This window comes from Ursus americanus, chromosome 8 (assembly GCF_024610735.1).
Source record: "Ursus americanus isolate L20-20 chromosome 8, mUrsAme1.1.p, whole genome shotgun sequence".
In the NCBI taxonomy this organism is placed as follows: domain Eukaryota; kingdom Metazoa; phylum Chordata; class Mammalia; order Carnivora; family Ursidae; genus Ursus; species Ursus americanus.
Genome location: NC_142134.1, coordinates 5465089 through 5697846, shown reverse-complemented (window position 1 = coordinate 5697846; position 232758 = coordinate 5465089). Strand labels below are relative to the sequence as shown.

The 232758-nt window shown below is 44.3% G+C and overlaps 1 protein-coding gene, 1 long non-coding RNA gene and 1 pseudogene across 3 annotated transcripts; 1 reads left to right on the top strand and 2 right to left on the bottom strand.

Moving 5' to 3' along the window:
* Positions 1-17900: 17900 nt before the first annotated feature.
* Positions 17901-175784, bottom strand: TSPAN5 (tetraspanin 5). Of its 2 annotated transcripts, none has more exons than XM_045792202.2 (8): positions 175312-175784; positions 48338-48388; positions 31012-31158; positions 26836-27006; positions 24478-24603; positions 22555-22602; positions 22342-22458; positions 17901-20130 (listed from the first exon to the last, which is right to left on the bottom strand). In XM_045792202.2, the coding sequence occupies exons 1-8, from the start codon at positions 175390-175392 to the stop codon at positions 20065-20067; spliced, it is 807 nt and encodes a 268-aa protein (XP_045648158.1). In that variant the 5' UTR covers positions 175393-175784; the 3' UTR covers positions 17901-20064. The 2 variants fall into 2 exon arrangements, with proteins under 2 accessions (XP_045648158.1, XP_045648168.1); XM_045792212.2 differs by lacking the exon at positions 175312-175784 and adding an exon at positions 135438-135960.
* On the top strand, positions 40561-52116 carry LOC148109517 (uncharacterized). The gene is made up of 4 exons (XR_015725416.1): positions 40561-41271; positions 42225-42392; positions 49224-49409; positions 50355-52116. It is a non-coding gene; the product is annotated as an uncharacterized LOC148109517 (long non-coding RNA).
* LOC123788742 (small ribosomal subunit protein uS9 pseudogene) lies at positions 102309-103780 on the bottom strand (annotated as a pseudogene).
* Positions 175785-232758: the final 56974 nt, after the last annotated feature.

Here is a 232758-nt window from a genome sequence, read left to right as displayed (position 1 = left end):
GTGGGGTTGTTGGGTTTTTGTGTTTTTTTTCTTTTGGCTGTTTTTCATCATTCAGCTTGAAAGCAAGAAGTTTCCTCTGTCATAGTCCTTTTAAATCTTATATTAGAACTAGCAGGACATAGGAAAAAAGATTAAGAAACTAGAACTAACAGGACATAGGAAAAAAGATTAAGAAGTTTGTGTATACTAAAGAAAGGATGCAGGTTATAAAAGCCATAGTAGCCAGTCCAGTTCATTCTGCAGATGGTCTCATACCAGTAGCTGTTAGAGTTTCCCACCTCCACTTGCCATAGAGAACTGCAATAGATCTTAAAGCTACCAGAAAAGGTGACAATGCCAAGACTCCAGAGATGACAAGACCCTCTTGGCAAAACACAGTGTACTCTTCACTGCCACTACCACCACCAAATGGGTTTTTAGAAACACAATCTTTGTAAATTAAAAGATCCCTGTGACCTACATATCTTGTCCCCATGCACAAGTTTACTGGCTGAAAGGTATAATGGGCTCCAATATGGAAGGACTGCAGGACAGTAAAATGGGCTGCCTGGGGTGACAGGAGCTCTTTCCTTTCCAGTGGGAGATGCTGCACATATCTGTGGGGTGATTGAAGTTGGAGTTTTGACTCTGAAACAGCTATAATTCAAGAAAATTAAAACCTCAGTGGAGGTGAAGAAACTTTGCTCCCTTTGATGTCCAGGAAAGGGACTATTACTGTGAGTGCTTATGCTACACTTACTGGAAGGGTGGTCTTGTTTATTGTCTTCTGGGCTGGATAGTGGACTATATTTTATTATAGGTTTTGAAAAACATCTGTAATGTTGAATAGGCTGTCCATATTAATAACTAAATAAATAAATAGTATATCAAACTGTAATGGCATCATTTGGTTTGTTTGTATATTTTCTATTTCCAGCTCCTAGAACAGTGATTGCTCATTGTTGGTGCTATTTGTTGATGAATTCCCACTTTTATAAACTTCCAGAGTCCCTAAACTAATCCTAGATTGATAGAGAAATGAAATTTAGATATTTGTCTGATTTCAGAGAATTTTTTTTTTATAGGATTGGTCCCTATTGAAAATCATCATATAGAAAACCTCAGAACAGAGGTATCCAAAAATTAAAGATTTCAGAGAAGCCATCGTCTGGGCCAGCTACTAGCAATCAATGGATATAGCTAGGAATTCCCATCTCCAACAAAACAAAGTACACTTCTAATCACCACTTTTTTTTTCCGCAGAGAGACCAGAAGGCTATGCCCTTAGGATGACAGAGGTCCACCAAGCTAGGTGATCTCCTGTTCTGCCATGGCGGGAGGTGGGAGTCTACAGACAATACTAAATATCCTACTACTTGATCTGAGTTCTAGAGGCCACCTTTAAATTAGTTTGCTACCCACTAAGAATGCCTTCTGAGGGAGAGAATGGGAGGAACTGTTCAGCATAGCTGTAATTATCAGTATGTGTCAGGGTTAGAACATACCTGACAACCAAAAAAGGCCAAGAATTAGAAGGAAGATGTCTCAGTGAAATGCACTAAAATGTATTCCCTCCCTTCTGGGAAGGAAGCCCATTCAGTCCTTGGGATCTTGCTAACCACGGTGCTCAGAGCAAAACTGACTAAATGCTGGCCCATAATCCAGTGTTTTCAACTTGATAAAACACAGTTTGTGTATATCATCTGATAACCATAGAAATGTAGACAAAATTTTTTAGTTCTAAAATGATTTTGTCTTAGATGGAACAAAATGCATTTCTTAGATATAAAACCATTTGTGTACGAAGTGTTCTGAGAAACGCTGCATGTGAAAATTTTAAAAAGAAATGCTCTTTGGTATCATTAGAAAACTTATCACCTAATTCTGCTGAATACAAGTGATGAAGATATCTATTACTTAGGTAAGTATTCCGCCTTTGTATTCAGCTGTTACTAGAATCAGTAAGCTTTAAAGTCTTCACTCTAGGAAACCAAATATCTGAATTACACAAGTGTCTGTTAAAGAGCACTGAGTGATATTTGGGATGAAGCTTCATAGCTATAACCAGGAAAATTGAGGGTTATTTTCTTCACAGATGCGCTCTCTTAATTTACATACATACAATAATTATATGCCATGTAGCTTCATAGATAGATGTTTTATAGGTATGTCTGACAAATGTGAAAACTTAAGTGCGATTAGTGAAAAGAGTAAGGTCTTTAAATACTGTGTGATCTGTAGTCACATTCTGGTTCTGTTACGTACTGGCTGTGTGACCATCACTGAGTTATTTAACCTCTCTGGCCTGTTTTCTTACCAGTGTGATGAGTTTAATAATACCTGCTTCCCAGATTTTTTGTGGTAACTGAAACTTCTAGAGGTTGAAGGTAAGATTGGATGGAATTGTGATACCTGTGACATCTTATGGCCTATCCCTCTTCCCCTTGGAGGGTCCCAGCTAAAGCAACTCAAAGAACAGCCAAATGGGAGATACTGTCTACAGTTTGAGGAGCACCCAGATATTCTAGTGCAGAATGCATAACCCCTTGCTTCCTCCCCCTGAAACTGTGGTGGCCAGGTCTGCAAAGTAGGCCTTGGATGTAGGTCCCCACTACAGGACTTTCCTCTTCCTGTTCTGACCTCTCTCTAAAGTAGGAATAACAGTAGTAGTGCAATAATCTTAGCTTTTATTAATACTAAGTCAGTATATATAAAGCTGTAATACTATGAGTTTTCCTCACTATAAAAACAAAACAATCCCTCTTCCCGTTTTCAATACTGCCCAACTTATCAGTGTGTATGTATATATATCTTTTTTTTAAAATACATACCTGTTCACGTATGTCTTTTTCTTAAATATAAATGCTGTGTGTTTTGCATGAAAGGTTTTGGTAGCTGTGCTCTGAATCCTGATAGAATCCACTTGTGATGGCCTATTTATCATTATGCTTCTTGACTAGACAGGCAGAGTCCCTTTATGTTGGAGGTTTCCAAGGGTAAGCTGTTCCTTCTATGTCATGAATGGTCAGCTACAGTTTTTGAAGGAAAAAAGTGAGCCTTGCATGGAATTTATGCTTTTTAAATTTAACTAATTTCTTATTCTTTCCTTCTTAGTGGACTTTTTAAAATTCATTATTTATTTCCTTATTCTCACTTTGTTTCTTCCTAGAAAACAAACAAACCAAAACTTTTTGCCAAAATTTTTTAGCTATCAACTCATTCTAATCTAACAACATTTCAAAAATGGACAGTACATACACCCATTGGTAATACTAGATAAATAGAAACTTAGTATGCTGACAATTTATATACTGATGTCAGTGGTTCTCCTGACATTTGTTCTCTCAGTCCCCGATGTCACATTTATCCAAAGAGAGATGTAGAGCCTCCCACTTACTGAGCAAAATGGAGGATCTGGGTGATGTCATGAGCAGTGTGTCCTGTTCTCACAAGCGAACTTCACTGTCGCTTACTCTAGTCCCCAGCATTATCAAGGCAGCTTTCAAGGAGTAAAAACTGGAGCAAGCAAGGTGGCTAGAGCATGGAAATGGGGGCTTAAGGGAGCCTTGATCTCACCTTCACCCCTGACCTCAGAACACGTTCTTACAACTTGTCCGTGGCTCAGAGATCTGCGGTTTCGCTCGCAGGCAGTGTGCAATTTTATTTTATTCTGTTCAGCCCAGTGGAGTTAAAACCACATTCAGGCGGTATGTGGAACTTAGTAGTTTTTTGTTGGTGTTGGTCACATGTAGAGAGAATTTTCTGTTTCAGGATTAGGTTTTCAGAAATTTAGCTAAATTTGTTTATCTTCATAAAGGAAGTATAAAGCCTAATCCTGTCATACTTTGAAACCTGTTAGTTACAGATTTGGTATTTTGTTTTTAAAGGAAATAATTTTAAAGATCTTTGTTAGATCTCTGTTCAAATCAAATTTTAAAAAAGCCTTAATACATACTTCTAGTATACGAGCTTTAAATGTAACAATAGATCTTTTAAAAATATATGTAATCTATTTTCACATTTAATTGAGAGACATTACTTACTATTGCAGTAGTTACTTTGTTATTTATTGATTCCCAGGAATCCTGAAGAATCTTGAAGGAAAGAAACTCTGGCTGTACCTTCAGATTACTGTCAAAAATAAATTCCTCTGTGAATGCTCACTTTGAATTTTATAACCATATCTACTTTAAAATAGGCCTTCCTTCTACCAAAATAGTGTTTTTGTTGGTTGGCTTTTAAGGGACTGCCATATAAATAGAGCCAAGCCTGTAGGGAAGCGGGCTTCATCCCCGCCCTCACAGAGTCCATGCACTCAGATGAAAAACCCCTTCTCCTTTTAGGACATTTCACAGAACTCTTCCAAGGTCAGCATCACCTCATCACCAGGACCAGAGAAAGCGAGCTTTTGACCTTGTCTTCTCTTCAGGGATATTCTGTTCAGCTTCTTGGTCCTTCGTCCCATCCCCATGTCTAGCATAGGCACATCAGATGAATACCTATAATTACACAGAACTTACGAAGGAGCTAAAGGTTGACGTATACTCTAAGATACTATAAATGCATGTAGGTTGCAACCCAACACCCGAAGATAAACAGCTGCCCTGATCAGGGTGAATAATGGGGAGGAAATATTAACCAGAGTAACTTTGATTTCAGACCCATCTCTGAAGGAATCCAAAATCGTCCCTAATTTCAACTGGGGCCAACTATCAGTATAGAATTCCTTTACCCAGCTTCCCTTTTTTTAAGGTTCAGGAATGCAACTCATTCCCCCAGCATGCCTTTCCTACAATAACTTCCTTTTTCTTGCAGGTAAGGAAAGTAAGGGAGGAGGTATTAATGACTCATATTCCACTCTTAACCCACATCACTCAACCCCCAGTGTCCAGAGGTTAGAGGAAATGACACAGCAGAGTGGCCATCGAGCTTCATCATATCACATACAAATCTACGTGTTAAATCCTCGCTTCCCCTGCTCCTGCCTCTTGCCCTCTTGTTCCCCTGTCAGGGCAACTGTGAGATGCAGTGCCTTCCCCTGAACCATGAGAAGTGGGAACAAGGGTGCACTGGCCTAAGAAAAGCATCTGAGGAAAAGTGTTACCCGTACAGGAATGACTATAACCAGGTTTGACAGTCCCTTACTCTCTAAAATGCAGGCTTTGTTAAACCTGGGACCGATGTCTGATACAGGGTTTCGGAATGAGGTTCCGGCACACTGTCCCACAGCAAGCGCCGTGCGTGTGCAGACAGCACAGTTCGAGTGTTCTGCCACATGTAGCTACAGCCTCCCCTTCCCACGGGCATAGTAAGCCTTTGTTCACATTACTAAGAACTCTCTTTCACAAACCTCATTTCAATGACTGCATATTCTTCAATTATATTAGATGTACCATAATTTATTTAACCATTTTCCCACATTTGGGCACTTAAGACATATTTTGATTTTTGAAAAACCAAATGCTAAGTCATGAGCATTTGCAGATGCTAGACTAGTTCCTAAAACTTACCTGACCTGGCAGTCCTTCTACTTTCTGCCTCTGATTCCCCTCACTTTCTTTTTCAGAGGTCCTTGTCAATTGTTCAGTGAGCCTCTTTGTCCCCTGATTCCACTTGTCCTTTCATCACCTCCTGGACACTCTTTGCTCCTGCCTAGCCCTCCCTAATCTCCGAAGGGGACCCGCCGCACAGGGGAAGAGGGGCCACACGAGTGGAGTGGGAGCACCTCCCTCATCCAGGCATTAAGTCAGTTGTACCCACTTGCCACTGACCACCACCCCCTTACCAAATGTATCCGAGTGGGCCTTCTACAAAGAGGCGGCACAGAACTCACCTTCAAGCACCCGCTGGAGCTGGCGTTTAGCTAATTGGAGTCTAATTGCCTCTTAGCACTGTCATCAACCGCTACCAGCACTTTGGCACCTCTTACCAAGTCTGTGAACCACCACTCTGATTTGTTCCAAGCTGATCAACACTCCCCAGACACCACTCACATGGAGAGGGAAGAAAGGGGTGGAGAGCCTCTTCCTCCACAAGAATCCTCATTTAACACTCCTTGGGATTCTATAACCTGGCTACCCATTTCTTCCTGTAGACCAGAGAGGGCAAACTTTGTTTCACATGGAATTTTGAAGAAAAAGAAAGGGGTGGGGGGAATGAGCAGTTTAAACATTTAAAATTTGGATGATTTTGCATTAAAATCTATTTCTGATTTTTTTTGTTAATGGGGAGATCTGAAAACCAGGGACTCTCTATTCCAGGTGAACAGCCCTTTGGATAGGGTGTGCTTCTGGAGCCTGTGAAAGTCCCCACCTGGCTCCCCTGCCCTGTTTCCCCATAACTCCATAGCCCCTGGACGTCCATGTGTCTGTGAGCCTGTGGCGCCCTCATGTGCAGGCTGTCTGCTTCTGGAGCAGGAGAACAGGCAATGAATTTTTAGGGGGAAAGAAGCAGAATGACAGGAAAAGCCATGTCTAATGGAGCTCCCAATATATGACTCAAGGGCATTTTTATGACCTGTGCAAACTTGCATTGTTTTTATTCCCTCAAAGACTTGACGTTTTCAGGGCTAGCAACAGCTGCAGTCTAGACAAGCATTAGACACCTGGAAATACAGCTACAAGCCACACCCAAGCGTGCACCCATTCTGTCCTGCGAACAGGAGGGAGCCAGTGCTGACCTTCCTGTGCCCTCACCGGGCTGGCAGCGCACTGTGGTGACTGCAGAAATTGACAAGTCCCTTCTTAGCTGGGTCAGAAATGCATCCCGTCTCCTGAAGACAAAATTGTCCTAACCATCCCCTTTATCCCATGAGTCAGGGGCTTTTATGCAATAGGGGGACACTGCTAACCCCAAAAGAGAAGTACCTGCTCCTACATGTTTCCTTGACATCATATACCAAAGGGGAGTATGTTCCCCAGATGCCCCCCCCAAGGGCCAGATAATTCTCTGATTCAAACCACCGAGCATCGCACAGACTGAGCTAAGGTATGGCACAGACAGGAACGGTTGTAAACCTTGTTTTCTCTAGAGGTTTCGTCAACCCAGCACCAAAAATACGCCAGAGCTTCCCACATCTCTGCCAGACTGGAAGGTGAAGAGACTATCAGTAAGAGACCCAAACAAACAAAATGTCTTCGGTTTCTGAGAAACTGAGGCAGAGCATGGAAAAGAGGAAGAAGAAATCAGTTGCCACTTGGGACACAGACATGGTTCAAATGTGTACAAAGCCAGGACACATAGGAACAGTGGGCCTGGGCGAGGATCAGACTGGTAGAACCAATTAAGGAAAAAAAAAAGAGAAAAAAAAAATTTTTTTTAAAGACACTTTTATCTTTTAAATAGATATTGTGAGTTATCTACCCAGGATCCAGCTTCTCATTCCTTTTTAACAACTCCCTTTTTGTTCAGAGGGACACTGTGCCAAGTTTAAGACACTCCAGTTTCCCAGCTCTCTAAGCTTCACCTTCTCCTTCCTTTTCCCTGCCTCAAATGATATGGGCTCCCCAAGTACAGCAGCCCTCTTGCAACCATGAGGTACAAACGTGAGGACGAAGGCCCGAACACCGAGGACAACGGAGCAGAAAGGGGCAAAGAGCCTCAATCCTCGGTAGCACCGGTGAACTGGAGAGGCAGCCCTGTACGGAGGACTCTCAGTCATACATGAGACACACACCTGCTGTTTCAACCCCCAGAGCAAGGTTTTCTGTTATTTGGAGCAGAATGAAATTTTGATTAGCAAGGCGAATCATTAAAGCATCAAAACCTCTGAGGACAACTTGTTCTGCTCCTAAGCCACAGCTAGAGAACTCATTAACACAAAGGACAAAGGACTGAAACAACGGGGGCTACCAGCTTTCACTCTCAAAGTTCAGAAAACCTCCAAACAGCCTGACTTGCTGATGTAGCAGCTTTCCTCACTACACAAGACTTTACTGAGCTCTTACTGCATACATCAGGCACCATGCTGGGGTAGAATGAGAAGACAGATATGGTCCACCAGGGGAGAAGGTGAAAACAGTAATCTATTACTGTAAGCAAACAAGTCAGTGTGGTAACCGCATAAACAGTTACAGGGGTCTGCAGGGAGAGGACACTGAGCATCCCACAACAGGATCCATACGAAAGGCTGGAGGCAAGAGATATGGTGGGAAAGAGAAAACCAGAATGGTGGGCGAGGGGGTCTTGGACATTTTAATTTTTTATTATGTCATGGAAAACCAAAGGTGGTTTTGTCTTTTTATTTTTTTAAGACTTTTTGGGAGAGGGAGGTGACGAGATTTTTTTTTTTTTTTTAAGATTTTTTACTTATCTGTCAGAGAGCGAGCACAAGCAGGGGGAGCAGCGGGCTCCCCGCTGAGTAAGGAGCCCCATGTGGGACTCGATCCCAGCATCCTGGGATCATGACCTGAGCCGAAGGCAGATGCTTATCCAACTGAGCCACCCAGACACCCTAAGGGAGAAGGGAATCTTGAGCAGACTCTGTGCTGAGTGCGGAGCCCATCACAGGGCTCGATCTCAGGACCCTGAGATCACTACCTGAGCCGAAACCAAGAGTTGGACGCTTAACCTACTGTACCACCCAGGTCCCCTGAAAGCCTAAAGTTTTTAAATAGAAGATTGGACTATCTGCTTTATGTTTTGTTGTAGAACGAGAACTATTGTTAATTGGACACACACACACACCAGCAGGAAGATTAGTAGGTAATCGTGGTTAAGTTCCTAACGTGGGGAGACAATTCTCCACGGGCAGCTCATGTTGCCATACTCCTGTGAAGAAGAGTCTTACACAGCCGTGTAAGACGGAGATAATTCCTCCCCGGGGTGAGGGGGGTGGTCAAAGTTTGGCCACGATTGCTTGCAGGCCGCTTTATAAGATCAGGGCTTTCCCAAGTGTTCCTTGGTTGAAGCACAAACCTGCTATGCAAGTAGTCACTATCCCTGCGGGCCCAGGGGCTGGAGAAACTTACAGCCCGCAGAGCAGTGAGTAATCAAAACCCTGTGTCTCAGGACCCTCACGCCTCCTCTCCGTGGCGGTGAAACAGCAGGCTAACTTGCTACCCCACCAGGAGGGGAAAGCTCCAGAGTCTTCATAGTTTACGCTTAAACTGGGACTAGATGGACAGAAAAGGGTGGAGTTTGGAAGCAAAGATGATTCTGAAGCGTCTGACTTGGGGACAGTGCAGAAGACGGTGATGATGTTAGTTAACAGAGAGGAAGAACAAAGGAGAAGCAGGTGCCTGTAAGAGAGCAGTGAGTGAGCTGGCTTTGATGCACTGGGTTGGAGGTGCTTAAGGCACCTTGAGGACACATCCAGTGGCAGATCCTTATTCCAGCTAAGCCTTGGCTACAGGAGATGTTCCATAGACAGCTGAGTCCCTCGGCCTGCAGTGTGCCGTTTAGCGCTTCCTAAATACACACATTGCGGTGTTGCATCAGGGTCCCCAAGAGACACCAAAAATACCCCATTAAAAAAAAAAAAGGGGTGTACCTTACCTAAAACTTAGGGAATTAAATCTCTGGATCTGGAGCCTGGGCATCTCAATTTTTAAAGCTCCAAAAGTGATAAAAGTGATTCTTATCTGCAGCTAGAGTGGAAAAGCATTGGTCTTTTAAAACCAAGGGCAATCAAGCTTTCCTTCAAGTCCTCGGAGAGCGCTGGACCTGGCCAACTAAGGGGTCATCATCCTATCCAAACCGGTGGCCATTTACTGCATCAATAACCCAGGATCAGTTTACAACCTTCATCGTTTTTTGAGGCCACTTAAGTTCTGACCCTGGGACCAATTATCACTCGCCACGTAAACCACTGTACTCAGAGCAAGCAGACTTCGGAGCTGTTCCACTCCACATATGGTCTGAGGTAGGTATCCACCAGAATGGCCCGAGACCTTTCTGCCACCACCCTAAACTACCTGGAATAATCTTGACACGTCTTCTGGTGATATCACCTGGATATCTTCAGGTTTGCTCAGTCTTACAACCCCAGATACAGCCACTGTCCACAGCATTCTGTCCCCCATCACCCTCACGGAAAGCTCAGAGATCAGGAGCCTTTAGCTCCTGGAGAAGGCAAAGGGAGAGACTGCAGCCATGATAAACGCACAGCCTTTCTCTTCAACTTTCCATGTGAGGACCCCTGACTTTCTCTTGTCTAGGAAAGGGTGGTTTCACTCCCCCCACCCAGGACACCTGAAGGATAGCCATCTAGTCCAGCACAAATACTCTGTTTGAACCTAAACAAACCCATGAGGATCTCAGTTTCATCTGGCAATCCCACAAGAGTTTTCCTCAGTTTAACATTAATCCCCCTTCCTAGCAACACAGCTATTTCAAAAAATGGTTGGTTCCGAAATCCTTCAAGCCTGGATGAAAATTCATTAGCAAAATAATTTCTCCCAAGGCTTGATCCTCACCCATATCTGCCTTACCTATTCGGTGCTTAAGTAGGATTGGAGGGTTGGGGGAGAGGAGGGGCCCTGGGAGGGTTGAACACAGGCCTGAGCTCATCCAGAGTTGTCTGGAACTTGTCAGGGTCAGTTCATCTGTGAAAAAACCATCGTACAGGAAAGTAGAGATCTATTTTACAGAATAAAAGTCCATCCTTGAGGTGAGCATATACTCTCTACCCAGAAACAAAGTTATTTTCATCGTCTATTGACATGCTCAAAAAAGCAGCCTCATGAGTATCTAGGTGCTTGAGACCTAGAAGTTAACAATACAGGCCAATTGCATGGAAAAAAGACAATGTTCAAAGGCGTTCAAGTGTTAAGAGTTCTTCAAAGGAGAGTGTTATGGAGCAGGTCTTCGTGGAGCAGAGAGAGGGTCCCCGAATTCTGACAGAACCTCCCGAGAAAGCCATTTTTTTAGGTGAGGTCTAGGACACACATAGAGTTTGGGGAAGAAGAGCAGTGGAACCCCTCTCATCCCAATGGTGTAGGGACCACTACCTCCATCTTATACAGGAAGGCACTGAAGGTGGGAGAGAGGTAGTGTGGCTAAGGTCCCCCATGGGCGGTGGCCGAGCTCTAAGCGGCACATACACAGTCTGTGACCTTCTTATGTTACCACAAATGGGTTTCCTTTTTTCTAAAAGCAACCTGAGGAGTTTTCACTGTGTATAGATTGCACAGTATTAAAAAGACAATGGGCCCCAAAATAGAGACACCAAACCAAGACTTAATTAACAGTTTTGGTTTCTCCAAGAAATGAAATCTTAAACCAGTCAACCGGGAATTACCTGATCACACGAGTGAGTTAATGTGCCTGACAGACCCGTGCCATCCCCTAAAGCAAAGTGACCTGCGCACAACCAATCCACTTTTCACTAGTATAACCTCCTTGTTCCCACTCTCTTCTGCCAATAGAAGTCTTTCCTTTTGTACAGCAACTCAGAGCTCCTTTCTATGTGCTAGAAAGATGCTGCCGATTCTTCAACCTGAATCATTGAATAAAGTCAATAAGATCTTAAAATTTATTCAGTTGACTTTTGTTTTTGATTTTTGTTGTTTTTTGACTTTTGTTGTTTCGGTCTTAGCCAGTGACCAGCCTCCCATCCACAGCGAATGAGTCATGAAGGCATATGTTCCAATGCCCAGTTGGACTCCAGCTCTTTCCATGACAGAGTCCAGAAAGGAATCGGCATCTCATAAAGGCTTTGCCTCCGAGTGGAATGAGTAAGCCCTGACTCTTCCTATCCATTTTAATACTCTCTCTTCCCTCTCTCGCCCTAAAATTGAGTACCAACAATTAATATACATGAGGCTCAAAATACACGTGTCGAGAGCCAGCATTAGCAATTGTTCAAGGAAGCAGAGTAACGAAAGCATTAGAAATTAAATTAGGACTTGAAGCCAGAGTCCTGGGATGGTCTTTCCTCAAGGCATGACGTACCCGTGCGGGCCACTGTCTCACCCTGAGCAGGTGGGGGGGGAGGGCAGCGCCGCCCTGCGCTCGGGACATCTCAGTGGCAAGTACCTCCATCACAACAGATCTGGGTGGCGAGGTAACTGGCATTCTAGTATTTTATTAAGGTAACATGACTGCTAATCTGGAAGAGATAAAAAGACCTAGTTTTCTTCTTTTGATTTTGGTGCAAATCCTGACAAATTAATATTTTTCATCTGAAAATTTAAATGTGAATGATAAGGTATTGACTGTGCATAGCTTTAAATAAGGCTTAACTGTGGGTGCCACAAATTAGATGTGCTTAATCCTTCGATAGAGCCCTTCCCCTATTAGGAGTCTATCGATGTGCAAAGCATAAGAAAGGCATAAGAGAGTTGATTCCAACTTCATTTAGTTGGGAAGATCCTAACTTTCCAGGACCGATGGCTGGTTGGTTATAGTTTATCTATACCAGCATTTCTCAAACTTTCTGGTCTCAGGATCCTTTAATACTTAAAAATGGTTGAGGCCCCAAGTAACTCTTTCTTCTGTGGGTTATTTCTATGTAAAAGGGAGAAATATTTAAAACACAAGAATACTAACTAGACACTCCATGAATCGTCAGAGGGCATCATCACGCACGCAGTCTCTGACAATCTCCACTGTGCACTCAGGAAGGATAATAAAAAAGGAAATGTCTAAGTATTATTATGAAATAATGTTGACGTGACGGATTCTTTGAGAGGGTCTTGGGAACCCCCAAAAGTGCCTGGACTTTTGCTTTCGTATTGCCTATTTTGAGGACCCCTGATCTATACAAGAGAATACTATGTGACCATAAAAATGTTTATTGTCTAAAATATTCACTGATCATGAAAATACTCTATTTTGAAAAAAGCAGATTATAAGACAGCATAAACAGTATTAAACAATTTAAAACAAAAGAGTCATGGAAAGACATACACTGATTTGTAGGTCTATATGAGTATAGACCTCTAGTTGTTAAAAATATAAAATGTATGCAAATATATAAAAATATAAAAAATATAAATGTTTTTCTGTTTTCCTGCATTTCCTACATTGAGCAGATTTTTCTTTTGTAACCAGCGTAAGATATATTTAACAAATATACACATATTGCGTATTTACTGTCACCCTGCATTTTCCTTCCCAGACCTGAAAATTCCAACTTGGTACCAAGCTTTAGGAAAAGTGTCCTCGAGAAATGTCAATGATAAGGCATGAATTTTGCACTGCTGTAAATAGGGCCTACCTGTTGATTGTCTTTGCCTCTCAAAGTGTGCTTTACAGATGACAGCAGTGTCATCTGGGACCCGCAGGAGAAACCCTGATAGTGTGGTAGGAATGACCTGGGAGCTTAAAAACGGGGAGTGGGGAAGGGCTGCAGGGTGATGTTTGGGGTTGGTTTCTTGTTTGGGTTTGATGTCGTCTGATGTTCCCAGGTGATTCTAGTGTGCGTCTACTGCTGAGAGCTACTGCTCTCTGGCTTCCACCTTAAAAAGAACAAGACTGTCACCTCCAACCTCCACCTGTTTCAAGGCAATGCCCCCCCCCCCCAGCTGCAACACGTTGGTGCTTACCCTGCCAGCTCGCGGGCCATAGAAATCTCACAGGCACAGTGGAACTGGACAGAGGAAACGGCTGGCTTCCAAAACAAGGAGGAAGTAAGGTACTTGCTGCCGTCCTGCTGAGCTCTAAGGCCATTTGATCTATAAAGTTTCAGTGACTTCATAGGAGGGCATGGGTGTCGTGGCTGTTACTTTATTGGCTTTCCACAAAATACTCAGATAATTCTGGCCGATTTGTGAAATGATTTTTTAAGTATTCTCATCAAAAGCCAGAGTTTTGTACCTGTAGACACTATCCAGCTTTACCAAAAATCCTCCTCCTCATGCAGACACCTCTTCATTCCAGAAGGAGGTGGCAATCACCTCAGTTACCAACGCCCCCCATTCGGCACAGGCCAGGGACCCGGCCACAGTTCCAGGACTCTGTGTGCTTGACTTTCTCACTGCTCATCAGCACTTTTCCGCACTCCTGGGGCCTCCCCACCTCCCCAGCAGCACTCACCTTCTTTCCTCCTGCCCTGGACTGGCTTCCTCTGCCCTGGCTAGGGCCCCGGTCAAGCCTGTCTTCCTCCTTGACACCTCCTTCCACTGCCCTGGGTTCGCCATCTGGGCCAGCACCACCTTGGAAGATAGCAGTTTAAAACTCAGGACAAAGTCTAAATTTTCCACACGGGTGGGGTTTTTCTCTCCTCCAGTTTATGTTTCCTCAAAAACATATGCACAGTGCTTACGGCACTGTGCCTGGAACATAGTAAACTTGGAGTAAATGTCACCTGTCACTTCAAGGGCTGGAGGACGCATTCCCCCGGCACCATGTTAGAGCAGGGTGTCGAGGAACCAGTGGGCTGATTCAGCCACAAAGCAACAAGAGTTAAAGAAAGCACACATCATGGAAATATAGCTATTTTATTTGTAAGGCTTTAATCGCCCTAACAAGTTACATTTAAGGTCATTTACTTAAATACAGACTGCAGGCCCACCATTTTCAATCATAATAAAGCATTCCGTGTGTTAAGATGTCCCACGAAACACGCTGAGACTATTTTTAAGAGCTTAGAGCAGACAGAGCGCAGCCCGTGCCGTGTTCAGGAGCGTCCATTGAAAGCGCGGGGAGCTCTGCCCAGGGCACATACACGCGAGGGTCCTACCGCCGAGAAGCCGCCTACGGACCTCGGAGCGGTGCTCCACGTCCACCCTGAAAGCCAGGGTTTGACTGACCAGGCAAACTCTGTGCTTGTTTCCTGGAGCTGCAGTAACAAAGTAGCACAAAGCAGTGGCTTGAGCCACAGAAATGGTCTCACAACTCCGGAGTGTAAAAAGTCCAAAGGCGGGGGCAGGATGAAGGTGCTGGAAGGTCTGGTTCCTTCTGGAGGCTCTGAGGGAGAATCCGGTCCATGCCTCCCCGCTAGCTTCTGGCGGCTTCCTGGCAGTCTTCGGCGTTCCCTGTTCACACGGCGTTCTTCCTCTGTGTGCATCCAAGTCCAAATTTCCCCCTTTTATAAGACCCATCCTACCTGTAGCAGGACCTCGTCTTAACTAATGACCTCTGCCACAGCTCTGCTTCCAGATAAGGTCACATTCTGCTGTACTGGGATAAGGACTTCAACATATGAATTTTTGGAAGACGGTTCAACCCAGAACAAACTCCTCCAACACCAGTTACAGTGGGTGATCCAGGCCACCCCAACACCCTCGCAATCTTCTGTAAAATCGAAGCTGTGGATTCTCAGATCAAAGCAAACCCCAGGTGATCCACACGGGCGCTTGTAGAGAAAATACCAGGAAGGCCGTACGCTTCGGGAGAACCGCCCGCCTGGCAGAAGAGCAGTTTTAGACAGCCACCGCCGCTTCTACAAACTGCGTCTGAGTCTTGGCAGGAAGGCAGGGCCCAGCTCTGACCGGCTGCCCCAGAGCCCCGGGAAGGCCCAGCAGCAAGGTCAGGACATAGATGGTAAAGGGAGCGAAACACCCTGCTCTCTCACTTTCCGAAACAAGCGAGGTTATTTCCAGGAGCGTGGAAAGGGAATAAAGGACTTGCCCCCCCAACGCACACAAACTACAGCCGTATAACCCTCAAGTTTCTCCAGAGCACAAGTACCTCTGAACAGTGATTTCATTCCCGCAGTAACTATCTCCACTCCAGTCAGTCATTTTACATGGTCACCACTAGGGGGCAGGCCACTAAAACGTTCCCGTCAAACCATTTGCTCTGCAAAAGCTAAAGACTTGAAGCTAAGCTCCAGATTGAAAAGGCAGCCTTCTCCCACCTACAGCGCAATTACACAACCCATGAAAAGCAACAACATGGGACACACTATCTTGCTTGCATGCTGATTTCTTTTTGGGCTATATTTACGGTGTGAAAGCCATACAGTAACCTGCTCTTCCTCTAGCTTGAGAAGTAAAGGAGTAAATTGCACCGGCCAGCACAGGTGGCAAGCAGTTTGGTTTGGGTTCATGGACAGCAGGAGTGGACTAACTCGGGCATCCTGTCCCGGGTGCGAAACTTAAAAGAGAACTACTCAGCATGAACAATCCAAAGGAAGCTGTATATAATTCCCCAAATTCAAGAAGTCCTAAAAATGAGGACTTTTATAATTTTATAAACTCTACCTTTGTCACAAACATCTCCAAAAAAGAGAGAAGGCAAAGGTAAGACTAAAGATGGCTTTGGTCCTTGTTCAGAGTTTGGCTTCTCTCCTCTGCCCCCCACCCCTGCCCAGATACATATGCCTTATCTGTTGTCTTATATTTTATCATGTCACCAGAAGGCCAGAAATAGTACGTTTCCAGGCCAACCCTGCATGTTCCTTCTCAAAGACGAGGCTCCTCACTGCTGAGAGGGCAGCACCTGGAAGCAGCCCCGTGACCTCCCTGGAGAGAGCTGGCCTTGAACCCCCACTGACCAGTGTTTATGGAGAGGTTTCCAGTTCTCCCTTGGAGGTCTAAACAGGATTTCCCCAGAGAAAGAGGGCTTCACCGAATAAATGACAAAGCGAGCTGCGGAGGGCCAGCCAGGTCACGGGGCTCCGGCTCCTCATTGTTCAGTCCCCCGGCTTCCCAGGGCTCCTGTCCAAGCAAGCCGGAAACCGACAGAGACGGACCCCACGGAAGGGCAGAGCTGCCCCACTCCTGCCCCCCCCCCAACGGGCCATGAATGAGAAAACATTCTGCACAATGAGAAAAGGCCAAGAGACACTTTTCAGAATCCCCTGAGAGAAGGATGACTGGGACCTGTAGCAGGAAGAAGGCCGACGGGAAACAAAAAGGTTTATTCCTCGGGAGAAGAAAGGACGGAGAAAAAAGTAAAGGGACTTCTCTTTTAAGTGCTTCATGATGCAAAATTCTGCTTCAATTCCTGTGATCATTTTTAAAAACCGTATTAGGTATTTTTAAATCGTGGAAGCAATGGTGTTTGTTGTAACTAAACAATAGAGATAAAGAGAAACTTAATAACCATCCTCTAAAGTCTACCTCCTAAACAGGGAAGAAACTTCCTGTAAGTTTTGAGTTTTGTCAACAAAAACTCAATTACTTCTGAGCTGTATTTGTTGGCTTTGTTTGCTGTGAGCAAGGAGGGCCAATTACCTCATACAGGTAGATAATCTCTACAGCACAGCTAAGAAAACTCAATAGGTATTATTTATCTCCAATTGCCACTGACAAATTTCCTTAAGGTTAAAATAACATTTTGGTCTCAAATATCCAGGGAAATGAGGTAAAGTGTTTCTCAAGTCCTGGGACATACTGGGTCTGAGAATACTATATGAACCTTCAAATTTTGTTTTCATTTGATCTTTGAAAAAAGCCTTTAATTCACAGTAATAATTCACAATGAAAGGACATTTACGTTGGCACTTCTCAAATGGGTTTTTGAGATTCTTGTTCTCAGGGACTACTAGAAACTGTTGTCTTAGGGGAAAAGTTGTGAATATTACCAAAATAATAGGTCCTGAATCTCACTGTGTATTCAGTTTTTAATGGGAGCTTCTTAAAAGCATAGACTCTGGCTCCCCAACTCCAAAACCGCTATGGGCAAGGTCTGACCATCTGTATCCTACGTTGTATCCTACGTGGTCCCCAGGTGACTGCGACCAGCAGACAGTGACCTCAGGGACAGACATTTCCTACATGCCCAGCTCTCCATCTGCACCCAGCAGCACAAAGGTTCCTTTCCCCCTTAGAGAACTGATCAGAGCGAGGCTTCTCAAACTGTGCCTCCAAGACACACAGCAACAGCATCACCCGCGGACTTGTCCAGAAATGCACATTCTCGCGGCCCACCGCAGACCTACGAAATCAGACATTCTGGGGATGGCGCAAACACAGTAATTGGTTTCAACCAATTACTCCGGTTGATCCCGACGCATGCTCAAGTCTGAGAAGCACCGGATTAGAGAATTTTGTGACTCCCAGACAGGTAATGAAGAAAGACATAACTCCATGTAAGGTAGAACCAGTTTATTAATGACAGCCTTAATTACAACCACTCTCAAGTGTAAAAAATAAAGGGTGATTAATTAAAATTTAGAACTCACTTGGACTTGCCGTTTGGCCTTTCACTGGATGTGCCAAAGGGAGGGAATCTTGCCTGATTCAGATGGAGTTCACGGGAGAATGAGGTAATAAGACAAGAGTGCCAACTGTGAGGCTCAAGTCTTCTCCATGTTGGAATGACATTACAGAATGACAACTGCGTGGGGCAGAGATGACATAGAATCATCTTACAGCCAGAATGTGGAATGAACAACTCTTAACTATACAGAGACACGAGCACACACATGCAGTCATACGCACACCCACACGGAGACAGTTTTCAAAGACTTTCTGTCCCTTCTCTGAGCACATTACCATGTTCATCAGCCGCAGGGATGCAACATGGGGCTGAAGTAGAACACCTTGCTAAGTTTCCATAAAGCATGCTTGCTGGCCGCCCAGTTTTGTGTTGGCAAGTGGGTCATCACTGCAAAATACACCTGTGGTTTCCCAGCATGCCACAGGCTAATATCTGCTCCCAGGAGAGGGACATCCTGGTAGAAACCAGCTGGATTCAAATCTGGGGACAAAATTCATCCCTCCCCACCTTAGTGGGGACAGGGGTGAGTGGCAGCACCTGGAAGGGTTTCCCACGTGGGGTCACAGAACACCTGCCCCATCCATGCACTTCCTTCCCAAGTATTTGTGCTTTGTTACCGTGCTGATGGTTAGTCTGCACTAGGAGAACAGAAGGAGCTCTGGCCATGCACTTGTTTTTTTGCTTTTTGTTTTTGTTTTGTTTTTTAATGAAAGCAAACTAAAACCAGAATAAGGAAAAAAAAAAAAACCAACGACATTTTAAGTCTTTTGATTATGTCAACACTGTTTCGGAATTAGGTTCAATTCCATTCAAAGAGAAGGGGGGGGAGGGACTGCAGACCAGGCCCCGAAGACTGACAGCGTCAAGGGATTGCTGAGTCCATGGAAGCACTGGCAATGGCACGGCTGGCCAGTCCATTCCCAGCCAGGGAGGACACGTCACAGCACTCAAGGCAGTGAACCTATGAAATAAATGCTGACCCAATAACGTTTATAAATGCTTGTAGGAAAGATGGCAGGAAAAGGAGCTGGTACAGTCAGATTCACAGATCATGCAGGAAGAGCATACCAAAAAAATTAATATTCGAGCTGAGCTAAGAAAACACTTTCAGAGAAACTGTATCTTAGTTCTCACTTTTGGGAGACAAACACACACACACACACACACACACACACACACACACACACACAAAAGCAGAACAAAGCCCAGAATATTCCAGTTTCCAAAGAATCCAACAACTAATTTGGTGGGCTGGGGTGAGGGGTGTTAATTAATACCTCTTCATTAACCTCATTTTCTCCTTGAATTCACTGATAAATAAAGCTCAGGCCTACTTAGAACAACGATCTATCCTGCTAAAATTCAGCATCGTGAGGTGTTCCGATGCCCTTACTCCACGCACATGGCATACAGGACTTCCCTGAAAAGAGACACTCCAGGAGAGACCAGGCGCGCCCACCCACATGACTTGTTGAATGCGATCACAATATCTGAACCCAAAGACAAGCTGTTTTCTTCTTGGGATAACAGGTCCCTGAAACGTACAGTGAAGGGATGCAAAAAAACCCAAAAAACAAAAAAACAACAAAAAACAAAAAAACCCACAGCCCTCCCAGGTAAGGGTTGAGTTTTAGAAAAGATGCACTTCTTTAGGCCACGGAACAGAAAGTCCCTTCAAGGTGTGACGAAGAGCAGAAACCGCCTCTCCCAGCCCCCCGATCACTGAAGGAGAGAACAAGACTGTGTGTTCCACAAACTCAAGTACATCCGGGTCCCTCACCCTCCCTTTTTTTCCTTTTTGGTAAGTATCCAACCATCCATAAATTCACGGCTACAGTAGAGATTCACGGCGCAATGACTTTCATACTGGTTATCTTTTTAATTCTGTCAGTGAGCAGCATCTCCCAGCTGTACCCGCCCAAAACCAAGTTCTCGGCAGTTCCATCACGTGGGATCGCAGTGTGGATCGGCTGGGCACGCTGGAGGGTCAGGAAGGCTGGGCTGTCCAGTGTCTTAGAGCAGTGATGCAGGGCTCTACCAGCTAGCCCTGACAGCTTCAATATCACTAACCAGATTCTGAGCCAGGCAGATCCCAAAAATCTGAGAAAGGAAGGGAAAGAGTCAAACAGTGAAACTCAACTTCAGTAGGCTTCTCCCTGGCCAATGAATCACCTTTTCCTTATCTTTCATTTTTTAAATTGATAATTCATACACCATAAAATATGTCCTTTTAAATATTCAGTGATTTTTAGTATACTCTCAAGGATGTACAACTACGACCCACTATCTAAATCCAAAACATTTCATTACGCTGAAAAGAAACTGTACCCGTTAGCAGGCATTCCCATTCCCCCACCCCTGGCAGCCACTAATCTACTTTCTATCTCTAGGACTTGCCTACTCTGGACATTCCATATAAACGGAATCATATAACATGTGGTCTTTTGGGGTCACAGAGCAAAATGTTTTCAAGGTTCATCCATACAGCAGCATGTACCAGTAGCTCAATCCTTTTGATGGCTGGAATAATATTACACTAGATGGATAAAACACATCTTGTTTATCCTTCGTCAGTTGATGGACATTTACACTGTTTCCACTTTTTGGCTATTATGAACGGTGCTGCTATGAGTGTCCCTGTACAACTTTCTGGTGAACAGGTTTTCAATCTTTTGGGGGAGTGGAATTGCTGGGTCTTATGTGAACTCCATTGAAGTTTGAGGAAGCACAAAATCCATTTCCACAGTGACTACTGTTTTCACTCCCTTTAGTAATGTACGAGGGTTCCCATTTCTCCACATTCTTGCCAACATTTGCTACTGTCCTCCTTTTGAATTATATCCATCCTAGTACGTGTGAAGTGCTAGGTCACTGTGGTTTCGATTTGAATTTCTCTAACATCTAATGGTGAGCATCTTTTCATGTGCTTATTGCCTACTTGTACTTTCTTTGGAGATATATCTGATTCAAATTCCGTGGCCATCTTTAAATTGGGTTTGTGTTTTTATTGTTGAGTTTTTCTTTATATATTCTAGACACTACATCCCTTTGATTTGCAAATATTTTCTCTCATTTTGTGGGTTGTCTTTTCTCTTTCTTAATAGTATCCTTTTCAGCACAGAAGTTTAAATGTTGATGAAGGCCAACTTACCTACTCCCTTTGGTTGCTTGTGCTTTTGGTACCATATTAACATATGATGAAAAGGCTGCCTAATCCAAGGTCACAAAGATTTACACGTACACTGTCTTCGAAGAGTTTTTCATAGTTTTAGCTCTGAGGTTTAGGTCCTTGATCTATTTTGAGTTAATTTTTATATATGGTGTGAGGTAGGGGTCCAAATTCATTCTTTTGTCTATAGACAACCAGTTGGTCCAGCACCATTTGTTGAAAAAACTATTCCCAGTGACTTGCCAAAAATCAACTGACCATAGATAGAGGTAGGGCTTCTTTCTGACTTTCAATTCTATTTCACTGATCTCTACGTTCAACCTTATGTACTACCTTGATCACTGCAGCTTTGTAGTAAGTCTGTAATTGGAAAGTGTGAGTTCTCCAATTTTGTTCTTTCTCAAGTTTGTTTTGCTATGCTGGGTCTGTTGCATTTCCACATGGATTTTAGGATGGGCCTTGTCCATTTTTGCAAAAAAGGCAGTTGTACTTTTGATAGGGATTGCATTGAACCTGTAGATCAATTTGAGGAGTACTACCACCTTAACGATAGTAAGTCTACCGATCTATGAATATGGGATGACTTTCCATTTATTTAGGTCTTAATTTCTTTCAACTACTGTGCCCAATTTGTGACCTTCTAAGAAAAGTACTATATCTCTACAAGATAAAAACCCCAGCTCTTGGGGCTCCTTAAGAGGGAAAGTGGGTGCTTCCTTCCCTCACTAACACTTTGACAAGGTGGTCCAGAGAGAGAAAGGGACACAGGATGTCTGCGAAACTCTAAAAAGTCTTAATCTTGCCACTGAGATCTCCTTCCGACCATCCCTGCCTGCCCCGCCTGTCACAAGGCAGTGATTACTTTGCCCATGGAAACACCGGAATGCCAGTAGGCAATTGCTGACCCAATCAATTTCTCCATCTTGAAAAGGAAAAAAGATTTCCTGAAGTATGTCAGGATACAGAATCTAAAATCAGGGCTTTAAATAAAATACAAACCAAACAGCTTACGTCTGTTCCCTAGCCCTCCGATGTGTCTTAAAACCCGTGACATTAAGGTGATTCAGCAGAGCTCCTGTCATGGGGAGGGCTCTCCCAGGGCATCATTTCCCTGTGACATCCATCAAGAAGCCTTGTCTTACCTGTAGCAATGCAATGCCTATGAAAATACCAGCCACGATGGTTAAATTGTCCTGCAACCACTTCTCAAACTGGGGCACACAGCCTTTCGTGTAGATTACAATCTGCTGGTCAACTTCCTTCACAAGGGAAGAGGAGAGCACAGTGTCACCATGCAAGTCCAAAAGCTCCTCCAACACCCTTTGTGCCAAGCGACAAGATGAGATTCCACTTACTGGTTTTTGCCTGGCATCATAGCCACACTGAGTGTTGATGACATCTTCCTGGTGGAGAAAGGAAACAGAAAGGTGAAATTCACTCAACAGCCAGCCCACCTGAGACTTAGCAGAAGATTCCTGTGAAGTGTCATTAATCGAAAGCGTACTTGGGCATGCAAATGTCCTAGGCACCAGGTTAAATAACACTTTGAGACATTATCCCAAGTAATTATCACAACAATCCTCAGAAGCAGGTATTAAAATATGCCCTCTTTCCCAGAAGAAGAAAACGGAGGCTCAGGAAATATATGAATAGCAAGCGCATTACTGACAACCTCCGGAAGCTTAGGGGGTTAGAAAACGGAGACATAGTAAAAGCCATGGGGAAACGGCACAATGACTATCTTCGTTTATGCTCTTTTACGGGAACTTTTACTTCTTAACCTATATACTTCCATATCATTTAAATGGTTTTTCAATGAGAATGCGTTACTTTAATAATTAATAACCAAAACAATGCCCCGACAACATAACACACGGACAGAGCCCCTGACCCCTCACAGGCCCGATCAGAAACATGGGTTCTCCTGTTTCAGGTTTGTTTATTTTCCCCCTCCGCAGGGTATGGGGTGGATTTTATTAGCTCGGCATTTGTGGAATGAGAAATCTCGACCCAGAGTATCTGTAGTTGGAAAGGGAGGCATAATGCCTTCTGACACTTCATAATTCTTCTGGTGGAATGTTAACACGGGGCAGCAGCCGGAGACAGAACAGTTTGTCCCTGCTGGTCAGCGCAAGGCCACCTGAGTGACACCCAGGGCTCTGTGCTGGGCGCTCTCCTGCCTCTCAGCCCTCCTCAGAGGGAAGCAAGACATGAGCCAGTGGGAAAGGTGGGCTTCCTGGCAAGGTCTCAGAGCAGGGGAGCACTGTCCTTTCTGATTCTCAGTCTCTTTCAGACCAAGAGTAACAGCCCAGAGACCCCTCTGAAGCCCTCAGAGAACCACTGTTCCACACCAAGACCATGACCCCTTTTCAAGAGCCCCAAAACATGCTCCACCTTGCATGGGGACACGGCCACTGAACTCACTAGCACCCTGGGCTCCGCTTGATTTCAAGAAGGGCGGTCTGGGGGCGGCTGCCTGGACCGACGGCCTGGGAGACCGAAGTAAGTGGAACGGACACGTGCAGAAGCAAATTCTCGCACTTGTTCTAACGCTCACTCCTGGCTTTTAACTTACAACCAGGCACTTGGCATTTTAAGTCATCCTACACACCAGTCACAGGATGTGACCCAAAACATAACCAAACCCACGGGGAAAGGGTTATGAACAGGTTTATCGCTTTTTCTTTTCTTAAATAAAACACAAACTGCAGTTATTATCATCGTTGCAACCGAGAGCCCAGGCAGCTAGTCTTCCTACCTGGTAGACGAGCCCTATCGCACCTCAGACTCTTCTCCTGTCCCTAATGTTCTCCCAGAAGCAAGCCAGGAAGCAAAGGGTCACTGGCCCCCAGCCAATGCAGACTGCTCCCACCTAGCCCGTCCGCTCATAAGGAAGGAACAGACACTTCAGGCAGGCTTCCTGGGTCCGAAGCTCAGCTCCGTCACCTGCTAGCAAGGTGGACCTGGGAAAGTACTTAACCTCCACGGGCCTTCGTTTCACCCAAAGAGGGAAGATGATGGTGATCCTGGCAGTAGGAACGTTCTGAATTTTATTGAGTCAACTCACAAGAAGGCTGAGAATAAGAACCAGCGTGTGCTATTAAAATAATGTCAGCAAGGATCACTCCTCCTGGGAAGATCTGAACACTATGCCCCCTTTAGGGGCTGCAATTGGGACAAGCAGGTAAGAAGAGGCTTCAAGGAAAAAACCACTCTGCTCAGCCCCCCGCCCGGTGTGAGGCGCAGGGCTGGCCCACAGTCTGCGGGCGCCCACTCACCGCGGGGTCCTTAGTGCAGCAGGAGAAGGGCACGCCGCATCGCTCTCGACTTGCGTTGGAATCTGTGCAATTGAAGTAAATATTTAGGTTCCAATCATCAGCTCCAAAAGCCCCACAGCACTGCCACTAGAGCAAACAGGAGAGAATTAGGACATCTCGACTTGGAGGCGCCTCCACTCCCCACCGCCAAACGACCGCCACCCCGCTTCCGCCAGCTCTAACCTCCTCTTCTGTCTCAGAATTTACTTTTAAACCAAACTAAACCTAAAGGGCCCCTATAAAAGCTTCCCAAATGACTGAGGCTCAAGACGCGTAAGGGTGTGCTGGCAGCTGATTTAAATGACTGAGGAGGCCCACGGGGTCAGGTGTTGGAAGGGAGGACAGGAGTCCTGCAGGAGCCTCAGTCAGAACAAGGTCTGCCTGGTGTGGGTGCCTGGAGGAACATTCTAGAAGGATAAACAGGACACTAAACTGTGGTAGTGTCTGAAGGAGGCTGAGGGTGGGAGAACTACAGGCTTACTTTTTAAAAACTGTGTTCTCTGCAGCCTTAATGGTTTTTTAAAAATCCTTTTTATTGCAGTATAATTGACATACAATAATCTGCACATATTGAAAGGGTACAATCTTTTAAGCTTTGACATATGTATACATTGTGAAACCACCACCACAATCAAGACAGGGAACATACTCATCACCCCCAAAAGTTTTAAGGGCTTACTTTTCATTGTATATCTGTTACTACTCTGCACTTTTTTTTTAAGAACATGCATTTACATTTTCAACTTTAAAAATTCCATCATCTAATTAATATCTATATAAAATGAGCTGTTAAAGTCAGTGAGTCTCAAAAGGGCCTGATTCAAGGACGGGCTGCTCCAGAGGCCCCTTCATTACTCCCCCTACTGACGAGCTCTACTCTCTGTCACGTGAACACCAAGCCTTGACCACTTTCGGGCTTTCAGGACCACAAGCTACTTCCAAACATTACACTCCAGGACAGAAAAATAAAATCACATGAAACAACGGTATTTCCATATGAAGCAGACAGCACTTCAAGAGGACGTGTATACGCATGTTCTCCCAGCTCGTCTGGTCCTCCGAGGGCTGGGCTCGCGCATCTCCAGGTCTGCCTACAAAGCTTCCTCAGATCTGTCATGCAAACCAGTGAGCAATAATACCTGGCAAGGTGTGAGCTTGCATCCATTATGACCTAACAAGACAGTGGGGTCTGCCGAGGTGAACCAGAGCTGAATTTCACACCTGACACGCAGCTCGCTCCTGGGCACTCGGGGCACTTCTGAGTACCCGACAGAGGAGGGCGCTCCCCTCGGGCAAGTGCCCACGCAGCCGTCTCCTCCCTTTATCAGAGGGGACCCCCACCTCCCTCTGGAAAGCTGTCCATCCCAGAAACAGCCACTGGTCCCCTGGGCTTCTGTTTGCCCGCTGGTCCTGCCGCAAACAGTTAGGTCACAGACACCACTGTCTAATTTCTCAGGGCATGCAAATAAAGACCTTCGCACCCGAGGTCAGTAACACTTTGAGCCTCATAGAAAACCACGTACATGTTATTAGAGTGTACTAATATTCGCAGGAGTGAAACAGCCACTGTCATGATTTCTATTTTCCTAGTGGGGAAACAGGGCAAGGTTCCGTGAGCCCACGGCCCCGTCGCTAATTAGACTTTGGCACTAGATCTGTATTTCTGACCATTTTCCATTTTGAGTCACACAGGGCATCTGCGACTTCATTTGCATGACGGGGACGTCACCTGCTAACGTTGGGAAACCTGGGGGCGGGGGAGGTGCTGTGCTTAGCAGGTTTTTCACATGTCAGAAGCCACCAGGGCTTAGAAGTCGCTCAATGTTCGGTCGTGTGGGACTGCGTGTGCTATGACATTTGGATAGGCATGTTTCAGGAACTTTGTGGACAAATACTCTATCGCTGAACGTATTGTTGGGAGCCGCGAAGTGTGGAGGATGCCCAAAAGGGGGCAAGGAACAAGGAAGAATCCACATTAGACACCACGTAACCCGTGACACCTAGAGCGAAGCAATACTCTGCAGGTGTTGACGGGAAACAGTGTGTGTGCTTACAATCTCGTGGCTCGAGAGGTTTTCTCTGTCCCTCGGACTTAGGAGAAATTGAGATCAGTGAAAATAGAACATTTCCACTTAGGGTATAAATCATGGAAGTCATCAAGCAGGTTAGAAAAGAATGAATACACAAGAAAATCAACAACAAAAAAACCCCATGTGGCAAAGTCAGAGGTATGTTCCAGCTGGCGCGGGCAGAAGCCGGGAGTAACGTTCATTCCTCGAGGAGGCTTTCAACTTAAAAATAAACCAAATTTAAACTTACATATTCCTGCGTGAAGTCTATGAGGTTCTGCAAATCAATGTCATCTCTGTACGCTCTGATGTTGTTGTTTATAAAGAAATACAGCTGGTCTTTGATCCAGTCTTTGAAAACAAATGCCAGAACCCCAGCAGTGAGCTCCAGGAAGAAAATAATTCCCAGGAACACAGAAAACTAAGACAAAGGACACACAGAGAACAGTTAAAAGGGCTATTTTGATCATATATAGTTAAATGGTCCCTTCTAAAAAGGTCTGTAATTACATTGGGTTGTTACACGTGTCCAAAGCTTATAATCTTCAGTTTCTTAAGATTCATTAAGAGAATATTACACTCCAAGAAAGGTTTTTAAAAAATCGTTCATAATCACATTTTCGGGGTTCTGATGGTCCGTTTGGTAATTAGACAACAAAGCCTATAAGCAAACATGGATAACAGCAATCTCTCATTAGACCCACATTAAGGCCTAATGAGTTTCTCCGGATTCACGCACTGCCAGACGCTTGAACAATGACCCGCCCCTACCTCTAGTAAGCTCTCGTAATGTTGAGAAACGATCCCAGAATTTTCAGATCAACTGTCATTTGTTACTATGGCCTTGATTCTGTATGCAATACAGTCCTTTTTTGGATTCAGACACTACTTTAAATCCCCTTTGCACCTACTTTACAGGGTCAAAGAGGAACTTTGGGGGGGTGACTAGGACATGAAAATCATTTCCCATCATGAAAACAGAATGAAAACTGAGTTGAAAGCTTTCTTAGGAATGCTAGCTGTGCTCCCCCTTCTTTGTAAATACCAGCGTCGGAAGATTTTAAGTAACATCCCCCTGCAGCTGAAAGCAGACTTCTGGCTGATGTGGACAAGAATTTACACAGGAAGGCTGGGGGCGCCAGGTAGCATGGTGACTGCCCATAAAGCTGGAGAAATTCTCCTTTCATCTCGAAGGCTCAGAAGAGCCTCGACTCAGTCATACCAACGCACTGTTCACACCCACGGTTCCTTCCACTTCCTATCACCCCCACACTCTTACTCTTTCCCAACTTTTTTGCTGAAACAGATTATGAGAAATGAGGCCGTGAAGGACCAGGCAAGCTTCTGGTGACAAGGACAGAAAGGGGGACACTGAGGCCACGGTTGCTCAGCAGAGCCCGTGGCGGCTACAGGACTTGAGTGGCCGAGGAGGCACAGGGGACTAAAGCTGTCCGCTGTTTCTACGCTCAGCAGGCAGACATCAGCAGCCAACCGAGAGGAAAATGTGCTGGAGGAGTGGTGCAAAGAGAGTGCAGTTACTTATTAAAATAAGAAAAAGACAAAAGATGTGAATTCCTCCAGCAAATATCCAAAGGACCCATAATAGATCAGGTCCTGGATTTGGTAGGCTTTGCAGATGCAAGGATGGGTAAGACAGAATCCTGCCTCCAGAGACCCCACAGTCTTAGCTGCCATGGGGGGGGGGGCATAGGGACCGGAGAGGGCAGTGGGGTGGGGCCATTTCGCATCAGATCTCCGTGTATCTGACAGTGTATATCCAGGGCGCCAAGTGCCGTTCTGGGAGGGTGGGCATGAGGGGAGCGGTGGAAGAAAGAAATAAGTGCCTGGCAAAGTCTAGGACTCCAAGGTTTGGCTCTAATTTAGACCCTCCAGAGCTCAGCCCTTGAGGTTCCACAGACCTCCCCCTGGTTATCTGTCCTGGATGGATTCAGTAGAAAGAGCACCTAAACTATCATCAGTGGTACCAATAACTTCAAAGTAAGATTTCCTCCATCTAGAGAAAAGGACGGGAAAAAAACGATCACTTTTATTCAATACCTACCCCATAGCGTAGAACAACTCCCCTCCCTTTATTAGGTACAGAAATACAAACGTTACCATGCTATACCAACGTGAAAACCAGAGCCAGCTCACGTCCACGTGCCCACAAAACAGCGCCGCAGAAGTCACGCGAGATTTCGATTCAGTGTTTGTCCTCACCACCATAAAGGTCAGGCAAGTTCATTTTCCAGCTACCCTGGTAAAGTTTTTCTTAGTGCTATATGATACAGAGATCAAAAATTGACTTCAAATTAAATTCTTATCGACTATTTGGCAGAAACCCGTGTGCTCTGGCCCTGTGACCTCACTTCCCCCATGTCCAAAGGTGCGGAGACTGACTCGCAGACTCCGTCTTAGGGCCTCCGTCGACCGGGAAGCTCCGTTTCCATTTCACATTCTCCTGGCTCTCAGACTTCCCCTCAGCAGACCTCCTCGCCTCGCAGCCTCAGATCTCCGGGGCTGTGAAAGGCATGCTGACATTCACTTCTTACTTATTTCATAGCTCCTGCTCAAAGAATATTCTGGGCCAGTTTTTATTGTTTGTACTAAATAGAGAAGCCATTTTAAATATTACCCGTGATTTTCAAAAGCCAAGAAACAATACAATTTTCTTCATTCCCAACATGGGACTTTACAAATTAAGGTGCTGATTTAGAGAAACGGATCTATTTCTGCCTGTTCACTCTGGTACCTTCAACGACAAACACAACAAATTGTATTGAAGGGACTACGCTTATAAACTAAAATATATTCAAGGAAATCCCATTAAAGGGGATCCCATATTTGGAGGCATGGAGCCTCTAACTGGTAAAATAGTGGCAAATGGTTAAGTATTATCCAGGGCAAATGGTTACGTACCATAGAAAAGCTGAGTGAGGTGAGCCCACACATTTTGAAGGATCTCGTGCCAAGAAGACTGGCAGGTGAGGATCGGGGGCAAAGCTCTCCTGGGGACGCCACAGGTCTCTGATTAGGTGGGCAATGAAGTAAGTGTGTGTGTGTGTGTGTGTGTGTGTGTGTGTGTGTGTGTGTGTGTGTAAAAAGGGAAAATGGGAGATAAGGCCAATGGAGTGTTGGGAAGCCAGCTGCTCCCACCACAGACCAAGGTAAACAGAACAGAGAATCAACTGCTCGCTCAGTTGTATGGAGGCCCAAGTATCCCTCAGTTTCCCTGACAGCAGAGTCATGTAAACTTACAGGTTAAACACATGAACTTCCAGGTGAGATTCGCTAAAACCTCCTCTGTACCACAGCTGCCCAAATTTGAAATGGGCTACCCTGGGTGGGGTATGGTGCGTGCACGCTCCTTAGGGATATTCAAGAAAGAATGCCAGACGACGACGTGGCAGAAGTGCTGGGGAAGAGAAGCGCGCACGGCGTGTGGTGCGGACTAGTGCTAACACAGGCTCTGCTTGTCAGTGAAAATGGCCCTGGACCATGCTGAGCAGGATTCTAGGAACAGGTGACAGGATCCTACTCCTGTCGTCTAGAAATCCCACCATCTTGCCTCACCACACAAAGGAGGATTTTTTTCTTCTTCATCCTTTCCTGTTTTTGGAAAGGGGAGCGGACGCTGTGCAGAGGACATCGACACAGAGCCCGCCACAACGCCAAGCTCCAGAATGACCGGTATCCGGCTAACCTTTGGCCACACTTACCAAACCTGCCTCGGATACGTACGTGGAAGCAGGGCCCGTTCCATCCTCCTCTGGAAGGAATCTCCAAAGGAAAGGCTTTCTCATTCTCTCCTTTTATTACTTATCTGCCCCCTGGTAAAACTCCTCCTCCAAAAATATTCATGCGAACAGTGATCACACCAAACTCCCTGCAAAGGATCTAAAAATGCTGCTGATCATACAAAAGGAGAACTCTGGACCGGCAGAGAAGAAGGAAGACGCGCCTCTACTGTTTCTCCCGCTCACCGAAACCTATGACTTAACAGATTGCATCTGAATAGGCCGCAGCCACTGGGCTTATGCCTGGTTTTTCTAAACCAACCGTATGAACAGCTCCCTACTGACTATGTGCTTAAAAGAGGAGGAAGAAAGCACCTAAAGGAAGAAAACTATACATATACCTACCTCAGTCTAAAGGCATTTGAGGGATTGGAATGCAAAGTCCTGACACAGCCACGCAAAATCTCCACGGATGGCACGGGTTGGGGCTGGTACTTCCATTTTTAAGGAAGCATGGGGGGCGGGGGGGGGGGGGGGCAGTGATCTAGAGAGTTCTCCGGAAGGGAAAGCATTAACTGGGCCATATTGTCACTGTGCCTCTGGCAGAGCCACCTCGCCTATAGAGAGGGTGTCTTCCTGTGATAAGATGGGAGCTTGGCCCTCGGCCGCCGGCAGAACGTGATACTCACGAACTTGAGAAGGAACGTGTTTTCCCGCAGCGCTCCAATGCACCCTGCGAATCCCAAAATGAACATCACTCCTCCCACCACGAGGAAGAGCCAAACCGGGTCAAAGCCGCCGAGATCGGTGATGGAAGAGATGTTGGACAGAACTCCCTGGGGACAGAGAAGCAAACAACAGGGCACTAGGACGCAGGGACAGTTTTTCAACATGGAAAGATTATTACAATTGTCTTTTCTCCTTGCAAAGAAAAACTTCAGAGGTAATCTGATTGTTAGGTGGGATTAATACTCAAGAAACACTGCAAAAAATAAATAAAACCAAACAAACCTACTTTCTTTCCAAGGTGTAGATGGGTTTGTATTTTTGGCAAAACTGTATAAAGCAAAGAAATGACCCCGAGAAACGGTCATCAGACCCTGTATGGAGAAGATGTGATATTACGTTTGTCTTCTACGTCCCAAATGAAAGTGGTCATGGGTAAAAAACAGCGTGCAAGAAAAACACACTGCCCAACACCCAGGAAGAGAAGTCACCTTTCAGTGCCCGGGACAAGCAGGGGTCAGACAAGTGTCTGCTTCAAGCCTGAGGCATTTCTTAGGGAACAAGGGCCGAGCTAGACGCTGCAGGCTGACACAGCGGCCAGTCCCAGCCACAAGGCCCTGAAAGTTTTCCAGGGAAAAACCGTGCCTCAGGATCCCCCTCCTTCCCAGGAGACTCTATCAGGCTCAGATGCCCAAAGCCCACTTGGGCGGTCTGTGCTCACGGCTGTCCCCTCTTGAGTTATTAAGCGTATTCCCTTACCACTGTTTTTTAAGGACTGACACTTAAATGATTCACAAACCAGGAGTTACTCCCTGGCTTTCCACCCTTCTATTCTCCTGCCAAAGGAACCAGAGTGCTTTCATTTCTCTATGAACATGCTATGTTTTTTTTTTTACAAAAATAATTTCTCCCTCAACCATGATACCAGGTCAAATACCACCCAGAACCTATGTTAGAAATTACGAGATTTTTTTTCCCTCTAAAATACAAGGTGCATATTTGCTATTCATTCCTACAGAGACAGACTACTGTTACTTTGAAACTGTGAATGTACAGGAGTCTTAAATACCCAGTATCACCAATATTTTATTTTCTTATCTTATTAAATTTGTTTTGAACTCTCAAAATACCCCAGAGTATCACGGTATAGTTTGCTGTGAAGTCTTAAATCGTTTGTTTCAAAACACTCCCAACAACCTGAAAGAACAGAAATTATTTATCTGATTTTATGTATACTTTAAGGAAAATGGAACCCAGAGAGGCTTGGTGACTTGCTGGAGGTCACACAGCTATTTATTGATTTTCTGAAACCAGAGCAGAACGTCTACTTCAGTGTTCTTTCCCCACCAAGTGGAAGCCATGTATCTGCTTCCCCGCACTTCCCAGTCAGACTGGACCAACACCTGAGTTTAGGAGTTTTAAGTTTTATCCATTTTAATTAAAGCTGTAGGATCATTCGGAAAAAACATCTTTTGTTTGTTGGGTTTTTGTTTCTTTTAGGGGGGGCATTAACTTAAGAGCAATAATAGGATATTAATAATAGAACACATATGAGAAATAAAGAACTGTTAACATGTACAATTTAAACCTTACAGGAAAGGCCAAAGGTTTAAATAAAGTCACAGATGAAGGGTTGAAGGATTAGGGAAGCAGTTAGGAATGTAGGGTGTGTCCACTAACTTCTGAGGAGACGTCACAAACACAACCACACCCTTCGTGAGACTGCTCGGACCAATGGTTTGATCCAGTGCTGTGCTTCTTAGATTTCCAAGCTCTGAATTATGAATACTCCGGGGAGGGGTGGGGGGCACACAGAAATACTGTTACCGAAATTCTCCACCTACACAGATGATACTAAGAAAAACACTGCTGGAGAAGTCACACGAAATCCGGGCAACAGTGGTGAGGAGCCAGTGTTGGAAGGAAATGAACCTCTCCCCCTAGAATGCCTTTGAACACAGGTGTTAATACTTAAAGTCTTAAGGTTTTGGACCCGCTCAGCCAGGGGGAAAGACGATGTTGGAGGGTACATGATAACATTCTTAAAACTTAAAAAGTTAACTTAATTATGAGAGAAGGAGACTCCATTTCCTTGGCACTAAGAAGAGGCAGGAGAGGTGGAAGTGACAGGAGGCGATGTCGGCGGGATCACAAGGAGCCCTTTCTGACAGCAGCAGGTCTCCGGCGATGGATCAGAGAAGGCTTCCACTCATGGGAGAGCCAAAGCCACGAGCCTTTGTCAGTCGTGCGGTAGGACGGATTCCCAAATTGGATGGGACATTGGGACTCAATGACCTTTAGGTTCCTTACAACTTTAAGACCATTCTATGATTTCACCCACTTTTAATGGGCTTTTTGTGACTCACACTCAAGTCTGAGCAAAGATGAGATTGTTCCCAAACACTCTTCCATGAGCTATGGCTGGACACAAAGAGGTCACGGATAAAAAAGGCAATTATCTGGGCAACTCTGGCCAAGCAAGTCAGGCACCACCAGGAACACCAGTGTCTCACACACCGAGCTATACCCCAAAAGGCTACAGAAAAAAATATGATCTACGGGACACCTGGGTGGCTCAGTCAGTTAAGTGTCTGCCTTCAGCTCAGGTCACGATCATCCCAGGGTCCTGGGATCGAGTCCCACATCGGGCTCCTTGCTCGGTGGGGAGCCTGCTTCTCCCTCTGCCTGCTGCTCCCCCCTGCTCGTGTGCACACGCTCTGTCTCTCTCTCTCTGACAAATAAAATCTTAAAAAAAAAAAAAAAAAAAACGATCTCAACTGTCAGTAGATTCCTGGATCATCTGTCCTCTCTGTCCTCCTTTGGAGGAGGAGTATTCGGCTTTGCAGACAAACTTATTTTCATACTTTCACTCTGTCCGGCCTACAGGGCCAGCTTCAATCGAGGGGCCTGCAACCATTTCCATGGAAACAACAATCATTTGGGGGCCTAGCTGGCCTGCAGATTCTACTTTTAATCCTAAATTCTGGCAAAAGGCAGGGCTGGAGACAGATCCTGAGTGCTTGGGGGAAATAATATTCTGCAAAGCATGAAAAAGACTACCGAGAACTTTATTTTTAATGGATTCAGAATATGCCCAGGTCGTTATCAGTTGAAAACTAACTCAAATCTTCAAACCCCAAGTTTTTCCTTCTCCTCGGGATTAGGATTACTTACCTAGACGGAGCTGAACAAAAGACCGCCCTCCTTTCCCCGCGCCAGGTCTCCCGAGAGCCCCTGAAAAGCAGTCTTCCTGCTTCCAACTACACAGAGAGATTACAGAGGCCTGAACACATTCCTGGCAGCAGATTCTGGATTACGAGAGTGACAGGGAGCTGACGGCTCGGCCTTCTGCTGAGAGATGGGGTCTTCTCATTGGACTTTTTAATTTTGTTAAGCTCAATTTGACAAATGAGTAAGAAGTGAGAGAACATGCCTGCTGAAGAATTATTATCATTAAAGCTTGTACTTGACAAGCAGCCGGAAGAAAAACATACAAGCTCTAAGATTACAGTTAAGTCCGCCAAGTGATTTAAAATAGATGTTCCACCCCGTGGTAAATCCCCAGGAATGCACGAGAACACCACCGGCAGACACCAATCTTCTGGGCACCTGTGGGCACCACCCTCTTCTTTGCGGAAGAACACTTTCCCCTTCTTGTGAGGATTCCTGTTCCCCCAAATGCACTCCATGTGCCCCTCGGAGCTGCCGATTCTCATGTGACCCCACGTCCCTTGTGACAATTGAGAGGTCTGATGGCCTTCCTCGGACACCAGGACTTAGAACAGGCGTCTCCCTCTGGTGGCTGAAGCCGTAAAAGGCCCAAATCTGCGGCCACATGCAGTGGGTTTTCACCATGTGGAGAAAGTCAATCCGCAGTGAGAACTAGAAAGCCGGGTTTAGGAATACACAAAGAATAAGGGCCGGGAGGGAAAATCCTGCCAGCACCACAATCCCTGACCCGACAAGGAGTTCCGCGAATCACTCCCAAATCCTTAGAATACACTGCCCTTGACTGCACAAGGGGCTTCTGTGAGGTCTGCGTCTGCGTCTGACGAGTCCTGCACAACCTGACAACAGCTCGGAATAAACCAGGCTTTTAGTGCCGTATGTGTGCGTATACACAGGTGTGTAACACACACACACACACACCCCACCAACACCGGAAGTTCACACTTTATGCTGGAAAAAAGTTCTGGGGGCAGGATGGGGAGCAGAAAAGAGGCAGAGGTAAGTGTTGGACTTAATATGGTCCCTCTACTCAGCGGGCTGATACTTGCAGTCAATGGAGAAATTAAGCCAGTGTAAACAGTCTTCCTTCTTGTTGACTCCCTATCAATTCAGCATCAATGAAATGAGTTCTAGATGGAACTCTTAGGTGCTTTGTCTCCATCACTGACACATAATACATGATTAAAGCTCCAATTCTCCATGTAAACGTCAATGTTCAGTCCTTGGGCTTAAATATCAACTTTTTAGAACTCAAACTTGTCAGGGAAAAAAAAAAAAAAGAAATACAAAATGTCATCTGGCTACTGTCCTCTGTAGCCAGAGCTGCTGCTTATGTGAGAAGTACACACACAGCCTGGTATTTGCATCCCACGAGTACGTGCTCGTACGTCTCCTACAAGGATCCTTCAGGCAGAGCCCTGGGAGCTCCAACTGTTAAGGATCCTGGACTCTGTGCATCAAGTCAGAAAATAGCATCCTAGGAAGTTGAATCTAACTGGAATGGAGACAAATGGATGAGAAGCAGATCCATTAGCCACGTGTACTTCTTCCTTTATCCATTTGCTCGGGTTGACATGAACATGGTATTCTGAACAGCCGCAGTGGAGAAAGAGAGAGTCAGAGTAAGAAAGCCAGAGACAAGATCGCAGGTCACAAGAAAAATATATCAAGTACTGCAGACTCAAGAATATAGGGAGATTTCCTACACATATGTTCTTTGTTATCATTAAGATTATATTAATAAAAACTGGCTTGTGAGAGTTCTTGCCATTCATACTACATAGTCCTGTACCCACAGTCCAATGCCCCGATCTAGAGCTGGTGCCGCAGCAGAGGCAGAAACACGCTGACCACAACGTCAAGTGCCGCTCCGAACACAAAATGATTATCAGCCAATTAAAAAGTTGAAAAGCAGACAAATATATTCAGCAAATTAGCTATTCCACAAATTGGCTTTTGGACAGCTAGCTCTTGGCATACAATCCAGAGCCTTTAAGAGATGGTCCTCCAGTGAAAATAGGACATCTCCATTATCTAGTAGGGACTAAACAGTATCTCTCAGAACTTAGCACGGAGACCTGTATGTGTCTAAAAAGAAATAAGACGTGCTCATGAAACACGACTAAGGCAACATCAGACAGAAGCTTAGAGAGCCAACAAACACAAAATGTACCAGTGTGCATTCACCGTGGTAGAAGGGAGATCTGATATTCCAGTCACTCAGACAAGGCTGCTCTCGAGTGTGGCAGGGAGCATTCATCCTGCACCGGACTCAAGCCCCCCCGGTTCGCCCACAATTTCCCCTGGAATCCTGGAACACAGAAAGAGGGTAGCCTGGACAGTGCTAGGCGCGGGGCAAAGAGACAGGATATGATAATACAGACATCTCGTCCTGAATCCCAGTTCCATGACCTACTTACCTGTGTGACCTTGGGCAAGTCACCAACCCTGCCTAAGTCTCAATTTCCACATCAGTGAAATGGTACCCCACATCATAAGGATGAAGGAAATAATTCAAGTAAATCCAAACACTATGCGAAGTGCTTGGCACAAAATAAGAATTCAATGAAAATTTATCACCATCCTCATTCTCATCACTATCCTAATTAGACCAAGAGGAGACATCAGATGCTACTGAGGCACATAGGAAGGGCATCTAACCCAACTGCCCTAGAGAGGAATCCACCTGGCTCTGGTACTTGTTCTGCGGGGCCCTTTTAATAAGCAAAGCCATGGCCGTATCATGATCATGCCTAATGGAGGTGTCAGTAACTGACCTGCCAATCAGCTCTTCTTTGTTGGGGGATGGAAAGTCACCTAAAGACACTCTAAGTAAAGGCGGAAAAGAGAAGCCATGAGTAAGCAAAAGCCACGAGTAGGCAGAAGTCATGAGTGGGTAGAAGCTAAGAGTACACAGAAGTGGTGCAGTGGCTAAAAGAGCAGCGAGAAGTGAGTCAACGGTGGTGAGCACACTGAGAAGTCAGCAGCCAAGTTACCAAGATGGCGGCACTCTGAACCAGGGAAAGCAGGCCTCTGCTGCCAAGGAGCCAACCGGGTGCACCAGTCGTGGAAGTCACTGCTCCTGAGCGACCTTCCAGATACTTCACAATGTCCTCCTCCCTGTGGGATCGCGTTGTCCAGTGGTTTGATGAACACTATAGGTCTCAGCAGGAATGTGAAAAACTGGCCCACCTCCCCTCCGACCTCCTCCTCCTCAGCACCTCATTCATTCAGCTTTCTTGGAAACTGAAGCAGCTTCTCACCCATGCTTCTGCAATAAAGGAATATGTTCTGAGTATAACTAATTCTTCTTGGAAAAGGCTTCTACACACGTGCAGAAATGAAAAGGCCAACAAAGCTCCAAGGGGTTTCAAACCAATAAACCTCAGGAGTGTCTGTGGTTTTTTTCCACCACCAGCTCAGAGAGTCCTCTGTGTGCCACCTGGCAAGCTTCAGTTTCTTCTCTCTCAACCCACACAGAAAAGAAATGCAAAAATAGCATTAATAAGCCCTAAGGTCTGGGACTCTTCTGCTTCGGCATAATACAAGCACATTCCTTCCAGCTGCTGGATGAGAAACAGAGAGACAGGCATATGGAACGTGCACCCAGCCAGGCCAGATGGACCCCTCTGAGATTTACGGGACTGGGTCCTGATTCACCCCCCCCAAACCAGACCCTACTTGCAGCAGCTTTCTTAGAATAAAAAGGAGAGAAGCATTTCCCTACTTGAGAAAGGGTAACAGGACAAGACATTTCTAAAGCAAATGAGCATGGGGAGGGGGAGGGGGTCCTGGAGAGTTGGAGATGCAGCTTTCAACAGCATCCACAGGAAGCCCAAGCTGCAACCACAAGGCCACAGGGGAACCTGCTCCTTCAACACTCATCAGAGCTCCCCAAAAACATTGCAAGGCAAAGCCACCCTGACAACCCCCGAACAGCCATTTGCCCAGGGAACTGTGGCAGAGTCCAGAAAGAGGACTTGGATGGTGAAGAACCAAGAGATCACTGGGACCTGAACAGTCCGGGGGGGGGGGCGGTGTACAGTTGCAGGGGCAGCAAAACTCGGGGCCTGATGGAGAAGTGCAAGGTTAAAGGGGGGCCAGCTGCCTTAAAGGCATGTGGTTTCCTCCTAGTTTTTCTTGTCAAAAAAAAAAGGTCATCAGTGAGATTTAAGTAATCCCTTCTTACAGATAAAAAATAGCTATGACATCGGGTGCCTGGGTGGCTCAGGAGGTTGAGCGCCAACTCTTGATTTCGGCTCAGGTGGTGATCTCAAGGTCATGAGATCAGCCTGACAGGGCTCTGCGCTCAGCGGGGAGTCGGCTGGAGATTCTCTCTCCCTGTGCTCCTCCCCCTGCTCTTTCTCAAGTGCTCGCTCTCAAAATAAAATCTTCAAAAAAAAAAAAAAAAAGGCCATGACCTGCTTTGGGGAGAGGAAGAGGAGGAGAGACAGTCATCTTTCAGGCCTCCATAAAATCCTGCAATCAAGCAGTGGGTGGGGCGGCTAGCTGTGCCAAGTCGCACCCACTGGTGACACCCACAGGCCAGCAACGCCACCCCATTGCGAGGGACTGCCTCTCTGAACACAGAAACAAAGCCACAGGCAGAAGTGTCACTTTTCCGAATCCAGCCTGTGCCCAGACCATCCCCCAGATGCTTTCAATGCATGTTCTGACGATGGAGTACAAACCCAGAAACGGTCCTAAGTATAGTTTAAACCCAAATATGTGACAGAGGCTCTGATCATGGGGCCCCCCTCCAAACTAAAGTGGGGAGAAAAAAAAAAAGCAAACAGCCTAGTGGTGGGTGATCGCTGTTTTCTAGGGCCCCAGAGACAGAAGTCACTCAAGTTTTTGAGCAAACTCGGGATCCCCTGAGAGCTGCCAGGTGCTCTGCGCGTCCTGGGCATTCAGAGTGAGGGCACAGTGATTCCCTCAGGAGCTAGTCTAGCGGGGAGACAGGGCAGTAGGCTGCTGGGCAGAAGCGGTAGCAGTGGGGGCTGCGGGAGCAGAGAGGAGGGGCAGAAGGCCAGGTCGGCAAGTGCAGAGACAAAGCGGCAGGATCTGGCTCACTGAGGGGTCTGTGCGTGAGGGTCACGAGGGGTGCGCGCAGGCTAACGGGTGGGCGGCTGGAGCGGGGCTGGAACGAGAGGCCATTCTGAGCACGGGAGGCCCCGCGTACTTGCGTGCTAACGGAGCCCACAGCCTGGGCAGCAGGTGGGTGTTGCGGAAGCAGCTGGCCGGCTCTGGGGGGGTCCCGGTGGGCTAGAAAAGGGACCCAAGAGCTGCACCACTGAGCACACTCCCTGCCTGGCACTGGGCTCCCTGGATTAATTCGCCCTCACAATCAGCCTACCACGTAGGACCACTGCGCATGGCAGGAAACGGCTCCCAGACGGAGCAACTGCCAGCTCACCAGGTGAGGAAGTGACAGGGCAGGGACTGCCCACCTACCCCATGACGCTCTGCTGTCTGAGTAAAGCAAGCGGCAGTGGGCAAGAAGACTCTTATGTTCAACAGAACATGGTATATCTGTGTCTAAAATTTTAAGGAAGATACGTAACATGATGTTAGAATGGCATTTTTTGCCCTGGACTTCCCTGATCACTATCTGAAAACCAACGGGAGGAGGGAGACTAAGGCCTCCCCGCCCCACCCCTGCCACCACATCACACACCCCACAGACAAAGAGGAGCTTCTTCCTCTGGCACACCTCAGCAAAATCAAGCACACAGAAAGTGGCTTCGGGGAGAAGTGAGTGAGAGAATTTCCCTTCTCTGGAGAAAGCGGTCGCTGCGCTGTGCTCCCCAGCAGCTTGCTTTTCCCCTTAAACCCAGTGAGGAGTTTCAGGGGGCCTCCAGAGGGAGCTCGGAGACACAGTGATTAGGGCCAGACTGCCCAGGCAGGTGCCTGGGGGCTTGGCTCTGACTCCTGTCCTGGAAATCTAGGGAGACAGGAGGGCTCTAGGGCAGGAGAGGGCTGTTCTTGGTGAAACTGGCCTCACCCCCAGATGAGTGTGTCCAGGGAGAGGCAGCTGGGGGTGACAACAGGAAACCTCAGAAGGCAGAGTGTGCAGGGGAGCGCGGGCTGAGCAAGATGGCCGGGTCTGAGCAGCGGAACCACGCAGCCACCTAGACTAGAGAGAGCCACCAAACTCAAGGGAACCACAGACAGAGGGACTCAGCAGGGCAGCTTCAAAAAGACCACGATATCACCCCCTTCACCATCTGCCAGGTCCCAAGAGCACAGCCCCACCCCCTTCAGCTCCTGGAGGAAGTGGGGAGAGGAGCATCTGGTGAGTGGGGAAGGGGGGACAGGAGGAAGCAGGGGGCAAAGGCCTCACCTTGCCCCCCTCTTCGGGGGCCCAAGCAGATGGGGCTGGGCGAGGGAGAACATTGGAACACAAAGTCCGGGTTGGAGTTCTGAGGACTACCCAACTCGTCCGGGCCTGGACTTGTGCCTCAGAACGAGAGTAAGATGACGGGATCTGAGGGTGAACAACAAAGTCATGGAATTTTTGACCCACCTGAATTTTCATTCCTGAGAAATCCCTTTGAAAAAAGTTTACACAGACACAAAGAAGAAAAAGGTTTTCTATATGTCTCATGTGCTTGTTGGGCATGCTGGTTACAACACATGGGTTCACATGCTAACTTTGTGAGCTAGAGCTGTTCGGTTTTCAGATTTTTGTCTACAACAGAAAACTCAAGAGAATTACTTGGATAAGAGAGAGAGATGCGGACAAACTTACTACATTTCGGTCAATGAAATGCTATCTTCAAAGAAGGATTTTCGGCATCTCAGAAACGTCTCCTTAAAGTAGTTTCAAAGCCAAAGCATGCAGTGTTCTGTTCCAGTTATCTGGGGAACCCCCTCCACCTACGGCCTCCCTCTGGCTATGGAAACTTGACTGACACCGCTATGAATGGCCCGAATCACTGCATCTTCTGGTCTCAGATTTTCCTTCCCGGGAAAATTGGGGCAGTTTTTCCAAGGTGAGTCTTGGGAAACAATCTTGTCTAGGGACAGTGACAAGAAGCAACTGGAAGGTTCTGAAGTGAGAGTCATAGCGAGACAGTGGTCAGGGGAAAGCCTCCAGGACACAGAACCGTCCTTGTCCGTCCCCAGCAAAGCCGCAGAGACAAGCGGTACAGGCCAGAGCCCTTCTAACTCCTGTTCCCCTGCAGACTCGGGACGACCACCGACTTTCCTTCTAGCCCACTCCCTACCGAGCTGGGTGAGGACAAGGGAGGGTGAGGGAAGACGGGGGAAGGGCCCGCGGGGAGAGGCTAGACTTCCAGCATAACCTGTCTGGGCCTGAAAGAACCTCTGAAAGAACAGGTCATCCTTTTCTTAAAGTTTAACCCGAGGGATCCAGAGATCACGGAAGTGAAAACGAAAGCCCTTCAGGAAGAGCTATTTTTTCCTGTGCCGTCTTTCCGGTACATAAAGCTCCCCTGCATGTTCTCATTCATTAGCTCACACGCATCTGGGCATCTGCGGTGTACGCAGCTTGCAGCCTACCGAGTGGGGGCGGGGGAGGGTGCAGAAGACGGGCCTCTGCCTGCAAGGAGTTTTCAGGCCGGACAAGCCGGCCAGGCTGCACCCTCGGCCCAGCTGGCTAGCTGCAGGGCTGGGGGGCAGCAGGAGCCACGGGGCCTGCTCTGAAAAGCACAGTCTCCTGCCGGCCCCCGCCACTTCTGTCGGCAGCACCCCCACCTGCGATCGCTAGTGCCGTAGCACTCTGCCTCTTGCCCCGAGCTGAGCACTAAGTAGTCAGCATACATGTTGGGCAAAATGGAGAAGGAAAGGCACCCCTCATTTCCCCACGAAACAGGACCATCATATATTGATACCCATTTTTATGCTAGAAATAAACAGTTATTTTCTTTCCTGAGATCCCAAATTAATGGCTGCGTTGTTGTTTCCAACACTGTCCCACTATCAGATCGGACGTCAGAACCACGTCGTTCTGCTTGCTCTCGGGCTCTAAGACCTGTCCACACCGCACACCAACGAGAGATCCGACTGAGGCAACTTCACACCTCTCTAGCTGAGCGGAGATCAGAAAGTAAAGAAAAATGCCAAAGTGGATCTCTGGGGGACAGCGTACCAGGTAGGGGAGGAGCGAGGGTGAAGGGCCCAGGCAGGGGGTAGAGGTGGGGGGAGTTACGTTTGAGATTCTGGAGAAACGGTAATGTGGTCAGTGGGGGCTACGGCAGCGGGGAAGGGCACAGGTGGAACGTGAGGTAAGTAACGGGGCAGCATCTACGGCGTGGAGGGAGACGACAAGCTCACGGAGCTCACTGGAAGGTCTGGAGCAGAGATGGGATAAGATCTCCCTTACTTTTTTTTTAAAGTATAGTTGACATAAAATATTATATTAGTTTCAGGTATACAACATAGTGATTCATCGTCTATATACATTACAAAATGATCACCAAAGAAGTCTAGTTACCATCTGTCATCATGCAAAGTTATTACAATATCATTAACAATATTCCTCATGCTGCATTTTCTACCCTGTGACTTACAACTAGAAGTTTGTGCCTCTCAAAGCCCTTCAGCTATCTCACTCACTCCCCCACTGCCACCCCTCTAACCACCGGTTTGTTCTCTGTATTTAGGAGTCTGTTCTATTTTCTTAGATTCCACATGTAAGTGAAATCGTATGGCATCTGTCTCTCTCTTTTTTTTTAAGATTTTATTTATTTATTTGACAGAGAGAGAGAGTTCACAAGCGAGGGGAGCTGTAGAGGGAGAGCGAGAAGCGGGTTCCCCGCGGAACAGGGAGCCCGATGCGGGGCTTGATCCCAGGACCCTGGGATCATGTCCTGAGCCATGCGTAGACGCTCAACAGACTGAGCCACCCAGGCTCCCCTCTCTCTCTGACTTACTTCACTTAGCAGAGTACTCTCTAGGTTCATCCATGTCGCAAATGATAAGACTGCATTCTTTTTTACAGTTGAGTAACGTTCCATTATATAATACACACCACACCTCCTTTACCCTTTCATCTGTCAATGGACACAGGATGCTTCCATACTCTTGATACTGTAAATAATGCTGCAATGAACACGCTGCGTGTGTCTTTTCGAATTAGTGTTTCTGTTTTCTTGGATAAATACCCAGAAGTGGAATTGCTAGGTCACCTGGTATTCCTATTTTTAATTTTTTGAGGAAGCTCCCTACTGTTTCCCACAGTGGCTGCACCAATCTACATTCCCACCGACAAGGCACAAGGGTTCCCTTTCCTCCACATCCTCACCAATATTTGTTATTTCTTGTCTTTTTGATACTGGCCACTCTACCTTACACTTTATTATTTTTTTTTCTCAAGATTTTATTTATTTATTTGACAGAGAGAGAGACAGCCAGCAGAGAGGGAACACAAGTAGGGGGAGTGGGAGAGGAAGAAGCAGGCTCCCAGCAGAGGAGCCTGATGTGGGGCTCGATCCCATAACGCCGGGATCACGCCCTGAGCTGAAGGCAGACACCTAACCGCTGTGCCACCCAGGCGCCCCTCTACCTTACACTTTAGAAGGATCACTCTGGCTGCTTCACAGAGATGTGCCTGGGGTCGGGGTAGGGGAACAAAAGGCGAGGCCAGGGAAACACCTGAAGGCTTCCGCACTAACCAGGAAGATGTGGGGGCAGCTGTGATCAGGCCGTACCAGTGGAGGCGATGAGAAGAAATGAGATTCCCCACACTTTCTCAAGGCAGAGTTGACAGTGTTTGCAAATGGACTGAACGTGGTGGGAGAAGAAAAGAAGGAAGGGTGTCAAGAAAACTTGAGCAAGTGGAAGGAGAGAGCTGCCATTTACTACATTTGGGAAGAACGGGTTTAAGGGGGGGAATCAGAAGTGTTGTTTTAGATTAAGTTTCAGAAGCCACTGGACATTTAAGTGGAGATGTTGGGTAAGCTGATGGCCACACATGTCCGGAGTTCAGATAAGGTCCGCGTCAAAAGACCTGAATTTGGAAGTCATAAGTGACAGATGGCATCTGAAGCCTCAAGCTTGGACAAGATCACCTAGAGCCTGAGTGAAGACAGAGAAGAGGTCTCAGGACTGAGCCTGGGGCAAAGCAGTATGAGGAGGCATTGTCTGTGCGGCAGGAAAACTAGGGATGTGGGATATCTCAGAAGCCAAGCAAGGAAAACATTTCTAGAAGGGGGAAATGATAAACCGTGCCTCAGTCCTTGCTTTACTGACAGAGTTTCTGGGTTCCTGGATGAGAAAAAATGATGTGTTCTGGGACCTAGTGTGGGTTCACTAAGCAAGTACCAGGTTCAACAAAGTTCCTAGGCTGGTTAATTAGAGATAAGATGAAGGATATAGTCTGTCTACAAAAACAAGAAGCAGAAAAACAGTCTGATGCAATGACAAGCAGATGGATTAGTAACTGCTTGACTGATGACACCCAAGGGCACATATAAGTGAATGAGTGTCAACCTCAAAGGAAATTTCCAGTGACATGTCATTGGGCTCTGTCCTTAGCCTCCTCAACATATCGATGGCTTTCATCAGTGATAACTAAACATGACTGCAATCAGAACCATCTAGGAGGCTGGTGAAAATAGAGCATCCCAGTGTCCACCCCAGACCTACTGAATCAAAAATTCCCAGACAGCACTGGAGGACAAGGAGCTAAAGGCCTGAGTTAGAAGAAAGAATTGAGGGAGCAGCTTGACCAAATGTACAGCTAAACCAAGTTCAGTGGAAAGGGGAATGTGCTGGATGACAACCGGGTACATGGAATCTTGCATTTGAGTCTGAAAAAATCCACCAGACATGAGGTGGAAAGGGTACACTCAGCTGGATCTGAGACCAGCTTGGGAATACCCGTGATCGACAGCAGGATCTCAAGCTGCACGGAACACAGATGGGAGGAGAAGGGACATAATCCAGCCATACCCACTCTAGTCTCGAAAGCACCCTCTCAACAGTACAGGGGACACACTAGAGAAAGGTCAGAGGAGCAAGACCAAGATGGTAAAGGGACTGCCCCGCAAAGAGAAGCACATGTTTAGCTGGGAAACTCAGAAGAAACCAGGCCTCCACCCTGAATATCTTAAGGGCCGACATGCAGAAGGACTTGCCCTGCAGGATCCAATAGGGTTGATCTACAATCAATAAGTAAAAACTAGTAGGACAGGATTCTACTTTGGTAGAAGGATTACCCAACACTAAGGGTAATCCAAAGAGACAGAAGTGCTGAATAGTTTTCCACAGAAATTGCTAGACTTATATATACCCCCAAATTAGCATTTATTACCATGTACTAGTTTATGTACGTGTGTATGTATATATACACATATGCACACCCTTCCTACACTGTATATTCCCTGAAGAATTACATCCCCAGAGTCCAGCACAAGCCCTGTCCTGTGCTATGTGCTCAATAAATGCTGTTCGAAAAGTAAGTTGATTATGGATGGATGCTGCCAAGCCTGTTATACAGGTGATTCGTGCTACGAATTGTTAATATTCCTTCTAAAATAGCAGGTCCTATGATTTCTGAAAAACTGCACAAAAACCAGTTTCCCCTGGAGACACAGTCATCCTTTGCATCTGCACAGGCGATTCAGAATTTAGATAAAATGGATTACTTCATTATTATGTCTAAAAGTCAATGGTAGGGACGCCTGGGTGGCTCAGTAGGTTAAGCATCTGCCTTCTGCTCAGGTCATAACCCCGGGGTCCTGGGATCGAGCTCCGCGTCAGACTCCCTGCTCAGCGGAGAACCTGTTTCTCCCAGTCCTCTGCTGCGCCCCTTTCTCTCTCTTGCTCTCTATGTCAAATAAATAAATTCTTTAAAAAACATTAAAAAAATAAAAGTCAATGGTAATATTAGCCCTAGGTTTAAGGCTCAGCCAGGTATTCTGTATGTATTGGGGGGGGGGGTAATAATTTTTGTCTCGAATGTTTCTGTACGCTACATAAAAATGTGTAAAGCCTTGTCTCTACTGAGGAAATCTGATCCTTCCAGCTGTGACCCCATTTGGAGATTTTCCAAATCTAGGCGTTCCCTTGAGTAAGTGTCACCACATCCCTACTGGGGGGAGGAGCGCGGTTTACTGATTCTTGGGCCAGTGTTAGCGGCTCAGGAGGGGCACGCTGCCCATCACCCTTGGCCAAAGTCTGGGTCACCCAGAATTTCACCCTGTCAGAGGCCTGGTCTAGCTGAGAAGTTAACCAAACTGGGTTCCTACATGTCCTCTACCCTCTGCTACCTCCCCTTGGTCCCGGCTCACAGAGCCCTGCTACACAGTAGCTGCGTGACTGGCCGGGAAACTGCCCATTTGCTGGCGGTGGCCTGGACAAAGAGGGGACTGCTGTTCCCCCCCCACCCAAAGACCACAGCACCCCCCTGCTCTGATAATTGTGTGACACTGCCGGCTTTAGAACCTTGTGATTTTATCACAGAAGAGACATTTGGAGCAACTGATGAAACAAGAAGGTAATTATATTTCACAAAGAGAAAAAAAAAAACCTTCAAAATTACCAATGGTCTGTTTATTGCTACCACAGACAATTAGTTCATTTAATGCCTTCCAACATCTTTTCAAATCCGATAGAAATGGACTCTTATTAAAGGAGGATTATAAAAAGCTGTGTTATCCGACATTAACCAATCAGAAGACTTCTAACAGTGACATTTCTGAGACTGCACCAGTACAAACCTACAAGCCCACAAGGGGCCACGCGGAAGCGAGTCATAATCCAAAAGACGACCAGTATTCAACAGAAAAGTTTCTGGAGACGAAATTATGTCTGTTTGGGGAACCTGTCTCTCTTCATCACTGCCCTCCCTGCCTCAGAATATTGCTGGCAAGCAGTTAGTTTTCTGTAAAACATTTTCTATTCTGTAGAAGTATGTTGTAAATGAACAGAGGGTGGTTCACTTTCAAAACTCAGGATTTACTTTGAGTTTTGACACAGTCTGAACATTTTTGTTACTTGCAGAAATTTCTACTGGCATCTGAGGGGCTTTTGTTTGCTGGACTTTCTTAGTTTTGCTCTCCTAATACACAGAACATCTCACAGAAACTCTTGGCTTCAGGCCATGGTCAAGGTCAAAGGAAGAAATACCGAAGGGATAGCAGACAGGTCTTCTGGGAAAACTGAAACTAACCTCTGTGTTTGCGAGTTCTCACCCATTCACACACTCCCTCACTCTTGCGAGGTGAGAGATAAAATGCTCTCAATGATTCCACTCCCAAAGAAGGAAGAAAAAAGGAGTTCATGTTAATTTTTGAATTGTAGTACTTGGCCTCAGTAGAACTTGTCAAGAAACAATTAAAAGGTGCAGATGGGAAGTAAGGCAGAGAAGAGGACACAGGGTGGTGGGGCCATGAGCATGCTGTTTAGAGCATAAACTGTCCAGAACACTGATCTTCACCATAGCCTAGAATATGCTACACCGTATTTCCAGATTATTTCCTAGGAATTTTGCTCATAAATATGTAAATATTGTAATCATACTGTATATTGTATTTGCTCATAAATTTTGAACATTCCTAAATACTTTCAATCAGCAGGCAAGTATTCACATTCTTTAGTACTAACATGAAGTTTATCTGATACTCAAACATGAATTATATCCAGCTTCCTTCATACAACATGCCAATAATAGCTTATTATATAATGCTCACACTGAAAAGAAAATTCATCTTTATGGCCTGAGTAATCTTCCAAAGGGGTAAAAGAGAGAGAGAGAGAAGGCTGCAGGTGGTTTAGTGGTGTTTATAAGCATTACTGAAATTCTCGTGCCAGAGTGAGGAAATGCTCCACAAAAATAGTTATCTCTAACTAACTGATCCAATTTCAACACGTGTTCTGTTACTTTTGTAATTATTCTGATACAATGACTGATTTAGTCTTCATTCCTAAAGAGCTTTTGAAATATGACATTATCTTCCAAGAACATTTTCTTTCCTTAAAGAACCATGTTTCTTTATACTCTGCAGTTGTCAAAGAGGAAAAGGAGACAACAATGTAGTATAATGGGTAGCCTCTAACAACCAAAATGGGTGCATTTCATGATATTCAACTTACTTTTTCATTCCACGCCCACAGTCCAATTCCAAGAAATGCTATTCCCAAAAACTGAAAGAAAAAAAGAAAGAGTGTTAAGTATAAGGGTAAATGCCATGTTTTTACGAATACAAATAAAGTTTTCAACCAATTCCTTTGTCACTTTACCAGACTGAGCAATACTCTTATCTAAAATCTGAGTAACAGGCCCTTAACAGAAAAAGAAATACCATAATTACCTTGATTAAAATTAAGCACTAAGAAGGGTTGAGTAAAGAAACCATGGTATGTATATTCAATGGAATATTATTCAACCTCAGAAAAGAAGGACATCCTGTCATTTGCAACAACATGAATAAACCTGGAGGGCATTATGCAAAGTAAAATAAGCCAGTGGAGATAAATACCACTTAGTATTGCTTACATGTGGAATCTAAATAAATAAATTGAACTCATAGAAACAGGGTAAAAAAGTGGTTGCCAGGGGCCAGGGAAAATAGAAAAAGGTTAGCAAAAGGGTACAAGCTGTAGGATGAATAAGGTCTGAGGGTTTAATTTAAATACGATGACCACAGTTGGTAACACTGCTTTGTAAAACTGAACTTCCACTAAGGAAACGGAAATGACGTCACACACAGGAAGGTAACTATGTGCTGGATGTGTTAACTCAAGGGTGGGGAATTCCCGCACAACCTGCACGCATGCCGAATCATCACGCTGTACTCTTTAACCATCTTATAATTGTATTTGTCAATTCTATCTCAAAGCTGGAAAAAAAATTTTTTTTCAAAAAGAAGGGTTGGGGACACGTAGATGCTTCAAAGTCATTGACATTTTGAAGGACAATAATTAGGGAGAACTTTGAGTAAAACCAAAGTTATTAATACTATTTAATGCTGCCTTTCAGTGTAGGAGAGGGCACAGTTCCTGCCCCCATAAGTCCAAGCCCCCCGGAGTTCACTAGAAAATGGAATACCAGGGACATGAGCGGAAGCGAGCCGGTGATTCTCTCTATACCGTCGTGCCATTGGAAATGGGCCAGGAAGAGGGCACACAGAAGCCCTGAACACACTCTTCATCACTTCTTCAAAAGGTAACATGAATCTGACAAAGCCCAACATGACCCAAAGAAAAGTCCTGGGTTCTTCCATTTTTCAGAAACTTAAATGACTTCTATCGTCCTTGAGAGGGTTTCCACGGCTTGGCCTGGTCTCAACTCGTGCTGTAACTTCGTGTATACCAGGGAGCACTACAAACACACAGTGAGATAAAGGGGCACCAACGCAGAGCTGCCTCTTGCACAGCCACACGCCCCACCCCGGTACTGCCCGCGAGCTGTGCTGAGTGGGGGTGGGGAGCAAGCAGTAACCAGGGGGATCTCTCATTGCAGTTGTCACTTTATTCCATCTGCTGCTCTGAGATACATATTTTTCTCCACATTTTAACATGTCTGAAATCAGGACAGGTCTTAAAATCGATGGTATCTCAGTTTTTTCCCCTTGATTTTACCTAAAATAATAACAGGTCTTGTAATCAGGGTGTCCCATGCTTGATGACACATTGCACAGGGCTGTCCACCCCCTCAGAGCTCAGTGGTCAGGACCAGGTGTAATGGGCCATGAGCAAAGACACATCTTATTCCTCATCTTCATTGCCAAGCGCAACTCTGAATTTCCTTCCCAAACACTGAAGTGAAGAGAGCGCGGGCAGGTTAACGAGCAGTTTCAATCTGATGGCAGCAGCGCACCCTGTTTATTTTACTAACATCTTGATTAAGTTAAATGTCAGGAAAGCTGTCCACGGAGAGGGGTGCACAGAGAAGACGAACGTGAGGGTGGTTGTTCTTTGCTGTTCTGCGGAAATCTGAGAGCTGTCCCCCTGGCAAGGTCTTCATTAGCAGCAGGGGGCTGCTGACGCCATGTGGGCATCGGCTCATCAATCCGAGGGGGGCTGGGGGAAACAGCAGGCGCGGAGGGGAAAGGTGGGACTGAAAAAAAACAGACGGCTGACAGCCCTGAAAATGTGGTTGTGTTTTTAGAAGCAGAATTTCCCAAATGTCCCACCAATTACCGGACTCCACAGTGAAATCGCATCCAGCACCTTCGGACCCCCAGACGCAAAAGCACCAGCTTGTCCCTGATTCGGCAAAGGCAGAGGACCCCTTCTTGCTCCTGCTCTCAGGGGTCTGAAAGCAGAGGACCCCTTCCTTCCTGCTCCTGCTCTCAGAGGTCTGAAAGCAGAGGACCCCTTCCTTCCTGCTCCTGCTCTCCGAGGTCTGAAAAGGGTTTAGAAAGAGTTGTTGTTGTGAACACCCCGACAGAAAACTATGGTTGGTCCCTCTGCGGCCCTGGTCAGAGTGCTGGGTTACATTTTTGGTGGAAAATGACAAACGCACCAGTCCCCAAAATGACTCCAAGGTACCTGGGCCTCTGTAGTACAAAAACAGAGCAATTCGGCACGTTACTTTCATATGTACAGGTCCTAGGCACAACAGGGTACCGAGCGACTAGTGCAGACACAGCATCCAATCGGACCTCGAAATCCGAGTGCTTGACTTCACACCCCAGTGAGATGTCTCACCTTCTCACAACTAAAGCTCTTCATGGACAGATGGCCAAACACCTTCCCTGATGCAGTACTTAATCACCACCCCCACAAGCAACGGATGGGATGGCGTGGCAGAGAACATCACGGTCAGCTGTGCCTCGTGGGGGACATGTCCCTGCAGAGGGCTCCTGGCTAATCGCTAACATCTAATTCTTATTCCCGGACGGGCACTGTGTTTATTAGTGCTTTGTATGCAGTGTTTCTTTTAAGCTTCACAACAACTTAATTGTGGAATAGGCACTGTTACTAGCCCCATTTTAAGAAAGGGAAGAATGAGGCTTACAGAGCTTCATTTGCTTAAGAAGCACGCCGCTACTGAATGAGGCAGCAGAGATGTGACCATGAGAAGACTGACATCGAGTACACGCTCTCACCAGCCTGAACAATTCCCATCTTCCCCCATGGCATAGAAAGTAGAGGCATTTAGGTTAGAATTACACGTGATAGGACGAGGACATCATATATTCCTCCCCCAGCAAGAGGCAAAACAATTAAAACCTTGCCTTCACACAAGGACTGGTTGTAGAACAGAGATTCCCATATGCGTGTCAGCAATGGAATGATCTAGAAGAACAGAGAAATTCAACGGTGGGTCAACTTTCTCCTCTTTGTATGAAGCTCTCCTCTCTTCTGGGCACTTTGAAAACTCCTTTTCCTTCACAGATCATATAAACAGATTGGAAACCAGTGATTTTCCACCAAGAGGAGAAGGGGAGGGGGCATCAGAATTTAAAGAAGACTCACGGACAATTTCCTCTACAATCCTGCTCTAATACTTCCTGCTTTAACTGTGACTCTCCAAACAAGGTTTAAGAATCTGAAGAAAAAACACCGCACGTGAAGTCAAGGAAAGCACTCGATACCCAAGCCCCAAGCGAGCGAGCGGCAGCGCAGGGCCGGGGCCTCAGTGCACATACCTTCGGTGCTACATCACTAGCAAACGTCCTCCCGATTACTCTCAGCCCATATGTTTTGTTTTAAAATCAAGTTGTTCCAGCTTCAAATAATTAAACAGAAAAGAGCCAAAAAACAGAGCCAGGCACGCCGCACTTGAGGCACACTGAGCTTCCCCTTTCCCACCTCCAGAAGAAAAGTCGACCATAAACCACCAAACTGACCTCATTCTGAAACCTTGGGGCCAACTTCCAGGGAAAGGGGAACAACACTTACAGTCAACTCTCCATTCTTTTGGAAAAGGCAGGGGGGTGGGATGGGGGGGGGGACCCAGCAGATCTGAGGCCTCTCCCCATGTGGCCATACAGACAAACATGCAGCACAAATGGGTGACCGCCCAATTTTTGATGTTTTAAAATGGGTAACAATAATTTTGCCAACATTTGTTCAATGCTAAGTATGAACTAGGCACTGTGTTTTATACCAATTCACTAAGACAGCACTGCTTAATACAGCAGCCGCTAGCTACCGGGCATTCAAAATGTGGCTCGTGCACACGGAAATGTGCTAACACGTGTAAGACATGCACCGGATTTTAAAGACTTAATATAGATTAAAAGAATGGAAAATACTCAGTTATTTTATTACTGATTATATGTTGAAATTATAAACTTTGGATTTTTCAAATTAAATAGAATATATTATTTAAATTAATTAATATTATCCCCCCATTTTATAGATAAGGAAACACACCTCAGAAACTTTAAGTCGTGTTGCTCAGGAGATTGGAGTCCTCAGCCCAAGCTCAAAACCGTTTTAGTACTTTCCTGAAACTCTTGTCCTAAGACTCAGAATCGCCCCTGTAGTTTCTACGCACTCCAGGCACAGGTGTGTATTCCTGGCTGGAATAGAAAATGGCGCTAGGGGGAAACTGAGAGGCATGCTGAAGGAAGCCTGCTGGGCGCGGCAGAGTAAAAGCCAGCAGTGCTGACACTCAGGAAAAGCTAGAGGGGAAAATGGCCCTAGGATATGACTAGGGCAACAGAGCATCTCTGCCAGGAGGGACACATCTGCCCCCTTTTGGGGACTGTAAACAGAAGACCTCTTTCTCCATCCGTTGCTTCAGCCCTAGCTGAGCCTCCAACACCTTGGAAGCAGAATGGCGCCCCATCCTAACTGGTATTATAGACAACTTAAGAAGCCACTCATCCATCCATCTGCAACCTTCAGACATTCTTGAGTTCTTACTTTGTGCTGGGTACTACATTTCTCTTGTGAGGAATATAGATACAGTCCTTGCCGCCAGTGAGCATACGGTCCAGTGAGAGATTTTAATCAAAGCATAAAAGACAAAATTGCCCTTGGGGGTGCTATTAAGGAGAAGAAATTAAGGCCAATACAGACTAAAGAGGAAGACCTGACCTAGAGAGCAGTCCAGGAGGGTTTCCCCTATGTCAGGGATGTAGGAACTGGGGTCTGAAAGATGAAAAGATGTTAATAGGCAAAGAGAGAAAGGACGAGTGTTTCAGGCAGTGGGAAGAGAATGTGCAAAGGCCCTGTGGTGAGAGGAAAACAGCAAGTAAAAAGGTCTAAAAGGTGATTGGTGCGACTGGTGCGTGGAGAATGGGAGCCAAGTGGCAGATCTGTCATTAGAGATGTGAGCGTGGACCAGCTCATGCAGGGCCCCATAAGGCACATTAAGGAGTTCAGTCATTATGGTAAGAGTGACAGGAAGCCTTCTAAGGGCCATCTGTGTGTAGTCGGCTGGTGTGGGGCAAGGACACAGGCCTTTATCAGATTTGGGCTGCAGAAAAGGTAAGAGAGAGTCCAGAGTGGACACACAGGGACTGGAAGGAGGTGGCTTTAATCATGCAGACAATACCTGATTGTGTACTGGATGGAAATGTGAAGAAAAAGATGGAACTGAGACTATTTAGAAGTAAAACTGACATTTTCAGTGATGGCTCGATATGGTGAAGGGGGGGGCAAGGGTGAAGGAGAGGGAGGGAGGTGTTAAGGATAATTCCTGTTTCTGGCATCTTCTACATGGAGACTACGGCTCTTCAAAATCCATCTTACGTCCTCTGACAGAAATAAATCTCAGGTGCCAATTTCATAACCAGCTTAATATCGAGTGGTATTTCTGAAGGACAGCTTTCTTTTATGGTATTCTGCCTGCTATCTGAATTCTCTTTATAAAGGAGCATATTTCAGCTTGTATACTTAAAAAAATAAGTTATTTCAAACCTATACACACGTCAACCTCCCCCCACTTTTATTCATAAAAGGAAGCAGTTATGTACAGGTGTACATTAAAGGTCACCGGCAACTCTTAAATAGACATTTTCAATCCTCTTTGCTGAAAAAACAACAATTACGTCAATGGCATCTGCCCAGCATTCCGTGAACAGACTCAAAATAACAATGCAGCAAGGTAAACATGACAGAGGAAAAATAAAGATCAGGTCAATCCTCTCACCTAAATTAGAGCCTCAAAAATATTATCCAAAATAACAGTGGAAGAAACTGTTCTTCCTTCGACATTCTGATGAGGTTTTAAAAAAAAATTTAAGCTCTGCCTGAATAAACAGGAGAGATTCACTGAAAACATTTGGCACTGAGAGAGGAAAGAGTGCCTTTAGGGGGAAAAAATGTATTTTCCCTAAACTACAACACAGGTACTTTTCATTAGATGTTTGCTGACACTTTCCTGTGACCAACACCCCAGTTCTGGCAGGGATGGGGGGGTGGAGCAGTCCACACAAGTGTGTTAAATACTCATGCTCACAAAACACACGCTGTCTTTATAGAGCAAGGGCTGATATTAGGTATAAAAAGCCCCCGGGCGTAATTCTTGCCATGTCAGAGGAGTAAGCCTGGGCCGGGTAGAAAATTCAATACACAGAAAGTCAATCCCAATTTTGCCACCGGGCCCCCGCGTCCCAGCTGGGGCATTCAAACTGTCCGGAATGCTCATGAGAAGATGGCATGACAGATAAAGCTCAAACCTGTAAACAGGACGTTCCCCATCTGAGCCAGGGGTTACCCTGTCTCACGTCATTGCCCCGACAGCCTCCGTGCTGCCTGAACACCTGAACCACGGCACCCGCTGAATGCCACTGCCAGGGCTCCGAGGTCCTGTGATCTCGGGAAAGGCTCTTCGTTCATTAACACGTATCTGAGCATCTCTTAAGAGCTAGGCAGCGGTCCAGGGGTTTTGGATAAATCAGGAAACAAAACAGACAAAAGTGCCTGCTCTCACGGGGCTGACGTTCTAGCTGGGCTGGATGGGGAGGGAAAGGCCATACAAAGAAACATTAATGAGTAGCGTATATAGAATTTTAAAAGGTACGAAGTTCTGTGGGAAGGAAGAACAGCATAAAGGGCCTGAAATGTGGCTCAAGGTGAAGGAGGTGCTGTGATATTAACATAGAGAGGCCAAGGCAAGTCTCCGTGAAGGAAGCGAGGCATAAGGAAAAATAGAGATGGAGGAGTTGGCTGGTAGATATGGGGGGTGGGGGAGTGTTGCAGGCAAAGGAGCAGCCCCGCGGGGCCCCACGGCAGAGGCAACAGGAGCCAGGTGGGGTGAGGCTCTGAAGCCCCAGGGATGCCCGGGAGCTCCTCCGGGAGATAAAGCAGCACTGGAGGGTTTCCTGACTTCCTAGAGCCCCATGGTTCTCCTCTGTCTGGTGGAGATAATAATGGAGGGAATGAGAGCACCTAAGGAAATGCACAAATGACGGGCAGGGTCAGCGTGATCATGCAAGACCGGGTGGCATCCCAGGAGCCCGTGGCAGCCCCTGGTGTGGTCAGTCCTTTGTGCCTATTCGGGCCCTCCCCTTCCTCACGCGTTTCTCTGGCTGCCTCCTCTGCCCAGACGTACAGCGGGTCCAGAGGAAGCCCTGCTTCGAGCCCTGCCTCCTCCGAGTAGGAGAAAACCTCCTGGTTCACAGTGACCCGAAGCGCATCTCTTCTGAACTTCTGCACTACCCGCCGCCTGGACCCTTGATGACATTCACCCACCCAGAGGATCGTAAAGACGTGACACACCTGGACTCAGACCGAAGTGATGCGGGCTGTGCAACCAGAGCGCCTGCGCCCAGCTGAGGGGCAGCAGCACCGCCCTCCAATGAATCGTCTCCCTCTCCTGATAGCAGCCGGAGGATCCTTCCGCTTCTGGGAACAGTGTAGACAAGCACGCCTGAGCGTTTAAAAGAAACTCATAAACTCTAGTCAGAATACAGAGATCATGTTTAATTTAAGATCTTTTCTATTTATCTTAGCAATCTGACTCAGGAATTTCGGGTATGCACGGACCCAGAATTTAAAAACCGACTAATTTTGAAATACCACATTAAAAAAAGTTTCTTCCCATCAGGGCTTCTTGATGCATCTTCCCTCTCCCTAACTTTAGCACTCCTTGTTTTTTGTGTTATATCCTTTGTAAATGGGTTTTAGTTTCATTATGCTTGCTTTAAAAATAGAACTCTTTTGCAAGAATGTGGGATATAAATTATATTGTTGAGGTTGGGGTAGCTTCTCAGTCTACACCCTCCTCCCTTTTTGAAAACTGGCCCGCACCCACAACGATGGACCCCTGCATCCATGTTTGTGAAGGAGGGTCACTCCCCCCTTCCTAGACTGATGAGTTGACCAAGATGGGTGGGACATGTGGCTCAGGAAGAGTCATTCCAGCAAATACTAGGTTGAGACAAGAGTCTCTCTTCCCAGGAATGAGGTATTGGACACAGTGATTTTTGTCAGCCCCAGTCTCCCTGATGCTAGAACAGACCAGGGTGTGGTGGAGAAAGGACCCTTGGCTGCACTTCCTGATCCTGGGTGCCAAGCAGTGCCCTGAGTCCTGAGGATACGCCCCCGCCTCCCATCTTAGCTCAAGCTTCTCTGGGGGCTTTCTGTTACTTGCAACCAAGAGAGTCCTAAGACAACAAATAAGAGACCGGATTAATTTCCTTCACGCTTAGTCCTGTGACAAGCTCCCTGTTAACAATAAAGCCTGCAGAACAGGCATGAGCCCTGGAGACTAATAAAGATCTGGTGGACGGTGTTGCTCCTTTCCAAATGACCGAGTAGGAGCTTTAGTGGTTCTACATAATTCAGCCACACATGCCCGTGAAAGAGAAGAAAGAGCTGCCCTCTTCCTGGTTGTTGAGTTCTGGAAGCCGAAGGATATAGTCAGAGCACAAGAAATGGTCCCAAAGCAAGAGGCTGGAGGAAGGATAAGAGGGAGCAGGAGAAGAGCCTCTTCTGTAGTTCTGTGTTCTCTCCTCCTGTCTTCCCAGAAAGGGCGGAAGGGCTCTCTGCCTTTGAACTTGTACCACACCAAGAGAAGCCAAAGCACCCCCTTGAAGACACGTCTACAACCCAGGCACAATCTTGTTCGGAAATTCCTTTGTTCAAGTTTGGAACTCAGCATCTTGGCAAGAACTAGTAACGTGAGCTGGGAAGGGAGACAAAAGGGGAGGGCTCTGCCGGCAATAAAACCTATATTCTTCTTGGAAATTACGCAGGCAATACAGGCACATAGAAAGGAACGTGAGGGCTTAAGCTATGCAATTCTGGATGGAAACAGGGAGGCTGCAAATTTACAGCCCACTAATCTTTGTCTCGGTAAAAGCAAGGCTTACATTGCCTGGGCTCTTCCATCTGTAACCCTCTGATTAGATAAAACCAAGGCTAAGAACAGACCAGAGAGATGTTCTAAAGGCTGAGGACGACTGAGGGATAACTCAAGGATTTCAAACCATAGGCATGAGAAGTTATCTACAGACAAACATCAGCCTTCGCGGGAATAAGCTCCCGCTGGTTGTGTTAAACAGCCAAGCCAGGCAGCTCCAGCTAATGGCAGCCTGGAAAGCTGAATACTCTCAGATGTGTACTGGCTGGTGTTGAGACAGCTTCAGGTTTTAAAAAACATCTTGGGCAAGATTTAAAGGTTAATGCAAATGAAACTTAAAATAGGATTACTCTTTTTTAAAGCACAAGTAGGATTATATAATTCATTTACTAAGTCTCTTCAGTATACAACACTGGGCACTCTGCTAGGTGCGAGGGATAGAAAGGTGAAAACCGTAAGCGATGATCTCTTTTCTTAAGGAGCTAACTGTTAAGGGGCAGTGGGTGAGAAACAAACAAGTGAAACCACAGCACGCACAGGGAGTGGAGCCTCCAGACACACGTTGCCATAGAAACGCAGGCGCGGCCAGGGGATCACTGCGGGGTCAGAGGAAGCTTCCTAGGAAAGGACACTTGAACCGTGTTCTAGAGGAAAGGAGACAGGAAGACCACCTCCGGCAGAAGGATCGGAGCCTGAAAGAGCAGGTCCCTCAGAGCGGGCAAGTGCTTCCGGAGGTGAAGCAGGAATCGTCTGCCCCAGCCAGCAGTGCTCCTCCACGTGTGGGGCCCGCTCTGGCAGCACCCAGGAACTTGCCAGAAATGCAATTCTCAGGTGGCCCCAGACCTACTGCATCAGGAACTCTGGGGGTGCAGCCCAGCAAGCCCTGTTTTAACAAGCCCCCCAGGTAACGGTGATACATGGTAAAGTCTGAGAACCTTCGGGCTGGAGGTGGCTAAGCAGGGCTTAGTCTCCACAGGCTGTTTGTGTCTTGGGGAAACTGAGGCACCACCAAGCTAGGTGAAGCCAACAAAGGGTTTTACCGAAAGGAGTGACAGAATCAGATTGCATTTTAGACAAATCATTCCAGTACAGCTCGGAGAATGAACCAAACGGAGGTGACACTGCAGGCAGAGACATGAGTCAGGAGGCTACTGTAGTAATTCTGGTGATAAGGACACCAGCCCCACAGGCAGTGGAAGTGGCAAGAGGATGAAGACAGAAGAGGTTAAGGGCAAGACTCCATGGGACATCGTGACAGGAAGCTTAGGATGTAAGGCTAAGACCATGGCTCCTTGAATCAGAATGCCTGGGTTTGAAACCTAAACACGTGACCTTGGGCAAGTCACTTACCCTCCCTGGTCCTCCATGTCCAGATCTAGGAAAGGGAGATGCTCATTTCTGTGAAAACAAGCTCCATGGGAGCAGGGGGCTGTGTCTGTGCAGCTCATCCCGCATCCCCCAAACTTAGCACAAGGTGTGCTTCACAGCAGCACGAAATATCCGTCAAACGAAGGAGGGAATTACTTGCAGGAGATGGGGAAGAGAAGAGAATCTAAGGAAACTTCCAGGTTTTTAGCTTAAGCAACTTGGTAGGCTGCAGCATCGAGTTTGAAGTTAGCAATCCTGGTAAGGGAGCAAGATCAACTTGAGAGCTCACTTTCAAGCACTCAGGTGAAAATGTCCTGGCACAGACACATGCGGACCGAGAGGCTGGTCAGCAAGGTCGCTCCCAAGGCGAACTTAGGTTAGACTTGGACAAATAGTGAACCTCGGTTCTCGGTTTCTTCCTCTATGAAATACAGAGAATCGCAGTATCCATCTCGTAGGGTCCTGCGAAGACTGAATAAGATAATGCACAAAGTGCTGGACATAGGACGTGCGCGGTGAGTGTCGTGGTTATTGTTGAGCCACATAAAGCCTCTGTACAGAAGAGAGCCAAGGCGCTGTCCTAGAGAACACTAAGATTTATGGGGAGCTACACCGACGGGAACTTGAAGGGGAGACTGCAAAGGAGGAGCCAGAGGGGCGGCGGGAATTAAGAAAGAGAGGTGTCACCAAAGCCTACAGAGGGAGCATCCACACCTGTACTTATACGTGAAGTCACGCAGAGGAAGGGGCCAAAACAGCGGAGACTGCTCGTGTTCAATTAAATGGAAAATAAAACTTAGAACAAGAAAACATTACAGAAAGTAACTTCCCTTATTTCAAACTAGTTTCCTGACTCTGGACACCACGGGCACCATCACCAGACAATCCCAGTGCCTGGTGTGCCTGGGCAAGACCCAAGATTGGTTGGGAGGTGTGGCACCAAAAAAAAAGGAACTTGGGACTGGTGTGGGCCCACTTTTCTCATGGCCATTAGGTAATGTCCTCTACCTTGTGTAGGAGACCAAAGGGAAACAGTTATGCAATGCGCTTCAAAGACCACCAGACTGGGTGTCAGGAGACCCCAGGTCTAGTGCCAACCAGGATGTTAACCAGCTGTGTGAATGTGGTCAAGTAACTGAACAAGTCTCCTCAGGCATAAATGGAGAAGACCACCACCTGCCCCGCTACACAGGACTGTGGTGATCCAACATAAAGAAAGACATTTTGAAAAGGACAGGCTATACAGATACTTGATGTGATTAAAAGATCCGATTTTATCCATCTGTTAAAACACCAGGGTAAGTTACACGCTCTAGCCTCCGGCCCTGTCATCCGGCGCACACGCAGCCCGTAAGAATCAGCGCACACTAATCGCTCCTGGAATCTGGGCTTATTTGTTATGTTACCAGAGTATTTTGTTTTAGGAGATCATTTCCTCAAGTTTTTGCTCTTCTTATGGGGGAGGAATTGATTGGAATTACAAGTGAGTCATTTGTTACAGACTATCTTCAAGGAAATTTGTGAAGCAGACAGCCTTGGAAGACAGAGACAGTGTTTCCGTACAGACATCCTGCAAAGGATCAGGCAGGCTTACTGCCAAGTATAAAAGTTTTGGGTTCCCTAAATTCAGGGACCCCCTCCTGTAGCACAGCTCATTCTGTATACAATGGTCAACTGGCCTTCTCTGCATCACCCTAGAGAAACTGGGGCTCAGGAAGAGTATGAAAAATGCTGATACTCTGGCTACTGGTAGTGCCATGATTGATGAAGTCCCATGCCTCCGACTTAGGAGTCTCGTGTCTCTGTCAGCATCCATGGCACTGTGGCAAGGTAACTTGTTAGCTGGCAGGTAGGGCAAAATCTCAGACCCTTCACAGTTCTTGACATTTGGTGTTTCCCTCTCACCCAATAGACTGGTCTCCAGCACCCATATCTTGCTCTGGTCTGCCCTACTGGAAGTCAGCTCCGAGAAGGCAGATGCAACCATACTTTTTTTTTTTTTTTTTCCTATTTAACTCAATGTAAAATATTCTCTGTGTCCACGTATCTGTAAGTTTTAAAATTTTGTTGTTTCTTCTGTCTTGCCAATATAATCTACTTTCTTTTCTAAGAAACATAATGACATCTATACATTTTCTGGGGAAAAAGTGTTACTAAACAGATGTCTTTAGTCAATGTATAATTCTTTCATTTAAGTATTCCCATTTGACCGTAAATATTAAAAACACTCCTAAGAAATAACTGCGTATTTCAGGTACATTTTGGTAAACACTGAACCTTAGTTAGAAATACTTGTTAAAGACACCAGAACGTGACTGCAGTTCTTTCGACATTATATAGAACGAGCAGAATAATAGTGCCCGACCTATCTCCATCTCCATGGTACATGCATGCAAACACACACACACACTCCCCCCCCCCCCCCCCGCGCCATTTAGGCGAAGTCACTAGAGGAAACTATATTCAGAGTATACTACTCCTCGTTAGAATTCAGGATGTTTCTTTAAAATAAAATCTTATTGATAACATTAGTAACACAGGCATCCAAGGAATCATCTTTGAGAACCTCAAGTTCATATTAAAATGAACACTGAATTTTCTCCCAGTGGGCCTTTTGAAATGCTAAAATTTGAGAAACACGCTTCATCCTAGAAATGCCATGTGGCCCTTCTGAATAGCTATCAGAGAAGTTACAATTCTGATCAAGTAGAGCAAGAACACTTTACGTCTCCACACTCATGCTTAAAATCCCCTTAATATTTTTACTGGGCTGACGTCATCTTTTTGATGCTTTATATTCAATCAACACGTAAAACATCTTGAGAGATGAATGCAAGATACATGGAGCACACCCAGGAGATCCGAATCCATTGATTATCATGTGAAAGAAGGCCTAGAGGCAATTAGTCCTTTGTTGTGGATGACAAATAAACCTCCACATAAAATGTTCTATACACTGAGGCATCTTTGATCAGTCTTACTGGCTCAATGACTCACAAAGGATGGGGAGGGGGAATGTCTGAAAACAAAAGGACAGACTGAAGGCACCATTTAGTTATTTATTCTGTATGTTCAGCTCAGTTTTTCCTCTTTCCAACTTTTCATGACACTATAAAAGGAAATGGAATGGATTCTTTTCAACCAAGAACATCAGCACCGCATACTAAGGAGAGAAGTATTGGCTTAACACAGAACCCATATAAACCCCTAAATATCAACCTGTTCTCTCTAGTTAGGTATTTTTAACAAGGGAAGTGGGTTTTGACAAATCACTCTCTTATATAAGAGTTTATTACACCGACTCTTGGAAATTAATTTACATATAAGACAAGCTGCAGCCAAACCATCCTCAGCTTCGGGATGGAAGGCTGGGTTCTCAACAGGCACTGCCTTGGAAACGATCCATGTATGTGCTCTCTGGAATTTTCCTCTTCTATTGGAATTGTCTGGAAGCGTCTCAAGATGAACAACAGCCTGAGTGACTTATGAATAAGCTGTACCTATTTCCTCTGGTTTAAAGATGCCCACAACTTTTTGTTCTCTGAACAAAGGTGCATATTAAAATGATTTGAAGACATAAAACTAGAGATCAATGTGCTTCTAAAATGATTAATTCAGATGAATGTAAAAATCCAATATGGGCCACTGGTATTTTCCTCAAGTTAAAAGGGCAATAGAAAGGCACTTAGCAAAAGTGAGCACGCCCTGTGGCGACAAACCACAGTTCTCTGGGCCCCAGCGTTTACTAGATGTGACCCTAGACAAGTTGACAGGCTCTCAATTTTCTTACCTGTAAATCGAGGCAATAATAGCATCTACACAGGACTGATGTGAGAACTAATGAATTAAGGTCTGTGTTTTATACACAGCATGCACCCAATAAACACACTATTACTGCAATTAAAAAGGTCATGGAAAAAGTCTTCAAGCATCATACAGGCTTGCTTTTCAGGTAACAAAAGGCAATTATCATCTGCGCATTATTCAATTAATCCAGCAGATTTTTATCAGAACCAAAATAGTATATACCATGGGAAGAAAGATTACAAAGAGGATGCTAAATCTTCCTTTATCCCCCCTCTTGCAAGGAACTTCTTTTCATTCTCCATATAAGATTTCACTGAAAGCTGTTTAACTGGAGAGGGTCACCATGGGAAAGTAAACCACTGACAGCATATATTAGGTTCACATTAATTTAGAGGTACCATAATGCTTATGAAAAATAAGCTGGCTAGAAGCCCACGGTTTGCCCTTGAGCCCCACCCAGCAGGGAAGTTTCATGCCATGTGATTAGTGAATGAGGAGACCCTGGGTGATTAATTAGTGCTCCATGCCAATCCTATCAGACGGGCTTTCAGCCAGCAATGCAAAATAAGCCACCTGATTTTAACTTCTTCCTCTCAAAACTGACTTCCACGTGAACATGACTTTGTCAAGCACTTTAAATACTGAAGGAAGTTTTTCTCCAAATCTCCTTTGAGACAAATTCTGCTTCCTTGGACGCACATTTGAGCTCTGCTAAATGGCAGACTGGATGGGAAAGAGTCTAAATAAGGAAGCGTGTCTGCAAATTCTCTGAGCACTGAATTAAGCTAAACTCACTTCGTAAGTCCCCATAACTGTTTGATGCTCAAAAGAGGAAAAAAAATTGCCTATGCATGAACAGATTTTCTTTAGAAACCTAAAGGTCCATCAGTCTCTTTAAAGAGAAAGTCATTATAAAAACTGCACATCAGTAACTTTAACTGGATTTTATTATGCCGTTATCAGTGTTTTCTTAACATCTAATGAAGCAAGCAGTGACGAGTAATTTGTTTTTAAGTCTATGATTTCCCAGATATTTCTGAGATGTATGTTATCCATGTATTCTCCTAAGACCGATGACGCTGTGGCTAGATTTGTTTGTTTACATTACTGCACAAATAGTTCTCTGGTATCTATTGACTATTTCAGTCAAGCTTCTGAAATTAGATTTAAAAGAGAAAGAAATAACTTTCCTATATTAAATCAGTTCCTTTAAATGAGGTCAACCTTTGCGTAGATAATTTGTGTAAACATAAAATGGGTCCTGCACGACTCTAAATCTCATCATTGGTCAGGATCTCCAAACTGGGCTCCAGGTGTGAAAGAGGGGGGTTAGTTAAGATACCACCATGCTCTCCTGGCCTATGAAGTATTTCTTCCTTGCAGAAGAAAGGTTCCACATGAGTAATACCGTGTATAACTCCCCTCACATACAGGTCTACAGAGCAGCGAACACACACGGAAACCTAGCTAAAACTGTCTGGGGTGATAAAACACAGGTCTCCTGGGCTAAACTTGTTATGGGTTCCACGCTGTAAAGACTCAAGGGTTCAAGCTCCCAGGCTGTGCTTCGGCAGGGAGGAGGCGGTCGCTGCCCTGGCTCACCTACTGTCGGAGCTGAAAGCAGCCCCCGAGATCCAGTCATGTCAGGAAAAGGGAAATGGAGACTCTCTATTTAGGAGCTGGAATCACAACCCCAACCTAACAGCATTCCTTTCCAGATACACAAGGAATCCCGAGGCAGCCCAACCGATGAAATGGCCAATCTAGGCAGCAGTCGTGGCAAGCGGCTCCCCACCCCCGCCCCTCCACACACACTGATTTTATGGCTTTCAAAGGTCAGCATAAAGGGAGCGAAGTGTCCAAGACACTACACAGTTTCTTAACAAACCCCTCAGAGGGCTTCAGTGGGGAGGACCCCCTCCCCCACCTGCACAGGTTGATAAACGACCACAGGGACCAAGCCCGATGGCACTTGCCATCTAGTCACAGAAATAAGTTATAAATCAATAATTAACATAAGAGCCAATTTGCAGTAAATGCCATCTATGAGACTGAGAAAAATGATAAGTTCAGAGAAGGTCATGCGATGCCAAGATGAGGGAAGATTTCACAGGAGGGTATGGGTCTCGAGGGAAAGGAAGAATTTCAAGAAATGGAGATGAACAGCCTTTCTAGATCACTGTCTTTCAACCAGGTCTGAAAACCTGCTCAGAGCAATTTAATGGGTCAAAACCAGAATTTCCTTCTTCAATGAAACAGAATAGGATATATTTCATGAGGCAAGATGAAGGACTGCTTCATGAAACTTGTCTCATATGTAAAGTATATGTCAGGACGCCTGGTTGGCCCAGTCAGTTAAGCGTCTGCCTTCGGCTCAGGTCATGATCCCAGGGTCCTGGGACCAAGCCCCACATCAAGCTCCCTGCTCAGCAGGGAGCCTGCTTCTCCCTCTGCCTAGCGCTCCCCCTGCTTTGTGCTCTCTCTCTCTCTTTCTCTGACAAATATATAAATAAAATCTTTAAAAAATAAAGTATATGTCATACTGAGGGTCTTGGTCAAAAGGTTTGAAAACCACTGCTTTATTTTATGGAAAAGAGTGAAGTTATCTATCTGGCTGGAAATGAACAACTCAGTTATTAGGTTATTCCAGGCCAGACTGTGGAGGGTCTAGAACATGGTATCCAAGAATGTGGATTTGGGGGCACCCGGCTGGCCCAGACGGTAAGAGCATGTGACTCTTAATCTCGAGGTCGTGAGTTCAAGTGCTGGGTGTGGAGCCTACTTAAAATTTTTCAAAGAATTAAAAAGAATTTGGATTTTATACTGCAGGGACAGAGAGGTCCTTACAGGTTTTCAGCTTTTGACTTTTTTTAGTTTTATTGACACCTACTGTGCTTACATCCCACACATGATCTCGCTTAATTGTAACAACCACCCTTTGAAGTGGATATTATTATTTCCACTCTAGAGGAGGAAGTGAGAATCAGAGAGATTATATAACCGGCCCATAAAATGAAGCCAGGTCTTTTGACTTCAAAGCTCATAATGTTTAAAAAGAAACAAAACAAAATTTTGAAATGATCAGAGCTGAGCTTTAGGAATATTAATCTTGCACCTTCAAACAGCCAAGCTGAAGAGACTCTAGACAACTACATTATTCGAGGGGCTTCTTTTGATCACTCAATTTCAGAATTGAAGAGCAATTTAAAGACACTCCAAATCCTAGGCAAAAAAAAAAAATCACACCAAAACCAACAGTTAAAACTGCTCTTTCTTAATGACCCTAAAAAGATTTGAGTGAAGGTTCTTATTTCTCAATAGCTACATTAGTATCCCTTTTACTTCATTCTACAGCAATGAAGTTAATGACTGTTATCACTTGCAAAATGCTTTGAAGAAAAAATGAAAATAGGTGCACTTGCCGAAGTCTGCCTAAAGCAGAAATGCTAACATAAAAGGAGTAACCCACTGCTTTCCTCAGACACTCCCTGCAGCCCTCCTGTTCCCACACCCAGATGCTGTCTGATCTTACCTACCTCAGGGAGCCACTGTGAGGCCTAATGGTGTGATCTTTGAAGGGCCCAGAGCTCCCAGAGAAAGCAAGCCTGGAGAAAGCTCAGATATTATCACTGGGGGCTGAGAACATGCCAACAGTAGACTTCCTAATATAAAAATGTGAAAAAGAAACAACGGGAAGATAGAATAATGGTGTGCCTAATTTAAAGGGAAAAAAATAAGAATTTGCAAGTGGCTATGTCTGATGAATAGAAGATGGAAGATAGAACCTAGTGAGCAATGAAAAAGAGAAATCTTCCCCCTTTCTGCTAAAAGCACACGAGAATCAAAGAAGCTCCTCGGCGTAGCCAGAACGACCCAATCACCCACCTAACACTCACAGAAACCAGGAGGGTAAGTGTTCTCTGCCCAGTGTGCGAGCTGGACAGAGAAAGATGCGCTGAGCATCCAGCAAGCTGGAGAAGTCAGCTGGGCACAGGACTCTTCTCCGCACACGCTGAATGACCTAGTCTGGGCTTCTCGACTGACGTATGAACCCTCCTTAAAATAAAATACTCGCAGATCCTCAACGTTGACATACAGTTATTAAAACAGTCTTTAAATGTGCAGAAACAGAAAACCGGTATGAAATCCCAAAGACATTTACAAATCAACTACCAACACGATCAAACCAACAAAACTCAAACTAACCACAATAATTAAATGTAACAGATGATGTTTTTTGCTGCCACTAAAACACTGATGTGGCATCCAGCCTGGTTCTATATTTAATCTGTTTTGGTATTTTGACTTTCACAAATGTTTACACAGAGAACATTTGTTTACGCAAGCATGTGCTACAAAACAGCAAAAAACCTAGAGGCCAGATTGGGATGATCAGACTTCATACTTAACCCGAAGTCAGCCAACCTGATGACGTGTCACTGACGCTGCAACGCTCTCTTCATCGCTTCAGAGGGAGTACTGCAGCGTCCCTGAAATCGGCACTTTTTTTCCAGCTTCACAGAGGCATAATTAACAAATAAACACTGTATATATTTAATGTGTACAGCGTGATGTTTTTAATATAGATACATTGTATTGACTACCACAATCGAGCTAATTAGCATATCCATCACATCACAGGCTTAGCACTGTGGGTGCGTTGAGACTATTAAAGATCTACTCTTAATAATACTTTACGGTGTACTTGAAATTTGCTAACTATAGTCACCACGCTGTATATCTGATCTCCAGGACTCATTCACCCTGCACAACTGAACCTTTGTACCCTCTGAACAACATCTCCCCATTCCCCTCATCCCCCTAGGCCCTGGCAACCACCATTCTACTCTCTGCTTTTAGGAGTTCAACTTTTTTAGATTCTGTGTATAAATGAGATCATGCGTTAAATGGGTGACTAATCCAATCACTGCTCAATGAGAAACAGACTTTTTTTGCATTGTGTATTTACCAGCTATGCTTACTACCAACGAGCGATATTGCGAGGGACACATACGAGGGCTACCCTGCCCACCATCTTGCTGGGACAAGGAGTACAGTACCGACTGCTCCGAGTTTAGTACGACCACACAGCAAATTGCTTCGCACTGATCTCATTCAGTTTTCACAGTGACCCTAGAGGAAAATGTATTTTACCCACATGTTGTAGTAGATGAGGAAACAGCTGAGTTAAGTGACTCGCCCAAGGTCATACAAATTGATAGTGGTGGAGCCAGACCAGCAAAACCAGGAAACCTTCCTCCAGACCCCAAGCTCTAAACCACAAATGCCTCTTGACCACTGTAACCACCACGTGGCCCACATCCGTGCACAGAGAGCACTCACCCAGACGCAGGTCCTGTCCTTACGTCTGAGCACTCACTTATAATGCGGTTGAGGACATGATCCGGAAGATGCTAATATTTTTAACTGCCTACCTCCACTTGGTAATTTTGCATTCAACTAAGACAGGTGCACTCAAAGATCAAAGACATCAAAGACTTCTCCTGCAAACCTACTTTAAATTTGAAAATGATTACAATTACAGGATGCCTGGGTGGCTCAGTTAAGCTACCACTCAGGTCATGATCTAAGGGTCAGGAGATCGAGCCCCATGTCAGGCTCCACACTCATCGTGGAGTCTGCTTGAGACTCTCTCCCTCTGCCCCTCCCCATCACACTCACTCACGCATACTCTCTCTCTCAAATAATCTTAAAAAACATATATGATTGCAATTACTTCTAAAGAGTAAAAAAACTGCCAGATACAAGCAGTGAGTTTAAAAGTAAAAAATAAGAGCTGACATTTATTCGAGTCCTTAAAATAGAGAGGGTGCAGTCAGGCATTTCACTTGTATTTCATTGAGGTCTCACAACAACCCTCAGAGGTGAACACTACTAACTCCATCGCTCTGCAAGTATAGAAACTGAGCTTAAAAGATGTAGGTGACCTGGCCCAGAGCAGGCACCGAGGCATCCAACTCCAGAATCTCAACCCGCCGCTGCGTTACAGATGGGAGATGTGCTGCAAATATCCTCGCCACTTCACTCCTCCAGAACTCGGGACTTCAGCAACCAGTCCAATCTGTAACCTCCTTGTCCTATTTGGTAGGTTGAGAGATCTTACTCTGTCAGAAAAAACCTAGCTCTGTAATAATTCAGGACCTTTTGGCTTTGAGACCAAGTACTACTGTAACCTCAAGAAGAATCACAGTGAAAGATGATTAGGATTTCCAGTATGTTCAAGCAAAGAGATCCGCCCTGCCCTCGGAACACAAAACGCAGCTTTGGTCAGAAAGCCAAACCAACACAGCTTCAGCCTCCACCCTAGACCATTAGCTCCTCAAGGTGGGCACCGCACCTCACACGCGGCAGCTGACTGGCAGAATTGCTGAAAGGCTACGCAAGCCCCAGGCGCGGCCCCCTCCTCGGCTGTTCACCCAGCCAACTCCTCACTAATGGGGCAATATGATGGATGCGTGCTGCCAGGAGGTGACAAGGCCACTGAGACCAAGGCAGAAGAGAGTTCCCTGGTAGACAGGGCTCATGAGCCCAAGAATGAAAGTCCCCCTGACGCCGAGAGACAGCGAGTATAGATACTCCCTTCCAATCACCACCTGGTACCAGGAGCGACAGGTGCCTTCGGTCTAGTAAGAATCCTCATCACCCTGTACAGTAGACAATGCTACCCCCTTCATACAAATGAGGAAACTGAGGCTCAGGGACAACACAGCTCCAGGAAGTAGGCTGAGGCTGGAGCCTCCTAGACGCACAGTTGTCTCCACCTTGAAAGAGGTGCTCTCCACTCCATCCACACTCAGGCTATAGAAGTGGAAACAGCGAGGCAGGATGGGCACTGGACTTGGGAAGAAAGGAATGCGTGCTCATCTGAGCTTAAAAGGATACTTAGAACCAACAAAGATTTTACAGACTATCCAGGTCTTTTCATTTACAGATTAAACTAGAGAGATTAGATTCACACGGGGTTACACAGCTTTAACCAGAATTACTAAACCCTTACTATGTACCAGAAACGGACCTAGTACCTTTAAACACATTACTGAATTTAATCCTCACCACAATCCCATTAGGCAGGTACCCCATTTTACAGGTGAGGAAGCTGAGGCATAAGGAGATATTGACCAAAGGTCTTCCTGCTGCCAAACTCCGTGCTCCCAAAAACTCCCTGCTGGCCCGCCCAGCGAGCTACTGAACAAGCCAAAGTTCAGGTCTCAGTTCTCTCTCTCCCTCCTAGCAGGTGGCAAGAACCGCACACGGAGGTCTGCAACAAGCCTAGCTGTGGCTTCTGCAGTCCGTTGCCCCGGTTTCACTCCATTTTTTCTCTGAGACACTACCCACCATGGACAGATGTCTAAGGCTTACCTTCTGTGCACTGAGCTGGGTTGGCTGGATTCCAGCAGACAAGACTAAGCGGAGTCTGTAAAGGGTTCAGCTCAATGCCCTGAAATCATGTCTCTGTCTGGCAAAACATTTTTTTTTAATATTTTATTTATTCATGAAAGAGAGAGAGAGAGGGAGGGAGGCAGAGGGAGAAGCAGACTCCCCGAAGAGCAGGGAGCCCAACACGGGGCTCGATCCCAGAACGCTGGGATCACGACCTGAGCCAAAGGCAGACACTTAACCGACTGAGAACCCAGGTGCCCCACAACCTCTTCTAAAGCATGAGCAGCAATGGGGGAAACATGCTTATGGGAAAGCTCAGGTTCTCCGCACTCTCGCAGGGGGACACATCTGGACTCTTCCAAGACCACAGACCTCAAGGCCTGAAAGGAAAGATGTAGAAAGGGCTCTGGAGTCAACTGTTCATTATGAAGTTGCTCCATATTCAAAACAATGACTTGGGACACTTCGCCTCTCAGAGTACAACCAAGGAGGAGGAGTTACTTCGTGGCCCGTTCTCCACACTTGACCACCAATCCATCTGGCTTGGGATGAAGAAATGCATGGGTCTCCTATGGTTGAGGGAGGCAGGGCGGAGAGGCCACACCAGTGCATGAATTGGTGCTTTAGTCTGCCAGAGGGCCCCCAAGATGGAGAGGGGGCCGCGGACCGCTTGGCTGACCAGAAACGAAATGGGGACTATTCCTGACACCTTAGGATCACATCCATGTGATCGCTGCAAATTGCAGCTCCAAGCAGCATGAAAACGTCAGCTTCGAGCCACTGTGGGAAAACACTGAGTTTTTCCCCATTGCTTGGCACGCACAAATTACCATTCAATGAAATACTCACTTTCATTGAATGCATGACATAGGAACTCCTTCAAAAATAGTATTTTATGTTATACTTTGTATCAGTTCATGTTGAAACATTTATCAACATGTCTTATGACTGCCTTTGCAGGAATTTATTCAAATTTATTCCATTTTGTTGTTTGTTTTGTGCCAGTTTTTACTGATAAATTTCTTTTGGCTGTATGTACTATAAAAGAATTCATTCAAATTTGAATATTACAATTTGCTTTTGCATTACCATTATTCACCAAAATACCATACAGGTATGTGCTATTTTTTTTTTAAATCTCTGCACGTGCGATGAAGAAATCTCACTTATTCATAAATGTATTATATGACCATGTACCCATGAGTTTTTTATATTATCTGTATGACTTAATACTTGGGAAGGGGCTGTAGAAAATTATTGCTTATCCACATGTCAGGATTTCCTAATAGATCTCAGTATATTGTTTTTGCATAAACAAAATTCTTTCCCCAAAAAAACACTGTTAAATCCCTTTCAATATATTTATGGTTCAAGTATTTATATTTTTTTCATCAAATAATTATTTGTAAAAATTGGAATCTCTCTTATAAATCTCTGCTTCTTACACTGCATCAGACACAGCAGAGTGAAGGGGTCAAGAACCATGTGCCTTCTCCCAAGTTACAGCCTGGACTGAATCCTAAACTCCTCATCCCATCTCATGTTCCCACCACAGCAAATGACCTCAAGACCAAGGTACATCCAGAGATTTCCATCCACTCTTTTGCCATTACTCCCCTCTTCCCCAAACCATACACATGTTGATATGACAGACTTGGAATAAAATCAGGAGGTTCCTCCAGGATTGGGGAAGGGATTTACTAGGGCATTCATCCCTGAATACTATGTTCCCTTCAATTTTTTTTCCTGCTGATCTTCTGTATTTTGTAAACTTCAGTGGGTGGCAGGGGAGGAATATTGGGTAAAAACTTATGTAATTCATCCTAACAAAATTTTAACTTACAGACTATGGGGTGGGGGGAGCCTTTGAGATGGCCTTCAATAATCCCCACTTCCTGGTATTCACACCCTTGTGTAGTCAGTCCTCTCCTATAATATTATACCTGGACTGGTTATGTGACCAGCAGAATTCAACAGGAGTAATGGAATGTCATTTCTTAGACTAGCTTATAAAAGATTCCGGCTCCTATCCTGACAACTCTCTTGTGCAAGTGCTCTCAGATCAACATGGCACTGAAGGAAGCCATGTTGTAAGCAGCCCTATGGAGAGGCTCATACGGTAAGAACTGAAGCCTCCTGCCAACATCCACATGATTAAGTTTAAAAGCAGACCCTCTGGTCCCAATTTCCAAATGACTACAACCTCAACTCACAGCTTGACCTCAGCTTCCTGAGAGAAATACCCAAGCTAGGCCACTCTCAGATTCCAGACTCTCAAAGCACATGAGATAATAAAAGTTTGTTGCTTTAAGCTGCTAAGTTTTGGGGGGTAATTTGTTACACAGCTGTAGATAACTAATATACATAGGTTTTCATATTCTTACATGAGTTTTCTTCAGTTATAAAACATGAATTACTTTTTAATAAACAGAAGAAAAATTTAAAGTGATGTTTTAAGAGGCTTCCTCCTATAAAAGACTGTATGTAAATGTGACTTCCTGGCCAAAGATGAAATGGGCTAACACGGCGAGCTCTCTCGGTCCTACAGCCCTTAATGCTGGAGCTGAAAAACACCCAGCCCAGGCTGAAGATGCTACACGACTGATGTGAGCATGAACAATGGCAAGCTGAAAAGAGTCCTCCTACCCTGAGATTCTACCGACACTCAAACAGCCCCCATCTGTCTTCTTTTCTCCCCTCAGGTAGGCTTAAAAATATCCATCCAAGATGCAATGTCATTCACAAAATGTAAAGATTATCCAAAATGTTATGATCAATTGTTTCTGTTGCTGAGGACTACAGAAGGATATAAAGAGATATTTAAGATTAGCTTTAAGACAAATTAGCCAAACAAACAAAAAAACTATTGTTAACCAACTATGCAGGGTGAACAAGGACCCGGCTCTGTGGGGTGGTGGCATGAGGTGGCACAAAGACCATGGGCCTCAGCTTCAGCAAGATGAGGTCCACACTCAGGTTCCATTTCTTTCTGGCTGTGTGACTTTGGATAAATTACTTGACCTCTCTGAAGCTCAGCTTCCTCATCTGTAAAAGAGTATAGCTATCATCGCCTACCTTGTATGTGCTCAGTTGGCCTCATTCCTTCCTTTTCTAGATAGGATGGATAAAGCCACATCACCAGACCCCTTTCCAACCATGTCTTGTACTGGCTTGAGATAGATGTGGATTCAAGAACACGGAGGTGTTAACATCTACAGACCCTCCTTCTCTCTTGGCAATCTCTGAGAGATCTCATTTCCTGGATAATGTTCAGGAACATTATATCCTGGTGGTGCCTCATTTTCTTCTGAAAGAAAATGTGAGGTAAGCCAGGAAACTAAATCTTATAAAGAATATGCCATTAACTAGCTGGGTGCTTGTAAAGCAAATCATCTCAGCTCTCTGGGCCTTGGTTATCCTGTCAGGATAGGTTATGGAGATCATTTCTACCTCCAAAAACCTAAATTCTAATTTTAGGGTGCTATGGAGAAGGTTTCAGAAGTCTTTATGTGTTAGGATGGGGTTTCCGTTTAAGGGACAGACATCTCCACACAGTTGCGTTCTCGCTTGCTCTCTCTCCCCGCTCTTGATTTACTTCCATGTAAAAGGCTCTCATTCCCTTTGCAAAATACACTGACTAAAGCCTAAGACAGGCTGAATGCTGGCAGCCGCCAGGCTACTCTTAGGCAAATCTCCCCGTGCATTATTTTCCTTGTCTGTGAAAGAAATAATAGTACCTTACCTGACGGGGTACCATGGAGACTAAGTGAGCCAATGCATGTAAAGAGCTAGAACACGTAGCAAGTCCCATATAGGTGTCAGCCTCTGGTGGTCACCGCGCCAGCACACCTGCCCACATTTGTTTCCACCAACAGAGCTGTGTGCTTACGCCAGGTGAGCCGCGCTGCCTTTCAAACATTTTTGTGCCAATTGTATTTACTTCATATTTATACTATCCATGCACCACCACGTCAAAGCAATTAGCTATGAATGCCCAAAAAAGAGCCATTTCTGTAAAAACTAAGTTCAATGCCTTGTAAAGGCTCAGTGAAGGCAAACAGAGAAAAAAGTCTGCTGTTGAATTAGATGTGGGAGAAACAACTATAAAGGCTGTAAAAACTCTGGAAAGATCCTGAACATAGATTACTCTGCAAGTATTGCTAAATTCTAGATCCACCTTAAAGAAAAGTAAATGTCAGTTGTAGCCAATAAATTGTGGCTGAAGTTTATGTAAGATACTTCAGTCAGAGGATCCTTCCTCAAAGAAAAGGGCTGGGGCCAACATCAAGACATCTTTGGTACTCAAAATTTTACAGCAAGAGACAGACGTCTGGCAGAAGAGTATCAGGGTCTCCATATGCACAGCCAGGAAAAAACAAAATGCTAATCAGCTGCTGTTTAAAAATTATGTTTTCATTTAAAATTAAATATCTAAAGCATGTGTGATTTTCATGTATCCTCATCATCTTAACTGAGTTATCAAGATAACTAATCAGTCCCAATTGAATGTGGCAACAGGGCTTCAGCTCTGTGTACACAAGTGTTCTCACGCCATGGATGTGCTTGGTGGGGGTGCAAAGCTCCCATTACATAATGTGTGTAAATCACATCTCTTCCTTGCCTGGTATTTTATATACCTGTGTAACATATGTATACATACAGATACAAATTTGCACGTAAGAACAGGCTTTAAAAAGAGTTTTTAAATTATCTTCAGGCAATTTCCCAATTTTGCCCCAAAACAGTACATACTTTGGGAAGAACTGAATCCATACCTTTGTCTAGATTTCACATTTGGTTTATCCATCCTATACAGTTATAAAATATTAGAACACAATAATGGGCTTAAAAATAAACGAGTATAAAAAATGGCAAAGGACTTGAACACAGATTTCTCCAAAAAGATCTATGAATGGCCAATAAGCATACGAAAAGATGCTCAGCATTGATAATCATCAGGGCAATGCAAATCAAAACTACAATGAGATAGCACCTCATACCCATTAGGAGGTCTACTATCAAAAAATCAGAAAACAAGCATTGGCCAGGATGTGGAGAAACTGAAACACTTGTGCACGGCTGGTAGGAATGTAAAATGGTGCAGCTGCTGTGAAAACAGTGTGGAGGTTCCTCAAAAACTTAGAAATAGAATCACCATATGACCCAGCAATTTCACTTCTGGGTATATACCCAAAAGAACCGAAAGTTGGGTCTCGAAGGGATATTTGTCTGCTCGTGTTTACCACAGCATTATTTACAATCGCTAAAACATGGACGCCAGCTAAGTGTCCAATCATGGATGAATGGATAAGCAAAACACGGCCGACACATACAGTGGAATATCAGGCAGCTTTAAAAAGGAAGGAAAGTCCCGTCACGTGCTACAACATGGATGAACCTTGACGACATTATGCTAAGGGAAGCTAGTCACAAAAAGAGAAACACTATGATTCCCCTTATAGGAGGTACTTAAAATAGTCAGAATCATAAAGACAGAAAGTATAATGGTGGTTGCCAGCGGCTGGGGGGAGGGGAGAATGGGAAGTTGTTGTCTAGTGAGTAGGGAGTGTAGGTTTTACAAGAGAAAAGAGTCATGGGGATGGATGGTCTGCACAAGAATGTAAATTATCTTTAATACCCTTGAACCATACGCTTAAAAACGGTTATGATAAATTGTATGTGTATTTCAATACAATAAAAAAAATAAGGGAGTGCTTACCTTGTTGCTAATTTAATTAGTGGGTGGAAAATACCTTACACATGGTAGATGAAAGGCTCTGGGGTGTGCCCTCAACTCTGCTCGCTCCAGACCCACAATTCTCTTAAACACCCTGACAGACACAACTTCACCATCTGGAGCCCCTACCGAACCCAGAGTGCCCTGTCTCTCTCCCCATCTGTGTGTGTGCGTGCACAAGCACATGTACAGGGAAAGTCCTGGGCTGTCCTGTAACTCAGACACCCAGCCTCATGGAGTCTGATCTTCATTCACAGCCGGAGGATGAAAGGGGAGCTGCATAAGGCAGTTATGACCTTCAAACTGGCCAGACCACAAAATGAAAGGGAGTGACCACGGAGGAGGTGGGGTGTCACAGCTTTGTATCTTATTGTTTAGAATGAAAGCAACAGGTGCTGAAAGCTTGGGAAAGCAAATGGAGAAGGTGGCATCAAATAAGAAAGGACTTTTTTTTTTAAATATTTATTTATAGAGAACGAAAGAGAGCATATGAGGGGTGGGGAGCAGAGGGAGAGGGACAAGCAGACTCCATGCTGAGTGCAGAGCTCCACGCAGCGCTCAGTCCCATGACCCTGTGATCATGACTGAGCTGAAATCAAGAGTCGGATGCTTAACCGATGAGCCACCCAGGTGCCCCAAGAGAAGGAAAGACTTTTGAATGGCAACAAAAAGATGGAGTGACTGAAAACCTTTTTCTTAGCAGTGATCAGAAAAGAAGGTATGGTAGGTCTTCGAACACAGCTACATTGTAAGAGTGAAAACGAGACGTAGTTTGGAATTAAAAATACCTTCTGTTGGATTATTCAAAGACAGTATCTTATGTAGCAAGTTCTATGTTCTGAAAAGGACGGTGGAGGACCACAGTGGATATCAGCTATGACCTCCCTGTGCGGAAGGGGCGACTTCCCCTCTTCCCCCCCAGGGCGTTTGAGTGGGGCTGAGCCCACAGGGTAGGGGACTCCTGCCTCCTTTGGCTCAGCAACTGAGGTGGCAGAGGGTCAGGAAGGAGAACTTGAACCCATCAGAGTCAACGCCTCTCAGATGCAGGACCACGTTAGAACTACCAGAGAAGAGGCTTTCTCTTTCAGCTACTGAGATATGCGACTACAGCAGCTGGTGGCTGTTTCTGCCACTGCTTGGAGCAAGCTTGCCTGCAAATCAGCCAACAGGGAAAGGCAGAGCAAGACATGAAGAGACAGACACTGCTGATACCGTTAGAGCAGCTGGATGTGGCCACCGCCTACAGCAACACCCCTAGACTTTTCCATTATGTGAATCGATAATCTCCTGTTTCTGCTTAAGCCAGTCTGATTGGGGTTTCTGTCCCTTGTCATTGAAATTAGTCCTAATTCAAGGTGTAAATGGCTGCAATATATTGTGCCCGTTTAACCACACTACTTACAATCCACGTTTGGAATACAGAGTTTCTCCCTACACGTAAGCCACAGACTCTTAATGGGCTCAATATGAATTATTACAAGGGCAGAAGGAAAATGCAATCCAACTGGGGATACATGTAAATATTAAGCTACAATATTAACATTAACAGCAATTATTCCTTAAATGTTACTATGTGCTTAATGCTGAACGCTTTATGGGACTCAACCCTCACAACATCTTAAGTATTCTTACGATCTCTATTTTAAAATCTGGAGAAGCCAACTCAGGGAGGTTAAGACTCGCCGAGCACCAGAGACAAATAATGGTGACACAGAGCCAAGAATGAACCAAACACTCTAACTGGAACATTTGCTCTTAACCGCCATGCCCTACTGCCTCCAGAAGATCACAGCGCTACTCGCAACACACAACTTAGTTCTGCTGCCACGTGAAGAGGCTCAGCTGTTCTGGGCGCCCTGAGCCATCCCTCACCACAGTGGGACAAAAGACACTATGCCACACAGTATTCCTTGGAGAGGTGACTTTCCGACCGCAGGTAGCAAACCTTTAGCGGGTCATGAAAACTGATTTAATGAGTGCAGACCAGCAGCCTTTTCCCCCAAGGAACAGAAAATACCAGATTCTACAGCGCGTGTTATAAAGGTACATACTGCTCTGTGAAACCTTTTTAGTTCTCCCTGCGAACACACTGATGCACGTATATACTGGCTCACGATGTCAGATACATCTCACCGTAGAACACTGTTAGTAAAGTTTGAAGGCCACTAATGCAGAGCAAAAAGGCTCTGCGCACGCGGGCTGTGAAATCCCCGAAACCAGGAGTCCGAAGGTCAGGGGCGGAGAGAGGCAGGCGTTAGCACCAAATGGCATCAAGAGTGGAGGGACATTAAAACTGACCCACCCGATACATTTCCAAGAGGCAATCCTTTAAACCAATCCATTTGACTCCCCCAGGAGAACTTTTTTCCTTAATTAAATACTAGGGGCTACAAATCCTTTCACAAAACCCACAATGTCTGATGTTTACGTGGTAATTCAAAACTGAAAACCGTGAAGCCCGTGGTATCGCCACAGAACGCAGGCCACTGAGGCCCACGCGGCCCACGGCAGCGGAGCCCGAGCTCTACGCCGCACCCCAGGAGCCAGGCTCGAGCTGAGACTCACCGGCACGAGCGGGGTCTGGGAGGCCGGGGGACCAAAATGGACGAGTAGAGCTGCAGCCCTGACCCCAGGCCCACGCCCCCTCTGCTCTTCCCGGGCAGCTCCCCGCGCAGAGCGGCAGAGACGCCAACGGGTTCAACGTCGGGCCCTAAACCTCCACCACGGCTTCCTGGCCGCCCCCTCAGCCCGGGAAAGAATACTTCTTAAACTTTTATTAAACTGTTGTCATAAATTGCTTCTGAGAGCGGAGTAACATATTTTATCACTTGCCCTTTATTTCCAATGGCAAGAGGCGAGCCTGTGCCTGCTGCAAAGCGTGGAGCCAGGACCAGCCTGCAGCCCATTCCCGGTCGTCAACCATCGACTGGCAGCGCGCTGGGAGCCCATTTTATCACACGCTCGTCCAGAACAGATTTTGTCTGAAGCTTGTACAGACTAAATTCTTTAACCTGACTTAACCGATTTGTCGTAAAGCTTAAATGCCTTTGTGCCTCCCCAAAGGTGTATGGCTCCTCCTTTTGCTTCTCCCACACATGATACGTGGCTAAAGGCAGCAACCACTTCTTGTCACAAGATATTTTCATCGGTGGTTCTGAACCTTTTGTGGGTTCAGGATTTCCCTTTGAGCATCTAATGAAAGATGGGCCCCCCTCACAAACAGTATGTACAGCTGTACAGATGTGTGCACACACAGGCTCACAGACACAACTCTGCTAGAATTCTAGTGGGTTCACAGACATCGAAAAGGTCCTCCATGGTCTCTTGGAAAGTGTATGAAACCCAGGCTATTATTCTCAGTCCTAAACTCTATCACCTTTTATGGTACTCAACATATTTGGAGCAAAAAAAAACAAAAACAAAAAAAATCTGCTCGCTTATGGAGTTAAGTGTTTTCTTGTAAATACATACCAAAAAATCAAAATTATGAGGTCAACATCGCCTACTTAATTCTAGGACACTTCACAAATGGCCAATCAGTTAAGTATTTAGGGGTCAGTGATTTAGGACCATGCTTAGTGCTAAAAGGGATATAAAAGAAAATGGAAGGCTCAGTCCCTCATCTTAACAAAACTACTATATTGAAGCCATGATGGGAAAAAGAAGGACGTACACACTTATATGCTAAATCCTATGGCCCCAGCTAAAGGCATAATGAGAATTAGACTTGATTGTTCACTGATCTTTATAGTGGATATCCTGGGGCTTTTCTGCTTGTTCAGGGCCCATTTCCCTTCTTCATCTTGATCTTCGTTGGGGCAAAAGGCTGGTGAGAAGGGATGTGACCCGACCTGGTAAGCATCACATTCCACCTACCACCGTGACTGCTGTAGGAATAACACACGCTCAAAGCTAATCCAATGAAACCAGATAGTGAGACGTCTACTTGAGTATTTGTAAAGAGAAACTCTCATTTGCTAGTAATTAAAAAGGTAGGAAAGGTACCAGGAATTGCTGGGAGCTATCTTAAAACCATATGGGGATCCCCTGAGAAGGAAGTCAATCCAAAAGAAAGAAAAGTCAAGAAATGGACAGATCCCTTATGACATGATCTGATCACGGCATATAGCTGTCGCTGAAGCTCTTTTCAAGTGCATGAGCTAATAAACCTCAACTTCACAGACGGCGCTGACTACCACAGTAAGTTCAGGATCTGTACTTCCCTATCCTTTCCAGTAGCTAGTTCACCTCCCAAAGGGTACCTGGAACTTACTATTACTAGGTTGTCATACAGGTGAAAGATTTAAAACGATGACTGACCCATTACTGTTGCTGTACCTGACATCACCATAACAGTGCCACAGTGAGCAAACAATGGCCATTACTTAAGGGCATAGATTTTCATCATTTTATTTAATGTGTATTTATATTTAAAACTTTCTTGTAAGCTAACATCTTAAAATGGAACAGCAAGCAAAACATACTGCTAGATAACATCACTAGTGCAAAACTACCTGATTTGTTGTCCAAATGTATTCGAGTAAATTAAATAAAAGCTAAACCAGTAGGATAGCATTTTGGAACCAACCTAAATCTCCAAGAGAGAGAAAAAAAAATTAAAGTCCAGGCGAAAACACTAAAATGCATCTTAAAGGAAGTGAAAACAATATATTAAGCACCAGACAGTTTAAAAATTATTATCCCTAGGTGGCGGTATTACAGAAAATTAGAAGGAAGAGAATCATGCATCATTCCCAAATTGTCCATCCAGATATTATCTTGATAACGGGGAAAAGAATGAGTTTTTAAAAAGATAACAGGATACAGGTTGAAAATAATATGCTTCTCTTTCAAAATGTTGTAAGAAGGGATTCATTTCATTAGGAAGTTATTCATATGCTCTCAGTGAAAGAACCTTTAAATGGTGAAATAGGCATTTATATGTTTTCGGGGATGTTTCCAGAAAGTTTCTTGAGATCAGCAGATCAGAGGGTCAAAACGACTAACCACCAGTTTGGGCAAGACTACACCAAACCAAATTTCAGACCTCAGCTAGTTCTTCTCCAAAAGTCTCCCAAAGAAAATGTCAAAAGCATTTTTGGTGATGTGTTAAATGCTAACAAGTAACAATGTCTTACAATTAACAAGTTTTTCTCAAAGTGTTAAGTTCAATTCCATTTTATACTCGATCCCTTCAAAAGTAAAATTTTCCTTGCATTATAAAAAGAAACATCTCATCCCAACTCCCCAAAAGGATATAAGATATCTGGTTACATAAGAGCCCCTCAACTTTTTAGCTGTGTTTTTAGAAAATCTGAAACTCATCTTGATTTGAAACATGAGCCTACTGATTCCAAAAGCCCTGCTATGATTTAGTGAAGTTCAGTGTCATACTTTGTGTTCACAGCATGAACCACTATGGAGAAAGCTTATTAAAAAGTTCTCATTTCACATTACAAATCCATAATCTAATGTACTAATTATATTCGTTCAGTTACTGCACGTCCATAAATGCCATTGTACACAATAATCATTAAAATTCACTGTGGAATAATAATTTTAAAATCTCATCTTGAACACAAAGCTATTTGAAATTACTACATTATGTTTAATTTCTAGCTTAAATTTATTTCTAGTTTAACTTTGGGTAAATGGCCCTGCAGGCTTTTTATAAAAGAAGCTAACTATAATGAGGCAACAAACCCTAAAATATTCCATTACCACAGAAAATACAAACTCTATTAACATGCATAAATTCTGAATGAAAACAAAAGTTTCAGTTTGGACCTAAAGGACAGACATATACTATGAGAAAGAATCCTTGAAAGGACAATTCTTGCTTTCTAAAGAAAAGATTTTTGGAAAACAGATACGTGTCCTATTTAAGTAAATAATCCCATATGTATGTTCGTGGTGAGGACTGGAGGTGGAGAGGGGACACAAATTATGAAATCTCACAGAAAAACACCACGTGTGCTGCTAGATGGTTATAAAAGACACAGCCTCTAAAAACGCCAAGCTTTCCCAAAGCAATCCCTGAAATGCGACCACACCACATACGGTAGGACTAACGGTGTGCGTGAGCTACAGCTTCCAGCAGCCCCAAAGCACTGCTTCCCAACGGGACTGGAGATGTGCAGGTTCTTGGCTTTTCAATCTGGACGCTGGTTACCTAACAGGTATGTTCAATTTGTGAAAATCCCCCCACATGAGCAACTCTTCTGTAGGCACATGATGCTCCCTGACGCACGCGAGTCTCCGTGTTCTCCTTCCTACCACCTCTTCGGTTTCACCTCAGGCCATTCCCTGCAGTCATCAAGACTACTTTCTACTCCTTGACCACACCAAGCCATTTCCCACCTCAACCTTCATGCTGACTGAATTTCTTCCTTCTCCTCCATGACAGGATGCGTTATTCTCATCACTCAGGGGCTCACCTCAGATGATACTCCCTCAGAGAAGTCTTTTCTGCCCAGCCTTGCTGGTCTTTACTACACCACCTGATCATTTCCCCCTCCCCCTCACCACATCCTGAAATTCTCTGTTATATCTATAGTTGTCTTCTCAACTGTTTCCCTTACTAGAACGTATGCTGCGTGAGCATGCAGACCACAGACATCTTATCCACCGGTGCTTCCCCGCACAGCACCTGGCACTTAGTCGGTGTTCAGACGCAAACTGGCTGAATGAATAAATGGCACCTCACCTCAAAAAATTTTTTTCCAAGTACTATGCTACACAGGTTTAAAACAAGAAAGTAGTTAAAACTTGGGAAGTATTTGAACGGAGACAGAATCAAACTCTCTTGTCAGACTGCTTTCATGTATCTTGCTTGACTCGCCGCCACCACCAGCAACATCACAGTGCTGATGACAAAACCATAACCCAACAGCTTCTCAGTAATCTCACCTACTCTTTTGAAGAAAAAAGATCTACCACACCATAAGATGTTATTAAGGATAAAAGCGATCTTATTCATTTTTTTATCTTTCTGTGAAAACACTGTAAAATCACTTCAGGCGTGCATGCGCGCACGCACGCACACACGCACACACGCACACACACACACCCGCCCTCTCTAGCAGCAAGAGCTCTCCAGCACTGGCCTGGTGTCTCCACCTACAACCCAACCCACTGGGGACTTCATAATCCTCACACACAGCCTTGGCCTGAGATACAGAGAAATTTCATGCCAAATTTGTGGGTGGGAAAGTCAATTCTATCCTTCCTGCAGAAGGATCTACAGGCAATTATTACACAACTTTAGGATGACCCATGCCTTCCTGTCTCAGGAAGCTCCTGGAGGCTCTCTAATTGCCTCTTATTCATCAGTGCAGTGGGTTTCGAACTGGCTCAGATGATGAAGCACCGGAAAGCTGTGCTGCCCATTAAGGAAAAACATGAAATTCTGAAATACTTATGAACCAGGAACAATTTTTCTGGCAGGAAGGGCAGCATATGAATGCCACGTAAAACCACGGGCTTAACGTGCGTGCTCAGCAAAATAATATCGAGATGGTTCTTGACCTAATCGGTTGTAGGAGTTCTTCTGCTAACAGTCTTTGGCTACCCATTCATTCATTCACGTCTGCTAATACCAGCAGGCATGTGGAAGCTGGTGCCAAAAGCTTCCAAAAAGTTGACAGGATAAAAACTTGAAACTGAAAAATTATTTCTATTAACCCATTTTTTTCTTCTGTGGCTAGGGATAGGCCATTATTCATGTTTAGCAATAAAACTGCTGGGTTGAAGGAGTGTGAATCACTGCCCTAAGGGAAGTCTTCTCCTAAAGTCTAATTATTATCACTCTTGGCCAAAGGTATGGAAAATATATTTTTTCATCTTTTTATGTATACATAAAATCTTTAAAAGTATTTCTAATCTTTTAAAATCTATTATGTATATAAAGAAATAAATTTTATATATATATATATGTGTGTATATATATATATATATATATATATATATATAGGCAAGAAATTTCCAATTCTCACCAAGCTGAAAAACCATAAGAGACGCTTAATCATAGGAAACGAACTGAGGGTTGCTGGAGGGGAGGGGGTTAGGGGGATGGGGTAACTGGGTGATGGACATTAAGGAGGGCACGTGATGTAATGAGCACTGGGTGTTATACACAACTGATGAATCACTGACTCTACCTCTGAAACCAGTAATACATTAAATGTTACTTAATTGAATTAAAATTTACAAAATGAAAAAAACAAGTAACTGAAATAGCTATTTTGAGATAATAAATTTGTTTTAAATTATACCAATATTCTGAAAGAACCAAAAAGCAGAAGGATCCCTACAACCACACAGTATTATAATGTGTACAAATGTTAACTATGAAGTAACCTGAAAGCTGACTGCACAGAAAATCTTGTATGGGGGTGCTGGGGGTGAAGAAGTCAAAGCCAGTCAACAGACATGGAAAGAATGTCTTTGATAGTAATGACCTTAAAATACATAAAGATGTTAAAAGAGTTTTATCATAATAGCACTTTTCTAAACAGGGCACACCCGACGGTAACCTAAACAGTACAAACACATCTGCGGTCTCCAAAAAGGACTGAAGCAGGAAAAAAACACACAAACAGGATTAAATCTTGACACAGAAAAAAGGGCAGCATCTGGAACTTCTGGCATGCTACTAAGAACAAACACTGGCAGGGGTACAAATTCTACGGTCTGATCAAGGCTGGCGGCTTCAATTTGGGAAGCTGACTTTTCCTTTTTAGACTAGAATATCCACTGGAACTAGTTTGTAGGTAACTATAATGAACACGACAGTAACCATTCTACCATCCAAGTAGTTTTTGAAGTCACACACTTAGCAATGTGTTTGAGCATTCCGAATAATATACTCTCCCCTTGATGGGAGAAGGGGCATATAACTCCCCATTCCTTCACTTTGGGCTGTGCATAGTGACCGCCTTCCAAAGACCACAGTGTAGAAAAGCAGGACGGGGAGTGACTTCACAGTGGAGAAACCTGACAGCCCCTCCTCCACTGGCCAGGTGGACAGCCACGCCCAACAGCAACAGTATGTACACACTGATAAGAGTAGGTACCCTTGATACAACGAAAATGGCACTTTACTTCGGGGGTCTTTCCCCCAAAACCAATAACCCTAGTATTATGAGAAAAATATCAGACAAATCCTAATTGAGAAGTGTTGTACAAAGTACTTGAACAGTACTCCTCCAAACTGTCAAGGTCATCAAAAATAAAGTCTGAGAAACTGTCACAGGTAAGGCGGTACCCTGGATGCGAACACGGAATAGAGAAGGGCGCTAGGGGAAAATAAGGAAATGTGAATAAAGTATGGACTTGAGTTAATAATGTACTGATATCAATTCATTAACTGGAACAAATGTACCATAGTAACACCGAAGATGTTAAGAATGGGAAACTGGGTGTGGGTAAAAAGGAACTCTGCACTATCTTCGCAATTTTCTTGTAAATCTAAAACTCTAAAAAAATAAAGGATTCTAATGACTATGATTGAGTTTGATATCTGTTTCCATATACCCACAGACAAGGTAGAAATGTGTCAACAAAAGTTCTGTCCATCTTTAACATCTGTTTTCATTAAAAAAAATAATAATAAAATAAAAATTTTTTCATTGTTGCTCAGATGGTTGAGATTCTAGGTTGAACTGAAACAAAAGACATTCTAACAATATCATCCAAAAAAAGAAGTCTAAGATGCGCTCATTCTTGTCTACACCCCTCTCGGGTAGCAATAGCACCTCTTACACTAATAAACTGGACGAGCATCACCTTACTTCTTGTACAATGTAAATCCAAAGCCCCTCAGAAAACTCCCCAGAGTGTTTTCTGTTGACTGTCGGTTCCACAGAGTCCTTCCAAAGAACCGTCCAGAGTGTGGAGCTAAGCTCTGCGCCATAATCTCTTGGCCAGCTTTGGAAGGCCAAGGGAAAATAGATTCCTTTATGGCTAAACTTCTTAGGATCCTCGAATGTGCCCAGTGAAGAGGATACTTGACATCACTTCCCAAACTTCTCTGACCAGAAGACTCTTGTGGGTGTGGGTGTTGGCGGTACATCTCCAGGGACAGGTTTCATGGCACGATTTTGGGAAACCCAGCTCTTAGTGCAGTGGTCAAGCACCCAGAGGCAGGGGATGTGCCAGGTCCTATGCCAGCTCCTCTGGCAGCCCCCGCCCCCTTCCCCGCAGCACCCAGGACTCTTCTGTGACATCGTGACTCTATTAATCCCAGAGTGTTCACCATTACATACTATGTTAGTTACTGAAACAGACAGATTTCTATCTTTACATTTTTCTCTCTGAGCTTACAATTAAAAAGTGGGGGTGTTATAACATGTGCTCTCATCTGGGAAGAAGAAAAGTTTCCAGAGTATATTTTCTCATTGTTATGCAGCCCCTGCAGATACGATTACAGACTTTAATTTGAAAGGAAGACTTATAGGACTTTGGAGATATTTCTTCAGAAATTGTGAGCCAGTTGCTGCAGATAAGAACAGAATCTTTCCCAGCAGGCAATCAGGACCCACAGTTCCTGTCTAAGCTGATCCTCTTAAGACTTCATAAAAACAGATGAAGAAGTGTGAACAGTGATACGTGGAGAAAACTGAAATTTTTCTATATAAACATTCTTAATTTCTTTACTAAAAAGAATTTTATTTTTTAATGATTTTATTTATTTATTTGAGAGAGAGGGAGAGCACACAAGCAGGGGGAACCACAGGGGAAAAGGGAGAAGCAGGCTCCCTGCTGAGCAAGAAGCCCGACACAGGACTTGATCCCAGGACCCTGGGATCATGACTCAAGCTGAAGGCAGACACTTAACCAACTGAGCCACCCAGGCACCCCTCAACAGAATGATTTTATTTTTAAAAAATCAAGTAGATTGACGTGAGGTTTGCATGGCATTCCAAAATATTAGATTTAATAAATGTTGAAAGGAGTCACCTCCCTTCCCAGCAGTTCCACCATAGTCATGAATAGCAGGTTACACCGTAATGTATCAGTCATCCCACATGGCTAAAGAAGTAAGGGTTTTATTTACCAAAACTTTTCAGTCAGCTACGTCCCTGAGCAGGACACAAGAACCCACCTCGGAATCCTCTTTGGGGTTGGGGCTCTTTTATTGAGCACTCAAATACCAGTTTTAAAACAGAGCAGTTTCAAAGAAGGCTAACAAAAAATAAAAGGTATGTTTGTCTCAAAGAATTGAGCATAAGAAATCTAAAAAAGAGGGGGGCACCTGGGTGGCTCAGTCAGTTAAGTGCCCTACTCTTGATTTTAGCTCAGGTCATGATCTTAGGATTGTGAGATCGAGACCCAAGTTGGGCTCCGCTCTGGGGTGGAGCCTGCTTAAGATTTTCTCTCTCCCTCTCTAAAACACAAAACAAAAACAAAACAAAATGAAACATGAGACAAAAACCTAAAAAAAATTTTTTTCTCTGAACTTTCATGCTGGTAGAATACTATAATTTTTTAAAGCTATTGAAGAAATTAAAAACATTTCAAATTCTACTGGAATATAAGACTAGAAAACTAAAAAGCGTTTTTAAAAAGGCTTAAAAAGTAATCTTCAATGAAATTAGCAGTTAAAACCCCTTTTATGTTGCCCCTGGATCTCAATCTCCTTGCTGGCAAAGTCAGTCCAGACTGAATACCAAACTGAGATTAAAGGGAAGCTTTAAAAGTTGCAGAGAAGGGAGGGTAAGTGGCCTGAGCATTGCAGGGGTGGGGGGTGCGGTAGCAACTTCAGGGATCCATCCACTCCCTCTGCCCGGGCTCCTGATTAACATACGCAGAGTGTTTCTAAGTGCCTTTAAAGGTTTGTTGGGGGTTTTTGTTGGTTTTTTCCCTGTCATCCAAACACTCCAGAAGGCACTTTCTGAATTCTGATATTTAGTTCTAGCTTTTCCTGGCTTCACTTTAGTGCTGGCCCCTGTTCACACTTACTGAGCCTCAGAGAAGAGTGGAGTCAATGGAAACCCAAAGTGGGCAAGCAGACTAGGCTGTGAACTGGCCCGTCTGAGAAACGGCTAGGTCTTTCTGGCTGTCATTCCGCACAAATCGAAAACTTTCAATCCTGTCCTCAGCAGCAGGGTATAAGCAGGGACAAGAGTCCCCACCTGCCCTGCACCGGGTCTCGGTATGTTTTCTCCTTTAATCTCCCGGCACCCTGTGGGGTGGGTCCCGTACATGCCCTCACTAGGATACGGATGACGCAGAACCGACAATGAGAAACAGCTCCCTCAAAGAATAGCAGAGCAGAATTCTAACCCAAGCGTCTTTGCCTCAAAACCTGGTCTCCTTCTGGCTTACGCGTTCCCTGTCCTGAACACAATGCACCAACACACAGATGGAAGAAATCCCTTCGAGAATTCTAACAGCATCAGCAGACAGTTAAGACAATGTCCCTCCTACATTCCCTACAGCAAAAAGGCATCGCTGTTTTGGTACAATTTCTATCAGACTAGGATCTCCCTTCCCCGTCTGTCAAATCTGGAAATCATAAAGAATAACCTTAAACAGAATTATATACAAATGGCAAAACAGGACCAGATCTTCAAAATGAATGTTGCCGGCATTAACAGCTAATAGGGTGATGTTATAATGAGGGGGAAATTTTTTTTATATCTGTCCTTATTTATCTCTGTCTTTAACCAGAAAGGAAGAATAATTTATAAATACGAGTAAAAACAGGATAATAAAGAATTGATGAGTAGGAGTTCACAAGAGAGTTTAGACATTTATATATGCTAACTTATTACATACACACCATTTTCTTGAACACTTTAAGATGTTTTGCCATCATTAGATCCTGATTTTGCTTAAATTACTTTAATAATTACTACTGAGAAATACTTCAAACATTAGAAGTATGTTCCAAAAGCTTTTCTGTGTCTATAAAAAAAAGTACCTACAGACGAACCATCGCTACATTCTTTAGCCCCCGTATCTTCAGACAGAACCTGAACATTCAGGGGCTCTCCAAAATAAGGTTAAATTTGCGCAATTGGTACAAAGTAGAAATTCAAGCCAGCCAACTGCTATAGTCTTCAAAAAAACCAACAAGCAGTTTTGGTTATTTTTTCCTCGATGTAGAATGAGTTGATGGACTGTATTGAGCTGTTTCTGTCCTCCCCCCCACTCCCCACCCTCACTTGTCCTTTCCCTAAAGAACTTCCACCAGCACACAACCAAACCCTTCAAAGACAAGCAGTCCCTTAAAATTAATTTGAATCTTTTCCTAATCCAAAACATCTTAAGGTGGAAAAAGCAATTTTTCTAAACAGAAACATATTTCCATTTGTCTTCAAGTAGAGTCTAAATTCTAATCAGATTTAGTCCAAATGCCACTTAATGACTACATATTCCAACTCAGATAACAAGACATGCTGCTAACTTACCATTTGGTGACAAATGCCTCTTTATTCCAGTGTCCCCCACTGGCGGTATTATTAGCAATGAAGAGAGTAACTTAGAGGCAGACTTTGTCAAAGGCTCAAGCAAAGCAGGGTAGATTTTCATCCAAGTTTTTCCCATCATCTGCAAAAATCTTTCACATTAATTATCACGATCTCCTAAAACTGAATAACATTTTCTACAGGGAGATTTTTTAAGTATGCTGCTAATGAATTTTTTTCCCTCCACAAACATATATTTAAATGAATGAATGAAGCTGCAAGAGATACTGAATAGAATATATGCTCCAGGGAGGCAGGGGCCTATGCCTCGTTCAGCAACGGTCTCCCGGGCCTGCCCAGCACAAGGCACTGCTCTCCAAATTATTTTCTGAAACATGAAAGACAGACGCTTGCCTTCAAGGAGTGCATAATCCTTGAAGTGCCAGGCACTATCCTAGGCTCTGTAGATAGAGCAGCAGGCAAAACCGACCTTGTGTCCTCATAGCACTTATGATGGGGGGGACAGGGAGAGATGAAAAGGTGAGATGGACGGAACAAATGGAAACCACATGGGAGTTACGGGGGGGGGTGTTAGGAGGAAAAAGGAGCGTAATGAGGCAGAGGGGAGTTTTTCTAGATTGGGTGGCCTTACACTCGGAAGACTTCAGAGGAGACTGAGATTTAAATGAAAAGAGGGCGTAGGTCATGGTACCAGTATTTTAGGTCAAAAGTACTCTAAACAAAGAAAACTAATACAGAGGCAACTAATAAGAAGACAATTTGCAACCACTATCATGAGGTATGCTGGCTGGGCTTGCTAGCCGTGTCCCGGAACTGTGCTTCCTCCTGGGCACCCAGCAAGACCACATGTGTCGCTGTCCTTGCAGTTTGGGGTGGCCCTGTGACTTGTCTTTACCAGCAGAAAGTAAAAGACGTGGTATGTGTCACTCCTGACGCCAGGCTTTCAGAAGCAGGCGTGTCTACTCCAGGCTCTCTTTTTCTCCCTTCCACATAAAGTACAATGGGGTCAGCAGAGCCCCACGGGAGTGGCCTGGGTCCCCAAACCCTGCCTGGGGGGCAGCCATCCACTGACCAAGCATCCAGCAAGGCAGGAACAAAATGTTCTCCATTTTCATATCACTACAGCCTGGCACAACTCCTGGCCAACAGCAGGTACTCAGTATTAATTGAATATTAATTGAATAGATGCTACCAGAATAGTGAAGAAAGCAATTAGTTCTGTTAAAAGGTAATCAAGGAAATTAATTAGCAAGCATTCATAATAAGGACATTTTTAAGAACAGAGTGAGTGGCTCACAAGGAATGGCGGGGGTAGGGGTAGATACTGTTGGCAGAGGAAAGAGCATGAGCAAAGAGAGGAATATTAGCGAGAGCAGGGGGACATGAGTCAAAAGTGTCCATACTTGTATACCCTTCATTCAATAAACGTTTATTAAGCAACTACTTATGTGTTGGGCACCATTGAAGGTATCAGGACACAAAGCCCAGGAAGGCCAGGCCCTGCTCGAACTGAAGTTCAGGATGCAAAGAGGACATAAAAAGGAGAGTGGTAACTCCACTGGGGATCGTGACCTTGCAGCTGAGTCCTGAAATTCCAGCAGATGTGGTCCAGGCAGATTAGCCACGGGTGGGCAACCTAGAGGAAGAGGGTGAACAAAGGCTTAAATAGCTCAGTGTTCCAGAGAGGAAGCTCCAGGAGAGCAAGGACTTGGTTTTATTCCTTACTGAATCTCCAGGGCCTGGAACCGGGCCTGCACTCAGACACGCTGGGAGTGCCTGAGGATTTGGGGTAGGGGAAGAGGGTAAGGTTAGAAATAGGGCCACGGAGGAGGCAGGACCCAGAAAGGAGAAGAATTCCGAGCGCCCTGATGGAGACAACATCCGACTGGCATTTTACAAGAGGCCTCTGATTGAAAGGTGCATGAAGGAGGGTGCGCCCAGAGAAAGGGCGTCTTCAGAGATGCTGCAACGGGCCCAGGCCCCAGATGACAGGAGACCCGCACTGAAATAAGGGGGGAGTGCAGGTAAACCAGGAACTACATGGGGAGGACTCAGAGGCTTGTGATTTTATGTATCTAGAAAGAAGGAGAGTCTAAGACGACTCCTGAATACGAAGAAAAGCAGGTTTGGAGAAAACAACCGTAATCCAATTTTGCATATGATACATTGGGGATGCTTGACGGTTTTTCAGGAGGAAATGTCCCAAAGGCAGTTGGATATGCAGGCACGATGCTCCAGAGAAAGTTCTGGTCTAGGGTCCAAAATGGAAGAACCAGCAGCATTTAGACGACAGCCAGTGCTGTGCACTGCACAACTCCCAGAGCTCCCACGGCTCGGAGTCCCACAGTTGGATACAACTACTACAGCACTCCTCTGGCGGATACCTGTAGTGAATCCAGAGGGAAGGACATCTTTTTCTGATTCATCAAAGTCATGGTACAGATGATGGGCAACAGGTTTGGCAAAAGAGCTCCTCCAGCACAAGCAGAGGCGAGAGGAAGGAAAGCGAAGGAACAGGGAGAAGGCAGCTGAGGGAGAAAATGGACAAAGCAAATCTTTCTGTTCTAGGCATCATTTCACAACTCATCTATAAAGATCCTCTGTATCCTCTCCAGTGAAGGTCACAACAGTTTTATCAACCCCTCCATCCTTCCAGGTCTCAACAATCCATTGCTACAGGGACTATCAGGACTTCCCTGCAAACATGCTCCCTCATCGGGATCTCAGGGGGCTGCCTTCCGTCAGGGCTCCATTCTCTTTGCACAATGCTGCTAGAGAGGATGAAAACACCCCGACGCCTACACACGCCAGGACACAGCCAACAGCTCTCCCCGGGCCTTCAAGCCCTAGGAGACAAGGATCAACACCACTTCAGGGTTTTTTCAAACGGCTTCTCCAAAACTCGGAACATACACAAAAACTCAGGACGCTGCTGAGGTCTCTGCCGCCAGGTGCAGTGTGTCAAACAGTGGTTCTGAAACAGGCCTGACGGTGCTTCTCCCCCAGAGGACGTCTGACAATGTGCAGAGACATTTCTGGTTGTCACAACAGGGGGACAGGGAGTTCCGCCGGCATCCATGGCGTAGAGGCCAGGGACGCAGCTAAACGTCTTCCAGGGCACAGGACAGCTCCCGCTACAAAGAACTAGCTGGCCCCACATCTGCTGGTGTCAAGGTTCGGAGAACTAGTATTAACTATCAGCTTTTTGAGGCTTAGGACCAATATATACTTCTTGCCCCCAGGCAGCGGCTCAAAAATGTTTATGACAAAATTAAAAGGAAGACAGTTATCACACCGTACTGAAGCAACAGGCAACAATCTCACTTTTTTTTTTTTCTTCTGCGATCACTGCCTCCCTTCTAGGTTTTTCAAACAACCAGAAAGTCAATAAGAAGTGTTAGAAGCCTGGGGCGCCTGGGTGGCTCAGTCGGTTGAGCAACCACCTCTTGATTTCAGCCTAGGTCATGATCTCATGGTTTGGGGATGGGGCGGCATTGGCCCTGTGCTCAGTGCAGGGTCTGCTGGAGTCCTCTCCCTCTGCTCCCCACCCCCATGCACTCTCTCAAATAAATAAAAGCTTTAAGAAAAAGAAGTGTTAAAAGCCTAAAGATATATACGGCTTAAGTGCTTTTCAAGAAAGCAAGTTCTAGCATTTCTATCAAATTCTTCTTTTCTGCCCCCCAAAGAGAAAATCTTTGAAAAGAATTATCTCCTCCTATGTAAAATGTCATTATTATTTTCCAAGAGCCACATAAATAATAATGGTCTCCTATGAAACGCAAAAACACTTTTTTTTTTAAAGATTTTATTTATTTATGTGACAGAGAGACAGCCAGCGAGAGAGGAAACACAGCAGAGGAGTGGGAGAGGAAGAAGCAAGCTCCCAGCGGAGGAGCCCGATGTGGGACTCGATCCCGGAACGCCGGGATCACGCCCTGAGCATGAAGGCAGACGCTTAACGACTATGCTACCCAGGCGCCCCCACAAAAACACTTCTTGACCATCGTTCTACATATTGAGATATGCAATTCTGGCAGTTTAGATTAATGAAAAAAGCAAACAATGAAACATAAGCAGAAGCTAAATATAGGTCATCTAAGTTAATCTCACTCGGAGTCCTTTGTATCCATTACTAATTACTGCTTCTCACACCTAACCTCAATAGCCAGCCATTCATTTCTTTTCTCAACTAAAGGAGAGTGAAAAAAACATTCACACATTTTGTAAAGGGGCATCTGACTGAACTTCCGCCATTTTGCTTGGATCCTGACACTAACATTGACTGTGTTCCTAATTTTTAAGGTTCTACTTTAATTTCCACTGTAACTAGACGAGAAAGCACAAAAGTTTTTTCTTTTAAAAACCCTAGACAAACATGTTCCTGCCCTTCCTGGAAATGGAGACAGGATATGGCTATCCCAAACCAGCACCCTCAGTAACTGAAGACTTTGTGTCCCCCCGTGTTAAGACAATGGCTCCCTTAAGCGTCAGATGCCCTGGGACTGCTACAACCGCTGAATGCATTTTCATGGAACATAAATCACTTTCCCACTACCTGCCACTTACAAACCTGCTTCTCATGAACCTTGGACCCTGCACAATATGGCTCGTCATGTCCTCTGTGACAGCTCAGAACAAGGGACTGTTTGCATAAGTAGATAAAGGGCATTTTTCCTTTTGACACTTGGGTTTTTTCCTCCCCTTGGGCAATGATTTTTTTTTTAATTAAAATCACAAGAACAACCAATTCCCACATGCCAACTAAATTTAAAAATACTTCCATATTTGCATGTTTCTAATGACTGTTGGGCATTTTAATAGGATTTTAGAGACACAGTTATCTGATCATTTCCTGATATAATCTCCACGCGGATCAGATCTCTTGCTCTTATACTTTTGCATGAGAACTTTTAAGCAGCTTTTTGTCCCATTTTGGGGGTCTTCGAAGATTGAAGTAGACCCCTCGTTTACTGGTTGAGAAACTTCCCCATATATGGATTTCCTAAACTCACTTAATCCTCTTGGAACGGAGCTATTGAAAAGAACAAGGATTAGATAATGTTGTTGAGGTGATGGCATTCATATACATCTTAACCCCACAGCTCTGTGCTAGATTCAGGCTGCTTTAAAGGAGGAAAGTGACACACTTCTTACAGGAGCTGAAGTTGCCTGCTTTTTTTTTTGCAGCCCTTTCCATAAGCAGCGGAGGAGCCCAGGGGCTGTTTGAAAGTCACAGCAGCAACACCTCTGCTGAGTGCATCATAGCTGCCAACAGTCAGCCTGGCTGCTGGTGTTCTCTCCCCTTCCACTGGCCCAGAACACATGCCTCACCTGCGCGCCCAACTCAGACATAAACAGATGCTGTAGGTAAGTGGTCCAATCACAAAAAGCAAGGCTCCTGTGAGCCAGGTCACGCCAGAGGCTCTCTAGGCATGAACTCGTGAAGTCATGTAATACAAGCTTGGATAAAAAGCCAAGCGAGCAGTTTACAAGCCGAAGGGAAACACAAGGGAAAGTCCTCTGGCTGTAGTGAGAAGAGAAAGAAATAGGCAGAGCACATCCTGGACACGTTTGGATGAGAAATGAGAGGAAAGGTGGGGCAACAGCTGTCTGCTAGATCTGTTTCAGGGAAATGGTGGAAGAAGTTTCCCTTACTCTGGCCCCTGAGATTATGAGCGCTCCCAATCCAGGCTCATAATTCTAAACTCTTTCGAGGGTCAGAAGCAAGTGACATTGAACAGAGCTGAAGCAGAACAAGAGTGATGTGTGTGCTGATTGTGCTGAAAACAAAGTGGAGCCCGGCATTCTTCCGGAAGAGGCTGGAAATCAGTCTTTGACTTGGCACGTAAAAGCTGGAAGGGGAAAAGCATCAGCCTAAACAAGTCTCATGGGGAGAAAAAAACCCATCTATTAATCAAAAGACCTCTGCATCAGAAAAAGATGGCAGGAGGGATGTATGCTGACAACCTCGAGAATAATGCCAAAGGCCAGAGCCAAAACATGTGATTCCAATGTCAAGGCTAGCGCCCAGCTGGAGCGGCCATGGGAAAGAAAGATACCAGCTGAAGCCAGCACCGAGTGAAGTGGGTGACAAATTGGCGCTACGGCACCACAAGCGGCAGGCTTGTTTTCTCCCGCCCGCGGGTGTAAGCTGTAAGAGGCTTTCACCCTGTTAGCCTGGGTGCTGGGGAGGCAGGGATGCAGCCGGACTTTGCGGAGGTGCGGTCACGGCCAGCAGGCAGGGAACACATGACCCAAACAGAGATGCTGGCCTCCGGGACAGGTGGGTGCATGGCCCCCAGGCAGAGGCAAAGCACAGGGCAGGAGAGTCAAAATCCAACACAGCACATCCCCCAGGCCAACAAACGTGCCTTGGCCAGGAGAGGAGGAATCAAACACTGCGGCCGATTGTCGCAGAAACAGCTGTGCCGCGGCCGACGCGGCCAAGTGCGCGGAGGCCAGCACGATGTCTTCAAGAGGGTGCCGGCTCCTGGGCGCGGCAGAGACAAAGCTGCCCCTGGGGGCTCGCCGGCCAGTGCCTGCAAAGGGGTACTCAATAAATGATTGTAGAACTGGCTTCACTCTCCTCCTCCTGCCCCCACATGAAAATCCATCAACCAGAACTGACCGAATTTCTCGCAACTTGTTAGGCCAGACAGGATGTAGAAGGATGAAATACTCTCTCTGCCCTCAAGGGGCTTATTGCCATCCAAGCTGAATGGTTTTTTTTCCAAACTGCGTGTAGCCTTCCATAGTGGATAGTCAAAATCAATTAAATAGGTTAAAATCAGCATTGTTTTTATTTATTTATCTGTTTGAGAGAGAGCACGGGAGAGAGCAGAGAGCACAAGCAGGGAGAAGGGGGCAACAGAGGGGCAGAGGGAGAAGAAGCCTCCCTGCTGAGTAGGGAGCCTGATGCAGGACTCGATCCCAGGATCCCAAGATCACAACCTGAGTTGAAGGCAGACGCTTAACCAACTGAGCCACCCAGGAACCCCAAATCAGCATTGTTTTTAACACACACACAGATGGGAGAATAGGAGAGAAAGTTCTTGTGGAACTTCTGAATCAAACATGTACGTTCACTACTATCAAGTCATGATGTTAACACGTATTCCTTACTGTGGGTCAAAGTAAAAATAAGTCTGAAAGTTGCTGATCTATTGAGGAAAACAGGAACACCCTGCCATCTATAAAGAACTTTCACACATACTAGTTTATGGAATCATCCAGAAACACCATGAGGCGACAGTCATTATTATGTCCATTTTTCCAGCGACTCAGAGAGGTTAACTGACTTATTCAAAGCCACACAGCACAGCCTGAATATAACCCCAGAAGGGTCTGACTCTAGTACATCCTCGAGTACCACAGGAGTTCAGGGACACTGATGAGCAGAGAGGGCTGCAGGGGAAAAGAAAAGGAGAGGAGAGGGCATACACCCTGAAAGGGGCCTGGAAAAGTAGGCAGCTCTTGGCTGGGATGAGAGGGCAGAGATGCAGAAATGAGCTGGGCTTCTGTGGGGGTGAGTGGAGACTCCAGCGTGGTGTAGCAGAGGGCACCGAAAGCTGAGAGCCAATTAAAGTTGGACAGACCCTGGCAGCCCTTAACAGACTGGAGACATCAGGCACAAACACTAACCTCTTAGAACATTACTTGCCTCATCCGTAAGATGGGAGTAATAACAGTTATCTACTTCAAAGCAGACCAAGTGAAATAATGCATGCAAAGTGCTTGTGCTCAACATAGGATAGCTTAAAAAAAGTCACCTCCCTCATGCACAGTCTTGCACCAATGAATGAACACACATCATCATCTTATTTGGCCCTGACAACAATCCTTGAGATAGACCACATTTTTTAGGGCTCAGAAAACTTTGGCAGAGACCAAAGAGGACTTAACGCTGGGGCTTCTGCTGTGGGCTGCTTACTCGACAGGAAGAGGGTAGAAAGAAGGCTGGAGAGCTCAGGCAGGCTGACAGAGGACCTCAAAGACTAGGCAGAGAAATTTAGACTTCCATCAGTAAGAGTCTGGGAGCATAAAAGGTTTCTGAAGAGTAGAGCTATGGGCTGGGGAGGCGGGGTGTGAACAGTAAGCCTCTGAAATTAGGAGAATCATACAGCGCTCAGCACTAAATTTGTAAAGACATCCCAGAGAAACAGCTCTAAGACTTACAAAATTGAAAGTGTTAAATCTAGGGGCAAGAATGCCAGTCAGATGGGGCCTGGTGAGACCTGAGAGCAGAGAAAAGTCAAGATTTTAAGGAAGCCACGGCGGCCTGGCCACTGAGAGCAGTAGGGAGAAGGGAGCCACAGGCAACATCCCTGGATCTCCTGGCAAAGTCAGCCCTCTGCGGAGCGGGACGCAGGCAGCCTAAGTCGGTTCCCTTTGCGGGTTCTCACTGGCAAGCATCCTGACCGTGAACTGGACGCCTTGGACTTAACCTGATGCCATCGGACACTTCCCTTCTCTTTGCTTCTATTCCGCACAGGCCAACGAAGCATCTGATACTGATTTGGCTCCCCATGCAGGCCTGGCTACAGGAAGAGAATGTGTGCTAGTTGTTCCCACACTGGAATCCCAGGCCATGCAATGGAAATAGAAACCGTTCCATCCTCAGTGTAAGTCAGTAGGCTGGCAATCTGGCTTTATACATCCACTTCCTGAACCCGGCCAGCACGAGGGAGAGATGAACTCGCTGTGCTCCTCAAATCCGCTTCTGGGCCCACACAGCTGAGGTCCTCAAGGAACCAAGGACAGCCCATGGGATCCGCTGCTCTGTAAAACCTCCTGGGAAACACCCGCTCTGCCATCTGCGGGGTGGCTGGGAAAGCAAGGGGGACTCGTGTCAGCAAAGCTAGCTTCAAAGCCACAGAGGTTAGGGAACCAAAATAGATAAACTAGACGAGAGGCAAGAGGAATGTGGAAGGGGGGGGAAAAAAAGTAAATGACAAGAGAAACAGAAAGGGGCAGATGCAAAGAGGACTCTGAGATTTTCGATTTCGGGGACTCCCCATCTCTAACACACAGGGAGGAGGTTTGTAGAACCCGAATTTGGCTCGAGATGTCCATCTAAGATGACACATAGTAACTACGGGCAAGCCAATGACCGAGTGGGACCAGAAAGGTATTCATTATACTGCCGGGCACCTCGTTCTCGTCACGAAAGTTTACTGAGCATTGACAATGTGCCAGATAGAACTCCGCCAGTCACTGGGAGCCCTGTCTTCAGAGAGCTTAGTCTAGTGGTGTTGACAGGCAGGTTAATTTGTTATTTTAGTAAAAAGAGGTGGTACAATGAGGGTACATACAGAGGACAATGGGGACATCTAAAATAATGAACACCATGAGCGAGAGAACCAAGCTTTTTCAGCCAAAAGAGCCAAATTATTTTTAAAAAGAATCAATGTTATTTTTTCATCTTGTTGATTTTAAATCAAATACCTAACTTTATTTCATTTTTTTTAAAGATTTTATTTATTTGACAGAGAGAGCGTGCGCACAAGAAGGAAGAGCAGCAGGCAGAGGGAGAAGCAGACTCCCCACTGAGCAAGGAGCCCGATACGGGGCTCGATCCCAGGACCCTGAGATCACGACCTGAGCTGAAGGTCGACACTCAACTGACTGGGCCCAGCCAGGCGCCCCACTGTCTTTCATTCTATACGTGGTGAAAATAAATAGTAAGAGGACTAGAAAATGTGCTCTTTGCTGAGAGACTGCAGCAACATGTGTAGAACACTGTCAGTAATAAAATAAAGGCAGATGCCAGCTTGAGGACAGCCCATGGAAAGGCAAACATCTACTATTCAGGCCAAAAACCAAACCCTCACGTAATGCATTGCCTGCCTACGTAAAGACCACACACTCATCTAGTTTCATCATCTGGTACAGAATTCCCAAACTGTAACTCATATTAATTTAATTTTCCACTCACTGAAAATTTAAGAGATCACAAAATCTCAGAGCTGATAAGGCAAAATTAGAAAGCAAAACAATTCCAGGATACTGTTATCTTGCAACTCAACAGACTTTTCCAGAAGAATAATAATCTCAAGTATGTAAACCAAAGAAAACATTTTAGGGCCACTCAAAATTGGAAATCTTGGAAAGACCAAGGATCTTCCTCAATCACCATGACAGGGTCAACAGAGGTACACAGGAAAACACAGAGCTGAGAGCATGAATGGCCGACATAAAAGAAATGCAGAGCTATCAAGAGCAGACACAGAGACAGTCGTGGTTAGGGCTCAAACCTTCTGCCTACGTTTTTTTCCTCCCTCAGCCCCATCCTCCATCCTCGCCTGAGTAAAATGTACTAGCCGTGTTTGCAGAAGAGTAAGACTGGAAAAACGGGGGAACAAATACTTCCATTACACCTTCCATAGAATAGGCCTTCAAAACTACATTTGTCCCTGGTAGTCTGCTCTTATGGTTGTTCCACTAGCCAACACTGAGGAACGTTATAGGAAATTCTTATTTACTGTAGGGGCTTTACTAGGTTCTATGACTTCTCTAAGCAATAGTATGTATTTTGTAACATGAGGCTGACTGTGCTCACTCCTTGCACTGGCTGATAGGAGGCTCAGAAAACATTTGCAGCTCACTTTCAGAAGTTCAACTGCCTACCAGTGTGAAAGCATTACTTTTATCCCTTATTTTCCCCTTACACATTCTCCTAATTAAAAGTAATCAAAGACAAAAATATACGTTAATAGCAAATATTTATTATTAGATATTCCAATGCCATCGTCTATCTATCTATCCTCTAGCTTACATTATGACTCCTTAAACCATGTATTTTTAATATGTATTAAATTGTATATATTTAAAAATTAAATTTTGGTTTTGGAAAAGCTACGGTATGAAGAGATGGGCAGATGGATGAGTAAATTAGTAGATGGGTGGAGAAATAGAGCAGTAGCTCATTTCTGTGGTGGCTTTTCAACCTTATGATGGAGAAGGGGCACAGACAATGGCAAATGGCTGGAGATACACTCGGTAGGACTTGGTTACCCCGAGCTGCAGTCTAGAGACTCCCACGTGAAAGCAATTTTAGCTACGATCTGTGATAGAGCAGCAGAAAAACTAATATTCCCATCGTACACAGGCTACAATCCACTGGAGCAGCTTGTCTGTACCCCTAATTTGCCTGTTTATAAGCACATATAAATCCTGAATGCAAATTTCAGGGTCGGAAGGAAAAAACATGCAGATGAAGAAACACAATACAATGTCCAAACCAGCTGAGAGCCAGGGTAGCTTAGCAGGGGGGCGGTGGGGGGGGGGCACAGAGGGAGAGGAATACAGACAGGGAAGGAGGACACAGCCAGGGAGGGAGGGACACAGACAGAGGGAGAAGGTCTCGAAGAAGCATCCACATGACACCGACTTTCCCCTTGTTCACCCTTGACCAGGTCAATGCATTTTCATCTTCCCCCGCATTTTCTCCTCTCTGCCCCCCTAAGTCCACAAACTTCCTCCCATAGAACCAAGCGAAACTGGCTAGGATGTAGGAAGTACCCGGGTGACAGCTGTCAGTACCTGGAGAGGCCCAAGAATCAGGGCTGCCAGGGCCTACAGCCAGTCACGACAGACCGAACCCCGGGTAGCAGGAGTTCCTACAGCTCACTCGGAGCCCACCTGCCCACTTTTCTCACTCCAACGAGTTCTAGCAGGCTGCATTACCTGGCTTTCAAACCAGAGACTTATGATAGAGCAACAAATTAGAAGTGAGGAAAGGGGCTGGCCCCGGGCCTCAGTGACAAAAGCAAAAGCCGACAGCCCAGGACACCTCACATCCTGAAGGGTAGGTGAAGAAATGGGCCCACCCAGAAGTCTGTGCCACTGACGGAGGGGAGGCAGCAGGCTGCCGAAGTGGGACGATGTGGTGACAGGTGGGCCCGGGGCTGCCAGGGGACAGTGTCTGCAAGGGGCCGGCAAGCCCCCAGGAGCACCAAGAATGGTCACAGACAAGAAGACGTCCCATAGAGTGGGTCAGCTCTTTTCAAATTTATAATGTTAGTATAATTAAAACATTAATAAAAATACTATTACACTTCCAAAAATTGTATAATAAAATTCCATTCTATCAGATAAGCAAAAATACATGTACTATAATGACGGATATGTGTCATTCTACATTTGCCCAAACCCACAGAATAGACAACACCAAGAGTGAACCGTAAGGGAAACTACCGCCTTTGGGCATTATAATGTGTCCGTGCAGGTTCATCCCCGCCACTCTGGTGAGTAATGCTCATAATGGGGGAGGTCATCCGTGTGTAAGAGCAGGACGTACATGTGAAATCTCTGTACCGTCCTCTCAATTTTACCGTAAACCTAAAACTACTCTAAAAAAAATAAAATCTTTAAAAATAAATAAATAAACATTAAAACAAAATAAATCTATCATGTGAGGTTTGGGAAATTTGACAGTTGGGCAGGGGGGCAGTCCTTGTACTTAAAACGGTTAGGAACTACCGAAATATCAGAGACAGGCCTCGAAGTCAGCCATCTGGATTTAAATCATGGCTGCTTCTCTCAATTTGAGCATCTGTAAAATGGGCATGAAACCCTCTATCGCACAGGAGTTTGTGAAGAAAACAGCCCAGGGCAGTGACTATTTCCCTTGGTTGAATTAGTTTGTTCATACATTTAATAAACAAGTACCATTGCACATCACCGGGCACTGTGGACGCAGTGATGACCCCCCAAGATTTCCACCGTTAAGGATGGGATAGTCCAGTGGGGGACACAGAGAAGACAGACCTCACCACCACAGTGGGCCCAACACTAGAACTGGGAGCCCAGGGGCAGTGCACGAGACAGCTGACCAGAATACAAACGAGAGAGCAAAGCCTAGGTTGCAGCACAGTCATGAGAATTAAAGAGTTTTAACTCATCAATTACTTTCTTCAGCAAGTATCTAAATACTGCCACGTGTTGGGGCACCTGGGTGGCTCAGTCGTTAAGCATCTGCCTTCGGCTCAGGGCATGATCCCGGAGATTTGGGATCAAGCCCCACATCAGGCTCTTCCGCTGGGAGCCTGCTTCTTCCTCTCCCACTCCCCCAGCTTGTGTTCCCTCTCTCGCTGTCTCTCTGTCAAATAAATAAAATTTTTAAATAAATACATACATACATACATACTGCCACATGCCCACACTGTTCCAGAGGCCGAGGTCACAGCGGAGGACAGACCAAAGCCCCTGCCTTCGTGAAGCTTACCTTTGGGGAAGGAGATATAATACCATAAGCAAATAGCTGAGTAAAAATTATGTCAGTGTGGGGAAGGAAACTCAAGCCAGGGAGAAGGCAAGGGGAGGCCATGTTAACGCGGGGCTGGGCGAAACGGAGTCCTGAGCTGTCTGCAAACGGGCACTCCAGGAGGACTGGAAAGCGTGGGAAAGCTCTGAGCGGGAAACTGCCCGGCCCGGTCATCTCAGTAGCTTGCTCAGGTTCCCGATGTTATGTTTCCAGAGGGCAAGGAGGACTTCAGAAAGAGGTCCGCTCAAAGCAATTAAAACGGTGATGTTAACAGGGGAAACCCTCAGCCCTCCAGAAAGGCAGCCGCCCCAAATCATGCCGTCTTCCCAGAAGCCACGGCTTTGCCATACCACCTCTTCCAGCCTCTGGCCTCCCTTTCTCGCCTTTAGCCACTAAAATGAATATGGAGATGAAAAGAAATTGTAAATACACTTCCCTCATGTAGCACCTTTTCCCCACTCACCTGGAACATGTTTACCTCATTGACAATAAACAGTCCAGATTGTCTAACTCCTGAGAAAGAGCCATGTCACAATCACAGTGATTTGTTTAAAGAATCTTGCCCACTGCATAATTAGCCCATAGGTCACCATCTGTCTCCAAGTCCTCATAAAACTAACCATATGTTGTTTTCATCAAGGACGGCACTGAAGTAACATACACTCAGCCCCAAGAAAAATGCTACAAACCCGTTTTTCCTACGGTGGAGGGGCTGCGGGGTGTTGGGAACATATACTTCTTTCTCCATTACCACATTTAAAAAAAAATTTTTTTTCCCCACGACCATCGTTTATTATAAAGGTGAACCCTGACCCTCACGATGGGCTGATGGGTAGGATTTCTGGTAGCAAGCACGGGCACCAAGACCTCCAAACTTTGGGGCATTTGCAGTGATGGGGATCAGCTAGCAGCGGGGTCCGGTCATACTGGGTGAGGATGTCTTTGTTCTCCTTGCAAGCCTCATCCACGTATTTCTGGTAATAGGCTACCAGGGCTTCGGAGACAGATTGCATCAATCTGGGCCACAAGACCACCCCCTTCACGCAGACTCAGATGTCCACCCTGGCAAATCACTCCTTGGCCCAGAGCAGAACAGTTCCAGGAGCCTGTGATGCCGCGTGCGCGGCTCATCACCCTGCGGGGCGGCCTGTTCACCCTGATGAGGCCACTGCGCCATGTGTGGCCACCTTCTTGCACCCAAAGACCTGCATGGACCACAGAGGGCCTGTGGACCCCATGGCTGCAGAGCTCCTTACTGCACAGAAACTGCAACCAGAAAAGCACATTTTTTTCTTAATTTACAAAATTTTTATTTGGTTCTGTTCATGCTTTGTGCATGGCTACCAACCCAAGCAACTATAATCATTTCTAGAAATGTCCGAAGGGGTTCTTCCAGGAGACACTGGGTCAACAAGCTCAAAGACCCAGAATTTTAGTTCTTTTCTATGGTCTGATCTGGCGATACAAATGCCCGCGAGCAAATATATATTCTAAACGATTCTTCCTCCCTATTGTCTACTGCATTTTGTAACTCCAAGTCATCAAATACCAACTTTTCAGTCAGAGTAACTGTGCTTTAAAGTAGATAAATGAATCATTTTTTGAAACCATACATGACCAGTCATCTGCGGCGCCTGGGTGGCGCAGTCAGTTAAGCGCCTGACTCTTGGTTTCCGCTCAGGTCACGATCTCAGGGTTGTGAGATCAAGCCCCCGAGCTGGACTCTGCACTGAGCACGGAGTCGGTTTCAGATTCTCTCCCTCTACCTCTGCTCCTCCCCCAGCTCGCTCGCGCACGCTAATAAATAAAAGCTTTTAAAAAGTCATCTAATACTATTTTGATTTGAAAGCAAGAATCCTCAAACTGTTGAGTTCTGCTCCCCTCCTCCTATCACCCACCAATGACTAAACAATCGGAATGAACAGCAGCACAAAATGTTCTAGATTTTAGTCTGGTTTAGCTTATTTTTTTAAGCACAATATGATAAAAATCATCCCAAAAAATGTGCCTACATGTAGTTTAAAATTACATGGCAAGGAACACCAAAGCATTTAGACAACTCAAGAACACTGGAATCTCATGGTGGAAGTGGGTCATTAACACTGCTAAGAAGCAGAGAAACCGCTCTTCATCAACTCACTTCCCTTAGGGCATTATTAAATTAATCTGACCCATGGTTTACAGAGTCAAGAATAAACTATATTTACAAAACTAGCCACAATTTCATCATTTAAAAAAAAGGCCAAGAATTTCCTACAAGACTATCAACTCCATGTGGCCTGGGAAAGTATTTGTTGAACTAAATTGGCACTAGGAGAAATTCTAACTTTCTAGATTGCTTGACTTATTAATCCCTGAGTTAACCCTTGTCACCAAAACCATCAAGCTCTCAAGGTTTAAAGGTTTAGCACTTACAGAACTTGAGCTGCATGTATTTTTTGTAAACTTACCAACTATTAATGATTGGCAGGGTTCCTCCCTCATGGATCAGAAATTTTGTTAAAGGCTATTTTCTATTCTCCACCAAGAGCATTTACTTTACACACATGCATGTCACAGAAGACTAATCCTCATGAGACTTTAAAGTTATTCCTCAGAGATCTCAAGCATTCCCCCAGAGACGTCTTTAACTTAAGGGATTTTAGGACTAGACCTTACCAAGGACTAGGTCTTCCTCAACTTACAATGGGGTTATACACCAGTAAACCCACCATAAGTTGAAAATATTCTAAGCTGAAAACGCATCCGATACACCTAACCTACCAAACGTGCGAGCCTAGCCTATCTTAGACATGCTCAGAATGCTTACAGCAGCCTACAGTTGGCAAAATCATCTAACGGAAAGCCTGTTCTTTTTTTTTTTAAGATTTTATTTATTTATTTGACAGAGATAGAGACAGCCAGCGAGAGAGGGAACACAAGCAGGGGGAGTGGGAGAGGAAGAAGCAGGCTCCCAGCGGAGGAGCCCAATGTGGGGCTCGATCCGGGAACGCCGGGATCATACCCTGAGCCGAAGGCAAACACTTAACGACTGAGCCACCCAGGCGCCCCCGGAAAGCCTGTTCTATAACAAAGTGTTGACGATCTCGTGTAATTTATTGAATACTGTACTGAAAGTGAAAAACAGAGTGGTTTTAAGTATATCGATTGTTCATCCTCGGGATCTCGTGACTGCCTGGGAGGTACAGCTGCTGTCACTGCCCAGCACACGACAGAGTACCTACTGCATATCACTAACCTGGTAAAAGGTCCAAATTCAAAATCTGAAGTATGGGTTCAACTGAACGTGTATTGCTTTTGTCCCATTGTGAAGTCGAAAAATCGTACGTTGAACGATCCTGAACCAAGGGACCATCTGTATTTGCAGTCTCACAGGGACACGGTAGTCGTTAGCACAAGCTGCGCTAGTTCGTCATGTGCCCGACCAAGATTTCTCCCCCTCCCTGCATGGCAATGAGTCACCATGAAAAGAAACAGTAGGTGATCAAAGGACACGGAGACAGACGCAGCTTCCCAACCTGGCTCTGCCTTGTACCTTTCTTTCAGCCTTGGTTTCATCTTTCCTAAAATGAGAAAGCCACCTCCAAGCCACGGTAACTATGAATATTATGGCAAAGCATGAAAGGTGCTTAACAAGGGGCCGGACCCGCAATGGACAAATAAGAACCGTACTGAACAGGTCAGAGATGGCTCTGCCCAACCAAGCCTACTTTTTGTAATCTGGTGAAAACAGTCTTTACCCACTTATCGCTTTATTTAAATCCATCGAAATAAGCAAGACTACGATGAAGACTAAGAGTGAGCTGGTTGAAGCAGGTTGGAGCTGGAGTGTGCAGAGGACTTGAGAGGGGCAAGCAGCAGACACCGGGACACTGAGCGCCAAGTGGCAAGGGACAAATCTGCTCTCCAAAGCCGCAGGGATGCAGAGCTTACAAGTCCCCTTTTCAAAGAGTATCTAGCAACACAGAGGAAAGCTCACTATGGAGTGGTAGATCGGAAAAAAAAAAATGAAGCACAAATATAAATATATTGTACATATACAAGTATTTGGGGGAAAATGTAAAATTATTTTAAAATATATAAATTAGCACAGACAAGCACTATACACACACACACACACACACACACACTCCTCTCACACTCATTTATATACAAGCTTTCTGAATTTGGAGGAATGATTTGAACACATAGTTTATCTATAATGGGGGGGGGGCGGTTAAAGAAGAGCAAGCCCATACTGTCAGTGTCTTTCCCAATGACACAACAGAAATGCTCATCTTTCCCCTCGAAGCTCTTCAGCATTTGTATTTCCTCCTCTATTTACCAGGTTTCGGTGATTACTTACTAGGTGACTACCAGCCAGAGCCACTGGGATTGACCCATGGGCTCCTTTTCTTCAGAATGAAAAGGAGGGTCAGGAAATAATATCCAAGCTCTTCTCCATATCTCAATTAACGGGGGAAAAAAGACTTCTTATGGTTTAAAAATTTTCTAAATAACCAGTACCTCACACAATATTCTATGAGCTTTTCCCTCTTTCATTAGAGACTACAGTACAATATCCTGAATACTATATCCAAAGCCATGCCCATCCAACTTCCTTAAAAGAAAAAAATAGTTATTTCCTTTCTTTGAAGGCCTAGAGTATTCTCTCACCTTCTGGATTTCACATGATTTATAAGAGAAACAGTATTATTTTTTTTCCTCCCTCAGTTTATATGCACACATCTACTTTTCTATCTTACTAAAACTTCAAATTATTGAACTCAAAAATCAATCTGTAATGACACGAATCTTGAAGTTATACTGCCAAGTACACAATATACATATATTTTGCTTTAAAAAAAAAAAAAAAGAGGGACGTCAGTCAAGCATCTGCCTTCAGCTCAGGTCATGATCCCAGGGTTCTGGGATGTAGCCCCATGTTGGGCTCCTTGCTCAGCAAGGAGCCTGCTTCTCCCTCTACCTGCTGCTCCCCCTGCTTGTGCCCACACACAGTGCTCTCTGACAAAATCTTAAAATTTAAAAATTTTTTTAAATTAAAAAAGGAAAAAAACTGCACATCCAACAAATTAGAGTATCTGGATATGTTGATTATCTTTGATTATCTAGACATTTTACTTCAAAAGAGGTTATGACTAATAAAGATTTTTTTCTAGCATAAACTTAGCTCTTGCTTTAATTAAGTCCTCTATCCTGATATTCATGGAGATTAAAAACTGGTTTTATATTCCGCTGTAAGATAAAAACCAAAATCTAAAACTAAATTATAAAACAATTCATCCTCTCTCTCTTATTTCTATGAGAGAAAAGCAGCAGCGTCACCCCACTTATCAACCACAATGCTCGCGCGACACCTCAAAGGGCTGTGATCTACAGTACCTGGCGCTTCTCATCCAAAAGTCACTGATGTACTGAATTTAAAAGGTTTACTGCCCTTAGAATTTTCCGACAGGCGTGCCAACCAGAATCCGTAATTTTCCACTCAAACTCCAAGTGTCTCATCCTCTGGCTTCTCCTACCCAAGCGTCTCTGCTGGTGTAAAATACACACCTTTCCCTCATCGTATTGCTCCAAAATTGACTTCCAAACGCATCAAGGGATCATGACCTATCATTATGCAAGTGATGGGATTTGCCAGCATCTTTAACCCAGGTTTCTATGGTACTTGGGTCCATTTCTTTCAGACCAGAACTGTACCCATTCACACCAGTTCGCATCTGACAAGAGTGTCAGGAGGACAGACAGCAGAAGTGAGAAAGCGCCAAGGAAAACGGGACTACCGGGGAGAAAGAAAAGCAGCAAGGTCTCCCAGCCTTCCGGAGCACTGGTTCCGGAGCCCAACTGTTCCGACTCAAATCCAACTCCACTGTTTACTGGCTGTGTCAACGCGGAGAGACTTCCCCTCTTTGTCAATCAGTCCCCACAGCTAGAAATGGAGATTCTCACAGGGCTAATTCTTAGGGGGTCTGTCATGATAAAAAGACAATCAAAGATGAAGTCCTCAGTTCAATGCCTGGTGCATGGTAAACCATAAATATTAGCTATTTTCAGAGACCTGTTTACCAAATGGGGAACTAAGAAAGCCCTGAGAGATGCAAGATCATTAATTACACCTTAGAGAGGAGCTGCCCACATCACATCAGACCATAAGATTCAACACACATCCTGGTTTTTGGCACTTATTAATTCTGGAGAGCTAATTAGAAAATGAAATTTATTTTAGGAAAGAAGTGCAAACAGCTATGCGGAGTTAATCAATTATGCAAAGCTGTGTGGTCAGGAGGCAGTCCCAAGTCTCACTGACCCCCGCCCCCCGGAATGAACTTGAAACAGGAGCTGAAAACTCCATCACCTTGATCCCTGAAGAGCCAACCCACCTGTGAAAAAGTTCACTCACCATCCCCCTAAATGCTTACCCTGAAAGAGAAAATAATCCCAGAATTAAATTCGGTTTATCTACTCAAGAGATGAATTTCCCTCCCGGCCCTTTCCCAAACAATAACCCCTGGATTTTTCCCTTCTTTCCACCAGTATTTATTAGCATTTATAATATGCCAAACCCTGCGCTGGGGGATAGGATGCAAACAAAACAGTCACAGTCCCTTCCCTTTCTGAAAGCTGAGAATAGTCTGCCCTTTATTTAGAAAAATCACGCCCACTGGATTGGAGACTTGAAATCCACTGCAGAGGAATGTGAAGTTCTGTAGAATAGACAGGACTGTTGAGCTCTAGGATGAAACGAGCACTGAGACAGAGGTCCTCCTGGCATACTGCATCTGAAAGAGTGAACAAAATTATGCATGTGCCCATACCTGAACATCCTTCCAATTCTCGCCTTTGTCCCACCAAACTATAGAAGAAATAGCTAATTACTCTGGTCCCGCTCTCTCAAGACCAGATACAGGTACAGCACAGCTCTCCGCTCCTCTTCCAGTCCTCCTCTGGCCATCCTAGGAGTCCCTTCCTCTACCTCGAGCAGGGCACTGCCTGCAAGGCACACCTCCCCACGCAACACCAGTGGAAGGCTTCTAGACAGAGGAAGGATGGTCTATCTTTCACCCACATACACCCCGTACCATTGACCGTTGTCCTATGTTCTCTAGTACATAATAACTATCCCTGATGTCATTACAAATGTCAAGGACATAGGGAGATGTGCTGGGTGGAGGGGCTGGGCGGGGGAGGGGGGGCAGAGCAGCTGCCGCCCCCAGGTCCTCAGAGGGGGCAAGGTCAGCTGCCACAAAACATCCGTGCCCAGTGAGCCCCGGCCGGCTGGGCTCCCTCCACGCTCCCAGCTCCATCCTGCATCTCCAGCTTCCTCATGCATGTTCCTCTTCCCCCGATCAGAATCACCGCAACCTCAGTCAGAGGAAGAAAAAAAGTTCTCAACCTCCACAAACCTATGCCCCAGCGCAGCATTTCACACGTGAGCCAGGAGCCGCCTGAATCTCTGGAGCCCTAAACCAGTGAATCACCCGAGAGACCGTTAGTAGCACAACCCGTGCAACTCTGCAGAAAGGATCCGTGGTTGTTTTCACAGAGCGAGCCCGCAAGAGCGTGAGCAGAGCCCATGAATGTTCAAGCAAAGGCCAGAGCTCCATTTTCTGTTCAATTTGATTATTTTTTAACACTTCTTTGAAATAACATTGCGATTCGTTTTCCCAGTAAAAGTGTAAGATAACAATAAAGACAGGAAAACTGCATTATGAGAATGTACTTCCACATTAAGCTGCCAAACACAGCTATCACTCTCCATCACCCGTGTCGCTTTTCAAGACTTTCTCTAATCCCAGCCACCTCGTGCAGCACCAAGAAGGCATTTAGGCTTATCTGTGGAAAGCAAAAGCTCCCGGGCTATGTTTATTCAAGTCAGATCTCCATAAACAACATGAAGGACAGGCACAAAAAATTTTTTTTTAATTATTTCATTGCAGTTCTGGGAAATTTTCTGTGAGAGTGTATGTGAAATTTTTCACACACTTGTATTTATATGCCCCATTAGGTTTTTTTAAAAATCTTTTCGATCCAAAAGGATGTTTAAATCATCCTACAAAAGAATTTATATGCATATATGATGACTGCCGAAGATATCTGCTCTGTGACATTTTCATATTACACAACCGCATTTTCTTCCATTAGTGATTTCGTCTAGGAAAAAAAATCTTTCATACCTGTTTGCCTAGAGAAAATAGAAATACTAGGTGCAACATAACTTTCCTCTAAGAAAAATAAGCTCTTGCCCATCACAATTGTAACCATATGCATTTAGATGACGGCTTTACACACAGAGGTCTGAGAAACTACTGGAGGTGGTGACCACCCGTGATGGTCAGCTAGTGCAGATGGGGGCTGACGGAGCCCGCCGCAGAGACCAGCCTATCGACCCCACGAATCAGTCCACGGAAACATCTCCTGACCCAGACTGCCTAGTGAGGCTGAGCTGTCTGGCTGACCTCTCTTACCCTGAGGCAAACTGGAAAGATTTTGAGGATTTAATTACCCCAGGCTCAGACTTCCAGGTAGGCTGGGAGCCCCATCTATATTTGCTTCTTCAACCCTCCTGCACAGAGCCGTGCAGGACAGCACAGCTATGCAACCTGGAGAAGGCTGCCCAGAGAAAAGTCAAGGAGAGGAGGAGGACAGACACCACGAGATGAGGACCATGAGAACCAACATGAGTCACGAATAGCACGGGAGCACAAATAATTAAAAGAAAACCAGAAATCATGTCTAATTCGCTTGTGAACAAATGGAGTTGATTGATTTTGGAGCCAAACCACAGAATTTTTAACAACACGAGAGCCTACTTTTCCATTAAAAATTAGAAACCTGCCGCTTAAGAAGATTTACAACGCCAGCCACGCGCAGACAGGTACAGAAAGACCTTCCTCTCTGCTGCCCCAGCAGGAGCCGTGAAGAAGCGTGTAACCTCGTTCCTGGAAGTTTTTCCAACTGTACTTTCTGTGGAAAACAAGAGACTCCGGCTCAATCTCCACTCTCTCCTCTCTACTGCCTCTTCTCAAATCCCTCCTATGTGGGTCAGAGTTAATGACTTCAATCTGGAAGCCCAGGCTGACCATTAGAAACCCCAGAACCAATAAAAAGGGGCAAGAAAAATTAACTGGAACAATTTGCTGGCCCTGAGAGGCCCACCATGCTCTCCTATAAACACAAGTACTCATTTTGAGGAACTCCTCCTGATTTGGCTCTCATTTTCTAGGATTTGTAGAGAACAAATGAGGACCAAAAAGATATTTTAATAACAAAATAACAAAAACATGTAATTACAGAGATGGGAAAACCTTTCTGAGGACACAGCAAAGCCCAACGGAGCGCTGGTGGCTTGGCTGGAACATCATTCCTCATCCCAAACTGCTTACAGAGAAGAAGGGGGCCCCCTCAGAGCTCCGTCCTTTCTAATGCATCTTACCTGGATGACTCAGCTGAGTCACTAGCAGATGTGGACATGGGGGGGCAGAGTCAGGAAAGCTCAACCTCACCCTCAGGGAGGGCTTCCCAGCTCAGCACTTTCTACACCCCCATCCGACTCCTTTTGTCTCTTTGTGCCTTTATCTCAATATTTGCTGCTAATCCCTCTGTAGGGTATTAATTACTCTGTCCCAATTACATTACTCCACAAACAAGGACAACACGATACAATAAAGTCCAAAACGGATTAACTTTGTATTTATTACATTAACATCTTCATATATTGTAATTACATCATTAACACACACTTTACAGTACATTAAAAAGGAAAAAATTCTTTCCCTTTGCCTTCAGCTCCAACCAACTTTGATTTTTTTTCAAGAGAGCGCTAGAAGTATTTCCAAGGAATCTGTGCAGCCAGTAGTCTGCCTAGAGATGTGGTTTTTGTCTAAGAAACACACAGCGTGACACCGAATGATGCTATTTTTCACAAGACCAAACAGACATTGAGGTCACTTAGGAGCCCAGCAGGGAGAGACTCAGGTGCTGACCAGGAGGAGGGCTGGCCCGGACAGATTACCACTAGTAATCAGGTTCAAATTGGGATGCTGTCTAGAACCAAATTCATGCAAACCTGCAAGGAAAAAAAAAAAAAAATCGAGGCACACCACATATGCAGCAACAGAAAATGCGACGGAAAAGCATGCAGGAGAGATCTGCCTTCAGTTCTTTTTTTTTTTTTTTTTTTTTTTTTTAAGATTTTATTTATTTATTCGACAGAGAGAGAGAGACAAGCAGCGAGAGAGGGAACACAAGCAGGGGCAGTGGGAGAGGAAGAAGCAGGCTCATAGCGGAAGAGCCTGACGTGGGGCTCGATCCCAGAACTCCGGGATCACGCCCTGAGCTGAAGGCAGACGCTTAACCGCTGTGCCACCCAGGCGCCCCTGCCTTCAGTTCTGACAGTAAGTGCAGATGGCATTCACCACACGCTGACTTGCCACACACAGATGTGACCGGAAGCCTCATCGACAAGAAACCCAGAGCGATCTCTACACAAGCTTAAAATCACAAGTCTTGGGTAAACAATTCTGCAGAACAATTTCTTCAGGAGCTCCTCAAGCTCCTTGTAAAGTCCACGATATATTCCCACTAGCTTATCTTCCACATCGCTAAAATTCAAAGATGAATTCACATTACATTCTTTATTAATGCCTTCCTGGCACTAAGACCACTACAGGTGAGTCTCGAACAACACAGGTTTGAACTGCACCGGTCCACTTAGGGGCAGATTTTTTTTTTCCCTAATAAACATTGTCCCAGTACTGTAAATGCATTTTGTCTTCCTTATGATTTTCTTAACATGGTTCTCTAGCAAACTTTATTATAAGAACACAGGATATAACACATGCGTGTGTTACAAAATATGTGTTAATCAGTGATTTATCAGTAAGGCTTCTTGGCTACTAGTCCTTAAGTTTTGGGGGGAGTCAACAGCTATACGTGAATTTTCAACCGCATGGAGGCCAGTGTCCCTAACTCCCATGTTGTTCAAGGGCCAACTGTATATTGTAATTAATGTGTCCCCCTTGTTAAACTGCAAGGTCCCTGAAGGCAGGGATTATACTGGTTTGATCAAATCAAAGCACTAGTAACTGGAATGAAGACAAGGGTGCATGGTAGCATGTACCCACAAGAGACAGAAAATAACTACCACTAGTTATGAATTCCCTGCGCGAGACAAAAACAACACACAGTCCTTGGTATCTACAAAGAGGACCAGATCTACTTAATCTGAACACAAACTGTTGTATTCATCCAGAAGTCACCTACCCTCTTCCTCCACCACCCCCCCAACCCAAACCCAAATCCAACTTGTCAACTGAAATAACACAGGCAAAGTGGGTTGGAAGTCAAGGCTATGTATGTGGCTCCTTTCGTTTCTACTTCATTTTACCAGTTTGGTCCTAGGGTTTCCACCAATATAATTTTCCTTCTTTTTATCTCCACAGAGATGACATTTGAATGGTTAAAAAGGAGGAAGAAAATCAACTCCATGGTCCTGACACACTTTCAACTTCACAGAGTGTTGTGTGAAGGCAAGAGCTGGTGGGGCTCAGAGAGGAGGGAGTCCGGGATTCAGCTCCCTCACATACCCACAGGACCTTGTCCGCGCTGCGGGTCCTCCTGACACCACTGTTCTCATCGGTGATACAGAAACACATAAGCAGACCACCCTCGTGCATTAAGAGGAGTACGTGGGAGAATACATGTAAGGCACCTCCCAAGGAGCCTGGGTCATAGCAGGCATTTTGTAAACTGTACCGCTAGGATTCACGGCTTCACCGTTTCCAGATTCCCAACCAACTTCCACTGAACAGTCAGTAGGTCTTTGTGGTATTTACACACACACACACACACACACACACACACACACACACACACTCTGGAACCTGCCATAGCCGGCCTCGGCTCCCTCTCGACCCCCAGGCCCACCCTCCAATCTCAAAATAACCCCTGAGCCAAAGGCCACGGGACCCACTATACCCTGTGGCACCCGAGCCTGCTTTGAGGAAAATGAGTTGTGAGACCTTACAGAGACCTCCTAAATTATTCTTACTAATAAGGACACTTGAACTACTGCCATCTTACAAAAAAGTTATTCAGTCCTTAACATTAAATATAAGCAGTCAAAACGCTCATCTCTTTTTATTTAAAAATTTCCAGTTACTGAACAAGCACATATGCCTAAGTATTACTGAGGCCAGAGATTGTGTGTAATACTCAACTCTGCTTCCCAAGCACCTCCGTGCTGCATAAGCACCTAATACAAGCTCGACAACCAGCGAGCAGATGACTGTAATGAACAAATACCCCGCAGGCGGGAAAACGTTTACAAATGAGGAGCGAATACACACAAGTACTTGCAAAGACAGAACCGGTTCCTACTTTTACCTGCAGGCTTTCCAGGTCAAAGGCATGACCAGAATCCTGTACCATACTGAAAAAACTGGCTCCTAATAAAAGTCTCTTTCCAAAAATTCTGCAACTGTCCCATGCTAACTTGTGTCTGTCCCAAGTTTTCAAGAGGAAAAGACTAAAGGACATGTGCCCCTCATGCCACGGGACGATCACCACTGCAAAGCATGATAAACTGGACTCTAGAAAAGATGGAGGTACAGAGAGTCGTGTGAAGGCACACCTTTGACAATTGATTCTCAGAGCACCCAAGGTTCCAGACTCGATCTGCTTCCATTAACAACAAATACCAACAAGAAGCCGTCTAAGATTTGAGGTCACGGTGCTGCCTCCTCCCACAATTTCCCAAGCAAACTGACCGGTGGCCGGCTTCAAGAGAATGGCATTCTCACACTTCCTTCACCTGACCTTTCCTCGGATACAGATCAGAGCAAAAGTGATTTCTTCAGGTCAGGACGGCTGCTGAAAGAGCACTAGACTTAGAGTCAAGAGATCTGAGCGCTTTTAGTCCAGACTGTGCCCCAAACTAGATCTGTGCCTCGGGTGACTTATTTTACTTCTCCGGACACCAGCCTCAGATGTGAGAGGAGGTGCGGCAGAAGATCGTGAAGGTTCCTTGCTGCCCCACAACACGCAGACTACAGATGCAGCTCAGAAGACGAGCCAGTTTTGCTCGCCGGCCGCTGACTAAATCCTATTTTTAAATCCTGTTTCTCAGTCTCCTGAAAATGTTGGCCTGACAAAATAAGACACCACGACACAATCTGGAAGAGCCCGTGCTACTGAACAAAGCAGTGAGCGTCGAGACTCCCTAATGGCACGTTTGGAATCTGATGTCCACTGGCAGCTGACCCCTCTTATGCCAGCACAGCCACATGTACCAGGAAAGTTCTGCTTTAAAGACAGTCTCAAGTTAGAGGAAAGAGGCTGTAGTATTATTTTCTTTTAAAATTGAGGTAAAACTGCTTCCAATTCATTTTAAAGTACTATTCTGGAACTATTACCAAAAGAATAAATCTCCCGTATTTTTTTCCCCTTCTTCTCTCTTTTCTACTAACCACTGAAGACCTTGGAAAAATCCCACATTTCCCCATTAACTGCCTTCTCAGATCTGCAGCAGGCCTCCTGCAATTTCTGAGCCAGGGCATCGTTGCCAAGGTAACAAAGTAAGGGGAGGGAGGGGACACACAGATAGGTCTAACGCATCTAATATGCAGATGAACTAGGTCACTCGGTGGTACTTCACTAATAGGCAAGAAGACAGATTAAAGCCTTCTATTCTTTCTTCTCCATTTTACATTATGAGGAATTTATTTGGGGCTTTTACAACAGACCTAAAGATTCTCCTTTGGCAACGTGGTTTCCAAAACACAAAAGTCCAAAGAGAGCTGGTTGCAGTTAATCAAGCGAAAAGCAGCTCTGTTGAGAAAGTCTAAATGGAGAAAGGAAAGGGGGTCCTGGAGCACTGAATCGAATTCTAGACACTTGTTTTCAGAGTTCCCTGACAGAGAACCAACAATGGCACAGCACATGGCCAGTTGCCAAGTCCTCACACAAGCAGTTAGAACCCCCATTCTGATCTTCCCACCAAGTCAGTCGCACGCACAAGACACTCACAGTTCCCCAGTTGGAGGAGTGACTTTGGCTTCCAAATGGGAAAGGGGAGCCAAGGAGGTGGTGCTGTCCTGCCCCTGGACAAAGGCGGGGAATTGAATGCACTGGCAGTTGGGAGGCAGAGGGGGCCAAAAGCCAAGGGTGAGAGGGGCTGGGGGAGGGCAGCTTTCTCCTTTGACGGATATCCTCCAATGGCCCACATATGGGGCCGCCATCACACACGCCAACAGCTGCTTCCCAGCCGCCCTTCAGGAAAAGTGAAGAAAGCCTCTGAGGGTGGCGGGGATGGGGTTGGGTCCTTTTTGAAGACTGCAGGAACAAAAAGAGATGCTCTGGAGGGTCCCAGGCAGAGATGAAGAAACATTTGTGCGTATCGGCAATCCAATCAGAGAGCCAGGCCGGGCGAGACTCCCCAGAGCTACAGAACCCTGGAGCACCAGGACACCATGATTTCTAGTGTTCTCAGTTGCAAACAAAGACCCATTGTGTTTTCCCAGGCAGCCATGCTGTCAATTTGTCTCACACCTTCCAAAGAGGCCTCATTATTAGTCTCTTCCTCGGTTGTCTGCCTTTTTCTCAGCTCGATGAAGAACAAACATATATTTCGTTACTCTAAAGGAGGTGAGTAGGGGTGGGGGAGAGGCAAGCAAGTCGGAAACAAACTTCCCCCATTCAGACCACGGCGAGGCAAGACATACTTACTTACCACCTCCCCAAAGACAGTGGCACTTGGACCCGTCCACAAAGCCCGACATTTCCAAGTTTTCTAATAATTGGCCCCTTTGGCATTTCTCTGAAGGCATTCCCTACACTTCCCACCCCGTCCTTTGGAGTTCTTAAAGGAGACCCATGACCAGCCGTCCTCCCACCAAGCCCAGGCCTGTGCGGTCTCCTCCACAGACTGGATGTTCTGTGGCCCACTTTTGAGGAGTTCTTTCATTTTCCCATTTTGTAAAAGTGGTTGTGTCTCCGAAAGTTAAAAAGGAATTAATTTTATCACGGTCTGCGGGATGACAAAACAAAATAAAAGAGGCATTAGGCCTCCAAGACTTTTAAATGAGCCAATGGTGCCAACGTCTCATGAACACGGTGACCAGTAACACGGGCTGGAGGGGGTCACAGAAATCTGTTTCTACCATGTCTCACTAAGTAAAGAAAGGGCAGGACTGGGTGTTAACTTCAATTTTTTTTTTTTAAGTTAACAGCTCTTTCCTGTTCCTGAGTCCATCACAGTTCTGAAAAAAAGGGATTTTAAAACTACTGTTGCCTATTTTATAAAGAATCTCTTCTCTTCTCCCGTAGGTCCTTCCACTTATTCTCACAGTTTGTAAAAACTTCCCAGTGTTTCCATTACTCCCCATGCTTGAAAATAAAGGGCAAAGATACGAAGAGGACTAACAGAAAAAGGAAGTCAAAGAAAGTTCAGTTAGGATATTCAGAGAGATAAGCTGGCCCTGGGGCCTATGGATCTGTCCTCACAGAGCCCCACAAAAGGGAAATTTAAGCTTTCCAATCATTTGTGGGCTCCCAGGAGACTGCAAATGTTGTTTCTCTAACAAGAGCACGGAAATAAGGCCACCATGTTTATATTTAATAACCTCTTATATTTGTAGAGTGCTTTGTTTGTTAAGGTGTTTTCAATGACAATGTGTCATTATAAATGTCACATCTATTTTTTGATAAAAACCCTAGAAGGTTGGCTGGAAAACAAGCTACTAATATAGTCTACAGATGACAAAAATGAGGCCCAGAACAGGTACAAGGCCTAGAAAATGATCCGGCCCAAGGGTGGCAGCTCCGGGACTGGACTCCATCCCCCTAGCCCCTCAGGTTGGGCTCGCTCTGCAACACCGCCCCCCTCCATGCTCTCCACAGGGTAAGAACACCCGCCCTGGGCTGGTCCACTGGAAACGAACGGGACCTACGTCCTCCTGAATACCAGACAACGGCAGGCCACCACGTTGTGAATTCCTGCACAGCCAACACCAGTCAGCAATTTGAGGAGGGCATATTTGTGTCTTCTACTATTTCTTATGGGCTAACTAATCCCCCCCAAACGAAGACCAATCCTGGGCAGGGAGTACCACTGAAGCCCCTGCGATGTGGGTGTTTAACAGCCGGATCACTGGCCTGACTTGGAGAAGCAGCCGGAAATATTCCCAGGGCTTTCAGGGAAAGCCTCTGACGGGGGCTCTACCGGACAAAGGAGAGAGAACGAGAGAGAGGGCAATTACCGGGGAATTTAATTCCCTATAAACACCAATTTGGAGTAATTGACAAGAGGGTGAGGGGCGCCTTTCTTTCCTCCTTAGCAGGATTTCTTCCCCTCAGCTGGATAATTGCTTCCGTTCTGCAATTGCCTAGACCCACAACTGGGTACTAGCGTGCCGTCCACATCAGGCTCGGAACCGATGAGGTAATTGAGGTTTCACAAATACTTTGCCATGGCACAAAAATGCCTTACCATGTGTTCGGTGTGTTTTCTCTGACCAAAGTGCAAAATACCTATCTGGTGTTGCGGTGCCAGGAGAGGCGTACCAAGGAAGTGTTGCCACGGCAGGTGGTTGCCTCCCCCCCCCCCCAGCTTCTTTTTCTTTAAGAATCTGCTGAGTTACTTCAATAGCACATCGAGCTGCATTTACACAGTCCCACCTCTCTCCTGCGCTGCCGTCCGGAGTAACAAGACTCTGAGGGCAGCTGGAGTCTCGGTGGCCCAGCCTGCTGTATGCACTTCCAGTCACGCACCGCAGGACAGACCAGGGAAGAAAGGCGCACCACCTCCGTTTCAAAAGGAGCCACGCACGTGGTCAGAAACTCCTCCAGCCTCATTTTCATCAGGGAAGCTTTCTGTAAAATGTGCACGGTGCCGCCGGACACAGAGGCCAATGTAGTGTGGACCACAGCCGGGAAGCTGCCCAGCAAAGGACGAGCTCCTGTTTCCCAAGTGCCCGTTACGGGCCAGGCACGATGCCAAATGCTGCCACTTCTTCCGTCTCACCCAGTTTTCCACAGAACACCATGGACATTCCCGTTTTACAGATGAGGAAACTGAGGCCCAAGAGATGAATTTACTTGCCCGAGGTCACAGTGCTGGCCAGTGTCACAACTCGAACACGAGTCAAACTCCAAGTCTAATGCCATTCCTACTCATTACCTAAACCAGGCCCCTGAAGGGTAAAGTGGTTCCTGTAGCCAGGTTACCAGCATGAAGGAAGAGGAGTGATCTTGACGAAGGCTCTGAACAGGAGAGGAACCCCAGGGGGTCACGAATAGTCTGGCAACTTGGTGAACTTGGTCTTGGACCCCAACATCCCATCAAAGATGAAGAGACCAGCCCCCTTGGAAAGGGGAAAAACCACTTTGATGGTTTGACATGCCAGATACACAAGATACTGATTTCTTCAGACACTTAATTCCCTTTAATGTGGGTTTCATCAAATTTAGGTTTACCTTGACAAGATAATAGCTACGAAATTTTGAGATCTTAAACTAGGAGTTCTTCAAATAGCTGACTTTCCAAGTAAACACCCATCAGTGCGGGAACCTGGGAAGGCAAGAAGGAACACACATTTTGGTAACTCAGTAAACCTCAAATATCTGTGTGGGCCTCGAGGGGAAAATCGGCTTCCCTGGTTTTTTGTTTTGTTTTGTTTGTTTTTGCTTCATAACAGCCCATTAGAAATCAGCAGCTTCGCTCTGTTGGGCTTCCCCTATTTGTTAGGTGTTTTCTCTTAATTTCGGGTATATGGTAGTCTGTTTTGCTAAATTCAAAGGCAGGAGCAACAGGGACTGAAGAGTTATTTGACATAAAACAAACAAAAAACAAAAAAAAGCAAGACAAGATGTGCCAGAAAGTAGCACTATTCTGTTATTTATACTGTTTACTCCTTAAACAATAAGAGCAGTTAAGTTTGCCAAAAATCTACAGGAAAATCCTGTTAAAACATATACTTTAAAAAGTCCCCAAAGCCTTCTGAAATTAGTGCATAATCCAAAATGCCATTTAAAAATAATCAAAATGGACCAACACCAAAGTGCTGATAATCCCTAATTTTGTACAGATTACAGTAAAAAAGTTATTTTTTAATTGGTTTTTTAAACTTGGAAAGGAACATTTTTCTATAGAAACAGGGTCATAATTAGTAGTATTATTTCCAAGAAAAGCCACAAGTGTCTTTACTTTTTTAACAGGAACTTAAAAAAAAATCGACCCTGAGATCTAATTTACTTAAAATATACTCACTTTGAATGTACAGTTAAGTGTGTTTTGACAACTGTATACACATGTAATCATCCCACAATCAAAATGCAAAACATCCCCCACCCCTGCAAAAATTCCCTTAATCTTCCCATGCCAAGCCCCAGAAAACTACTGATCCGCTTTCGGTAACTATTACTAGTTCTGCCTGTCCCCAAACTTCATATAAAGGATTCGTATAGCATGTAATCTTTTGTGTCACACTTCTGACTCAGCACGATGTTTCTGCCATCCGTGCATGTTGTACATACCCACAGTGGGGTCCTTTTTGTTCCGGAGCAGTACTCCTCTGAATAGATGATACCACTGTTGGTTTAACCACTCACCAGGGGATGGACACCTAGGTTGTTTCCAGTTTGACTATTAGCAACAACGCTGGTATAAACACTCACACGCAAGTCTTTTTGTGAATACATCTCAGTTAGCTTTGGTAGCTGCTAAATGGTTTTCCAACACAACTGTACCATTTGACACTGCAATTGATGGTAAAGTTTAGACACTGACCCCCAGATGTCTTTTCAATCTGCTGTTTGCCCAATACTATCACCACCGAGCTGGTGAAAAGGAGGTCTGTGGTTTAAGAAAATCTCCTCCCCAATTCTTCCACTGGCAAAACTAGAAACACTTTGCCCATTTCAAAATTTCTTTCTGACGAAGCCCCATTTACACACCGCTCCCTCTACCCCCATTTCTGTAGACACCCAAGTGCTCACAGCCCTCCTTTCACCCCCTACTCCAAATCCCCAGTGAAGCCACGGAACCCACCCATCTCTCCTCCAAAGTGTGTCAGTCTCCAAAACTACATTCCTCTCCTTTCCTCCCTCTCCCCCTACAAATCAAAACTTCTGTCCCTCTGTTCAGCTGCTTGTGTTTAGGGTTTAGGAAGGCAAGCTGATTAAATGGACCTTTTGTATGAAAGACTGGTAACAACTTTAAACAAAGATGTTCAAACAGAGGTTGAAGAGATAGCAGTCTTTACAATGCGACAATACTGCTCTTATTCCAAACCAAGCCCTAACACGTATGACGTATCACAAGGTAACGAAGTGGAAGAATGAGAGGTGGGTATAGGAGGTAAGGCAGGGGAAGATTTTTCATTTTAGGATAGAAGTTCACTGTTATAGGCTAGACCTGCCGAGTCATATTCTCTGTCCCCCAAAGTTGTTTTTCACAGTTTCTTTCCTTCTTCTATACCTCTGAACTCACAAATTCTGACTCATGTTGTTTTTACATTAGAACCAGAGTCATGGCAGCACAGTGATGGCAAGACAGGTTGTTTGTAAGCAGGACGCCGCTGTCTCTACTAAAAGAAAGATCTTTAGTAGTTTTACTACCGGTTCCTATCGACAGCACCCTACCAGGCACTTAGCTGAAGAATCTCCCAGCCATATTGTCAACATCGCATGCGCTCATGAGGTTGACAAAGGACATTTGCCACGAGCCGAGCCGACTGTAAAAGATCAGGTTTCAGAAACTCACGCATAAAGGCGATGTTGCTCTCAAAACAAGTCTGTTAACAGATTCTAAGCCTAAAACCATTATTAGTCAGCTCACACTAGGGCATGGGAGACAGACAAAAACCAGTGCCTTCGAAACATCAGTGCCATGTGGTTTCTGTCTTCTATCTCCCCTCTCATGAACAGAGTTATCCAGAGAGCTCACGTCTCATCCGGGCAATGGACAAAACCTGACTGGCTTACGCAACCATCTCAGAGTTCTAGTGGAACAAACACTTTCAAGTGGATCAGAAACGTTTCAATTATACAGTATAAAGTTCATGTACGAGAAGAGCCCAATTTGGTTTGGTGGACCGGTCCTATGGCAAGTTACAGACACGGCTCCCCTTCGTGGCGGAAAAGAGAAGTGATGTCCACCCACGTGGCCTCCTCGAGATTTCTTACCCCCTGCGACTTAACTCTGGAGCTCGAGACCAGTACCAGCCATCAGCGATCAGAAAAGCTACCAAACTCCTCTAATCACTGCTGAGTCATACAGACTCTACGACAGCACAATCCTAATTGGCACTTGAGAAACAATTACCTTCTTGAATCTCGGGAATTACTTGGTCATTTGAACTACCACCCTGACGACCCGCCATCTCCTCTTCCCTGTCTGATGCTAACCTAACCTCTGGAGCTGGAGGAAAACAGGCTGAGGCAGGATGACAAAACAGAGTACTCGTGCTTTCGCTCATCCAGCACTGCAGTAAGGCCTTGGTGGTCTGTAGGTCAGGGGTGCTGCGGCAACAGGGAAACCGACTATCATCGCTCCAGAAAAGGAGGCCCAAACTCCACTCATACAATGACTCTCTCCATCGCCAATCGCTCAAGCTTCACGTATGCTCCCTTCTTGAGAACAAACAAACAAACAAAGGTTAGCTTAGTCAATTCCTGGGCTTCGTGAAGACTCCCTTCCACAAATTGGATGCTTTGTAACGCTAAGCAGATGCTTACATGGAAAACTGTTCTAACATCTCCTCATCAAAATGACAGAGTCGCTGCATCTCTGACACCATGCTGTTCTGGAACTGAAGAACTCAGATGAATCAGCAATGAATTGTCTTATAAAATAGCTAACGTGACATGGGATGTATTAATAGGAATAAGGCCTGTAGGGACTAGGAAGTCATCTCCCTGCCATCACCTAAGCAGGACTGGGACTCGTTCTTGAACGCCATATGCAATCTGAGGTTCCAATTTTCAAGATATGTGAACAAACTGGAACCAGCCCAGGAGGCCTCTATTTAGCAAAAGGGATGTTCCCAAATGTGTAAAAAAGGTTTACAACTCTCCCTGAAATCCAAAAGAAGGGAAATGGAAAAGAGGGTATTTACTGAGCACATACTCTGTTCTTAGTATAGTTGACCCTTGAACGACATGGGTTTGAACTGCACGGCTCCACTCATTCAAGGATTCCCCTCCCCCCCCAGAAGTACAGTACAGTACTCTAAATGTATTTTCTCATGACTTTTAATAACATTTTCTTTTCTTTAGCTTACTTTATTGTAAGAATACAATATATAGTACATATAACATACAACATATTTGTTAATTGACCATTTATGTTATCAATAAGGCTTCTGACCAACGGTAGACTATTAGTAGTTAAGTTTTTGGGGAGTCAAAAGTTATATGCAGACTTTTGACTGTGGGAGGGAGTCAGCGCCCAACCCCTACATTGTTCAAGGATCAACTGTACACTTTACAGGACTCTTCACTTAATCTCTAACACAACCCTGGAAACCAGGTTTCATGCCTTTTGTACAAATTTGGAAACCAAGGCTAAAGGATATTAAGCAGCTTGTCCCAGAAACATCCAGCTAGCAGCATTCCTCAACTCTTCTGTCCCCCTTTCTGTGCCCCTTGGTTATTACTTATGCTTCTCTCTGGGGTTCTCTTTGGGGGGGTTTTTTGGGTTTTGGGGGGGTTGACTAAAACAAAGAACTATTTCAGAAAGTCTGGTGGTCTACTGACATCATCATAAACCCTAAGGTTTGAAAGAGTCAAATAAACATTTTAATATAACGTTGAAGCAATAACTGGATTATCAGCGTGTCAGGGAAGAAATATGCTAATTATCAAGCAACCACTTGGCTAAGGTTCAATTGTGGGAGTGCTAATTAATTCAATGAAAAGAATGTTGCACCGCCCTTCTAAAGTTGGTGCCAGGACTGATCTGTGGACAAGGCCACAGACATACAACCGCAGCAGGTGAGAAGAGCAGACACGGACCTCTGGCCCTCCACTGCCTCCCATGCATGGCAGCCACGACTTACTGCGCCCTCCTGCAGGAACTCTCTGGAGTCTTTGACCCCAAGCAAGCCCGGAGGACAGCAAGCATACAATTTTTCAGCAAAATATTGTGCAGAGACTGCAGCTCATTTATAATGCTAATTTAAAATGCCTTGTATTTACACAGCCTTTAATTAGCTCAGCCCCAACCCGTCAATCCCTCAGAAGATTTCTTCGCTGGGAATATCTGTAGGAGGAGCCAATTTTTTAAGGACTTCTAAACAGCCTAAAACTGGAGATCTACGTGTGGCTATTTAAAACTCGCCCACTTTGAGGTATGTGTGTTTTTCGGCTCTATAGCTCAGCTGTCTACCCAGGATTGCTCAGGAAAACCACAGGCCACCGTGCAACACGCATCTCCCGGTGGCGCCTCTCTCCTGTGTGGACTTCACGGACTTGCCCTCAGCAGAAGCAACTGCAACTCTACCCCAGGAATGCAGAGTGCGCCCTGCTTCCCTGCCGCGGGGCCAGGCTGAAACCACCGCTGGTCATCTCCGTCTATGGCACTTTCATGCACACAGCACATTTCTCCCAAAGGGCAGTTAAACAGCATCTCTGTGCACAGCTGCTCTGGGCAATCAGGAGCACCGAAAATTATGCACAGCACAACAGCCTCTATTTGACATCAGGATGTCCTGAACAGGCTCTCTGAATCAAAGGAAAAATCTACTGAACTATTTTCATGTGATGCAGTCACAAGTGGGCCGAAAGCAGTTCCATTTTATTTTTGCAGGTTACCCGTACCCTTGAAACAGTCCTTGTTACATGAAGCAATTCATCACATCCAATTCCAGCTCTACCCCATTTTCTATGGTCCACGCTCGGATTTGCACTTGCAAATAAAATAGGACAAACACCACTTAGACCACAAAACCTTCCAAAGCATTGTTAGACTCTCTTCACAAGCTACTCGAGGAAGATAAGGAAACATCTGTCTGCACCACATACTGTTTCTGGGTAACACTGTAAGGGAGAGAGAGTTTTTAAGAATTCTCTGTATGCCTATGCCAGCATTTAAACATTTTCTACTGCCCAGCTCATTCTCTACCTTTCCCTCCAGATCAAACACTATTATCCAGGAAATCTATTTTGAAGTATTTCTGTATTGGGAGACTTGTTTTTAGTTTTCTAAAACAGCACAATGGCTATTATTAGCAACAGCTCAAGTGGGAAAGTTTACAAAACCATTGAACACATATGAAAGGAAATGAGGAACTGAATAAAAAGTCTTTTCTATTCCCAAATTTTTATGACTATTTTTTTTAATGAAGAACAGAAAATAAAAGCTTGGTAAGGAAATGTAATTTGATTCTAAAGAGGCTTTACTAGGAGTCTCATTCCAAATTAAAAAATACATTTTCACCTTCACGAGGCACTTATGAATAGTCCCGAAGTGAATGTGCTTCTCAAGAAGGTTTAAAAAATAAAAAATAAAAAAACAAAAAACTTCATGAAGCGGCAAGGTGCAGATGGACCACAGCAAAGGGCCTTCCTGCGGCTCAGCTCCCTAAGGCGAGAGGGCCCTCCATCCCAGCAGAAATTTTGCTCAGGATCCTGAATTACCGTAGCAGAAGATCATCACTGATGCAGGGAGTCCCCGAGGAAAGCACACTATCACCCTCCCCGCTCCCCATGTTCTGAGTGTAATCTTGCACTGTGGGCTATCACAGTTCCTGGCAGCTAAAAGACCCAAGTTCTCAGAAAGATGGGGGGAGGAGCTCAGAGAGCCACATGCTGGGATCCCATTAGCTAGGTATCCCACACAAAGACTTCGCCTAAAAAACAACGTTGAAGTAGAAAGTGGTCACAAGAAAAGCATTTCCATATGGGAATCCAGCCACTTAACCTTCCCCTTCCACAGTTTCCTCCTTTATAAATTGGGGATAAAAGTACCTGCTGGAGCTTACTAATAGCAAGTATCACGTGTAGTATCAGTACAAATGCTTGGGAAAGCTGTGTGCATTCCCGGAGGCTGTCTCAAAGGATGCAACTAACTGCAACACACACACCTGTGAAAAGTCCTGCCCCAGAAGGAAACGAGGTTCGAGTTATACCTGAACGCTACTATTTTTGATAAGCTAAAATGCCCGTTCATCAGGGTGATGAAACAGGAAATATTTTAAATATATCAAATGCTTACAAATAAGATTTCTATACACAGACATTCCCATGCCCATTAAAACTAGTAACCACCATAAACCTTAAGCCAGGCTCACCAAAAAAAGGACTCAAACAAAATCAGAAATGAAAGAGGAGACAGAACAATCGACACCACAGCAATACAAAGGATTGTAAGAGAATGTTATGAAAAACTATATGTCAACAAATTGGACAACCTAGAAGAAATGGATAAATTCTTAAAAACAATCTCCCAAAACTGAATCAGGAAGAAATAGAAAATTTGAACAGACTGATTACCAGCGATGAAACGGAATCAGTAATCAAAACACTCCCAACAAACAAAAGTCCAGGACAGAGGGCTGCACAGGTGAGTTCTACCAAACAGTTAAAGAAGAGTCGGTACCTGTTCTTCTCAAACTATTCCAAAACATAGAAGGAAAACTTCCAAATTCGTTCTATGAGGCCAGATTACCCTGATACGACAACCGGACAAAGATACTACCAAAAAAGAGAACTGCAGGCCAGTATCTCTGAGGAACACAGACACAAAAATCCTCAACAAAACATTAGCAAACTGGATCCAACAATACATTAAAAGAAAGAAAGAAAGAAAGAAATCATTCACCACAACCAAGTGGGATTTATTCCTAGGTTGCAAGAGCAGTTCAACATTCACAATTCAACCAACATGATACATCACAACAACAAGAGAAAGGATAAAAACCATATGATCGTTTCAATAGATGCAGAAAAAGCATTTGACAAAATACAACATCCATTCATGACAAAAACCCTCAAAGTAGGTTTAGAGGGAACATACCTCAATATAATAAAGGCCATATATGAAAAACCCACAGCTAACATCATACTCAATAGGGAAAAACTGGGAGCTTTTCCCCTAAGATCAGGAACAAGACAAGGATGTCCAATCTCACCACTTTTATTCAACATAATAGTGGAAGTCCTAGCCACAGCAATCAGACAAGAAATAAGAGGCATCCAAATTAGTAAAGAAGTAGAAAAACTTTCACCTTTTGCAGGGACATTATACTATATACAGAAAACCCTAAAGACTCCTCCAAAACACAAGAACGGATAAATGAGTTCAGTAAGATCACAGGATACAAAACCAACATATAGAAATCTGTTGCATTTCTACACACTAACAATGAAGCAGCAGAAAGAAAAATTAACAATCCCATTTACAACTGCACCAAAAATAAAATACCTAGGAATAAATTTAACCAAGGAGGTAAAAGACCTCCAGTCTGAACACTATCAAACACTGATGAAGGAAACGGAAGACGACAGGAACAAATGGAATGATACGGCAGAACAAATACTGTTAAAGTGTCCGTATTACCCAGAGCCATCTACAGATCTAATGCAATCCCTGTCCGAATACCAACAGCATTTTTCACAGAACGAGAACAAACAATCCTAAAATTTGTATGGAACCACAAAGGACCCCAAATAGCCAAAGCAGTCTTGAGAAAGAACAAAACTGGAGATATCACAATCCCAGATACCAAGATATACTACAAAGCTGCAGTGATCAAAAGAGTAGGATACCAGCACAAAAACAGACACACAGATAATAGAACAGAATAGAGAACCCAGAAAAACCCACGATTATGTGGTCAATCTTCAACAAAGGAAGCAAGAGTAGGCAATAGGAAAAGGTCTCTTCAACAAATGGTGCTGGGAGAACTGGACAGCTACATGCAAAAGAATGAAACTGGACCGCTTGCTTATACCACACACAAAAGTAAATTCAAATTGGATTAAAGACCTAAATACAAGACCCGAAGCCATAAAAATCCTAGAAGACTAACATAATAAAAAAATTTTTTAAATAAATAAAAAATAAAATAAACGCAGGAACTGGGGCGGGGATCCTAGAAGAAAACATAGGCAGTGGGGGCGCCTGGGTGGCTCAGTTGGTTAAGTGTCTGCCTTTAGCTCAGGTCATGATCCTGGGATCAAGTCCTGCATCGGGCTCCTTGCTCAGCAGGGACCCTGCTCTGCCTGCCGCCCCCCCAACCGGTGCACTCTCCTTTGCGTGCACACTCTCTCTCGTTCGCACACTCGCGCGCACTCTCTCTCTCTCTCTCTCTCTCTCGTGTTCTCTGACAAATAAAATCTTTAAAAAAAAAAAAAAGCATAGGCAGTAATTTCTCTGACATTGGCCATAGCAACATTTTTCTAGAAATGTCTCTGAAGGGAAACAAATGCAAAAATAAACTATTGGGACATCAAAATAAAAAGCTTCCATATGGTAAAGAAAACAAAACATACTGAAGGGGAAAAGATATTTACAAATGACATATCCAATAAGGGGTTAATATCCAAGATACATGCAGACAACTCAACACCAAAAATCCAAATAATCCAATTAAAAACGAGAAGACATGAACGGACATTTCTCCAAAGACGACATACAGCTGGCCAGTAGTATGTATACAGCTGAAAAGACGCTCAACATCACTCATCATCAGAGAAATACAAAATCAAAACCACAATGAGGTATCACCTCACACCTGTCAGAATGCCTAAAATCAACACAAGAAACAGCAAGTGTTGGCAAGGACATGGGGGAAAAGGGGGGCGAGAGAGGAGGGAGAGAGGGGAGAGGAGGAAAGAAAGGGGGGGACCAAGAAAGCTGCAAGCAGCAAGCATTACAGAGACAGGTTGGAGGTGAGGGCTTCCAGCCCAGTACTCCAAGCAGCTGACAGCACTGAATGAAAAGGCTAGAAGACAATGGCCAAGCATCAAGGGATTTACAAGAACAATGGTGCATCCTTCAATTACATTCTTTTGCTTAAATGAATCTTTCAGTTTTTGTAGTGTTGGAGTGAAATCCATTTACAACTTCCAAAAAACAAAGCCAGCAGACAACCTGGAATTTGCTTAGTGGACCTAAACAGTGACGCTGTTGTAACTGGCAAGGACCCTTTTGCCTTTAAAGAGACATTTAATTGTGTGCTGATGAATGTTCACTAGATTTCCTGAGGTGATCATTTCACTATGTATCTCAAATCATGTAGTACACCTGAAACTAATGTATGTCAGTTATATCTCAATTTTTTAAGGGCAGCATAAGAGATCCTTGTCACGAAACTGTTCTATACCTTGACTACTGTGGTAGATCCATGAACCCACACATGATAAAACTGCATAGAAATATACTACAGCCACGCGCACACATAATACAGGTGAAATCTGAGTAAGCTTGGAGTGCATCAATGTGAATTTTCTGGTTATGATATTATGCTATAGTCTGGTAACATGTTGCCACTGGAAGAAGCCGGGTGAAGGGTACACAGGATCTCTCTGCATTATTTCTTACAACTGCAGTGAATCTACAATTACCTCAAAATAAAAGTTTAATTAAAATAGCATTAACAGGGGCGCCTGGATGGCACAGCGGCTTAAGTGTCCAACTCTTGATTTCGGGGGCTCAGGTCATGATCTCAGGGTCAGGAGATTGAGCCCCAAGTCGGCTCAGCACAGAATCTGCTTGAGATTCTCCCTCTCCCTCTGCCCCCCCCATCATGCTCCAAATAAAAGCTTTTAAAAAAATTTTTTTTAGTAAAATAGCAACACTAATAAATAAAGCGCAATACAGGCAGGTCACCCGGTGACCACAACGCTAAGAGAATGTAGAACAGACAGAGCAGGATCGCCATCCTCTCTCCAGGAGCACACTCCCTCCAACTCCCCAGGGAGCGGCTTCCCTCTTCAGCGCCTTCCAACACGCTGTCCCCTGCCTGAAACACTCCTGGCCCCTCTCCTCGCTCAGCTAGTCTTCTCCAGCCCTCGGTTTCCAGCAACGGCGGCACTTTCCCAGAGACACCGCGGTCTCCCCGGGATTCTCCCTCAACACTGTGTTTTGTTTCTCTCCCCGCAGCACTCACGTACCGTAAGTTAGGCATTTGTTTCCTAAGGTATTTATGCACTTACTTCCCGGCTCCCTCGTACATGTACAAGCCAAGAAGTCAAGAATCATTTGTTTTGTTCACCGTTTTATACCCAGCTCAATGACAATCACCAAGCTCGGGGTGCACTTACTGAAGGAACTTGGGAGGGTGGAAGAGACCTTACAGTCAAAAGGACAGTGATGGGCCCCGGGCTGGAGACTAAGGCAAACAGCTCCGGGCTGAGCCCAGGCTCCGCACTTTCCTGAGTTCCACAGCTGAGTGAGACATGCAGTGCCCTACGGAGGGCAGTACTAACCTGACGTCATCCTGGCAAAATAACAGACTGAAATACCAAGTCAATCGCTCTATGTGAAAGAAGTCTGAAGAAAAATGTACAGTAGTGCCCAATTTCTGATAAGCAATCTGTCCATAAAGCAGCAGGCTTACAAATGATGCCTGTGCTCTGCTCTCTCATTGTATTTCCAGACACTCTGACGGTACCATAAATGACTGTAATAAAACCTACCCAGGATATGAGAGTTTCTTTTTTTTTTTTTTTTTTTAAAGATTTTATTTATGTGACAGAGAGACAGCTAGCGAGAGAGGGAACACAGCAGGGCGAGTGGGAGAGGAAGAAGCAGGCTCCCAGCGGAGGAGCCCGATGTGGGACTCGATCCCAGAACGCCGGGATCACGCCCTGAGCCGAAGGCAGACGCTTTAATGACTGTGCCACCCAGGCGCCCCAGGATATGAGAGTTTCAACAAGCACATCAAAAAGGAATTTGTGAGTGAATAAGAATCCATACCTACTAAGCTAGTTCAGTAGTTGCAACCATCTCACCCACGATCCTGGGATCTCTAATAATGTAAATGTGGTCTTTGCAAAAACACCAAGGTCCAAAATCTCTTCCTTCATAATACAACAGAGTCCCAGACTGCTCACCTTAAGTCTGTTAACACACCAATCTTTCCCCATACAATATTCTAGTCCCTATTGTAGACAGCAAAGCTTTGGCCAAACACCGAAAAATCTGATGACGGAAGCAACCCAGACCTAAGATCTCTCCAGATGGTAGTTATAGCATAAACTATGACAGGTTGATAATGAGAAACGGGGGAGGGGGTCAGGTGGGAGAGGCAGGTCTATGAACCTAAACTGCCTGGTCACTGTCACTACTCAAGGCCAGTTTTTCACTTCAAAAACCCATGACTCAAGCTGCATTTTCTCGTGGCTTTCCAATGTTATCCCCTCCCTCAGCACAACCGATTATCACTTCCAGCCCTCTCCTCGCTACTAAATGGCCCCTTGCATCTCTTCATCCTCTCCTTATTTCTGGAACTCTTCTTCTCATAGAGCTGTTTGCTCCAAAGTTTTACCACAACAGGTGCCAACTGCCTCAACAATTATTTCATTTTTAAGAAAGCATTTTAGCAGTGGCTGGATATCTCAAAGCACAAATGAGTTCTACGGTGTTTGGTTTTCAAAAGTCGCCTATAGTTTATAAGAGATGCAGAGAACCGAGGAACTGAGCTGCCTAAGACTTGAGGGATCTCAGGACTCAATCAGAGCTCTGCTGTGAGCTCCACTCCTTAGTCCAGACTCTGACGTCCCCGTCTTCAATCCCATCACAAGCCCGCCACATCCGCAGCACTTTCTAAGGAAAAGACCCCGGGCTGATTCCCAGTACCAAGGGGACAGAGTTTTCAAGTGATGGCCCCACTTGCAGGTGACTGGACTAGAAATGAGCCCGTGACCAGGACAGCCAATGCAAAGATGGTTCAGCAGGGCCTCTCAGAGGTCAAGAGAGGCTCGAGCCCCTCTCAGTGTTAACACTCCCAGTTATGTTAATAAAGAATCGACAAGACATTTTAATACGTACATTGAACAAATTAACATTTCTAACACCCAAACACTTATGACTAATTATGCTCTTCATGAGACAGTTACAAGATTTATAAAACATATTAATTCATAGTGCACTACAGGCAGAATATCCGTTAATGAGAAACAAATTTAAATTTGGATGATGAATGCCATCTTCTTTCAATCTTGCCAGTTTGTCTCTGTGACGGGATGTATAGCTCGTGTGCAGATAACACTAAGGGAACCAAAGTGTGGCCCTTCGCGCATATGAGGCCCACGCTAAATGGCCTTGCAGTCAACCTCCTCCAGCAGCCTCCCCGACATCACGCGCACTATGCCCTGCTGGCCAACAACAAAGGACAAGAAAATTTAATTAGAAGTTCTACTTAACAACAATGATGATAATTAGTGAGACCCGTAAGTCATCTGAGCTGCTTTAAAGAAGGAGATGTAGTCACAAACTCCTGCTGGCAACATCCCTGATCTGGAACAACCTTGTCAACATGGTACCTGTGAGGCCCAGCCATGGCACACAGTTTGCATCCTTAGATAGTCCTGAGATTCTCATCTCTCGTCACCTGCAACCTGAACGGTAACCCCTGCTACCATGTTTTTGTGCCTCAGGACCAGCAGAGCCTAGTGTCAAGCTTTCCTGAAAATTCTTGAGAGGCTACCCCTGTGCAAAATTTACCCAAGCCTGAAAACCTCAGGGGGTTAAACAGAATACAGTACTTTCCCACTTCACTTAGCAAATTGCCCCCACCTTTATGGTTTTCATGGCCCTTCCTTTCTAACAGTTTTGCTCTCAACCCCTCAGCTTCTCTCTTCACTAAGAAAGTCCAGCATTTGGGGCGCCTGGGTGGCACAGCAGTTAAGCGTCTGCTTTCGGCTCAGGGCGTGATCCCGGTGTTATGGGATCGAGCCCCATATCAGGCTCCTCCACTGAGAGCCTGCTTCTTCCTCTCCCACTCCCCCTGCTTGTGTTCCCTCTCTCTCTGGCTGTCTCTATCTCTGTCGAATAAATAAATAAAATCTTTAAAAAAAAAAAAAAAAGTCCAGCATTTAATTCATTATTTCCAGATTCTCAGATGCAGAGATTTCTTAACAGTGTTCTTAGGGAAAAGAAAAATACTGCATTAAATATACACATTGATTCTTCGATACACTGGAATTCCAAACATGTTTTTAAAAGTTAACGTCTTAGAGTGAAGAAAATAAGATAAATGTGTCTATTTCAATTAGGAAGAAGCAATGGAATTTGGGCAGAAATGGCCAAACCTGGCTGGTAGCAAAGTCCTAGGAAACATGGCAGCGGGGTAAGAAGAAAGAGAACCAAAAGGAAGCAAGACAAAGATGTGGGAACTCACTTCAGACAATGCACATACAATGTCTAGAGAACGTTGCCAATTTCCCAGAGCTCTGCATTAGAAACTTATCCAAACGCTACGTAGATTTGCAAGGCCCTTCTAGTTGCACTTTTCCCTCACAATGATTTCTATTAACCCAACCCACTCAGCTCTTGCTTCTCTTGCATTCCATCAAATCTGCATCACTTATCAGAATCATACCTCTGCTTCCCTCTTAAAAATTAGAGCCCTCAAAAAAAAAAAAAAATTAGAGCCCTCAGAGAACAAGGAATTGTTGGAGACGAGATAAGAAGAACACTTCCAGGACCTGAGCCCAGCTCCGGAGAAACAACCCAGGTCTACACAGACCATACCAAAGAGGAAACCCAAAGCTCTTGGAGTCTGTTCTACCTTGAAACAATTCTTCCGAATGTGGGTGACTTGGCATTTCAGAACCTAACAAGGTCAGAGGAGAGGCAATGTGAGGCGATCTTTACCTCAGGTCATTCTGACAAATGCTAGTGAAGAAACCAACTGGACCTGATGCCCAAAAGGCAGGAGGGAGGTCACAATGGACAAGAGCACAGCCTCAGCCCTCACTGGGTCTAGCTGCACAGTCTCAGACAAGTGGTAAAACCTTTCTGGGTCTCAGTCTTCTCCTCTTAACCTGAAGGGGTTGAGACAGCCTCTACTGTCACTGCAAGAACATGCTTCTATAACTGTATGCCATGTGTCCTATAGGTCACCTGCCCAACAGTACCTGCAACCAGTATTATCCCAACAACAAATGGGATGACATCATTTCTAGGCTGCAAGAAAAATAAAATCTGGGTCCCTCTCTATATAAAATGATACATACTTTGATTTCCAAATTCTTAAATACTCTATAGGAAAGAGCACCATCTGAATCTTTAAAAAAGAAGAGCAAAAGAAAGGGTTTATGTTTCACTTTAAGAAGTACATTTGTGGGGGCGCCTGGGTGGCTCAGTCGTTAAGCGTCTGCCTTCGGCTCAGGGTGTGATCCCGGCGTTCTGGGATCGAGCCCCACATCAGGTTCCTCCTCTCCCACTCCCCCTGCTTGTGTTCCCTTTCTTGCTGGCTGTCTCTGTCTCTGTCAAATAAATAAATGGAATCTTTAAAAAAAAAAAAAAAGAAGTACATTTATGGGGCCCATTATTCAAAGAAGCAAATACCAAAATATATGAAGATACATACATACTGTAATAGCGATGTAGCGGGACAGATGGCAGCGACCCTTGTGGTGAATCTAGCATAATGTATGAACTTGTCAAATCACTAATTCATCCACCCATAACATAACGTTGTGTGTCAACTAGACTCAAATAAACTGTGCATATATATGAAGATACATAAAATGATTTAATCAGAGTTAGCCGTTAAAGATCATCTCATAACATCATCCAGTCTGGCCCCCTCATAGACAAGAAAAATTAAGCACAGAGAGATTAGTAATTTGCCCAAGGACACCCAGCTAGTGAGAGGCAGGCCAAATACTCGCACCCAGCCAAGAATGATTTAATTATTCCAAAAAGGTATCCGAGGAGGTTAGCAAATTCTGGGATAAGCTTAGGAAGCTAATGTCAAAGAGGACAGCCAAGCCCTCCCACACAGCATTGCTTACTGCTCTCATACCCAAGCCGGAACTCCAGGCTGACCAGTGCGGGAGGCATCGATCATTGGCTCCCATATTCACTCATTTCCATCCGTGGCAATGGTGGCACAAGCCCCACTCCCCTTCCAAACCAGGCCAGCAGCTCCAAAGGGGTTACGACCTCCGATTCCGGGCCAGGTTTCCCACTTCATTGCTGTTACCGTACCACACACAGTCGCCTCACCAAACCATGGGAAGCTGATGCTGCCAGTGCCAGCCCGCCAGCCAAGCAGCAGCAGCTGCCCCAAAGCTATCACCCTGGGACCTCACTTCCTGTTCTGGCAATCGAGCCCACATCCGTGCCAGCTCAGGGTCTGGCCCATCGTTCTCAAAGCTTAGAGCTGGACAGCCCCCAGATATCCAAGAAACCATCTGTTACAAAACCCTCCCTCCTCCAACTTCACTTCACAACAGACAGCAGAGATCTGGTCACACAAGCGGGAACTAGCAAGAGTCCTCTGAACTGAGGGGTCCTCACAGAGGACCCGGGCCATGCTGACCCTTATCCAGAAAGGGGGGAAGCCAGCAGTGTTCAACCAGACAACCTGAAATCAGCACGTCTCTTATTCTGACAGCCTTAACCATATGGTCGAGGTTCGAAAAATGCACAAAAGTACATTCAACTTTCTGAAGTTCTAGAATTTTGAACCATTTCTCCTTTTGAATGTCTATTTATTCTCTAACACTTTTCAAAGCAAAAGTCACCTGTACTAAAGACAAGGCAGGAACAATCACACTAATAACCTACAAATATCCCGAACTTGAAACAACATAAACTTACTTTCCAATTAAGAGCAAAATCAGAATAAGACCAAGTGCTCTGCAAAAGCCATTCCAGTATTACTATATTTAAATTCCAAGTAAACCCCAAGCAGTTACATTTGCATAATAATAGTCCTAATAACTAACACTGATTGCGCATTCACTATGCGCCAGACTGTACTAGGATCTTTATACATCCGATCTCACTGAATTCTTCTAACAGCTATATTATCATCTCCTCACCCCCTTCCTTAAGTAAAGGAGGCATATGGCGGGTAACTAACTTGCCTCAGGTCACAGCAATAAAAAGTGGCAGGGTCAAGGTTCAACACCTAGGGCCATGGGACTCCAAAGCCAGTGTTTTTAACATGACCACACATGGCATGGGGTCTTTGGTGTGTAGAAGCCAAAACTAAATAAAACGGCATTTTAGTTCATTGAACCACATCTCTCTGCATTTTAAGAAGGTCTGTGTAAGTGACTGCCCTGCAAATGTGCAGGCGAGGGAGGGAAACTGGCCCTCATCTGCCAAGTCTGCAGCACAAATGTCAAGCAGCTCCATGGAGCCCGAGGAGCAAGTGAACCGTGTGCCTGGCAAGGTTATATGTGTGTCTGCCTCAGACTCGAAATTTTTCAAAGAAATGAGGAGCCGAGGAGATGGGAAGGAGAATCTCATTCTGAATTCTGCAGAGCATGTTGAATAAATACGACCAGGCCCACACAGCTCGGATAAAGTCAGTCCATCAAAATAAACCAAATCCCTTACTACCTTCCTTTCTTCACCCAACAGGCACTGTAAGCCATGAGCGCGCGCGCGCACACACACACACACACACACACTGACCTTATTAGTATTAGCCTATTTAAACCTTACATTTTTAATTCTGTTTATTCTCTCGTGGGGAATTCATTCGGCAAACATTTGGCTTCACTTATACTTATGTTGCTGTGTTTCAGTGCGGGTGTCAAGAGGGCTTCCTCGTGGGCAGCAGCTCTCAGAGGTCTCCTGCACTACCCACAGTCACGAGGCAGCCGGATTTAGGGCCGAACAACAGAGATCATAAGGATGAAATAACACAGCCGCGGACCACTGAGTGTATTTAGTAGTGGTCGTGCTTGGATCAGCTGCACAAGCTCGAGAGGTTTGAGTAAGTGAATTCCTTTCCTTGCTGTGCCTCTTCTCACTCTTCACGGTCAACTTCCATTTCATAGTCTTACCGAGCACCTAGAATGTACCGGCCACTGTATTAGACGCTGGGAATACCACAGTGAGCAAAGTAAGCTTACTGTCTAGTTGGAAAGACGGAAATTATTCCAATAATGACAAAAAGGCGTGATTTACAGGGGAGCACTCTGAAGGAACACCCACTGAGGAGTATTGTGACAGTTTTTAAACACAGCCACAAATTCTGGTATTCCTCCCATTGAGAGGTGAGGTCTAGGTCCCCCCGTGTGAATCTGGGCGGGCTATGGCAACGTCAACCGTTACAGTATGGGGTGGAAATAAAGCTATGGACTGCCAAAGCTAGGTCATGAGCGGCCATTCAGCTTCTTGCTACTTTTTATTTGCCAGAATACCTACTCTTAGAGCCCTGAACTGTCCTGCAACAAGTCTGCCTCTCCTGAGGCTGCCCTACGATGAGGAAGTCTAAGCCACATCAAGGAACCATGGGTAGGAGTGCCGGTCAACAGTGCCAGCGGAGCCCAGTTTTTCGGTCATCCCAGTCTGCACACCAGACACAGGAGTGGTGACGCTCCCAGGGGATTCCAGCCCGACACTGTGGACCTCTTCCCTGCCAAGGCTCCAGACATCTCAGAGGACAGACAGATCATCTTCAGTGGATCTGAATTCCTGAGCCACAGAATCCAAGAGAATAACAGGTGGGTGCTGTTTAACACCAGGAAGTTTCGGAGTACTCAGTCCCTCCAAAAACATCACAGCGAGAGATGACTGAATCAAGTGTAGTGTACAGAACAGGCAGCCTCATACCGCAAGTCCCGCATGAAAGTAATATTGGAGAGGAGGTCAGAGGGTGGAAAGGCTTCCAACAAATGCAAGGAAGGGGATGGCAGAAAAAAAAAGAAAAGGAATAAAAGCAGCTAGGAGGCACAGGCCCTGTGGTCAGAGGGAGCATGGCTGGCACAGGAAGAAAGCCAGCTGGCCAGGGCCCAGAGTAAAAGAGGAGGAAAAGGCTCAGGAGAGAGGCAAGGGCCAGACTATGTTCAGGGCTTTGGTCTCTTACTTGACAGTAGTCAGAACTTCCCGAAGGGTTTTTTCATTTGGGTTTTTTTTCTAATTGAGGTAAAATTCACATAACACGGAAGTTACTGTTACGGATTGAATTCTGTCCCTGAAAAATTCATATGAAGTCAAAACCAGTACCTCAAAACGTGACTTTATTTGGAAACAGGGTTGTAACAGATGTCATGAGTTATGATAACAAAGGTGGGCCCTAATCCAATAGGACTGTGTCCTTACAAAAAGGGGAAACCTGGACACACACGTCCATAGGAAGAACACCATGGTGAAAGACAAAGGCGGAGCTGGAGTGACGGCCCTATGAACCAAGGAAGGCCAACGATCACCAGCAATCCACCAGAAGCTAGGAGAGAAGCCTGGAACAGATTCTCCCTCCACGTCCTCAGAGGGAAACAACTTTGTCAACACACTGATCTCAGACTTGCAGCCTCCAGAACCATGGGACAAAAAGTTTCTCCATTTTCCGTCACTGAGTTTGTGGGACTTCGTTACAGCAGCCCTCAGAACTAACATAGTTGCCATGTTAAACTGTACAATTTGGCGATTCTTTAGCATCTTCAAAAGAGAGTGCAATGATCACCATGATCTAATTCTAAAACATGCTCATAGATCAAATGGAAATCCTGTTCCCTTCTGCCCCCAGTCCTGGCAACCATTAATCTGCTATGAAGTTGCCTAGGCTGGACCACATAAATGGAACATACGATATGTGGCCTTTTGTGACTTGCTTCTTGGACTTCACATAATGTTTTCAAGGTTCATCCATGTTCTAGAATGTATGAGCACTTCATTCCCCTATATAATAATAGCTGCGTGTATACATTGTATTGTAAGTATACACCATTATCTTTACCCATTCATCACCTGGACATTTGATTTTTTCCAGCCATTCTGAGTATCCTTGCTATTGAACATTCCTGGACATGTTTTACATGAACATCTGTTTCTATCCTCTTGGGCATATGCCTAGGAATTGCTGGGTCGTGTGGTAACTCTAGGTGTAAATTTTTTGAGGAGCCGCCAAAGGGCCTTCCACAGCAGCTGTACCATTTCCATTCCCATCAGCAAGGTCTGAGGGTTCCCTGGAAAGTTTTAAGCAGGTGGGGTAAACGTCAGAATTGTGCTTTGAAAACAATAAGAGGAACCAGCTTTTGTGAAAGAACAGGAGTTCTTTTGGGACTGGTGGGTGTGACATGCCCTTTAAAACATTGGCATGTTTTAGGTGAGTGGAAATACCAGGTGGGAGAGGCTTGGAAAAGCAGCAGGTGGGCTCTGGAGTTAACACTGGACACTGCACAGCCATAGGCATGGCTCAAGAGAAAGTACCGAGTGTAGAAAATGGCAGCTCTGCCCGAATCTTCCAGGAGCTGCAAAAAAATGAACAGTGGGGTCAAGGATAAGGAGTCTGCAAAATGGAGCACCATAAGTAGAATGGAACAAAATAATAAAACTGGTGGGATAAGAAAGAGGAAGGTGACAGAGCCAAGACAAGAGACTCACCAAATTATAAGAAACGGCAATCTGGAAAGGGTCTAAATTCTGACACCTTAACAAAGAAGATAAGCGTCACTTTACTTCTTTCTACACTTTCTTATTTTTCCTTTTTGGAAGGGAGACAGGGTAGGTAGTTCAGGGCAATACTTTTAGGCTCCTCGGTCTTATCTGTAAGAAGTTAAACTCCTCGACCTTTTATGAGAACTGGTGAATAAATGCTTTTCAGTCTGGACATCAAACGTAACTAACTTAAAATAGACCTCGTGAGGGAGCCGCGTGGAAAGAATCTGGTTATGTACTTAACAAGATCCTATTGTTTCATCAAAGCGTCTGAAAGCCAGGGAAGACAGTTGGACACCACTTCAAAGTATCACTAAGAAATCAACAGCGATTAAAGCAAGGGAATAATCGTCCCCCTATACACCCTCCCTGCTGACAAGCAGGTATTTAATTACAGGGGCAAATCAAAAGAGGAGAAGCCTAAGAATAAACCTATAATAATATCTTCTGTCCCATTTCAAAATTATAGTTTGGATTATTTTGTTCCTCAAAAGCCAGAGTTCCAGAGATTATAAAACTCTTTACATATCAATCAAGAGTGTAGCTAATTCTTTCAGGCCTACATTGCACAGAATTGAATTTTAACTTTGTAATTATGTGAGCAAAAGACTCGGGGTTAAATAAACACTGCCTTTCGTGGAGCATAGAAGGCCAGTCTCACTCAGGTCGAGCCCATCCTGGGATACAGACCCATACCCTTGGTTAGCCCACTCCTTTAAAGACCCACAATTTTAATACAGGATCAGGAAATGAAAAATTGCATTACACTGAATTACTTTATTTGAATATCACACACAATCCCATATTCACTCTATATTCACATCCTTTGAATGAAGTGATTTCGTCAATTGACAGAAGAGGTGTCCTCCCAGAGTAAGCTTGGAAAATCAGATCTTTAAGGTAAGTATATGTCAGGCAGAAATCCAACTGATACTAGGACCCTAAAAGATACCTTCTTTTCCTTTATATGGAAAACTATGAAACTGGTTCCAGTTATATTACCAAATTCAATCATACTGGAAAAATAAAAATCATTGTGAGTATTCACTACAATCAGGCACATATGCTGGTATTTGTGCCTGGTATTTAACATATGTTATTCCAAAGGTATTATTATCCTGGTTTTACGGACAAAGGTCCTGAGGCACGGAAACTTCATATCTTACCTCTAGTGAGACAGAACTGAAATACAAACTTTTTTTCCTTCAAACCACAATGCCAGGACTGCCTCTACCATACTATGCCTTCATAGACTTATTGTGGGAATTTTTAGAACATTATTGCCACGTACAGATGTAACTGCTGCGTAACGATGAGAAAAGTCAAAAATGAAAGATGGCAATCTCCCAGAGGAAAAAAATATTACCCTAATACTTACTTAATAAGTAACATTTTATTACTAAGTTCTACAAGACGTTATTTGGTTTACTTTGGTTTTTTTGTTGTTGGGGAGGGATGAAATTTTTAGATATGGGGAGTAATAAAACAGCAAATGTTCTCAGATGCTATTTTCCACAGTACATAAGAAAAAGTTCTCTCGAAGCCCCTGGTTCAAAGAATCAGTTTGATCATGGTACTTGGAGAGACTCTAAGAGCAGTAACTAATGCTAATTAGTACTTAATGGGGTAGAGCCACAAACATTAACTTATTCATTAATTCTCACCACATGTCCCTGAAGCAAGTATGAGCACCCCTCTTTTACAGAGGGGGGGAAAAGCTAATGTTACGTAACGTGATGGCAATCGACTTCCAAAAAGTGCTGGTCGTAAATAAAAAAGACAAACACTATACTTAAGGCTTTAAACTCTTTGTGTAAACAGGGGCACGAATGAGCATACTTCTAAACATGACCAATAACTATACTCAACCCAGAACAATCACTGAAAATGCATAGTATTCCAGAAAGCAAAATATGGTTTGAAAGTACTGCAATGTAACGGAAATAATAAAAATAGGAGAGGGAGGAGAGAAAAGCCAGGAATTGCTGAATCCTTACAATATGCCAGACCCCATTCTAAGTACCTTGTGGTCATTAATCCTCAGTCTTCACAATGGGCTTGTGAGGTGGGTACTACGATTTCCCTCCTATGTGGTAACTGAAGCAACATGAGTCACACTGATGGTTCAGAGGATTTGAAACCAGGGAGGCTCCCAAGTCCATGCTCTTGCCCACGACATCACACTTAAACAAGGCACAACTCGTCTTCATGTTTAATCCAACATTACCCATGCAAGATGGAACTTATTTCACCAAGGAGAAGAGACAAGTCCCTTAATGCTTCGCACTTTGCCCTGTTTCCAGGAGGACTCCTTCTGACATATGCCCTGTGGACCTCTGGTACAATACAACGTCAAGCCAGATCTAGTCCACTCCAGCTCTAGTCCACTCCAGCTCTAGTCCACTCCAGCTCTAAGATACCCATCTGTATCTAAAATACTCATTCGTATCCTTAATGGCTTCATCCAACCTACTCCTTGAATTCAATTTCCTCTTGAATACACTTAATAGCTTCTTTGTGAATGAATCCTATTAGTACCATTTATTCATTCCTTTCTGAAATCACGTGTTTAGAGGCAGGAAAATAGCATGTCAGTATTATGTTTATTTTACAAAATACACTTCTCTTTTAAAAAAGTATTCTTGCCTAGCGAGATCTTTATGCATTAAGTCAGTTGTAAGAGAAAATTTATACTACCCCGTGAGCTTTAGAAGTTGAATACTATGTTTATAAGAAATAAAGCAAGAAGAGTAGAAAACACTTCATATCTAAGTATCTCTAAAGGATTTTCCACAAACCAATTATTCACTCATTCCAAACTCACTTGTTATTTTATCAACCTGTGCTTCAAGGACCCCCCTCCTGAGACTCCCCAGGGGAGTAGCTGTGAACAATACAGGTGGAGACCTAGTGAATTCAAGTTGCCAAGTAAAGTCTGCATCACTCACAAACGGCCCACATAAGTCTGAGGTACCTGAAGTTTGAGAACCGCTAAGTCCCCACTATGTCCCACCTTACAGAACGAACGACTATGCAAAGGGCTTATTCCCATTCCCTGAACCTGTCTCCCCGCTTCTACCCTTCTTCCTATCCCCAGAGCCCTGCTATTCCCTACATAACGGGGGGTTCCTTTCTCAACCCTAAGTCAGCTCATGTCACTTCTTCGCTCAGAACTCTCCAAAGGCTTCTCATGACCCTCATGGCCACAAGCCCCGATTGACTCCCTGCTTTCCTACCATTCTTTCCTTCCCTACCACTCTCCCTTGGCTCCATCCACAGTGCTGCCTCCCCCCACCCCCAGCCCCTCTGAGGCACAGCCTTTGCACCCTCTAGGCTCCGTCCACCTAGACCGCTCTCCTACCAACACCAGCATGGCCTTTACCTCACTTTCTTGGGAGTCTTGCTCCAGAACCACCCTCATGGGAAGCCTCCGTTGCCCACCCACCCCAAGAACCACCACACCTGTCCCGCTCTCCAGCCCGAGTCTGTGCTCTTTAGCACTTATCACAACCTGACCTACTTGCTAGTTTATTTATCTTGTTAGTGGTCTGTTACCCTCACTAAAATGTAAGCTTCATAAAAGTAAGGATTTTTTTTTAGTCTGTTTTAAAATGTATCCCACTTGGCACACAGAAATCGAACCATATTTTTTTTAATAAATTTTTTTTAAAGATTTTATTTATTCATTCGACAGAGATAGAGACAGCCAGCGAGAGAGGGAACACAAGCAGAGGGAGTGGGAGAGGAAGAGCAGGCTCCCAGCGGAGGAGCCTGATGTGGGGCTCGATCCCAGAACGCCGGGATCACGCCCTGAGCCAAAGGCAGACGCTTAACCGCTGTGCCACCCAGGCGCCCCTCGAACCATATTTCTGACTGAATATCATGAACGCTCAAAGAAAGGTATGAATGGAGTGTTGTAAAAATCTAAAGGAGAGGGCCACCAATTCCTCGTGGGCACAGCCCACCTCTCCTCAGAGACAGTAACACAAGCTGGGGTTTGCAGGAGGAATACAGAACACCCCCTAAGAAAAGAGAGGATATTCTAGGTAACTGGCCTGCAAAATGCCAACATCATGAAAGACAAGAATGAGGAACTCTTCCAGATTGAAGGAGGCTAGAAAGGTGTGAAGGACATAATTGGGACAACTAGAGAAAGTCGAAGGGAGTCCCTCAGTGGAGGTATATAGGAGTTCTTTTCCAGTCTTCTTACAACTTTCCTAGAAGTTTGAAGTTGTTTCAAAAGAAGAAAAAATAGTGGCTCAGAAAACCAAAAAGAAACGGAATCATAGGAGTAAATGTAACACATTAAATAACCCGTAAATGAAAATGCAATGAATACAGTACAGAGGGAAAGGGCTATTTCTCCCAAATGTTTCTATCCCCTTTCTCCCCCACTCCTCCAAGAAAAACTTTGGGCCTATATCATCTTGGCTTAGAGTCAGCCCAAATATGGTCATTTTTCTTTAAGTGTCACACAAATAAACCCCTGGATTACAGTGGAAACACAGCATGCGGCAGGACATTTGTCTGTATCAACTCTTAGCAAATGACATCTCTTTTCTCCCTACAGAGTAGAAGCTTGATCCCCATGAATTGCTGTAACTCAAAGCATACTTTTTACATAAAAATAATGATAGCGTTGGAAATAGAAAAAGTAAATCTTTGGACCGGATTGCTGTTTTGAGCCAAAGAAAAGGACTGAATATAAAACAAGGCAGAAAAAAAATAAAACAGCAACAGCACTAGGTTATAAAGAAACAGATTGACATAGATTTTTTTGAAACTGGAAGATACAGGCAACATGCCTAGAATTTAGATACCAGTATTAAGGACCAAACACTCTTCCAAGCTTCTACAGCTCCCCTGACAGGTCAAATCTCATTACAACAAACACCACAGCCATACGGATATGAGTAACCCAAAGCATGCCTAGCTCATGAACTCCTTAATGCAGGCAATATACAGTATCTAACTGTGTTCCCCATTTTAAACACGGAAGTACAAACACACAAAACAAAATCGCTGAGTGATTACTGGCCGTACAAAGGACTCACATCAGAAGGCCCCTGATGTTCCATAAGGTACAAGGCTCGTTGTAAAATACAACAAAGAAACTAAATGAGCTTACATACAACTTTTCAGGGATACATCTATGTACTGTACAACCAAATAGGCACATGAAAGCAGGAATTTAATGCCACAGCAGGGGAGTCTAAGGACGGATGCAGCACTCCTTCCAAGTCCTCTACGGTCCTTTGTATGTGAGGTCGACCACGCTCCCCAGTTGGTACTGGTTTAAGGTGAATTTTCTTCCAAAGTATTGAAGTTGGGAAATTTTCCATTTGAAGAATATGTTGTGCCAACTGAAAAATGGTTAGATCTGGCAACACAGGGTGCATCTTCTCTGGTCAGCCATCAACTGGAGGAAAGCAGCTCCCTGTACACAGGGCAGAAGCACGGCTGACCCCTACCTCACTCCCTATCACTCCCTACCGCATTCCCACCTCCAGCCTGCAGTGGCTTGTTTTCCTCCCGGTCCCTCGAAGCACAAGCATCTGCAGCCCCGGCTTTGAAAAAACAACAGCAACAACAGAATGGCCAACGTGCTAGGGTACCAAAACTCAGCTACAGTAACACATTCTGCTCTAACAAGACTTCAGAGAGAAAGCACATTAGTACGTATAAATCACATTCATATTTTTCCAAAGGCATTCTCACCAGCATCACTAGTGAAGAGGCAAAGTTTATCAGTTTTAACTGAAACCACTTTCCTTTGGAAACAGGAATGCTTCGGGAGTCTCTTAGCTTATCAAAATGTGACATTATTTGTTTTAGAAGCCCTCTAAATGAGTTCAACACTGATCGTAGTGATGTATATTTTTTCCACAATTAAAAAAAAAAAACAGAAAAAAGCTAGCAATCATAAACATACACAATCTATAATGGAAACAATAAACAGAATTGCCCTAAACCACCAAAAGAATGACTTCTTTCTGAATTTCCCAATCTTCCAGGTACATACTACATGTAATCAGAATATCTTCAATCCCAGAGGAACTACTTGTAAGCACATCACATGCTTCTCTGTGCCTCAATGTCCTCATCAGTGAAGGGTGAAGAATGGCAGCACAGACACCGCGTGTGGTCACTGGGAGGATTAAATTAATTCATTCAAGCACGCAGCACTTAAAACAGTGCCTACCACGTAAGTGTTTCTTTTTAATTTTTACATGGCAATCACTACTGCTGAGCCTTGCATTACTTGAGACACTGACCTACACCGCAGATAAGTTATGTTTTCCTGTCAGAAACATGCTCATCTCTCCCCTGGTCTGCAGAGTGAAACGCTGTCTATCTTACAGTTTTCCATTCAAAGCACATTCCATTACTATTGATGTAAGTCGCTGCCAAATCTCAAAAGTCATTAATAAAAGTGGTGATTTCTCAAACGGTTTATGGTCAACCACTCTAAGAAGTACTTAATAGAAAAGAATTAGCTCTAAGCCAGTATCCGAGAGATAGAGATTTATCAAAAACAATTATAGAGTTTAAAAGAATAAATCCCCAGTGCAGTAAAAATGCAGCATCAAAAAAACTCAGTACAGGGAAAGAGTATTCCCAAAGGTGGAGCCTGCTAATGAATGAATGAATGAAAGAATAAATGAACACCGAACTGATGATATGCTAACCAGACATGTGCTTTCCTAAAAACGAAACCACGAAACAAACAAAACACACCACTGTTTATACCTGAGTCATAGCTAACTGTCTTGTCATACTTATGGAGCAGGTAGTAAGAACATATAAAAATCCTCGGGGTGTGTGGCTGGCTCAGTCGGTTAAGCATCTGCCTTCAGCTCAGGTCACAATCTTGCAGTCCTGGGATCGAGCCCCGCCTCTGGCTCCCTGCTCAGCAGGGAGCCTGCTTCTCCCTCTCCCCTGCTCAGGCTAACCTGCTCTCTCTCAAATAAATAAAAATCTTTAAAATAAAATTAAAAAATAAATAAAAATCCTCACCTAGCCCTCCCTAAACGTTGCTATATGCGCCAGTCACCATTGTGCTTGATGGGGATGGAGTGGTCCCCACCCTCGCGGAGTTTAAAATCGAGTTGAGGAACAAAACAGAGATCAATTAATTGGTAACTTCTGAGTGTCAATCATAGGAGCTCAGGGAGGGGTGCACCCAGGGTAGGCTGTAAGCACCCTGGAAGTGAACGGGAACAGGACAGAGACAAAGGAGAAGGACCCCGGAGAACCAGCGCCGTAGCTACGACAGTCCACAGGGCTAGCCAGCAGAACGCGTTCAGATAGGCTCGGCTCTGCATCCTAGCAGCTTGGAGGAGGGTTTTTTTCCCCTGCTGTTGGGATAAAAAAATACAGCAAGCGTTGTTCTGCTCAGCCAATCCCTGAACCTCCTTCAAAACACACAGCAACACCACCTCCTCGGAAACACCCCCTGACCACTCCAGCCTCGGGCTTACACACCACTTCCGTTCGGCGTATTTATTTATAAGTTTTTCCTCCCCTAGACTGAGAGCTCCTGGAGGCCAAGAATTATCTGACACCATCTTGTACAGTTCCAGGCCCGCATGCTCGGTCAGCGTCCCTGGACTGACTGAGTAAACGGAGGGCCTGGGAGCCAGGGGAAGAACTCTAACTACGGCCCAGGATCCGAGGCCACGCGCCAACTGGAGAAGGCTCGGCCAGGCTTCCCTCCGCACTGGTGCTGCCCGGAGGGAGGGGCAGCCTCTGTCCTCAAGGTCCACTTAGGTCACAGAAAGCATCCTGAGAAAGCACTTCAAGTGCTCCACTAAGGCAGTCATCGATTCCTGGGAATTGGAAGACGTCCTTCCCTTAACATAAGGTACAGTGCTTCTAACGGCCCCGAAGGGCTAAGGCCGTCGGACAAGCACCACTGGCACTCAGCACACATCGGGCACACGAGTTCACCGGGTCACAGCCAGGAAGAGAATGAACTTACTCATCAATCTCAAACGCTCCCTCTTTTGCTCACTGACGGAGAAACTGCCATCTGGAAGGCTTAGCAGACGAAAGGCATTATCATGGTTCTGCTGGAATATTTCTGGTAGGCAGAGAACACAAGATGCCAGAACTTAAGAAAAAAAAATTTTTTTAAAAATCACATAATTGTGATTACCTCATTTCACCTTTCTTAGGAGCCAGTCCGAAGGCGGCCTGTCGGAGACATGTCACTGTTGCAGCAACCTCACAGATGCTTGGCGGATTCACTGGCCGGGCAAAAATCGCCACGAGGCCTGACTCTGTTGCTCTGGCCTAAGCCGACTTGGCAAGCGAAGCGAGCACCCTGTGCACACAACCGTCACACCAGAAGCGGGCAGAGAAGCTAGGAAGGCGGTGCCGAATTCGCAGCGCAGGTCCCGGCCTCCAGGAGCCCCGGCTTTCCCGCGCACGGCCCCTCCCAGACTCCAGCCGCGTGCCCCGCTCTAGGAGACCACACCCCTGCGCTCCGCAGACGCAGCCTGTCGCGCTCTCCTCTCGGGCCGTCTCTCACGACTGCCCGGGGCCTCCCCGCGTCCCCCCTCACCCCCCAGCCCCGCTTCCCGACCCTGAACCCCGCAGGACCCGTGTGAATGGATCCACCGCTTCCAGGCTCCGCGCAACTGTGGCATCGAAGCCAGGCCCCAGACGGGCTTTCCCCGGTGTGGTTTTGAGACCTCAAGCTAAGCGATCTGATAAAAATCCTCTTCAGACTAGTGTCGCGAAAAGCCCTGTTCCCCTGAAGGGACCACCAATGTGAAAGGGCCTTGCAAAGCGTTATTTTTTGCTCCGTTCTTCAGAGCCCTCCCTGAGGCACGCGCACGTAGGCACCAAGTCGGGGAAGAAGAAACGGAGTCGCTGGGGGCCTGTGCCGTCACAGGCCTTCCAAAGCCGGGCCTCCTGCTGCCTGGTAGATTTTCTGTCCGCATCACTTCTTGGAGTGTCTATGGATGGGTAGGGAACCTGCAGCCCAGATTATCTCTGGGCTCCCCCACCAGGTCCCGCCCCAAACACACTGCCAACTGGAGACCAGCTTGCGCTAGAATGAGGACAGCAGGGACTGTGTCTGCTGGCCCAACAAGGTGAAAACATCCTCAACCCCTTCCAATTAAAAGTTTTTCCAGACTCTGACTGGAAGAAGTACCTACTGGTGGCCACCTGTGTTTATTTTCGGTTTCTTTAACAGCCTTGATGCCTCCCACTAGCATATTCTAAAATCCCAGGTGCCCAAGGGAATGTTCTTACCTCTTCAAAATGTTTAAAAAAAAAAAAAAATGTTCATATATGCTGCCAGAGTTTCAAGAATATAAATTATCTTCAGCCAGATGAGACTTTTATCAACGACCCCTTCCCACCCTGCACTAGGAGCCTGAAGATTGAACCATTTACTGGAGTGATTCACCGTCCTTTGGTTTTAAATAGGATCATTACATACACTATTATCCAAAAGGAGTAATTTCCCAAGTGAAAGGGGACTCTATGAGTCAATCAGGACACGGGGACTACAGGTGTAAACCAAAACTGTTGTGGAAAACCAAGCCCTACGAAGCACAGGGGCTGAGGCTGTCATCAATGTCAAATCCAGTGCAGAGACCCTGCCCTCTGGAAGCTGGTGCAGAACACAATCAAATCATCACCCAAATAAACAATAATGATCTAACCTAATTACAATGGGTAGTCAGAAGAAGTCCTGGGTGGTGAGACAGAATATTCCAATGCTTAACCTGATTTGGGGTCCGGGGAACCCCGTGTGCTCTGGGAGTAACATATGTAAAGGGTCTGAAGTAGGAAGGGTTCCAGGGAGAAAAGAAAGGCCAGAGGGCTGGAGTGGGAGAGGAGGAGGAGCAGGGGATAAGGCTGTAAGGTGGGCACTGGAGGAAGAGAAGACAACAGGGAGGATGTCAGGCTTGAGCAAGGACAGCAGGAAGCCGTGGAGGGCACTCACAGCATGGGAGTGTCATGATCAGACAGACAGGAGACAAGACCTCTCTGGCTCAGGGTAGAGTACCGAAAGAGAAGAAGGCAGGGGGGCGCCTGGGTGGCACAGCGGTTAAGCGTCTGCCTTCGGCTCAGGGCGTGATCCCGGCGTTACGGGATCGAGCCCCACATCAGGCTCTTCCGCTATGAGCCTGCTTCTTTCTCTCCCACTCCCCCTGCCTGTGTTCCCTCTCTCGCTGGCTGTCTCTATCTCTGTCAAATAAATAAATAAAATCTTTAAAAAAAAAAAAAAAGAAGGCAGGAGGCAGAGACAGCAGGCGGCCAGTGCCGTCGGGAGGATGAAGGCTCAGGCCAGGGCAGCGGTCATGTAGACAGACTAATGAGGGCAGATGTGAAAGAGAGGGAGAGGTTAACATCCGAAGACGTGGTGATGGGTCAGAAGCTGGGGGGGCGGGGGGGAGTGGAAGTGGGGGGGGGGGCTGAACATAAGACAGCAAAGCCAGTTCCTTGTACAACTCTAAATTGCCCTAAGCTTGCCTTGTAATCCTGTTCACACAGCCTCAAAAATCCCTCGCAACGTAATGTTAAAACGAAATGCAGATGCTAAAACCACCTTGCCACAGTTTTCCCTCACCCACAAATCAATGAATCCTTCAACAACCTAAACAAGGCAGATTCACCTAAACAACTCAATATTCTCAGTGTTTGCCATGACCTCTTTTCAGTTATATCACCCAATAATGCAACTGAAGATGAAGTTATTAGAGTTCTGAGTGATACATTAAGTTTGCCTTTCATCCATAGAGATGGTATTCAAATCTCAAATCCTTTCTAGGATTAAAAATCTGTAAAATCACACCTGATCCCATTTCTTCACTTTGATGAACAGAATTTAAAATGATTATTGGTAGGGGCGCCTGGGTGGCTCAGCTGGGTGTCTGACTCTTGATTTGGACTCAGGGTCATGAGATGGAGCCCTGCATCGGGCTCCATGCTGAGCATGGAGTCTGCTGGAGATTCCTCCCCTCCCTCTCCCCACCCTCTCACATGCACTCTCTCTTTAAAAAAATAAAAAAGTCACCCTTTGAGACAATCTGATCAATAAATTGAAAGGCGTCATTTGGATTACAATGGCTATGCCACCCCATACCACTACCCCCTAAAGATTGGATTTCCATGAAATATACCACACAGAAGAAACAGAACAGTGTCCGGCCTCTTCCATGTCAAGCCAAGAATTCCTGAGCATTTAAGTAAAAATGTTCAATCACAGTAGAAATTATTAACAACTTAAATTTGTATCATACCCTCCAGTTAACAAGGTTTTGACTTTTTTCAGTGACCCTGATAGCACATGCAAGCAAATACTACTCAAGTAGCAAGATTTGTCACAAAAGCTCAAGTGGTGGGGAGTGACAAAGTGACATAGTGCTATCTCTAAAGAGACAGGTACAGGGGCGCCTGAGTGGCTCAGCCGGTTAAGTATCTGCCTTTGGCTCAGGTCAAGATCCCAGGGTCCTGGGATGGAGGCCCGTGTCAGACTCTCTACTCAGCAGGGAGTCTGTTTCTCACTCTCCCTCTGCCACTAGCTCACTCTCAAATACATAAATAAAATCTTTAAAATTAATAAACAAATATAAATAAAGAGATAGGTACAAAGGAACTTCTGCCTTGTCCTACATAAGTCAAAAAGCAAAACTGGGGCCAAAGTCTGGATTATAGGATTATCAGGTTTCACTACCTAAGAATGCCATGTCCTCAGATTTTCTAGAAGTTTCCATTTCAAATATTCAAATAGTCAACTGACATACATATATGTACTTTTTCCTTTGAATAATTTTATTATTTGAAATAAAACCAATTCCTTAAATGTGGTTTAAAGTGTATGCTAAAAACTAATGAATCATCGAGCCTTACATCGGAAACCGGGGATGTACTGTATGGTGACTAACATAATAAAAAATCATTAAAAAAAAAATAAAGTGTATGCTAAAAGTATTTGATATAAAGAAGTCCACAATGGGGGGGGAATCCATTATTAGATGCTTGTCCCAATTTTCAAAGATATATAGTTACCAGCGCCTTACCTGACCGGACATACCCCAACTCACTCAAAAAGTGGCCCCAGAAAATATCCAGGAAACACAAAGGAGGGCTCTGGGAGGAAGGAAGATCCTAGATAAGCAAAATGGTGTCAGAGATAAGGCTCTTCAGATGAAGACCCAAATAGAGGCAGAGAGAATTAAAGGATAAAAGAGATTATAAACCCTAGCTGGAGGGGGTGAGAGAAGAGACAAAAGGTGCCCATTCTTAGAAAAGCCCTCTAGGTCTGAACTAAAACAGAGCCCAGAAGTCAGGACAATAAGCGGCTTAGGACTTCCTCTGAAGCATAGCTTGCTAATAACCCTCCAGGGAGAGAGATGTGAGAGAATGACAGCGCACAGGCAGAGAGAAAGCCAAGTATAGTCATAAGCATTTTCCACCACCCCAAACTGCCACTGCCAGCCCCCCACTCCCGCACTAGCACATCTTTCCACATCAGAGGAGGGGCAGGGAGGATGCCTTCACATTTGGCTAGTGGTTTACAGTTACTAAGCATGCTCACATTTTCTTATTTAGTCATTCATGCATTCAAAACAATTTATGGAATGTCTTCTGGGAGCCAGGCCCTGTCGAGACCTGGGATGAAACCCCATTGTTCAGGGCCTGCCTCACAAGGACCTCACAAACCAGCGGGGAAACGGCCCCTCCCAACTGAAACAGCACCAGAGAAGCCCACGGGGCAAGCGCCCGAGGAAGGTGCAATGCCAATACCGTAATCCCTGCATGAGGGAGGGTTAGTGACTAAGGTCCTTCTCGCCGTTGCTCAAAATGGTTCAAATGGCAGACCTAGCTAGACAGTACAGTCCACAGGATTTGCCAGCTGGTAAAACTCACAATTTCATAGTCAGCTTGTATTTCAACCATTTAAACCCACCTTTGATTTATCCTTTAGAAAACAATTTGCTGTGAATCAGACCGTCAGGTGGAAAATGGGGTGTTAATGGGGGGGGGGGGAGACTATGAAACACATTGCCCAGAGCCACCTGAACTGAAACAGACTGAGTGCCAGGACGCTCCTCTTTAGCTAAGAGCACCCTACAGCCCCGTCTGTAGATGCCATGCAACTGACCAGAAGATGCTAATGCCTTCTTTTCAGGATTATACATTTTGGTGTATTTCTGATGATTTTTTAAAATATTTCTGAAGATCTATACAGAATATATGCTAAAGGACTGAACAGCTAAATGGGGTACACCTAGATGATGGGGTGAGGATAGAGGCAGTTTAGCAGAGCTCCCAAACACTGGCACCAACTTTTTTACATATATATCCTTATTTATTACTTGAGCACGAGCGAGCGCACTGGTAGGGGGAAGGGGGCAGAGGAAGAGAGAGAAAGAATCTCAAGCAGACTCCCTGCTGAGCATGGAGCCCAACGCGGGCTAGATCCCAGGACCCTGAGATCATCACCCGAGCCAAAAATCAAAAGTGGGACGCTTAAGCAACGGAGCCACCCAGGCGCCCCCGGCACCAACTCTTGTAAGAGCAATTTACAGCAGCACCAGAAACAGGTATTAAGGACCTGAGATAAGTGCTTTGCCCTCAGGACCTCTTCATTCTTTACGACTTTCTGTGCTAGATGGTACATCTTGGAAGGTGGACAGAAATGGTAGAAAGGTCATGTAAAGCAGAGGTAAGTGCAAAGTTACAGCCAGGAAACTTGAGTTCCCGATTCACTAGTCCCTAAGCCCCCATTCCCACAGAGGGGTGGGAAGCGGGCCAGGAGACCCCTGCATCCACAGCATATGGCATCACAGAGCAGGGGGAGCTGAACTTGGGAACCTGAATGATTCATGATGACCATCAAGTAGAGCTTCCCCTCCGCTCCATACAGGTATGGCTGGAGAACAGAATATGAATGTGGGAGGGGAGACCTAGGCAAGATCCCTGTGATGGAGCTTGGCTTTAATCCTAATTCAGAGCCAATTAAGTATTTAAAGCAGGGCAATGTGACACAATCAGATTTGCCACTCAAGAAATCTCGCCACAGAATGGGGGGAATACAGTGTTGGGGAAGGAAAGGGGGACTATAATGTTCCCCACGGGAAACAGTAATGACCTGAGCCAAGGCAGAGACAGGTGGCGGAGGGAAGCAGCAGAGCATACAAGCAGACAGGGATCACGCTAAGACTTGCAGTGCTGTGCAGGGTCCATGATTTCCACCTCCCTATAAGCTGAGAAGTGAGCCTACCGCAGTTCCCTGGGTGCTGGCAGGAGACCTGGAACTCCTGGGTCAGAGACAAAGGATGGTTTATTACTCACAGCAGGAGCAGCGGCCACAGTGTCTGCATTTGTGCCCGTTCGGGGCACCACGCACCACAGGACAATGCAAAGAGGGCTCCCACAGTGAACGGGACAAGAGAGGGCCCTTGAACTTCGGAAACCCAGGTATTCTTTTTTTACTTCCCATGGGCATTTAATTTCCAAGGCTTTTCACTATACAAACATCCTTAAAAAGATAGCCCAGAACAAAGGCAGTGAGTGCCTCAGCTCACGAGATGTGCACAAGAAACGTGGGACCTCTATGGAGAACCGTTTCTCAACATACTCACTTTACTGAGGAGGAAACAAAGCCTCAAAAGGCTTAAAATGAGTCAGGGCAACAAAGCTAGAGAATAATAGAAGGACGGTTCAAGTCCTTACCTGATGATGCCAAGTTCCACGGCCTTCCGCTATTTAAAATCCCTTTATAGAAAACATAGTGACTTCTGCTAGGGGAACAGCTTGTGGGAGTGACAGGCAAGTCCTCTAGGCTTTCCTGGAGGTTGTCCGCTCACCTGGGTAGGGAACAAGGAACCCACTGGGGGCTGGTACCTCCACCTAGCTGTAAGGATACTAGGCATTCTCCTTGTGCGACAGGTCCCCAAGCTCGAGTGGCAGAAGAGAACCGGCAGCAGTGTATCTTTATGCCGTGGGGAGAATTCCACTCCCAAGTCTTTTATGAAACTGCATCCAGAACAGCGAAGTTTATGTGTTAATATTTGGTTTTTATTTCCTAAAATTACTTGCAGAGGTATGCAATAAAATCATCTTCCACACAAAAAAAGGATCTCTATTAATCTGCACATTTAAACTAGCAAACACTATACGTGTGTGTATTTGCACACGCATGTGCACACACACACGTAATTTAAAGAAAGTAAAGTAACTGTATTAAACTAAAAAAAAAATTGGTTGGCAGCCTCTTCATTTTGGTAACAAATACCTCTGAATCTTGAATCCAGTGTAAGTACAGACTATCACTTCACAAACAAGGTTAATTACTTTGAACATGAGTGACCAAGCTTATTCACTTATTAACATAAGCAAACAAATGGTTTACTCGGTTTCGAGCGTCCAGTCACAGAGGTTCAGCGACTGCAGCTTTTTTCGTCTCCCTGGGCCCGATGAGGACCAGCTGGACAGTGGACCCTGGTCTGAGGTTTTTTTAGCCCAGTCCACAAGATCCCAAGGCACCTGAGCAGTCCTTGTCGGACTGAGGAACCCTCTCCTTGGCAGGGAGCTCCCAACTCCCCATGAGCAGCCCCCACGCCCCCCACTACCAACATCATCACCACCAGATTCTTCAAGGGCTAAAAGGCACAGGTGGTACTTATCACACTAAGCAGAAATGTCTGAACCCTTCAACTTAAAAGGATCACCCACTTTATATGCCACTTAGTTAAACCTTTGGATGACTGCCCGATGCACACAAAACTACATTATACAACTCTGGGGAACATCATACACATTCCAAGGAGTTGTGCAGTTCACAACCTGTGTAGCCCTATATGGCAGTCCTTGGGGAAGAGGGGGGTCACTCCCACAGATATTTCCCCCATTAAAATCCACTTCTTGATCCATGCACTTTTTACTTAATCCATGAATCCTTAGATTTCGGCAGTCATCATGGATCTCACTTTGATGGCAGCAGACAGTAACTTTCACATATCATTAAACAAATGAAAATATTTAGGATTTAAATGCCAGTAAGATTCACACTAGAAACAGCAGGAGTGGGGTTTCAATATTTTATCTCCTCTTTGAGCCCTGAAAGTCCTTTCTCCATGTAGAATCTTAATATCAGGCCTAATTGCCAAATAAACATATTACTCTTCTCATGGGGGAAAGAGCAAATATATATATTGTGGATAACAAGTAAATACACTTTTACAGATATTTTATGAAGAAAAAATATTGTTCTAAAGAAATATTCTTTACTTGCCTTTCATCAGCTGCATGACTGCTAATTATAAACGCTCTCTAAATTGTCTAAACCAGCGTAGAGGTGATCTCGGGGTTCCTTTCCAGTAGGCTGGTTAACTGCTTGAAAAACAATTCACTCCGCAAACAAATTTTCCTCCCCAGTCCCAGTTCAGCAGAGGCAGGATGTTTCAGAGATGGGCTCTGGCCTGCGGCCTTGACCTGGAATTCCCCATGGGTCTCTCTTCCTGCAGGGCCAAGTATCCTAGGCTCCTAACCTTCTGTGCTCTCCTCCCCCCACCACCAAGACTCCTGGTTCTGTTGCTCTACACTCTCAAGATCGACCTCTTGCCCATGTCAGTTTTACATCTTACCTGACTCAGGATACAACCATTCTTGGCAAAGATGCCTCGGTCTCCCTTGGTTCCCCGGAGACGCACGGGCCAGAGGCATAGATACGAAGTACTCGAGAAGCCCTCATCAGGTCTTAGGAGAAGCTACCGCCACCTTCCTACCACCACCACCTTCCCAACCACACTATTTGTAGGTGATGCCCAGGTCATTAGTTTCTAAAGAGGACACAACAGGTGAATATATTTAACTGGATAAATGTTCAACTACTACACAATACACCTGTGTCTGGCCTTATTTGTTTTCACCCTACTTACAAGGTAACAAATTAACCTGCTACTGTCTCTTGGAAGCTACCAGAACACACGAGACACCTGGGTCAGAGACAAAGGACTATTACAGCACAGCAGAGAGCACGAGCATCGGGTTGGCGTCCGTTCTCCTCATCCCAAAGTCCAAGGTGGGTGGCGCAGAGGGGCCCAGATGGCGGCTGCACGTGTTGCTGTCAGTCTGCGTCACAGCCTAGGAACCGTGCTTTAGGGAACCTGCTGCTTTATAATAAGCAGTAAGTGAGATTGCTCTTTGTTCCAGAGAGAGACATTACCTCATCCTTCAAGACTGCTCGCTGCAAACACCACTCGAAGAAATGGCCCAGATAAAGAGCATTGTTGGCACCCGCAGCGAGACGTGGAGAAGCACAAGAAACGTGTGGATGAGCGTCTCCTGACAACCTGTGAACGTCCCTAAATGTAGAGGATAGTCTTGCTGGGGCTCACAGTCCCAGAGTCTCCACAGGAACCCCCGCTACACTCACGGCATGGATTACAACAGCAGCAGCACAGGCCCCTCACTGGAAAGGAACTCTGAAACACCCCCCAATTTAAGGGCTCAGTTCAATAGCAGTCTGGGAATCCCCCCCAAGCACATGGACAGTGGCCCAACACCACCCTTGCTTCTCTTCCTCCTTTCTTTCACCTCTTCCACCTTTGGAAACTTCTCTATGTTTAGAAATGCACGAGAAATAAATAACGGACATTACAGAAGCTGGTCTCAATCTGCGCAAAACTTCAATTCTAGAAATCTTCATCCCTACAGTTGAAGGAAGAAAAATAACTTATGATAGTTCAGAAAATGAAAACCAGCGAGACGAAATTCCATTTGGCAAATGTTCACACTCTGAAAGGCACTAACTTTGGGAAGGAAGGCAACTTTCTTCTTGCCGGACTTAGACTTTTTACATCCCCAGTGGAAAAGCACAATTTAAAAGGCCAGATTCCTTAAAGTTCAACAGCCCATAAACACCATTTGTACCAAAAATTTGTTAAGTATGTAAATATAAATTCAATTAGAAAATTTGTAATTGCCATCAGAATAAGTTATATATTAATAAATAGGTTCATAAACATACCTACTTGTACCTAACGAATCTTTGCAGACGGCCCAGATGGAGGCTTATTTTGTTCCTAATGAAAATTACTTTAGATTTAATTAATTCATTTCAATTAATAATTATTGGATAGCTGCAATAGGCATTTTTCTAGGCATAAAAAATGTTATGCCTTTAACATGCCTATAACATCTATATGTTATTTTATTGGAACTGTAATGATCTACACATGCTACCATTAAAAAAAAAAAACAGGTCTGTGACCTCAAAATGACCTTCTAGGCACGACATGAGAAATGCTGGCATTTGTGATATAGAAGCAGAGGGCTGAGCAGGTCATGCCAGGAGTGGGCATGCTGGACAGCTGCAGCTAAACAGGAAAGGAAATTAGGGTGCAGGAGAGACGGGACTGGAGCAGCTGTCCTGGCTAGAAACCCTCAGAGAGATCCAGTTGCCAAAGGAAAGCATGGAGGTACAATTGCCCCTGATGGGTGAAAGACAAGAGGAAACAAAGAAAACAAAGAAAACCCTGCCATGAGTGAGAAGTTCTATTGCATAGAGTGTATTTCCCTAACAGGGACAGCTGAGGCTCCTGGACACCACCAACACCTTTCCCAGGTGATAATGAACCAAAAGCCTACACCTGTCCTGAGTTGTCCTCTATTCCACATTTGATGACAAAGTCGCCCCTCTCAGCAGTGCACGCATCATCTCAGTGAACCTGTACAATTACAGGTAGACTCACTTTTTGCCCAGAAGGAACAGTTCAGAGTGATGGAGTATACATTCACAGTCACCCAGCTCAAAGTGTCAAGGCCAGTATTTGAACCCACTCGGTCTCTTCACCACTACCTTAGACAAGGCAGTATTCTCTGCCTAGCATTGGGGTCGGGGAGGAAAAAGTTAAATTACAGAAATAAAGAATTAATGGCCCATTTTTTAGATCATGTGTGACTATTGGGAGCTAAGAGTGCAAAACAAAATAAATTCCATGACTATCTGCATTAGGTATGAAAAAAACCCAAATAGGACCTAAATGAATTCATAGATTAAGGTAATCACCCCAGAATCTTCAAATACCTAAGAGCTTATTTAAATGAAAAATGAACACTATTAGAGATGACAAAGAATTTCAAATAATACCTATACCATCAAGCTTAATATATTCAATATGCAACTTTATGTGCAAATTAATTGAAAGGCTTTGTGTTTCTGCTAACGTAAAAGCCACATATGGAATCCATATGAAGCCAACTTTTTGAGTCTGCTCATTCCAAAGCATAAGAGTAATACATAATAACCTGAATACTTACTTCACATAAACAAGGTTGATGTTAATCAGAATGCCTGCGCCAAAACGGTTCAGAAGAACCAAGTGGAGTCAAAGAACCAGCACTTGGAAATGGGCAAGTCTGCGTGCACACAGCCTATGGACAGCACAAGCCAACGTGGACTTCATCCTAGGTGAATTCATAAATTCTAAACAGATGCCTTCCTCACCATCGTCAGCAAGACGCAAAATCCACAAGGACTCTCCTTGTCCCCTCGGCACACTCTCCCCCTGCATCTTAGCAGAGGCTGGCCAAGCCCACCGAGACGCTAGGCTCCGGGGACCACAGCTGTCCCGTTTTAAAACCTGGGGGCTCTGCGGAAAATCGTGACTGGGGAAGAAAAAAAGAAAGGATTCTACTATAAAGAGGCGGGAAAAGGTGGGGAAGGGAGGTGAAAACTAGAGGCCTAAATGATTTTTAAGGTCCCTTTCAACACAGATGTGCTAAGATGATATAATTCGGACTGCAAAATACCAATGAAAGGATAGTTCCAATACCTGGGTGCTAAAAGACCCACCAAAGAACACCGAATTAATATTTACACAGCCATTCCTGCTGAAAATAATCCCAACCTTCTGTTCTGTCATCAGCAGGTTAACCTTTTTAAGGAGTGAGAAAGAGATTCATTCACGTTCACTGAAAGCAAAAAGCCCTGTCTTCTCTATTCTGAAATTAAATTCACAGAAAGAAGGGGGGCAAGGCAGGGGATAGTCAATCAAAAGCTCACAATTAAAAAACTGCATTTTGAAAGAGTCTTAGCAATAATTAATGATCTGTTGGTGCCCCTAATGAAGATGTAATAATTTTATAGTTCAAAGAGTTCATTTTCTTGTCTTCATCTAAGAACCAAAATATAATCATAACCTTGTTTTCTGTTTATGTCATAGAGACTAAAACTGATCTCTGGGTTTTATTTTTAACTTAAAAAAAATTTCATTTAGTTTGCGTATTTATACTACACTGTCCTAAAAGAAACTTTAATCTTTTATCATAAATAAAATTGGAGGTCATATGGTCATATAGATAGCTTTTCTTTTTCCAAAGAAAGCATATACCTACTTACAAAAAGAAAATCCAAGGATATAGATCAATATGTGTTATTCATGAAGGATATATATTGATAATATTCATATTCATGAAGGATATATATTGATATATACTGTTATCACCTGATATTTTAAAAATCCAAATGTATCAATATTTAAGTGGAATATATGTATTTCACAAAATATAAAATATTTCTATCCTCTTTTCAGTGACACCCATCCTTTCATTCTTAAAATATTGATCTGTATCTTTAAAAAAGGGGAGTAAAACACAATTTTCAAACTTTTACGCAATTGTTTCAAATCCTCACCAGAGACCAACTTTAAAACTCTAAAAGCATACAGGAAGAACATTAGGGATTATTAAATCTTGCAGACTCAGGAAAAAAATGAAAATGCCACATATAATTATATCATCTAGTCATCTCTTCACTCAATTTATTCTTTCCAAAACCAATAGACAAAGCTAAAAGAACTGGTACCAAATAAACACTATTTTCCCTAGGATTCCAGTTATGAGATTTGAAAAAAAGAATGCTAGGTACCGTTTCTCACGTGACTGCCATGTGAGCAGCGGCTGCGCATCTTCCGCACGCAGCCGCCGACAATAAAGCCGGTGCCCAGAAAGTTTTCAGCTATATTTTTCTGTCTACATAAAGGTCATGTTGGAAAACATTTAAAGCTAAGAGCGTGGGTTTGGGGGTTTTGTTTTTTCAGTTACTTAACACTGCAACTCTGTCGTTTAAAAGTACAGGATTTTTCAAATGCCTAAAGCGGATCTATTTTTTTTTTTTTTTTTTGGGTTCTGTGGAATTGATGTTTATTCACAAGGTATTTGTACTGTATGTTGAAACACTTATTCTAAATGTTATCCTGAGGGGGGAAGTGCAGGTAAAGTCAGAAGAAATGCTTAAAAGCTATTGATGGAAAAGCGCATTTTTTTTTTCCTTTACAAAGTAACTGAGGTTTGCTAAATTCAAATCCTTGTAAGTGACTACAGCTGAAACCCTGAAATGTTTGTGTGTTTGTTTGGGGGTGTTGGTTCACTGCTCTCAGAGTATTTGATTAAGAGTCTCCATTTTTAATATAACTGAACCAAAAGAAAGTATGACTGGGATTGTGGTGAATGTCTTTTCCTTCAAAAAATGTACATTAGTGTTGCTGTATTGTTTTTACAGTAGAAAAGCATAAAGAAAGTGCCCTTTTCTTAAAAATGCATCAAGTAAATGGACTCATTCCAAATGGAACATAATCGATAGTAACTTGAAGGAAGAGGAGACAGAGCTGTCGAAGGGACCCACTGAGAGAGAGTACCTCAGTTCTTAAGGTTAACTTCATATTAGCCTGAGATCCAATTTCCCAAAGCATTTTCCTTTTTCTACCTAAGATGTAACTGCTCACTGGGCCCAGAGTTAGCAATTTTCCAGAAGGGAGGGGGGAGCGCTTCCTCTTTTTCCCTGACAGGAAATAGAACCTGGAGTAGGCAAAACTTCCCACGCATCTCCCCAACTGTTGTCCCTCTAGAGATTCACCCATCTCACGAATGGGTTTTAGCTTATAAATGCATGCCTTCCTTCGAATTACTTAAAAGCAGTGCTCCCCGAAGTGAGCGTCCCTGGTGACCTGGGGTGCCAGAGGAGACAATTTTAGAATACCGCATTAAATAATGTTGAATACGAAAGTCATTTTCTTTTCAACTCTCTTTTAATCCTCTGGTCTAGTCAAGAAGAAAGTCTCCATTTGATGCCAGGATGTCGAACACTTTGCACACTTGTTAACCTCCACGGTAACAAAGGAAAATAAGCTTCGGACTCAGGCCTGCCAGCAGGCACCAATCACTACCGAGAAGTTAATAAGCTATATTATTGTCATTGTATGTATTTGAATAGTGATATTTTTCAAGAATTTTTAAAATAAATGTATTTAAGGTTTAAAAATGGAATCAATTTAAAAGAAAAGAATCAGTTTGCAATGGTCTAGATCCTTGCAGCTCAAAATGAGATCAGTGGACCAGCCACAGCGGCCTCACCTGTCAGCTTGTTCAAGTGCCAGATTTTTGGCCTCTCTCACGCCTACTGAATCAGAATCTGCATGCACATGATGTATTCATTCATTCATGAGAGAAAGAGAGAGAAAGCATGCCTGCAAAAGCGAGCAGGGGGAGAGGCAGAGGGGGAGGGAGAGGGACAAGAATACTCAGGGCTGAGCACAGAGCCAGAGGCAGGGTGCAGGGGCTCCATCTCAGGACCCTGAGATCATGACCTGAGCCAAACCAAGAGTCAGAGGCTTAACCGACTGAGCCACCCAGGTGTCCCCAGTATCTGCATTTTAAACAAGATTCCCCATGTGGCTTGTATACACATTACAATTTGAGAAATTCCAAGGTGACACAACAGTTTGCCCAAAACCATGCAGGCAGCTTGCAAATGACTCAACTTTGGGGTTCGCTGTTTGGATTACCAGGTGGCCATCCTCCAGGCCTCATGGAAACTGGCTAGCCTGGGTCAGAAGGACAAAGAGGATAACTTCAGTGACTGCCAATGGGACGTCACAAATCATCCATGGATCGGGAGGTCAATGAGAGAATCTGAATCAATAGCGTTGAGCATGCTGTAGGTAGGCTAAAATTACCTCAAATGTGCTCCTATAACTTCCTGTCATGCTGCACAGATCATTAGTTTTTACCAGTGAATACTATAGTAAAAATTCTATTCACCCTCCCTTCCATCCCTCCTCCTCCCCCTTCAAGGGCTGGGGGATTTCTGTACACCTTCCGCATAAGAATGAGTGACAAGGCTCCTCGCACCTACTAAATTAGCATGCCCCGGCCTTTTCTCCCAGAGTTGAGCCCAATTAGAGAGATTATGCCTGGATCTTGTGTGTCAGGTGACACCACTAGAGGCAAAAGAACACAGCTCCCGGTGCCTCCCCCATCACTGGCCCAGAGAAGAAGCCACAGGGTCACCCGTTCACCAGGATGGGTGGCCCATTTATTTAGTCAATGACCAGGTAGTTTGGGCCGAAATTCTACTTCTGCATCAGTTCTAAGGACACCTTCACAATCTACAGAATTTGTCTGAAATACAGAGCAAAACAATGACCAAAATATGCAGGACTTACGATAACCATAATGTGAACAATATATAGTTGCAGCCATCTAGATAGTTCCACAACATCCGGATTCAACAAATGCTAATAAAATGTTTTGATTTCCACCAGGTGGTAGGCCTAACACCAGAGCTCAACATAAGAAACTCAACTTCCCAGCACAAAACACTAAGACGAGACCGTATGGTTTTGCAAAGAAAATGAAAAGGGAATCTAAATGGGTAAAGAAAAAGGGGAAAATTAACAACAAACAATAGATGCAAATTCATGGTCTGGTATCCATGATAAGAATTACATGCCATTCATTACAATGAAAAGAACACTGTGAATATTGTTAGATCTTTTTTCCCTTTAGTTATTTTGAGAATGCACTTATGTAGGCAGAACATTCAGAGAACAAAAAATATATATTACCGTGTAAGATTACTTTAATGGTTCTGAAAGAAGTTAAGGAAAAAAAAAAACACAGAACAAAAAAAAAAAATGGGTGTTGAGGAAAACAGAGGAATAATTGCTAATACCTATGGAGTATTCCAAGCAGTTCATACCTCTTACCTCCTCTAATCCTCATGACTCCAAGACAGATGTTATACTAGTATTAAAAACATTAATTAATACGATGACTAAGAATGCCATTTTGCAGATGAGGAGGACATTGAACTGCAAGGTCACTAAAATAACCTAAGGTCACAAGTCTGGGAAGAGAGCTGGCTAAAAATCAGACACACTTCAAGTCCGTGCTCCTTAACACCAGACTCTTCCGCCGCATCCCACCCGAACGCGAGAACGCCCGCGTCGCGAGAACGCCCGCGTCGCGAGAACGCCCGCGTCGCGAGAACGCCCGCGTCGCGAGAACGCCCGCGTCGCGAGAACGCCCGCGTCGCGAGAACGCCCGCGTCGCGAGAACGCCCGCGTCGCGAGAACGCCCGCGTCGCGAGAACGCCCGCGTCGCGAGAACGCCCGCGTCGCGAGAACGCCCGCGTCGCGAGAACGCCCGCGTCGCGAGAACGCCCGCGTCGCGAGAACGCCCGCGTCAGGATGCACCTTCATCATCACACTCTAATACGGACACATATAAAGACTTGTTCTAAATTCTAAATTTCTAAATTAACTGATGGAGTCTCCATCAGTGAGAGGGCTAGGCTATTTTCACAGGACTGACTATACCTCAAAACAGGAGAACGAACTTGTGGCATTAAATGCTTCAACAGTGATTAGAACTACTTACTTGGCAGAATTACATTTTAAGGCTGCTTGGGGGGAATATTAAGAGCTGGGGGAAATTTTTGTTGGAAGCAAAACATTATACTTTGAGAAATGCTTAAGTCAAGTATTCCCCTTTTATTAGGACTACTTAATGAAGTACAAAGCATTAAAATAGCTGGCCTGAATATTTATTAGAGCACCAGCTGTTCCCTCCAGATTTTTAGAAATTCAAGACTTAGTGCCAAGTATAACTTAGAAAAAATTTTCAACAAGTAAAAAGAGCCCTATCTCTTAGAATAGTTATCTAAATGGTAAATAGTAGCTGGAAGAGGTACAGAGCATCCTTTTGTCTTTTCAGTGAGGGGAGCCAAAGTGTTTTGCCATCCACTTCCAAAAACTACTTTGTTATTGAGGCTGCTGACTACATTACTTAAAAATTACACCTTGCAGGGCACCTGAGTGGTGCAGTTGGTTACACGTCGACTCTTGGTTTTGGCTCAGGTTGTGAAGTCAGGGTCCCGGGATCGAGCCCCGCATTGGGCTCCATGCTCAGCATGGAGTCGGCCTGAGATTATCTCTCTCCCTCTGCCCCTCTCCCTCTGCCCCTCCCACTTGTGCCGTCTCTCTCTCTCTCTCTCTCTCTCTCTCTCTCTCTCTCTCTCCTTTTCTCTCTCTCTAAAATAAATAAATATCTTTAAAAAAATTATACCTTGCTAACCACAGAGCTTGTATGCCACTCTGGGTCCTTTGTTTATTTATTTATTTTGTTTGTCCTACTTTTTAGGACTGGTGTGATAACTCTGCCCCAGTAAAACATGTCACCGAAATAATTTAAATTTTATTTCCAAATTTTATTTCTTTCAAAAGACTTCCACTTTAGGAGACTCGCCATAATCAAATGCGTAATTTTTTAAAAGGGGGTAGGGGAAAAGAAGGACTCAAAATAATGGGACAATTCATTATGCACACTCTGAATATTCTACATTCAACCTTTTCTTTCTAGAGTAAACTGGCAAATATCAGGTTTGGGTATCCGGTGTTGCTTTACTGTCAGCTTTTTGGGAGAGTGCTGCACATTTGGGTATGAGAGAAGAAATGTCCCCGCCACGGCATGACACGGGTGAAGTCAATGAAGCTGCCACAGAGATACAGAAAGCAATTCTCTTCTCCCCCCACCCCCAAATGAGGGTACTCAGGGCCAGGGACACAGGAGAATGCCCCAAGAAAGGGAGGCTGGAAGGAAGAGCACCTTGGCCAGGGAGGCTGATTTCTGAAGGAGAGACAGGTCACTATGTAGCATCTGGGTTAGACCCAGTCCCCTGCCCTGAAGTGTGCAGGACAGCAAGGGCAAAAGAACAGAATGTCTATTTCTTCATTGTTCCTATCGAGTAAATAACTAGCTTCTCTCTCTATACGATGCTAATTTTTAGCATACTAATTGCAGCACAAGAGGTTCTGTTTAGCAGAGATTTTCTCATTTTGTTTCTAGGACTTTCAGATTTAAAAATAAGCTGGCATTTTTGGATTAATAAAAAATTCCATGAAGGATAAAATAAGGCCACATTATATTTTTCTCATCGGCAATGAACACGAGCTTCATGTGCTGATGAAATCAGTCACTCTGGTCATAGCACTACACTACCCACTCCCAGCTCCCCCAGGTGTCCCCTCCAGACAGCAAGGGAAGAGATGCCACATCTTGCCAAGAACAACAAACCAGAGCTTCTCAAAATCAGCTGGGCATCAGAATCATCTGCAGGGATTTAAAAACACGAAACAAAAACAAAAACAAAAAACAAAACAACAAAGAAACACACACACCACCAGGGCCCCATCCAGGACCTACTGAATCAGATCCCCTGGTGGGAAGACTAAAATTTCCTAACCACTTATGAATTATGCTGCCACATCTATAAAGGGGTAAAATATCAACTCCTCTTACAGAAGTCACTCTAGTTAGTGAGAGGGACTTCCTGGGCATAAAGAGATTCACGCACAGGAGAAGGACCTATACAAGGAATAACTTTGTTAAAACATGCCTTGACCATCAAGATTCAAAAACACCTGAAGGCTAGAATGGTTGTTTTCAAATAGTCTGTTTGAGCAGCGGACCCCTTTTCTTCAAGCCAAATCCTTCATGATATCCCAAAATATTAAACCTACTGGCTCAGTCCTCAGGAGGGAAGACAGGTCACAGATCCTGCCAATGAGGCCCCGGGCACACTTCAAGGAAGCCTGGGGCTGCTGGTAGCACAGTTTAAAAACCACTGGGCCAGAATAAGACATGTAAACGGGATAAATAAATAGTACAAAATCTAAATTCAAATAATCAACTGGAGGTTTAGGGCTTCTGATTAGCACTGAGCCTAGGGAGATGGGTTTAACAGAAGTTCACCTAAAAAGAAGCCAAGGTTTCATTTCACTGAAGATTCACTTTGAGCCAGCAATGTTCTCTGGCTGCCAGGAGAAGCCTGTGCAGTTTAGCTTAAGTTAATAACTCCTATTTGTATGGAGAGATTTACCTTTTCGAAGCACATGCATGCTCTCATTTAATACTGGATAACAACTCTGTGAGATGTTGAATTATTTCCCCATATTTTAGATAAGCAACTGAAGAAATAATCTGTGACAGTAACCTACTCAAAGACAAATCCAGGCGGTAGCAGAGGCTTCTACCTCTAGGTTCAGCATGGCCTAGACACTTAAGAGGAAGTTCAATGGTAACAGCCCACTGCTCTCTGGCTGAGTGAAAGGGTGTGTGAAGAATGTGTTCCGTTGTGGTTGCTACAGTAACGAAAATGTGTTCAAATGGGACCATAGGCAGAGTATTACCACCAGGGCAAAGAACAATCTGGAAATCGTACGTGAAGAATACATGAAGGAACGAAGAGCTTTTAGAGATGAAAAACAGAAGGTTTAGGAATGACATAATACCCTTTTTTAAATAATGAAGGACCACGGAGAAGGGAGATAAGTCTTGTTTTGTTACCTAGGGCCTTCCCCTTCTCCTTCCTGAAAAATTCTATCCTAAAGCCATTAGTGGGGACAAGCAAGGTGGGCCTTTGTACAAGGACAGGTATGGGAAGGGATGTGGAAGCCCAGAGCAGGGTATCAGAGTCCGAGCACAGTGAGAAGGTGTTTGTACTGGGGTGTGGGGTTGTGGCATTCGTGTTGCAACATCAGCAGGTAAGTTGGGAAACCATATGAGGGACAGGAGCAGCTGTGGAAGACTGGCTACATATAAGGAGACTTTATCAAATAACTAAATTGTTAAAAATAATGGGAGCCAGGAATCTCACTGTCAAAGAAGGTATTTCTAAATATAGAAAAGGAAAAACTTAGAATAAACCCTGTGGTATCAAATAGGGATTTGAAGTTATCACTGAACTCATGGTTTCAAAATATAAATAAATATAGAAATGCACATGTAGGTCATTAAGCGTCTGCCTTTGGCTCAGGGCGTGATCCCGGCGTTCTGGGATCGAGCCCCACATCAGGCTCCCCCACCAGGAGCCTGCTTCTTCCTCTCCCACTCCCCCTGCTTGTGTTCCCTCTCTCGCTGGCTGTCTCCCTCTGTCAAATAAATAAATAAAATCTTTAAAAAAAAAAGAAATGCATATGTAATGTATGTATATGCACATATACGTATATACACACACATATTCCATAGTTCTGTCCACTGAGAGTTCCCAGAGACGGTGATACCCTCACAGCCCTGAGCACACTTAGCAACCAGATCTTGGCTTCTAAATACCATTTGCCACTCAAAGGAACCAGGGCTCCTTGGAGAACTGGCTGATACAACAGATCACACCAGTAAATTACAAGATGAGCTTGGAACATCTTGTTCCACCAGAAAGCAAAGAAGTACTCAAAGAATGATGGGAGTTAACGGGCACAGGTGGCAGCATGAAAAGACCATCATTGACCACCAAACCCGGGACCAACTACAACATTCAAGAAAGGAGAACAACAGCTTAACTAAAACACCCTGAGGGGGGAAAAAAGAAACAATAAGTTCTTACTGGTAAATAGATCGAAAATTTGATAAGGACTGGGCTATTTACATTGTTTCAAAGTAACCTGTCACACAATATGTACGAATTACAAAAGGAAAGAGCAGAGCAGCTGGGCAGACAACACTTTAAGCAAGTGACCATCATCAGTAATAGGACAAACAGAAATCAGTGCCATCTGATGGGTACGCAATGAGATGAATGTAGCACCATTTCTGTAATTTTCCTGCCAAAGATGCACAGCCTGAATCTAAGAATGAAAAAATGGAAGACAAACCCAAATTGAGGAACATTATATAAAATAACTGGCTTACAATCTTCAAATGTATCAAGATCTTGACAGAGAAGGACTGAAGGAGATAACTAAATATAATGTGTGTTCTGTACTGGATTCTTTACAAGACATGATTGGAACATCTGGGAAACTTCAAAGAGGTCCAAGGATTCGATGATGGTAACATATCAGTGGTAATCTCCTGGCTTTGATGGCTGTAAGGTGGCTATCTAGGAGAATATCCTAGTTTACGGGAAATATACATTAAAGTGTTGGCGTGACAGCCACCACCCTGGCAACTTTTCCTCAAGTGACTCACGATAAAAACAAGTTATACCGCATGCAATTTTTCTGTGTTTGAGACTGTTTCAAAATAAAAATTAAAAATCAACAACAGTAAATTAGGAGGATGGAAGTTACAGAGAACAGATTACATCAACTTGGAGGACAAATGAAATGTGGTCCAAAAACAAATCCATGCTTAAACGGATTGGCAGGACGTCACAGAGAAAATGTTTCACTAAATAGGAAGTTAGAGGAGATGACGCCTAGGTACTTTCCAACGATTTCGTAATTCATTCATTCAACAAATATCTATTAAACACCTACTATGTCTCAGACAATGTGCTAGACCTTGGGCTTACGAAAACGATGGAAAGACAGTCCCTGCAGTTGAGGCTATTATAATCGAGTGAAGTCTAATGAGTCAGAAGTCAGAAATATAAGACAGTCATCAGTGTTACATATGGAAAGAAGCGTGTGTCTTCAATATTCCATTGTCTTTGTCTTTAATAATCCAATTTTCATTTACAAATTTTCAATAGACTACACATAGTTTATCATACAATCATATTCTTTAACATTTCATCCTAACTCTTTGTGCTAGTGGGTGGTGTTAATTGAGGCATATGCAAAAACTTTATCACTTTTCAATTATGAACAGATGTAAGTGACTTACTTGACGCTTTATTTTAAAATTAAAAGCATCTTCTAAAATAAGTTTCAAAGGAGAAGCTAGGGCTATCGTTACTAGAGGAAACTTAATATTCCAAAAGTGAACCCTGACATGTTCTTCAACAGCTCAAAAGTCACCCCACATCTCTGTGCTCCACTTTTTTCATCTGTCACGAAGATGTCACAATATGCTTGTAAGACATGTTGAGATGCTTAGAAGAAGGAGATCATAATTACAAAGCTTTGTTAAAATACAGGCTGCTTTCACCTTTTGCCAGGACTATTGTTGTGGACATATTAAGACAGAGCACTCCATCTAAATGAGCTCATTTTGGCAATTTGATGGTGGGCGGAACATCATTTGGTTTTCCAGCTTTCCCCTCTTGGCTTCATTTCAGTCTTCCAGCATATCATCAAGTGTGAATACTTCAGTGTCTTCTCACTGACCCAAGTGTGAGCGGCCAGACCAAGCAAGTCCAGTATTCAATTATTTTCCCCACTGAGGTCTCTACACCTTTCTTACACTTTTCCCACATGACACTTTCATAACCATATTTAGCCTTCTTCCTACCATCTCCCTGTAATTCAAAAGGCAATTTAGACTCCCATATGGTTGCCATCGAAGCTAACAGATGTCTAGCAAATTAAAACAAAAATTATGACTTATAAACTGCTGATGTATCGTCATTCCAGAACATCTTCAATTTATAGTGAATCATAAGATAAGGCTTCCTACTTGATGCCCACCCCCCCACACACACCGCCAAGATTCCCTAAATCTCTCTCCTCTCTGAATTTGAGCCCTGTGGAAACAAATTAGATACAACATTCTACCATCAACCCAGGATAAACCTCCACTTAAAGACACAATGTAATATTTGAAAGCACATCAAAGAGAAATTTGGCCTCAAGTATCCAAGGCTATTGTAATCGTTGTACTGGGAGAAGAAGAGAAAAACGAATTCGTTTTCCCAAAACATTCTTTGTTTTCCCAAGTCATTCAAGGTTTCCAATGATCCATGGGGCTTTTTTCTAATAAGTGACAATTAAATTTACTGAATCCACTTGCCTCATCTCCTTAAGGGTATTATGATTATCTGGTAGTAATGATGCCAAAGTACCAGGCTAAAGTATTCTAGAAGTTCTACAGTACAGGATGGAAGCAGTATAAAGTCTAGAGGCAAGAACAATGATAGTCACCGTTTGTTAATTATTGAGACACTGTACTGGGTAATATGTTATCTCACTGAATCCTTGAAACTACAATTCCATTAGATAATGTTATCCTTCCTTTATAAACAAGAAATTATGGCTAGTGCAGCAGAATGTATGTTTCAAATATGGCCGCAACCCACATGACCTTGACATTTGTCCATCAAAAGGTGGAACTTCTCCCCCCCTCCCCGAGCCCCCCCCCCCCCACCAAAACTGAGCAGGCTCTCCGTGTGCTTTAATAAGTAAAATAGATGTAAGTGACACTGGGCCAGTTCTGGGTGTAGCCTAACTGGCTGGAACCTTCTTCAAGTCTCAGAGACAGGAAGAAGCCACATATAGGTGGCTCTGACCAACAGCCCTGGCTGAGCTCTAAGCATCAACTGCCAGTCATGTGAGTACGTCACCTGGGGCATCCTACCCCAGACAACTCCAGCTCCAGCCACATCTCACTGCACTGCCCAAGAAACCCCAAGTGCAATTGCCCAGAGAAGCCTGGTCAAATCTCGTAACTGAGATATAGTAAGAAAGTTCTGTTTTAAACCGCTAAGGGTCAGGGTTGATTGTTACACAGCAACAGATCAACACCAGGATCAGGTCAATTTACTTGCCTACGAACAGTTAAAGACTTAGAACCAAAATCCGAAAGAGTCCGGAACAAAACATCTATTAATGGTGGGTGATGGGATGTGGGGGTTCAGGACCTAAAAGAAGTGACTTTAAAACAAAAGTCCCTTTCTCTCCCTCACCCACCTCAAAGCAGCCTAAGGGTTTTCCAAGAAATGTCCCAGTATGGTGACACCCTCGATAAAATCAATTCCCTTCTGGCTTGAGTTCTTCCAATATTAAATAGGGAAAATGAGATTTTCCCCCACCACCCTGTGATAACTAATGAGAAAGAAATCTGTACAAGATGTTGACTTTGTTACTCAGAATATCACTTACAACTGTTATGTAAAAGGATTCATATTTTACACACAAAACTGTAACTCTAATAATAAAAATATATTTAATGACTCACAGGACTACATTTGAGATTCACAGTGGGGACAGGGAAGAACGCATACTATACCAATAAGTGAACAAGCCAAGAAGAAATTAGGGAAAGATGTGGGGTGTGTGTGTGTGTGTGTGTGTGTGTGTGTGTGCGCGCGCACGCGCGTGTTTTATGAAAAGATCTTTGACGAAAAAAATGAAATTGATCTTCAGACAAGCCTCAGTAACAGAAAAAGTCTATAATTTAGCAAGTGTTGCAATATACACTATTTTCATTATACATAGTGCCTATGTCTTGCATTTTTCTTCCCTAGTCTGTTGGAACTCGACAGACACTTCCTCTGTCAGAACTAGAAAGAACCTTACAACTCGTCCAACTCCTTCATTTTAAAAGCTGAGAAACTGAGGCCCAGGGAAGTTAACTGACTAGCAATGAGTCAAACTACTCATTAGCAAGAGAACCAAAACTCGCAGTGCTGGTGCTACCATATGTTCAATTTTATTTTGCCAGAACTGTACATCCAAGGGTCCTCAATGTATTTCAAATCTCTTCTAGCATCTCACGGTGTGACAATGTAAGATTAGGAAACCATGCTCTCTGTTACCAATCTCTTCTTTGTAACTGTGTAAGAGTAGCATTGAGTCTGCTGTTTCTGGCAGGAACTGGCAGGATGGTGACTCTGTATTAGGCAGAGACGTGCAACTTGATAGAAGCAGGCTGCCAAGTTACTGACCCCAGCTCTTTAGTCACTAACACCTTAGTCTGAATTACTTTAATCTAATGTCATGGTTACCTTCCTGCTGATCATGACTAAAAACCATGGTACTGATAAACTGGGAGATTTAAATATGGGGTGATTTTGAAGCATACAGCAGGACAGGAAAGGTATGGGGGGCATCAAGGTGGAAAGCATTAGGCATAGAGGAGGGAGAAGGCATGTAGAAAGCAGAGTAAGAGAAGGGCCTTGGAACGAAGGCTTCTACTTAACAATTCTACCTGGGGCAGCTTGTTTAGTTCCACAGCCTAGGTCTCCTTTCAGGCTTCCCATAAAACTCCCCACAAGAGATGAAGACTTTCAAAATCAGACAAGATGCAGCTCTATTCCAGAACTCTCTCCGCAAGCATTCCACAATTCTTTAACGCTCTCCACAATTCTAATGGCTGTGCCACAACCTAATCCACAGAAAATACTAAATTTTCCTCTGTACACTGTACAAAATTACACCAAACTGTCAGGGAAACAGGCCCAAATCCCTTTACTTCTTTTCCACCTCCTGCTATGAAACTGCATAGAAAGCCCCTGGGTGCTTTTTGTTGCCTGGTAGCTGAAATGTGCAACTCTTGGAAGTGTTCTAGTAGAACCAAGAGGCCCGGGCTCACCACCTCAACAAAGTCCAGTCCAGGTCAGTAGTCCCCAACTCCCAAAGTCACAAAGTTTCAAGTTCCAATAAAATGAAAACACCTCACTCAAAAATGTGACTCCCCACTACTTTTCAACATTTCCAGCAAAGGTGAAAAAAGAGAAGCAAGGAAAGAAAATAATTTCTTCTTCCTATAATTGTAGCAGTGTTTGACTGCAGGGAGGGGGTGACCACTCACAGGAATCAGGTACAATCTCTGACCAAAAAAAAAAAAAAAAAACCCTGCCTGTGAATGATTAGATATAATACTGATGCATGTTCTCTACCTCCCCCCTATTCTGTTTCAGAGTCTTGAGGACAGATGACATGCTGACACAGAAAGTGGTCTCCAAATCTTTCCATTTTCCTTGCAAAACATGCAAACCAACACAAGCTTGAACAGAAAATAGGGGAAAAAATTAAAACAGCTTGGTAAATGTGTATAGGGAAAAAATTTATAAAAAGCTGTATTGGTAACTATTCTCATAGATGTATATGTTTGCAGGAAATGGCTAAAATTAAAGGAGAATCAAAATAAACACACCCTGTGTTCCCGCTGCTGTCGATTATTACTGATCCCACCGTTGGACGATTGTTTATCTCATACCGAACCTACACTGAATAGCAACTTGGAGAACACCCCCAGACAGCCACCATCTTTACTTTCCACGGGGGGAGGGGGGGAGGTGCCCATTAAGGAAGGGGATGGGATGGGATGGGGGGGTAGGAATAACACAGTGTTTGAACCAACCTTTTCCCCTTGCCCTAGTGAACTCTTTGTCTGGTTGCTGAACACGTTTGTGAGATCAAGGAAAAGAATCCAAACAAAACAAAAGAGTAGGCATCCCAGCCTAATTACAATAGGTGTCCAGCACATTGTGGTGCCAGCAAAGCCAGAGCGTGGTTTGAATCTTGCGTTCAAGCATTTGCTCTCTCCGTACCCCCAATAAAACATGTCTCACACATTCGCTTTGCATTGCTCCAAGGTTTCCCAAAAACGGCCCGCTCTGTCACTCCTTAGAAAAGGAGGCTGTGAGGCACGAACACATTGAAACATGTTGATGGTGACTTGTTATTATCCTGACAATAATATACACATGGAAATAAAACCCTCCACCCCACACGCCCACTGGCCAGTCCATTATGCAAAAGAGCGCTTTCCAGCTGCTGGGGAAGAGCTCGCAGGAAGCGTTATTTACGTGTACATTACAGAACCATATACCACCGCATCTGCATCCTACACAAAGCCCGAGATGGTGCAAGAAGATACACGCTGAGCATGGCACAGACCAGCCGCGGCAACACGGAGCCAAGCCCTCGTCCAATCAGGTCCTTGTTAGAAGGTGGACCTCAGGGTCGGCTCTGCCCGATTAGCCATCCCTATTATGACACCACGCTCTGCCCAACATCCATATCCCACCGGGAGCAAATCTAATTCGTGTGGTTGCTCATTTCTCAAACTGCCGAGCCCTTTCTTTCATCTGCATCCCTGCTATTCGTCCCTTAAAAAGCCACCCCAAGGCCTGGGTGCCCCCTTTCCGCTTCGGTTTTTCTTTTACCTCTTCCCACTCCTAGAAAGGATTAAATGTTTATCTCTCCAACGCGCTAGCTAGAAAGGCGGAAGGCAAATGCCTCTCCAAGCTCGGGCAAGCGCCCGAGGGGCTGCGAAAAGTAAAAGCAGCAAGCAACGTGGGGGGAAATCGTCGCGGATCCATCGGCCACAATAGTTGAAATCCCAGAAGCGCTCCAACTTACCCAAAATATGACATTGAAGCCAAATATGAAATATTTGATGCAACAACTGACTTCAGGACCCTTGTAGTGCTTCCCGGACATCCTCTGGGTTCATGAAGACACTTGCCCCGGCAGCCCGAGTTTGGAGCTCCGGAGCACCGTTGCTCAGAGCAGCCCGGAGGGGAGCAGGGGATCGGGGACGCAGCTCCGGGCCGCGGCGCGGCGGCCGGGGCTGAGCCGCGCGGGGACCGACTGGCGGAGAGCGGCTCCCGCACCTCCAGCCCCTTGCGCGTCGAGGCCGCCGGAGCCGGGGTGGCGATGAGCGGGCGGAGAAGCCGCGCGCTGCAAGCCCCGAGCCTCGCCGAAGCTGGCCCCGAGCCCAAGGCGAGAGCCCGCGTCTGTCCGCCAGGCAATCTGTCCGTCTGTCCGAGCTTCGGGCAAACGCGGCCGCGACAGACGCTGGTGAAGACGCTACTCGCTCGCCCGCCCGCCGGCTCGCGCGCGCCCTCCCACCCTCGCTCCGCCCGCTGCTCGCTCCGCCCGCTCGGCGCGCTGCTCCTCCGCCCGCAGCTCCGCCCGCCGCCCGCCGCCCGCCGCCGGAGCTTCGGTGAGGCGCGCGCGCGCACAGGCTCGGGAGCTCCCGGGCGGCCGCGGTACCACGTAGCCGCACCGCCTCCTCCTGCCGCCGCTCTCCGCTCCTCCCGCTGCCTTTCTCCCCGCCCCTTCTCCGACCAGGCGGGAGCGCCGCCGACCCCCGAGCGCTGCAGCAGGGTAGGTGGGGAGGATGACAGGCGGAAGGGAAGAGGAAGAGCGCCCGGGGAGCACGCGGATTGGGAGCAGCAGCCGGCCGGAGTGAACGGGATTGATGAGCAGAGGGTCCCTCCCCACCACCCGCTGCGGCAGACAGCATCTGGAGGGACGCGGGGGAGAGGGTCGCTCCGGGGAGAGAGGGCTGGGTGAGCGCGGATCCCGCGAGCCTTCCCCCCCCCCCCCACCCCAGCCGAGCCCCCTTCCGGGTGTAACCGCGCTCACGCCCCATCCTCCACCACGGGATAGTGTTGCAAGAGAAAGACGCGGGGCCCCTGAGCCGGAGCGGAAAGGGGTCGTAGACTTTGCTGGGAGCAAAGGGGGAAGGTAGGGTGTTGGGGAAGGGGGAGGAAAAAAAGAGACGGGAAATGGAGGGAGCCGATTGGGAGGGTTGCAAAGGAACGTCTCCAGAATCCAAAGCGTGGCTGCAACCCAACTCCCCACCTGCCGGAAAAACGAGCTTCATCCCAGAAATGCGGACAAGGAAGGAGAGAGAGTTCAAAGGAGTCCCGGCCTGGATAGGATCCTCGTCCTAGGGTCTGTTGCGGTAACAAACCCGGACAGCAAATGCCCCCCGAGACGGAACAGTGCGGAAGACCTTGACTGGTTCCTAACTCTAAGAAGCAATTCAGAGGAAGTTCCAGGAAGTCTTCTGGGAAATCGGAATTAGTATTATAGATCATACACCATTAAGCTTTGACCTCTGGGGGAGGATGGAACGAGTGGCTGGAAACAAATTATTTGAGAGGGCTACCTGAGAAGGTGTGCGCATTGGTTGCACGTCCGACCTCCTCCCGGGGCACTTCGGTATGCTGGAGAGCACGTTCCAGTATTTCACGGAAGAGGAATGCACAGCTCAGAACTGTGTGTAAATGTCTATGGGGAGTTTGTTCTGTTGTTTGTTTGTTGTTTTTTTTTTTCCAGGCTTCAGAAAGCTAGAGAGTTGAGATCAGGAAAATTTTCCAGCACCATCCCTGTAACCTGGTACTGGGCACAGAAATCTGCGTGTTTCCTAAGCTCCCCAGGTGATACTTAGTACGCTTACGTTTGAGAACGTTTTGCATAGGTTTTGTCTGGTTTTCCACCTCTCACTTTTCTCAAAAATAGTTTAACTAGTTGACAACCTACGATCTAGCTTTTGAGGGGCGAAAAGTTTCTTTTTCTTGCAGTAAACCACCACCCATTGAGATAGGCCTGGCCTTGAGAGGGATTGAGACTTTATTGAGGTCACAGGGGACCCACAGAGGTGGGAGAGTCAGGAGATCCTCTCCATTCAATACCACAAGACTGTCATACTGGCTAACAAAGACTTTGGCCCTTTGGATGATAGAACCCTCCCTCTCTCAAAAGTGCCCTCCACGCACCCAAAGCACACAGCCCACTAACCACCAATCTCGTAGACTTCAAAGGTAAGGTCTGCCTTCCGCGGCAGATTCCCTACAGGAAAGCACTGACAAGCTTCACTGAAGCCTATTCCTGCAATACTGTAACTCCTTCTACACAGAAATAGAAGAGTTCCAGCAGATTCCTGGTTAGGTCAGAGGAAAGGTGTGTCTTAAGCAGAGGTGACACAATTCAGAAAAGGACTGGAAATTAGATCCAATTGATGACTGAGTTGATCTTCAAGGCAGGATTTATCTTCAAAATAAAAATCCACAGAGAAAGGAAAGTTCAGATAACTTATCAGTAATGGGGGAGGTGGGGAGGGACTAGTTGAATTCTCATTTCATATGTCAAGAGTAAGTTCTAGGAGGATTTACGAGTCACACATAGTAACAGAAGAAAACTATTTGTTAAACCTCTAGCGAGAAGTATTTCTCAACGTAGAAGCAATAGAAGAAAGTGATACGGATGTGACTGACGGGACCAGTAACCAAAGAAATAGATACTAAAACAAATTAATGATAAAGGTATAAAGATAAGCACTGGCTTCCTCATTCATCGCGGGTGTCATTATGAAGGGATACCATCCATTCGGAAAGACTTTTGGCTCTGTGTCCCAGGTCAGGGTGCGCCTACATATTGACTCCGCAATCCCACTTCTGGGAATCTAGCCAAAGAAATACTCCGAAATGTGGAAAAAGTTACATACTGCAATTTGTACATCATACCATTATTTTTATTGAAGATTTGGCCGCAGCTTAAAGATCCTGGAGTAGGGACTATACATACCCCTGTCCTTGTAGTCACCTGGACGTGGACCACAATATCGCCTCATGTTTCTCTGCCTGTGCAACATGTCATTGCTGTCGCTGCCTGAAGCACTCTCCTTACCCTTTGTCTGCTAGCTGACTCCTCTGACTTATAATCAACACTTTTTTTTTAAACTCCAGTATAGTTCACATATGGTGTTATATTAGTTTCAGGTGTATAATACAGTGATGCAACAATTCCAGACATTACCCAGTGCTCATCACGATAAGTGTGCTCTTAATGCCCTTCACCTTTTCACCTGTCCAGCATTTTCAAGGTTCCTTCTTTTGTTCCCTCAACGCCTCCCACATTCTTGTATTTTGCACTGGGAAACTACCTGTAATTACTTGTTTCCCTGCCTGTCTCCTCCACTCTGCGGTGACTCCTTCAGGGGTGTGGCCCATCTCCTTTTAATCTTAGAATCACTAGCGCCTTGCTAATGTGGCAGGTGCTTGATAAATATTTTTAAACAAATGGATGAATCATTTACTCAAACCTTTTACAACCTTTAAGGATGATGATTATAGAGCGTATGTGGCAATGTGAATACATTATAATGTTAAATTTCAAGGGCACTGTATATGGAATTATCTCAAAGTAATGTTACATGAAAAAAGAAAGGTGCAAAACAGCATGCGAGGTAGGCTACCATTTTGTTTAAAAAAAAGTGTTTTGGCACAGGAGACTGGAAGATTTCTATATACATGTATTTCCTTGTTAATGGGTACGTTATCTATGGAAGAAAATAAAAGAAACTGCTAATAGAGGTTAGGAATGGGACTGGGGAGCAGAATGGAAAACCAAAAGATACAATGGGAAAGAGACTTGTTTTTTTAATACACCCTTTTGTTTGTTTTTGAGATGTGTACAATGTACATGATACAACTGTTTTGAAAAATAAATCACTTTGTGAAATTTTATGCAAGTATATGAAATAAGTTACGAGTTAATTCTCACCAAATAACAGTTGTGGTTGTGGGATTGTGGTGCGTTGTAATTGCTTTTACAATTACAAAGATAAAATTATAAATAAAGACTAAACAACGAAGTAATCATTGTTATTTATTTCATCACAACTTCACATCTCAGTAAATTTTGATCTATCTTAAGGAGAATAGTTTTCTCCCCAGAGACTGCTACGGCCATGTCCTCTATAATTCTGAAGTTGAAAAATGGTTAATAAGTTTAATTACTGAAAAGTTAATCAGCCTTTCAAATGGCAGTGAGAACAGCTAAAGCATGTTCTTCTAATAGTTTCATAGCTGAACAGCAAGATATGACAACAGCATTTTCCCAGATTTAAGACACCAGATTTAATGAGCTTGTCTGTTTTACTCTTCCTGCCCACCTTTCTGCCTCCCTCCTCTCTCTTACTGTCTCTCTGCTCCTCTAGTCCTTTCTTTTCCTTCTATGCAGCCAGCACTGCTGGTTTCCTCTCCTCCCCCTCCCTCCTTCCTCTCAGAACCTGCCTAGCATCCCAGTGTCCCCCCTCTTTTAACATCCAGAGCTCTAGGAAGATCAGCCCCCCCGCCCCGGAAATGGGCTGTGACACAATTCTGGCCAATGAGACAGGAGGAGAATCTGCTGAGGGGTTCCTCACTTCTAAGAGACGGTGTCTTTTTGGCCTTGGCTTTAATTGTGTTTGGATATGACACCTGGATCGCATATAGCCTGACAGTGAAGACCACACAAGGTGAGAAAAACCAAAGAGATCCTAGGCCTTCATGACATTGTTGCATGGCTGACTTCAGCCTACCTCAGGACTTCCTGTCAGAGAAGAGACTTGCTTGGTTTCAGCACTGTGAGAAGGGTTTTCAGTTTCGGGCCGCTCAAAGTACCCCGACTTTAACACTCTCCTCTGAGCTTCTCTCCTGCCCTTTGATTTTCTCTTCTTGAGTCATTTCCAGCCTTTCCACGTTTCCCTCAGTAACACTCATTTTCTATTTTGCCCTCCCCTCTTCTCTCCTTCCCCAACTGTTCCTGTCTCTCTTAAATAATACAGGGCACACCCTTAGCGCACTGTCTGCCCAGCTTACACCCACCCCTCTCTTTCAGCCTTTCTCAACCACAAAGCACTTCCCCACCTCGAGCCATGTTTGTACTTCACAGTGGACAGGACCGTGTAGATCCAGCCTGGCCAGCCTGAGAGTCTGTCTCCTTCAAGGGGATTCAGTAACAAAAAGAATCCTTCATATGGCTGAAATGGCGGTGATGTTTTTAGGAGAGTTGGAGGGCCTGTGTTTCCAGGAGGAAGCCAAGCTCTCTCCTCTCTCTCTCTCTCTCTCTCTCTCTCTCTCTGCAGAAAGAGGAAGGAAGCATTGAGGCTGAGAGAAACAGCAGCAATGTCTGACAGCATGGGCCGTGTGACTGGTTGTGTATTTTGTCCTCTGAAAGGCTTTCAGCCCCGCTGAAGTCTTTTCTACTTCTGGAGTTCTTCAAGTGGACCTTGTCCTTGAGGTTTATGAGACTTTTTAGATAGAATCCTTCCATCTCATCCCATTTTGGCTTAAGCTTCTTAGAAATGGGCTCCTCACATTTGCAAATCAAAGAACCTTGATTAGATAATGGGTCATCCCATCAATGAGGGCAACTTAAAATATTTTTTTAATGAGCCATAATATAAAATTAAACCATATTCTCATTATATTTAATGGATTAACTATTGTGCCTGCTGTTTTTAGTTGAAAACGTTACATTAAACTAAAATGTTATGTTTTTCTGTGAACAATTGCAGCCCAAGGACCAGTACCAGCCCCACACCCTTCTAACCCTATACCCACACATACCATTAAAGAAGATTAGCTTTCAGAGCCCCAGGAAGATGGAAAAAGAAAGTACTTTGTCTCAAAAATATGATTAAATAAGTATATGTAGAACACAATTGTTTCACTTTTTAAAATCAATAACCGCTTGTACAGTAAGCTTCTATCTTCTACAAAATAGGACAGAACAGGCATCAATATGATTCTACTTTCTTTTGCAAATACCATCCCAATTTCCTCCCGCTCCAGAGTCAACTAATCAGGGTGCCAGGCCCTTCCTGCGCCTTCAGAGGGAGCAAGTATGAGCAAGCTACCCTTTGTGATGCTGAACCCCCCGGAGTTCAATGCCAGGAATGGAGGCAGCGCTTCAGACCCTGGGATCCCTGGATCTTTCACCTTCCCTCTGCTCCCATAGCTAATTTCTTTCTTTCCAGTAAATTTTCTTTCTGATTAAATTAGTCAGTGCTCGTTTCTATGGCTTAGACCAAAAAAGTCTTAATACTATGTGAACTCTTAAAACTGAACTTTTCAGAGAAAATGTCAACTTCTGATTTCAAATTAACATATTCTCATTACACAATATTTAGAAAACACAGAAAACATTTTTAAAGAATCACCCATGACAACATTTCCAAGGAAAACTATTGTCAACATTTTGATATCTTTTCTTCATTAACAAATATTTTTATACGATTGATCTCATTCTGCAGAGAAAAAATGCAAACCTATTATATCTTCCATTTCCAGTGCCCAAAAAAGGTGCCAAGAAATCCTCTCTCAGAACCGAGGAGGCCACCTCAATTTCCAGACTGTGGTTATCAGTCAAGATTCTAACCTCATTGCCCTGTATCTCTAGCTCTTGAGTGTTTTCCTTTTCTACCACGTTATCAGTCTGTGTTTCCATTCTTATAAGGCAAACATGCCTGCAAGTTCCCTTACATTCCAAAGTCACTCCCAACTCCAAAGGATCTCAAAAGGCCATTCCCGTCACACAAGCCAACCCCGCCCGTCCATCCATCAGCCGATCAAATTATTTTGCAGTTAAGCATAATTCAACTCCTTATGAAATCTGCACCCATTTAATGCTAGGTATGCATATCCAGTAATTGCCTCTTTCACCATTCAGGTTTTTTTCACTTCTAAAAACTTTGCCTCTATGAGACACCCCTTTCCAGTGAATCTATAATGGGTGGAACATTGAACTTAATGTTCAGAAACAGGGAATATAGATCCTGGCACATTCATCAGATATCTATTTAGGTTTTATTATGCAGAATCAATTGATTCAACCACAAATATTTATGAGCACATTTCCTGTTAAAGTACCTGTGTTCAGGGGCGACTGGGTGGCTCAGCCGTTAAGCGTCTGCCTTTGGCTCAGGTCATGATCCCAGGGTCCTGGGATCAAGCCCCACATCAGGCTCCCTGCTTGGAGGGAAGCCTGCTTCTCCCTCTCCCACTCCCCTTGCTTGTGTTCCCTCTCTCGCTGTGTCTCTCTGTCAACTAAATAAATAAAATCTTAAAACAAAAAAATAAAAAAAATACCTGTGTTCATGGTGCCTGCCCTAAAAGTGCACCTAGAAGAAACAGACAAACAGAGGTGAGAACTCAGGTCAAGGGCGCCTGGGTGGCTCAGATGGTTAAGTGCTTGCCTTCAGCTCAGGTCATGATCCCAGAGTCCAGGCACCGAGTCCTGCATCCAGCTCCCTCTCAGTGGGGATCCTGCTTCTCCCTCTCTCTCTCTCTCTCTCTCTCTCTGCCTGCTCTCTCTCAGTCAAATAAATAAGTAAAATCTTAAAAAGAAAAAAAAAAAGAACTCAGGTCAGAGTGGATTAAGTGCCATAATTCCAACAAAGTGCAATATGCATACAGACCGTGAATACAAGCCTCTTCCAGATCTATTTTTTTTTTCTTTTTCTTTCTTTTCTGGAGTAGTGGCACTTAGTAGTAGTACTAAGATAAAATTGCTAGGAACAAAAACTACTTGTGTTAATCAAGACTGAAATGTCGTATATCCAAATTATTTATTTGAATGAAGTCAAGACTCCGAAAGAATAAGTTTTTAAAGTCATACTCGACCACACGGTACAGCTACTGTGGAAAATAGTTTGGCAGTTCCTCAAAACAGAATTTCCATATAATTCAGCAATTCTACTCTAGGTATATATATACCCAAGAGAGCTGAAAGCAGGAACCCAAACAGATACGTGTATACCAACGCTCATAGCAACCCAATAGCCAAAAGGTAAAAATCAACCAAGTGCCCATCAACAAACAAGTGGGTAAACAAATGTGGTATATACATTCACTGGAATATTATTAAATGTGGTATATACATTCACTGGAATATTATTAAATGTGGTATATACATTCACTGGAATATTATTAAATGTGGTATATACATTCACTGGAATATTATTAAATGTGGTATATACATTCACTGGAATATTATTAAATGTGGTATATACATTCACTGGAATATTATTCAGCCTTAAAAAGGAATAACATTCTGATAGATGCTACAACATGAACGAACCTTGAAAATATTATGCTAAATGAAATGTGCCAGACACAAAAGAGCATGTATTTCCTGATTCCACTTATATGAAGTACGTAGAATGGGCAAATTCATGGAGACAGGAAGTAGAGTAGAGGTTACCAGAATTGAAGGACAGGGGAGTGGGGAGTTATTGTTTAATAGGTAGAGTTTCTGTTTGGGATGATGAAAAAGTTCTGGAAATGGATAGTGGTGATGGTTGCACAGACTTATACTTAATGCCACCAAACTGTACACTTAAAAATGGTTAAAATGGTAAACTCTATGTTATGTATATTTTACCACAACAAAAAAAGTCTACATTTAAATAAACTGAGGAATATTCAAACTATTGAAAGGATAAGTTGCTCTCACAAGTCAAATATGATCAAAATGAAATGTCCAATATATGCATTCTAAGGCTATGAGTTGTATGCCCTCACTTTAGGAAATCTAATAAAAGTGTAAACATATGTTAAGAGACAATTGCATATAAAAGTATCTATTTTACAGAGGGATTTATCCAAGCATTCCTTTAAACAAGGAGCTTCGCTAGTAAACTTGAGATCAGCAACACTCTCCGGAAAGAAGTATCAGGAAGCTGGGGTCCCTCTCTAGTGCACAATCCCAGCCACCTGTACTTCTTCCTTCCAGGGGATCTCTGGCCCCTCTCAAGTCTCCCCTGAGAATCCAATACATGTGAGGTGAGTTGGGGACATGTGGTTCAGAGCACAGCTACCTTGTAAGCTGACAACGTGAGTTTTCATTTCAATAATTCAGCTATCCTTTCTTTTTCTTTTTTTTTTTAAGATTTTATTTATTTATTTGACAGAGATAGAACACAGCCAGTGAGAGAGGGAACACAAGCAGGGGGAGTGGGAGAGGAAGAAGCAGGCTCCCAGCGGAGGAGCCTGATCCCGGAACACACCGGGATCACGCCCTGCGCCAAAGGCAGACGCTTAACCGCTGTGCCACCCAGGCGCCCCAGCTATCTTTACTTTTTAAGGGAGAGAGAGAGCAGATGTGAATGCACGCATGGTGTGGGGAGGAAGGGCAGAGGGAGAAGGAAAGGGAGAGAATCTCAAGTAGACTCCCCAGTGAGCATAGAGCCCCACTTGGTGCTCGACCTCCCAACACTGAGATCATGACCTGAGCCAAAATTCAGAGTCAGAGGCTTAACCGACTGAGCCGCCCCATCAGCTACCTTTTCTATTAAACTATAGGCTTGTTGAAGGCAGGATCAGATTCCTTTGCTGTATGTTACCTGGCTACACATGTGGGCTGCATAATTCTGTTTCCTGAATAAGTAAATGAATGACTTAATAACTGTAGTTAAATGGCCGTGGAATGTCAGACAGAAATAGCTGTAAAGCAGCTCTTAAATTCTAATATGCAGGAGATCTTACGTAAGCCATATAGTTCAAATGAAACATACAATCTTAGAGAAATACTCCTCAAAGCATAAAATGAGAACAATCTGTGTTCAAGTTTATCCTCTCTTCTCCTACAAAGGAGGCATGTTTTCTACTGTGTTTGTAACTCTGCCGTGTACCCAAATGCACCGCATTCACTAGGTTCACAATAAATTCTGTTGACAGAATGAATGACAAGGCAAAAAATAGTTTGCAGTACTTTTCATTTTTTACAAGTGTGGAAAGCATATTAAACCATCTGCTGATTAAAAATATGCGTGTTTTGACTTGCATATGAATCAAATTAACATACATAAATCCAGCATCTTCACATCACTAGATTCACAGCCATAGCCAATGTAATTTTCCATGTTTCTTCAAATTCATCAATTTCAGAGTGACATAATTAAGTTATTAGGCATAAAATACACAGCAATGATATATAACTAAAAGCTAACTTTTGTTTTATTTCAATTCAATGATTGTTTATCCTCTAAAAATAAAAAAGGCATTAGATTCTTGAAAATCTAAAATTTTATGTTCAGATTTGCTCTGCAAATACCTAATATCGCCACAGAAAACTAAAATTTGAGGTACAGAACAGGAACCACGATCCCTCACTATGATGAACTAGGATTAACCAGAGTGCTGTATGTTGAATTCTAGCACCTTGTTGCCTATATAACCCCAGAAACAACTTGCAAACTTCAGTTTCTACCTGCTCCGGCTGGCCCATCCCCACCTTCTTCTCGCCAAGACCCTGTCTGGAACAGGGAAGATGTCCCGTGAAGTAGAGGGACCAGCCTGTACACTGTTACCCTGATGGACCAGGCAACCATCCTGGGAGAAAGAACACAGCCAAACTGCAACCTAGGTCGGACCGAACACCAGGTCTGGGTCAAGACAATTAAGACAGGATCAATCGCTGTGACTAAGAGACACCTATCCCTCTCTCTTAACCCATCAGTCCTTCAGGATTCACCACCATCTGGGTCACCATTCCAGGACCCAGAATGTAGCGCCGGTGAACTCCCAGCACCTTGCTACTGATATACCTCTGGTATATACCACTTTAAACTGCCGCCATATAAACGCCCAGCACCTTGGTCATTGGGTCCTCCCAGGACTGCTTGCCCTGAGCCACCGAGAACAATAGAAGTCTTTCTACAGCAGTGTTCTCTAGCTCTGCCTGGTGATAAGAATCATCTAGGGCTTTTGATGTAGACATCGATGTCCTGGCCATTTCTGCAGACAATCATATTTAGGAGATTCATTCAGGGTCCAGGAATCTGAATTTTTAACAAGTGCCCAGGTGTTGCTCTTCACCAGGGAATTTTGGGAAATACTGAGTTCGGCACATTCAGTACATTCTTCTTGAGTCTCCTAGTTGTCGGGGGGGGGGGGGGCGGGGAGAGGTTGGTGGAGGGCCCGTGTTGCCCTGTATGGGTTCAAGCCTTGTCATCCTTAGGGATAATGAAGGTGGGTGTCCTTTGTACACTGAGAAGTCTTTGTAAATCCAAGGCATGCTATCATTATCATGATTATATACCTTCAGCCACAGCCTCCAGGACAATATACAAAGCTGGGGTAAGCTTCTTCTCAACACAACAGGGCTAAACGACCAGCCACAGTTCCTGAGGTCCCAGACGTTGGAGAGGATGAGGAGTGGTCAAAGGCAGAGGAGAGAGGGAGGAGCAAAGGCTGGAATCCGGAAATTAATACATATGTATTTCAATCCACAGCTGCTTTGGCTACTGATATAAATCAAAGGAAGAAGGAGGGAGATTGAGGGAGAAAATGTAAACAGCATGAATTTTTCAGATATTAAAAACTGAACGTGGTAGCTGAATTATTCATTTATTGAACTTCCAATTTGTTTTTCAGTATTACTATGTGAATGCATGTGAGGTGTGCTCTGAGATGCAACTGGGTACTAAGATAAGCACCTATGATGGGTGGTCATACAAAGTAAGGTGCCTGTGAATTATAGTTATCTACATGAAGTTCCCACAGCTGGGGACAAGACTCCATCCTGTCAGTTTTGCTGCTGACTTACCATAAATTAAAGATGGGTGCAGTTAGAGCACAGTCTCCCCCCTGCACACAAAGCCCAGGTCTTTCCTTACAATACTGAGAGCGAAAATGTGTGATGATGCTAGAAATGAAAGATATGCATATTCTTGCAGGGAGCTAGGAGATAGTTCAGAGACAACAACTATTCTCTTTCTGAGACTTGAACAAGAAGTTGTGAGTTAAGTAGTAGCTTGCAGAATCACATGGCATTAAGAAAAGGAAAATCGTGCTCCAAGTCTCCTTTAAAAGACTAATTTGATCTTCTGTGAGGAATATGTTTCTGCATACTAATGGAGAAATGGACTGGCTTTTCCTGATCCCATCTAAAGGCATGAGTATACAACCAAATCTTAGCAACGCGGCTCAGCAAAGACACATTGTATAAATAAATAGCCTGAATGAGTAGAGCAGTTAAATCTATGGCAATTGTTTGGGAAGAAGCCTTCGAGTTTCTGAATACATTTTAAAAGATACAGGAATTCAAAGCTAACTCTCCTCAGGTCAGAAATGGATCTTAGCCCTTTAGAAGTTGTAGCTCTTTCCATGGCGACAGACATTACCCCAGGAGCTGGGGGGCAGCCAGGAGATGGCTTTGGGGTAATTAGAAAGTATATTTGATGCCAAATATGCCCCCAAAGCAGCCTCTTCTGACAGTCACATAAAATATGTGAAAGACGCTTAACAATTCTCATTTTCAATTACCATTCCTTAGGTCTCATTCCTTTTTCCTCAGATATTTATAAGAAAAAACGTTTGTCCTTGCTCATCCTGCTGATAAAATTTCAATCACTGAAACTTTCCCTTTAAAACTAACAAGACCTTTTATCTCCCTGCGTTAGCCAGATAACGATGGCACAGGCCACTCCGAATCACCGGAGAGAGCTGAAACTGGAGCAGCGCGGATAAATGAGATCCCTGTGGATAAACCGCACAATTCAGGGCAGTCCGGAGGTGCAGCCTCTTCCCTCCCTTAACCTCGCACCAACGCTGCTCTGGGTAATTTGACTCCCTGCGTGCTTTTTCTCTGTTGGAATGGAAGGGGGGCGTGTAGGGAGATGTTAGCCATGGAGGCAACACCCTGGAAAGGAAGGAAAACTGTATAAGGACGTAGGGGATCTACCCTAACGCACCTGCTGCCTTCGCTCAATTACTTGGCTACTGCACCAACCTTGGCTTCCTTACCGGGAAGGGGGGAGGTGAGACTGGACATACGGGATAGACATCTTGAGGTGGAAGAAACTCTCCTTAGTCCCTGCTGGGGGCGAGTGGGAGCGTAAGAGGGTTCCAGGCTGTGGCTGTCCCAAACGCTATTACTTATATCAGTTTACACGTTGGGGTTTCATACGGGATTTCATTTTCTGCAGCGTATTCCCTACTAAAGAAAGTTTGCAACCTGAACAAAAACAACGGTTTCCTTTCAGTTCTCACACCCTTTGATTCTGGAACGTTACATAAGAGGGATACATGCCTGCTAAAGCGATGAGAAGGTCTCAAAGTATTGACTAGATATTGACAGAATCTGCAAAATGAAGAGACACTTGAGGGATGTGAAAGAGGAACTTTAAAGAGAAATCCCGAGGGTCATCTCTCCTCCAGATTAGGAAACAGAGCTACCTCATTCTGTCTTCCTCCGCTCTCACGGCGAACTTTTACCCCTGCCCCAGTGGTTCTCAGTTCTGGCTGCCCAACGGAATGGCCTTGTGCAGCCATTAAATTGTACAGGGCTCTGGGCTTCCTGTCTGAGGATTCTGAGTCAACAGATGCGAGGATGGAGCTTTTTCAGCGATTCCAGTTTTGTCTTGCGTACACGTGCCTGTGCATGCGCGCGTGTGTGCCTGTGCGTGCGCGCGTGTGTGCCTGTGTGTGTGTAAGGATCCATAGGTGACTCTGATGTGTAACTAGGACTGAGACTCTCTGCTTCGCTTCAGTTCTCCAACCTTTCCTAAGACTGCTCTCACGAAAGACATTAACCGCCTCCCCAAACGCAGTTACCATTTCTAGGCAGATGACTGCAAATCAAACTCTCTAGAAACAACCACCTTCCACCTGCCTGTGTCCTCAGCTTTCCGTCCACCAGCCAGCCTTGCCTCCAGTATCACTCCATCTGCGAGGGGCAAAGTCCGTCCTGTGTCTCAGGCTCTCAGGGACCCAAAGGCATCTCTGGGTCGGCCACTCCCCGTGCAGCGAGCACCGTATCTGCACAAACTTAACACACCTACCCCTGTATCTGATCTTAAACCGTGTCCCAGCTTTCCATTCCTACCGCCACGCTTCCAATCAGGATCCCTTTGTTTCTTGTCTATGTTGTTGATAGCCACTTACAGGGGTCTCATTCTTCCATCTTTACCCTCTTTGATCTATACTAATCCGACTTTACTAGCCCCTTGTTTAAATGACTACAAATTTCTAACCTCATAGCCTACCCTTTCAAAACAAAAAACTAAACAAAACAAAAAACCTTTCATCTATCTTTCAGTTTCAACAATAGAAACCCAATCTAAGTTTCCAGCCTGATCTTGGATTACACAGAGGCACAAACAATCCACCAACCAAAGAGCATTGTTCTTTCTTTTGTAAACATGTCCTAGGCTTTCCTAATTATGTACCCTGAGGGCTCTCAGAGTCTACAAGACCCTCCTCCCCCATTCTATACCACCTCCTTCTTCCAGAAGACTCTCCAGAATTCTCCACGTGAATCTGAAGCATAATGAAAAACACCATGCCTGGGGCGCCTGGGTGGCACAATGGTTAAGCGTCTGCCTTCGGCTCAGGGCGTGATCCTGGCGTTATGGGATCGAGCCCCACATCAGGCTCCTCCGCTAGGAGCCTGCTTCTTCCTCTCCCACTCCCCGTGCTTGTGTTCCCTCTCTCGCTGGCTGTCTCTGTCTCGGTTGAATAAATAAATAAAATCTTTAAAAAAAAAAAAAAGAAAAAGAAAAACACCATGCCTGACCTTGTTTCACAGCGATCCTTATATCTCGTCTTGTGGTATGGTTATCTATGGCTGTATCTTATCCCTTTACCCAGCTGTTGCCTCTTCCCAGCCCTGCCCTGTGGGCCTTGTAGTTGTAGAGAAACAGAGTGGACTTTAGAATGAGAAAGGCCTGTATTTAAATCGCAGCTCTGCCTCCCAACAGCTGTTGGAGCTGGTTCAAATTATTTAACCCTTCTCTGCTTTAGTTTCCCAATCTGTAAAATGGGAATATTAATATCCAGTTCCTAGGATTAGTGTGACATGTGAATGAGAATGCATCTAAGGGGGCCGACACAAAAAAGGCTCTCCATGAATGGTGGTTCCCATTAATAAATGGTGAATGGAGCCTCCATGGGCTTTTATCTATAATGGAAGGTGATGTCCTGCTAACCCAGCTTGATGGGAACCTTCCTCTTTGGATATTTGCCACCCGGTCCTTTTTACTCATTAAGAAGATGGCAAGATATTTTCAAGATGAGACTCTGAAACAGAGAAGTAATGGTGTTTTCCCTGTTATCTGTTGGTCAATAATAATAAAGTTTGGCAGTGATAGTGAAATGGCAGGTACACAGGAAAGGGAAGAAAGGGCAGCAAGGAAACCCTGAATTAAAATATCCAGCAATACACAGTGACAGATATAAAATGCCTACAACTTTACAAAACAGATATCTAGTTACATGATGCAGTAATGGAAAAAGCCATAGTCAGGAAGGTAGAAATCATTAAATAATAGGAGAGCTATTAATATCATACACCAAATCATTATGTCAAATACACAAAAAATATAATTGCTTCTATGTACGGTGCATTTGATAAGATTCAACACCAATCCCTAATAACATTATTTTAAGAGTAGAGATATAAAAAATATTTTCTGAATAGAAGAACAAGTATAAGATTAAAACCAATAGGCAGCATTATATTTAATAGTAAAACATTAGTGATATCCCCATTAAAAATATGCACAAAAGAAGGAACATTATTTAATATTTTTCTGAAAGTTATAACCAATGCAATAAGACATGATACAAAATTAAAAGTATATTATTAATAATGAAGACATAAAATGATGTTTATTCTAAAATGAGTCATTACACAACTGTAAGTCCAAAGAAATAATTTAAAAATTGATTAAACACAGGGGATGAATGTAAGATAAACAAACCAGACACAAAAGCCCTCCAATATAATTGAAATAATCAGTCGGAAACTTTTAAAATTCATAATTATATATAGTTATTTTTTTAAGATTTTTAAAATTTATTTGAGAGAGAGTGAGAACGTAAGCAGGGAGGGGGGCGGGGAGCACAAAGGGAGGAGGGAGTACAAGCAGGAGGTAGGAGGAGGAGCAGAGGGAGAGGGAAAAGCAGACTCCCTGCTAAGGACCCTGAGATCATGACCTGAGCTGAAGGCAGCTGCTTAACCCACTAAACCACCCAGTAGTCTTTATTTATATGTAGTTCTAAAAAGGATTTGAGATGGTTGTGAGAAAAAATGAATACAGAAAGCCCATATGCAGTAACAACGAAAAAACATAAAATGTCTTAGAAGTAGCCCTAATGCATAATATCTTTCATCTAGTCAAAGAAAAGAGCAAAATTTTACTGAGATATATTTATCAGAGCTTGAGAAAATGGAAAAATATATTGTGTTCCTGAGCATGAAGACATTGTTCTAAATATTTAAATGTTTTCAAAATAATTTAGGTTTAATCAAAACATTCAAAAAGGATTTATCAAGCATTTACTATATTCCTAGCAAAATTTTAGGTCCTAGAGTTAACCATACAGGGAGCAAATAACGCAAAGATCTGCCCACGTGGTATTTAGATTTTTATGGAGCTGACATATCAAATAAAGCCATACTATAACATAATGTCAAGTAACAATATGTGCACTGAATAAAAATAAAACAGGGCTAAGAGAGAATGAAAGGAGGAGAATGTTGTTTAGAACAGAGTGGTCAGGAAAAACCTTTGAAGAAATAACATATGAACAGAGAATTGAATAAAGTGTAGTAGAGAGCAATGTGGCTGTCTGAAGGAATAGTGTTTCTTGCAGAGGGAATAGCAAATACAAAGACCCAGACATGAAACCACACTTGACATCTACCAGGAACAATAAGTAACTGGGTGCTGTTGAAACATAGCACGCGAAATGAAGACCAGTAGGGGATGAGGACAGAGGTGATGTGGGACAGATCATGTAGGACCTTGTGGGCCATATAAGCTCTGGGTTTTGTCCTAAGTCTGATAGTAGCCACTGGAAAATTTTATCAGGTGAGGATGTGATTTAATTACATTTTTTAAAAATGTTGTCTGGTCTCAGTGCTGAGAATATATAGGGTAGAAATGAGGGGATAATAGTAAGAGCAGTTAGATGGCTATTTCAATAATTCGGGCTGGAAAAAATGGGCTTGAGCTGGTGTGGTAAGGGCAGGGGAATCAGAAGTAGATTCCAGATCTATTTGGAGACAGACAAAAGGTTTGCTGATGGGTTGGTTAAGAGGGGTGAGAGAGAAAGAGAGGGATCAAGGTTGGCCCCTAGGTTTTTGTCTTGAAGCAACTGGTTGGATCAAGTGTGAATTACTGCAATGGCGGAGATGGGGGAAGAAGCAGGAGGTGGGGACTGAAATCAAGAGCTGTGTTTTGAAGATATTAAGTTTGAAATGTCTATCAGACTCCAAGTGGAGATGTTGAACAGGCAGTTGTTATGAATCTGAGACTCAGGCACACTTCTCAGGCCATCAGCAGACAGCAGATAGGTGGACTTAAAGACAGCAGGCTGGATGAGGTCATGGTGGAGACAGTGCACACAGAGACACATCCCAGGCTGCCAACACTTAGAGTTTGGGACAAGGAAGTAAATGCAGCAGAGGAGACTGAAAGGAGGCAGCTAGTAAAATGGGAGAAACTTGCAGAGTTTAGAGTTTCAGAAGCCAAATAAGTAGTTTAATAAAACTCCTATCAAAATACCAGTGATTTGTTTTTATTAACTAACAAAATCATTCTAAAACCTACCAGAAAAGTTTAATGCACACCTAGGATAACGGACCATCCCAACACATACTTCTTTTATAAAAACTGATATAGACATGATATTTTTATGACCTTGTCAATGAAAAGGAACCCCTCTGTATAATCTGTATAACCCCTCCATCTTTATACTGGCATACTTGTTTCAGCTGCCTTCTTGGTGTCCTTGCAGCAAGGTAACAAAATGTGGCCTGTGCTTGAGAAAATCTTGCCTAGGAAATTTTGCAGGTTTTTTGTTGTTGTTGTTGTTATAGAGCCCAACAAGGGGCTTGAACTCACGACCCTGAGATCAAGACTAAAGCTAAGATCAACAGTCGGACACTTAACCGACTAAGCCACCAAGGCACCCCAGAAATTTTGCTTTAGATACTCACAGATTGATCCCATTTCATATAACTACCCATTATGCCATAAGAAAGCATATTAAACCATTGGGCAGTGGTGAATTATTTAATGAATGGTATTGGGACAAGTGTCTAGAAAAAGGAAAACTAAATTGATTTCTTACTTCATTCCACACACCAAAATAAATTCTAGGTTGATTAAAAAATTAAATATTTAGAATTCCAATAATAGAAACATTTAAAGAAAATACAGACATTTATAAAACTTCTATAAGGGGGAAGATTTCCTAAGCTTAGAAATAACAGAAGAAATTATAAAGCAAAAGATTAGCAGATTTGAATCTACAAAACTGACAATTCTATGCATAAAAAGCCACGAGATAAATATTAAAATGGGAAAATGTTTTCAATAAAATATCAAAGTCATTATATTTTCTGCAAAAGCGCTCATGCAAACTAATATGAAAAGATATAGGGCCCCAGTGATAACTGGTCAGTAGAATATTCGTAAAAGAGATCATTACCCAAAAGAGAAAGTCTAGCTGGTAAGCTCATATGCAAGCATGTTGATTCTTGATAACAATCACATAAATAACACAGTAAATTGTTATAATTTTTCAGCAGTACTATTACTAAATGTTTGTTTTTAAAAATCATAGTATACAGTGGTGTCTGGGTGGCTCAGTGGGTTCAGCATCTGCCTTCCGCTCAGGTCATGGTCCCAGGATCCTGGGATGGAGCCTGGCATCGGGCTCCCTGCTCATCCGGGAGCGTGCTTCTGCCTCTCCCTCCACAGCTCCCCCTGCTTATGCTCTCTCTCACTCTCTCTCTCAAATAAATAAACAAAAACTTTTTAAAAATTAAAATTAAAAATAAAAATCATATTATACAGTCAGGAAGAGTTCAGTAAGGAGGGTCTTCTTTTATCCTGATGCTATACATTTATCTGAATTTGTATCAAGATCTTAAAAAAAAAAAAAGGTCCATATTCAATGGGTGACCCAGCATCTCCACTTATAGACTATCTTAAAGAAATAATCCTTATATGGAGAAAAATTGTTATTTAAATAAATAAATAATATGATTATTTATAATGGTCTTTAAATAGAAATACTATAAATGTTTTGCAGAGATAGTGGACTTGAAATAGTTAAATTAGAAAACAGCCTTCCCTGTGACAGCCAGAAATAATTCTTAACGTTACAAAGGAGGCTTCACCGTGTGCATATTTCTGTCCAGTGGGGATCTCTTTGTAGCTCTGACCCCAATCAGTAAGTTACTCTGTCCACTAAAAGGAGAAGAATTTAGCTGCCATCCCTACAACGTGGTCAGGACAGAGAGGCTGCTGACCCAGGAACCCGGGAGCAAAGGACCAGAAAACTTCAGGGTCAGGCAAATAAAAGAGAGGTGCCTCTGATAAGAAATAAGCAGCAGTAGGCATCTTTGCAGAGCTTAGGGAAGGAAAACAAAGCCTCCTTTGTGGTGAAATTGATAAAAACCATTATTTTGGGCAAACTCAAAGCAAAAACAGGCTCTCTGCTGAGAAATGAAGGTCACAATAAAAGAAAATGACATTCTTACAAATACTGATATAGAAGCAGCTGCATGGGCGCCTGGGGGGCTCAGTCGGTCAAGCGTCTGCCTTCAGCTGGGGTTATGATCTCAGGGTCCTGGGATCGAGTTCTGCATCAGGCTCCCTGCTCAGGGGGGGTCTGCTTCTCCCTCTCCCTCTCCTGCTCTCTCTCTCTGTCAAATAAATAAATAAAATCTTTTTTAAAAATAAGAAGAAAGAAAAAGAAGCTGAAGAGCATCAACAGAATTCAGATGACACCGCAAGGAGAGAAATCTAGACCAGAGGAGAGACGGCTCACTTAGTGACATTTCATGCATATTCATTTATTCATGCATTCACTCTTTCACGAATTTATTAGTTGATTCGCTATGTATTTATTGGGCAGTAAATGCATGCCAGGCACGTATTGGAGCAAGTATTGGAGCAAGTATTGGAGGTTACCTTAGTGAAAAAGACAAAGCTCTGCTTTCATAGAACACAAAATAGTAGCAAAGCTAGGATTGAAACAATAATAACACAAATTGTTATTTAAGTTCAAATGTGATAATCACTAACCCCAAAAAAGTTTTGAAATCTGTGAGTAAATGACAGGAGGACCTCACCTAACTCAGAGCGTCGGAAAATCCTGCTTTGGTTTCTATGAGACTTGAAATTGTAAATGAAATTTGAAAGGTGAAAAAGATTTAGCTAGGTAGGGTAAGGATTTTTACCAATTACTTGGTGGAGAAGGACTTGAAACCTTGTTTGGGGTTTAATAAATATATGATACACATATGCTTTCTATACAGTTAAGTATAATTATAGTTTCTGTTCAATTGTATAAATTCCATCATATTCAACAAATTTTATTATTTTTATAAAGATCTAAATTATTCTTTTGGATAGATTTTGAGGCTGGGCAGCCCCTCTCCAACTATTTAGTCAAGATTCTGGTATTTAGCAACCCTTCTGTCTGGGTATTCTAACCATCACTAAACCATAGCCATTTAGTATAGGCATTTCAAGATCACACGTTCATTTAAAACAAGGAGACATGTGTTGAGTGCCTATTACGCACTAAGCTCTATTTTTGTACCTGAAGTTGCTGTGGAGAGGAAGACAGATAAGGTCCTGACCTTATAGAATATACATTTCAGTATTAACTTAGATTTTTTGTTTCTAATGTTCTAGTTAACATTCCCAATAGCAACATATAAGAATGACCACTGTACTGTATTCTTATCAGCACTGGGCGTTATTGTTGCTTGTTTGTATAATGAAGAAAAGTAAAAAAAATAATTAAGACAATGTTATGGATTGAATTGTGTCCCCCCCACCAAATAACATGTTAAAGTCCTTACCGCCACTACCTCAAAATGTGATCTTATTTGGAAGGAGCGTGTTTTGCGGACGTTATTAGTTAAGATGAGGTCATTAAGAGGGCCCTAATCCAGCATAACCCATGCCCTTATAAAAAGGGAAAATTCAGATACAAAGATACACACACATGGGAAGAACACCACACGAACACGAGGTAGGGATCGGGGTTATGCAGCTACAAAAGAAGGAACACCAAGGATTTCCCCCAAATCACCAGGAGCTAGGAGAGGGGCAAGGAAGAGATTGCCCCTCACAGCCCTCAGGGGGAGCTACGCGGCCAACACACTGATGGCAGACATCTATCCTCTAGAACCGTGCAGCAACGTGATTCTGCTGTTTCATCACCCATCCTGTGGAGCTTTCTTATGACAGCCTGGGCAAACCAACACAGGCATGTTTCTTTGGGTTCCCCCGAAAGCAGAGAGTGAGAAAGGGACTTGGGTGGTCATTCATGTTTGACACATGTGCTCAGGATGTGAACCTCGCTCGCAGAAGTATCCCGGTGTTTTGTGAGTTTGTTTTCTCTTATTTTTCCAGTGGGTTTAGGTATAAATGATAGTCAAACAAACCAAAGGCCTTCAGTGAACAAGAAAGGTCTCTGCAGATTGCCAAATTTGGGTGATCGACGATGAGAACTGGGTGCAGGAGTGGATCTAGGTTTGTGGGGTGTGGCGTTTATTTCATCTTCTCCAAGAATAAAATTAGAAACACAAAATTAGGAATAAAGGTATTTTAAAAAGAATAAAAAGAAATTAAAACAAATGATGAATATTAGAGAGATGATAGACACTACAAATGCCCCCTAAATACAGAAATATATAACATTTGGGTTTTTTTTTCATTATCTCACATCACTTTATGACGATTTTTTCCCCTTACATATTTTGGCTGCATATTCTTTGATCACCTCTTCACACCACATCGGTTTTGTAACACAACTTTCTACAGAGAGAAGAGAAAATTAGTTGTCTTCCTCCGGCACGGTTGGTCAAAATTCGTGTTTCATTATTGATAGACGGATGTATAAACCATGTAACTTCACAGATAGATGTGCTCATTGCCACAGGATGGTGAGCCGGAGACGCGGGAATTCTACTAAAATCTATTTTAGATGATTTCCGTAAAAACGTATTTGGAGTTTATAATTGTATATGATGCCTCATCAAGTACATCCCTGACAGGAATTTCTGCCTTGATGAGGCATTGAGGATAACTGAATCCTCTGCTTATGATTTTACACATCTGATGCTTGGAGGAATTTTCCACAGAAATGCTTCTGGCTCTGATCACTGCAAACCTTGTTTCTCTCCACTTCCCACATACTTTCAGTGCAAGGTGTTGCAGGACACGGTCTTATCCTGACATGACCTCTGACCCTGCTCTTTGAAGTCATAATGGCTGATAAATTGGCTCGAGAGCAGGAAGAGCACCCAGGAGTCATTTCTGGAATAGATCAGTCAGTAATAGCCTGACTCTATAAGGAAGCAACTGCACCCTCACACATACACCCCACTTAATCAAAACTTAATGTGCCCCCAGCGCAACCTCCCTTAACCAGATCCCCGCAATGGTGGTGTCCACAGTAACACCATCGACAGTGGAGTGATAGATGGGAAGTCGAAGCAGAAAGAGAGTGGCATAACCAATTACAAGGAAAGTATTTTGCTTTTGCCAAGTGTACAAAAATCTAGAACTGTATGAATGTGTCTGGATCCTTCCCTGAGCCCTAGAAGATGCCTGTCCATGAGGGGACCCCTCCATGAGAGAGGCCTTGAAGCTTAAGTTTCGCCTGCTTCATGGTAAACCCGTCTTTCACAGTGCAAAATGAATGATCTCAGCTTCATCACGGGGATGTTCTTTAGATATGTGATTTTTGATCATTTGTACTTTGGCAGCAGGGAATAAAGTTTAGACACTCTTTCTGGGGCACTGGCGGGCTGTGATAAAATGGAGAGAGAGTGGGCCAATGAGAGAAGAATCATTATAAGAGTTGCAAGTGGTGGTGTGCAAGGAAATAATAAGCTATGAAAGCAAAATATACACCTTTTCTCTTTTATGTCTACCATAAAGGATAGGTGATGCTCTCCAAACACAAGATAATGTCAACCTGATTTATTTAACCGAGGGAGTCAGAGAACTTGATTTTGTTCAATCCAGAAAGGTCTGTGCTATAAAGACCTATCTATCTACTGAAAGTTAATTTGAGCTATTACTTCATATCTTATGTTCATGTGGGCCTCAGACCACATTATTTTAACATGTTTATAATGGAAAAGTATACAAGCTTTGCTTTTAGCAATAGCAGTAATTAATTGGAAAATGGCTAAGTCTGTATTTGTCATAATTATGATAATGAAAATATTAGCTTGTGTGCCCACTGAACTCTGTTTGGTTTGTGTTCTTTGGTCCCAACTGCATCAGTGTTAAGGTGAGAATAGCCCTTGGCTAGTCGGTAGGCTTCTTTATAATAAAGGAAGTGCTCTTTTGATTAATAATTAAATTGTACTACAGATCTTCAGATAAAGGAAAGGCACAAAGAAATAAATTTCAAAGACATTAACATGCAATCTATTTTTTCAGTGAGTATAAAAACAAAGAAACAATCTAATAAATCAATACAGGTAACAAGGACTTTAACAGGTTTTGACTTTGGTCTAAGAAGCTAGAGATTACTTAAATGTTCTTCCTAACCAAGAAATACCCTGCTCCAGGTTTAACCATGGAGCTACCGGGTGGAGAGATGTGCTGACAAAGGAGTCAGGTTCGCTAACTGCCTTGATTTGTTCTCTCCCATATTCATTTTCTCCTGCTGTTGCAACAACCAGCCACTAACCTGTGTCTTTAAATAGCATGGATCGGGGCGCCTGAGTGGCTCAGTCATTAAGCATCTGCCTTTGGCTCAGGGTGTGATCCCGGATCCCTGGGATGGAGCCCTGCAACGGGCTCCTCCGCTGGGAGCCTGCTTCTTCCTCTCCCACTCCCCCTGCTTGTGTTCCCTCTCTTGCTGGCTGTCTCTCTCTCTGCCAAATAAATAAATAAAATCTTAAATAAATAAATAAATAAATAGCACAGATGTGTTATCTCCATACTTCTGTAGGTCAGAAGTCCCATAGGAGTCTCACTGGGCGAAAATCAAGGTGTCAGCAGAGTTGTTTTCCTTTCTGAAGCCTCTAGGGAAGAATTCGTTTCCTCGCCTTTTCCAGATTGTAGGGGCTGCCCACATTCCCTGGCTCATGGCCACGGTCCCCCATCTTTAAGGCCAGCACTGCAACAGTTCTTCCACGGGCACGTGGCTTTCCAACCACGGCTAGCAACGATTCTTTATCTTCAGGGCTCACGTGATCAGATTGCGCCCACCGGGATAACCATTTGTGATCCCATGGATGGACCTAGAGAGTCTCATGCTAAGTGAAGTAAGTCAGACTGAGAAAGACAAATGATTTCACTCGTACATAGCATCTAAAACACAGAACAAGTCAACCAAGAAAAAGTGCAATCCGATTGTAATTACAGAGAACAAACGGATAGTTGCTGGAGGAGAAGGGGGTCAGGGGATGGCACGAATGGGTGAAGGGGAGCAGGAGATACAGGCTTCCACTCATGGAATAAAAGGTACCGCATAGGAAATATCGTCAATGATACTGTAATAGTGGTGTACGGTGACAGACGGTAGCTGCGCAGCCTGAAGCAGAGAGATGTTGAATCCCTGTGTGGTACGCCCGAAACTAATGTAACATCATGCGTCAACTACACTCAAATAAAAAATTAAAAAACAAAAAGAACTCTGAGGGTTGTATTTTGTAGGAGTTGAGTGGCTATCTAGCCTGCACATGAGACCAAGAGATAAAATACTACTTCTTTGGTTACTATTTGTCTTGGCTTGATTTAAACTGCTGATTATACAATAAAGCCAAAGGGCATCAAAGTCCATTTCCAGATTCCCGTGCAGTCCATTTCCCTTCATTGCTACTTTGTCATTTTGTGCTTTCCTGATTTGGCCCAAATATTTGCCGTTTGGGTGGGGACCACAGCTTACCGATCAACCCCAAATTCTTTTACCTATACGCTATTATTCAACTTGCGAGTAAGTAAACTCCGGTCTCACAAAGTTCCTTTGAACTTTACAAATCAAAGAAAACTGACTCCTTTTAGAGGAACATCTAAAGCAGCGGGGCAAGGGCGGAGAGAGACGCCGTCACAGCTGCAAGTTAGAGGTCCCACCGAGACCATCCCGCCGCTGTCGCCTATTGACTAGAGGTCTTTCATTTGGGAAACAGGTTGTTTTTTATATAGATGTTGGCCTCTGCTATGTAATCCTTCCTTTTTAAGCTTTGCCATTAAGACTATTTACAACCAAGACACGGAACCTCTCACTTGTTCTTTGAATCGCTTGGTGAATTGTTCCCCGCCAGGACGATGCTGCAATCCAGGAGGTGCTTTGTACGCTGCAATGACGGCTGGAAAGTGAGTGCAGGAACAAACGAGACGACATTGTGTGGCAGGTGAGCCCAGGCCTATGGCGTCTTGGCTCCGTCACCCTCAGTTTCCTCATCTAGAAAATGTGGATAATAATATCTACCCTGTAAATTTATTGTAGGAATTTGAGATAATATATGTAAAATCCCCAAAACCCAGAAACCGGCAGTAAATCTCTCTCAATAGGAATCATTACCCAGTGTTTTGCTCTTTGGGGATTACAGAACTAACCCTCAATAATCCACATGTGGGTTATTCTCTTTGCAAATTAGCTCCAGCAAAATTTCGAAAGTAAGTAAATTTTCCCACGAACTCCTCATTTACTCTTGGCTGACTTCCCACCACCAATCTCGTGTGTGTTTAGAGAATGCAAACAATTTAATATTAAGCTACGTATTACATTAGTAGAAAGGTAAATCTGCGGCCACAAATGGGATACATTAAAAAACCAAACATTTATGACATTTGGATTCTCTAACTTGCAGTTACTTGCCAAGATTGTTGAACAAGCCAGATGTAAAAATTTTAATTTGATTGTGTTAAATAGGGAGACAGGATAGCTGCCTAAATAATTGTACGGATTTATAAATTAAAAACAATTTTTTTTTACTTAACCGACTCTTCGATCATGTCTATGTATGAACACCAATATTAATTTTCCCCAAACAGCTTTTCTGACATCTAAAATGTTTGCTGTCACTGGCTCAGTTGGGATCATCAGATCAGTCATGTCTGACATCAATCCCCTCCCTGGGCCTCCGGAGAGGAGAACTAATGTAATCATGGCTTCCTGATGAGTTATCAGCCATTCCATGGAGCTGAATCCGTTAGATTAATAATGGAGAGATAGCAAGGTTAAAGCCATGGGGAAAAGGCTGAAATGCAAATACGTGGGGATGGTTAATAACAGTGGTAAAAATTTGAAAATGAGGTTATTAAGTTATAGTATAGAAGGGTAAGACATCACAATTCCAAACCAAATTAAAGATACTGCACTTCCAATACGTTACCAGAGGCTAGTGGAGAAAGATTTGAAAAGAACAGGGAAAAATGACACTTAAGTCTTCCTGGCGTTTATTGAGGAAGAAGAAAAAAATGAATAGAAGGAAAAGAAGCAGAGGCCAAAGAACTTTCACAGGGCAAGAGCCGGCCTGTGCGTCAGCTCTGTGAGCCGAACCCCATGTGCACCCATGTTGGCTGGCTCTAGCACCCAGAGGGGAAGTTCCCTGGCCTGTGCTCTTTTTGCTTTTCTTTTATTCCACAAAAACTTTATTGAGATAAAATTCACATAGTATAAAAGTCACCTATTTAAAGAATACAATGCGGTGTCCGGGTGGCTCAGTTGGTTAAGCAATTGCCTTCGGCTCAGGCCATGAGCCTGGAGTCCGAGATCCAGCCCCGCATCCAGCTCCCTGCTCGTCGGGGAGTCTGCTTCTCCCTCTGACCCTCCCCTCTCTCATGCTTGCTCGCTCTCTCTCATTCTCTCTTTCTCAAACAAACAAATAAAATCTTTAAAAAAAAAAGAATACGAATCAGTGGTTTTTAGTGTATTGACAGGTATGTGCAACTCTCCCCACAGTCGATTTTAAGAACATTTTCATTTCCTCAGAAGGAAGCTTTGCCCCTGGGAGCTATGAGGCCCACCCCCTGCCTTCCTATTCCTCCTCCAGCTCTCAGCAACCACTTACCTCCTTTCGGTCTCTCTAGATTCGCCTACCCTAGACCCTTCATATACATGAAATCACCTACTGTGGTGTTTTGTGTCTGCCTTACTTCACCTAGCATAGCGTTTTCCAGGTGCATGCACACTGTAGCCTGTGTCAGTATCTCATTCCTTTTCATGGGCAAATAATATTCCATTGCTCAGATAGACCCCATGTGCTGACCGTTCGTCCATTGATGGACATTGGGGTTATTTCTAGTTTCTGGCCGTTAGGAATATTACGAGTAAACGTTCACATACAGGTTTTTTGTGTGGACTTGTGCTTTCGTTTCTCTCGTGTACGTACCTAAGAGTGGAATTGCTGGGTCAGACGGTGACTGTCCCTTTGCAGAAATGCCAGGTTGTTTTCCAGAGCGCCTGCACTATTTCACATCCCCCAGCAGCAACTGTACATCCACAGCCTTGCCGGCAGTCTACTCTCGTCATTTGGTTTTAGATAGTTTGTTCTCTGTGACAAAAGAAGTGAAATGAAAACATCAGATTTGCATTTGGGGCACAAGAGCCCACTATTATTAGCATTCTACGAAATGCTTCTTTTCTACTTCACACTTCCACTACAAATGGGAGCTGAATTCCTCAGCACGTACTATCATAATTTGGATGGTGGAGGGAAACTCAAATGCTGCACATGAAATATGTGAAAACATAGTCCCTACATTACCACGTAAATAATAAACAGCCCAAAGTACGCCTCACCCCCCGCCAACCACCAACTGGCAAACTCTTACCCATCGTTTGGATCACTGGGAATCTTCCCCAAGTCGCTGGCCTGAGTTAGGTCACCTTGGGGTGAGGCTCCCATCCATAGCACTTGGGCTTCCTCTGACACAACGTGCATCAGAGTTTATTCTCATTATTAGATAAATACGTCTTGTCCTCTAGTCTATAAAACAGTGGGGCAAAGTCACCTTGGCTACCTTCCCCGCAGTACCCCAGCACCTAGCCTATGTGTGTACTCCCTAAATATTTGCCAAATGAAGAAAAAGGAAAGTTTTACACTAACATTTTCTGTTTCCTAGCTTACTTGCTAACTTTTCCCTGCTTACTCACTTTCCAGTGAGTGTGTATAAATGAGGCTTAACCACGGAATTTGCTTTGTTTGAATATAAAACGTCTCAGCTGCATCTCAGCTTTTTGCCATGCTCCAAAAGCAGCCTTCTTTTGCCAGCAAATTCCTCCCTGAATCAGCTAACATCTAAGGTATGTTCAATATTTGTCTAAAAACTATCCTAATCTTCCCCAACAGAGGCCAGAATGTAGCTGAAACAGCTCTTCTGACATTTGGGAAGCTCTGATTCTGTCAGTCATTTTCTGTTCCTCATCATGTTTTTTTCAAAGGAAAAAGCTGTTTTCCTGTGTGTGACGACATTCTCTCCCATCTAATAATGCTCAATTGTCTTTCTGTTCCATTAGTGTGTGGGAAACCACCTGTCCAACCGAGATCAGAGCTGTGGATGTCAAAGTGTCTCATTTTATATAGACATGCAGCTGTCGGATCAGAGATCAAAGGCTTGCCTTTAGTGAAAACAAGTCATTTTTACCAATATGACTGTAGAATTTATACAAAGACCGTTATCTGGATCAAATGATTGACATTTGTACTTCTCGAGCTCCCACCATTTTATTTCACTTTTTAAAATATTTTTTATTTTTTTGAGCTCCCACCATTTTATCAATGAGTTGGTTTCCCAAATAAAAGGACATAAAAAACATCCTAAACCCTCGCTTCCCTTCCAATCCTGTTCCTTCTACTGTGGTTTCTATAAAGGAGGTTTCACAATGCTGTCTTATGGGTCATGCTTTATGTTTTATGTTTTACTTAACTAATAGCATTAAATTTTTTTAAAATTAATGGCAAGTATTGAAAAGTTGGAAGGTTTCACACAGGGGTTTGACTTTCCAATTTTTCTTGATAAATCAGACACCAGCAATACTGGGTGGTATTCCCACAAGACAAGTATCGTAGTGCAGCCTCTGAGACGGTACCCAGCGCTCCCCCACCTGCTGGTATGCAAGCCCCTGTGTGTGCGCTGGACCTGGGGGCCCACTTGTAATGAGGAGAGTACAGCAACAATGAGGGGCTGTCACTTCTGAGATTAGCGTACAAAAAGACTGACTTCCATCTTGTTCTCTCTCTTTCGTTCTCATTTGCTGTGGAAGGAAGCTGGCTGCCATGTTGTGAGCTGCCCTAAGGAGAGACCCTTGTGGCAAGGAACTGCTGCCCCCAGCCAACAGTGAAGAAGGACGTGAGGCCTTCCAACAGCCACGTCAGGAGTTTGGAAGTGTATCTTCCTCCAGTTGAGCCTTAAGATGAGATCACAGATACCTTGATTGTTGTTTTGTGAGGGACCCTGAGCCAGAGGACCCAGCTAAACCATACCTGGATTCCTGGCCTTATTTCAAGACAACAAGTTTTAGGATATATATATATATATATATACTTGTTTAGGATATATATATATATATATATATATATATATATATATATATATAATATCAAGACAACAAGTTTTAGGGTAACCTATTACATAGCAACAGATAACCAATATATGGTAACTATCAGCAATCTGCCAGAGCTCGGCACAGCTGTGCCCTTTGGAAGTTACACGTTCTCTCTGGTCGGTGCCTGTCCAGCCCGCTCCTGGTCACTGAGACTCAGCTCTACACTGTGGAGTAACTCACCATTCACTCAGTCCTAACCCACCCTTCACATCAGGACCTAGCGTCATCCCTTCATGCACCCAGTTACTAAGCCCTGCAGGATACACCTCTGACTTTCGTTCCCTCCCTCACTCCGCACTCCTTTGTCATGTTCAGAACCACGGTCCATCGTCTTATGTGAGCTTTGGCAACAGTCTTCTGATTCCTCTCTTTGCTTCCTGTCTCACCAGCCTCCAATTCCTGTCTCCACATTGCAGAGAGATGCTCTTTCTAAACTCTCTCCAGGATAAAATCCAAACCTTCCAAGGCCCTCCATGACCAAGCCAGCCTTGCACTCCAGCCCCATCTCTCCCACGCCCTCCCACAACTGCCTGGAACCACATGCTCCGGTCACCCCCAACTCCTCACTAATCCTCAGATGTGTCTGCTATGTCCTATCTCTGTGCCTTTGCCCTCCCTGATCCCTTGTCCCACGCAAATGCCCTTCTCTGCCTTCCCTGCTTAGTGACGACCACCTCCTCCATCACTATCACCTCCTCTGTGAAACCAATATTAAATCACACCCTTTATTAACCATTATTAAATCATTGTTCCTTTCTTGGTGCCCCTGCAGCCCGCAGTTCACGCTACTCTCTTGGTGCCTCAATTACTCAACTGCACTTGCTTTCTTACTGGCCATTCTTCGCTTACTGGGCGTTGAGCTCCTTGAGGGAGGTATAAACACATAGCCGTCTCTGAAGGTGCAATGTCCAGCACGGTGTCTGCACACAGAAAGTACTCAATGCACAACTCAGTTTCTACACGACAACACCAACCAGACTGATTCCATTATTGCCCCTTAGAGCCACCACTTGGCAGTCCTGCTACCTGGACAGAAACCATTCAGTTCTCTCTCTTCTACTTATCCTTCAGGTCACAGCTGAAATGACACTCCCCCGGACCACCCCCTGATCCCTTAGACTACACCGACATCCCCTTTGGTAAGACTCAAACTGTTATAATCATTTACGTAGCATTTACCACATACCAGGCACAATTGTAAGTGAGTTGTATATACATCAGCTCATAGGATCTTCCCACAATTCAATCAGGTTATTCCAGTTTACAGATGAGAAAATGGAGGCATTTGAACCCAAGCAGGCTGACTCAAGGTCCGTGTGCCTAAACAGCCTCTTTGATGTCTATTTATCACTAAGTCCCAACCCCAATCTCCCCCCCCACACCCCCTCCCTACACAAACCATTAGATAACGGGCTTTACGAGGACAGGGTCGCATCTACCTTGTCCTTGCTCTTCCCCAACCCCATGCCCAGCACCTGGCATAGAGTAGCTATACTGATGGATGGACTCTGAGTTCCTGAGAACAGATGGACAAAGGAAATTTTGGAACCAATCATTTATACCTGGGTATAAATGTGTACCTGACCCCCTGGGTCAAGGGATGCAACCCTTGAGCAGCTCACCTTGTGCCGCCTGACAGAGCTTGCCGCATTTCATGCCAGGCCACACTCTGAAGCTGAATAGTGAAAAGGCCTCAGAGCAGGTTGCAACCTCCTCGGGAAGCAGAAGACATCCAAGCTCCATGTCTGGTACCAATGCTCTGGTGTCAGCTCTGACCCTGGCCCCTGAGTGCCAACCAGGAACGACCCTCAAGAACATATCAACTTCTCACAATGAAAGAACTGATGTCTCAAGCTCTCCTGTGGTCTTCCAGAAACTCCCTGCCATGAGTTCGAGTCCTCACAATTCTGCAAGGAAACTTTTCTGTCAAGATCTGAGATGAGGAGGGAACCCTTCATGAGGGCAACATTCTCTAGCGAACTTAGTGGACGAGGACGCCGAGGCTCAGCGAGTTCAGGCGACATACCCGTCGCCACACAGCTGGTCAGTGGTACGGTGGGGAGCTCAGTGGAAGGCTCTCTAGGGCTAAGTCATGCTTTTCTCCCATCCCATACTTAGTCCGTGTAATTCCCATTCCCAAGAAACTGCTCGGCAGCTTTAGGGTCTTGAGGATTCAAGGGTGAGGACCATGACGGACAGGGTCCAAAACACGGCTCTTGAAAGTCATACTTAAGTGGCTTGGGCGGCTGCGGGTACTAGAGAATCTCAGAAGTTCTGCCATCTGGAGAGCAGGTCGGGTCAGAGAAGTGGAGAAACCCTGTTCTGAGGAGCTGGTGACTCCTGTCCCCCATTGTTCCTCAGGCCTGCCTTTTCCCTTCATTGTCACTGTTTGCAAAAAAATACAAAAGTCAGAAAGGCTCTTTTTGCATTCTCTCTTTTTCCTGAACATTCATGTCAGCAGGTTCTCTTCTTTTCCCGAACGTTCATGAGCCACTGATGTCCCCTGTTAAATGCACTGCTTTCAGGGCTGACTTTCAGGCTGGATTAAAAGATATACAGTCCTGTACAAGCATTAACTTGTGGCCGTGCCCTGCATTTTTAAAGGCCCAGAGAGCCGCTGAAGTATGAAATGACATATCTTTTACAAATGACTGACCTCATTTCACTCTAAAAACTCTGGACTCATTATTTATGTGGAGTACCTATCTCCTCATTATAAATCTTGGAGAGAAATTTCCATCCTCACCCTTTCATGTTACATATTTTCGAGATTCTATTTCTGTTACTTGCAAAAAAAAAAACATTAGCAACCAGGGAAAGTATTATGGATTCCCTGAAAAAAGATGAACTACTCCAATGAGTCACGGAACTGATACTATCAGATATGACTGGATCGACCTCCTTGCCTATTATGTCCTTTCTTCTTTGGGGTGTCTGTCTGTGCAGCTGATAATGGGTGTGGAAGCCTGCTAACATCTGATTCGGTTAACCTTGGCTCTCAATTTACAAACTGAAAAATTTGCGGCAGCTCAGTTCAGAAAACAAGTGCCTATGTAAGAAGACGACCGTGTTAGACTTTAATGTTAGTAAGTGAGACAATTGGTCACTTTACAGCCCAATTTGAGGCTCACGGTAAAAACAAACTACTGTTAGGGTCCGATTTGCTACCCTAGCTCATATGCTGTTAATCTGAGAGGTAAGAAATAAAGTAAAATCACATTGACAGTAGACCAGACAGAAGAGACGGTATCCTCAAATGGGGACCGCACAGGATTTAGACTCTCAGCTCTGCCATTATTCACTGTGCGCTCTTTGCCAAATCACTCCCTCTCTGAGCCTCATTTTCCCCGTCTCTGAAATAAGTTTAAGGGTATTCACTTCACAGGTTGTGGCAAGGTGAAATGAGAGGATGTTAGTGAAAGCACGGGTTCCTCCTTCCTACCTCTCATACTGCGGCTGTAAACTCGCCTGAGCCCCCAAGGCTTCCCCTGGTGATGCCGCCAGATCCGTGTCCCACCCTTAGCCCTCCTTGCCTTTCTGTCATCCTTTGGTATTTTACAGTGTGCGGTTCCCTCTTCTCAATATTCTTGAGCGATCTTGTGTTTGCCAGTCAGATCATGGGTAGAGAATGGACACGCGCCGCTGAGGAGTGTAAGTGTAGGGAGGGAGCGGGACGGGCCATCACCATCCGTGGTGCCATATGCACGTGGTAGTGTCCTAAGGCAGCCTCCAACCCACTGAACAGCTTGGGGAGCCTTGACATTTGACCTCTTCAGCATATGGTGAGCCATTAACAAAGAGCCACAGCCTCAGGCCCCCAGCACAGAATTGCACGGATGCGGGATGGATGGCACAGAAGCGAAGGGCTTGGGCTCTGGACTGCCCACTCAGGAATACTGCCCTGTATTCGTCCACCATGGGACCGTGGGCTTTGCCTATGTCTCAGCCACCTCAAAAATGAAGTGGGCATATGAATAATACTTTCTTATTGAGTCATTAGTGTTAATATTTGTTACGGACTAGATGTTTGTGCTCCTCCCCCAAACCATATGTTGAAATGCTAACCCTCAATGTGATGCATTAGGAGGTGGGGCCTTTGGGATGGTTGGGCCATGGAGGTGGAGCCCTCGTGAATGGGATTAGTGAGCTTACAAAGAGACCCCAGAGAGCTCTCTTGCTCCTTCCACTATATGAAGACATCGCCAGAAGACAGCTATGAGCCAGGAAAAAGCCTTCAGCCGGCATTAACTTGGCTAGCACCCTGAGCTTGGACTTCCCAGTCTCTAGAACTACGAGAAACATGCATTTGTGGTTGAAGGCACCCTGTCGGTAGTATTTGTGTTAAAGCAGCTAATATCGGACCATGTTAATATCGGCATTTGTATTATTCTAGCTCTTTGGTCTTGGGAAATGAACTTGCTCAGATCAGATTCTACTGGTTACAAAGAACAGAAACCACTCAAACAAGGTCAAGTACAAGAGGATTTTGAAGACATAGGAGAGAATCCCAGGGAAATGTAGCATGGGAAATTTTGCCAAACTTCATGGGAACTGGAAAGTCCTCTTTCTGTCTCTGCCCCTACACGAGTGCGTGTGCACACACGCACGCATGCATGTGTGTGCACACACACAGACAGAAAGACACAGAGAGGTTTTCTTCGTTGTTTCTCTTTGCCTCTGACCGGTTCTCCACACAGCACAGCAGCTCCCTCTCCTTCCCATGGCTTCTGCTCTCCCATACAACTTCAACTTGAATGTGGCCTTAGCCCGAGACAGGCCAGCTCTGCTCCTGACACTACCGGGCCTCTGGCCATGCAGCCATGGGCACTGCGCTTCCTAGTAAAATTCTAGAAAGGAGATGGCTGAATTTTGGCTCGATTATGGATGGGTTTGGGGTGGTCAGATACGGTGCCCCTGGTGCGTGTGGGTCACCTGATCCTAGAATCACTGTGTCCAAGGTATGTGTGTAGGCTTATTAAGCTGAGGGTGAGTTATGCCATAAACACTTCAGAACACAATCTCACTTCAACTGTAAAAACGGTTACATTTTAATTTTCATAGAAAAAAATTTAATAATACATTACTCATTTTCCCATGTTTTATATTTTTTCTGATAAAAGAAATATATATTTTATAACTTTTACAGAGTATACAAAAAGAATATTAAAAATGAAAATCAACCTCAATCTTCCCACTTCGAAATTAACCTGGTGAAATTTTTATATATTTCTTCTTTTCCTCCCTAGCGCTCTTTCCATGGCTGGGCTTATGTCATAATTATTATTTTTGTAACGTGGTTTTCCTTGGTTTGAGTTCTCCAGGAGCACATTCTGAAATACGGATTTAAGAGCACATACTTCATTTTCAAAGTGACCCCAGGCAATACCAGTAAGGAAGTGAGGAAGAGATAGAGGGATGGGAAAAATGTTCCAGTTACTGTGTAACAAGTTACTCCTTAATGGCGTTAAACAACAACCATTTTGTTTTGCATACAATTTTGTGCCTAGGAATTTGGGGGGCGTGCTGAGCTCTGAGATGTCCGCTGAGCCTGCAGGCATCTGAAGGCCCTGCTGGTCTGGGTGCCAGGTGGCCCGGTCCCACAGCTGGCAGTTGATTCCGAGGTTCTGCCAGGAGCCCAGTGGGGGCAGGTGAGCAGAGCATGTGCGTGTGGACTCTCCAGCGTGGCTGCCTCTGTGTGGTCCGACTTCTTACCTGGTGTCTGGGTTCCCCAACAGTGAGAGCCCAAGAGAACCAGACAGAAGCCGAGGGCCTTTTATGGTCTAGCCTTGGAAATCACGTAGTGTCGATTCTGCCATATTCTTTGAGTCAAGGCTGTCACAAGCCCTCAAGGGAAGGGGACATAGACCTTACCACTTAATGGGAGGAATGCCAAAGAATTTGGGGCCTTTTAAAAATCATCACAGGAAGGAAGTCAATAAATTGTATATAATTAATCCAACTGGCATTGCGTAGCAAGAGAGCTGAGTTTTACTGGGGAACTCTTGGAAACAGTGTAGAAAACATCTCAAAATTGTCCCCAAGGAAGGCTGAGGAAGCTGAAGTATTTAACCATCCACTTCCCGTCAGTAATTGGTTGCGCTGGGAATTTGGGGAGTGAGTAAGAATTCCCCTAGGAATTGACAGGCATTCCCCTAGCACTGACTTCTAGCATGTTCCTTGGGCAGAGGAAAGTCTCTGGCAGAGAGTTTCATGTGACCACAGGAAGCAGCCTTTTCGGAACGGAGATCTGTACAGAGATGAGTGCCCCAGGGTTCTGAGGAAGACACCACCGTATCTCCTCCAGCATAGCTTACACATGTGTCCTTGTCATTAAATATTCTTTGACAACTTCTAATGGTTATTTAGAGAGTTTGTTGTTTAGCATCCTCTCCAGCATAGAGCTGAAGGCTGGGAGGAAAAAATCACACCGCGGTGTCAGTGAAGCCGTATGTGTCCTAACTTGAGACCACTGATTTCTCATCCTTCTGATCTTGTGGGTTGACTCCCTCTCTACACCAGACGTTCACCTCTCTCCTCAGGATCCCTTCCAATTTGCATCCCTTTACTTCCAGCACATGATCTAGTCTGTCTCAATAACAAATGGAAGTCATCAGAGATGACCAGCCTCAACTCTGGACTTCCCATCCACCTGTTTCTCTACATTGCATCCCTTTCTCATTCCGTTTCTTCCAACCTAGAAGGTAAGGAGTCCCTCCTCGAGTTCTAGACCAACCCTCATCCTCCCCTTCCGCATCTGCTTCAACCCCATCTGAGGTCCTCCTGCCTCCTCCTCCATCTTATCTAATTATCTCTCAACCTCTCCTTCACTCTCTGTTCCATCCCGCCTTCCTACAACACACCCAGGCTTTCTTCAGGCTAAACTAACACGCTCTTGCGCCCCTGGTGGCTGTATAATTTCTCTCCTCACTTCCCATTCATTCCACGATCCACTGCATTTGAGCCCCTGCCCCTGGCACTCTCCTCAACCTGTGCTTGCCAAGGTCAACCACCAACTGCCAACTCTGGGGGATGAGTTTTAGTCCCTGGCCCTTAGACCCCTGTGGCACTTGAGTCCACGGATAGCTCTCCTCTTTCTTAAAGCTCTCTGTCCTCCTCGCTCCATGACCCTGCCTTCTCCTGATTAGCCACACCTTACGAACATTTCTTCTCTCTCTCTTTTGTTGCTCACCCTTCTCTTGGCTGGACTGAAATACTACCATTGCCCGTCTGTTGCTTGATTTTGGTGTATGCTTTTTTCCTAGGTGATCTTATCCTCTTTCGTGCTTCTAATTAGAAATCTGCAGTCCCCTATCCGAAACCCTTAAGTCCAAATGGCTTCAGAATCCAGAATTTTTCAGATTTTGGGAGGGTAATAAGGAGCATATACCGAAAATTACATACTGATCCCAGCAGAGTCTGGGACAGCACCTTGTAGTCAAACACATGAATATCTTTGTAGCAGAACACAGAAATATTCACACTAAGTAGGATTTTTAAAGTGGTTATAAATAGTTCTCATGTATGCTCAGGTCAGCTTTTGGTGTCAGAAGAGCACAGATCAGGTCAGATTTTGCCACTAAATGAATTTTTGAAAGACTTTTGGGTTTTGAGGTGTTTTTGTTTTTGTTTCTGTTTTTAGTTTGGAAATTGCACCTAAGGGGCTGTACCATCTATGTACTGCCATAACTCTAGGCCATGGCTCTATCTGGAGCTTCAGGCTTAGCTGACCAAAAACCTGCTAGATATCTCTACCTGGAGGTCTTACAGACAGACCAAGCCGAACTCATCTGAAACTGAGTATTGTCCCTCTGTTGAAGGTCTGGTTCCTTGAGAAATAGACACTGAGACAGCTGTCTGTGGGCAGGAAATTTCTGGGGGAGTGCTCTAGGGACAGCACCTGGAAGTCAGCAGGGGAACGGGATTAGACACAGAGAGAAGTTCAAGTGTGATGTAGACACAACAGAGGCCTCAGCTGATCTTCAGGGAGCGCTGGGGCTGGAATGGCCCTTCAGAGTTTTCCTGAATTGAGAAAAGGGAGCTTTTGTGCCCTTAAATCAACCAGTCTTTGAATGTGGGCTGCCCCTGGCAAGGGGCTGTAACCTTAACCAAAGTAGCTCCCTTGGTCCAGAGAGGACCTGGCTGTGAGCCCTCAGCTGCCATCACTCCTGGAGGCTGCAGGGATGATGGCTTCCGTCTTGAAAACTGTGCGTCATGGTATCCATGGGAAGCTCTCCTCCAGTTTCTGTGTCTGCCATCCGTTCAGGCACCCAAGTTAATAGCTTCTAGTCATCCTGGATTCATCTCCATCCCTTACCACTTCCACATCCTATAACTCATCATGTTCTGCCAATTTAGCCTCCCAAATATATTTTTTAAATCTGCTGCATCTTCTCCACTTTATGTTCAATGTCCTAATTCAGACTCACACCGTCTGTTTCTTGCCTGGTTTACTGCAATTGCCTCTGACCTGTTCTCCTTTCTTCATTCTTTTCCCAATTACATCCATCTTCTGCATATGAAACAGAATGAACTACCCACAACACGTCTGGACAGGGCATTCCTCTCTAGAAATCTTCCATTGGGTCACCATTGCCTAGGGGATATACCCCAAGTTCCTTCGCCTGTTATACAAGATCCTCTGTGATCCAGTCCTCGTCTAGCTTTCCTCAGCCCCTATCCCGAAACTTATTATGCAATGTCCCCTGAACTGCAACTTGTTTTCCTCTTGTCCTCTCTGCCGCTTCTAGTCTCCGTGCTTTTGCTCATGTGGTCCTCTCTGTCTAGACGCCCTCCACCACCTCCCGCGGCTCATCCTTTAATACTTGACTCAGTTATCATTTGCTTTGGGTACCTTCTCTAATTTCCCATCCCCAGTCCTGGTTGAGCGCACCTTCTCTGTGCATTTATAATACAACCTCTACAGCACTAGCACCATCAAAATTTGATCTGTTGCTGCTTTCTGAAAACCAGGAAAGTGGTCTCATCTTTTCACCCCTCTCTACCTGGCACGGAGCCAGGGATGTAATAGGCTCTCATTAAAGCTTGTTGAATGAGGGTGCCTGGGTGGCTCAGTCAGTTAAGCGTCTGCCTTCAGCTCAGGTCATGATCTCAGGGTTGGATGGGATGGAGTCCTGCATCCCGCTCTCTGCTCAGCAGGGAGTCCGGTTCTCCCTCTCCCCCCCACCCCTTCTCCCGCTCGTGCTTTCTCTCTCTCTCTCTCTCCTTCTCTCTCAATAATTAAAAAAAGAAAGAGAGATACCCTTAGTCTCTAAGGAATTCAGAAGCAAGGTTTCCAGGACCTTCAGAGGACTAGCTATTTAAAAAGTAATAATAATAATAAATAAATAAAGCTTGTTGAATGAGTGAATATGAGATTATAATAATTACAATAGCTAATGTTTACTAGCATTTCATGTGTACTAGGCACTGTGGTAAGGGATCCATATACATTTTTTCATTTTATCTTTGAACAATTTTATGCGAAAAGTACCATTATTCCCATTTTCCTGATGAAGAAACTGAGGCTCTGAGGGCTTAAGCTACCTGCTCAAAGTCATACTGTTCGTAGGTGGTAGAGCTAGGATTTGAATCCAACTATGCCTGGCCCCAGAACATGAGTTCTTAACCACCGTGCACATGGCTTCCAGGAGCCCAAGAACATCTTCCTCACACCCCTGAGACTGCAAAGTCTATTGAGAAGACACCTAGTAACTAGAGCTTAGATGTCCGTGTTTAGTCCAAAGTTCAGAAAATGCAATTCTCCCATATTAAACTTCAATGGTCTCCTACCGAACACTGAATAAAATCCCAGATCTGAAAAACGGCTCATAAGGACCTGAACAACAAGGTCCCCGCCTGCCACCATCATCGTGTCCTCCTGCTGCACTGTTCCAGTCACACTGTCATGCCCTCCCCAACGTGAACATCCTAAGGTCTTTCTAGACTCAAGTTCTTCATGCATCCTTTGCCCCTGTCTGTCTGCTCTCTTCTATATTCTTCCCTTCCACTAAGCTATCACCTACATACCGCATTTAAATGTTACTTCTCTATAAAAGGTTTTTAAAGTAGGTCCCCATTATTATCCCCTTCATCTCCTTGTTTCCTTCATAGCATTTATCATGATTTGCAAGTATTTTATTTCAGTTGTTTATTTCTGTCGCTCTTTCCCCTAGAATTAGAAGCTCCATTAGAGTAGGGTCTGCTTGTGGTAATACCAGCAATTAAAGCAGTGAATGATTAAATAGGTGTTAAATAAATATTTGTTCACAGTTGTATACCTGCAGAACAGTTATTATTAAAACAACACCACAGAGAAAATAACAAAAGTTTGTGAGGAGGTGGAGAAATTGGAACTCTTGTGCCCTGCTGGGTGGTAGGGAAGTAAAATGGAATAGCTGCTCTGGAAAACAATACAACAGTTCCTCAAAACATTATAAATAAATACCACATAACCCGGCAATTCCACTTCTGGGTATATATTCAAAAGAGTTGAAAGCAGAGACTTAAAGAGATATTTGGACATCCATCCATATTCAAAGCCATCATTATTTGGAGTAGCCAAAATGGGGAAAGAAACGTAAGCGTCCATACACAGATGAGTGGATAAACAAAATGTGGTATATAAAGTGGAATATTATTCAGCCTTAAAAAGAAAGGAAATTACGAAACATGCTACAACATAGATGGATTTGAGGAAATTATGTTACATGAAGTGAGACCATCAGAAAAAGACAAATTCTGTATGGTTGCACCTACATGAGGTACCTAGAATAGTTGGACACTTGTTCCCAGGAGCTGGAGTTGGGGGCAATAATAGGGAGGTATTGTTTAATTGCCACAAGATTTCAGGTTTGCAAGATGAAAAGAGTTCTGTGGCTGGATGGTGGTGATGTCCGCACAACAGTGTGAAAGTGCTTAATGCCACTGAGCAGGACACTTCAATGTAGGTAAGATGGTGCATTTTATGTTATGTGTATTACCACAATTGAGAGAAAGAGAAAGAAGAAAGAAAGAAAGAAAGAAAGAAAGAAAGAAAGAAAGAAAGAAAGAAAGAAAGAAAGAAAGAAAGAAAGAAAGAAGTTTGTATAGTTGCTAAGTAGTACTCCTGATCTCCTGGCTCGAGGTCCAGTATTCTCTTATTTACATGTACTGGCTCCTGTCAGAGTACATTCTATTAACTAAGCATTTCAGAAGAGAAAAATCTCTTTTCCCAGATGAGAAAATCTTTCTAAGACATATCATAAAGAGATAACCCTTACTTTAGAATTAGAAGAAACTTTAGAGTTTACTAAAATCCATATCTTCGTTATCAGTCAGGGTGAGGATAGGGTTAACAGAGGCAGGCCGCCATTACTGCCCCTGGTGGTTGAGGGTCAGGGGAAGGGAGTAGTCACTGGAATTTTTGAGGGTCAGGGGAAGGGAGTAGTCACTGGAATCTTCATTACACCACACCTCACTCTAAAAGTGAAAGCACTCAGGCTCAAAGAATTAAATGACTTGCCTAAGGTCTCCCACTGATAGATAACAGAACTGTCATGGAATTTATGACCTGCTAAAACTCCTACCCACGCATCAGTAAGGAAGGAGAAAATTAGTCTAAATCTGGAAAAGTCCGCCACAAACAGAACATCTAAAGAAAGTTTTGTTTTAAAAAGAGGGTGGTATGGCCGCTTCCACAGAATTAACATTCATCGGGAGCTTTGTGCTATGAACTTTGCAAGTCTGATTCATCACACGTTACAAAGAAAAGAATTTTAAGATCATGAGTTTTCTTCCTGCTTTTGTCCTAATGATCATCACAGTTTCTGGGACATTTAGAAGCTGAAGCAGAGTAGTAAAGTATAAAGAGGTAGTTAAATAAGATAAGCTAGTTAAAGAAAATTGTTAAAAAGATCCTTAGAATTAGATCCTTAGAATTGCATCCTCAAACAACCATTTTTCACAATTAAGAGACTTCGGGGCAACTTTATAGACTCCTAGAAGTTCGCAAGATGGTACTTCGAAAAATTAAACACAAAATATTGAAACTTTAGGGGAATAAAACAAGAATGGTGCCCTCCCGAAGGGTATAGTGCAGAATAGCACAGTAACTAAGAGTCTAAGTTCAAGAATCCAATTCTTGGGTTTAAACCTGGCCTCATCACTTATTAGCTGTGCAACACTGGGCAACTGACCTCCCCTGTCTTGCTAAGTTCTAAGTGTTCCCATTTGTGGCATGAGAATAACTGTACCTACTTCATCAGATTGTTGTGAGAACTGTGTGAGATAATATATGCAGAACACTTACCACATTGTCTCTCTGGCACAGACTAGGTTGTCAAAAAGTACCAGCTAGTAGTGTTGTGGCATACTTTATTCTTGTTGCCACAGGGGTGGTTAAAGAGCCATATTTAATGACGAATGTCTCCCAGTTGTTCTGACGACATTGATTTATTGATCTGCTGACACCACCCTGAAGTCCGAGTTTTATGACAATGCACAATTATGAAGTCGCATCTCAGGTGAAAAACAGTGAATGGTAATGCTAAATTTGAGAATGGAGGAGGAGGAGGAGGGAAAGGAGAAAGAAAAAGAAGAGAAGGGAATGGAAGGAGAGGAAAGAACCCGAAGGTGGATGTTTTGAGGGGTGAGGAAGACAGGATGTGTCCACCTGCCACCATGATGGTCCCGGGATCCACAGCTAACCACATATGGGACCAAGGAGGGAAAAAAAAACCCAACAGAAACCAGTGTAATTGCTTATTACATATAGATATTATCATACCAAGGGTGCCAACATTCAGGAAAGGATTTCCTTGAGGGCCCAGTTACCACCTCCTGTCTGCAATTGGCAGGTGATGCACACGTATGAGGGGGTGTCTTCCTCTGACTCCCCCTCTTAATTTGATTGCTGCACTTGTTGGACACAACTGTCTGTAGCCATCAGGCGAGGACTGGCCCGGACCTCTAGGAAACCCCTACCTAATTCTACTTTGAATGCCGCTTCCACGGATACCTCACCCATGTGCACAAGCCAGAGACTGAAGGATGTGAAAATAGCACTAGAACAGCCCTGATCCTCAAGGGATTTGCAGCCTTGAGGTGCCTGTGGGATTGTTTACATATTATTAGACATTTGGCAGATTTCTCCCTGGTCAAGTGTATCAACACAAACAGAAGATTAAAAAACAAACCACTCCCATTATTCTTCCCAAAGAAGAAAGTGTACTATTTACATCATTCATGGCAGTAACAGAAAAGCAGGATGAGGAGAACCAAGCCTTTGATGTGTGTGCCCCGGAATTAAAATTAAGTTGTCCTAGTTTGATGTGCCCATCATTAGCTACATTTAGAAAGAGCCTGCATTTTGCTGGCAGTAAAATTGGCTAAGCGTTTCAGTTTCTTATTTGTAAAGCTGGTGACAGCCTTCCTAAGCCCCTTCTGCTTCCCTTTGGGGAGGTGGAAGGAATTTTCCCACTGTTCATGGTTTCCTTTACTTTATTTGAGAAATAAATAAAGGCAAATCTTGCTCATAGCATCAAGTCTCCAGTTTCCTAATTCTTTTGGCTGAGGTTTGAACCAATTCCCTAAGTTCTGTTGCCTTCTTTGCCTCCCCTTTCTGTGCCACCAATGTTGCTGGTTCCAACGGTCTGTTATAATTACGACAGTTTTGTCATCTTTCCTCATAGATTTCTGGTGGTTCTTGAAAGGAAAGCATTCCACACGTAGATCAGCTTGTGTATGTTGCTTACGTGAAACAATTTAATAACCTCCCTTTGAAGAATATCAGATTCAGAAACAAAAACCTAAAAAATCTGAGTTCTAGCATGTTCTGAGGTGGGTGATCTAAGCGGGAATCTATAAACTGTCGGGACAGTACGTGTTTACTTGAGAGATTTTTTTGATAATCTAGAAATTTTTTCAAATTGGAGGATTTGATCATTATCTTAAAAGAATACTACATATAATGAGTGTTTAATATTAGGCTCCACATTGCTTTAAGTTATAGCTTATGTGCCATGTAGCTACTAGTAAAATAAAAGCCAAGTGATTTAGATTAAGTTCGCCATTATTCTATAAAATAAGTTAGAAATATATCCCGAATAATCAGAAGGTCAAGTCTAGTCATATTAGTAATTGACTGAGATAATAAAGATAATAGAGATGTGCTATCATAATAGAGAGAGGTGACCTGAACTCATGTTTTACAGGGGAAGAAGAAGAAAGCAGGTACTCATTAAGTGCTTGCTATATGACCCCCACACTAATGAGTACTTTACCTGTGTTGTGTTATGTGATAATCTCAAACTGCTCTAAGACTTCCAACACCATGACCTGTTTATATAAGAAGAAATGGAGAGGTTCAATCATTTGCCCACAGCTACATGGCTGGAGAGTGATGAAGCTGGGATCCTTACCACTCAGATTCCTAAGTATATCTTTTTGCCACTAATCCATCAGGGACGTAGACACATCAAGTAAATTGGTTTCCCGTATATCAAAACTTGCTTTGCACACCTGTTAGAATGGTCAAAATCTGAACACTGACAACACCAAATACAGGCAAGGATGTGGAGCAAGAGAAACTCGAATGCATTGCTGGTGGGGATCCAAAACAGCCAGGTCACTTTGGGAGACAGTTTGACAGTTTCTTCCACAGCCGAACATGCTCCCACCACATGATCCAGCAACCGTGCTCCTTGGTATTCACTCAAAGGGATTGAAAACTCCGTCCACACAAAAACCTGCACTCCAGATGCTTACAGCAGCTTTCTTCATAATCGCCCAAACTTGGAAGCCACCAAGGTGTCCTTCAGGAGGCAAACAGGTAAATACCCTGTGGAACACCCAGACAATGCAGTATTATTCAGCGCTAATAAGAAAGAAAACCATCAAGCCATGAAAAGACATGGAGGAAACTTAAGTGCATGCTACTAAGTAAAAGAAGCCAATCCGGAAAGGCTACTCCAGGTTCTGGTACCGATTCCAATGTGGGGGTGGGGAGCGTTCTCCACACCAACAAGCGATTCCCCAATACCAGCTGGGTGTCTTACAATTCGACGCAGTTCTGACACTATCTATCTAAACATAGCGTCCGATCCCACGGGGTAAGGGCTCAGTCCTACGAGACTGCTCTCCCCGCCACACACACACACACACACACACACACACACACTTCAGATGCCAGCTAAAAGTCTAGCTTGTCCCCTGTGCTTTCAGCCAACTGGCTGGATGAGAGCTTCCAACACTCCCCTCCTGGGATCTGTTCATTGGCTAGAGCAGCTCACAGAACTCAGAGAAACACTTTCCTTCCTAGATTACTGGTTTATTATAAGAGGATATAACTTGGGAACATCTAGACAGAGAAGATGCACTGGGTAAGGTGTGGGTTAAGGGGGCATAAAGTACGCCCTCAGAATTTGCCACTCTTCCAGCACCTCCACACATTCACCAACCTGGAAGCTCTCCAAACCCCATCCATCTGGGTTTTTATGGAAGTTTCCTTCCTTAGACATAATTGATTAAATCACTGGCCATTGGGGATTGAATTCGATCTCCCCTCCCGTGGGGAGTAAGACTGGAAGTTCCAACTCTGTAATCACAGAGTTGGTTCCCCTGGCAACGAGCCCCCATCCTTAGGTGATGGCCAAAAGTCACCTCGTTAACATAACAAAAGACATCTTTATAGCTCCCATCACTTAGGAAATTCCAAGGGTTTTAAGATCTCTGTGCCAGAAACTGGAGGAATACCAAATATATGTTTCTTATTATAAATCACAGTATCACAACTACATACTGTATCATTCCCACTATATGACATTCTGGAAAATGCGACCTATGGCAACAGTGAAAAGATCTTTGGTTGCCAGGAGCTGGGAGTGGAGAGGGATGAAGAGGTGGAGCACAGGGGATTTTTAGGGCAGTGAAATTACTCTGGGTGATACCACAATGCTGGGTACATGTCACTGTACATTTGTCCAAAGCCATAGAATGTACCACACCAAGAGTGAGCCCTAATGCAAACTATGGACATTGGGTGATGATGTGTCAATGTAGGTTCCTCAGCTGTAACAAATGTACCCCTCTGGTGGGGGATGTTGATAACAGAAGTTATGCTTGTGTAGGGGCAGGAGGGTACATGAGAAATTTCTGTACCTTCACCTTAATTCTGCTATGAACCTAAAACTGCTTTAAAAATTGTCTTAATAAGAAAATTGCTCTGTATTGGATAATGGACAGCTCAATGTCAAAAGGGATAGGTTTTATTACCTTGATGGACAACAGAATTTATTGTAAGATTATGTGATCAGTGTGCATCCAAGTAGAAGAGAAAGCATCTACTGTTTATTCTTCAATGAAGAATTCTAGCCCTGTGCTCTCTATGTAATGGGTGGTTATGAATGAATGAAATCTAAATAGCGTCTCTGTTTAGATTATTATTCCCTGAGCTGAGTGCAAATATATTAAAAGAAATACTAAAATATTTATAGTTGTCATTATTTATGAAGTTTATTGGTCAACTAGGTTTTGAAAATCTCTTTGTAACTCACACTGATGCTTCTTTTTAGAACAGAGCCATGTTAGAGATGGGGTTTGAGGAGCTGCTTCATGCCCATGGAAGCTATGTGACCTTGGAAAAGTCATTTAACATCTCTGAACCTTAGTGTCTTCATTAGTAAAATGGACACAATTCCTTATTACGTAAAGACAAGGAAACTGGGTCGTTTTTTTTATTTTGTCTTTTCATTGTTAAAAACATTTGTTTTGATAAAGTCTATCATAAATATATAAGTCCGTTAAGTTTCTACTCAGGTACAGCTGTGTCGGCTATGATCCCTGTGCCAACCAAGCAGTGAACATCTGATGGAGGAGCTATTTCTTCACCTGGTCAGAGCACACACCTTCCGTGTTGTTCCTATTCATTGATTGCTTCCAAATCCAGATGACCAGATAGTCATTTATCTCCAAAGTAGGCTCAAAACGGTTGGTTCAGGCATTTCAGGATATGTATTCCTCTTAAATTCCAAGGAAATCACAAGAGGAAAGAAGCCCAGCAGAGGGTAAAGCGGTTGCCCTTGCAGGTGCCCTTGAAGAGCTGCTACAGCGTCTGCTTGGCCTCCTAGCTCGCCCTCACCCCGGCAATGGCCAGGATGGCACAGTGGGGCAACAGATGGTTTTTGAGACCCCTCTGGTAGGATCTGTGCTATGAAAGTCCCACCTCGGGAACACGTGATATGGTCCCATCCTACTGTCCAACTTGTTCTCTCGTACACCCCTTTTCTATATATAGTCCAGCCAAACTACGGCTGTGTTCGCTGACCCCCAACCATGCCCAGCATTTCTTCTCCAGGCCTCTCCCACGAGAACGTTCTTTCCACAGCTGCTGGTCAGCTCTCTAAGAGCGCTGTGCTTCCTCGGGGCGGGGGCTGTTCCTTGCCCCACATCTATCACACAACCTGGTCTAGAACAGGAGCTCGACAAATTTTAAGTTTTTTAAAAACTTTATTTGAGAGAGAGCATGAGAGAGAGCAGAGGCAGAGGGAGAAGCAGACTCCCCGCTGAGCAGGGAGCCTGACGCAGGGCTCGATCCCAGGCCTGTGGGATCGTGACCTAAGCCAAAGGCAGACGCTCAACCGACTGAGCCACCCGGGTGCAGTTCAACAAATATTTTTTTAGTAAAACAAAATTAGCAAAAAGAGAAACCTAGCAAATAGAGGAGAAGATGCCAATCTCATCCGCTGGTGCCCAAATGTGCTGCTTGTCTACCTGGTGATGCCAGCACCTTCCACGCATGTTACAAATTGCCTTAAATGTCACCTTATCACTTTCTTCCCCTTTTCAGAGCTACCCTTTCACGCTTTCTCCTAAACTAAAAGCTTAGGAGAAGTCAGGACATAAGTCCAACAGTCACCTAACACTCTCAACCCCAGAGCCCCTTCAGAAGTAGTCTTACTTGAGAATAAAGATAATTATGTGTAATATATGAGGGAAATGACAGAGAAGGGTAATTATTAATGTGGGATAGAATTTAGTTTAAGAAAATCTAGGGTAAAATTACATTTTCTTGGATAGTTATTAAACCAAAGAAGTATCTTGAAATCCTGACTATTCAGAACTCAGTGTCCAAGGAAATTCTTAAGAATGACTTTGCAGGAATACTTGTGCAAGCAGGGCTGCCCCAAGAGTTCAGGCACGGGCCACCAAACCCGCTCGTCTAGAACGTGCGTCTAATCCCAAGTACGCATTTACTGCGCAGTCGCTGTGTGGGGGACACCATCCCAGGCTGCTAGCTACTATATATTGAACCCAGCACAGTGCTAGGGAAATAGTACCATCCCATTTCATCCCTCCTGCAACCCCTGTGAGTAGGCACCACTATCTACATCTTATATCACTAAATTGGGTGTCATAGAAGGTAACTCAGTCGCACAAAATCCCATGTGGTTAAGTGGCGGATCAGGATTCGAGCCCAGGCTTTTCAGACTCCAACTCATCTGCCTTACTTCACGAGGAAGACTTTGCAACATAACTGAAGGAACTGTTCTCGGGAAACAGTCAAGGTCAGGATAATATATGACAAAGTGCTAATTTTAAGCATTGATATAAGTTGTTGATTTCTGATAGCTCACTAAGCAATGACTATGATTAACCCACCCACATCTGAACACAAATGAACAATGAGTACACCGTTAAATGTGTACTTTCAGCCAAATCCTATGCAAGTTGCCTTTAAATACATCAAGCAAACTTGTCTTACGATTATCTGTGAAATAGGTATTATCAATACCTTCAATTTACAGAAAAAGGAAACTGACATTCAGATTAATAATTTATTGTGGGGACCATGTTGCCATGTTTTTCAAAATGTGGTTTGAAATGAACTTTTGTGCTAGACTCCTCCCACCAGGTTCCTACAACAGTAGGACTTTAGTTGGAGCCATGGTGCCCATCATTGCTCTCATGTGGTGACAATGTACCAGAGAATGAAGCCAATATGGTAAAAAGCTTGGTGGAAAGGTAGGGAGGGACTGGCCCCTGGGGATGCTTGAGCCTCTGAATGGAGCTGTGCCTGAAGCTAGGCCTGCTTTTGCGTTTGTTCTGATTTGCTTAATTTGCTATGAACTAGGTTTCCGCCACTTTCAAACGGAACAGTAACTACTGTAACTATTGCATATCAGGGGCCTACTCTGCACCAGGCCTTTCATATTAGGATACGAACCTTGTGCTGCCAGCGCCCTACTTCATTCTTTATCCTCCACACTTGCCACCATCCCCCATACTACATATTTTGTGATTTAACTGGCTCGCGTGTATCCCTACCCCCCATAGAAGGTAAGCCCCCTCTGCATGTCTGTCTCATTCATTCCTCCACGCCTGGCTCTGAGTACAAAGCCTCAGGCATTCTTAGATTGCAGAGGAGAGACCTGACAGGACCTGCTGTTTTGACAAGTTTACTCTGGGGTGAGGAGTAAACGAGGAGGAGCCTGAAGAGAGGGAGAAGGGAAAGCAATTTGGAGGATATGCAATATCCAGACTGAAAGATGGCAGCTTGGACCAGGGTGGTAGCAACGGTGACAGAGAAGAGTGGTCTGATTCTGGATGTATTTAGAAATAGAATCATGAAGATTTGGTGAGAAATTAGATATGGAGACGGGACAAAGGGAAAGATCAAAGATAACTTCGGGGATTTCACTTCATTGTGCAGACGTCTCTGTCTGCTCTATAAATTGATTTAAGGGTAATCGCATCTTCTTTGCCAGTCACTGATTTCGAGATAGGCATGTGCCCCACATTATAGCCAATGGGAAATGACAAGGCAGCTCCTGGGAGCTTCTCCACAAAAGAACAGCCAGAAGAGAGTCACCCTCTTTTCGCTCTGGATGTACTTGCTCCTGGATGCGATGCCTGGAGCAGCTGCCCTGTCTTGATACCAGCCTGCAGATGGAGCCTACAATGGGCAGAGCGGAGAGATGGAAAAACCGGCCTCCTCGGTAATATCAGTGAGCCAGTGAGTCAACCGAGCCTCGCTCTGAACTTCCTCACGATGAGATATTGCGTTGGTATATTATTGAAGACATTGAGGCAGGATTTCTGTTGCTTACAACCTAAGGCACCCTGATCCAAGACCTGCTTTGTAGGTTTTACAGCTTAATCCTCTTTAGAATGAAGTACCAAAGAATTTAGAAATGGTTCCAATGTGTCCAAAACAATATATCCTACATTGTAACACTCTTGGCTAGTGGGAAAAGATATGGTGGGAGGAAAACGGCTGGATAGGAAACCAATCCCACAGCTATAGTAGGAAACAAGTCATGCGTACATTGATTGATGACACGAAAGGAAACGAACCCGTTGAGGAATTGTGAGAGCAAAGCTATGGGGCCCTAGAGCGGCATTTGTCCAGCTGCGGTTTCTGATCTGCTTGCTGGTGGGTCACATAAACAACTTAATGAGTCTAGACTAGCATTTTTAAAAATGCGGTAGAAGAATAGCATGGAATGGAATAGAATGGAATGGAATAGAAAGAATAGAATAGAATAGAACAGAATAGAAAATATCAGAGTACATGCTAAGAATTATTATCTTGTGGAAATTTTGTTTCAGTTATATATTTATATACGTGTCTACTGAGTCATCATGTAAAATGTCTGCCTTGTTGTGGGTCATGGCCCAAAAGATTTGAGCAATACTGTCTAAGAATAAATCAAGACACTCACCAGCCCTCTTTACACACAACACTCTAAACCACTAGAACTGACTGGTCAATTTGCTCTAACTATACAAATGCACCTAACACCTTTTCTAATGAAAAATACTCTCATCTTGTGACTGGAATAAAATGTTCCTTCTCAAATAAATATGGTGCCCCAGGGGTTGCACGGGAGCTGGAGCGCACCCAGGTCCGCCCGGCTGAGCCCCTGTGAGTTCCCTGGGTCTCACGCTGACCCGCTCTGTGGAGCTTACTCTTGTGTTCTCTCCCCAGGGTCTCCCTGAATACCATCTTTCGTTTCTGTCTTATTCTTGCTTCTTCTGCCAACATTGGGGGGAGGAGGGAAAAGAAATTTATTTCCATAGCATTGTTGGTGAAAGTACCCTCAAATTGGTGTAGATTCATATAAAAGCTGATTTTTTTTTAATTCCAAAGAGATTAAAAGTTGCTACCCAAATTTCACTTTGCAGCGCCATTAGAGGTGCCGAGGAGGCCCGTCGTGGAGCATGTATCCCCGCCAAGTGGCCCACTTATTCCAACGGCTCCTATAAGTTGTACCAGTTCACGAGACGGAAGGTTTCATAAGGTAAGGAGCCTGTGCTCCGGGCTGATGGACAAATGCGCTGGCCTCCCGTCCTTCAGGAGACGATCCCAGGAGGAATTCTGTATGCTCCTCAGAGGTCCTTAAATCTCTGAAATTGAATCCACACTGCCTGCAGCTGGGCTTTGATAATACACACTTTTCTGGAATTTTCCTCCTTCCCTGTTCTAGCCTCCCTTTTCCCTCCCTTTTGCTCTTTGGGATAGCCTCCCCATAAGGATACCACACCCAAATCCTTCGGTGGGATTCTGCTTTTAGGGGAACTAAAAGAGAATCTAAACTAAACAGAATCTAAGTGACTTAAGGAAAAACAGAGCTAAAGAAATTATTTCATGAACCCAAACAAAGCCTTTGCAATACGATATTTAGAAATGTTTTTAAAAGAATAGGAAGGGATTAAGTAATAGGGAGTAGTCCTTGAAAGAACAAAAGAAATTGAGTTGGAAACTTAGAAATCAGTGGCCAGATTTAGCGATCTTATAGACGAGGCTAGTCGCTTCTGAACCCATTTCTTATCCACCTGGGAGCTGAAAAAGTCCACAAGGGGATGGGCAGCAGTTGAGCACAATGGAAACGTACACCGGGGTTACCCTCACACCCAACCTTCTCTTCTGAGAGATCCCAGCACATGCTAGCTACCCTCTTATACTACATCCTGTCTCCAGGTTAAACGGGAAACTGAGAATGTGAAAGTCTATTCTGGGGAACCATCTTTCACAAATAAAGATCCAAAAGAAAAAAGAGGGGGAAAATCAGAAAAATAAGTGATTTAAAAATTTTTAAACATGACATTGTTTGGCTTTAGAGAAATCTTCACAAATTATAAGAAATTTGCAAGGCAACTGAATTAATAATAATTAATTAATAAAAGCTCTAAGGTACAAAAACGTATTTGAGTGTCAAAACGCAGTATTATTTTCAAATAGTCACAGACATACAATCTGCTTTACAGACCAACGCCTTAAAAAGTTCCTTAGGTAAACTGGCCTGGTAAAGAGTTAAAAACAGCTTATAATGTGTGGTGTTGATTTTTTTTCAGTTAATGAGTGCTTAAAATAATATATTGTTGTAAGCATTTTAGATATCTTCCCGTGCTTCCCTTTACATTATTTGTAAAGCAAAAGATATTTTTTAAGTGGCAAATCCTTGTTCAACCTTCTTTTAGAATATCACGAGTGAGGCTTTAGTGGTGTCTGGATTAATGGCATTCTCCTGCCCTGACATGTACCGACAGACTATGACATACAAAGGCTGAGAACCTACAATTTTTTTCTATATTTAACAGTGGTCAGACCCTTATTAGTGTCGAATCAAGTTTTGGTTTCTAAATATCTGGAGAGCTAGCGGCGTTGGCAAAGGTCCAAAGAGAAGCAACAGAAACCATTAAAAACGATGGAAAAGATGACCTGCGAGAAAAAAATTAAAAACATTGAACTGGCTTCGCCTTGAAAATTGCAGCAAGGACTGATTTAATAACTTTCTTTGAGCACAAGACGGTTTATTTGGAGGTGGACGCTAGCTGGCTTTTCTCCATCTCTATAGAGATGAAAACCAGACAAAATTGGATTAGAATGCAACAAGAGAGTTTTTTTGACCTAAGGCAGAACTCAGCTGCAAAGGTGATTAAACTCTGTCGTTACCATCACTGGAGCATTTTGAAAATATGTTCAACAGCCATTAGCTATAGGTAGTTTAGGCCACTCACTGGAGAAGGAAAAGCCTTTCAACTCTGTGTTTCCATGTATTTGAACTCAAAAAAAAAAAAACAGGTTAAAAGGGTTAGTCAGAGCAGAGGGGAGACCAGATTTCCCACACTTGGGAACAGGATCACCAGAACATATCGTCTTTCATTCTGAAACTAGAAAGACTCAACATCGAATGAATGATATTAGCCATATGTTGAAATAATGCAACTCCAAGAGATGATGTGTGAATTTTATTAATGACACCAGCATTTCCCAAGTTTCGTAAAAGGATTCATGGGAACCGTGTTGAATCAGATCTAAGAGAAACTGTGATTTAATAATATTCACTTCAGGGGCACCTGGGTGGCACAGCGGTTAAGCGTCTGCCTTCGGCTCAGGGCGTGATCCCGGCGTTGTGGGATCGAGCCCCACATCAGGCTCCTCCGCTATGAGCCTGCTTCTTCCTCTCCCACTCCCCCTGCTTGTGTTCCCTCTCTCACTGGCTGTCTCTATCTCTGTCGAATAAATAAATAAAATCTTTAAAAAAAATAATAATAATAATATTCACTTCACATCTATTGAACACCTGCTGTTTCCAGCAGTGTGCCAGGCACTGAGATCGCAAGTCAAAGACGACATGGTCACTGCCCCCTGGGAGTTTACAGTCCGGTGAAGAGAGAGATATGTTACTGGCTAACCCTATATTAGGGAGCGGCACAGTGTGTTGTGGGAGCCCCTGAGTGACACCCCTCAAGGGGTGTTCTGGGAAGGCTTCCGAGAAGAGGCCCTGAGGATGAGCTTTGGAAATGGATTACGTAAAAAACTGGTACAGGAGGAATTTCTTATAGAGAAGAAAATGATGTTAAAGGAGGAATAATAATAGAAGAAGAATACCAAGGATATGCCAGGCCCTGTATCGAGTGCTTGATCAGCATGATTCTACTTAATCATCATGACCTCCCTCATGCATTCATTTGTAGACATCTGAGCACCTGCTGTGTTCCAGGAACTGTGCATACAATGGTGAGTGGAAGAAACACAGATTCTGTTCTCCTAGAGCCTAGCCCAATGCATAATGCTATAATAATCAATCATAGAAGTGTGATGGATGGAAAAGAAAGGAAAGTTGTTAATTACAGTATTTGTAATTTCCTTCACTCTTTCAACCATCAAAGAGAATTCTGCTTTTGTCTTCTAAGCTTCTCCCATCTCACTCCCTCCTCTGCCCCATGCCAACAAGAATTCTTTCTTTGTCAGCTGAGTTCCTGAGTTGTCGTGATGCCAAATCTAATTAATGGGGGAAAGAGCAACTAGACTTTGGAATTAAGACCAAGCAATTTGTGAGAGAGAGAGAGAGAGAGAGAGAGAGAGAGAGAGAAAGAGAAAAGAGGTAGATAGAAATAATTTATTAAAAAATAAAATTAAAATGTTTAAACTATTGCTTTTTATAATTTTTATTGTCTACCTTATTATATTTCAGGAGTAGTTCAATGCACCCTGCCAAACACTGGAGGAAGTACTGACTGTATCCGTACTTTACAAATATGAAAACTGAGGCATAAAGAAGTTCAGTAACCTGCACAAGGTTACAGAGTTCATAAGCGGTTCAGCCAGAGTTCAAGACCAGTGGCCTGACCCCAGAGCGCACACTGGCGGTGGGAGAGAAGGTTCTTGGGGCTGGAATACAAAGTGTGATTGAGAGCAAGAGGAAGGGCACGATGGATGTTCTAAAGTGGAGTGTGGATCCTTAACTGGATCCCCTTGGTATTCTCTGGCTGAATTTAGAAACACATTGAATTGCTTTTAATTACTCACCTTGAGTTCATGTCTCTGAGAGTGACCCTGTGCTGGGACTGGGCCACGTGGGCCAGTTGTAATGTGGGACATAGAGCACAGGACTGCAAACTGTGCTGTGCTGTGAAGGAAAAATACAGAGAACTCTAAGAGCAAAGACAGAGACCCATGATCTGGCCTATGGGGTCAGAGAAGCTCTCCTGCGGAAGTCAAGTTTGAGCCTGATCAGGTGGCTGAGTAATGATTACCTGGGTGAACTCCAGGCAGAGGGAAGAGTGTGTGCAAAGGCACTGAGGCAAGGGTGGAGAAGGACTTTGAAGAACTGAAAGAAGATATGGAGCTGGAGCACTGAGAATAAGGGGGAGACAGGTCTGGTGAGGTAGGTAGGTAGGCAGAGAGGTAGATCACGGTAACAGTCCCTGAGGCAGAGAACACTGAAAGAGGGCCAGGTTTGGGATGTTCATTCAGATTCCTCTGTCATGAATCTGTCTGCAGAGATAAGGATGTTCCTTTCCTCCAGGTATAGGGAGGGTACCTCTCACATGATGGTCTTATGACCTGCTTTGGGAGAAGGTAAGAAAGTCCTTACTACACCTGCCATTTTTCAAATTCCCTCAGCTTGAAATACTCAGTGTGCCAAGAAGCCATATTTAGGGGTATTGTGTCCTGAATTTCATCAATGGGAACATGGATTCCAGAGCCAGGCTGAATCCCAGCTCCATCTCTCATGAGTTATGTGTCTTTGGGAAAGTAACTTACTTCTTTGTGCCTCAGTTTTTCTGATCTAGAAAATAAGTCAATAATACTTAATAATACATATATAGGGTTGTATATGGATCAAATAAGTTAACATATGAATAGTTGCTGTTACTATCACCAGATGAGTTCAGGGATGGACATCTAATTATAAGTAAGATTCTTTTTTTTTCTTTTCCCTTTCCTTTTTTTTTTTAAGTAGTCTCCACACTCAGTGCAGAGCCCCACATGAGGCTCAAACTCACAACTGTGAGATCAAGACCTGAACCAAGATCAAGACTGAGCCACCCAGAAGCCCCAGTATAAGCAAGATTCTATGGTGGGAGAGGTATTTAGGTGGAGGAAGCAGTATTCGAAAAGGATGAACGTGGGTGTGTGGAGGGTGCTCAGAAAACTACTGGTTTCCCAGTTTGGCTGAGACTGAGGGTACATGTTAGGAAAGGAGGCATAGAAGTAAGATTTTTGGGGTGCATTGTATAAGATACCCACCTGAGGAACGTCTACTTAATTCCAAGGACCATCGGGAACTTCTGAAGGTTTTCGAACAGGTACACAATAAGACCAGAGTTGTACTTTGGGAAAAGTAACTGGCAGTCACATAGTGTGAATTATCATGGGAAAGACTGACTTTGCACTCACTGAGAAACCTAGCTGGAAATTTTTTTAAGTAGACTTTCATACTGGGAAGCAAATATATTGAGCAGCAGACAAAATATACTGGTCTATTTGGCAGTCATGCTTCTCGGGGTAAATTAATGTAATCTATGGTTCATAAATCAGTCCATCCATCTATCCAGCAATCGACTTGCTTATTACTTTAAAATGCATTTCCTTTTAGATGGCTCTAAGAACACTTATGAACACACGCAAATACAGCAGTTACATAAATCAGAAATAAAAATAAAAAACTATATAGGGGAAATGGAAAGGTAATTATCTAGAATAAGGATCTAGAATAAGATGGTAAATTCAACTGATCATTACATTAGCGCTAGCTTGCTAAAAGCCCAGGCTTAGCAGTGTAGAAAGAGAGCTGTGTAGTTCATAATGCCTAATAAAAGGAAATTTATTAGTTTTTTTAAGGTAAGACTAGCCTTTTCTTCCTGGAGTCTAACAGAAAATTAGCATATAGTTTCTAATGAAGTCCAGTTTCTAGACAATGAAAAATCAAACCTCACAGTCATTTCTTGTGACGTGTTAGCATCGAGTGGTCCCTCAGAGCCTGGTAATTCCCCTGAACTGGTAGACAGGATTTTCTGAACTTACAAAATCTCAGCCTTGAAAAGAAGTATGTCGTAAGCTTGACATACATATAGATGCCCAGGGTAGAGTAGCAACGGGAAGGCTATGTTTTGTCTGTCACAGAGGATGAAGTCCACAAGGTGTCATCACCATGGAAATGGGCTGGCTAGCTTTCTATTAGAGAAGTAGGCTATTTCCGCTTAATTTTAAAATATGAGCTATTTTAACATATAGGAAAGTACAGAAAATAATAATGAATATCGTTATTTCCACTACCATTATTCAGCAAGTGTTTCTATATTTTCATGTTTGAATCCATTTTTTTTTTTTTTAGAAATAAAGCTTTAGAGAGAGTTGAAGTCTCATTTTCATTCTGATTCCATTTGGCTCCATATTTTGCTAGAGTCAACTAGCATCATGAGTTGGTATCATTTCCATCTGTGTCTTTCTAGTTTCACTACAGAGATATGTATTCATAAACAATATTAATACACAATATTAATTGGAATCAAACTGTAGGAATTATTCTGCAACATTATTACCCATTATTGTGTATTTGAGATTTAGTCATCAATATCTAAATATAGATAAGAGTCCATTCAGTATTCTATTCTGGAAAAAAAAAACCCTATATGCAATGTATACCCAATTAATGTACATACGAGTTGTTTCCAATTTTTCATTGTTGTAAATAATGCTACTCTGAACACCCTCACGCAGGTCTCCTTGAGCACCCGTGCAAACTTCTCTGGGGAATATTCTCTGAAATGGAATTGCTGGATCATGAGGTATGAATATCTTAAAACTTTATTAGATAGGGTCAAATCGCTCTCTGAACCGGCTGAACTGATTTATACCACCAGCCGGAGACCCTCAGAACTCCTATTTTATCCTAACACATGGTATTAGCATATTTTTTTCATAAACAAGATG

What these genes read in the sequence shown, in the direction of transcription:
- TSPAN5 (XM_045792202.2), bottom strand. Translation starts at nt 175,392, where the DNA reads ATGTCCGGGAAGCACTACAAGGGTCCTGAAGTCAGTTGTTGCATCAAA. An exon ending in GCTTCAATGTCATATTTTGG is followed by an intron (nt 48,389 to 175,311) that starts GTAAGTTGGAGC and finishes TTTTTCTTTCAG; the next exon opens with TTTTTGGGAATAGCATTTCT. An exon ending in ATGATGCCAGGCAAAAACCA is followed by an intron (nt 22,459 to 22,554) that starts GTAAGTGGAATC and finishes TCCCTTGTGAAG; the next exon opens with GAAGTTGACCAGCAGATTGT.